General features: G+C 37.5%; 1 protein-coding gene and 1 pseudogene across 1 annotated transcript; both read right to left on the minus strand.

Moving 5' to 3' along the window:
- Nucleotides 1-49,483: 49,483 nt before the first annotated feature.
- On the minus strand, nt 49,484-222,907 carry MAN1A1 (mannosidase alpha class 1A member 1; the record flags this gene model as incomplete). Its single annotated transcript, XM_037518772.2, has 12 exons — nt 49,484-52,147; nt 53,715-53,830; nt 61,785-61,957; nt 62,684-62,903; nt 74,837-74,952; nt 81,274-81,367; nt 84,917-85,040; nt 124,525-124,619; nt 162,338-162,418; nt 174,917-175,032; nt 177,790-177,886; nt 222,266-222,907. Coding segments are annotated over 12 exons (2,001 nt in total), but the record flags the coding sequence as incomplete, so codon positions are not given.
- A 35,925-nt stretch (nt 222,908-258,832) lies between these two features.
- LOC119251517 (ELL-associated factor 1-like) lies at nt 258,833-267,547 on the minus strand (annotated as a pseudogene).
- Between the last annotated feature and the right edge of the window lie 20,811 nt (nt 267,548-288,358).

A 288,358-nucleotide genomic window follows, 5' to 3' on the forward strand; every position in this document is an offset into this window, starting at 1 on the left:
TGAGTTTTATTAATTTATTCTAAATTATTTTAATTTTAAAAATGTTAGAAAGGTAATTTATGTTTTCATTTCTGGTAGTGTGGTAGATGAGCTGTGCAGAATGACTTTCCTATACAAAACACTAAAATTTTGTATAGTTTTTTTTAAAGCTTGTCTTCCTTCTGATGGAGGACAATAATAGAAAAACCAGAAAGGAAGCTTCATAATACTAAAACCTGATTCACACAAGGAGGTGGGGGTCGAGGGGAATAACATGACCATTAACCCAGTTGTAGAGGTCGTGACCCTTAGGCACCAATGCCTTATCACAAGGCATGAGACCCAAGCAGGATCAGACTGCTATCAGGAGTGGAGCACAGGCCTGAGAGTAAAGATACGGAGATTGGGCCCACCCTGGAATCTCTTGTCCCTTTCTAGTTTTGCCTGTTACCCAACATCAGCAACAAGCAGGCCCCTCCACGGAGGAGTGAGCCCTCCCAAAGAGAAAAGGACTATATCAGTGTAGTCTCTGAACAGGCTTGAGGGCAGCACTCCCACTGCCCACCTGTGACTGTGCAGGTGCCTCTTTTCACCAACTCTCTCTCCCTCTACAGGGCAGCAGCTTCCTGCCTACCCATGACCTGTCAAGGCCACCTGCCTGCAACCATGCAGGCCTCTCTCAGCAAAACCTGTCCCTTTCCCTTTCCCAAATAACCCTGCTCTTTAAATATAACTAATGTCTCTGTCTCGTCGAGAAATGAGCCTGGGGAACTCGCCACGTGCTGCTGAAACGGGAACTCTGGTGAAACCTTTTCCAGAGTGAACCCAAGGACCCCACACTCTACAAAACTCCATCCCTTCCTTCCTTTCTTACTTAATGCACTGGTAAACTGATGTGCAAATAATGAAACCAAAGACCTCCCAAATATAAATAAAAGCTGGAATTCTGAAAGGTTAAGATATTAGCTATTACTAAGTATGTACATTAAAATAAGTGGGTTGCCATTAAAAGGCTAGAAATAGTATAACTTCTAAATATAAAGGAGAAAAGGGAATGGGAACAACAATAAAAGCCTTAGATTTCCTTTAAAAAGTCTAGAAGAAGGACAGAATACTAAGAGAGAGGAATTAATAAGAAAGACAAAAAACACATAACACAGTGCTAGAGATAAATCTAAATGTATAGTCACAGATCTCTAACTAAAAGTAATTAATTTGTCAAACTCAAGGAAATTCTGCTTATGCTTTGTTAAGACACATCCATAAACATAAAAAAACAAAAAGTTTGAAAGTCAAAGGACTGAAAAGATATATAGACTAAATCCAAATGAAAACTGGCTAAATTAATACAACACAAAATATAACATAAGGGTCAAATATGAAGTCACGTTATAATGGAAAAAAATTCATCAGGATGATATAATAAAACCAGCATGCACTTAATGAAGTCTCAAAATATGTAAAGCAAAAACAGGCAGAACTATAAAGAAATTGATAGATCCACGAGTTTCCTGGGAGATATAAATATCTCTCATAGTAAATGATAGATAAGACAGACAAAATATCTGCAAAGATATAGAAGATTTAAAGAAAGTATATACAGTTTTTGAAGCATACTTGAAACATTTTGAAAACTGACCTTTCAGTACTGTGTCTTGATCAGAGCTTCCACATCGGTAAGAGAGTGGTCCCCAGGAAAAGGGGAGGTTCCAGATTCCCTGCCCCACCCAAGGAAGGGTGGAGCTGAGCAGGGAAGAGAAAAAGAAGCTGGAGAGGAGACTGGAGAAGAAAGGAAGTAGGATGGGGAGCAAGAAGGAGACCTGGAGGAGACACATGGAGCAGAGAGACATGGAAAGAAACTGTGCTTGCTTCTTGGACCTGGATGGGTTGAAACAGATGTGGGCAGGCCACCCATGGGGATGTTAACAATAGCAGCTTTGATCTTGATCTTGATTGTTTTTTTTTCCACCCAGACTTGTCTGATTATTTCTGACCCTTTTCTATGGGTCCCTACCAGAGCTTTAGATTTGTGACAGGCTTTTGGGATTTGCTTTGAGCCAATCTTGTTTGGGTGGACATTTACCCAGAAGGGGATGAGTAACTGTGGGTGCTTGATTTGGAAACTATATTTTCTGTCTTTTCTATATTACAGAATTGTATTAATGTTCCTTTCCATTAAAGATCTTATATGTGTTGTCTTTTTAAGATTTATTTATTTATGCATACAAGAATTGGGATATAGGCCAGAGGTGTAGGGGGTAAGAGGATTCACCAGGGACAGAGTTGGGAACAGAACAGGCAGATTAACTGAAAAACACTACTGAGAAACAGTGAGGTCTGCTATTCCATATGGATTAACTCCCCGGCCTGGGGTCAAACTCATGCTGCATTGGCTAGCAATAGCTTAGTAGCACTGAGACTAATCCCTGAACCACCAGAGAGGTCTGAGAATCTGACCATTTCATTAAAGAACTAAAGTGAATAGTTAAAAGTCATTGCATAAAGAAGTGTTGATCTTCAGATAATTACAATGTTATAAAACCCTTGCAGAGAATAGAAACAGAATAATCCCTTTCTTTTATAAAGCCACCATTAATTACCTAGAAGTCAAATCTAGACAACAATCTAGACAATGTCATTACAAGCAAAACCAAAAACTAGAAACAAACAAAAACCCATACAGGTCTATCTCAATCATGACTATAGATACAAAAATCCTAAACAAAAACTCCTGTTAGCAAACCGGATCTGAAAATGAACAAAAAAAAATAGTACAGTATGATCAAATCACATTTCTCCCATGAATGCAATATTGGTTTACTTTTAACTTGTTTACCACTTTATAAAAAAGATAGCCCAATTCCTCCCCACCCCCATCTGTAACTTGTAGCTTGAAATTTTTGTTAGAAAAGTTAAGCTCGGGCCTCCCTGGTGGCACAGGGGTAAAAGACAACGCTAGCAAACTATCGCCAGTCACTGCAGCACGAATTCGATTCCCCTGCCCCCCAGGGAGGTGACCCACATGGTGCAGCAGACCTCTCCTGTCTCTCCTGCCGCTCCCCTCAGCAGTGTATTTTACTCAGGCTGCCTGTTCTGCTCCCTACTCTCTCTCTGGTGAATTCTTTCACCCCCCGCCCACTTTGGCCCTACACCCCAGCTCTTGTATGCATAAATAAATCTTTAAAAAAAAAGTTAATCTCAGTAGAATAAAATACTAAGAATCCTTTGTCCTCCCAACTCCCTCATCCACCTCCCCCTCCAACACACACACACACACACACACACACACACGCGCGCGCACACACACACACTCTCTCTCTCACACACATTGTGATTTATTCTCCAATTACATTCTTGGAAACCTAGAGAATTAATTGTTATATATCTAACAAAATTCCCTGTGCCCCTCCCAGGCTGATAACACCACAAGTATCTGCCGGTCATTATGTAAGTTTACCCCAAAGGAACAATGCTGACAACACTGTACCCCATGACTACCATGCCTAGTGCCTTGGACCTGAAATGAGAAGCCCTCACTTTGGTCATGTCCTACATGTCCTCACTCACAGTCCTCCCCCCTATATTTAATCACAGCAGCCCCAACACTGGGGATCTGACTTCTTTTCTGGCATTAGCCCTGCCAGTTCCCATGGTGGTACTCTTGTGTATAATAAATTCTTTTATGAAAAGACATTCTTGTGGCTCAGAGTTTGGCTTTCTGTTTGCAAGCTAGAGACCTGTTTGGTAATTTGCAAAATCAATAGAGAGTCACATGATTACTCCAATAGATGCCTAAAAAACATTAGAAAAATCCACCAGTTATTCAGATTTGAACTTGACAAACTGATAACTTACTTGTACTTGTACTGATGACAGGACAAGAATTTGTACTGTTTGTATTCCTCAGGAAGGAGAATCTGACAAGGAGACCCATTATCATTGCTTCATTCATCATTGTGTGGGGAGCCATTGAAAACAGAGGCAAAATAAATACAATTTTCAGATGATACTATTGTCTATGAAAAAAATCTACAAGGAATCTAGGATGCAAGAGTTTATTAGGGAGTTAATTGGGGAGTTATTGGTGTCAGCACCTATGGAAGAGAAGGACGTAGGAGTGGGCACAGAGAGGAGAAATGGTGTTTCAGTACAGCATCAAGGGAAAACCTCAGGCAATCCGAGTGAGAGCCCTGAAGTGAGGAATGTTCTTTGGAGTTGTCCTGACTCGATGTGCGTAGGTTTATACCCACGTTCACGAGTCCCCAAAGCCAGCTGTCTCAGGATGTCGGCAAGGTGACTGCCTTCAGCTGAAGATGGCTGACAGTTGAGGGCTATTTGCTAGTGACAGTATTAGCTGCTGGGAGAACTACTTCAGCTCAGAAGGGGAAGCTCAGAGAAGCATATTCAAATGTCTCTTACATGTATCTACACAGAGCCTACAGCAGACTTTACATGTAATGTTAAAATGTTAACAGTATCCCCTTTGAAATTAGAAACAATACAAGGAGACCCATTATCATTGCTTCATTCAGCATTGTGTGGGGAGACATGAGAAAGAAAAAATGTAAGGATTAAAAGGGAGACAAAATAAAAATGATTTGCAGATAATATTACTGTCTATGCAGAAAATAACCTACAAATAAAAAGGAGTTTGTTAGAGTTGCTGGATGCAAATTAAATATATAGTATGTATATATGCATGTGTGTCAATTGCATTTCTATATAATTATTTAGAAAACCATGTTTAAAGATACTGTCTCCAGTGGCATAAAATATAATTAAACAAACTAACAAAATGTGTAATTCTTTCATGGATAAAGTAATGAAATTATCAAAAGATAACAAAGAGCTTCTTAAATAAATGGAAATATATATAATATTTCTGAGGAAAACACTCTGTAAAGATTTCATTTCTCCCCAAGTTGACCTACACAATTGATGAAATTCCAATTAAACAAAAATGCTACTGTAGTTTTTGTGGAATTTGACAAACCAATTTGAAAATATGGAAGATTAAAAGACAAAGGAGGAGGGCCTCCCCGGTGGCACAGTGGTTGAGCGCTGGGTTGCGAAGCTGCCCGCAGCCTCTGCGGCACCGGTTCGATCCCCGGCTGCTCCCCCGCCACCGGAGGAGGGTCCCACATGGCGCGCAGACCTCTCCTGCTGCCCGCTGCTCCCCTCCGCAGTGTCCTTCGGTCCTTCTGCCTGCTCTGCTCCCCTCTCTGGCTCTGGTGAATTCTCTCACCCTCCCGCGCTTCTGACTGTACCCAGTGCTTGTATAAATAAATAATTAAATCTTTAAAAAAAAAAAAAGACAAAGGAGGAGAAGAGGTGGGAAAACTTGTATTACTTGATATGATTTCTTATAGTAGACTACATAATTATATTATTAAGAATATCATGCTGATAAGGGAACACAGACAAATGGAACAGAAGATATTAGAAAGAAATCTGTGGAATATGGATATGGAAACTTGATTTGTATAAATAATTGGAAAAGAGTATTTCATACATGGTTTAAGGACAATTTGGTTCCCATATGTTAAAAACCTGAAAATAAGGGCCTCCCTGTTGGTGCAAGGGGTTAAGACACAGTACTATGAAGCTATCCATAGTCACTGCAGCACAAATTCAATCCCTGGCCAGGGAGATGACCCACATGGTGCAGCAGACCTGTACTGTCTCACCCACTGTTCCCTTCAACAGTGTATTTCAGTCAGTCAGCCTGTTCTGGTCCCCAGTCTGTCTCTGGTGAATCCTCTCACCCCCCTACCCCCCACATCTCTGGCCTGCACCCCAGCTCTTGTATGCATGAATAAACAAATCTTAAAAAAAAAAAAAAAACCTAAAAAAAAATACCTAAAAAAAAAAAAAGACCCTGAGGGCCTCCTTGGTGGTGCAAGGGCTTAAGATGCAAACTGTGAAGCTGTCCGCGGCCTCTGCTGCATGAGTTTGATCCTGGCCAGCCAGAGAGCTATCCACATGGCACAGCAGAACTCTCCTGGCTCACCTGCTGCTCCCCTCAGCAGTGTATTTCAGTCAATCTGCCTGTTCTGTTCCCCACTCTGTCTCTGGTGAATCCTCTCACCCTCTCATACCTCTGGCTGTACCTTGCATGCATAAATAAATAAATAAATAAATCTTTCAAAAAGAAAGAAAGAAAGAAAGAAAGAAAGAAAGAAAGAAAGAAAGAAAGAAAGAAAGAAAGCCCTGAAAATAAATCCTAACATTATATCATAAACAATAATCAGTATAGGTGGATAAAACAATGTGAAAAATACAATCATATGGGGGGGGTTTCCTGGTGACTTAATGGTTAAATCTCAGCACTATCAGCACTAAGGCCTGAGTTCCATCCCTGGCCAGGGAGCTACCCACATATGGTGCAGCAGACCTCTCCTGTCTGGCCTGCTGCTCCCCTTAGCAGTAGATTTCAGTTAATCTGCCTGTTGTGTTCCCCACTTTGTCTCTAGTGAATCCTCTCAACCCCCGCAACTCTGGTCTGTAGCCCAGTTCTTCTATACACACAAAAAGAAAAATACAACCATATAACTTTTGGATTGCGTATTGGGAATATCTTCAAATTCTTCAGTAAGGAAGGGTTTCTAGAGAATAAACAAAATGCAAAATATGCATGGAAAGATGAATATACTCAATGTCACTAAAATTAAGAATTCAGGTCATCAAAAGATAGAGTAATGAGAAAAAAAGACCCCCAAAATTGGAAGAACATATTTGCAGCCCATACTACTAACAAAAGTTTAGAATCTGTTTTTAAAAAGTTTTGAAGAACCAATAAGGAAAAGACAAACCCATATAAAAATGGAGAAAGTACAAGCCAGATATTTGCAAAAGAGGAACATAAAAGGTCCATAACCATAAAAAAGACAAAGATGCCAACCTCATTAGTCATCACGGTGATGGAAACTAAAACCAAAATGAACCTAGTAAGTTATTGGTTATCTTTTGCCCCCAAACTTGACAATTAACATTTATTATCTCATGTAGTTTCTGTGGGTCAGGAATTTGAAAGTGACTTAGCTGAGCTCTCTAATTCTTTCCTGAGCTGCCTCATAAGGTAGCACTCAAGAATTAAGTCTTTTTGTAAAAAGGAAGAAAAAGCAAATTAAAACGTTCTTAAGCAGAGACATAATTAAAAATGTTAGGGTACAAATTGTTCTTAAATATTCATAATTACACATTAAGCACCTCTCATGAAAAGAGAAAGTATAAATGTACCATGCCTGGGAAATATAGCTGAGTTTCTTTGATTCATAGATGTTAACCACAAAAGTCATAGTAATTTACCCTCAGAGTTCCCTCTGATTCACTATCTGTGAATATGCAGAACAACTAGACTGAGCAAAATAAGCACAAATTCAAACTGCATGCAAAAGAATGATTAGAATTTAATTGACACTGATCTACTAGGTAAATTCTACTATTTTTTAGGTCTATGACATGCACACTTTTAATATTAAAATATACATTACCCTCTTTATTTTCATCATTGTTCTGCAAATGTTGCAGAATAGAAAACTCATCAACTGCAGATGAGTTTCCCAGGTGACCCTAAATATTAAGGTTTTCCTATTGCTAAAAATATCAACAGGAGTAATATTTCAGAGACAGCATATTTTTTCCTAACATGTATACTAATCACTAATTTCTTTTAAAGTAAACTTCTTTCCAAATTGTAGATAGCTTTCAATAACGCATTTGCATTTTAGTTGCATAATTAAAATAATTAAATTGGCATTAAAAAATCAGTAGAACAGATTCAACAGACCCACATGTCAGTCAGGGTTCTTTGGTTGTAAGCAATCAAAACCAAATCTGACTGATTAAAACTGTAAAAGAATTTACTGGAAGGATATTGGGTGTCTCAGTGAAGTGAAACCAGACTTTGGGAAGGGCAGGAAGTAGGGTTGCTAATTAGGGTAGCTCCATGTAAAGGGCAGGACAGGACCACAGTGCAGGTTTTCTGATCCCATGCAGACCGGGTAAAGGAGGAGTCAGAGTCCTCAGTAGTTTTGCAGGTTTTTTATTTGGGGTTCACCAGGCATATGGCAGGCAGGGGTGCTGGCTGGGGGGCTGGGAGGCTGGCAGACCTCCCAGCCCCCAGCAAGTCTTCACTCTATCTGGGCTCTCTGGCGTTCTCTGCTTCTGCTTCGGCTTCTCCTTCAGGTTCTGCTGCTGCTGCTGCTACTGCTGCTGCTGGCGTCCCCCTGTGACGCCGCCCTTAAAAGCACAGTCTTAGCCCAGGTGAATCCCATCTACCTATGCCCACACCCTATTCCAGGTGCCCGCCATCAGGCATGCATTCAGGACAAGGATCCATCATCTATCCTGATGGCGGAAGGGCAGAAAAGCCTGATATTTTCTTTACCCTACACTCCAGTAATCTAGTTAGTGGGACTTACTGGGCAGTATTTTTTCCTAAGTGCTATTATCAAAATATATTAGCTTCAATGTTTTTTCAGTTGTTGTGTTACTCTGCTCAGCTTTTGAATATCTGCTACATATAAAAATCTGGTGATTTGGGTGATGTAACCACTTCTTGGCAAGAGGAAGATACTGTGTAATTGACAATTCTACCCAGATTCTTGTGGTGCTAGATTTTCCTTTGGAAAATCTAAACCCTACTTTCCTTTGGAAAATCAGGTGCAGTTACTAAGATAATGGAGACATTGATGTTGGTAATTAGCAGAGAGCACTATAATCCTTCTTAGCAAGAACTGATTTTGGTGTAACCTTATTGGAAGCATTGTACAATTTAATGTTGCAAACATTTGGGCACTCAGCTGCTAAATCTCCCATAACAAAATATCATGGATTGGGTGACTTAAATAACAAAAACTTATTTTCTCACAGATCTGCAGGCTGGAAGCCCAAGATCAGTCTACAGATGGTTGGGTTCTGTGAGAGATCTTTTCCTGCTTGCATAGGCCTTTCCTCCCTCTCTCTCTTCTTATAAGACCACTAATCCTATTGGGTTAAAACCTAACTCTATGACCATAGACAGAACACCTGCTGCTCCTAGCTGTAGCATCTTATGTCTAAAAGTTCTGTCTCCAAATACAGCCATATTGATGGTTAGGGTTTCAACATACAAATTTCTTAAAAAAAGATTTATTTTTATTTATTTATGCACATAAGAAATGGGGTGTAGGCCAGAGGTGCAGGGGGTGAGAGGATTCACCAGAGACAGAGTGGGAAGCAGAACAGGTGGATCTACTGAAATACACTGCTGAGGGGAGTAGCAGGCAAGGCAGGAGAGGTCTGCTGCGCCATGTGGGCAGCTCCCTGCCTGGGGATCAAACTCATGCCACAGTGGCTGGTGATAGCTTGATAGTCCTGAGACTTTAACCCCGGCACCACCAAGGAGGCCCTCAACATACAAGTTTTGTAGTGACAGAACTTAGTCCATGGCAGTTACCCACTCTGGAACTCACAATTTGCTAACTCACTTTTGTTAGTCTCCTTGTCCTCATGCTCACATTTGATGGCAAATCTAGTGCGTGAGTGCTGTTTCCTGAATCTCTGTCTGGGTTTGGACAGAGCTCCTCCTCTTCTCCTCAAGGACCAAGAAACCTGTGCCAAAGCCAGAGGCCTTGCCGCCGAGCTCCTGTGCTAGCCAGGCTTGTCTGAGTCTATTTTCTGCAGTTCGGCTCTACAGCTGCTCCAAGTCTTGGTTGTGTTTCCTCTTGTGTTATTCAGACACCCCAACAGGCATTACTTAGAGAGCCATGTGGAATCGTGGAAAGATGTGGAAGTCAGAACACCTGTGTTCTATTCCTAAATCTGGCATTTACAAGCTGTGTGACTTTAGGGAAATCACTTAACTTCAGTAAGTTTATTTACGCCACAAATGTGCACCACTTCCTTCCTTACAAGTTTCAGGCTAGGTGTTGGGAAGTCAGTGATGCCTGCTATGAAAGAGAAGTGTAGGATGATATGAGAGCATGTGGTGAAGAATGGGAGCTCTCAAGAAATCTGGGAGCAGAGGCTTTCTAGAAAAAATAATGACCTTGGATAGAAATGAAGAATGAGCAAGAGTTACTCAGGAGTAATTATGGGTTAGTGGTGGAAGGAAACACATGCAAGATGGAGGGAATAGCAGGTGCACAGAACCTGAACTTGGAGGGATTTGGCACATTGAACTTCTGGTTGGATCAGATAGGCAGGTCAAGAACAGGGTAAGGTGTGACTGGGCAGGAGGTCCAGGGCTAGAGAATGCAGTGCCAGGCTTGTCCAAGATTTTGTTCTTGTCTCAGAACTTAACCTATGATGGGAGTAGGGGAGTGTAGTGGCAGAAGGCACAGAGGTTCTCTGTGGATCTGGAAAGACAGGTAAAGGAGAGTGCAGGAGGCCTCAGTGACTTTTTCAGACTTTTAATGGTCTTTCTACCTCACTTATAGTGAGGTAACCAGGTACAGGGCAGGTAGGGGGATGGTGGGGCCAGGCCAGGAAGCTGGCAGGCCTCCCAGCCTCGGGTGAATCTTTACTCTCTGATATTCTCTTGTGGTGTCTCCACTGCTCTCCACTGCACTGCCCCTACATCCTCAGTCTCTCAGCTCAGATGCGCATGTTGCATGTGCATGTTGCAACACCACACTGATAAAGAAACAGGAGTTGTGGGGCAGGCTACATAATGCAGGATGCTGCTGAAGAGCAAGATCCTGGCCTTTATATTGATAGAAGAATTATACAGCATCCGTTGAGAGGAAGGAGGACAAAGAGAAAAGGGAGGGGTGAAACTAAAAAAGGTGCTCTGTCTTCTATAGTATCAGGGGTTGTGAGTCTGCCCTCCAGGCACTTCTCATCTGTTTGATGACTCGGTGTTGTAATTGAGATCAAGCTCTAGTTCCTCAGCCACAGTTTTAATCTTATCAACAAAGCATTCCACTGATCATCTTCCCTTGTTATACATTGGTCCTCGGCCCCCTGGGTGTTTCCGGTCCTATCTAGTGATGTATAAGTCAGGTAGTAGTTTTATGCATCGGTCATCAACCCCCCCCCTCCACCCCCACCCCAGGCATTCCCAGTCATACCTTATGATGCATAGCCTTCCCAGTGTGATCCAGCTTTGTGCTCTTGATTGATTTGAAAGGCACCTTGCAGGGTTGGGCTCCTGTACCTAACTGACTGGGCGTTCTGACCTTGCTTAGGATTTAGAACTGTAGGTAACAAAATGGTGGCTGAACAGGCTGCTTAGGATTAGCAGACCCACATTTGTGCACTCACACATGCCCACACCATGCTCCAGGTGTCCAACATCAGGCATGCGTGCCCCGAGCCCATGCTCCCAAGTGCCTCCTGCATTAAAGGCCACAGATGGTAGCCAGAGGCAACAGTGCCAAGGCCTGAGCAATCTTCATTTACCCTACAGGGAGGTAGACATGCTCCAATGCATGCTTTTAAAAGGCTCTGTAAAGGCAGGACTGGCCACAGTGCAGATTTTCTGATCCCATGCAGACCGGGTAAAGGAGGAGTCAGAGTCCTCAGTGGTTTTTTGCAGGTCTTTTATTGGGGTTCACCAGGCATATGGCAGGCAGGGGTGCTGGGGGGCCAGGAGGCTGGCGGGCCCCCCAACCCCCAGCAAGTCTTCACTCTATCTAGGCTCTCTGGTGTTCTCTGCTTCTTTCTATGGCTCTGCTTCTCTCTCAGCTTCTCTTTTGGCTTCTCCTGGCGTCCCCGTGATGCCACCCTTAAAAAGCACAGTCTTAGCGCAGGTGTACCCACTTCAGGTGCCTGCCATCAGGCATGCATTCAGGATCACAGGGTTCCCTCATCTATCCTGATGGTGGGAGGGCAGAAAAGCCTGATACCTTTTACCTTACCCTACAGGCTCCTTGGACCAGAACATAGAAGAGTATTGGGGAGGAATAGGACTGTGGTTTGGAGTAGGATGGTGGATCGTGGGGTAGATATAAATGAACATATTAATCATTTCTAACCAAGATTGCAGACTTATGATCTTTACTAAGATGATTAGTGATATTCACTAGGAAATGCATTCAGAAATAGTCTTGAGCCCAACACTTTTTTTAGATGTAAAGGATAAGTAGTGAACCAAACACAGAGCCTGTCATCACAAGGTCACTTTCTAATAAAATGGTTTTTTCTAGTGAGGTTTTTTAGGATGACACGAGATAGGCAAGCTACCCACATGTAAACGGTTACTTTGTCTCTCTAGTTGACCTATTTTTACAGAACAAGTTTTCAATTTCCTCCCTCTGCTCGTTTCCTAGAGCTGCATAGCAAAGCACCACAAACTTGCTCAGCGAAATAAGCCAAAAAGAAAAAGAAAAATACTGGATGGTCTCACTCATAGCAGGAATCTAGAAAACTTAAATAAGGGACCAGGAAAATGAATAACTATAAGAAAGTGAAAATCAAAATCAACAAAAAACTATGAACCAGAGACATTTTTAGGGGGGCAGGGGCGGGAGGGGAGGGATTGGGGTCAGAATGGGGGGGGGCTGCAATTGTGTGGGGAATATAAAAATAAAATTTATTATTTTAAAAACAAACAAACAAACAAACAAAAAAAACAACACAAATGTATTATCTTACAGTTCTGGAGATCAGAAGGCCAAAGTGGGTCTCTCCAGGCTGAAATCAAAATGTCATCAGGACCACATTCCTTCTGGAGGCCCTTGGGGAGGAGAATCTCTCCTTTGCCAGTTTCCAGGGTCCACCTGCATTCTTGGTTCACAGTCCTTCCATCTTCAAAGCCAGCAGTGGCCGGTCAAGTCTTCCTCATAGCATATCTCTCCAACACTCACTCTCTTTCTGCTCTTTTACATATAAGGATTCTTGTGGTTACATTGGGTCCACCTGGATAATCCAGAACCTCTCCACATCTGAAGAGCCATCCGTTAATCACAGCTGCAAAGTCCCGTTGGTCATGTAAAGTCACACATCGACAGGCTCTGGGGACCAGGATGTGGCTATTACAGGGAGGAGCATCTTCTTGCCGGCCTCACTCCCTGTGCAGTGAACCCAAATCATGACTTGGGATGGAGTTTTCTCTTTCCCTTTGGCTTTGTTCTCAGTGTGTCACCTCCAGTAAAGCAACTGAAACAGAGACAACTGAAGTTAAATCATCTTTTCCTGTGTCAGGGGTTTGAAGAAATCTCAGCAGCTCCCTTTTGATGAGAGGGTCAGATGTCAAACCACAGGCCTCTCTTGGAGCTACTGAGCAGACGAGCTCCGTGGGTTGTTTCTGGTTATCACGGCTGACTCACTGTTCTCAGAATATTACAGCTAGTATCTGAAATCTTTAGCTGTGAGTGCTCTGTCGAACAAGATTTCCTACCTACAGGTGGGAGGGAAAATAAGACACTAAAGAATATCCCCTGGCATATTTTATAGGAAAAGATTCAGGTGAATAAGAGAAGATATGGAACTTCCTTATGGGGAAAAGATTCCAAGCAATTCCTTAAAGTATTATACTTTCCCTTAATGCTGCTATTAAGATATGAGGAAAAACACCACTGGGGATTTTTAGTGACCCATTTAGTATGAAATTAATTGGCATTTCATCATCAGGTCCAGGCTGCAGTTTTTGAAATCTCCCCTGTGGCAGTTCTAGAGGAGCAGATCTGAAAAGGAAATAAAGGGAGGAGTTCGAGCTCTTTTTTTCCCCTTCAAGTAAATGACGGGGGTTTCCTGACTAGGTAAGAGAAGTCGCCCCTCACAGACGCAGATGCACATGTGGAAAAGGTGCCCGAGCCTGCAGCTACACCTTGTCGGGCTCCTTGGTTTTGATCAGCTGTTCCTGTTGGGATTGCTGTGTTTGGTTTAAACCTCAAGTCCCTGTGAATGAAAGGGTTTAAGACCTGGCAGTGGAGAGCAGTTTAAAGTGTGTGGGTGAAAATGGGCTTGAAAGGGAGGATGGGTAGATCTTTCTAGAATGTTCTAGAAGACAGGCCTTTATCTGGGAGGAAAATGACACAATCTGCCTTGTTGAGTTGCCTCCAGTGTGACAGGGACAGGAGTTGATAATGTAAAGGTGTGATGAGGAAGTGGCAGTAGAACTTTCTGGCCTCATATCCTTATGGTTCTTCATATTTCACTCTAGCAGGCCATCTGAACAGATTTGCTTCTTCAGTGGAAATGAGTCTCCATTTTTCCTAGTGCAGGGCCAGCAAGGCATGAAGCAGGCTGTCTATGAATCTGGACAGACAGTAAATGAGGAAACCTGGAGTCCTCAGTGGCTTTTTCAGGTTTTTAATGATCTTTCTACACCATTTGCAGTGAGGCAACCAGGTGCAGGGAAGGCATGGGGACCTGGGGGCTGGCGAATTTTTACTCTTTCCGGGCTCTCTGGCATTCTCGTGCAGTCTCTTTGTTGGTCTTTACTGTACTCTGACGCATGATCCTCTTTCGCCTCCCATCCTCTGCTGCCATGCTTATATGCTCCGTCTCTCTGCTCTGGTGTGCCCACTTATGCATACCCACACCATGTTCCAGGTGTCTGCCACAGGCATGCGTGCAAGACCACAGGTGTCGATCATAGATGCCAATGGCAGAAAAAAACCTGATAACTTCCATTTACCCTACACCAAGCCTTGAGACAGGGCTCCTGGGAGAAGTAACCAAACTAACTTCAGGCAGGACGGGCCTCATCTTTGAAGGACAAATACGTAAGAGGCATCCAATATGCAATATCCTCTTTCCTGGACTCATAGGGCATTTCCTTCTTCCTCTCAGTTATTTCCAGAACCCTTCTCTCCTATTTTCTTTCAGTGCTTGTAATCAGCAGCATCTCATCTGTACCTTTCAGCTGCTACCAGCACAATGCCTGTGGCCTGGTTCGCTTGCCTTATTTCTCTGCCGCTCAGTCTCAAATCTCAAGGGCACTAGCAGGACAGAGGCAGTGTCTGCCAGAAATCAGGTATCACCCTTTTCACACTCCCCACAGGAAAATAGGTGAAAGGTGCTGAGGGAGGGTCTCTCTTTCCCTTTCGGAATCCTGGCATTAGAGCCCAGGCAGGATTTAAATGTACTGTTTCCCTGTGCTTTGTGGTCCGCAGCCAATGTCTTTTCGATTAAAGCTAGAATTGATTCACTAGGTAATAAATGGAAGAATTCTCCCCAGGCTTTCCAGCAAAATTACTTAGGCTATTAGTAGCATTAAACAGGCTTTAACAACTGGAGATAAGCCACTCTGATGTTCTGTCTGTCTGGTTGTGTGAAATCCAGGACTACTTTACGTGGCTACAAAAGGTAGCCAGGTCAGAGGAGGACGTGTCCATTTGTGTCTTGAGTCCCTGGCTTAGATTTGTTCCTATGAAGAATTGCTCTTTAATTCTTTCACCAGAAAGTCACGGCTCATTAAAACTAACTAGACACAGAGAGCATAAAATAACAACTCTTTTAAACTCTGACTTTGCCTTAGGGTTTAGCGATCTGCCTAGTCAAATCACCCTGGTGTTGATCTTCAAGTAAAGCTGCCTCTGTAAATAAATCACCAGATGGCCTTGTCCAAGCTTCTGAGAAGTTTGTGACACCGATTCTGGCACTTCTCCCTCTGGCTGCCTGCAGTTTTGACAGTCATAGTAGGGGCAGCGTTAACTTCAACCCCTTCAACCCAAGGGCAGGCTGCAGAGCCGCTGAGCTGTTGAAGGGGAGAAGGCAGCTGAGGGCCTTTAAAAGTCTCTCTCAGGGGGGCTCCCCTGGTGGCGCAGGCGGTTGAGCGCTGCTCTGTGAAGTTGTCTGCAGCCTCTGCAGCGCCAGTTCGATCCCAGCGAGGGTCCCACATGGCGAAGCTAGACCCCCTCCTGTCTCGTCCACTGCATCCCTCAGCAGTGTATTTTGTCAGTCTGCTTGTTCTGTTCCCTGCTCTGTCTCTGGTGAATCCTCTCACCCTCCCGCACATCTGGCCTGTACCCCGGTTCTTGTATAAATAAATAAATAAATCTTAAAAAAAAAAGTCTCCCTCAGGTCCCAGAGTTGCATATCTGGAAAGAGGCTTGTGACAGATATTCAGTAACACCCTTTTCACCTGATGAGCTCACAAAAACTTAAGTGGAATCTTATAATATTATTGTTGCTATTATAGCCTTCTCCTTTAAGGAATAACCTAACAAATGCTTTTTAAACACAAATAATTATGCTTAGTTTTATTTCTTCTAGAAATGCTGACTTTCATATGTTGGAAAATGGTTATTCCTCTAGAGAACAGGGCTCATGGGTACATAAGCCATTTAGTAGCAATAGCGTTAAAGTGTCGAGAGTTAATCATGTCTATTCCTACTCCCAGTAAATCTGTTTTGTGTGTCCCAGCTTGGAGAACGTTATGGAGGACACGGTCGAACATCTGAAGACAATATATCAGCCAGGCAGCCTGAGCCTCTCTGGGATGCGGTATTTATAGATGTGGTGACTATTGAATGGGCTGGGGAAGGACGCAGTGACCTCGAAGCCCTGATGTGGTCTCATTTGCCGAGAGCATCCCAGACACGCCATTTCTGCCTGTCCTCTGGGTGAAAAGGAGTAACGCAAGGCAGCAAAGGCCATGTTTTTCAGAGACCAAAAGCAATAAAAAATAGAAAGCTTAAGAAGCTGAATTAATCTGCTCAAGTCCATTCTTAATGTTCTTCCTCCTCCCAGGGGTGAAAATGACATTGAACAGAAAACAACAATGCAGTCCCAATTGGAGTCAGAGGGGCACTTGGGCAACAAGAATGGACTTAACACTCAAACCAAGCAGCAGAGGAGAAGGAAGTCCTCGTGGTCAGAAGACACAAAGCTTAATGTCAAAGTAGGCTTGATCATTTCTCCATCTGGTCTGATGCTTCAGCATCAGTAAAATGCACTTAATGCTCACAGAGGTCCTGGTGGATCGATACTATGGGTCTTTCTGCAAAAATAAGTATTGAAGAACTAACCTCAAAACCTGTGACTGTGGTCTTTGCAGATATAATCAAGTTAGGAAGAGGTCATACTGGATCAGGATGGGCCTCAATCCAATCACTGGTGTCCTTATCAAATAAGGCAAGTTTAGATGCAAGCAGAGAGGGCAACACCAAGGGAAGCCACAGACGCACAGGAAGAGTCATGTGACAATAGAAGCAGATGAAATATGCAGCCACAAGGAAGCCAATCTTTGCCTGCCAACCACCAGAAACTTGGAGCGAGGTGTGAAACAGATTCTCCCTTGGAGATGCTGAGAAGGAAGCAATCCTGCTGACACCTTGATTTTGGATTTTGGCCTCCAGCACTGCGACAGAATACATTTCTGTTTTACGCCACCTAGCCTGCGGTACTTTGTTACAGCATCCTTAGGAAACTAATACTGCAGGTATTCTATTTCCATTTATAGAGGAAAACCACAGGATTCAGAGGTGTTAAGGTCGAGATTGCATAACCTGTAGAAAGTTAATCTTAGAGACTTAAAACCCAGAGCTGTGACTTCAACTCCTAGACCCTTGCCCCCATGTGACCTCCAAAACAGTTGGCAAGGAGGTGACTAGAAAAGAGAGGTATAGTGCCTCCCTGGTGGTGCAAGGGGTTAAGCATAGCACTATGAAGCAATCTGCAGCCTCTGCAGCATGAGTTCAATCACCAGCCGGCCAGGGAGCTGCCCAAGTAGCACAGCAGACCTCTCCTGTCACCCCACTGCTCCCCTCAGCAGTGTGTTTCAGGCAGCCAGCCTGTTCTGTTCCCCACTCTGTCTCTGGTGAATCCTCTCACCCACCCCACCCTGCACCTCTGGCCTGTACCCCAGCTCTTGTATGCATAAATAAATAAATCTTTAAAGAACAAAAAAGAAAAGAGAGGTGCAGCTATCCTGCTTTTGGGTACGTCCTACTCAAATGAATTGAAAGCAGGGTGTCAAAGAGATATCTGTACACCTATCACTATAGCAACATTACTCACAATAGCCAAAGCCAGGAGCAACCCAAATGTCTGTCAGTGAATGAATGGATGGACACACACGGCATGTACATACATACAAGATCGTGTATAAAGTTAGAACTTTAATCCACAATAAAAGCACAGGAAAACCCATAAGTCAGAACTTCAGGAAGCCAGACTGGTATCTCTAGTGACAATTCAGGAAGCTAAACAATAACTCCTATAACAATCAACCCCAAATGGCCAGCAGTTGATTAATTACTGACAACTTCCCCAATTTTTGTTTCCATTTCCAACCAGAGATGAACTTAGCACCAACCCGAGAAAGCCAAATATTCACCCTAACCAATCACACAGTCTGCCTCTCCTCTAGTAGGCCCAACTGCAGCTTCCATCTAGCAGGGCACACCCAAAGGCTTCTCTTTTTACCACTCTAAAGCTTTCCTACTCTGCCTGCCTTGGAGTCCCTGCCAAAAGGAAAGTGATTGTGGCTCCCTCCCTTGCTATTGCAAGCTCAGAATAAATAACCTTTGCTTTTTCTCATTTGGTTGGTCTTCATTTATTTCCATAGCACCCGTAACATGTTTATTCTCCTAGTGCCCTGCCTGCTGATGGGACTCCATACCCCAGATTCTCCTCTGTTTACATTTCCTTCTTCTTCCTCTTTTTTTAAACATTTATTTATTTATGCATACAAGAAATGGGTACAGGCCAGAGGTGTGGGGACTGAAAGGATTCACCAGAGACAGAGTGGGGAAACAGAACAGGCAGATTGACTGAAATACACTGCTGAGGGGAGCAGTGGGTGAGTCAGGAGAGGTCTGCTGCACCATGTGGATATCATCCTGGCCGGGGATCGAACTTGCACTGCAGTGGCTGTGGACAGCTTCAAAGGTTGCATCTTAACCCCTTGCACCACCACGGAGGCCCCTACATTTCTTTCCTCTGCTTGGGAGAAGAATGTGGCCATCAGAGTGTGTTAGCCAAAACACTCTCCTGGGAGAGCACCCAGGCCAGGCTTGGCTGTACTGCTGGTGCTGATGAAAGCACAAGGGATTCCTGACTTCCCTGAGGGGTCAATGACCAGGCAAGACTATAAGTGGGAGTTAGCTGTGGTGCCTACTTTATATCCCGGTCCCACTCACCCCATGATGGTTGGGTCCTAGCCTTAAAGCTACAAATCCCTTCTGGAGAACGAAGTCTGGTTTATGAATCCAACACCCATTAGTGAGGCCCTATTCCCCAGTGGCTAAATTTCCATTGTGCCAGCTGCCTGCCTACATGACCAAGTCCAACTGTCTGGATTCTTCTTTTTCCACCTCTGCTCTGCCTCCAGGTCTCTCTTCATCAACTTTTTCTTTGCCCCTCCCCAGAACACACAATATTACCGCCTATACAAGATGCAGGACTAGCCAACACTTTCTCACAAGCTGCCCAACACAGTCATGTTTGAGTCATGCAGACTGTGCCACACTTGACGCTAGGTGCATTTTTGAGCAGTTTTCAAAGCTACCACACGATGGCGCTATACAGCTGCCAAAGCACTCAAGTTGAAAAACTGAAAGGCTCCAGGGAGTCAAAAATCTGTGTTTTTCTCTTTTTGTGAATGTCAGAAAACTGAAAACTTGTAATGGTCAACAATCTTCAGAAAAATCTCAATATTATTTTTCTAAGAGCTGTTCCTAATCGATGGCCATTGGTGTTTGATACTTGCAAACATCAACTCCCCCTCCTCAGCACACACCCCTGCTGCTCCAGGCTCCCTTCTCTTTCCACTCAACACATGTGTATTTCTGTTCTAAATGCTCGGCAAATTGCTATGAACCCAAAACACACACAAGAGATTTAAGAAAGATTAAAATGTCTTACCTAAGCATGAGTGAAATGATTTCTCCTTTGATTTGGTCCATCATTATGCTAAATAGTTACAGCATATTCCCTTTCCACATATATAGCTGGAAAAACTACAATCACAATGAAAACTGCCCACATCTAGAAAAATCTCTCGGCCTTCCTGACTGATTAGTCATTACATATTTACATATCACAGGCAGGGTTGCCCAGGTAATCATCCAAATGTTTGATATTTTCCTATACCTTCCCTGGCTGATTCAAATTCTTGGTAATTTCTCAGATTCTCTGAGGCTCATTTTTGTGCATGCTTTCAAAAACAGCACTAGAGAGATTTCCTTGAACTTGTTATTTTTTAATGCAACCGAATGATGGCCTGACTCCAAGCTCTGTAAAAGGCAGCATAGTCCAGTGGGGAGAAATAAATCTACAAGATGAAGGTAAGGGAAGGGATGACCTTAATCCTGGTTCAACCTGTACTTTGGGACCTTGGCCAAGTATTCTCAATTTGTTTAGCCTTCAATTTGTTTATCAATGAATTTGACTTGTAAAGTTGTTTGGGGGTTAAATGAGATAATGCAAATACGCATAGTAGGTGCTCACTCACTGTGAGTAGCTTGGAGGTTGACATATTGTGTGTCCTCAAAGGTCAGGAAAGTTCCTTGCTCTTTTTTGGAAATCCCATGTGGTGATTCAGAGCATGATTGTTTGAGTACTCTGGATTTAAATCCTGCTTCTGTCTTTTGTGCAGTAGAGGATTTCAGAAAAGGTAAGCAAAACTTTCCAAGCCTCCGTGTCCCAGTTTGTAACAGTGAGAGTCACAGTCCCTGGCTCAATACTGAGCTAATGCATATGTTACAGGATGAAAGTTACCCCCCCTCCCCCATGCCTCCCACTCCAAGGACTTTAAATCCTAATCCTTCCCATGATGGTGACCTTATTTAAGAACAGTCTTTGCAGATGGTTAAGATGAGATCATTAGGGTGGGTTCCAACCCCAAACAACTTGTGTTCTTAAAAACAGAGGCCATCTGAACACAGAGGAACACTTACACAGGGAAAGCATGAGAGGGAGGCAGCATTGAGGTGACACATCAACGAGGCCAAAAATGTCAAAGACAACCAACGAAACTCTGGAAGCTACAAGAGAAGACTGGAACTCTTCCCTCCTCACAGTCCTCAAGAGAAAAACGGGCCCCCTGATACCCAGATCTCAGACTTCCAGGCCCCAGAACTGAGACAGGACATTTCTGTTAAGCCACTAAGTTGTGGTTCTTTGTGATGGCAGCCCTAGAAAATGAAGACAGCATGACCCACCAGCCCAGTACTCGGTGCCTGTGCTGGTGCTGCTGGTTCCTGAGATTTCTCACCTTTTCTAATAGCAGCGGTTCCTATGTACAGGAATATTCCCAACCAGTTTCTCCTGCCTGGTTCCCAGAAACTGCATTTCCGTGTGCTGTTTTAAGCACACACAGACAGGAATATTCGAAGAGCAGATTTCAATCAAGCTGTTGTTTAGATTTTTAAAAAGAATTTAAACACCTGGAGCAGAACATCACTAAGTGAAAGCCCAGCATATAAAGAATGATTTTATACAATGTGAGGCGGACAAAGACAACTCCATGATTAAATTGCAAGATGATTTGGCAGATGTCAGGACAGCTAGCAGGAGACAAACCAGTGATTGCGGGAGGGGGCACGTAGCATCCTAATTCACACATCCACAGGGAGTGCAAGCTCACCTCAGGAAAAGCACAAAATCCATGGTTGGGCATCTTGGTGGCTGCTTTATTTTTGCACTTGCTTTGTGACTGCACAGAGGAGCAGTTTTGTTCTCTCATTTCTTATATGGCCTCTCTCCACAATGACAACTTTGCAGAAATCTTAACTGATCTGGCCTGTGACTTGATTTGGGATTTTGGCATCCACCCTATCTCTAAAACCACCTGCACAGCAGAGAAGCTTGCATGACTTCTAACTCAGAGGTGTGCAATAATAAGTCTGTACGGTAAGAATAAATGAACTGGAAAAATAAATATGTATTTTACTAATATTTAATTTGGGGCCTTCCAGATCATTAAAATAGCCTCCCAGGAAAAGATGCTTTAAAAGTTTGAGGTGCAAAGCGTTGATGGTCTTTCTAGAGAAATTAAAATTACAAGCATTTCCTCCCTCCCATACATGCTGTGTACAAACAACCCCTAGAAATGAACTGTCTGGAGTATTTTATTTCTTAATTAATCCAGTTTTGCTATTTGGTATAAATAGGATGATGTTTATGTTGAATGAAAGAATAAGGAAGTTTAGGGGATACAATTCAAGGAAGAGTTGCAACTCCCTCCACATCTGCTGCTCTATTTTGCTTTAAATTAGATTTTAAAATTAATTTAATTTTTCATTTGAAATGGCTCAGCCCTCCCTCGCCCTTGTCTCTTTTCTTCCAGCAGTGGGTCCTACTGTCTGTGTCCCTGGCTCTTCCCTAGGAGAACAAGTATGATTTTCTACATCATCTGACAACCCTTTTCCATTTATTGATCAGGTGACATTTTGGTGAGAAGAGCATGACATCAGTTGATGACGTTAGGCTTGTAGGTATATGAAAAACACACCCAACAATGTCATAAATTCCACTCTGACTCACCTCTTCAACATGCAAATACTCAAGGTAACACAATAGTCAACAACTTGACACATCTGTTCATACAATAGGAGATTTTTATCTGCTAATCACTGTATCATACAACAAGATAATATTAAAATAAAATTGAGGAATCAGGAACAAGGAAATCACACAGAGGAATGGTACCCCCCCCCCATCTGCAGTTTTACTTTCTCTAATTTGTTACCGATAGTGAACAGTGGTTCTGAACATGTTAGGCACAATAAGATATTTTGAAAAGAAACAAAGCAAAGGAACAAACCAAAACAAAACATTGAAATCTGATTGTAGAACTGAGTCTAGCAGAAGGGGAGGGAGGGAGGTAGGAGTAAAGGGGGACGGGACCCAATGGACCCTGTTGGAGGATTACTGGGACTTTGGTGGTGGGTGTGGCAACAACCATTTGTAGAGGATGAAGCTATGCCTTTAAATTCATAAACACGTAAACATGTAAAGCAATGTTACCTCAATAAGCGTAATTTAAAAAAAGGAAAAAATGTTTGAGGGGGGATGATGAGAGATTGCACATTCACATAAATTTTATTGCAGTATATATTTTTTTAAAGATTTATTTATTTATGCATACAAGAACTGGGGTACAGGCCAGAGGTGTGTGTCGGAGGTGTGAGAAGATTCACCAGAGGTAGAGCAGAAAACAGAACCGGTGGACTGACTGAAACACACTGCTGAGGGGAGCAGTGGGTGAGACAGGAGAGGTCTGCTGCACCATGTGGGTAGCTCCCTGGCTGGGGATTGAACTCATGTGGTGGTTGCAGATTGCTTCATAGGTTGCATCTTAACCCCTTGCTCCACCAGGGAGGCCCTTATTGCAGTATATTCTGACTGTTTTGTTTTATTATTGTTTATCTCTTACTAATTTATAGATTAAATTTTATCATAGGTCTGTATGTATAGGAAAAAACATAGTATATGTAAGATTTACTACTATCTGTGATTTCCATCAACCATGGAGAGTTTTAGAAGGTAGGCTTGCAAATAATGGGGTTGCAGGGGAAGGGGATTTTCTGTAGTAGAAAGTCAAGATTAACTTAGGAAAAACATGTTCAGATGTGGGAGGTAGGGTGAACTACAGAATTCCTGTTATTAAGCTTTGAATATGTCTGAGATTCTTGGAAGCTCCAGGGTCAAGGGTCAGTTGTATGGTTTTAATGGTAAGAGAAAATAAGTTTTCTCAGAGATGAATATATTGTAGAACTCGAATGTCTATAACCCCATAAATATGTGACTGCAATGAGGTGATACGCTCATTAATAATACACTTTCTTCTAATTCTAGCCCTTATCTGTTAATATGGACGCTTTTTCTTCACTTGCCGCTCTCCCCCATTTCTCTGTACCTCTATACTTCATCAGTCACCCTCACAAATAGGAACATCAGCAAAAATAAGAAGGAGGGTGTATAGACATCCACTTGTGCAAACAGACCTGGGTGGGAGGGGGTCATTTGATTCCTACAAATTGTATAAGACAGCATTTGGGTTCCCATTTAGCCTCTCTGGGATCTTACCCCTCCCTACCAGACTCCCATAAGCACAGTACTGCTAAGTGTAGGGTTGGATCTGTGTGCCACTAAGACGCTTACAGGGGGAAAGGAAAGAGGGAGTCTGAAGACAAATGTTGCCCCCCTCTTCCAACTTTGTTGTCAACATTTTTGTTTTTGTTGGTAAACCAAGGTCTCCTGCATGTTCCTAACAAAGATGACTGTCTTAGTAAGCCTGGGCTGTTGTACCAGAATACCACAGATGGGGTGGCTTGTAAACAATAGCCATTTATTATTCACAGTTTTGGAATAATGGGGTTGCAGGTGATGGTCTTAGTCAGCCTGGGCTATTATAACAGAATAACATGGACGGGGTGGCTTATAAACAATAGTCATTTATTTTTCACAGTTTTGGAATTTCGAAGTCCAAGATCAAGGTCCTGGCAGATCTGGTGTCTGGAAAGCGCTCACTTCCTGGTTCCCCAAATTTAACAAACGATGTTTGGGGGATACAAATATTCAGTAGATGGCAATGACCGACTCCTCTACTTAGCAATGGAATGGGATTGGACATAGAAAAAACAGATAATTTTTTGTTTTTACTAAAAAATGGATTTTTAAAAAATACTGCCTGTTTTGAACATAGGTGACACCCCTTGAGCAGGAGGAATACTGAGACCAGGAACTAATAGAACCCAAAAGAAAGAAACCATGAAGAGTTTACCAGCATTTGGGTTGAGAACTGGCCTCCTGCCCAATAGCCTGTTATGTTGTCTTCCTTCCTTTCTTGGCAGATCTCGGCCCACATCCCATGTACCCTCAGCACAGTATTAACCCTATGCTAGGCATCACCACCTTTTATTAACTTTTCTGGTTTCTTTTCAGATTCAGCAGCTTAGGACGTTTTTATATTATTTATTTATTTTTTATCTCATTATCGCTAATTCATCGCGGATTCTCAGCTTAGTATGTCTTGCTGAGTAGCCAATAACCATCTAGCAAATTGGAGACACTTAAGTATCTGTTCAATTAATGAATTGTATATGGAAATTGTTGGAGCACAGGGGAAATTTTCCCTCTCCAATTTGGACAGATGAACAATTAACATGAACGGGCCTCCCTGGTGGCACAGGGGTTAAAGACAGCTCTATCAAGCTACCGCCAGCCACTGCAGCACGAGTTCGATTCCTGGCTGGTCAGGGAGCAACACACAGCAGACTTCTCCCGTCTTGCCCACTGCTCCCCTCAGCACTGTATTTCAGTGGATCTGCCTGTTCGGCTCCCCACTTTCCCTGGTGAATCCTCTCACCCAACCCCCGCACCTTTGGCTTACACCCCAGTTCTTGGATGCATAAATAAATAAATCTTTAAAAAAAAAAGAAAAAGAAAAATGAACATGGGAGAGGTTAGTGGGAGAAAGGGTAAAAATTAATAACAACATTTATGGAGGTTTACATGGTTATAAATTCTAAAGAATTATGGAGCACACTGGAGATATTTACTCTGTGTTTAAGGAACTGGTACATCAAGAAGGGGGTATCTTTACATGGCAGATGAGAAGGGGTGACCTCATCCTTTCTCTGAGAGCAAAGATGAGATTCTTAAATAGAGAGGATATGTTCATTGATAAATCTACAACTGTATGACCCCCACTCCCCACCCAACTACATTCTTCTAAGTCATAAAACAGGGAGAAGTAATTGCTTTTCTGATGAATACAAGGGCGGAAACTTAGGACATGACTATATTTTCCTCGATTAGGGAGTATTTTCTTCAATTAAGGACATAAGCTAGGACAGAAGCATCTCCTAAACCTCAAGAGATTTCATTGCTCTTAGCTCAAAATGCTCTGTTTTCCAGAGTGGGGCATCTTGAGATCAGTTATGAGAAGTTTGAGGTGGTCTATTGAGGCACCTTCAAAATTAAACCTTACTTTTTGTTAGTTTGGGAATTTTGAGAAATATTTAGTGTAGCCTAGGCAAATGAATATCTCATTCACTTAAAATCTCTAGTCCTGTCTTTAGGTCTTTCTGATTACACAAGTAATACATATTCTTTGCAGAAAATCTGGAAAACATGCCAGAAAATAGACCAATACAGAATCTACCCACATAAAATTAGGAACTTCTGATACATTCCCACTCATACTGCATATATAAATTTTTATTCTGTTTTTTTTTTTTTACCTAATCTTGAATATATCCCCACATCATTGAATCTTTTTGGTTAACAACCTTTTTAATGACCATGCAATATTCTGACTAACTGATGTGTCTTAATTTTATTTGGTTGTTTCCCTTATTACTTCTAATGTAGTTTGGTTTTGATTTTTCATGATTATAAATCATATTGCAGCAAAAACAGAATTTAAATTTCTGTCTGTGTTTCTGATTGTGTGCTTAGAATAGATTTCTAAAAATCTTATTTTTTGGGCCCCCCCTGGTGGCACAAGGGGTTAAGATGCAACCTATAAAGCTGTCCACAGCCACTGCAGCACGAGTTTGATCCCCTGGCTGGCCAGGAAGAAACCCACATGGCGTAGCAGACCTCTCCTGACTCACCCGCTTCTCTTCTCAGCAGTGAACTTGGTCAATCTACCTATTCTTTTTTTTAATAAGATTTATTTTTATTTATACAAGAACTGGGGCACAGGCCAGAGGTGTGGGGGGTGAGAAGATTCACCAGAGACAGAGTGGGGAGCAGAACAGGCAGATGTACCGAAAACACTGCTGAGGGGAGCAGCCGGCGAGACAGGAGAGGTCTGCTGCGCCAGGTGGGCATCTCCCTGGCCGTCCGGGAATTGAACCGGCACTGCAGAGACTGTGGACAGCTTTACAGCGCTGCTCTCAACCCACTGTGCCACCGGGAGGCCCAATCTGCCTGTTCTGTTCCCCACTCTGTCTCTGGTGAATCCTCTCTCTCACACACACCCCCCCCACCACCTCTGGCCTGTATGCATAAATAAATAAATCTTTTTTTTAAAAAATCTTATTTTTCTCCCAAGGCTTTCAGGGCAATGTATTTAAGTAACACAGACAGACACTTTCTGCCTTTCATGAGTGACTCTGGGTAAAAGTAAACATGGTAAGCCAGTTACTAGTTTGCTGATTGTCCTTTATTAAGAGAGGGACCCATTAATTTCACCTGTTCTAGCCTGTGATGCTCTCCTGAATTGCTTTGTTATCTCAGTCTGGTTTATAGTGTCCCCATCCTGCAGGGTAGTCTGGGTGCTCTGGACATTCCTCTGACATCCAAAGAAGCATTTTGAAAAAGCTGAGATTGATGGACCCCATTCAGGAGTGTACACTTTAGGTAGGAAGGATGGAAAGTAAGTGCATTTTTATGAGAGCTTTCAGTCATGCTGAACACCTATTGACCTGACCGACCCCCTGAGTTTATGCCCTGGTGAGTACTCTGGCCTCTAATACCAACTCAAGGACATGCTGGTTCTATAAACATAGTATATGGCAGCAGATCGTCCTTTCTTCTTTTGACTTAAAAAATATCTCATTAGAAGAGGACATGGGGATATTTTAGCTCAATCCATTATGTAATGAATGTTTGTTTCCAGAAAAAGGACAGCTTATCTTGCTTATCCAGAGGTAGTCCTTTCTGGCTAAGACCTAAGAGATGGCAAAATTTAAAATGGGCTGAATAGAAACTGCCATTAGGTTGAAGACACAGAAATGGTCCTGGTCATCAGCTCTGCACTGGGCGAGTGCTTGTGTAAATCCCTCCTGCTGCTGGCCTGTGAGCTCCAGCTGCAACTGGGATGAAGACCCAGTGGCTTGCATAATAAGCCACAGCTAGTGACACTGGATGGCACACAAGATAGTCGTGTGGCTCAGAAGGTCAAGGGAGTCAGAATGTAAGTGGCCACTTTTGCTTTAGAAATGATAGGAGTTACAGTGCTCCAAGAGACTGGCTGCTCCAGAAGAAAGGAAGTCCTTAGGAAGTCAAAGCAACTGGAGAAGTGGTGAAAAGCTGACTATTCTAGGTATGAAATGAGGACAGAGCCAAGGACAGGATAAGGAGGGTAGTAGAGGGCGGGGGTCAGTATACTGTTAACAGGACCAAGATCACTGCCAACTTCATTCTTCTACTCTGAGATTTTCTGTTTTAATAAAAAAGGAAACTCTTAGGAAATAGATGATAGGCAGGGTGAAATGAAACTTGTATTAATTAATAGTATGGAATTTCAATAAGTGATACACACAATTAACCATTGCCTAAACACTGTGATTCCAAAAAATTATCACATGACCAATACCCCTTGCCAATGTATTTTTACAAGGCTGTTAAATACTGCCAACACTCTGTGATCTTGAGCCAAATGGCTCTGGAATATTGTGGTGCACAGCACAACATCATGTTTTGTGCACAACTGGAGATAGCAGGGGGAGCAATCCATATAGCTGTGAACGTGTCTGTAGGAGCCAGGTGGGAGCCAGCCCTCAGTGCTCAGGGTCTCACCTCTGGATCTGCTATGGCACCTGCATGGTGGAAGGCTGAGTGGGACACTTTATTTGGCAGCAGGGAAACCAAGACCTGGGGCTTGCCTTTTAAAACTCTAAGAATATATCTCATAACTAAAGTTGGGAACTTCTCCCAGGCTACCCTTTGCCTCACTGTAAACTGCCAGTGATCTTTTCCAAGAGCCTGTCTCTTCTCTGGCTGGAGTTCAGCTTGCAGGTGCCTGAAGCAGATCTCCTTGAGCTCACTGACCTCAAAGCAGCCCCAGCATGCACCAAATGCTCACTACATCCATGGGCAGGCCAGGCCAACTTCCAGCCCCAGGAGATGCCCTCCACTGCCAGGCTGCTTTTCACTACTCCCAATGGGACTTCCTGTTTTTACTAATACTCTTATTAATTCCCTGTCATGTAGCCAACTGCATACTTTTTAAGTTCTGGCTCCGTCTGTATTCCAGTACCAGGAGATGCATAGGCCTAGGAGTTTGGCTAAGATCTGACTGGTAAACAAATCAGAGCAGAACTGAGAGGTTGCTGAGTGAGCAGGCGGGTCCTACATCTGGCTTTTCCCAGAGGTTGTCCACCGCATTGGCGGTCACCTTGCTGCCTCACGCCTGGTCTCCCACAGCCTAACGGAGACAGGCAGAGGGATGCTGAGGGCAAGCCCTGACAACCACAGCAAGAACTCTGATCTTCAATACAAACAGATAACACAATCCGCGGAGCGTGAACTATGCCAGTGCTATCTACAGAATGAAGAAATCGGTGATTCCAACCACAGAGAGAAATGTGGGAGCGGGGGAGAGGACATCTTTTCTGAACTAGGAAGTGTAGATGACTAGTTGTTTTCCCAGCTGCACCCTCCCCCTCCCTCTGCACTGCAAACTAGACCCTCTAAAGGAGGATGATACGGATTATGCCGTGGGGACACACTTACCACTTTGTTTCCTCCCTGTAGTTTTTCTGCCATGAAGACTGAACTGTGGTGCAAGGGGTTAAGCACAGCACTGTGAGGCTGTTCGCAGTCTCTGCAGCAAGAGTTCGATATCTGGCCAATCATGGGGCAGCAGATCTCTCCTCTCACCCGCTGCTCCCCTCACCAGTGTATTTCAGTCAATCTGCCTGTTCTGTTCCCCACCTGCCTCTGGTGAATCCTCTCAACCCCCCCACCCGGCCCCCCCCACCTCTGGCCTGTACCCAGCTCTTGTATGCATAAATAAATAAATCTTAAAAAAAAAAAACAAAACACAACTGAACTGTGACAACTTGGGTAGGAAGACGACCGCCTAAGGGACGGCTTTGCCAGCTGGAAAAGGAGAGGATTCTCCTTCCTGTTGGGGGTAAAAGTGAGCAGGGACGTGAAGAGGAAGGCAAAGGGCCAGATGTACGTGTCCTTGCGACCATCTGTATGAGTGAGGAGAGCTGTTGGCAACAGCCCAAAGGGTAGGCGGTGTCAAAAACAGACCTGGAGACCCTCCTTGCTTTTCCTCCCTCCCCCCACACTCACACCCAAGGCCAGTTCTCTATCATGAAATGTATCTCGGGCCACTGTGGTTAGAACCTGGAAATACAAAATAAAAGAACAAAAATGGATGGTGCCAAAACAGTGCAGTCTGTGCTTGCCATCTGTGAGTTTTCAGAGTGATTTTGCTTCCAACCTCCCCTCCAGAGGCGGCTGACATTATTTTCATATGCAGAGCTTCCCATACCCTGGCAGCCTTCTTTGGCTGCCAGAAATAGAGTATCAGGGTCGAGAAGCCTCCCCAGAGATCCAATCCACTTGAGAAGACGCGCGTGCTGCCCACTCACTGGGACCTGGGCGGTGCTTGTTCCCGGAGATGAATGGAGCGCAAGACGTGCTGTCTGAGGGGACCCATACTGGGCTTGGGCTGAGAGGGCTGCACATCTGATCCTTCATCATCACAGCCCAACACACGTAACCTTCAGTGACCCGTATTTGTAAAGGGAGAATCTCAACTTTTCCCCTTGCTTTCAACACCCTACTTAGTCTGGCCCTGTCCTGCTTGTGCAACTCGTTTGCACTCATCCTCCACGTTCCATCCTCAGTGGCTCACCCTAATAGCCTTATTCTTAGATTTGTCATCTTCCATAGAATCTTCCAGATCTCCTGGCTGTGATGCTTACCACAGCTTAGCTATGCACTGATTACCAAACCTCTCTTGTGTCAGTTTTCTCTCCCCCCTAACTTATTTTAAAAAGCACTGACATCAGTCACTGCCTAATTCTTTTCTCTGACACCCCATCCCCCATTTTTGTAAACAAAGAGAAGGGTGGGTCTTCCCCTGGGGCTCAGAAATTGAGTCTTTCACTGGGACCCCCTGCCTTTAACCGTGACCTGCTGTGGATCAGGGAGGGATCAGGCAGCTAGTTCTTGGAAGGGGAGCAGGGATGAGGTGGCTGTTGGCTGGTAACTAGGATCAACAGTTCCTGGAAGATGTGGAATGGGTGCTGGGATGCTGTTAGGACTCCTGCCCCTTCCAGGCACTCCTCCTCTGCTCCTGTCAGGCAGTAAGGCCAGGGCTGGAGAGGAAACCTTGGTCCACTGTAGGATTCCTGGGACGGAATCCATATCACATCACTGTGTTGCCCTCCTCCCTGAGTGGGGAGGGGCTGTGTAAAGGAAAGGGATCTGCCAGAAGAAATCATTCTTTTAGAAGTCTGGCTGCAGTAGATGCCATCAAACGCCTGCACCTCTGAATGTGGGAGACTATTCCCTTTTGGAATCATCATTTTACTTCCTCACATTGGCTCTAAGAGAGGTGTGGGGGGCCCGGGCTGGAGAACTTGCAGCTCACTCCTCTTGCCCCCGGAGCATGACAGAGAGGAGCAGCCCTCCAGATTCTCTGATGTGAGAATTCTCTCCTGGAAGGCCCCTCCCTGCTCTCTACTTTCTCCAGTTGCCTTCTCCTTCCCGAGAGCCTGCTGGTCACACCCACTTCCCTCCTCAAAGGCCCACATAATTCTGGGCAACAGGATAAGAACCTTCTCTCCCCTTCCCCCAACAAATTTTAAGGCCTGTTCACGTATGAGGGCAGGTGGGGGGAGATAAGACTGAGGAAGGGGAACCCCTTGTAACTTTTAGATTCTCTCCATGACCTTGGGGCTCGAGGTTGTACAGTCTCCACTTATGAGGGAGGGGCAGGGGGAGGTGGTACTGTGGTGGCCACATATTGGACTGCTGCCTGGGGCTGGGAGTGTGGGTGGTAAAAAAAAAAAAAAAAAGTTCACATTTGTTGGGAAAAAAGGCTTTAAACATCTTATTTTAAAAATGTTTGTCCTCTGCTACTCTGTTCTAGGACACAGCTCCCATTTCCTGTCTTAATTTTGGGCTCATTTGCACTAGTTATGCCATCTGAGGTGAAGGAGGCGGAAGGAAAAACCTCTGATATTTCTGGAGGCACCACTTAGCACACAGAGCCCTTCACACCTATTATCACATTCTCCCAATTCAGTGTTTTTTATACCTCATGCCCATGAGGAAAGAAGGGCTGAGATTTGGGGCTTGCCCCTGACAGCGATGCCCAGCCCACCTCCTGCAGCCTTCTCTATATGGTTGTTGCTTCGGCAACAATGTTACAGGGCAGGCCCTATACAAAACAGGTTGCCTGATTGTGGGTCTTCACCTATGTACTTAAAAGGACTTGTTAATACCTTACTGCAGGCGCATACAAAATGTTAATAAAAGGTTTATTTACAAGGGAAGAGCAAATGAGGAAATGTACAACTCAGGGAGAAAAGTGAGAGATAAAGTCTTGAATGCGTCCTACCCAATCCGCTGATCTGGAATCCCAAATGGCACTCTGAGAGCTGGCGGTGAGCCAAGAGCTGTGAAGCCAGGAGGTGAGTGAGAGCCCCCAAGGCCCACGTGTCTGGTTTTTATACCAAATCTGGCTGCTTAACTCCACCCTCAGGTCCCAGCCACCTTCCCTTTGGTGGTGATGGGATTTGTATTTCCCAGTATCTTGATGGCTTTGGTCTGGAGTGGGGGTGGAGTCCACAAAGCCTGTATGGAATTAGCTCAGGACATCCTTTCCCCCTAACAACACCACACTGATAAATGGGAGTCGTGGAGCAGGCTGCACAATACAGGATGTTGCCAAATGAGCAAGATCCTGGCCCTTTTATTGATAGAATAATCATACAGCATCAGTTACGTGGGGTAGGAGGGGAAAAGTGGGTGAAACTGAAAAGGTGCTTATGTCATCTAGGGCTTCTGGGGAACATGAGTCTGCTGACCAGATAATTCTTATCTGCTTGATGATCAAGTGTTGTAATTGAAACCATACTCCAGACCCCTGGGCATGGTTCCAATCTTATCAACAAGGCACTCCACAGATTAGCTTCTAGGTTCCCTTGTTATACATCAGTCAACAGCCCCCCAGATGTTCTTGGTTGAACCTCGTGATGCATACCATTCCCAGGGAGATCAAGCTTTCTGCTCTTGATTAATTTGAAAGGAAGCTTGTAAGGTTGGGCTCCTATAACTGATTGACTGGGCAGTTCTGACCTTGGATAGGAAAGCAGAACTGCAGATAACAAAAATGGTGGCCGAGCAGGCTGCTTAAGTCTTGCTTAAGACCCACAGCACATGTCCTGGCTCTCTCCACTCCTGCCCCCTGGTCTGCTTTATGATCCTCCACCACCCGTGCCTCATCAGATCTTATGCCCTCGGCTCTCGACAATCCTGGGAACACTCTTCCCAGTAACTCCTTGGGTAATTCTTCATATCCTTTATGCTTTTGCCCCAAACTTCTGTTCTTAATGAGGTCTGCTTTTTGTACTACACCTTCTACAGCAAGATACTGCCCTCTGCTCTCCTGCTTGTCTTACCTTGTCCCACTTCTAAATTTTCCTGTAGCTCTCATCTTGTAATATTTATACATTTTTTTGGTGAAGTTTATTGTCCTTTGATAGGATGTATGCTGCCCAAGAACGGGAAACTTGATCTTTATGGCCACTGCTGAATGAGGAAATTAGGAAAAACGTACAGGTCATAAGGAATAGGGTGCCTCAAGCCCAGGAGCCACCAAGTCCATTTGTCAATCTGATTGAGAAACAATCAGTTGGAACCAGGTGGGTGTCCCCCAAGCCCAGATGCCCTAAACCCATTTATCAAACAGAATGGGGAACAACTGATGGGGAGTCAGGGTGCCCCCAAACTCAATTTTTAAAAAATCGAATGTTTGGAACACAGTGCGATGATGCAATGCCAAGGCAACAGACCAAAGCTCTTTATGAGAAGGCAGCCCAGGTAACGTGGAAAACTCAGTGAGCCTCAGTAACCTAGGAGACCCCAAGGGCCCAACCAATCAGCAAGAAAAACAATGCCAAGACTCCCAAAGGCTAACCCTGACTCCTTGCCCACTATACCCATAAAAGAACCTGCTTCTCGCCCTCTCAGTGGCTACCCTCTCTGGACACCTCTTTGCTCAAAGAGCTTTCCTGTCCTTCCTGTTATTTATCAATAAATCTCTTGCTTTTCTGTCTAACTCTGGTCTCAATGTTGAATTATTTCCTCACCCAGACAAGAACTGAGGGGATCCCCAAGAGTTTCCCAGACTTCTGGGCTTGATTCACTGCTGTCTCTGCCACACCCAGTATGTGGAAATTACTCAATCAATAACTGAGGAGTCAATTTAATGCCAGGTGATCCTAACCTCAATCTAGCAAGTGGGAGAGCTGGAGTCCATCTCCAAAGGTGATCATCTTGCTTTCTCACTTCAGAACCCATGGCCGGTCTTGGTGGAGGACACATTATGGGGGGCTCAAGAGATATCTGTTAAATTTTCCCATCAAACTGCTCTCTCATGAGCAGAGATACCAGAGAAATGACTGTGAACATAAACAAGGCCATGCCTTATTTTTCTGGGTCGATGGGCTTGCCCCATTGTCTCACCTGCTGCTGGCATCCTGCATGTCCTGATGAGGCAGTACATCTTGGTCACAGAACATCACGCTCTGTGATCCACGGGAATGTCCTCAATGAGTCCTCTTAAAACAACACAAGCTGTTGGGCCCATGCTGAGTGCTGAAGACTCATGCTGCTCTCTCCAAGTCAGACACCTGTCTAATCCAGAATTGGCTCCTGGCCTCGATCAAAGGATTTGCTTTCTAGGAAATAATAGAGGGAACAGCTGGAGCTTGTAAGGCATGAGCTGGAGGTGCCAGGGCGGGACAGAACCTGAGAAACCTTGGAGCAGGGTCACCTGGGGTCAATGTGGGTGGCTGCTTTCTGGGCAGAAATGCAGTTGAGCCCTGGAGAGTTAAACTGCTGAAGTAGGTTTTTTATTTATTATTATTAAACTAGGGTTTAGGAATGAAGCTGCTTGACTGTGAAGAAACCATATAATGTGAGGGCAGAATTAGGTCAATTGGGGTCCAGTGGATTTAGACATTTCACTTCTCATCTTGTGATGTTTCCTCATTACAAATCCCCTCCTGAACTCCCATTCACCTGATCCTTTTGCTTGTTATGCTTGTGGTTCTGGTTTCTGTTTTGTTTTTCTTATTTTTGTTCTTCTTATCAGCTGACCTTGTTAATGTTGCTGTTCAGGACAATTTTCATCACTAGCTTGGTAATAGAAAGTTACACATCATATAGATTCTGGGTGAAAGGGAACATTCCTAGTTATTCTCATACTTAATGGTTCACTGTTCATGTCTCTAAGACAGCCCAGGAATGAATGTTTCAGTGAACACCCAGCCTGCTCAGGAACACCATTCTGGAACATATTAACCCAGGCAGCGAGCAGCCATTAGGCTGGTGTTTGGTCAACAAGAAGCATTTCTTCCCCACAAAAGAGAGTAATGGGATTAATTTAGCATTTCCTTGCTTGCGGCATCTATTTCGACATAAATCTCTATATAGAGATTGATTGCCCATATAACTATAAAAGTGAGTATTTGGGGGAAATATTATGATGAGGAAAATCAGAACACAAGCACAAATCAGGCCTTGCTGATGACACACAGGAAACCAATGCATGTTCTTGGGAACAGTATTTAGAAAATGGGCTTAATGAAAACAAATCACTTCTGTATGATTTCCCATTGCAAGTTGATATCTGCAGATACCTCAGTACTTGATCTGAGTGTAACACTTGTCTGTGTGATTCTGGGTGATTTAATTTTACTCTCAATAGATATAACTTCTCTCTTTATAAGTTATTTTGTAACAGAGGATCTCAAAATACATCTCAGGATTCAGATGAGCACTTTTTGATCACCTAACAAGTCAATAAAAAGGTCTTTTCAACAGCACTCGGAAAGATTGAGAGCATATGCCTAGCTTCCAAAGTGTGTGGGTTACTAGGATGTAGTTGGCCCTTGACCTGAGCTTACCAGATCCAGCAGAAAATCACCTTCTTTATATGGTAAGTGGCATCATGGAATAAAATGAGCCAGTTTAGCAGAATTCTCTGCAACAAACCTACATTTGGGCAGTTGTTGGGTTCACTGACCCAATCAATTTCTTTGTTAACTATTATTTTGTTAACTATGAATTACTTTGTTAACTATTGCTTTGTAAACTATCAATTACTTTGTTAATCTATTTAGAAGAGTGGTTTCCAGTCATTTTCAAGTAATAGACTCTCTCTTCCCCCTTTGAGAATCTGATTAAAATTTTGGACTTTCACCCCTGAAAAATATCTGTATATATGTATCTCTATGACAGTCCATGGATCCTTATGTCAACAATTGTTCTTCTCAACCACGCCGGGGATTTCTTGTGTTTATGTTCTTTGGTGTGCTTTCTAAAAAAGTGCCAAAATTTGCTGTTTAACAGAAACATGCACACACACTACATACACAATGAAATAGAAAATGAAACAATGTGCAGGAAGATATATCATGAAACGTCAAATGTGAGAATATTATTATTAATTAATATTATCATTGGTACTGTCCATTTAAAATTTTAGCAATAAATCTATTGCTTGACATTATAGCAAGTAATTTATTTTATGGTAACTAATATATGCTTCCCCATTCCCATAATTTAAAATGCTTCTTTAAAACAACCCAATTAAAAAAATAGGTAGAGGATCTGAATAGATACTTCTCCAAAGAAGACATACAGATGGTTGAGAAGCTCATGAAAAAATGTTCATTGTTTCTTAGGGAAATGCGAATCCAAAAAACAATGAGATAAGACCTCACACCTGTGAGAATGGCTATTCTCCAAAAGACCAGGAACAACAAGTGTTAGAGAGAAGGGAAGTCTTGTTCACTATTGGTGGGAATATAAATTGGTGCAGACAGTATGGGAAATTGTATGGAGATTCCTCAAAACATTAAAAATACAAAATATACATAATCTAGTTATTCCACTTCTGGGATCTGAGGACTAATTTGAAGAGTTATATGCACTCCCATATTCACTGCATCATTATTTACAATAAACAAATGTTGGAAATGACGTACGTACTCACCAACAGGTGAGTGGAAAAAGAAAAGCTGTTATATATACACATTTATATTCAGCTATAAAGAAAAAGATGAAATCCTGTCACTTGCAATAATGTGGATGGACCTGGAGGGTCTTATGCTTAGTAAAATAGTCAGATGGAGAAAGACAAACACCATGTAATTTCACTCACATGTGGTCCATTAAAGAAACAAAACAAAGGAATGAACTAAATAAAATAAAAACTAACTTTTAGGCTTTTGACCAATTTAGTGGTTCCAGAAGGGAAGGAAGGGCTAATCAGATAAAAAGGGTCAACTGTATGGTGAAAGAAGGAAGTAGAATTTTAATAGTGAAAGTAATGGAATATATGTAAACTTTGAATTATAATGACAAACACCTGAAACCTATGGAATGTTATAAACAGATGTTGCTTCATAAAAAATTAAAAACAAACCCTTAATGCCTCTTTACTCTTATTTCATACTAATCATCCATTTTAGAAATCACAACATGCCTGTTCACTAATCTTCTTGAATAGGGATATTTTTATGTGCATATCATAGGTAAGACCCTCTGCATTCTTTAAAAAAATCTATCATTCCACAGTACTTGGAGGGGTTTGCACCTTCTTGTAACTCCTTGCCAAAAGCAATTAAATTCTAACCTGAATTGGTAATTTTATTAATTACATTTTAAGCAAGCCAATTACTTGTTTGTTTATCTGATTTCTTGTTATAAACTGATTATATACCATATTAATATTCATTAATATGCTGAATTAAATTTCACATCTCCTGCACCCTATACTGGAAATAACACTTTGATGGAATTGGTTATAAAGGATGCCTGTTGCAATCATACTCAGTCTTTGGAAATAGATAACCACTCAAGAACAATTTATGAGCTAGCTAATTCTTTTTTCCCCACTGTGCATTTAGCAATAATCTGCAACTCTGATATGGAGAGCCTCAGGAGTGTTGTCTAAATGAAATTTTCAGAGTTGGGTGGAAAATAACTTATGAAAAGGATAGCTTTGTCCCAGCATACGGTTTATGGATGATGAGACTTTGCTTATCATTTGGGAGGAGTAGGAGAATGAGAGGAGCTGGGAATTGGAGAAATGGAGTTTTTCCATCTCAGAGAAGAGCAGGGAGAGAAACTACATTTAATTTCCATTTTGAAAAATGGCACTTTAGTTCCGTAGAATCCAATTTGAGCTACAGCATTCATGCAAGATCTTTGATAACGACAGACCTCTTAATGGATACACATTTCTTAAATACCTGAAAGAGTGGGTCCATCTCTTGACATGGATTGAATTCAGAAGGAAAAAGACATATTCATACTGTCTTACTCCACTTGAACTGCTATAGCAGAATACCATAGACTAAAGTCTAAGATCAAGGCTTGGGGTTCTCGCTTCCTGCCTTTTTGCTGGGCCCTCACCTAGTGGAAGGGCAAGGAATCTCTCTGGGGTCACTTTTAGAAAGGTGCTCCACCCTTGTGACTTGATCATCTCCCCAAAGCCCTACCTTCCTACACCATCACAGTGTGAATTCAGTTTCAACATACAAATTTGGGGACACAAAAACTTAGTCTGTGGCAATATTCATTTATTCAATGCTCATTATACATGGTGAGCCAGAGTTAAGTATGAATAGGTATCACTATAATGTTTCTCTATAAAAGGAAAACACTAATTACATATTATTTTCCAGCCAATAAATTTTGGTTTCCAAAGTTGTTTCTACTTGTCTCCTAGCACTGAAAATTTGTTTCAACCAATCTCCCATATTTGCTTGCTTTAACTTTTACAAATAACACCAGCAACAACTATCTGAAAGTACACTTAGCAAAAATGAGAAAAACTCCGCTCTCAATTTTGAAAAACAAACAAAAACAAACCAAACATGCTTAAATTCTGTGCCTACAAAGTATTGTAAAACAACCCCATCCCACAGAAAATTATCAAACATGGCAATTGTGATTAGAGAATTAATTTCTGACTAAATTATAGTATGCATTGACTTTTATTTGTCCAGTTTGTAAGGTTAAATTGCTTTTGACAGGTTGTTTGGGCTATGTCACTAGTACAGAGAAATAGACTGGCAAGAAATAATTGCACTATAATGTAACAAGTACATTCGTTTAGGATTACACAGGATGCTAACAGAACAAAAAGGAGGGAGACAGGGAAATGAGTGCGGGTGATGTTTGAACAGGACTTCGAAGAGTAGGTGATACCATCAAAGCCAGTAAGGACTGCAGAACAAAATGCTCCAAATGTCTTTTAAGTATTTTTTTTTTTTTTTTAATCACAGGAGTCTATGCTGGTGAGTATATTTAACTAATGGAGTCTGTGTCTTAAAAAAAAAAAAATCTAAGTTCTCTCTCTTGCCTGATCATTTAGCTTTCATCATTTTTATGGTCTACTAAGTAGGATATAAAACTAGACTGATGTATTTGGGTTGGCAGATAAAGGCTTAGGAAAGAGGCAGTATAAGTCATGTGAAAATTTGGAGTTAAGATCAATCGTGATACAAGCAGGGTGGTCAAAGTTTAATTGCTGACTTCTAAAACAATCATTTTGATGGCCACATCTTACATAGGTTTAATTTTAGGCCTATCTTTCCTTTCATTATCTGAGAACAAGTGCTTCAACTCAACTTACAGATTTCCCTCTCTAAGGTCCATTCTTTGACTGGGAGCACTTGACAAACATCTTTTCTGAACTTTCATGGATGGGCAGGTATGGCTTCTTACTAGTAAGTTCACGAATACAATATAAAGGCTCAAAAATAATACCAATATTTTTGCTGTGTAGCTCAAGTAAGACTCAGAGATCATTGCTACCAGGGTTCTCTGTCAGTTTCTCTTAGCTGATAGTCTCAGGGCTTGTTTGTTCAGTATGACCTCTCCATCTAAGCAGAGGTCCCAAAAGGTGATTCTAGCTATAGGCACTTTTGTCAGATGTTTACCTACTTTCTCTCGTATCTATTACTTCATCTTCCTCAGTTTGGCTCTGCATCCCAGACTCACTTGCCCTTGTTCTGGGCAGTCTTGACTAATGGGTGTCACTGGTAGAAGATTGAGAGGTAGGAGATAGGGAGAAATGAGGTATTTTCCCATCCATTGTGCTCTTAGTGATGTTCCTCACTCTTGCTGTTTCACCTTTATGATTCTGGCTCCTGTTGGATGATTCCTTCCAATCGTGGTCTCGGTTCCTACTGGGAACTCCTCCATTATAGATATTGGATAGGCTCTGGCTATTTCTAGTCTATAGTAACATCACCTTCGCCCAGGAACTCCAATTGCTGTCTTTTCCAGGAATTAGAAAGCCACTATCCCAGATATTGGTATGCTGCAGTTGGTAATTTCTGAATTGCCATCAGAATTCTTCACCTCCTGTTCAATATCTTAGGTCTCCTTATCACATATGTAACTAATCCTTATGTTAAATTTCTTTCTTTTGAGACAGAGTAGTTTCTGTTTTCCTGGTCGATAAACTACTTATAATAATTACAAAGATTATAAGTAGGAAAGAATACTGGAGGAATTCTCCACTTCAAATAATCTCTTCACAATATGATATCTGCCCTTGAGTGTTCTCTCTAGGAATCTTGGGAGTTTAACATCAGAACCACATGAATAAGAAGGCTTCCCTACTTGGAGATGTGGGGCACATTACTAATTTAACCAATGGTGTCAGGACACTTCCTATTGTGTGCCGGGGAGTCATCAAGTGACCTCTGCCCAGGGGAGTAGTAATTGACACTTGATCTTGAATTTCCATCCCTGGAGACAAAAAAATAAGGTCATTGCCAAAATGATTTTTTTTTTTTTTTGCTTCTAGCTTTTAATATAAATATCATTGACAAAAAGGAAATGTATCTCATATTTGCAGGGTAGGGGAGGTGTATGTTCCTCTCATTTTTCTCTTTACACCTTTTATTCCAAAGTAATATAAAACATTTATTTTAGAGAATATTCAAGATTCATTTTAAACAGAATATCCTCTACAGTTAATCAATAGATAAAGACTCTGAAGAAGTCTCTCCTCCAGCCTGGCTGTACTGAAACTCCTATTTAAAACACGACTGTGTGTATATGAGCCAAGAATGCTTTTTGGTTTGGCAGTCTTCATCTGATCTTTAAGAGAGGTTAAAAGCCCAGCTCTACAATGTGGGGATTTTGAAACCTCCCCTGAATGTCATCATTCCATGAGGGAGACCAGAAAGAAGAAAACAATCTACCCTATACTTTTTGAAGGCAGCAAAATAAATCCAAAAATCCTTTAAAATTCATTCTGTTTATTTACTTTTTAATTATGGTTCTGACATACTATCAGGTTTTTAATCTAGTGGTTAAAGAAATCTTGTATATTGATTTATACTAGTGACAAAAGTCACTTTCAGATTTTCAGGGACCGATTAATTAATCTCTCTGAGATCCTTTGTTTCTCTCTCTTTCTATTATGTGTTCATTTTTATTAGCACTTCCTCTAGAAATAAGTTAGAGACAAGAAAATAGGTGGACGAGGGTGAAATTCTAAACATTTATTTGTGTTGCCTGTTAGAATGATTGAAAAAAGGTCAACTTGGGTACAGGAAACTAAACTTATTAGAAAAAACGTAACAATGAAATTATCAGTGGATTTGCTTTGGTCTTAGAATCCTTTGTCCCATTACTACAGAGGGCTACAAAAAGGCTGCTGTCACAGCAGAGTTCTTTGTCATTGATGCCACTTGACCTGAAGAAGCCAGCCCCAGAGGTTTCAGACAAACAAATAGTCCCTCAATCCCCTTGTCAAACGAAAAAAATAAGTCCAACCCTAAAAGAGTTGAGAGTATCTGACTGATGTGCCTGTTGATGAGTCAGAAATGAAAATCGAAGCTTCGACTCCTGTGGGTTTTCCCTGAGACAACTGATAGATCTAAAAAGTGAGAAGAATTTCCCATTGGTGGTGAGTTTGCTTCTATTACAGTAATGAAAATTTTCTAATGACAGCTTATAAATTAGGTATCTCACACTTAAGGTAAACACTAGATTATTCACTAAAAATAGAATGCATATTCAATTGTTTTCAGAAAGAAATACCACTTTGAGTTAGTAAGGCCGAGCAGGAACTGTGCTCATTGTAGTCAAACCTAAGATGAAAAGTCAATTTATATTGTTTGAACAAAAGTTTGAGATTAACTTTTTCTCCATTTAACAATTTGTTCACTCTGCCAAATGCCTTTTATGTGCAGTATGGAAGGGGGAAAATTGATTGAAAACAAATATGTGCCAGATGCCATACTATCCTGTATTTATATTAATGAATAAGTCATTTAATACTTTATTTTTTGCATGTTTGCCTTTTCCCCAGTCTTAAGCTTTATGAAACAAAAAGTAAGTCTAACTCCACTAAATCCCTTGGACCTAGGAAAGTGTCTGGGGCACTCTAGGTATTTAATAAATATTTGTGGAATGAATGAATGTGTGAAAATAAATAATGACACCATAGTGTGATACACGTAAATAAGGGTTTACACAAAGTCGTTTTGAGTCCCAAAAGAAGCAAGAACTGACTGGGGGAAGAGAGAGGCAGTTAGATTACAGACACATAAATTGAGACTTAAAAGAGTAGACATTTCCCTAAAAGAATAGAAGACAGATTGAAGGTGTCATTTCAGGCAGAGTATAGAGAAATGAAGGTAGCAAGAGAAATGCATATGGGGGAGTGAAGGGGAATGATATTTTGTTCAGCAGAGTCTTGGGGCTGAACTGCAAACTCCTCTTCAGAAGTAAAGAATCTTATATTCTTGGGGGAGGGTAGCAGAAGAAACGATGTTGCTCTCACATAACTTGTGTCCCCCAAAGTATAGAAACTAAGGGTTTTCTGGTTCTTTTTTGGGGTGGGTGTTTGCTGGTAAGTGGACTCTTAATTAAAATCACTTATTACATTTTTCTTTGGATGTGATTACTTTCAAGTTACTATACATGATTTTCAAACATAAAAGTTAGTATTTGAAGGAATTCTGGCTCTTTCAGAAGAATCATTTCACAATCCTTCCTAGTTCATAAATAGATTTTGCTGGTTTCTAAAGCTACTAAGGGATAAAAATAAAACTGTACTTCAATTTAAAAGGAGTTCATCATTTTTGCACACAACACTAATGATAAAGGACTGATCACAAAAATCTGCAAAGAGCTGATGAGACTCAACACAAACAAAGAAAATAATCCAGTCAAAAAATGGGCAAAAAAGCTAAAAAGAAACTTCTCTGAAGAGGAAATGCAATTGGCCAACAGGCATATGAAAAAATGTTCAACATCACTTGTAATCAGGGAAATGCAAATCAAAACTACCATGAGATACCATCTTACACCAGTGAGAACGGCACATATTAAAAAAACTAGCAACAACAAATATTGGCGAGGATGTGGAGAAAAAGGAACTCTCCTGCACTGTTGGTGGGAGTGCAAACTGGTCCAACCACTATGGAGAGCTGTGTGGAGATTTCTGGACCTACTAAACATAGCGCTTCCATATGATCCAGCAATTCCACTCCTAGGTATTTACCCAAAGGACACAGAAACATCAATTCCAAAGAGCACCTGCACACCTATGTTTATAGCAGCACTATTTACAATAGCTAAGCTTTGCAAACAACCCAAATGCCCAAAAATAGATGACTGGATCAAGAAGATGTGATACATATACACCATGGAATATTACTCAGCAATCAAAAAGATGAACACATGCAATTTGCAGCAACATGGATGGAGCTGGAAGGAATCATGCTCAGTGAAATAAGCCAGAAAGAAAAAGAAAAATACCAGATGGTCTCACTCATAGCAGGAATCTAGAAAACTTAAATAAGGGACCAGGAAATGAATAACTATAAGAAAGTGATAATCAAAATCAACAAACAACTATGAACCAGAGACACTCTGTGGGTGGTGGGGCGTGGGGAGGGGAGGGATTGGGGTCAAAATAAGGGGATTGCAATTGTATGGGGAATATAAAAATAAAATTTATTTAAAAAAAGGGCAGGAAGGAATGAAAAAAAAAATAAAAGGAGTTCATAATTTATGGTCAGTGTTTTATTTTCACTGGGTGATTTGAATACACCAATGACACAATTGATAATAGTATTCTTACCAGTGCGACTGTAACAGATACACCTCCATGAAGGGGGCATGCCATTTTCCTCACCCAAACTTACATGCAGCCACCTTACATCTTAAGTCCCAGCATGCCAGAAACTGGACTTTCTGTGTGGGGGAAGCTGGAAAGTAGCAAGGTGGATATATAGAGAGGGGTAAAACAAAGGGGGATTTGGAGGAGTCATATGGAAGAGACACATGTAGCGACATGTGGGTAAGAGAGGTGGGGAGGCTGCTCTTCGTCCTTCGCAGAGGCAGTGGCAGCCATTATCTTGACTTCATGTTGGATCCTGTGGTATATTTTGAGTTTTGGATATCTCCTTCTGCCCCTGCTCCTGGGATCTGCCTAAACCTGCTTGAGGTTCCCCACCAGAAGTGACCTTAGATTTGGGATTTGTGGCAAAACGGTGGTAATTTTGTGAGCTTTATTGGGAAAAATATTATTTTAAATCCTGTCTCCTCTCTCTTTCTCCACCAATTCTGTTAAAAATCTTTTACACTAGGAGTCTGTTTCCTTTGCTTTTCGTGAAGTCAGTGACTGGACTCCTTTTAAAATGTGCTCTCATTAACAGTTTGGGCCCTTGGGGCCTTGGTCACACACTAATACAACAATTAAGCAGGTTGACCTCCTTTTCTTCTATATATGCTAAAAGAAAACCTCATTCTTAAAAAAAGTGGGAGTTGTCATCATTCAAGTCATAAGCTTGCTTCAACCCCTAGGCTCATTTTATACATGTGAAAATTGAGATAGGAATACTTGGAGTGCTTGTTCCAAATTGCACAGAAGTTAATAACAGAGCTAAGTTTAGAACACAGTTGCCTTGATTCTTAGTGAAGTCAACTTCCCACTAGCCCAACAGCATCAACCCTTCTGGACTGCATCATAGAAGGAAAAGAGACTAGAGGGGTTTAATTTATTATAATGGAGCTGTTCAACTGTATATAATTTTGCAGCTCCTAGAAGACTATGTAAGTCACAAGGTTATTAATTTGGCAACAGCAAGATAGAAGAGTTGTGTGAATACCAGAGAAATATATTAGGGTTATTTAACTCATGAGGTTGAAGCATTGTATTGCATGGCAGAATGGTGGTACTGTTGCAGGGCAACCCCTATATGAAATGGGTTGCCTGACTGTGGGTCCTCACCTGTGCACTTAAAAGGGACTTATTAATACTCAACTGCAGGCACACACAAAAAGGTGTGTGCATATCTCGGGGCCGATTTACAAACCAGGGGAAATGAAGAAATAAATAACTCCGGGAGAAAAAGAGGGAAATAAATTCGTGAATGCGTTCTACCAGTTCCACTGACCTGGAATCCCAATGGCACACTGAGAGCTGGCGAAAAGCCAGGAGTTGTGAGGCCAAGAGAAAGCCCCAAGGCCCACATGTCTGGTTTTATACCAAGCCTGGCTGCTTAACTCCACCCTCAGGTCCCAGCAACCCTCCCTTCAGTGATGATGGGATTTGTAGTCTTGATGGCTTTGGTCTGGAGTGGGGGTAGAGTCCACAAAACCTGTGTGGAGTTTGTTCCTTTCCCCTAACAGTAAGATTTTTCACAAAAAAAGAAGAGTTTGTTCTCTTTCTGTCACTTAGTAGACAGAGGCTTTAAGTCACAACAAAGTGGTCATGTGCATGAAATGGGAACTGTAGCACTGGACCTGCCTTCAGACGGTGTGGTGGCCTCCCATCCTGTTTCTAAGCCACGTGTTTCCACTTCCCAAAAAGAACTAACTCCAAAAGAGTTGGAGAGTCAGGAAAAGTTCCCAAAGATTCTGTGAATGAAGCTCATTCACTTGTTTCTCCTAAGAGAATGAGAAAACAAACCCAAACGAAAATCAAAATCTCTCAGGTGTCAGTCATTTTGGAAAATGCAATTTGAAAAACAGTACACTTTATGGGCCTGCTTACAAACTTATGTATTAATATGTGCTCATAGCTTAAGGCAAAATATCCCAGTGTGAGAAAAAGTTTTTTTTCAAGTTTTACATCTATCACTGTTTTCTAAGGTTTCATGGTAATTTGCATTCACTAGGGAATTAAATGGATTTGTAACACAAATTTACATTAATTTATTCAGTAAGGAATGGCATGTTTTAAGGGGATTAAAGTGATCATAATAATGGCAAGCTGACAAATCTTCGGTGATTAGCATTGCAAGGAATGTAAAAACATCAGGGATGGGGACGGAAATGAAGGTGCTCTTCAGGGGTCATTTCCAAGAATATCTTGTATTTATATGACACATGGCTGAACTAGGAACTCTATGCAGTCTGTGTAAGTGACAGTCATGTTAAAATTCAACAAGAACAGAAGAAATAATTTAAGAACTGACTTTAAAAGCAGCTATTTGGAAAAGAAAGCAAAAGAACAGTCACTGAATAAAAAACAGAGGTAATTGAAGTTAATACTTTTTGAGAGTCCCTCATAAGAAAGAATAAGTTTAAAAATCCAATGTGAATCCATTTCTAAAAGATTTAGGCATATGGTTTATTGCTCAGAAAACTTTCTGTGAAAGAATAGCTCTATGTTGCAAAGTGATCCAAATTATGTTTCACGTTGTTGTGCTTAAAACTTGAAGTAGAAACTAAAACACAGAAAAGGTACATATGCTTGTTATAACTTGCCAGTTAAATCATTATTTCCTCTGCTAGTCTTGGGAATTTCACCTATCTATAATTTAAAATCGTGGTTCCAATTGTAGTACTAAGAGGAGTAATAATAAGAGCTAGTGTTACATGGATATTCCAGGGCCCCACCACACTTGTGACTTGCTAAATTTAGGCCAACACTCTGGAAACTGCATTTTAACAAGACTCACAAGAGATTCAGAAATAGATGAGATGTAGTGCACACCTTCATAAACAGTCTAGACCGATTTCCAAGGGTGAACTCTGAACTTGGTTATTTTGCAGTGGCTGGTTGACTGCAAGGTATGCTCTCATCTAGTGTCTTTTTTTTTTTTTTTTTTTTTTTTTTCAGCACAATTTTTAGCAAATCCCCAAGCCTGGCCACATACAGCAAGGGTAGAAAACAATTCCTGACCTTGGGAAAATGCCCCAGTTTTCAAATATTTAAAATGATTTGGACTAAATGCTGACTAGCCTCCTTGTAACTCTTATACTTTATATGCATATCTGATGCCTGGCAAATATGTCTTTAAGATTATGACTCATGTGTTGGCCAGTGTAGATGGAATGAACCAGGAAAAAACAGAAATCAGTCTTTGGATCATTAAATTAGTTAAAAAGGTTAAGATTCCCTCCCTATACTCACATTTTAGCCATAACCTAGGGAGCTGGAATGGCAATTAGATATATGAACTCTATTCCTCAATGAAAACAAATTTATCCTGTTAACTTTACTTAAAAATTTAAGCAATTGCCTACATATAATTATCAGAAATGAGATATATTGATTGCCAAACTGTCATCTCTGTGAGGATGGTTAATTAGTATAAATAAAAATTATGCTTAGAATCATTTTTAATAATTCTGTCATAAACAGAGTAATGTAGCCAATACCACTTGTGTTACAAATAATTGAATTCAGAAGGTTCCCATTTGACTAGCTCTGTGTTGAGTGAAAAAACAATTCCTTTGCCTGATGCTGTTGAAATCATTGAGCACGGACCCATGAGATTAAATCATAGAAAATGATACTAGATTATTCAAATAGGCTACTAAAAAAACTATATTAGAGAAAACATGACTTATATTTCTTGGGTATTTTTATATGGTACTTTGAACCACTTTAAAAGTGGTTCAAAATTTTTGTTGGTTGAAAATTGATTCCAAACACAAATTTACTCTATTTTCTTACAACTATACAAGTGACAATAATTATATCACCCATTCTTATGATTATTTATATGTAACAGTAGCATGTTATGTAATACCAGTAATTAACATTTTGAAAATAAATTACTCTTTATTTGAAGACATTTGCAAGTAGCCACAGAAAGGTCATTCGCCTATTCACCAAGTGCAGGATGCCATCTCATCTCAGCACTGGAGATGAGAGGTGGGGAGGCCAAATAAAGTGACTTTCTCATGGGGCTTAAATTTTAAGGTATTAGACAAACATTGAAAAACAAGGAGGGCTTCCCTTGGTAGTGCAGGTGGTTGAGCACACTGCTGTGAAGCTGTCCGCAGCCTCAGCAGTGCCAGTTCGAACCCAGCCGGCCAGAGAGAATCCCACTTGGCGCGCAGACCTCTCCTGTCTTGCCCGCTGCTCCCCTCAGCAGTGCATTTCGGTCATCTGCCTGTTCTGCTCCCCGCTCTATCTCTAGTGAATCCTCTCACCCTCCCTCGCCTCTGGCCTGTACCCCAGCTTTTGTATAAAAATAAATAAATCTTGAAAAAAAAAACAACAACAAGGAGATAAAGGTGTAATCTAACAAATGCTAAGTAGAAAATAAAAGATTAAGGGACAAAGAATGATGGGGAATTTTAAATTGGTTTGTCATGGAAGCCATTCTGATAAGGTGACAACTGAACCTTAATAAAGTAGGGAATGAACCATAAAGGTACCAGAAACGGTATTTCTAGGCAAAGAGAACAGCAATCAAACTCTGAAATATTCTAAAAAGTACAACATGAATTTGAAAACCCTAGACTTTTTCAAAATCACTGCAAGCTTTTCTGTACTGTAAGTTCTCACTTTTCTACTAGGTATTTTTGACCTCTCAAATTCAAGTGACCTCCAGCTCCCCTAAACTTCTATGGTATAATTTAACTTGTCATTTATCAGAATTAAATGCCATTTTGTCTTGTTTGGGGTTTAAGAGGTTGGGTGTCTGATCTCCTTGATTGGATTGTAAACTTAAGGACAAGGATCATATTTTATTTTATGCTACTTCTGACACCAAATCCCTGATTCTACCTTACATGCCCTGGTGTTGAACATGTTAGATTCCTAATAGAGATTTTTGATTAACGAAGCCTGTATATGTGAAATCATTTGCAATAAAAATTTTTAACGGGGTATATTTTGTCAATCTAACAATTCAGCTTGCAATTAAAAAGGCAAAGTGCATTTATCTGGCATAGAAGAACTGCAATTTGAGGTGACAGATCTGCATAGAAAACCCAAATAGTGTTCTACTTTCCATCTCCCCAAGAACAAAAGCCAGGGGTTTCTTATATAGAGAAAAAGAGGAAGGAAAGGTAAATGGTTAAAGAAAAGAGTAAATTAGTGTTAAAAAGCTTAAACTATCATAGCTATTCATAATTGGTACTGATTCTATCCTCTGGCAAAAAAAAAATCCATGATCATCAGTCTCTGTGATTTGGATCATTGCTCAAGCAATTGTTTGCTTGATAGTTCCTTAAAGCAACTGCTTTAGGCCCAATCCAAAGTTCTTTGACCCAGTTCAAACAAAACAGGTAACGCAGTTTCACTGTAATAGCTGCCTGGCTCCATTTTAAAAATGGCTCCACTTATGTCAACTTTCAGTTTCCTGGTCAAAATTCTCTGGGTCTGATATGGAATCACTATTAGGATTCAATATTCCATTGCAACTGTTTGTACTCATCCCTACATATATAAAAGCATACTTAAAGGGAGAAAAACATAACAAATGAGGAGGTATATTAAAAGGCTTTATTCACAATAGAGAAATTTTACAAATATAGTTTTTAAAAATTATGCATCAATCTATTATGTTTCCTATAACATTAGGGATTTATATAAAGTTGGAAGTGATAATGGAGTTATGTACAAATCAAAAACAATCAATGTAAAGAACGGGTAATACATGAGTAATGAAAAACATCGCTGAGTTCTGTAAATTGCCACGCAACTTATATATTTAATAGTAATTGCACAAAGTGTATTCAAAACATATGCAGAAAATCAAAACTAAATGCTGCTTGAATTTTTCACCTTTCAGGATGTAAATATACATGTAAACTTAACTGCACAGTTTTGCTATAAATGAATAAAAGGCAGTATCTACCTAAGGGCTTTAGTTGCTTAAAATAATTAACACAAACTATAATTAAATTACATCACCATAACATTAATCTTATCTGGTATACATTTTTGGTGTTTTGAGACTTATGTTAAAAAAAAAAAAGTTCAGAATTGAAAAACCTTTATTGCACTCTGGCAGAGCAATATGCAATACAATCTTGCCTGTTCACACCAGGACACAAAGGTACATTTAGAAAGCAGTGTATACACACCCGAATTTAATATCCTATCTGTTGTAGAAATAAATATCATCTTTGTGCAGTTTCAATTTAAATTGAAAAGCAAAGAAAATAATTTTAAATTGCTAGTCTAAGGACATTCATGTAAAAATTATAATCTGAATACAGATGGCCCAATTTTGGCAATAATCTTTTATATTTTGTCTGTAAGTTCTGGGGAAAAGAACTTTTCTATCTATTCATTTCATAAGGTGAGCTGAAGATATGCATCAAAGAAATTATTCTGGGTCACAGAAACACATTGCAATAATGGTGCGTATTTACTAATTTTATTGATTTATTCATTGACACATACCAATGAACAAAAATGAAAAAAAAAAAAAAGCCCACAAGATGGTCCTTTCAGACAAAGACCTCTTTTAAGATACTTGAAAAGAAACAGCTAAAACTAGTAAGTCTATTGAGAGCTAAGAAAATAAGTGTATTAAATAGTATTAGGTTGAACCACAAAAATTTGCTGATATTGGACAGCTTTGGAAGAACAAATGCAGCAATTTCATATGCCTCAACCTAATTCAAGGGGTTACTCTGATCAAGCTGACCAGTGTTGGTTGAAAACGCAGGTGATAGTCTCTATATCTCTGTATCTGCATCATCATATAGCCCTTTCATGGAAATACATAATGTGCGTCAATCTGAAAACGCAGTGTCACCAAATCTATTGTTGGGAAACCCATTTACAGTTTCAAAACAATAGTATGAAGAAACATAATATTGCTTGTAAGTTGGCAACTCTATGTTGAATTTAACCAGACAAAATATACTATATTTTCATTTAGCCTAAAAGTTTATTAGCTTTTCTTCAATTGACCATGAATAGATACATTAGCAAAGCTTTCAGAGTTAAATCCTGCTTCCATAAATTGATATGGATTAATTTACTAGAATTGAAAAAGGCCTTTCAAATCTGAAAAATCTGACCCAAATGCAAAGATATTATTTCTCAAGGAAAAAAAAAAAGGTGAAATGCAAAGTAAAAGTCCTATGATACACACTTTCTTTAGAGAGACCCAATTTCTTCACATATTCAGTTAAGAGCAAAAGCAAATACACTAAAAGTCATACTATTTCTCTTTAAAAAATATAAATCAGTAATAGCAGAGCTCTGCAAAACTTGAAAGCTACCTCACTTTGTGGTAGGGAATGGAAGAATTAACCAGTACATGATCCAGAAATGACAGAGGGCATATAAAGTAAAATTTGAGAACTAATTCACAAATTAGGAAACACTAACATAATTAACCAACAAAAATGCACAGTGGTGCCAATGAAATGAGGTCAACACGAGATTATCCTTTTGGGATGACATTCTAATTTGATTTACAATGTGAATAAAGTATTTTAGGAGATATTCTATCAAATAATGATAGACCTGCATAAGGAGGCTGTCACAGTTATAAGATCTGTCTCTGGTGGATAGACAAACCAGATTAACATGAAATTGAAAAGGAAAAGCTTTTTTTAATATTTAATTTATTATTATGGCTTTTTGCAACATGGCAAAACATTACAGCTTAAAGCAGACATCATCTCCTCATAGAGGAGGAAAAAGTTTTGCAGTCAAATCAAAATTGTAATTAAGAGGTCATTGGTATACCATTGTATTAAGTGTAATAAAAATGGTACTACACCTTCATGAACTTCAGAGACAATAGCTTATTTTAAAAAAGGTAAAACATGTGGTCTACTGACTCAATAATAAAGATACGATAAGGAATTTAGGTCCCATCTATGCCTATAACAATGAACACAAATGACTGCAAAACAATTTTAGAACTTAGAGTAATCACAGAACTATTAATAAAAATTCATCATGTGCCTGAATACCAGAAAAGGAATTATTAAGGTATGCAGTGAAGGGAATGGAGCAGGATAAAATATAAAATGTCTTTATTTTGCATTGATTTCAACTTCCTTTTTATCTGTAGGAAGAATAGGGAGAAGATGTGCCTCGGTATTGAAGATCCAATGTTCCAGTGGAAGAAGGTCATCATCAGAAAATATTAAGTACAAATATCTGGAGAGAGAAACAAGATCATGAGGTCTGAGAAATCATATCAGGCATTGAAACCAGAAAGATTAATCAAAAACCACATCAATATCTCCATTCTACAGTGAGCCATGGAAACAGCAAAACTGTGAGGGGATATGCTAGTTAATGAGTGAAGTAGCTACTCTGTGCTTTAATATTAGTGTATGAGCATATACAAAGCATTCCCATGTCTTAAACTTATATATCATCTCTCTCCTTGTTTGTAGTCTTTCTTTCCTTAGTTTCAGTTACCTGTGTTGACCTGTGACCTAACAATAATATATAGTATAGATTTTGAGAAAATGATGGACAGAGAGGCAATGTTCACATAACTTTTATTATAGTACATTGCTATAACTGTTCTTCTTTATTATTAGTTATTATTGTTAATCTCTTAATGTACCTAGTTTATAAATTAAGACTTTATCATAGGTTATGTATGTATAGGAAAAAAACCATAGTATGCATAGGTTTTGGCATCCACTGGGGGGTTCTTGGAATGTATAACGTATCTCCCCACTAATAAGGGGCATCCTTCAAATAACTGAAAACACAATTGCAATTATTGCAGGTAGAGTGGCATTCTTAAGTTATTCTTGACATTGTTTGAATGTGTTCATGATAAAGAAATCTGCATAGAAGATCTACCCATATGCTCCAGCCTCATCCTTTTTTTTAAAATTAAATTATTATTTTTACTAAGGTATCATTGGTTTACAGTGTTTTAGGTGTGTTAAAATTGTGACCTTGGTTTACAGTGTTTTAGTTGTGTTAAAATGAGCATCTTACACAGATCAATATACAGATTCAATGCAATCCTTGTCAAGATTCCAATGGCATTCTTCAAGGAAATAGAGCAAGCACAAAATATCCCCAAGAGTCAAAGCAAATGTAGACAAAAGAATGTAGGTATTGGGCTCCCACACTAAATTATAACACAAAGTAATAGTAATCAAAGTAGTATGATATTGGAATGAAAACAAATACACAGCCCTATGGAATAGAATTGAAAGACCAGAAATAAACCTATTTATATGGACAGTTAAACCAAGACAATGGAGTCAAAAGTATACAATGGAGAAAGGAAATTCTATTTATCAAATGGTGTTGGGAAAACTGGACAGTCAAATGCAAAAGAATGAAACTAGAACACTCTCACATTATACACAAAAATTAATGCAAAGTGGATAAAAGAATTAGATGTAAGACTTGAACCCCTAAAATACATTGAAGAAAACAGGCAAAACACTACATGACATTAACTTCAGTGATGTCTTCTGGGACTTGACTATAATGGTAATGGAAACAAAAGCAAAAAAAAAAAAAAAAACAAAAACAAAAAGAAAGAACAAATAGGACTACATCAAACTAAAAAGCTTATGCACAACAACAAAAAGCTATCATTAAAACAAAGATACCCTACTGAATAGGAGAAAACATTTGCACATCACAGAATCCTCAAAATCTGCAAAGAACTCACACAAGTAATTTAACAAGAGGAAAACAACCTGGTAGAAAAGTGGGCAGAAGAGCTAAATCGGTCACTACTTACTTTAGTGTCTCTGCCAGGAAGAAACTCTGCTGTACGTCATCATAACTCTCATGCTTGAGGTACACATCCCTTAGTCCTGAATAACCTCCATTCACTCTGCAGTGACTTTCCAGGGCCTAAATTATTACAAAGAAGAAGGGAAAAAATAGTCACATTTCAGTAAACAGCTTGTCACTAATTTTTACAGTTATATTGTCAAATTCAAAAAACTGGGATTCAAATTAAGTGACGGATTACAAATTTTAGGTGAAAATTTACAAAATCAGAAAATGTAAATGCAAATAAAGTTGAAGGTCATAAGGATAATATATCTCAATTTGGAATTTTTGTCAGTTGATTTTTACCATTTCCTTCTATGACAAAGAGTAGGGTTGTTCAAACTATGGACAACATTCTAAATCGTGTCTACCATCTGTGACTGTTTTGCTACAATGGCAGAGTGGAATAGTTGGTATGATCCTTCCAGGAAAGGTATACTGACCTCTACTCTAGAGATATTGTTAATACCAATTGTGATTATAAACTACTACCTGAGAAAGTGTACTGGACCAAAACAGTTGCTACTGTAATCAGAGTATCTTACTTATTTCTTACAAGTTGATAGTGATATACTCATTAGTGGTATTGGTGACAGGTAAAAGAAGATAGAAGGCAGATAGAAAAACATATATTTCTAAAACATGTTTGTTTTTCTTTAGTCTGGGATGGAAGAAGATGGGATGAATCTACTGGCTATTATCTAGAGAGAAATGACACTACATTCCTCTAGTAGTTAGCTGACTAAAATGAATATTTGGAAGAGATGGGTCTGGGCAGTGTGGGAATGAAACTTTAGGTAACAACCTGAAACACTTGCCTTCCACTTTGTCAGCTGCCATTAAGCGACTACTCTTTGTATTTGTAAGTTATAGCGCTTACCTAGTTACTGGCCATATTCCTGCCTAGGAAAGTTATTTTCTACTCATTGACATCCCACTAATCCTATTAGTCACATAATTTGTTCCTAATTTGTAAAATGTGGACCAAACGATAAACTTTAAGACCAAAACTCTAATATTTAAAATACAGAAAACAGGGGGTCTCCCTGGTGGCACAAGTGGTTAAGACACAACCTATGAAGCTATCCGCAGGTACTGCAGCACAAGTTCGATCCCCAGCCAGCCAGGGAGCTACCCACATGGTGCAGCAGACCTCTCCTGACTCGCTTGCTGCTCCCCTCAGCAGTCTATTTCAGTCAATCTGCCTGTTCTGCTCCCTACCGTCTCTGGTGAATCCTCTCAGCCCCCACACTTCTGGCCTGTACCCCAGTTCTTGTATGCATAAATAAATAAATCTTTAAAAAATAAAATATAGAAAATATTAACAAGATAAAGTTACAGATCATTTACTTATTTTTCACTTTTCTCAGAACCTTGCCCCTCTATTTTTTTAAAATTATTTTCAACTAATATATATACATATTTAAAGATTTATTTATTTATTTACACAAGCACTGGGTACAGTCAGAAGCATGGGAGGGTGAGAGAATTCACCAGAGCCAGTGCGGGGAGCAGAACAGGCAGAGAGATGGAGGACACTGCTGAGGGGAGCAGCAGGCACGGCAGGAGAGGTCTGTGCGCCATGTGGGACCCTTGCTGGCAGCCGGGGATTGAACCAGCACTGCAGAGGCTGCGGGCAGCTTCGAGCGCAGCGCTCAACTGCTGTGCCACCGGGGAGGTCCTGCCCTTCTTTTTTTATAAGTATAATTATATCCCATGGGCCTACCTGGTGGTGCAAGGGGTTAAGCACTGCACCATGAAGCAATCCAAAGCCCCTGCAGCATATGTTCAATCCCTGGTCCACCAGGGAGCAACCCACATGGCGAAGCAGACCTCTCCTGTCTTGCTCTCTGCTCCCCTCAGCAATGTACTTCAGTCAGTCTGCCTATTCTGTTCCCCACTCTGTCTCTGGTGAGTCCTCTCACCCCTGGCATCTCTGGCCTGTCCCCCAGCTCTTGTATGCATAAATGAATAAATCTTAAAAAAAAGTATAATATATCCCATTTCTCTTCTATTTTCCCCAACTACCAAGAAGATACAGACCTTGTCATTCAGTTGAGAAAAATTTTCATTTGCTAGAAAAGAGCTTTGGAGGAAAACAGAGCTTTAAGGTGTATAGACCCAACAAGAGGGTAGGGAGGCAGGAGGCAGGAAGCAGGAGCAGGCCACGCATGGCGTGGGGAGCCCCACTTCCATCTGCAGACACTGATAATGAGGATATTGATTTTGCACACTAGACTGGAGGGCAGAAGGGAGAGAGCAGGGGACCATGGGGAGAAGCATTTAGCAATCAGGTTAAAGAAACTCTAACTGGCCAGCTACATGAATAAAGTAAGTATCTCCTAATTTGATACTTTTAAAAGCTCCTGGGAAAACAAGAACAATCAATTAAAAAATGCTTCTGTTATTCTCTAAGTTTCAGACTTGAACCAAGTGGAGGAAAGCCTGAAGGAACTTTAAACTTCTGTTTTTTTTTCCCCTTTCTTCCTTTTCTGATAAAAAGACTTTTTGACAAAAAGTCAAAATAGAGTTAGTAAAAAATTCTTGGTGAAAACAGAAAGAAATCCAGATTTAGAAGAAATGGGCAAGTTTGTTGTTACTAAACATAATGGAATCCTAGTTCCAGACAGTTCTTAAAAAAGATTTTAACCACAAAACTTTTTCTTAGTTTGTCTCTTGAAATTCTTTGGTGATAACAAATGAGAGGATCAGCATGATAAATTGCTGGCCCTTCCTTCTACAGAAATTTCTCTATGTGCTGTCTTTTGTCATAGGAAAAGAGTTGTTTGAGGGTAGACAATGTCCCATCAATTTCCCTCTTTATAGCTCATTCCCACTCATTCTTTTTCTCCCACAGCCCTATTGTGATGAGCCATGATAGCCCAGATTGCAATCCAAAGGTCCAGGGGAGGGCCTCCCTGGTGGTGCAAGGGGTTAGGACGCAACCTACAAAGCTATTCGCAGCTACTGCAGTATGAGTTTGATCCCCAGCCAGGGAGCTACCCACATGATACAGCAGACCTCTCCTGTCTCACCGCTGCTCCCCTCAGCAGTGTATTTCAGTCATTCTACCTGTTCTGTTCCCCACTCTGTCTTTGGTGAATCTTCTCACCTCCTATACCTCTGGCCTGTACCCCAGTTCTTGTATGCATAAATTAAACAAACAAACAAACAAACAAACAAACAAATAAATGTCCAGGGAAGGAGCAAATCCCAGTTCTAGTCTTCCTAACTCTGGCCTCCAAGCAGCATTCCCTTTCTCAACATGGGACTATAGTAAGAAAAAGCTAGATGAAGGCATGCTTAGCACAGTGTCAGGGATCTTTCAGAGTTCTGGAGAAGCACGGCCACGTTTGTTTTTTGAGGCTTTTGATAAATTAAAAGAAAAGGAAGAAATAAAGTAGAAGGAGGCATTTTAAAATTTCCAGTCAGGAAAAATCTTCATGTCAGTACTCTAATTTTGGAATTTAGGAACATGAAGCTGGGACAGGCAGCCCTCTCGTATCCCAGATACAGGGTTCAGCTTTACTGTAGATCCTGGTGGAAGCACACAGGTATCTCTGCAGTGCAGTCAGATCAGAACATCAATTCACGATAGTATGTTCTTGGGACTCTCAGGCTCTAGGCAGGGGGACCACGTCAATTTGACATAAATGCTGGTATTAGGGGCATGTGTAACTGGGATGTGCCAATAGAGGATAGGAAGATGTTTACAATGATTGGACTCTAAACAAAAGGAGAGACAAGTCTGACCCCTAAGTTATTATACTTGTGCGGGGGACAGAAAGGTAAGAGAACAGCAAGCAGCACCATTACAAAACACATCTCTGTAACTGTGCTATTCCTATTCCATTCCCAGGAAATAGGAGACATTTTCCCTGCTCCCACTTACATCCAGCAGCCCTGGATTACAAATCACTGGATTCCATGAACTGTTTTTCCTGATTGTCTGAAGTTGGGCAAGAAGGAACAAAGCTGATACATATTAGAGGTACAGTGAAGGAAGAAGGAGAGACACTTAGAAATGAGACAGGTGGAGAGGCTGCTTTTGATCCTTCATCCTGGTGGCTTTAGGATTTTGACAGAGACAATGGCAGTTGTTATTGTCACTTTGTGGATTATATGGGTACGTTTTGAATTTTGGGTCTCTCTCTCCATCCCAGCTCTCTGGGACTTCCTAACCCCTTTTGTGTGGTTCCTGCTGGTAGATGCCTCGGATTTGATCTGGCGCTTTTGGGCCTCAGTTGCCCCATTCCTGGACTAGACTGTGTGGCTAGGCATTTGCCCATTAGGAGATGAGTACTTTTTAGAGTTTGATTTGGACTCTGTTATTTGAAATCTTTTCTTTTTCTGTCTATGCTCTTTGAACTTTCACACCAATGAAAGATCTTTGAGTACACCAAGAGTCTGTTTTCTTTGCCTTTGTGTACATGGATGGTAGGCCCTTAGAATAGGAAAAATGGATTTTTCTCTTAACAGTTCAGGGTCCCTGGGTTCCACTTGGCATTGTGTGGTTTTAGCATGAGTTAAAGTCTAAGGAAGAAAGTATCACTCTGAGAAAAGTATTCTCTTATCTACGAGGTTAGGTAGACAGTTATCTACAGAGATTTGTAAGAGTGGATCCCAGGGAACCGGGTTGCAATGACTGACTGCCTAAGTTTGGTTTGACCTCAAGGGCAGAACACAGAAAACTAGGCCTTGGTGGTAGGTGTAGCATGGTGACATACATCTTAAGAGCTGTGAGCCTATACACCTGAATCATATATATTGTGTTGTTATTGTCACCTCAATAAAATAAGAAAATAAAATTCCCAACCTCCACCCTATCCCTAACACCACAAAACCAGACATATCAAAGAGAGTCTAGAAATCAGGATCAAGGCTGGGAAATAGAAGCAGGAAATGGGAATTTAGATCATTCTCTGAGAACCACAACATCCCATGTTAGATTTGGAAGACTAGGAAGAATTGTGTATACACACAAGGAAGAAGAAAAGTCCCTTTATAAGACTTCCTTGCCACCATGGGCCAGCTGTAAGATTACATAATTGACATGTGTCTACATTAACAGATCATATATAATCTGTACTTACTACTTACATATGAATATGCATAACTTACAGTATGAGCTTTATCCAAAATTAATTATACATGTTCAATTGGGAGGAATTTAATCAAGTCATTCACGACATTATTGAGGACAAAGCAAGCATTACCAGGTGTATTTTTTTCTTTTGAGTTATATTCCCAGGTGCGTGAGCACCTATGACTTGCTGACCATGGTAAAGGCAGGCTCAGTCTTCACTGGTGGATTATATACTTTCATATCTTGTTTAACACTGTTATTAAAAAACTTACTTAAGACAAAGAAAACAGGTTCATTATGTGTATCAATGAAGAAGACTGAGAAAGGTGTGCTTTCTTAGAAGACAGGAATGTGGCTGACATACTTTGCAATCTGCAAGTATGGGCGAAAACAAGTAAATAAGGAATAAATGAGTTATCTCAAGACTAGCTAATGTTGCTGTATCATGGTGTTAACATTAGCCAGGGTTGTATAAATCTATTAAAAGAACAAATTTGAGTGCAGGCTGGGCAACAACACTAAGAGGAGAGTTGCTTAAGTCATAGTGCTCAGCCCTGAGAGACCTCACAAATAGTAACCATGTCATGAAGAGGCAGAGGGAAATGGAAGATGAAGAGGGAACAGCTGGCAGAATGTTCCGTCTTCAGCTAACAGAGGAAACACAGTAGAGAGAAGGAATTTTTTCCCCTCGGCGCCCCCCAGTGCACAGAACACAGTAAATTCTGGTTTCAAAAGGAACAACTTCCTGAAACTTTCAGATATTAAAAAATGGATAATTAGTATACTATTAGGCAGTATATTCCTCTTTGCTGTAAAGTTCTTGAATTGATGAGGACTACTCATCTGGCAAAGATACAAATTAAGTGGAAGTGTGGATCGAGATGAATTTTAAGAGTCCCAATGTTTTAGTTTGGGTTCCCTTTAACACAGAGCTTGAGACAAGGGTTAGATGAATAAAGTTTACTGGGGAGGTGATACCAGAGGTGATCGTGTGGGGAGAGTAAGCTGGGAAGAGGGAAGAGCAAGTGGAATATGTACTCTATGGAGGCTCATTCCTGCTGGAAACCCTCTGAGGTGGTGGGTAGAATGCAACTTAGAATTATTCTTCAAAGAAGGGGAAGTTTGGGATAGCTGTCCATCAGTTCCAAAACCCGAGGGATGGCTCCAAAACCTTATGGGTGAAGGTTGCCCTGAAGCTGTTAACTCCCCACAGTCACCTGTCTGGGAAGCAGCTCTGAGTCTCAACAGCTGAGGGGCACTGGGAGCTGGAAGTGACACTGCCCACATGCTAGCACCCTGAATAGGGGGAGGGAGGCATGGGGGTGATGGGGCATATGTGGTGATAAGATAATGGGACACAGCAACTAGACACTACCACACCTGCTATGATTTTTGTGCTTTAAAACAGGCAAGGGACCCTTCCCTGTACCCCCAAACTTCCCTTCCCATCTCCCCACTCCACCTCAAGTTCCAGCAGAAGTTATCAGTGGCAAAAACGAAGACACTGTGTTGTGACACAGGGAAGCAATTTCTATCATATGACACACTAAAGAGTGGGCAACAGATAAAAACACTAACTCATAAAGCCTACCTCACTATCCTACAAAGTTTCTGAAGAGTCAAGCAAACCAAAGCCTCCTGCTCACATGGCAACAAATTTACTTACTTTCTATTTTTGGTCAATTCCCTGTTATACATTTTTCACATTCTAACATCTCTAAAATTGGCAGGTCATAATTTAATTGGTGGTGTTCTTTCCTACTGGCAGATAAAATAATGGTGCTTCTTATAAATTATGGTGTTTTAGATTTGATGAAAAGTACTATTCCTGATATTTTCAGTGGGAACTGATATTTGTAAGGTATTAGCTTCATTTACTTGCTGAGCTACTGAAGACCAAAATAATTCCCTACCCAAAACTCAGATGATCCTTAATTTTAACATATTTTCCAGAGAAAATCTAGAAATTAAAAGAAATGTGAATTCCAACCAACAAAACTATTAAGACAAAACAATTTGCTATTACTTAAAATGACTGATCACTAGTAATAAGACAGACAATGCATGAAGAGAGTAATAAGCAAAATTCATCAACAGTTTCCTAAGATACGAGTTCAATTTTATACAAAGGCAGTATTCATTTTAGCCTTGCTGAGAGAAGTCATTCCTAATGGGTGTTTTTTAAAGATAGCTGACTTCCTAAGTTAGCTAGAGAGTACAAATGCTATTAAAGCATTTTCTTATTCTTTTCCCCAAATTCCCTCCTACACCTTTCAGAATAATAGCTTTTAAAATTAAACATTGTTTGATGCATATCCTGGAGGGCTCCACTGTTGGTATCCAGCATACAAACTGTTCAATAAGTCAGTTTGGGAAGCTATTCAGCAGGAAGAGACCCAAGAGGTGACAAAGACAAAGTAATACATTGGACAGATGGAAAGCTTACAGATATTCAGAGAAACCTGACCCCAGTGAAGAAATATTCATGTCCAAGTTGTTTTATTCTGTCTAAAATTTTAATCGAAGTAGCTAATTTACTTTAAGTAAAAGCAAGTATCTATTCAGTGCTCAAAGATTAATATAAAAGCCCACATAGTGGTACCCTGAAATAGACACCAGACTGGGATGACTCTCCCCAAGTTGCCAGTAACCCTTGGTGGAATTAAGTGATCATTTCTAGAGTCACTGGGAACTTAATCGTCTAATATGCCTTTCTAGAGATCTCCTTCAAAATCAAAGTTCCTAGGCAGGCATATCATTGTAACATAAAGCAAAGTTAAAGGCAGGAATAAAAGGTGGTTTAATTGAAAACACAGTTTGAATGGAAAAAATTCTGGTCAAAGTGTTAAAAATCATAGAAAAGTTGGTATGCCAGGTTTGTAGGTATCACTCATCGTTTTTTCCAGACATTTATCTATTAGAACAATAAACAGATGGAAACATCACCTCAACAGCTTCCCAGGCCCATTTCCTGTACTTTGGATCGTGTGTCAGTCGCCACATGTACATGTAAGTCTCAACCACTTCTGGTCGCAGAATGTAGTATTTTTCATTTTGCCTTGTAGCAATGGCTTCAACACCACCGTCGAATCTGAAAGCTTCTGGTCCCAGTTTCACCACTGACGAACATGCAACGGGTGACAAGTGTTACTGACATGGACAACACTCAGTGTCTGTAACTTACATGCAACTAGGAAGTACTTTATGGCACTCAAGAGAAATGCAAAAACAATCATGTTAAGGGATAGTTTTAAAATCAAATAATAAAACATTCAACAGACTTAAAACTTTATTATGTAAGAGAATCCATTTTAGAAAATAACAGCAATTTTTATTTTTCTTTGGTTTAACCACCAGGTGGGTGCAAGCAACTAGGAAATGCCTTACAAGTTAGTAGGAAAATCAGTGGTTGAGAGTTCCAGGGCATTATATCATGAGAAGTGTAATTTAATTTTTGTGCTTCAAACTCCTATTTTATAAGAAGTGAGCCAGACTGAATCTATTTCTTGGGGATACCGGGAAAAATGAGTCAAGGCTTATAAAATATAACATTTCCTATGCCCTGGAACAAAGCCCCCTGCCCACTGTGATTTACCTAAATAAAGTACCATCAACATGGCCAGGATTTTTGTTTCTTGGCAAACTAAGGGTAGGGAGACATTTTTATGTAGAGAAACAGTCTCTTAAACTAAACATACAAGTTCCTGTAAGACATTAATCATGCCCATCACATTTCATCAGGCATGTGACTGTTCTTTCAAGGTAGCAATGACAAAGTTCCTTCATGAAGGAAATATGAGCACATAGGAATAGGCTGTAAATGATGAGTAGTAACATGTACTCACATGTGCGATTGTAAGATTCATGACAGGTGCGGGCAATTTCAGCCCCGAGTTGAAGGTAGTGTTGGGTCAGGCCTGCGGGAGCGTCATCTGCCCCAAGAGCAAACATGCCTCCGGCAAAGCACGTCAGGTGGCCCATCTTGTGTTCCAGAAGACCCCCCTTCCACTCTGCGATGTAAGTCAGTCCTGTACTAGACTTGCGGATCAAGTGAGTCTCGATTGCCTGAAAATAATTTTTGACATTTTGTAATCTTTTCTCAAATTTATTTATTTATTTTTTTTTTAAACACTTTTTTTTTTTTTTTAAATTTATAGAGGCATGTTTTTATTTATTTATTTGTTTGTTTGTTTGTTTGTTTATACATGCACTGGGTACAGTCAGAAGCGCGGGAGGGCGAGAGAATTCACCAGAGCCAGAGCGGGGAGCAGAGCAGGCAGAAGGACTGAAGTACACTGCTGAGGGGAGCAGCGGGCGGCAGGAGAGGTCTGCGCGCCATGTGGGACCCTCCTCCGGTGGCCGGGGAGCAGCCGGGGATCGAACCGCTGCGCCGCAGAGGTCGCCGGCAGCTTCGCAACCCAGCGCTCAACCGCTGCGCCACCGGGGAGGCCCCTTTTCTCAAATTTATAATAACAGCACCCCGACATTAATAAAACAAGAAAAACACATCATTTTCAACTTGGGTTTGATTTCACAAATCATGTTCTACCAGAAATTTTATCTCACTGCTTTCTACATTTTCCCTGTAGTCTATGCCTTCTTGGACTGGTTAGTGAGAGTTAATGCTGTTGGACTGGTCATTTTTTTTTAAAGATTTATTTATTTATGCATACAAGAACTGGGATTCTGCCAGAGGTGCAGGAGGTGAGAGGATTCACCAGAGACAGAGTGGAGAGCAGAACAGGCTGATCTACTGAAATATACTGCTGAGGGGAGCAGCAGGAGAGGCCAGAGAGATCTGCTGTGCCATGTGGGTCACCTCCCTGACCAGGGATCAAACTCATGCTGCCAAGGCTGTGGACAGCTTCACAGTACTGTGCTTAACCCTTTGCGCCACCAGGGAGGCCCCAGCATTCATGTTGGTTTTGCTTGGCTCCCTGATCAAACACTCATAGTGCTCAAACCCCAAAAGCTGTCTGCTTCTCCTAGACAGGCCACTGGTGTAGCTGTAATAGATGGTTTGGTGCATTTCCATTTTCACAAATGCAGTCACAAATAAAGAACAGGCACTAACATGGATGAAGAACAGTAATTATGTGGAAAAAATGCAGGCTGGTGGTATTACCTTCCTTCTGCTCTCTTAGGCTCTAGTGAATAGCAAAACAGTACAAAAGAGAAGCTGTTTGGATTCACACTGCCTAGCCCTAAATTCTGCTCTGATACATACTATCTACTAACTTTGTATGTAATATAGATCCCTAAATCTGAGTAGCCTCACCCACCAAATGGGAATAATAATGTCTACTGAGAGACTACAGCATTTTGTTATTAAATTGGTCACTACTGTGTCTAACACTGGATAAAAAAATTTATTATCATCAGTCACACCTTCATCATGATGATACTTGAATTAAAGTCCTCCCAAATAATTTTATTAAAAGGTACATTAGTGTACAATGAATAATTTTAAAAAAATTTGTAAATTTGGGAGAAATGATTTATAAAACACCTTTTTTGTGCCTTGCATTTTTGATTTTCCTTTAAAGTAGATAGGGAAAAATGAAAAAAGACTATATGTTAAAAAAGGAAAAATGAAGTTTGGAATTAATTATCAATTTCCACTTACTATAAGAAGAAATACTTTCTCCCCCACCTCCAATAACTTCACAGAAGGAAAAGAGCTCTGACTGATATACTAACATCAAACAAAAAGAAAAAGGAGGGAATTCTAGGAAGCAGATATGGAAATAATATACACAGACAAAACTGGTGATAGAGAAGAATAAATGAAAATTAATGCACAGACAGATCAAACCTTTCCCATTTTTATTAGAAATAAAGAAATGAAACCAAGATGGTAAGAAATAAATGAACAAACTACTGTGATCATTAAATGTGGTTAAGCTAATTCTATTGGTGATCTAGTTATTACATTAATATTTCATTCTTATTTAATGCAACTGAACATCTTAGCTATTTACACTTTTCATAGCACAAACTGTAATAAAGTTTTCCAAGCAGATACTTGCTCATCACCCAAGAAATTATTCTTTCTACATGGCAAGAGTAACAGCTTTTGAGCATGGATTAGAGAAACATTATTACCCTGTTATGGATTCTGAATAAAGTACTATTTTTTTTTTGGCATGATTCTGACCAAGTTGCTGCCTCTCAAAATAAACTACAACAAACTTCCAAGACCTTCAAAGCAATGTTTATGTGGCAAAGGGAAAATGTAAATAAACATAAAGGAGGAAAAGATAGTCTTTAGTGAATGAAAAAAATGTGTCAAGCATATAAAGAATTGGTTAGGAAAAAGAGTATTGTATATTTTGTGATGTCATCCTTCTATATTTGAAAAAAAAATAGTTTGATGAATTCTTTGGGATCCTAAATGTCTAATACATCATCTGCTCCAGTACCAGGCACCCCAATACACCTCAGTATAATGAACATCCAGCAATGAGGGTTCTTGTTTTGCTCTCAATATGGACAAATAGACAGTGGAAACCTCAAAGTGCTTTGTAATTAAAACAAATGAAGGAAGGGGGCGGATCAACATGGCTAGGAGGAAATGCTGCGAGTAAGATCTCCCATTAAAAAAAAGTTAATAGGGAGGAAAACCGGCAGGTCCCAGTGAGAACTGGGACACGGAAGATAAACGGGCGACTCCAGCAAACTACCCGAAGAAGAAAGTTGCCATAAAAGAGGACTAGAAGGGAGGAAAGCTCAGAACCCTGCTACCCTCCCCCACCCACAAAGTCGGCACTCTCCGACCAACAGAAAGGAGGAAAAAACAAAAAAACTAAAACAACCAACAAGAACAAACTATGCATCAAGCGGGACTGTGAGTGGAAAGGAACTATTTCAGCCACCACACCCGTGAAATGGAGCTGTGGAGAATCCTGCAGGATTTGCTGCAGAGGTGAGTGAATGGCTCCGGGCACCATTAGAGAAAAACAAAGACTCCCAGAGAACTACACACAGCCCCAGGCCAGCCGGTAAGCTTGTGCGGAAAAGCGGCGCCTTGAAAAGGATACACGGATCGAGGCTGCCCAGGTCCCCATGCCTGTGACCTAGGCTTGCGGGGAGATGCGCGGGGGGGTGGGGGGGGGGCCCTCACTAAGGTGAATGTCCCTCACTGAGTAATCAGAAACCAGGCGCCAGGACATGGGAGTGGGATGCAAAAGTCGCCATTTCTGCAGACACTGAACTGGGCTACGGCCTGTGTCCAGGACCTGAGGGCTTTGGAACTGAGACCCGGGGCACGAAATTTGGGGTGTGGGATCCCCACGACGGTGGGGCACAAGGCAAACACAGCACCCTAAAGCCGTTGAGGCTTTCCCCACTACTCCCACTCTGTTCCCCTGTCCCACGGGGTTAAAAACAAAACAGCTCCCCAAGGACACTAGGAGAGATCTCTGGCGCCACCTAGTGACCAGAAAAAAAATGACCAACACCCCATAGAATAGGGACCTTTCTTCAGTAAAGACTACTTGAAACCGGCAGAAGGCTCCCAGAAGTCAGAGGTAAGCTGGGAAGTTCTCCCAAGCCAGACCCCTTCTGACCAGCAGTCGGATCCCAGTGGGGGAGCAGGCACCCACGGCCGGGGCAGACCGGGCGCGCAGAAGAGTATGCCTGTCTCCGAAACGCCATTTTAGAATAGGGACCGTTCTTCAATAAAGACTGCTTGAAACCGGCAGAAGGCTCCCGGAGGAGCCAGAGGTGAGCTGGGAAGTTCGCCCAGGCCAGGCCCCTTCTGGCCAGCAGTCCGACCCCAGAGGGGGAGTGGGCACCCAGGGCTGGGGCAGACCGGGCATGCGGAAGAATGTGCCTGTATCTGAATTGCCATTTTAGAATAGGGACCTTTCTTCAGTAAAGACTGCTTGAAACTGGCAGAAGGCTCCCGGAGGAGTCAGAGGTAAGCTGGGAAGTTTGCCCAAGCCAGGCCCCTTCTGACCAGCAGTCCCAGCCTAGAGGGGGAGCGGGCACCCACGGCCAGGGCAGACCAGGCATGTGGAAGAGTGTGCCTGTCTCCAAAGTGCCATTTTAGAACAGGGACCTTTCTTCAATAAAGACTGCTTGAATTTGGCAGAAGGCTCCCTGTGGAGCCAGAGGGGGAAGGTTCCCTGTGCAGTCAGAGGTGAGCTGAAGGCCCCCACAAGCCCAGTTCCACCTGGCAGGAAGTTGGAGTCCAGAGGAGGATCCAGAGATTTGGAACCCAGAGTGCAATCCAACTGCCCCACCTCCAGGGAAGTCTGTGGGACTTCAAGACACACATTTGTAACTAAACACAGAAGGAGGAGAGATTCTGTGACAGTGACCATTAACATACTCAAAGTACCACTGCCTCACTAGACTTCTGGCATAACAGTTTTTGACTTGTTTGGATTGCCAGTTTCTGAAACTCCCGAAAGAACACACCAAAAAGATGCCAGCCAGTACCAGCGGCACAGTGTCCCAATGCATAAGGCAAATTAGAAGACAGGCAACAGGGAAAAGAAAAACTACAAGCAAAGTAGCATCGCTTCAGAAAAAAGACACACCACAAAAAAAAAAAAAACAAAAAAAACACCCACCAGCTTGCAACTACGGTGACTTGGAAGAACTCTGAGCCTTCCAGAAAAAAAACTTAAAATTGCTGTGATGAAAAAACTGATGGAAGTCATTAAGGAAAACAACGCTCAGAAGAATGAAACTGAGTCCCTGAAGTAGGAAGTAAAAGAAATACAGGAGATCAAAGAATTAATGGAGGCACTAAAGAATTCTGGGAAAAGCAATGAAAGCAGAATAGATGAAATGGAAGAATGAATAAGTACTCATGAAGAAACAGAAATAAAAAGAACCAAAACAGAAAAGGAAAGAGAAGTATGAAGGAAAAAGACCGAAGAAAGACTTTGGGAACTATCTGACTCCATGAGGAAAGGAAATATAAGAGTTATAGGAATCCCAGAAGGAGAGGAGAGAGATGTAGGAACAGAGAAAATATTCAAGGAAATAATTGAAGAGAACTTCCCAAACGTGAAGAAGGAGCTGAAAATTGATATACAAGAAGCAAGAAGAACACCAAACTTCCATGATGAAAGGAAAAATACAGCAAGACACATAATAGTAAAGCTCCCAAGAATGCAAGACAAGGGAAAAATAATGAAGCTGACATGAGGGAAGAAACAGATAACATTCAAAGGAAAACCAATCAGACTGACATCAGACTTCTCCGAAGAAACACTATGGGCAAGGAGAGAGTGGAGGGACATAGTCAACAGACTCCAAGAAGACATGCCAACCAAGAATACTCTATCCCGCAAAGCTCTCCTTCCTCTATGAAGGAAGAATAAGGACCTTCCCAGACAAACAGAAACTCTGGAATTTCATTACGACTAAACCCCCACTCCAAAAAAATACTATAAGGAGTCCTAAAGCCAGAACCTCAGAGGGACGAATAACAACGAAAGAAGGAAAAAAAAAGTTATTAAAAGAATAAATAAAATCAAAGGAAACACAGACACAATGGCAAATACAGATGCTAACATATCAATATTAACTCTAAATGTAAATGTACTAAACTCTTCAATAAAAAGACACAGAGTCGCAGTCTGGATTAAGAAACAAAACCCAACCTTTTGCTGTCTCCAGGAAACACATTTAGCTACAAAAGATAAAAATAGACTCAAAGTTAAAGGATGGAAAACAATCCTTCAAGCAAATGGACCAAAAAAGAAAGCAGGAACAGCTATACTTATATCAGATAAAACAGAGACCCTAACGGTCACTACATTATGATCAAAGGGACAATACTTCAAGAAGAAATAACACTCATTAACATATATTCACTAAACGAAGGAGCACTGAAATATATCAGACAACTATTATCATCTTTGAAAACAGACATCAGAGAAAACATATACGTAGTGGGAGACTTCAAAACACCACTATCAACAATGGATAGATCAATGGGACAAAAAATAAATAAAGACACTAAAGCTCTAAATAAGGATCTAGAGCGCTTGTGCTTAACAGACATCTCTAGAACACTAAACCCAAGAAAATCTGAGTACACATTTTTCTCAAGCACACACGGATCATTCTCCAGGATCAATCACATACTGGGACCCAAGACAAACATACACCAAGATTGAAATCATAGCAGCCATCTTTTCTGACCATGAATGCATCAAACTAGAAATAAACCATGAAAAGAAGGCAAGGAACTCTCCTACCTCATGGAGATTGAAACCCACACTACTGGAAAACCACTGGACTAATGAGGAGATCAAAGAAGAAATTCAAAAATTCTTTGAATTGAGTGACAAGGAGGACACCAATTTCCTAAGTGTATGGGATGCAGCAAAAGCAGTAATAAGGAAAATATATAGCAATAAAGGCTCACATCAAGAAACAAGAAAGAACTCAAAGAAACAACTTAATCTCAAAGCTCAAAGATCTAGAAAAAGAACAACAAAAAACTCCAAAACCAGTAGAAGAAAAGATATAATAAAAACCAAAGCAGAAATAAATGAAATCGAAACTAAAAAAAATATCCAAAAGATCAATGAAACCAAGAGCTGGTTCTTCGAAAAAATAAATAAAATAGACAAACCCCTAGCCAGGCTCACAAAAGAAAAAAGGGAGAAAGCACAAATAAACAGGATCACAAATGAAAGAGGAGAAATCACAATGGACACAGCAGAAATCAAAAGAATAATCAGAAACTACTATAAACAGTTATAAGGTAACAAGTTCAACAATCTAGAGGAGATGGACAAATTCCTACAACTTTACAATCACCCTGAGCTAGATAAAGAAGAAATAGAACACCTAAACAGACCAATTACAAGTAGCAAAATTGAAATGGTAATCAAAAACCTCCCCAAAAACAAAAGCCCAGGACCTGATGGATTTACAAATGACTTCTACCAAACATTCAGAAACGAATTAGTGCCCATCCTTCACAAACTCTTCCAAAAAATTGAGAAGGAAGGGATAATACCAAACATGTTCTATGAAGCCAACATTTCACTAATACCAAAACTGAACAAGGACAACACACACAAAAAGAAAACTACAGGCCAATCTCGCTAATGAACACTGATGCAAAAATCCTCAATAAAATTTTAACTATCAGAATCCAACAATGTATCCATAAGATAATTCACCACGACCAAGTAGGATTCATTCCAGGGACACAAGGATGGTTTAACATCTGAAAATCAATCAACATTATCCAACACATCAACAAAAAGAAATACAAAAATCATATGATAATATCACTAGATGGGAGAAAGCTTTTGACAAAGTGCAACACCCGTTCATGATAAAAGCCCTTGAAATTCTTGGGATACAAGGAACATATCTCAACATCATAAAGGCCATATATGACAAGCCAACAGCCAGCATAATTCTCTCTCCTTTTTTTTTTTTTAAAGATTTATTTATTTATTTATACAAGCACTGGCTATAGTCAGAAGCGCGGGAGGCGAAAGAATTCACCAGAGTCATAGGGGAGAGCAGAGCAGGCAGACTGACGAAGTACACTGCTGAGGGGAGCAGCGGGCGGCAGAAAGGCCTGCGCGCCATGTGGGACCCTCACCCTGTGGCCAGGGATCAAACTGGCACTGCAGAGGCTGCGGGCAGCTTCACAACCCAGCGCTCAACCGCTGCGCCACCAGGGGAGGCCCCAGTATCATTCTCAATGGTGAAAAGCTGAAAGCATTTCCATTAAGATCTGGAACAAGACAAGAATGTCCACTCTCACCACTGCTTTTCAATATAATACTGGAAGTCCTAGCCAGAGCAATAAAACAAGAGAAAGACATACAAGGAATCCAAATAGGAAAAGAAGAAGTCAAACTATCACTATTTGCAGATGATATGATAATATACATAGAGAACCCCAAAAACTCCTCAGAAAAACTAATTCAACTCATCAATCAGTTCAATAAAGTGGCAGGATACAAAATCAACACACAAAAGTCAGTAGCCTTCCTATACACAAAATAAATCTGAAGAAGAAGAAATTAAAAAAAAATCCCTTTTATTATCAAAACAAAAAATTAAATACTTGGGAATAAATCTAACAAAAGAGGTAAAGGACCTATACAAAGAAAACTATAAAACAGTGTTAAAAGAAATAGAAGAAGACACAAAGAAATGGAAAGACATCTCCTGCTCATGGATTGAAGTATTAAACATTATTAAAAGGGCCATCCTACCAAAAGCAATATACAGATTTGATGTTATTCCAATAAAAATTTGAATGTCATTCTTCAAAGAAATAGAACAATTATTGATGAAATTCATATGGAATCACCAAAAACCCCGAACAGCAAAAGCTCTCCTGAAAAAAAAAGAAGGGAATGGAGGCATCACACTCCCAGACTTCAAACTATACTACAAAGCCATAATCATCAAAACTGCATGGTATTAGAACAAGAACAGACACCAGACCAATGGAATTGAATAGAAAATCCAGAAATAAACCCACAGATTTATGGTCAACTAATCTTTGACAAAGGAGCAAAGAATATGCATTGGAGCAAAGAAAGTTTGTTCAATAAATGGTGCTGGGAAAACTGGGTCGCTACATGCAAAAGAATAAAGCTTGACTACTACCTAACACCATGCACAAAAACCAACTCAAAATGGATTAAAGAACTAGACATAAGACTTGAAACCATAAAATACATAGAAGGAAATATAGGCGAAACAGTACATGATATGCACATCAAAGACATCTTTACAGACACATCACCCAAAGCAGTGATAGTGAAGGCAAAGATAAACAGCTGGGACTACATCAAATTAAAGAGCTTCTGCACAGCAAAAGAGACAATAACAAAAACAAAGAGAAACCCCACCAACTGGGAGAACATTTTTTCACACAACACTAATGATAAAGGACTGATCGCAAAAATCTACAAAGAGCTGATGAGACTCAACAAAAACAAAGAAAATAATCCAGTCAAAAAATGAGCACAAGAGCTATAAAGAAACTTCTCTGAAGAGGAAATGCAAATGGCTGACAGGCATATGAAAAAATGTTCAACATCACTTGCAATCAGGGAAATGCAAATCAAAACTACAATGAGATACCATCTCACACCAGTGAGAATGGCACATATTAAAAAAACTAGCAACAACAAAAGTTGGCGAGGTTGTGGAGAAAAAGGAACTCTCCTGCACTGTTGGTGGGAGTGCAAACTGGTCCAGCCACTATGGAGAGCTGTGTGGAGATTTCTTGACCTACTAAACAAAGAGCTTCCATATGATCCAGCAATTCCACTCCTAGGTATTTACCCAAAGGACACAGAAACATCAATTCCAAAGAGCACCTGCACCCCTATGTTTATAGCAGCACTATTTACAATAGCCAAGCTTTGGAAACAACCCAAATGCCCAAAAATAGATGACTGGATCAAGAAGATGTGGTACATATATACCATGGAATATTACTCAGCATTCAAAAAAGATAAACACATGCAATTTGCAGCAACATGGATGGAGCTGGAAGAGATCATGCTCAGCGAAATAAGCCAGAAAGAAAAAGAAAAATACCAGATGGTCTCACTCATAGCAGGAATCTAGAAAACTTAAATAAGGGACCAGGAAAAAGAATAACTATAAGAAAGAAAATATCAAAATCAACAAACAACTATGAACCAGAGACACTCTATGGGGGGTTGGGGGGCAGGGAAAGGAGAGATTGGGGTCAAAATAAGGGGGTTGTAATTGTATGGGGAATATAAAAATAAAATTTAAATTAAAAAAAATAAAACAAATGAAGGAAACACTACTCTGGGATTAAAAGCTCTCCAAAATCAATTTGAAACTAAAACTGATTATTATATCTCCAGTAACTTAAATGTCCAGAACAACAATGTAAAGAATCCTCTCCTTGATAATAATGATCTTTAAAGTACAAGTGGAGAACGAAACTGATAAGACATGGCTGCTTCTCAAAATCAGAAGTTTGCTTATTCCAGCTTTGCTTTCTAAGTCAAAAACACCCAATGGCCTGAAAGTGTTCTCATTATTAAGAGAAACAGGAAACATTTGACGTCACTTGTTCTTAATGGATTTTCCTGTCAATAGTTTGTCTAAAATGTTGCCTTTCCTGGAACATCAATATTTTAGGGATCCACTTTGGATCAGAATAATTAAAATGTCTGCCAATATGGTAATTAAAAAAATGACATAATGGAAATCATACTACATGGAGAAGCACTACCTGGGTTAAAACCTGAAACCTCACAGGAATGAAGAAAAAAAACCCGGACGAGGCCAAGTAAACCACATTCGAGTTTGCTGTTGATGTTCGTCACGGGCCTTGATAAAGACTGTGCTAAATGAAGGCCATTGTTTTAATAAGGCGTTCTGGTTCCTATATATGAAATAATAGAGCTGTCTCTTCTCTATTTAGTGAAGTGCCCTGTTTCCACTAGAGGAAATAGATTAATATTGAATCTTGTGAACCAGAGCAAAGCAAGTTGAATTTACATTTAAATACATTGGCCTATGTCAAAATCCCCCAGACCTCTTCTTTGGGAGAACAGTTTTAGAACAATATGGCTACATCATGGGATTATAAATGTCCGTTTTATGCCCACTATAAATTACTACTTTCAGTTTTTTTTATATCTAAAAGGGCAGGTTTATTATAAAAAAGGGAGAAAGGAATAAAGGCCACTTGCATAAGCAGAAGCGAGCAGAAAGAACTGCCCCTTAGAGGGACAGGTTTGCTAAAGAGAGGTAGAGAGGTCTGCACGGTCACAGGTGGGCAGCCTTGGGAGGAGCTGCCTCTGCCCCTTTGCAAAGGGAAGTAGGTGAAGCGAAGCACCTGCATAGTCACAGGTGGGCAGGAGAGCTGCTGCAAGAGAGAAAGAAGGCAAAGAAGAACATTTGCATAGCAGGCGGGCAGAGAGCTGCTGTCACTACTTTCAATTATTAAGAAAATTTTTTTTCTAAGCAGTCAAATGAGAGGTCAATTTTCTGATGACTTAGTCATAATTTTTTGAGATAATTTTATAATTTACAATAATTAATACTAAAATGAGTTACCATATAAAATATGTATTAATCACTAAAGTACCTGTTTCTGGAAAAATTTTTATTTCTTTTTGTATTTTATTTTCAAATTTAGTTTTCTTATTAGATTGAGGCTTAATTGGAAGTGTTTCTTAGTTTACTCTTACCAGCTGGTTACCTTGTATATGCTTTGCTAAGTAGTTTCTAACTTATCTTACTAACTTACTGTCTGTAAAGAAACATTTAAATATAGTATGGAAAGTCTCATTCACAAATACATGCATAGTGGTGAGTTAAAAAGGGACAGCTGTTAACACAAATTTAGTTTGAATTTTGGTTTCATACTCCACTTCTCTGAGGTTCACTTCTCTTTATCTGTAAAGCTGGGTGAATAAAATGTAAACTAATGTGAAGAAATAAAAACCATATTTAAAGTACCTACTTAACACACTAACACAGTAAATAATTCAACAAATATTTGTTCCTTTTCATTTCTCCTCTATTATAAAGCAACTTTGAAAAACTATTAATAATCTTCCCATAAGTAAGTATTAGTTTGGTTAGTTCAGATTTTCATGTGTGGACTTCCTAGGAGTACTGTACACATGTCTCTGGAGGTAGCAATTAGGATAGCCCATAACCTTTTAACTTAGTCAGTTTTTAGAATACAAATTTCAGGATTTTCCCATCAAAATTTTAATTGTAACTCTCAGCAGAGAACACCTGCTCTTTGGGAAAAGTACCTCTTTTTCAGACATGTGAATCTTAAATGAGGTTTGAACCATGTAAAAGATTTTTAACTATTAGAACTAAACACATCAAGTATGATTACAATTGTTATATTAGTACATTTGAACTCTAGAAATATTTTGTGATCTACTCATGTAATACTTCATTTTTTCATTAAAATTTTATTAATATGCAAGTTATAAGTTAGAGCTAAATGGGAAAGATGACATAAAAGCTGAGTTTACCTTAACAGCATCAAAATACATCTTCTTAGCTTCTAGATCTTTCTTGTCAGACATTAACCATGCCTTTAGCAAATATTCATAAAAGCTGTCTCCAAGTCCTCCAACTGATACATGATCTGCAAAGTGCGGGAAATGAATTTTTCAGTGATTCAGCCTTTAAAATTCAGATAATGTAGCAAAATCACATTAGCAACTAGGATGCAAAACCCTATGTCAACTACAACTCAATGTTACATTTAAATCCAACAGATCTTTTATTTTCAGAAAGATATTCTGCAATGAGCAGATGCACTGTTAACTAATATAATATACTCTAATTAATTACCAGGCTGATTTTATAAACATGAAGATAACAAATATATAATCACCCTTAATTCCACAAATCTGGTTCTCTAGTAAAACTAGCAACCTAAAATGTTTCGCAATATATATTCAAATATATTTTTAATTGGTTTAGTTCTCAACAATTTATACTGTTGTAGATATCAGCATTATAAATCTTTTTAAAAAGTGTCTTGCAATAAAATAAGATCCTAACTTCTTGCAATCAGTGTTATTGCTCTTGCTTTTATTATTTTAAACAACTGAGAAGATTTTTCCAGTATTATAAATCTGAAGGGTCAAAATCCTTTTTTTGGGGGGGCGGTGAAAGACGATAGAGCAACACAAGTTTTTCTTCCTAATTCTCCATTACTATAATCCTACAGTTTCTTTTAAAAATGCCAGATCCACTACATATATTACCAGAAACAAGGGTAGGTGTCTTCACTAAAAGTAAGAAAACTGAGGCCCAGAGATGCCAATTGAGATTATGACATTGGTAAGTGCTGTCTGACTCTACTACCTGCATTGGCTCTTATATTTAGATTTGCTTGCTCTCCACCCTAACACTATGTTCCTGCTTACTGCTTGAATCAATATATATTTTTTTAAACACATTCACCCATAAACACAGGGTGCAATCTATCTGAATCATCATTCCTAGAATTCATAGAGAATTTGAACAATTAGTAAAATAGATTTATTTTGAAAAATTGCATTTTAAGTTTCATAATGTAAGACTAATTTATGTACCTATTTTTTAAAAAATCAAACCTTTATGTGTTTATTTAGGTATACAAAAGTAAATTACATATGCTATTGAGACAATTTTCTCTTGATGCATACCCAACAACTCCACTAGGTGGTCTCTATGGGGACCTACAATTGAACAGGTTAAAACTGAATACATTATCTTTTCCTCCTCAAACTTATCTTCTGCTTTGGTCTCTATCTCACTAAGTGGCACCAGCATCTTTCCAACAGTACAAGTTAGACATCATCATTCTTTACACTTCCTCCCTCCTTCATTCTCATATTCAATGAAAAAATACTCTAGAGCATTTTATCTCCTATGCCTTTTGAATGCATCCACTTTTTCTCTATCCTCACTAATATGATCCTGGACCAAGGCAGCACTATCTCCTGCCTCTGAATTAGCAGTGGCTAATAGTCTGATCTCATGTACTCTGACAATATGTGGCTATTTAAATTTAAATTAGTTATGATAAAATTTTTTTAAAAATCAAGTTATTGACTATACTAAGTGTTCAATTAGTACAGGTGGCTGTACTGGACAGGGGAGACAGTGATCCTTTTCATCATCACACAAAATTCTAATGGCAATGCCAGTCTAAACTATTCCCCTCCATTAATGCCAGAGTAACCCTTTCAATATGTGAACTGGTTCATCTCATTTGAAACCTTCCATAATGAAGACTCAAATCCTGCAAAGACTGAATCCTGCATGGACTCAGTATTCTCTTTATCATCAATCCTGCTCTACTTCTTTCTGTTCCTTTGGTTCCTTTAAATCATCAAACTCCTTCCTACCACAGGCATTCTAAAGGCATTGTTCTCTCTGCATAAAGTATACTCCCTCACTCTTTTCCCCTTTCATTTAGTAATTCTTACTCATACTTCCCATCTTTGGATCAAATGTTACTTCTCCAAAGAAGCCTTCTCTGCTCCCCCACACTGGGTTTTTTATATACTTTTTGATAACACACACATATACACTGGTAATTTAATAAAATGGTGGGTTTTTTTCTTTCTGTTTCCTCCATGACATTGTGATTTAAGGCCAGTTATGTTTCCCAGACCATATCAGCCCCTATAATGTATCTTGCACATAGTAGGTACTCAATAAAAAAATGATAGGCAAAGCCAAATTTTCCTAAGTCAACCTTAATAAGGAGTAAAACTATTCAAGTGAGAAAGTCTATATTTTTTATTTAAACATGTGAGTTTCTTATTGCAAAAAGTCCAGAATCATAGTCTTGTTTTTTTATTTAAAGTTAGTTTTTAGGCTGATTCCTAAGAGTAGTGTTTGAAGTTACCTTTATAGTTTCCTAAATGTCACCACAGAAACCTCTGACATTTACAAACTAGGTACTATCTCATCATTAATAAGCCCTGTTGTTATAAACATGATTGCAAGAGACAAATGCAAGTGATGTGTGGTAAAGCAAATCACTATCCGGTTACTGTCAAAATAACAAGGACCAAATGAAGTAATAGGAAGTGATGGCAATGATCCAGACATGTCTTTCAGAGTTAAAGCAATGAGAGTTGAAAACTAACAGCCAGAAGCAGCTTCATCTTCTTCCCTCTTGGGTTATGATTCCATAATAGATGGAAGAATGAAGTTTGGATACTTGGTGATTTTTAAAAAAGGTTACATAATACATTTGTTTTGATGAATTTGGTAAGTGCTAGTTAATTTTCTATTGTTTTACTTCCTGCCTATAAAATTTTACATTTATAAAGAATCAAACTAAAGAACACACAGGAGAAACAAAAGAAAGTCTTTTTGATAATTTAGTACATCACTCACTAAACTACCCCTGGGTCTGGATGACTGTTTGTGTTGGCAACAGAGACCTGTGTTAATATATTAGTGAATGTGGAAGAGAACATGCCTGATTTTATCATCAGGAAGGGACTGCCTACTTTTCCAAAGAATACATATGGTATTTTTAATTCCCAAATGCTCTAAAGGTAATGTGTACTATAGTCACTCAAATATTAGGAGCTTCTGTATAAGGGATAACTTATTCTTTCCTTCCACAAGGAATAAATCCCATAAAAGAATTCCTATTATGTAAAAAGAGATAAATAGCAAAAGAATCAAGGCAAAAAAGATCACTTCATATTTTAATTTTTTTTTAAAGATTTATTTATCTATTTATACAAGCACTGGGTACAGTCAGAAGCACGGGAGGGTGAGAGAATTTACCAGAGCCAGAGCAGGGAGTAGAACAGGCAGACTAATGAAGTACACTGCCAAGGGGAGCAGCGGGCATGGTAGGAGAGATCTGCGCGCCAGGTGGGACCCTCACTGGCAGCCGGGTATCAAACCGGTGCTACAGAGCCTGAGCTACTGGGGAGGTCCTTCATATTTTAATTTTTTAATATTTTGTAGAATTCATCTGAATCTGGACCTCTCACCTCAAAACAATCCTCAACGATGCAAGTAAAACACACACACACACACACACACACAAAACCCCCTTGTTATATTAATCAAAGAAGGGTGGTAACTATTCTATTTATTGACATGGAGTCCCACATATGTGACAACAGTCACAAGATCTCTTTATATGATCACTGACCAGGACAGGATGCTGCCTCTCAGTCATAACTGATGAGCAGGAGCAAGTATTAAAAGATAATAGATCCGGGTCTCCCTGGTGGCGCAAGGTGTTAAGCAATGCACTATGAAGCAATAGCAACCTTTGAAGCATGAGTTTGATCCCCAGACGGCCAGGGAGCAACCCACATGGCGAAGCAGACCTCTCCTGTCTCCCCCGCTTCTCCCCTCAGCAGTGTACTTCGGTCAATCTGCCTGTTCTGTTCCCCGCTCTGTCTCTGATGAATCTTCTCACCCCCCACATCTCTGGCCTGTACCCCAGCTCTTGTATGCATAAATAAATAAATCTTTAAAAAAAGATAATAGATCCATTAAAAGTAGAGATGGAAAGACATATAAGATGTAGAGTGCATGAGTATTCACAAATTTCAAGTGAGGAAATGCCTAGTAGATGCAGGATTCTATGTGCTGGGGAAGAAATAGGACTAAGACATAGTCACCACTATTAAAAAGTTTGGGATCCTGAGAGCCCGTATGTGAATCATTAAGCGAGGGATTGAGATAGGAAAGTACCCAAAGTTGGAGCAGGAGAGGAGGAAGGAGGTGAGTAATGGAGGAGTGGGTGCTAACAAATTCCAACCAGGGACTGAAGAAGGTGACTGAGGTGGGTCTTAGCAGAGAGAAAAGAGAGGTAAAAGACAAATAGCATGATGTAACACCTGAACCTAGCTAGGTGTCTTCCTTGTGGCTGGAATACAGAATGGAGGGTGGGGTGGAGAGATATGGGATCATCAACCCTGTTTGTTTTTTCCATCAGGAAATTGGCTGATAAGCAAGTCAAATATAAAGGATTCCCAGTACCAGGAAACATGGCTAAATACATAGCATATTGTGACCCTGAAAGTGAAGCTAGATGTTCTAGTACACATGACTTTTTGGATCTCTTCATAGTGACTTCTAAATCCTAAATCATAGGAAGAAAACAGTAAATAATAAAGACTTTCTTCAACTTTTGTAATCTTTTGTGAGGAGAACTCTAAAAAAAATGCTTGTTCTTTCAGAGAACAATCCTTCGAAAGCTACTCAAGTTGTTTTATCCCCAATATTCTAGTGGCTCTCAGACTTTTAGTCTCAGTTTATACTTAAAAATGAATAAGCACCCCAAAGAACGTGTTTATGTAATTATCGATCAATATTTGCCAGAGTGGAAATTAAGAGTGGGTTTAAAATACTTTTATTAATTTATTAAGATAATAATAGGCTCATTAATTTATGTTTATGGGTTTTTCCCATAAAAATGTAATATTTTACAAAGCAAAAACAATTACTGAGAAGACTGATACTGTTTAATATTTTGCAAATCTCTAATGTTTGCCATAGTACAAAAGCTAGATTTCACATCTGCTCTATGCTGAATCTCTTGCTATATGTTGCCCTTGATGAAACAGAGAGAGAAAATTCAACTTCACATCATTATATAAATGGAAAAGGCAACAGTTTTTTTATAGTCTTTGAAGATAATTTTAGATATTTTTCTTTGGTACTATAACAAAATTTGGCAAATGAACTTTTATGAGTTAAAGTTTTTAATAGTTATTTATAGTGTGGAATTAAAAACCACATCCAGGAATTTTTGTAGTGTTAGATAAAAATCTATATTAATCTAGCCTGCACTTTGAATGGATCTTATTTTCCCATATGATTTTGTAACAGCAGGCACTGGTCATTTGGAAAATACTGATTTGCTGAATTATGCAAATCTTCCAAATGTTGACACATTTCATTACATTGTATTGAAAAAACATATTTGTTAATCACTGCCAATCTCATGAAAAAAGTCTTTAAATGTTGGCAGAAAGTCTTAGTAGTATTATAAAAATAGCTTATGGACCTCCCGAAAGACCTCAGGTATGTCCAGTGATCTGCTGGCCACACTTAGCAACCTTGGTTATGGTCTTATGGTCTCAAAAGGTAGGCCTTCAACAGCCATTACAGTCACAGATTTCAGTACCTATTTTTTTATTAAAATACCCTTTAAGTATAATTACTTCTAAGTAACAGTGACACATAATCATCTAAGAATATGATATTTAAATATTAAAAAAAACAAAGTAGAGTAAAATTTTAAATCACTGCTAATGCCCTTAACACAGTTAAGCATCTCAGTTAGTATTCTCAATTTTCTGCTTAATCTACTATTTTTTTCAAATTAGTCTGAGAACACTTCCCTCCATTACTCTGAATCTTTAAACTTCTACACAAAGTCCCTAAGGGTCTAAGTGAGGCCTTGAGCCACATACTTTCTTCTATTCTAAAGGTACTCTTACTAGCAAAAACCTTTGTCTGTTATTTTAAAATTTAGTAGAGAAACACATTGCTTATTCTTCCAATTTCAAAGCCTTTAAAGATTCAGGGTCTTCTCTCATCTTGTAGCCCAGAAGAGAGAAAATGTTATGAAATATAATAATCTGGTTACTCTGTGTAAAACCCTGTTAATCATTAGCACAAAGGAATAACTTTCTCTTCTATACATGACTATGTCTAGCTTGCTATAGGCTAATATCTCCATGTTACCCTGAACATATCTTTCCTTTCTGATCAATTGCTTTAAATGTGCTTATATGCCATCATACTCACAGTTACATATGAAAAATAAACACTAGTTTCCTGGTGACACTTTATCTTTTGACAAAAGATAAACACTTTTCACCTTTTCTAAACATTCTCCAAACAGATTTATGCTGTTTTGTATTCTTTACCTTTATTACTAGAACAGTGTTAAAACAAAGTTAGTCTTTTGACTTACATTGACCCCACTGTCCACTACTGGGATTGAGATAGTTAGGATAAAGTCCTTCTGGTTTTTCCAGGTTGTTAAGTACTTTTCGAATATTCATTACCTATAATAGAAAAGGAAAAGTTACTATCAAAATCTGAAAAACAAATTTAGTATTCTTCTCTCTCTGTTAATTACAGTTTTCCATGTCAAGAGACAAAAGCTGGGGGCTTCCCTGGTGGTGCAGGGGGTTAAGATGCAGCCTATGAGGCTGTCCGCAGCCACTGCAGCATGAGTTCGATCCTCCGCCAGGGAGCAACCCACATGGTGCAGCAGACCTCTCCTGACTCGCCTGCTGCTCCCCTCAACAGGGTACTTTGGTCAATCTGCCTGTTCTGTTTCCTGCTCTGTCTCTGGTGAATCCTCTCACCCCCCACACCTCTGGCCTGTACCCCATCTCTTGTATGTATAAATAAATCTTTAAAAAAAAAAGAAACAAAAAGCTGATTTAAATGACACAGAATTAGAACAAAGGCAGTTGTAGTATTATGAAAATACTGGTAAATGAATCTAGTCACATAGATTTACCACATGCCAGACACCATATAAGGAACTAGTGAAATATTAGTACATAAACAAAGTCATTCCCCTCTTGGAGTTTGCATTCTAGTGATAATAAACAAACATGTCAGGTGGTGACCAACGCTATAAAAAACATACAAGAGGGTAACGGGACAGAGAGTGATGTGAGGTAGTAAGGCTGTACAATGTTACCCAGAATAGGTGAGGGAGGCTACCGGAGAATGTTGGATCAGACATTTAAATAAATGAAGGAAGAAAGAGGAATATCTCAAGTATATAATCTAACCTTAAAACTTAGGGAACTAGAAAGAGAAGAACAAACAAGACCAAAGCCAGTAGAAGGAAGGAAAAATAAAATAGAGCAGAAATAAATGAAATGGATAGTCAAAAAGATTAATGAATCAAAAAGAGGAAAAAATGAAATAGACAAACCTCTACTAGGTTCACACTCACATACAAAAGAAAACTCTAGTAAATAGAATCAGAAATGAAAGAGCAGAAGTTTGACAGACTTCTCAGAAATCCAAAGGATCATAAGAAATTGTTGTGAACATCTACATGCTAATAAATTGAACAAAGGAAGAAGAAATGGACGAATTATTAGAAATATACAACCTTTTGAGGCTTATGCAGGAATATAAAACCCGAGCATACCAATTATAGGCAAGGAAATTGAAACAGTAATCAAAAACACAAGCCCAGGTCCTCATGGTTTTACTCATGAGTTCTACCAACCTTCAAAGACAAATTATTGTAATACCTATCCTTCTTAACCTCTTCTAAAAAACTGAGGAAAAGGGAATGTTTTCAAATATATTTTATGAGGCCAACATTATGCTGATACCTACAAGGGGATCACAAAAAATAAACCAAAACAAAAAATTTGACAGATGAATCTCCCTGATGGAAAAAGATTAAAAAATCCTCAACAAAATCTTAGAAAATGGAATTCAACAATACATTAAAAGGATCATAACTCATGAAAAAATGAGATTTATTTCCATGATGAAAGGATGGTTCAACATCTGAAAATCAATCAATGTAATTCACCACATCGACAAAAGGAAAGATAAAAATCTATGATCATCAACAGATGCAGAAAAATATTTGATATGATTCAACAACCATTTAGGGTAAAATTCAGAAAAATGGGAATAGAAGTAATCTATCTCAATATAATAAGGCCCATATATTACAAACCCACAACTAACATGATACCCAGTGGTGGGAAACTGAAAGCTTTTCCCCAAAAAGCCAGACAAGCTTGTCCACTTTTACTATGACTGCTCAAAACATAGTATTGGAATTCCTAGCTAGAGCAATTAGGCAAAGAGAAAAAAAAACCCAAAATCCTCCAAAAAACAGATATAAAAGGAATAAAAATTGAGAAAGAAATAAAATTCATTATTTACAGATGACATGAAAATATACACAGAAAACTCTGAACACTCCACTAAAAAAATTACTGAAATAATAAAATCAGTATAGCAGTGACAGGATACCACTGCAGAGACCAAGTGGTGGCTCCTTGGAGCAGGGTGGAAGCAGAGGTAACAAGATAGAGGCAATAGATTTCTTGATGGATTAGACTGGAATTTATTATTATTTTTTAAAGATTTATTTATTTATTTATACAAGCACTGGGTACAGTCAGAAGCGTGGGAGGGTGAGAGGATTCACCAGAGCCAGAGCGGGGAACAGAACAGGCAGAGTGACGAAATACACTGCTGAGGGGAGCAGCGGGCAAGGCAGGAGAGGTCTGTCGCGCCATGTGGGATCCTCGCCTGCAGCCGGGGATCGAACCAGCACTGTAGAGGCTGCAGGCAGCTTCGCAGCCCAGCGCTCAACCACTGCACCACCAGGGGAGGCCCTAGACTGGAGTTTAGTAAAAAGAGGAGCCAGAATGTCTTCAAGATCTTTGGTCTGAGCCACTGGTTAAACTGATGTGCAATTTACCATGAGTATGAAGAGTAAAGTGAAAGCAAATCTAGTGGTGAGTCTGAGGCATTTTAAGTGGCACCTGTTTATTAAATCTCATTATGGAAATGTGAGAGAAGTGCAAATGAAGCAGTATGAGGATATTCTTAGACAATGATCAGACTCCATGAAGAGAGGAAAGGTAATCGTTATTGGCATTCCAGAAGGTGAGCGGAGAGACAAAGGAACTGAGAAATTATTCAAGGAGATAATTGAAGAAAACTTCTTTGTGGAAATGTTAAGTAGGTAGCTGGATATAGAGTCTGAAGCTGAAGATAGGCTGGGCCTGAAATAATAAAAATGGTACCAACAGCATACAGGTATACCATATGTAAAGCCATGTGATAGGATGGAATAATGTAGAAAGTGAACATAAAAAGAACTGGCCTGGGTTTGAGACCTGGGACTTTCCAATATTTAGGAGGCCTACAGCCAAGACAGAAAGTGTCTCTTGGAGAAGGAAGTAAGTGTGTAATCTACTGAAATAACAAGGAAGAGGAGAGGTAAAAGAGCTCCTGGATGAGGCAATGGGAAGCTTGCTGGTCGCTGTGACAGGTGTAGCTAGGAGAAAGTCCAATGGGAAAGTGTTCAAGAGTGGGGTGGACAAGAAGAAAAGATGGCAGAGGCAACTCTTCCAAAGAATTTTCTTGTAAAGAGGAACTGAGAAATGGGGTGAAAATTTAGAGCAATCATGGGTGAACATGAATTTATCCAAATATCTGTAGGTTTGTTTCTTGAAAATTTGAAATTCATTCAACTGCTAACTCACATTTGTGTAACACTTTGAATTTAAAAAATCACATACTTGGTTCACACAGTTCATACAACACTACATACTTTAGATGAGGGAAAAAAGTGAGAGACATAGAAAGACATGCTTGAGGTGCAGAAAATCAGACACGCAGAGCTGGGGCCTCTCATACTAAGTTAGCATGGTTCCATGGAAAAACCATGGGTTTAGTTTTGTTAAATGAAATGCAGCATGTAACATAATTCATGACAAGCCACATTAAACTTGGTTGGTCTTTTCCGTCCAATGTTACTAAATTTCCCAGGAGAGGATATTGTTTCTCATAAGTACTGCTTTGCAAACCATGGCATATTAGAGACTCACCTTTTCAGCAAAGACTGGGTTTCCTGATAAGTGGCTCAAGTGCATAAACTCCAGATGCAGAGTTCCAAATTCGGCTAAAATACTGCTGCCTCCTGAGGCCCAAGGCCAGTTCCGTCCAATCCCACTAAAGAAGAAAAGAGATTGGAGAGTTATGGATTAACCTAATTCAATTTTGGGAGCAGTTCTAAATAGTGGAAGTGGAAGAAACAGCTTTGAACAGTGACATCTCAGCTAATAGTCCACTCCAGATATTTGAAAATATCCAGCATTTTATCCTTAACTAGTTGTCAAAGACTAGCTATCAAAGACTCTTACGTCCAAATTGACTCATACCTCCAAATTGAAAATCAGTGTTAGTTTAAGCCAGAAAGAAATTGCTTTGTGCTTGGTGTTGATAAAGAGACAAATATTTTGGAAGGCACAGGAGTCATGTAGAGATGAACACCCATTCCAAGTAGACTACAAGCAAGATTAGACCATAACATCCCATCATGCTCCATATCCCACATACATTCCTTCACTATTTTAATTAATTTCAGTATCACAATTCACATACTTTTATAGATATTCATATTATATACAATTTCTTGGATCTAAGATAAATTCCAAGTACTCATTGGTCCCTCTTCAGGCCCTTCCTTCATTTACTATATTTCCTTCCTTATGCATACTCCTTCACATTATTTTACCAATTTTCTAGGTATAATTTCTAACACATTCATTCTTTATCCTCTTTAATCTATGCTCAAGAATTTCAACAAACTTATGTAATTCAAATCTGAAAGGGGTCAAAAGCATGAGCTTCAAAAATTATTCCCTCTTGGCTCATCTTGGAGAAATGCTTTTAAAAAGTATAATTTGTTCTAAATGCACACATATAAATACACATGGCTAAAAGATGAAAACCCACATTTTGGTTTCAGTTCAAATGCACATTTATTGGATGTCTACGTTTTGCTATGAACTATGCATAGGGCTGAGTTACATGGATGGTTACATGAAAATAATCACTTTTTCTTTAAGACTTCATGGTGTAATGGGAGTGAAAGGCTAAGCACAAATTATTCTAACCAAATATGGCAAATACTAAGATAAGTGTGTGAGTTCTCCAAGCATTTAGAGTTAGGCCATACAGTCCAACATGGTGGGGGTCACTGATGACCACTTCAAGAAAGAGACTCTTAAATTGATTTTTTTAAAGATTTATTTATTTATACATACATACATACATACATACATACATACATACATACATACAAGAACCGGGGCACAGTCAGAAGCGCGGGAGGGTGAGAGAATTCACCAGAGCCAGAGCTGGGAACAGAACAGGCAGACCGATGAAGTACACTGCTGAGGGGAGCAGCGGGCGGCAGGAGAGGTCTGCGCGCCATGTGGGACCCTGGCCAGTGGCCAGGGATCGAACCGGCGTTGCAGAGGCTGCGAGCAGCTTTGCAACCCAGTGCTCAACCGCTGCGCCACCAGGGGAGGCCCTTAAATCAATTCTCAAAGGATAAGCAAGAAGCAGTGAGGGAAGAATGGCGAGAGGGAGAACTCAAACATGGAGAGACACAGCAGAAGGGGCTAGTCAGGAACTGAAGGTAGCTTCTAAATACCGGTGGGTGGTGGACAGGAGAGGTGGCAGTAGAGAAAGCAACAAGGCTAAGTGAAGTCCCAGTCCTAGAGGCCTGTAGACCTCTCATTTTCCTCTTTCCAAATTGGACTCTTTTACACTGTTCTTGGTTTTCTACCCCTTCTCGTTTTTTGCATTATGTCATTCACAACTGTGAGTAAGCCCATCCAGTTCTATCACTGTTTCTGCTGCAGGGCTGCTGAACAATGCTGAAGGAGAGAAAACTGAACCGTATTTTTTTTTTTTAAGAGTAAAATCTAGATTTTATTTCCAAACACAAGTTTACAGTAAACCTAATAAAAAGTGAAAATAAATAAAAGTGATCTGAAAATATTACATTTTAGAAAACATATTTACTAAGTTCTGGGGGTGTCGAGTCAGTTTTTGTTTTCATGGTTGGTTTAGATGAAAGGAATATCCAATCATCCAAACAGAACAAACAGCAACTTCTAAATTTTAGTTACATGGGGCAAACACACATAGTAATTGGTCACTGCTGTAATGATACATTATTTTGGTATTCCAGACTTACCAAAGTCAGTAAGCGGAGAAAGCAAAAACTATAAATTTCTATGTTTCAGAGACTGTTAATCACAATATTTACATCACAACATAAGTGAGAAGTAATGACATCTTCAACCTGGGGAAGAAAGGGGTTGAGGAAACAGCCTGTTTTTAGGTTGTTAGGGACTTTTCAGTTCAGGCTAACAGAGTGGGTGGTGGCACTCTCAGATATGAAATACAAGCAGTAAGGGATGTATTAAACTAAAATTCAAGTTACTTGTTACTTTTTTATATCCATGCCTTCGTTGTCTGCTATTCAACGTGGTTATGCAAAAGAAAACCAGAGAAATATGGACAATCTTTCATTATGTCAAAAAAATTTAGATTTAAGGGGGTTACACATGTTCTGATTTCTCCTTTGTACACATTCGTATCAGAAGGAAGACACTACTTGTTTTGATCACTCTTTAATTATATAGGGAACAAGTCTATTAAAAGTACTAGCAAAGGTTATGTTATGTTAACAGAAGAAAGTCGGATTTAGAATACATGGTATATTATATAAAATAATGACTTTGGCTACAATTCTCTCAACCTACAGAAATACTGTATCATAGTTTTACTGAAGTCATTATTACAATATATGAATATTATATATATATATATAGTAAATATATAAGTAAAATTATAGGATGAATGGTTGTACTGGCTGTTAAATATTAGTCAGGGTAGGGTTTCAAGAAATCAGAGTGTGTGTAATCAAATCTAGACATTAAGTAAGGTCACAGCTGTATGACCTGGATATAGGTCGTAGGGAGATCATGAAGAACATAATTAGGTTTATCACAGATAAAATAAACCCATGTTGGGGAAATGACTGTCTACTTGCAAAGCAATTGTGCACCAAGTCACAAACTAGTTTTGGACACTCACAAATTATTTCTAAGATTTTTTTTTTGTCTTTAAATCTGGAGTCTATTTAGGAATCTATGTATCTACAGGGCTTTAATTTCCAGAATAGCATATATGGACACCAAAATGGTGGGTTTGTGGTAAAGTGAAAGGAGTCCAGAAAGAGTTCTACAACGCTGGTCTGGGGGGGGTCAGGGTTTCTTGAGCATCCCATGAAGCCAAAGGCTAAGCTTTCTAGACCCCTGGGTCAAAATGAGTCTCAATTGCGGTAGTAGGGATTTAAATGTCTTTCAGTTTCATTATCACAAAAGCAGTCATGGTGTTCCTTATTTGTTTTATCTTTATTTTACAAATGCTAATATTTTGGAAAAATATTTTAATGATAAAATAACAGTTTGTGTTCAGAAACTATTAGTTCCATAAAGCAGGCATAAAAGGGATGAATACTTAAATATTCCCAATCACGTTGTAATGACTGCAATTGAAGCCAAAATGATATGTCAGCATATGGAAATGTATACACAAAAAGGCAATTAACATGATTTGGGATGCAGCCAAGTATTTGATTCAAAGGATCCTAGAACAGAATGTCAAACTTTTGTAACACTCTAATTTCATTTATTTCTATTTCTTCCAATCCCCACTTCTTCCATTTTAAACTGAAGCATTATTTAATGTATATATTTCAATTTTTAATTTAAAATTTCAGTATTCTATAAAAGTAATGATTCTTTGAGATCTTTTAAAATGTGTAACACCATCATTTTATTTTGTTTTAGAGAGTACAACTTGAATGTAGTTTATTAGCAGTGGTAATATATTTCTTCACTTTACTGCACTCATGTAAGAAAACATAATTATTTATTGGCTTCACAGCCCTGATAAACAATGGGCATTTTACGTTTTTCCTTCTTCCTCTTGGGAATAGTTAATAGCATCAAGAAGAGACTACAGTACTAATGATGCTATTCTACTCACGCTGAATCCCACAAGAGAGCTGCAAACTCTTTTCCTAGAGCTTGTAATGTTCTGGATTGATGGTATATTCCTTCACAATAATCTAAAGAATAACCTAAAATTTTATGTTATAGTGACTGTCCAGATACAATCTGAATCATTAACAAATACATTTTGGTTACTTAGTATAATGAAATGCAGTAAAAAAAAAAAAGAATATATATAACTGAAATGATTCTAAAAAGTCTCCAGATGAATCTATAAACAAAGCCTCAAAGGTTAAGTCTTGACTGGCTCTGACTATCAACTTACTCTCCCTTGTTGCTTGCTATTCTATGAAATGGGAATGGGCCATTAAAGAATTTTCTTGAGCATTCTTGCCTAAATAATTTCTGGTTAGCTAATCAGTAAACTAGTTCCCTTCAAGTTTGTCATCCAGAATATAGGTTACTCCTTGGGGTTATGGAGTTAATGTTATGAATGAAAAAAAATTCCCTCTACTCTGTATATTATGGTAAAGCTTTATTTATTTATGCAAATAGAAGGGCACATAGAGGTATTTAAATCAAAAGAGTAAATAATTCAATATTACCCTTTTTGTATATTAGCACAAATTATGAAGAATAATTAGAAAGTCCATGACTGACTGTTTCATTTAACTGTATTCCCAAAGCTAACTGATTTTGAGAAGCAATTTTGGCTTCACTTATTACAAATTCCCAAAAAGGTTCTCCCAGCGCCGATCTTTAAAGTTTTCAGTTTAAGACTTCAGTAATGGCTGGACCAACAATTCTAGGGACTAGCATTTTAAGACTGGTCAAAATTCTACTGCAGCTATTAACAGAAATTCTGACTGGGAAGGATTATTATTCCCTCAAGAACTATTCTATAAGGGAAAATTGGCTTATAAAGGGCAGCTTCTGGGCTGAATTAATTAATAATCCATGGCTTATTTGTCTCCACAGCAGCTTGTATGTTAAATCCCTAATGTATTCTCATTCATAATTTTTTTAACTAAGGGTCAAATTAATTTTTTAAAATTAGTCATATCTTATGTCCTCTTATGGGCAGTTATTTTTAAAGGGAATTGAAATAGAACAGTTATTATTTCAGTTTATTCTCACCCTCAATACTGCTGTCCTTGTATTTGAAAACCTTGGGATAGAGGAGAAGCTGGGATTACAAACACACTGAGATGGTGAAATATCTTTTTAATTCCAAAGATGACAGACTTCTGTTTTCCAGGTATCCTTTGGTTAAGATCTTGTTAACCACTACCAACATCATTAATCAACAGGGAAATGCATATTAAAAGCCACCAAGAGGTATCACTTCACCCTTTCAGGATGGCTATCTTCAAGAAGACAAGGGACAACAGATTTTAGCAAGGTTTATCATAGCATTATTCATAATAGCTAAAATATGGAAATAACCCAAATGCCCATCGATGAATGAATGGATATGTGGTATATAAACACAACTGAACATTAATTAACCATGAGAAAAGAGGATATCCTGTCATTTGCAACAACATGGAGAGACCTTGAGCACATTATACTGAGATAAAATCAGTAAAAAACAAGCACTGTATGATATTACTTAAATGTAGAATTTACAAAAGTCAAACCTGTAAAAAACAGTAAAATGGTGGTTACCAGGGAAGGGGGAATGGAATGAGAAATAGAGTGAAGTTGTTGACTGTTACAAACTTACAGTGAGTAGTAAATAAGCCATAGATATCTTATGCAAAGAATGCTGACTACAGACAATATTATATTTTAATCATGTAATGTGGTAAATAGTGCTATAATGGCAATCATTACAATATATGAATGTATCAAAATAACATGTTTTACACCTTAAATATATACAATGTTATATTTCAATTTTGTTCAATGAAAAAATACAAACTACGAAAAAAATGAAGTGTCTTTTATTTTGAATCTATGTCCTTCCTTTTAAAAGAAATGATAGTTGGCAATTTTTAAATATACTTAAAAAAATCTTTTGAAGAAATGAAAGCACTGACAATATAGGGCCTGTCTCTCAATAATTAGGAAAATTTTACTAAGTTCAGGAAGGCTGGGAGTCTGGCACCAGTGACCTCAAGACACTGGAGCAATTACTGTTGGAAAGTACAACTCACTGTCAATTATGCCAATACTAATGTTAGTTTTTGGCATAAGTTCTGAGACCTAAAAGGAGAATATTAAATGATTTTGTTCAACAGGTTAAAAAATAAGCACTTTGGGGGTACCTACTGCCAAACAAAGCAAATAAGAATGAGCCTGTCTGTCAACCACAATTTATTGAGTGCTTACTATATGCCAGGCACTGTGCAAAGCAAACATCAGACACTGCTGGCAACACGTTAAAATTTTTTAATGCTCAAGATGGCCTGCTTTGAAAATCTAGACAGTTGGAGTATCAATTGCAAGTTAAATTTTGGTTCAGGATCTCGAATAGAGGCAAAGTTTTTGGAGAATAGTTTGTTTTTTCTATCGGCACTCCTCAAAGATCTTTAGCAAAGAAATCAAGTGGGTCTAATTAAATTTTTATAAAGGAAGTGAACTTTGTCTGATGATATATGCGGAACATTGATATTTTATAACCACGTTCAGCAGATCTTATTGTATGTATGTCTTTTCCTGGTATTTAACTACTTGGGAGTAATTGGGAAAGACTCATTTCTTGATGCTTAATAAATTAGTTTTCACTATACTTCAGAGTGGGTAATTAATTGTTTTATTGTTTTTAAGGCAAGATCAGGACAATAAATACTAAATTAAAAAGCCTATAGTGTGAAAAATGTAGCCAAACACTACCTATGCTATTCAAATTCCCAAATGATGAATTAACAGCAAAAAGGTAAAAAAAAAATGATGTCTTAAGTAATCAGGGCCAATACTTTGTGTATTCTTTTAAAATGCATCATGTATTCAGGTATTTCTCTTAACATCTAAAGTAATTCTAACCAAACAAAAGAAAAAAGGAAACCAACTAAACATTTAATTAAGACTCCTTGTAATTTAAACTCATAACTTTTCTTAGTTTTGAATTCTTACATAAAAAGTATCACACAAACAGTAATGTTTGTATAGATTGTGGTAAGAACAAACAGATTCAGGGATTACTTTGAACAGATGCTAGAAAATGAAACTACCAAGCTACTTCGTTCTCATTTTCCTGCCTTCTGCCTACAACTTATGGTTCAGAGGCTGTTAAAACTGTGTTATGAAACAGTTTGGCAACTGAAGTCTTAGAAACATAAAGATTAGAAAAAATCATGACAAAAGAATAAAGAGGACAATGGAGAATAAAAATAGGAAGAATAAACTGTTGAGGATAACTCAACAATAAAGACAGGTACCCTCTTCAACAGAACATGGACTACTATGGTGGTAGGTCCTCAGTGACATCTTTATATAAAATACAGTCCATGCTAAAGGATCATCTGTGCCTAATTAGCTGCATAATGCCTTGTGACATCTTCTTTATTATTTACCTTTTTACATTCTTAAACTCATCTCCCTAACTGGGAAAAAAAAAAAATAAACCTAAAGGCAGAGATACATTTAGGCTTCTTCTACCAGGTACCCCCTCTTGTATATTTAAATAGCAAGCACTATAATTTGATGATTGTACACTAAACATTTCAGCAATAAACCCATTTCTAGAATAAGTTTAATCTATACTTTTTAAATAAAATTCAGGAAGTACTCTATGCAAGCTTTATTACTCATAATTAAACTACTTTACCTGTACTAAAACTTAATTTATGTTTACCTTTAATATTCATGATTACACATTTTTATTAAGATTCTGTATTCTTGGGAAAAATACTGAATAATATATCTAAACTTCTAATAACTTCTACAAAGTAAGAATAATCAAAATGGATAGTTTATGTGCTCTGAACTTTGGGTACTTTGTAATGCTAATATTAACATTAAAAAATGTTTCAAAGTAGTAAATAAATAGTAGGTGGAAGTTTTGCTAGTAAAACTACCCATTTTGTAGAAGAAACATTCAAAGTGAGTGTTGCCAGATGTAACTGCAGCTTTAATCTTTAATGTGTGTTTATGCTATGGAATGCAAAAAATGAAAACATCAGTATCACATTTTTGAGATCATACAATCATTCTTATTTTACCTTTAAGAAAATATTCAGGTAAATAAGTGCTAAGAAAAAAATTTGTAACTTCTGGCTTCATTTGTGATAAAGCATTATAAGATGCTAAAGTCAAAACACCAAAACAGTATTTTGAAATTAGAAATAATGCTCTCATTTTACTTTTAAGGAAAAGGAGAGAGTAGAAAACCTTCCTTCTTTATAATCTACTAATGGAGTACTTCTGCTAAAGAATACTGCTATTCTTAATCTGCAAAGGATAGGGTTTGGTGATGTCATGAAAAGAACCTCTGATAGATAGCAGAATGTGGAATAAAAGGGAAGAGGCTGACTTTTGGACAAATTATACCAGTATAAGTCAGACCAGTCTTTTCTGAGAGATGTGGTCTAAACTGATCTGTTATGAAATAAAACAGTGAACGAATAGAATTCCAGAGTTTTATGTCTTGAGCCTAGTGTGGGTATAAGGAACTACATAGTGCCCTCTTTCTTGAAGGTCAATTTTAAGAATGACAATGTTTAGGGGCTATTCCATCACTACCCACTCGTATCCTCACTTCAAAAGGAAAATGCTTTTATGGGGAAAATGTATATCTTTGGAAGTTAAGATTACCTACTTCAGTTAGTACTAGATTGCCAAATGTCCCAAACATTTCTTGCAATGTTAAGCACAAAGAAGATAAGAATACAGCATGATGTGACAGTCTAGTGGATAGCTTTTTTTCCATTGGCTTTTGGGGGAAGACTGTGTTGAAGGGGAGATCTTCAAGCTGACACCAATAAAGAAAAAAATGACTCTGGCAGTCACTGCCTAAGTGAAGAACTTGGGACTATATTCTGAGTACCCAAAAGGAAGCATAGGGCCTCCCCGGTGGCGCAGCGGTTGAGCATTGGGTGGCGAAGCTGCCCGCGGCCTCTGCGGCGCCGGTTCGATTCCCGGCTGCTCCCCGGCCACCAGAGGAGGGTCCCACACGGCGCGCAGACCTCTCCTGCCGCCCACTGCTCCCCCCAGCAGGGTACTTCGGTCCTTCTGCCTGCTCTGCTCCCCGCTCTGGCTCTGGTGAATTCTCTCATCCTCCCGCGCTTCTGACTGTACCCAGTGCTTGTATAAACAAACAAACAAACAAACAAACAAATAAATAAATAAAACATGCCTCTATAAAAAAAAAACAAACAAACAAACCAAAAGGAAGCATAATGCAAAGCAGGAAAGCAGAAGGCTGGTTGTGTGGCTGATGAACAAGGTGTGGGGGGACTCCTGGGATAGGACCACTGGAGAGCTGGTGATGGAGCAGATGACAAAGATATCTAAATATTATTTAACCATGAGAAAGGAGGATAACCTGCCATTTGTGACAACATGGATATTCTTTGAGCACATTATATTAAGTGAGATAAGTCAGAGGAAGACAAGAACTGTATGATATTATGCAAATGTGTAATTTACAAAAGTCAAACCTGGAAAAAATAGAGAATAAATGACGGTTTTTAAAGGGTGAGGGATGGGAATAAGTCTGGAGTTGCTTAAAGGTACAAACTTGCAATAAGTAGTAAATAAGCCATAGAGATCTAATGAACAGTGTGATGAATATAGATGTAGGCGAGAGCAAGCATTTTGGTTTATTCTAAGTGCAATGGGAAGTCATTCTAGGGTTTTAAATAGGGGGTGATGAAATCTGATTTGCAATTTTAAAGTTCACTCTGGAGAAGCAAGGAAGTGAATGGATAACTAGATAAGAGACAGACTGTGATCTGGGGACTAGGTGATAATAGAAAAGACTGACAGAAGTAGAAGGGTTATGGCAATATTTGGAGGTAACAGTTGTCAGGAAGAACTGGATTTGGAAATGAAGGAAGATAGGAAGCAAGGATAGTTTGTAGTTTTATGGCTTTAGAGTGGGTAATGATGCCATTAAAGAGATGAAGAGTGATGTAAATGCAGGTGTAATAAAGAAAAGTATGAGTTTTGCTTTTCAGATTTTGCTATTAACCATATACAATTATAAGGCAAAAAAAATCTGATAATTTTAATTTTCTTTTTTAGTTTTCTCTATATAAGGAATAACCATTCAATTTGTGAAAAATATTTTTTGCAATGACCTTTATAATTATTTAGAAATTATAAAAACCTGCTGGTGGCAAAAAATAGAAAATATATAGAAGATTATGTAATGGAATTGAATTTGCCTCCTACTTCAGATGCTATTATTATTATTCATAGTAAACCATCAACAATTTACTGAAATCTCTTCCAAAATTTCCTTGTATATGAGACCTTAGTCATATATGCAAGAGATAAAGTTTCCAAAACACAAACAGAAGTATATAATACATACATACATACATACATATATATATATATATATATATATATATATATATATATATATAATGTTTCACGAAAAAAAAAAAATCTTGGCACTTTCACAGTAATGTAGTGTGTGGGTATCTTATTCAATAGTTTTTCTTTTTAAGTTTTAGTATCACCAATATTGTTGTACATGTATGAACAGGTCTCCAGGATAAAACTCTACAAGTGGAATTTACAGGCATAAAGTACATAATTAAAATATAATTAACACTAATTATCATCATCAAAAGCTGCTTTCTGAAGAGTCTGCTCCATACATATCTCCTCTGTGTATGAGAATATTTTAGCTACTTGCCTTGGCTATTTATCAAAATTTTAAGCTTGGTCAATCTGCTAAGTAAAAAATAGCATCTTAATGCTATTTTAATTTGCATTTTAAATTGTGGCATTCTGATGTTCAATGGCCAATGCACAACCGTTTCTGAGAAGTACATTTTTATGAATTATCTCATTTATGTATTACTATTACTGCCTCTTCCATTTTTATTAATGAATACTTTATAAATTAAAAAAATTATACAGGTAAGGAATATTCATTGTTATGAATGAAACAATGAAAGATGAATTTAGAAAAAGTTCATTTTGTATTTATATTCCTTTATAGCTTCTCCTACACCTCCCTCCTATCATCCCAGTTAACCAATGTCGTCTACTCACATGTATATAAACATATTGCATACAAACTTTAAGGGTTCGTTCTTTTTAATAAAGTGAGATTACATTATATACATTACTTAGTAAAATGCCTGCTTCAATTAGTGGCTCATTATAGACACCTTTCTAGGCTAATCATTTTTAACTGCTACATAATTCCATAAAATCTAAAATCACATTATATTAAACCAATCCTCCACTGATAAATCAGTAGACCTCTTAATTTTTAAACATTACAATAACAACATATTAACCATTTATATTCCTACTGCTTTTATAAAGTTTTTAAACATTAAAAAAAACCCTCTACTCATCATGTCTTTTGCAAGTTTTCCCTCAATTTGCTGTTCTTTTGATTTTTATCATTTCTTGTTATATATTTTTTTAGGATTTATTTATTTATTTATTTATACAAGCACTGGATACAGTCAGAAGCGCAGGAGGGTGAGAGAATTCACCAGAGCCAGAGCAGGGAACAGAACAGGCAGACTGAAGAAATACACTACTGAGGGGAGCAGCAGGCGCGGCAGGAGAGGTTTGTCGCGCCATGTGGGACCCTCGCCTACAGCCAGGGATCGAACCGGCACTGCAAAGGCTGCGGGCAGCTTCGCAGCCCAGCGCTCAACCGCTGCGCCACCAGGAGAGGCCCTTGTTATATTAAGTTTTATATGGCTACACATTCCCAATTTCCCCCAGGTATGTTTTTGGTTTTATGCCCTATTTAGAAATTCTCTCTTCACTCATGGTAATGTTCTAAAACTTCTGAAAATTTAGGCAGTAACCTCTTTAAGTTAGAGTCACAGTGAAAAATAGCATATGATATATAAATAAGTATAAAATGTATACTTTTGACCTATACTTGATATTTGATAGCTTTTTAAAATATACTGTCTTAGGCTCACCTGTTCATTAACCTGATTAATTATAGCCACTGAATATTTAAGTATTCTAAAGATAATTTTTCTTAGTAATTCTTTCTCTTACTGACAAATTTTACTTCTTTCTTTTATTCAGTAGTTTCAACAATATTTTTTTCATTCAGAGAGGAGGGGAAAATGTTGTATTTAAGCAGCAATGGAAAACATTTTATCTGGAAAAATTTACACAGCTGAGAAGCTATAGGTAAATTAGAGAATGGGGCAAATATTCTTTAAACATTATTTGTACAAGTAGAGAATTGTGAGCAAGTCAAACCTCTGAGACAACAACGTCTTCATCTTTAAATGAAGTAACACCTGCACAACCCCTCTCATAGGACTTTAGTGAGATCAAATGGGATAATACACATGAAAGTGCTTTAAAACTATAAAGAGTTTAGCTCAGAAAAGTATTTTTATCTTTTGCATTAAGCAACTGACATTTAGCTAGCTAAAAGAAATCTGTTTTTGGGTTTTTCTTTTCAATTTTAGAGATGTCTACTCAATAAAAATAAATTCACCAAATGTTCACTTGGAGATAGGCATTATAACACAAGTAATAATGAAACAAAGTAAGGCATTCCCAAGGTTTAAAAATGTGACAAACTGCTACTGTTAACAGCCAACTTTCTTAAAGCAATTTAATTGCTATACAACTACCAAACATGTAACACTTTAAGAAAGCTTTTACATGTCTTGCAAGTCTTCTAGAAAAAGGTAATTAAAAAAATATTTTTAGTAATAAGAGACAGCTGCACAAACCAATAACATATTATATGAGTTAATCAGAAGGTATACAAAAAACCCAATCCCCCCTCCCCAAAGGTAAGAAATTTTAATCTGTTTTGGACAGGTGCTGTATATCCTTTCTGTAAGGTGGCTGAAAAATCAATTATGAGTCCTTACTGAATCATCATTTAAAAAATCCATCTACCTATGAATATCCATATGCATAGGAAATTAGTAAAGATTATTCTCTTAAATTACACTGCCAGAAGAGAACTTTTGTCACAACATTCATTTTAGAATTATTTCCAAAAGCCTACTACACAGCTCTTTCTTAGGCCCAAACCTATTCACTATGCCAACGACTTTGCTATAAAACATAAGATTTCCAAAGGACTATGGTTTCCAAAGCTGCTAACTCAATCAACTGTGAACCAATGGGTTAAACCCAACAGAGAGCTTAAAGCTTAATTCTAAATGGTAAAGAAAAGTAACTTAGGGATTTACTTTTCTTAGAAAGTTTGAAGGAACATTGGTGTAAAGTAATTTTTGAAATTAACCTAAAATTTAAATTTAATTAACAATACTTTCATATAATGCACTGCTTTTGAGTAAAACAATTTTATTTTCATTGCATTACTTTAACTAAATGAAGAAATGCAACCAAAGTTACAATTTATAGTTCTTCACAGACTATATCCACACTTTAAAAACAACCAATTAGTGTTTTCTTTAAATGAGAGTATGACAGTAAGGTCATTGTTTATATAATTTAGAATAACTGAGATATTACCAATCATTTTTATTGAAATAAGATCTTATTTTCAAATAGAAGATAATATATACAAACTGATTCATAATATACCTTTTTCTTTACAATAAAACTCCCTAGTGAAAATATGCTCTAAAGAGACAAAAAGAAAAGTAATGCTGATCAGCTGCAACAAAGTAAAATAAACTCAGTTTTTTAAGTCCTTCAAACAAACTGTAAATGTGTTGTCACCAGATCATCAATAGTTACTAGAGCTATAAACCTGATGCCTTATCAAAATTTGAGTCTTTTAAGCATTGCAGCAATTGCAATCAGTTAGAATTCAAGTTAGTGGCTGTTTTCCCTGATCTTACAAAACAGCAGTCTTATTTTTAGACAGAGTTAAAATTTGACAAGCACCTGAAAAATTTGGTGGGGGGAATCCTAGAAACAAGTGAGTCCCTAGAAGGGATGGAACCAAAAACCTCAGTACAAAGTCTGTTCAAATTTCTTGGTGACCACTAAATAAGACACCAGCAAGTCACTAGGAAACTAGTTGGCAGAAACCTAAAGAAAACAGAACTGTGCTAGATTAGTTTTGTGAGCTTTCTGCTTTTTCTGCCTCAGGATATTCCTGCACATATGCCTAAATCAGAAGGCAGAAAGTTAAAGCCTTACTGATTTCATTTGTCAGAGGACAGAGGGTCACTTACTTTGCCCAAATCCTTGATGGAATGCTAAATTGCAGAGGCACAGGAAGATACCCATGAGGCCAGGTTAAAGAACAACAACAAAACAAAACAGCAGGAAACCGAAAGAAGTGAGCAGGGTTCTCAACTCATGCACACTGCAGGGGAAACAGACTTTCTGGTCTGAATCCAAGAGTGTTACTTGCTAAACAACAACAAAATAAGTGTCAGAGAGAACATATCAAGGCTTGCTAAACACATCCATATGAGGGACTAAATGCTGGATTTAGCAATGATTTCAAAGAAACTGTTTAAATATACTCAAAGGATAAAGGAAAACCTGCCAAAGAAATGGGCAGAACAGTAAGCTTGACGGTATCAATAAAAATGGTCAGAGCAAACAGATAAAATATAAATGAACAGAGCTTCAGAGACCTGTGGAATAACATTTAGGAGTCAGAGGAAGGAATTAAGGAAACTAAAAATGACAAATTATGTGGATCAATATAAAGATTATCAGTCTATTGGATAAGGAAGTTAAAAGGACTATTAAAAATTCTGATATTCTAACTGAAATACAACATTAACTCTAAGTAGGTTTAATCTCTCTCTCTGAAAACCACATAAATAAAATGCAAAAATACAATTAAAATATCAATAGAAGAATCAATACAGAACACACACACTGCCTCCACCCCCCAATGCCCAGAAAAGAGAGAAATCAAAACACCTTCATTTTTTAAAGGTGGTGCTAACAACCATGCCCAACTTTTGCTCCAGATGGGGGACATTATCTTTATTTTCCCGGATACCAAACCAAACCCAACCTAAACAACCTAGACAAAACATAAATGGCCACTTCCCTAAAAAAGATAGATATATACTGAGGCTGTTACTATGTAAACATCTTTGAATGATCAGAAACAAAATCTACTATGACTTAACAATTTCACTTAGTATTTACCTAAGCAAAATGAATACATAAAATGTCTACATAAAGACTTGAGGGCCTCCCCTGGTGGTGCAGTGGTTGAGCACTGGGCTGCGAAGCTGCCCGCAGCCTCGGCAGCTGGTTCGATCCCCGACCGCCGGCAAGGGTCCCACATGGTGCGCACACCACTCCTGCCGCGCCTGCTGCTCCCCTCAGCAGTGTATTTTGTCAGGTCTGCCTGTTCTGTTCCCCACTCAGGCTCTGGTGAATTCTCTCACCCTCCCACGCTACTGACTATACCCAGTGCTTGAATAAATAAATAAATAAATAAATAAATAAATAAATAAGTAAATAAATAAATCTTAAAAAAAAAGACTTGAACGTGAACTTTCACAAGCAGCTATATTCATATCACCAAAAAACTGGAAATCCAACAATTATCCATTGACGGGTGAATAAGTTAATTATGGTACATCCATACAATCAAATACTACTCAACAATAAGAAAGGAACAAACTCTTATACAAAAGGCAACTTTAATGAACCTCATTCACTGTTAAATGAATGAAACCAGACTGAAAATAGAACACATTGCATGATTTCCTTTATATAAAGTTCTAGAAAGAGCAAATTAATCGATAGTGACAGTATTCTTTAACAAATTCATTATGATTTTCCTAAAAGGTATAAAAAGGATCTGTTTTGTGTCAATTTAACTATTAGGCAGTCAAAAGAACTTAGCAGGGGAAGGAAGAGAAAGTTTTTCTCTCCTACATAAAGGTACCAGAGAAGATTTTGTGGGTGATGGAATGTTACATACTTTGATTGTATATAGGTATACACATCTGTTAAAATTCATTGGCATTTACATATACACATTGATGAGTGTATTTCTGCATGTACACTAATAGTAGATGAAAAGAAAAAGGAAGGAACAAAAGTAGATGAACTCACTGTTGTCTCTTTAAAAGTAAGAATTGAGTAATATATAACAAAATATTATATATTTTTATATAATATTTTAATTTAATATTATATATTAATATTATATATTTTACTCGATTGAAGTTTTGAATGATTATTTTCTTCTTTTTGCTTTCTACATTCTTCTATTTTCTCCAACTATCATAGTTTCTTTTATAATGAATAAAATGAAATTATAAAATTAAAAAATAGACTTACAAAAATAATATATTCATTAGAATTACAGACAAATTCATTATAGAGAAAACACCTGCAGTAATTCATTGTTCTACATATTTAAATACTTATAAAATCAGAATTTCTCTAAACATGAAAATACCTATTAGAATAAAAATGAGATAAGAAAAATGTTTACTTTTCTAGCTCTTAGTTTAACACATGCAACTGAAATTAAAAAATGTTGGAATACTAAACTTATTAGACTTGTGAAAGTGACATGGTTCAAAGAGACCCTAGCAATACAGCTTTGTGGTAATTACTTATTGATTATTCACCAGAATATTTATTCCCTGATAACTTAATTGAAGAAAGCTTTACCTTTAGTTCAAGAGCAAAGACTTTGATTAACTTCTAACCCTACTGGCACTGCATGTATTTACAATGAATCCAAAGCTTTGGGCAATAAAAATGATTATACTCTAAAAATATCATGATACTGTGGCACTCAGGATTTTTCTTAAGGTAAATTGATAATTATTGAACATCTTTCAATGATTGTTTTAACAATTTTTTTTTACCATGAAACTCGACCATCTAGACTTGTCATTCAAATAAGCATTTTGAAGTAAGTTATTAGCATACAAAAGTCACTTGTAATTCAGAAAATAGAATTTGTACAACTTAATTTTTTCTCACAAAATCAAATAGTTCTGACTTTTAGGAAACCAATTGTTAATAAATTAGTTTCTTAGTCACAAAGCTCATGATAATAAATCTGACATACTTTGACAAACAAAAGGAAAATATTAAATTCTTTCTAAATAAAAATGCAAATGACTTATCTACCCATATATGAAAAGTAATAGCTATAGCTTGTGTCAGTCTTATACCTTTTAAAAATTACAAAATATAGAAATAAAAAGTGTAGGTTCTCATATTGCTCACAAGCAAAGCTTCATATGTAGAATCATGTATAACTTTATCACTACCTCCACTACTTAATCTCCCAGTGTTCAGCATTCCCAGTGGGAGCAAATATGTAAGCTCCCTTTGGTTAAAAAGAAAGATGAACAAAAGCAACAATGCTAATTTTCCACAGTGGGTGATTTTTTGAGATTAATAATTTATATAACTACAGTATACCTACAGAAATGGTATTCTCATTAGTAACTATCATAAATGAATAATAAATGAGTATCTCAATTACTTTCCAAACATATTTTGGGTAATAGGTTTATCATCAGTATAGGGATATATTTATTAAGATGACTACTTTTGGGGCCTCTGTGGTGGCCTAGGGGTTAAGTCTCAGCACTATCACCACTAAGACCTAAGTGTGAAACCCTCAGGAAGTTAATCCACATAATGATGCAGCAGACCTTTCCAGTATCTCCCGTTGCTCCCCTTAGTAGTGTATTTTAGTAAATCTGCCTATTCAGCTCCTTCCTCTGTCTTTGGTAAATCCTCTCGGCCTCTGCACCTCTGGCCTACACCCCAGTTCTTCTATGCAAAAAAAAAGAATCAAACAACAACAACAACAACAACAACAAAACTACTTTTGAAGGATAGCATTAATTTGAATTGGCAATTTATTAAAGTGTGTTGAGGAGACCAACAATGAAGATCAGCAATGAGATCCTAAGAGAGATCCTAAGGTGAAAGAAGTTTGAATGCAATATTATGATAATGTTCTATCCAAGGGATTGGTAATACATTTGCTCTGAGAAGTTTACAATAAAGCTACCTTTTTAATCTTGTGCTCACATTTACCTAAAAGAACATTGTTTTCAGAGATCACCTATAAATATCCTGTGAACATAGTATTCTGTGAAAAACACAGTTTTGGATATAGTGCTTAGCTACAAATAGTACTTGATTAAAAATATCTTATGCATATGTATATTTCACAATATGTACACTGAAGTTAATTTTTAAACATTTTTGATTGAGAATCAAAAGTGCACTCTGTCCTATAACTGCTTTCATACTAGAGTAGAACCTTCTTTCATGAACCTTTCTCTTATTTTTCTGCAGTGCTACTTTATCATATTGTAACTCATATAATCTCTTCTTCTCTATTTAATAAATACATAAAATAAATTAAAACAGTATGCATATACCCTCTGTACTCCCCTCTTTCTGAAGGTGGAATAAAACCAAGTGGCTTTCTTTTTGGGACAGGAGTCATCCCTAACTGTAGTGGTTTTGAACCTGAATCCATTTTACATGATGCTCTTTTCTAAATTAAGTTAATAGTGTTCCCCCTTTACCCAGTTATTTTTGACTATTTGAAACAAATGAACAGAACCAAAAAGTACAATTTGCTAGGGCATAACTACATGTCCCCTTTCCCCCAGGTTAGGTATTTTCTGTTAGCAGTCTCTTGTTCAATAACCTGACAACAGAAATTATTTCAACTAAATGGAAATCTAGACTGCTGCTTGGTAAACAGACTGATATGAGAGACCAGAATTTAAAACAATACCCAGAATTTTAAAGACTTCTACAACTGTGAACGTCCACATGCAGCACTCCATAGACTTGTGTTCTGGAGAAAAGTTAAACAAATGTTAAAGTAGTAAAAATACAGAGATCTGGAACTATCATCTCCTAATAGTTGATTTGGATATATGCTTTATGGTTCTAAAGATGGGGATAACTAGCAAACCTAACTCAAATAAACTCAAATAAGATCTTATTGCTCTTTTTGTACAAAATACCTGACAGTTTTCTGTTGATGTCAAAATAAACATGTAACTCCTTCACAAGAGGGTTTCTATTCCCTCTCCAGATACTGTGGGCTTCAGGCAGCCCTGTCTTTGTTCAGCATGCTGACCTTACCAACCCTGATCATTCCCAACACATTCCCTGACACGTGCCCACTGCTGGCTGACCCACTCTGTCTTCTTCACTTATGTCTCATTACACACTCCTTCACCTCAGCTCAAAAAATCACTTCTGCAGGAGACTTGTTTCTGACCTCTCTGCAATTTGACATCATTTTGTGATTAATTAATGTCTCATAGAAGATATAATCCATGAAAGGCATGAAGGAAGTGTTTTGTCTATCAATCCATCCCCTGCACTTTGCACAGGATTCTCAAATGATGAATCTGTTCACCTGATTTTGCTGAATAAATGAGTAGTTCCTTCAATTCACCATAAATGGAGCACTGTTGTAGTTCTTCCTTTTTCCTTTCTCAATAGCTGCTTTGTGCAAGTGCTCAAACTCAGTTTAATATAACTAAAGAGACTACAAGTTAAATATAAAATGAACTCAAGGTAGCAACTGCAAGAATGTATCTTAAACCAGTTGGTCCTTCTGGTGATTACAACATTCTATGCTTGCTCTAACCATAAGTGTGATGCTTTTTTGACTTGGCAAAGCATTGCTGATCAAAATGCTAAGGATAATAACTATAATTGGGTAAAGTTTCCTCATTGTCAAAACTAATTTTGAGTCTTTAAAAATTCTCTCACACAACAATCTACCTAGAGTTTGATAGGCAAACGCAAGAGAAATGTACTCCTGGGTTACTGGGCAGCAGGTTGGTGATTAATTTGGGATATTTGCCAAATTGGGCTGTGATATTCCATTTTTATGATATAGATACATTGAACCAAATTATTTTAACCCCATTTACTAATTAAAATATTTTCAAACTAGAATATTATGAAGAATGTTTTTACCTTGGTTTTTAAAATTCATTTTTCTACACAAAACATCTTCCATTCATTCTTCTTATATCCCTGAAAGTATCCAGATATAATTCAAATCTTTCCCTTGATTCTTATCTTTGGGGGATTTATTTTCATGTAGAATAAAGGAATCTAAACAGTATTTAGATAATTATTAGAAATGGTACCCCAGATTTTTAAAATTTACATGATGGGGGAGTCTCAATTCTTATCTATCTAGCCATGCAAAACAGAAAAATAATAAATGATGAAGTATTTGTGAAAAGATACTTATATTAGTTTTCACTAAATAATGTCATTTACACAACAAAGTTATATAAAAATTATACTCTTTCTACTAACACTTTGATGCACCAGATTTTTTTAGCAGAAACATATAAATGATTTTATTATTTTTTAATTTCACCCATAACCTTTCATCTCCATATAGTCAACACCACAATAATGTAGAACTTACAGAGTCTCATATCTCAGGGATATAACACAGATTTGCAGTAGGAAACAAAGTGGTAGGAGAACAAGGAAAGGAAGATGATTAAACTTATCCAAGGTAGGGAAGGAACAGGTAGAAACAAAGGTGTTGAAGAATCTTTTACAGAACAGGTGACAGAAGTGACCTTCAAAAATATTTGTTGGGCGGGGGGGGGAGGGTACTTCTAGAGAAAGGGGATATAGATGCACGAACATGTGGTTTTGAGAGTTCAGAGCCTTTCTGAAGAAAAGCCCAACACTTTTTGGGAAACTACTGAGGGTTCTTTACTAAAGTAAGAAAATATAGAGTGCAGAGAATAAAATATTTTGAGATGATTCTAGTTGTCAAATACATATGTATGTAGTCAATTTTGAGGGAAGAGAAATCAGCGTTAGGGAAACTACTTCCAAAGTTGTTACTACTTTAGCCCAAAACTGAGGATGATGAAATGAGAATGGGAGAGAAACTTGGCTATGAGAAATGCCAAAAAGATTATGGGAATGATGTAGACAGTGTCTGATGACAGAGTAGCGCTAGGGAACAGTACTTAAAAATGACCTGAGGATATATAAACTGAGGTCACTGGTATAACAAAAGGTCAGGCTAGAAGGGACAGTGGTTTGGGGATTAAAATATTACAGATGATATTTGAGAGGTTAAGTTTAGACGCTATCTGGCACTCAGAAGGACGAAGGGATTAAATTTCCTAGGGAGAACTAGACTAGATATTATAGGATTTAACAATACAGTATCCAGATGTTATCTGCAGAAGGCTCACAGGAGAAACTCTTAACATCTCTAAAGAGTGGGGAGGATGAGCTGTTCAGGAATAAGTGTGTGAAAGATGATGAGAGAGAGACCAATGCCTTGACGAGTCAAGATAAGGTAGACAAACTGGGTTAAGGAGATCAAAAGATACAAACTTCGAGTTAGAAGATATATAATGTGCAGAATGACAGCTATAATTAATATTGTATTGCATATTTGAAAGTTGCTAAAAGAGTAGATCTTAAAAATCTTCACACAAGAAAAAAAATTTTAAACTAAGTATGGGTATGGATATGGATGTTATATATAGTAGCCCCCTTTACCTGAGGGGGAGATAAATTCCAAGACTCCCAGTAGATACCTGAAAGTGCAGGTACCAAACACTACCATTATATTAGCCTTACTGTGGAGATTATTTCACAGTATATACAAATATTGAATCATTTATATTATACATCTGAAACTAAAATAATGTTATATTTCAATTATAACTCAATTAAAAATATAAAGGTAAGAAAGAGAGCAAAAGAACTCCCTCACTGCACTGAGGGCCCACTCGGCGTTTCTAAGGAAGCCTGATGCACTGAATTGTAGAGAAATGCTTTTGCTCTTCTTTTATCATTATGACACTCACTGAACACACTTTCAGAATCTGACCATATGTCACAAAGATGGGTAGATTGTACCAAAGCAGAGGTGTTACTAAGGTGGAATGGAAAAAAAATGGTTTAACAAAAAATGTTTAAAAGAATTCACATTTTTTATTCTAGAAAAGATGACGAAATGGTTTATATAATCCTACCTTTTGTATCCATACAATTTCATTTTTTAAACTTTTTGGAGAAGAGATTCTATTTGTTTATTTTTATTTTAATACTGAAAATGAACTTAAAAGGCTGCCGTGTGTGTGTGTGTGTGTGTGTGTGTGTGTGTGTGTGTGTGTGTATCAAACACTAGCTTACTGTGAAATTTAGTTCTGGGGATATGCAGAATTCAATCAACCCAACTAAAACTTTTTTAATAACCTGGAAGTCCTTGATGATAACTATGGTACAAATAGACAAACATGAAGATTGCTGTTAAGTATTAGGATGTTTTTATCTTCCTTGTCATTTTGCCAGATATCAAGAAAGTACAAAATAAGTACAAAAAAAGATAAGTACAAAATCATTTCTTTTAGTTCCAATAGTTTCAAACTATTTCAGAGGGAATTTCAAGTTATAGAATTAGGTATTTATGTCTGTGCTAGACTAGATTAATGAAAACTTTAAAGTATATTTTTATTTGCTACTCTGTAGAATATAGAAAAGTGCAAAAGTACACATTATTAATATTAGCTTGCCTGGCTCTCTTTTGTTTGTATATCTGTAATTTCTTTCTCTTATCATCTCCTCCCCTTTACACACTTTTTTTTAGGATCAGCAAAATAATATATTTTGTAGCACTTTTAATTTGAAAAGAAACTTAGGCTTTACTGCCTTTAGAAAACTTAAAAAGCAAACGTATTATTCTTATATTCTACATAGAATTTACACGGACTCTATAAATTTCTTTTTTTCCCCCAAGCATAAATATGAATTCACTACTTTCTTGTTCATAGGCCTCAAAAACTCCGATTAACAAACTGTCATTTGAATCACTTTGAATTCAGCAAAAATTTTGGATACAAGCAAGCAAATATGTTGTTCGATTTAAAATATCACTTTCACTATGGACTGAAAACCTCAGCCATTTTATTGCTTACCCAATCAATATTTATAATTAATGTCTTTAAGCACATTCTGACCTATTTTCCTATTAAAACCAGTAACTCACCCAAGAAACACTTTTGATCTCATGCCAGCCTTCCAGGCACATTTCCACACCTGGACCACTTTAATATGCAGAATATTAATGCAAATAAAAGCAAATGTGTCACAAGATTATTTAGCCTTATAATATTTAGATCCAGTTAACAGTAATTTAGAACTCTTGAAACCACTTAATAGAACGAGACAATATGGTTTTTTTTTTTAAATAATAAATTTTATTTTTATATTCCCCATACAATTGCAGCCCCCCCATTCTGACTCCAATCCCTCCCCTCCCGCCCCGCCCCCCTAAAAGTGTCTCTGGTTCATAGTTTTTTGTTGATTTTGATTTTCACTTTCTTATAGTTATTCATTTTCCTGGTCCCTTATTTAAGTTTTCTAGATTCCTGCTATGAGTGAGACCATCCGGTATTTTTCTTTTTCTTTTTGGCTTATTTCGCTGAGCATGATCCCTTCCAGCACCATCCATGTTGCTGCAAATTGCATGTGTTTATCTTTTTTGAATGCTGAGTAATATTCCATGGTATATATGTACCACATCTTCTTGATCCAGTCATCTATTTTTGGGCATTTGGGTTGTTTCCAAAGCTTAGCTATTGTAAACAGTGCTGCTATAAACATAGGGGTGCAGGTGTTCTTTGGAATTGATGTTTCTGTGTACTTTGGGTAAATACCTAGGAGTGGAATTGCTGGATCATATGGAAGCTCTATGTTTAGTAGGTCCAGAAATCTCCACATAGCTCTCCACAGTGGTTGGACCAGTTTGCACTCCCACCAACAGTGCAGGAGAGTTCCTTTTTCTCCACACCCTCGCCAACATTTGTTGTTGCTAGCTTTTTTTAATATGTGCCATTCTCACTGGTGTAAGATGGTATCTCATGGTAGTTTTGATTTGCATTTCCCTGATGACAAGTGATGTAGAACATTTTTTTATATGCCTGTTGGCCGTTTGCATTTCCTCTTCAGAGAAGTTTCTTTTTAGCTCTTCTGCCCATTTTTTGACTGGATTATTTTCTTTGTTGTTGTTGAGTCTCATCAGCTCTTTGCAGATTTTTGTTATCAGTCCTTTATCATTAGTGTTGGGTGCAAAAATGTTCTCCCAGTTGGTGGGGTTTCTCTTTGTTTTTGTTATTGTCTCTTTTGCTGTGCAGAAGCTCTTTAATTTGATGTAGTCCCAGCTGTTTATCTTTGCCTTCACTATCACTGCTTTGGGTGATGTGTCTGTAAAGATGTCTTTGATGTGCAAATCACGTAGTGTTTCGCCTGTATTTCCTTCTATATATTTTATGGTTTCAGGTCTTATGTCTAGTTCTTTAATCCATTTTGAGTTGATTTTTGTGTATGGTGTGAGGTAGTGGTCAAGCTTCATTCTTTTGCATGTAGCGACCCAGTTTTCCCAGCACTATTTATTGAACAAACTTTCTTTGCTCCAATGCATAGTCTTTGCTCCTTTGTCAAAGATTAGTTGACCATAAATCTGTGGGTTTATTTCTGGATTTTCTATTCGATTCCATTGGTCTGTATGTCTGTTCTTGTTCCAATACCATGCAGTTTTGATGATTATGGCTTTGTAGTATAGTTTGAAGTCTGGGAGTGTGATGCCTCCATTCCCTTCTTTTTTTTTCAGGAAAGCTTTGGCTATTCAGGGTTTTTTGTGATTCCATATGAATTTCATCAATAATTGTTCTATTTCTTTGAAGAATGACATTGAAATTTTGATTGGAATAGCGTTGAATCTGTATATTGCTTTTGGAAGGATGGCCATTTTAATAATGTTTATTCTTCCAATCCATGAGCAGGGGATGTCTTTCCATTTCTTTGTGTCTTTTTCTATTTCTTTTAACAGTGTTTTATAGTTTTCTTTGTATAGGTCCTTTACCTCTTTTGTTAGATTGTTCCCAAATATTTGATTTTTTTTGTTTCAATAAAAAAAGGGATGGTTTTTTTGATTTCTTCTTCTTCAGATTTATTGTTTGTGTATAGGAAGGCTACTGACTTTTGTGTGTTGATTTTGTATCCTGCCACTTTACTGAATTGATTGATGAGTTGAATTAGTTTTTCTGTGGAGTTGTTGGGGTTCTCTATGTATATTATCATATCATCTGCAAATAGTGATAGTTTGACTTCTTTTCCTATTTGGATTCCTTGGACGTCTTTCTCTTGTCTTATTGCTCTGGCTAGGACTTCCAGTATTATATTGAAAAGCAGTAGTGAGAGTGGACATCCTTGTCTTAGAACGAGACAATATGTACAGTATAAACTGTTAAGTGATAAGACACTAGTCTGACTGGACAAACGCAAATGGCATTTGGATATTTAATGTTTTTGGCAGCAGCCTTTGAAGCTAAAAGCAAGACTCTTAGAGTGCAGGAAGAAAGTACCAAAGCTGTTATTTCTAAATTTTTAATCTAAATGAAGAAAAAAACATTATTAAATCTATATTCAGATATATACTGTTTCCCTCAATAGGTGCTCATGGAAAAATTTCCTGCAAAAGATACCCACAAGTTGCTGTAGCGACACCACAATTAGAGATCAACTGTAGGACCCTTATTTGTTGTAAACTTTCAGCAACTTCTGATGCATTGCTGTTTTTGATCTATAGAATGTCACTGATGCAGTAGATTTTAAAATCCAAGACCTTTACACAGTAGAATAACAACAGTATTATAATACTGCGTAAAGAGATGGTAAATAAACATAAAAATATTTTTGCTGATTGTCTTGAGGCAAAGTATTTAATCAAGAGGTGACATTTCACAAAAAGAAATGTGTCTCTACTTGCTGACTTTTTCTGGGACAACTGTTTGTTAGTAGTATGCTACCTAACAGATAATTTTTTAAAAAGAAGAAAAAGGAAGAAAAGAAAAAGAAAAGAAGGAAAAGAAAACACTTAAGGAGGCAACTTAATATGAATTTAAAAAATATGAATTTGAAATAACTTATTTTCTAAGGAAAGAGCCTTTTGAAATTAGGAGTTTATGAAAATATTTTATAAAATTTTATGAAAATAGATTACATATTGGTTCAGTTCTTAAAATTAGTTGTATTAAACTTCAGAATGCAATTTTCTGTGCTGCTTTAAAATATTTCAAAGGTTCCAGAGGTTTTTAAACTCATAAAAAATTATGCATGTATATATAAGCATACATATGTATACATATATATTCAATTATACGTGAAACATCTTTCTATTAGTTTGCAAGAACAAATGATACCAGTGAAGACTGAATTTTGAATCTTTCAAAAGCATTACAAGAACATTTTTAGCATAAATAAAGATGGGATTTAAAACACACATCATAATTTAGGAAAGCAAACCTATCCCACCTGACCCCCATCAATACAGATTTTTTTTTCTTTCATACCTGGACTAAGTTAAAGCTAAGTTTTGAAATAACACAGAACAAGACTTTTGAATCACTATTATCATAAGCAATAAACTGAAATAAAAAAATGCATCATAATGCTCTCACTAAATATGTTATTTATCTACTTTTAACAAAATAGTTTGTTTCCTCATTTATATCTTATCCTTTTACAATTTCATGTTGAGTGTTTAAAAATGAACATAATATATCAATACAGTGGAGCTTGTATATATAATTTACAAATTAAAGTACATGTTCTGGAGTGAACACATGAAAATATTTTACTGGCATAAAAGCAAAAAAACAAATTTAAAAACAAATTGCTTATGGTCCTGAGTAATTGTGGAGTACAAATTCAAATTCTGTCACCCAACTAGTTATAATAAATGACTAAAAAATATTGCATTTGTGGTGTTAAACATTACTTTTTCCTGCTAAATTCAAGAAGAAAAATTTTAATATCTCACAATCACAATGAAATCACAATTTTAGTTCTTACTGCAGTCATTATTTTGGGGTATTTGAATAATTTAAAAATAACCCTTCTTCAGCTGGGCAGTTGCATTGTTTACGTCCTTTTGTTGTCCCAGATGATGACAATTACTATGAGGACTCTATGTTTCACTTGTTTGAGGAAGACTATGCATTATTAACTGAACACATGGGAGGCTTGTTAGAATTACAGATATGGTATACATATAGTCTTCCCCATGCCCATATCTTTACTTGAAAAATTCATTCTTCCTTGTTAAGGTCTAACTTAAATTTAAGTGGTTCAAACAGCTACCTTAGAGATTTTAGGACGCTGAAATTACACAGTGGACCACATTTTGGGGATCCAAATGACCCCATTTTCTCAAATTTATAGGTACTGCCATAAACATTGTTCCTGTAACATAAATACTTTTATTAATCTCACTTTAACAAAGAAAAAGAATCAAGGCTTAGAGAAAGAATAAATTTGATCACATTATTTTAAAAATAGAGTTATATTGAGTAAATTGCAGCATCTAAAGCACAGTATGATATTTTGAGAAATATATATATTTTTAAAGTAGTGGAAGTAAGAGTTACTTACATTCCTGCTCTTTCTGCTGCCATTTTCTGAAACACTTCAAATCAGCAAAGTTATAGGAATTGGCAGTGCCAGATATTAAAAAAATTATGGCAAATCTGCAATTCATAATTCATTTATTTTCCAAAATCCATTTTCAGAGTGCCAGCCAGGTATAAAAAGGCACTATGCTGACAGATCTTTGGGACAGAATGAGTGGGACAGGACATTCTATAGCTCCTGGAGGAGAGACGGCATCATTCCAAGGACAGAGGTACAAAAAAGCAGATGAGAGAACACAGCATGTAATAATTTTGTCCAAGTCACATAAAAGATCTCTTACAAAATCATATGCTTTTCAGGGCTTAGCAAGTAAATTTATTGACCTTTACAATAAATATAATCATATTTAAAAAGAAACACAAAAAATCCAAACTATTTGTAGAATATATAGCTGTCTTAAAATGGCTTATGTAACTTTGACTGTACTTCCAGGGGGTAGAATAGACTTATGCTTAACTTTTGGAAAACTGCTCAATGATAAAGCCATTATAGTAATTGCACTCGGTCTGTTTATTAATTTGTCACAATTAAGTCAATAAGAGCTTTACTAATGTCCTATTACTTGATTAGTTTTGAAAGTGATTATCTTAAGAACTCAACTTAATTGGAAGCCTCTCAATTTACAAGGTACATTAAACTCTCAGTAGCATCTTAAGATTATTCAACATATGCAGGTCAAATACCAGTAATCACTGTTTTGTACAAATGTTCCATAAAAACTATGGCATGACATGACAAAGAGGGAAAGAAAGGTTTAATTAATAATGCTAAACTCCAACTGACATTTCCAGGATAAAAGGGCAACATGAGCATTCAGATAAGAGTCCTTCTGAAACTTGATCTGTTACTAAAAATTAAATAAAGGAAAGCTAGCAACTCTCCACGTTACAGATGAAGATAATTTGTCATGATTGCTAAAATCACCAAATTGCACTGTCTGTACTCATGCCCAGCTGCACATTAATTTCCAGATTAGTAAATTACAATTAATTATTACTATTGCTCTATCACTTTTCTTTTTTCAGTGAATAAAAGAAACTGCAATCAATTACTGTTCACCCCACTTTTCAGAACAGATCACCTCAGCTATTACTACATAAGCAGGAAACCTGGAGTGGTTAATGTACCCACTGAGATTGTGAGGTCTTTAAAAATTATTGGCTGTAGTACAAATATTTTATATTGTCCTTCCAATTCCAAGTCAAAGATTCACTGTAGTTAAGATGAATATTTACAGTGATTAACAATTATAAGGGCTGAGAAAGTAACTAGATATCTAGGCTGATTTTCAAATACTGATTCAAATGATTTAAAAAATTTTTAAATTCAACTTTATAAATTAAATGTCTGAAAGGTTTTCCCTCCACTAACACTGTGAACCTGGTTTTCAGATTAATCACAGGCAAACTGACTGCTACTTCATTAAAAACCTGGGATAGCAAATTCCTTGAAAAGATTACTGCTGAACTGTACAGGAATTGTATGAATTATGTGTTCTGACTTGTTCTTAATCTAAGTTCTGTATACAGAATACATTTCAATTTGCCAAGTCTGATTTGTCACCAGTTGAGTGAATACAACAAACAAAGTTCAATCTATAACGTACTAGTTCTGTGCTTTTGAAAAATTGAGATGAATACCATTTCGAAATTGATGCCTTCAAATAACTGTAATTGTCTCTAAACAACATCCTCCTGGTGAGTTAACTGCTTAAACCATGGGGATACTGTGGAGGAAGAAGTGGTTATGTTTAGCAATCCAGCCCCATGGGTTTTATACCAAGGCTTTACCAAAAACTGAAGAGTGAGGGAAACTTCTTAACTGACTTCCCACATACCACAAGTCATTTTTGAAGGGTTCCAAGCAATCCTTTGAGGATGAATTTCCTACATATCACCTTAGACAGACTTCTACGTTTTAATCACTCATGTGGTAAGATTTAACTTTAAAAGGCAGAAGTTTATGGAAAGCATTTTGATATTTAACCTATGGATGAGTAAAATTTAGCCAGCTTATCTCGTTCACATGTCAATTTTCTGCCACTGACCTTACTCGAAGCATAATGGAAGCAGTCAAGTGCTGATGGGAATTCAGAGAGAATGAGGAGGTGTGGCATGGAAAAGCAATGAGGACTGTTAGAGTTCCTATTCAAAGACAGACATGGTCTGGTCCTTCAGGGATAAGACACTGAAAAGCCATCTTACCTAGGCAGTAATTTCAATTAAGACCAGAGATGCAGGAAGAAGAAAGGGACCAATAGTTCCTGCATGTTAGATACTTCAAATTCCTACTGTTTCACAATGCATGACTAACAAAAGCAAAGGTGGGTCCTCCCTGGTGGCACAAGGGGTTAAGCACAGCACTATGAAGCTATCTGCAGCCTCTGCAGCACAAGTTTGATCCCTGGCCAGGGAGCTACCCACATGGCGCAGCAGACCTCTCCTAACTCACCCGCTGCTCCCCTCAGCAGTGTATTTTAGTCAGTCTGCCTGCTCTGTTCCCCACTCTATCTCTGGTGAATCCTCTCACCCCCTGCACCTCTGGCCTGTACCCCAGTTCTTGTATGCATAAATAAATCTTTAAAAAAAATAAAAAAATAAAAACAGCCCAAAGGTAGTAAGATAAATATTGGATGCTATCACTAATATGTGGAATATAGAGAAATCAAACTTAGAACTAGAGAAAGAACCTTAAAAGCTAACCCTTGAAAACTGACTACAGAACGAACCCAAAGGGGAATGGTAGGGGCAGGGGCAGGAATAAAGACAGAAGGAAGTACAACAGACTATGGTGGTGGACTCTGGGTGATTTGGTGGTGGGTACCCTCGGATGGTGGTACCTGATGGAGAGGATCTTAATGTTACCATAATTAAAAGAAATTATTTTTTTAAAAAAGAACAAGGATGCAAAATCTAAACATCAAAAAAATAGAATAAAGAAATAAAAACAACAAAGCATCTCCTCCTCAGAATTGATTATCTTCTAAGTCTCACATACAAAGTATCTCTAAATCAAGTGTTGCAATCCTTGCTGTTCATCTGAGGTTTGGTGAGAAGCCTAAATGATTCCAGAAGAAATCTTGTTTCCCTCTTACTGTTCTGTGGGAGGATAACCACTGTGTCTTCCCCCTGGAGTGCTGGCAGGTATAGGGCTAAGGTCACCAGCTGATTATAATAAAGTCACTTTGCTTGAAGTCACAGATTTGGTTTACAGAAATGGCTCTCTTTCTTAACAGTTATTCTGAAGTTCGTAATTAAAAACATCCCTTTTCTTCCTCTATGCCAAAGTTCGCTTCCTAGTCTAATTGGATAGTGCTAGAGAAAAAAGAATATGTAAACTCTTTTTTATAATGTCTGGAATTAACCAAGTTCCAGAAGAAGCAACAAACTACTAACAGTTAAGTGGAAATGGGGGGTAATTTTATTAATAAAATAATCTTGTAAGTAGATCCCAAACTCCCTTTTGGAGCTGGCTACCTCAATGAGCAGCTGTGAGATTTAAGAATTTCAACAGCTCTGATGCTACACTTGTTTCTTATATTTCTTTTTTAAAAATATATTTTAGGGTTTTATTTCTGTAAATTTTATTTATTTACTTATTTGAAGTAACATTGGTTTATTTCACTGTATATGATTCAGAAGACTAATTCCCACTTCCTCAGATGCATTTCTTATATTTCAATGGTTCTCAAAGTGTGGTGCTTGGACCAGAATCTAGCAGCAGTCTAGATAAAGTTCAAAATGAAAAAAAAAAAAAAAAAAACCCACCAAAAAAACCAGACACTGTGAATGGGGCCAAGCAAAGAGTATTTTAACAAGTCCTTTAGGCAATTATTAAGTATTCTGAAACTCGAAAATTATTTTAATCTGAGTATTTTCGAACCAATTTTCTAATATTTCTGTATTTCAGACCATCAAAGAGCAGGGGAAATGAAGCTATCCTGAGGATATATATAGACTTTAAAGATTCTCAGCCCTAGTTGAACAATAAAATGCCTTGAGGGTTTTTTTTTTTTTTTTTTTTAATTTCCAGGCCCTTTACTCCAAACTGGCTGAAACAAATTATTGAGTGGAAGGCAGCTATGATACAGGTCCTTTTACTGGGGTTAGTCTAAACCACTGATAATGCTGAGAATCACTGAATAAAGTAACCATAGCAGTCAGACCCTTGAAAAAAGGACAGCCTAAGGACGAGGTGGTCTACAGCAAGGATAACTACATCATTTCATAGACGGGGTATGTACCATATTAATTAAGCACTAAGCTAACAAGTAGGACTTGGGGTAAAAACATATTTCATTGCCTCACAGTTTTGCTAAATCTCATGGATGGAACACTTCTTATTTCTATTAAAAGAAAACTTAACTATAATTTTAGAGAGGAAATTGAGTTTTGACTGTATAGGTTTACTCCAAAATAATTTTTGAAATAATAAATATTTGAGTATGGAGGGACCACAATCCCACATGGGCTATATGGACATATTCTCTCCGCATTTTCAGCTGGTTCTGCCAACACCATCTCCCTTCCTGACATAGGAAAGTGGAACTCAGTTTGAGAATGGGTTTGAAATACTGAGTGGCTTAAGAAGACTATAATAAAAGGGTATCAGAACATATATAAACAAGTTAGTTTTAACTGTATAATATTTTATCACATCATATATAAAATATACAGTATATATGTATGTCTATATAAACACATATACATTATTTTATAATGAAAATTGAGAACAAGAACATAAACTAATAATCCCAATTTATACTATGTCACAGCACTTTGAGATGTTTAATCTTTTTTGCATATTTGGACTTTAACAGCAAGCTTATGAGATCATTAGCATAGATATCATTATTTTAGCTTCATTTGGAAGATAAACTCAGGTGAGTTATACAAAATCAAGAACTATATAGAAAATGTTAATAAATAGCAACTTTAACTATGATAATAGTCTAATACATAATGTTAATAATTCTGTGCATGTCAATATTAAAACCTTAAAGCAAAGTCATTACCATTTCTGGAAGAGTATAAATAGCCAAACAAATTAATAAGCAAGATTAAGGAAGGAAACTCAATATAATATCTATTAAAAATATAAAGCAGGGTAGCTTATGATACTTGGAAAGGCTAACTACTTTTCTACTTTTCTAGAGTTGGTAGAAATTATCTTTGAATTCTTAATGGACTTATGTACATAAAAATAAAAGATAAACTGTAAGATGGCAGCTCTGATTTTATATTCGGGTTTATATCACTGCCATAGAACATTTTTTAGGATAACTAAGAACTGTATTCTCTCTTAGTGTATTAGCAAATCATTGAATAAGTTTGATTGCTCATGTTCAGAAAATTTGTTTCCTAATACTTTCATATTGTTTTTTATGGTGTTAAAGTATGGAATTGTCTTCTGCTTTATTTTAGAACATAATACACTCCTTTCAAATCTAAATCAGAAAACTGAAAAAACTGTTAGCAAATTTAGCAATGCAGAAATTTATATTTAAACTAAGTAAAAATACAGGGAAATATATGCCAAATATTTAAAAATATTTAACTTAAGTACACTGTGTTTCATACTTTGTGTTTACTAAAATGAACAAACTATAAGTAGTTTATACCATCAAAGCACTAAGAGACCCAATAATACACATGGTACTTGACTATCACACACTATAGTCTCACTATTAGAAAACATTTTGCTATGAACTATTCTTAATGAAAGTCCCCTTTTAGTTAAAGTGAAGCAATTTGCAATTTAGTTATAATAATACAAACTGCCAAGTAATTAATGACATAGTATATATTTGCATCAGATAATTAGAGTAGTCAGTAAACAAAGCTTCCCAAAGTAGGAAACAAAAGCAGGTGAGGGAGGTGTGCCTCATTCATCACTTTGCTGACTAGTGAGAGGCAGAATGGAGGTCACTTGCCAACCCATTCCTTGATGAGTGCAATAAAAGCACACACTGTAGACAGTTCCACTAACCTAATATCCACCAGGAAAGTGTCACTTTAGGAAAACTCACAAAGAGAAACAAATAACAAAATAAGATGTCGCTAAAACTAACTCATTTATCAAGAAAAGACAGAATAATTATTAGGAATGCTGACACTGTGCTGTGTGATAGAAATGAATAATGGGAACATTAACTACATTATTTTAAATTAAGAACACACTTTAGGAAAGCCAAAATCTAATAAGTTTCCTCTACCTAGGTTTGAGTTATACTTAAAAATACAAAAATGGTGAAGTGCTTCATTTTACAAACCACAGAGGTGATTATTTTCTCCTAGAATGGAGAATAAAATGCAGAGTGCCTCTTGCTAGTAGTAATAACAAGATCAGACATCAAATTTTGACATTTTCACATTAGAGAAATTGAGTTCTACCAAAATCTAATTTGTTAAAAAGGCAATGCTTTCCTCTTAGCAAAGGTTTTATGTAACTAATGCATCTTTATACTGCTATTGTATTGGTGAAGTGAGCATGTTACTCTAATCGGGTACTGTATATACCACCTAGGTGTTTGTTCAATCAAATTACTATTTGCATTACATCACAATTATGATTAACTTACAACTTAATATAAGTTGTAAGCTCTTGAATTTACTGTAGCTATAACAGAAGGGATAATTATAATTTTTTTCTGAACAGATTTGGGACAGAGTTTCTAATGTAGAATATGAATAAATTACTTTAGTGCTCTGCTCATATTCTTAGTTTGCACAAATGCTAAAATGCAATTTGGCCTATTGGTGTTTTGGCTTCCTATGCATCAACAACCTCAATGCGTAATATACTGCTTGCTTTAAATTCAACCTGGTGAGTGCTTACTATCTCCCTGGCCCAGACATTTGTGAGTGTATAACATGCTCTCTCTCTCTTCCTCCTGTGTGTGTATGTGTGTATATATATATATTCTGCTCTGACAACAAGGCTATACACACCCTGGGGGAAAGACCGTATCTGTTATCTTTTCAAATAAAGTGAAGAGAAAGAAGTAGAAAATCTTCCCAGGACCCACCACAGAACCTTTAACACAGCAGAAACTCACATAAATGCTTGTTTTTTAAAATAAATAAAAGGTAAAGAAACTAATTATCTATAGGTAATAACCTGAATACCAGAGGAGTATGAACAGATAATGCCAACAAGTTTACATTTTTGATAACATATAGGTGTTGGCAAAGTGAAGCATCCACAACCATTTTCAAAATTGAGAGAGGAGAACAGAATTAGGATATTACAGACTGCATATTCTGTGCCTCTTCCATCATAATTATTGCCAAGAATTTCAAAGTAAGTCAACAGTCAATGTGCAGCTATTCTACATAAAAAGCATCCTTAAGTACTTTTTTCTCCTGGGCATCCTTCTACAAACACTCCCATATTTTGAGAAAGTAATTAAGAAAATAAAACTTGGCCAGATATATTTTCCTCATCTTTCTTTGAAGCTTCTACTGGTGACAGCCTTCAAAAAAATAGAAAAGAAGTTCCATGCCAGCTGTCAATTATCCCCTGAACTACACTGTGAAAAGACAGAGATTCAGAGGAACAGCAAATATGTACAGGTTGACATCAACAGCACATCTCAAAATGTAATTATTGCAGATAAATATGAAATGTTTTCTTCCCCTAGAGGAAATTCTTTAAGATGATAAATCAGCTTCACAGCTGGAAGAAAAGTGGATTTGATAAGAATACTTGATTGGGCAAAGGCATAGTATGAATATTAGTAGATTGATATTACTATTCATTTTGTCAATGCTTATATGAATTTGGGTAAGTCACTGTTATTTAGCAAATAGGATTGAGAGTCAATAAAATATATAATAAAAAATGCTCATACGGTTGCCAGGAAGAAATTAAAAGTGTTCCTGTCAATTGTCAGTCATCTAGTTTTCCATATTTTAACATAAGAGTATCAGAGAATGCATAAATGAAATGGCACATTTTTCAGCATAAATAATTTTCCTGTAATCTTTGAAATTAAGCAAAAAGTTCTAAGGTAAAATACTGTAAATAGTTCTAAGGTAAAATACTGTAAATGCAAAGTAAGAGCTTACAAAAAAATTTGAATGCCCCAGTTAATGAATTTTCAAGAGGCTTAGATATGGAAGATAAGATTCAGTCTTTAATAGTTTTTTAGAATTAGTCCCTTATGAAATTAAAAATATCTCCACTGTACACTAAGGATAGATTTAACTATGGAAAGATCCTCTTGGCTGTTAGAAATAAACACTAAGTAAAGTTAAATATGCTTTAAAATCATCCAATTTCTTATGCTTATAATCGAGAGGCTAGAACTAATTAAATGATATCAGCACCTTACAATAATTGACTTGAACTTTTGCAAAGATGTAGGTCCACAACTCTATTAGTTTTACTTGGCCCTTATCTAATTTCATTACCTTCCAGAAAGCAATGAAAACTAGTCCTCAGGAATCTTGGAGGCTGAGTAATCATCTACTCCAGGATTTTAAACTTGGAGTCCTTAGTTCCTATGTGGGCTTTTATAAGCTGTGTAAATGTATCTGTACTCAGTGAGGACTAAGGAGGATAAGGAGAGGGCCATGCCTTCATCAGAGTCTCAGAGTTCTCTGTGAACTTGAAACGGTTCACCAAAAAAGCATTCAACCTAACTTCCGGTGCAAAATTTAGCCTGGAGAGTTTGAATGATTGCTGTAAACACAACCTGAGTGTAGCTGTAACATACCTAGGACCAGTCTCTGAATAACGCAGTGTACTAATAATGCCAATATTATTTTTCTCACTGGGTTGTTAGGAAAAAAGTGTGTTAAGTGTGCACTGTGGTTTTTTTGGGGGGGACCAGATCTTATTTCAGTTACCAGAATTCTTTTTTTTAAAAAAGATTTATTTTTACTGATTTATGCATACAGGAGCTGGGGTGTAAGCCAGTAATGTAGGGGGTGAGAGGATTCACCAGAGACAGAGCAGGGAGCAGAACAGGCAGACTGACTGAAATACACTGCCGAGGGGAGCAATGGGTGAGACAGGAGAGGTCTGCTGTACCATATGGGTTAGCTTCCTGACCAGGGATGGAACTCATGCCTCAATGGATGGCTATTGCTTGATATCCCTGACACTTTAACCCCTGAGCCACCAGGGAAGCCCCCAGGTCAGAATTCTATGAATAATTCCAAAGTCTGAAGTAATGGAAGGTAATGCACAAGCTATATGAAAGGTCTACACAAGTTATATGAAAAACTCATGAGTCATGGAACAAAGAGGTCTACACAAGCTATATGAAAAACTCATGAGTCACGGAACAAAGAGCAGACTTCCTCCAAGTCAAGCTCACCCCACTCCTGCCTTAAGATCCTGCAGACATATACTGTGATCTTCAAGCTGACAGAGGAAGTCATACGACACCGAGAGGGAAAACAGATCCTGAGAGGATCACATTATACAAGAAAAGAACTACTTCAGGGGCCTCCCTGGTGGCACAAAGGATTAAGACACAGCACTATGAAGCTGCCCATAGCCACTGAAGCACGAGTTCGATCCCTGGCCAAGGTGACCCACATGGCGCAGCAGACCTCTCCCAATTCACCCCCTGCGCCCCTCAGCTGTGTACTTCAGTTAATCTGCCTGTTCTGTTCTCCACTCTGTCTCTGGTGAATCCTCTCACCCCCACATCTCTGGCCTGTACCTTAGTTCTTGAATGCATAAAATAAAATCTTAAAAAAAAAAAAAAAAAGAGAGAAACAACTACTTCAATTTAATATGGCCTAGAGGTGTGGACTGACTCTCCTCATCTCACTGCCTTAGCATACCTGCCTGGTCCCAAGCACACATAGGCACAGGAGGATTTTGAGGCATAGAAACAGAACTTCCAAATTAAAACAAAGCATGACATTTAACTGTTCTATTAGTCAAAGGATTCATTTAATGATTTCTCATTATTAATTTTAGGAAAGAATGTCACTAAAATAAATAATTAAGAAGAAAAGCACATTAATCCTGCCAAACCACTCTGTAAATCTTTTTGGCATGTCTAAAACAAGGAAGCTGTTTAATTTGTGCCTATGCATCAGCATGTATATAAACATCCAAGAATATACCCTCAGCTCTGCCATTTAAATGCAGTGTGATGTCAGGCAAATGTCTCCATCTTTTTTGTGACTTCAATTCTTTAGTAAAATGGACATAACAACTTTACTGACTTTACTGGATTGTTGTGAGGATTAAATATGTCAAGTGTGTAAAGAGTCTATAACAAAGCTTCATATTTTATTACTGTAAAACAACTATCACCATCACAACTACCACCACCACCACTACCATAATCAAGGAAACACATGTAACAAATTACTTATGAATTAAATTATTTTTAAGGAATTAAGTAATTCTTAAGGAATTAAGAAGGAGTTTACTATTAGACTGTTTATTAATAACACTATCATGGAAATAAAGCTATCATGGAATTTCAATAAAGCTATCATGGAATTTCAAACTACTCCCTGGGAGAATAACCAGAAAGTCTGGTCAGCCCAGTTTCTTTTCAGGTCACATTCCCATTGACTTGACACACCAGGGTTCTCCACCCAGATGGGGTGAGAAGGTTGGGTTCATCTGGGTCAGTGGAGCAGTTCCCTTCCCTCCTTCAAACTGTGAGCTGGTACCACAATCTTAGTTACACCAGGACTTTGCATGGGAAGATTGATTTAGTTCATGTGTTGTATCTCCGCAATATCTCTTTCCAGCAACTTAACTGGAATTAAGTATGCTTGGGGATTAGCTTCTTCAAAGTAAAAAGCTTTGATGACAGTTTAAAAAATAACAGGATGCTCTTGGTATCTAGGATGAAACAGTATCACAGATGCAACATTACCATGAAATAGTAAAAATCTTAAATTATGTCTGGCTTAGATACTCTATTGGAGTGATATTATCTGATGATGGGAGCCTATCTTATACCATGGAACCCTAAAAAAAGAGACAATAACAAAAACAAAGAGAAACCCCACTGACTGGGAGAACATTTTTGCACCCAACACTAATGATAAAGGACTGATCACAAAAATCTGCAAAGAACTGATGAGACTCAACAACAACAAAGAAAATAACCCAGTCAAAAAATGGGCAGAAGAGCTAAAAAGAAACTTCTCTGAAGAGGAAATGCAAATGGCCAACAGGCATATGAAAAAATGTTCAACATCACTTGTAATCAGGGAAATGCAAATCAAAATTACCATGAGATATCATCTTACACCAGTGAGAATGGCACATATTAAAAAAACTAGCAATAACAAATGTTGGCGAGGTTGTGGAGAAAAAGGAACTCTCCTGCACTGTTGGTGGGAGTGCAAACTGGTCCAACCACTATGGAGAGCTGTGTGGAGATTTCTTGACCTACTAAACATAGAGCTTCCATATGATCCAGCAATTCCACTCCTAGGTATTTACCCAAAGGACACAGAAACATCAATTCCAAAGAGCACCTGCACACCTATGTTTATAGCAGCACTGTTTACAATAGCTAAGCTTTGGAAACAGCCCAAATGCCCCAAAATAGATGACTAGATCAAGAAGATGTGGTACATATATACCATGGAATATTACTCAGCATTCAAAAAAGATAAACACATGCAATTTGCAGCAACATGGATGGCACTGGAAGGGATCATGCTCAGTGAAATAAGCCAAAAAGAAAAAGAAAAATACCGGATGGTCTCACTCATAGCAGGAATCTAGAAAACTTAAATAAGGGACCAGGAAAATGAATAACTATAAGAAAGTGAAAATCAAAATCAACAAAAAACTATGAACCAGAGACACTTTTTGGGGGTTGGGGGGCGGGAGGGGAGGGATTGGGGTCAGAATGGGGGGGTTGCAATTGTATGGGGAATATAAAAATAAAATTTATTATAAAAAAAAACTAATAGTTTCTAAGACAAGGATAGCAGCTAAGACACAAAATGGTGTCAATAACAAACATTTTGCAAGTAATTATCCACTGCTGTTTGTTAGAGCACAATCTTGAATATTTCAACTGGAAATATGTTGTTGAAAATAAAGAACTTTACCTTTTTAAGTTCAGCAATGCCCAAGGTATTCCAGAGGGAGTATGAAATGCAGGAAGCAATTTTATCCCAAGTTCTACTGCTTTCTTTCGAAATATCTGAAAAGTTAAACAGTTAATTAAGCTATTGTAAGCAAAACAATGTACTATATACTTTTCCACATTGAATTTTTTTTTAAAAGATAAGTTTCTCAATTAATAGAATTACCTAGAAAAGTAATATTGTCCCAGGGGTCATCGTGCTCTGGGGTATATTTTAGGAGTTTTGATTATACATTAGAATAATGTGAGATTTGAAGAATATCAATTATCTGGTTCGCATTGCTGAGATTCTAATTTCTAGGATTTGGAGCAGTCAGACTGGAATTTTTATTTTTATTTTACTATAGGCATTATTTATTATTTATTTATATTATTTTTAACTGAGGTAATGTTGGTTTACATCATTGTTTGTATTTTGGGACTACAGGGTTTCCAACCTCTTCCCCTCCAAGTGTTATTACCATTGCGCATCCACCACCAAATCACTGTAGTCCACTACCTTAGTCCACTCTGCTCCCTCCCCTCTGCTCCTTTCCCCCTCTGGATTCCTCAGTTCTATAACCAATTTTCAAGAGCAGTTTTTAAAGTTTGGCTTTCTCTGTCCCTTTGTTTAGTTTCTCTATATTCCGCTTTTAAATGACACCTGATATTTATCTTTCTCCTCTGACTTATTTCTACTTATCATAATCTCTTTCAGCACCATCCATGTTGCCACAAATAGCAAAAGTTTGCCTAATCATTATTTTTAAAAGCACCACAGAAGATGTCAGGAGATCTTGACATAATGGGAGAACCACTATTATTGGTGGATAAGCCCCAGATTAAAAATCAGGAGATCTGGTCCTGTTTCGCATCACATATATCAGGGCACAGAGAAAGGAGAGGTTTTAAAAGGCCATGCATTCCAAGCAATTTGTATGTCCTCTCAGTCCTTTGTAGTTTTAACTTTCTCTGATGTTAAGTGTAGGTGATATGGAAGATATAAAGCTAAAGTAGGTACAAATTCTGCTCAGAATCCAGTAAGAAGATAATACATACACATAGACATCTAGAACACAGATAAAAAGAGAGTTGGAGATAAAATTACATAGGCGTTCATATGATGTACAATAAGATGTGCATCACATATGAGTTCAGTAAGATGCACAGTGGTGAAGACATTTAGATGAGGATTGAATGCACATGTTATAAGGACTAATAAAACCAGAGATTGGAGTGATGAGTGGGAACTGAAGGGGGTGTCTCTAAAGGTATCAGTGCAAACACATAGATGGGAGCCTGCAGAAGTAATAGAACAGGTCAGTTTGCATGACAGAAAATAACACTGGAAAGTAAGATTGGATATACACAGCATGGGCCCATATTACAGAGTTATAAATGTAAGGCTAAGAAATTTATCCTGTTAAAATGGGAAAATATGGAAAATTTTTCAGTGGCCAGCTCACTTGCACAGAACTGTACTTCAACAAGATGAATTAGATGATATCCATTCAGATTTAGGTCCAAAAAAATGCTCTGAGTTAATTTACTAATTGAAGGAAGGACTGTTACTGCTTCCCTGCTGTAGCTGTGGCAGCAAGCAGGGCTTTGCATAGTCGATGTTATACTGTATGACTGAGCAGGGTGGACTGGGAATGTACTATTTCTTTCTACCTCACCAGAGGGGTGACATAGGTTGGGGAGCCCTGAAAAGCACGGAGAATAGAAGCAAAATCCTCTTTCAGTCTATGGGGAAGCAGTCATTAAAGCCACTGTCAAAGTAGTCATGTGTGGCTTCTCAGGAGGGAAAGGTTCCAGACCACAATTCCTGTTCTGAGATCTGAATCTCCACACAAAGAAAGCTAGTCACTGACACTCCAAGACTGAGGCTAAAGATAATCCAGTTATACAAATGTAGACACTCATTTCTGAATCTCTGCTTTTTCTGAAAATTAATGTCACTTAGCAATGAATGTTAAGAAACTAATGAGCTTTATTGTAAAAATTTGCTTGACAATCAATTTATAAAAGCTAACTAACTCTCCCAGTGTATAAAAAGGACATGCATTTATAGTATATAGAAAGCACTAAAAAATAGAGGTATAATTCCCCCCCCACAAATTATTACTTTAATTCTCTTTAAAGTGGATAATTTCCTTTTCCAACAATTAAAGGTAAAAGAACGAAAGGCAAAAGAAAAAAATAGGCCAGAAGGTGTATACTTCCTTCCTTGTTTTTGCTTTAGGCTAGAGAATCGCAAATTCTCTTCTGCTGTAAGGAATCATCCAATCACTGCTCAGCAACAACATTGTTTTCACCAAACTTTTAAAACTTAATTAACTAATTTTCAAGAAACTTAGATAAAATGGAAGTCAAATTATGCAATTAAAACACCATCGTGGATATTATAACCAAGCATGGGAGTTAAAGCTTTGGCTTTGAAAACACAGTACCTGTTTTTGATTCTCAGCTCCACTTCCTCAAATTGGGTAATTTGGGGAACAGAGCTTAATCTCCCTGTGCCTAAACTTCCTCGTCTATACAACTGGGGATAACAATAGTGTTTACTATTTTAAAGGCTATGGAAAGAAATGAATGAGCTATTATATTTAAAGACCTTAGGACACGTAGTGTTCACTCTAAAAGGTTAGTTATAGTTTTTATGATGATAAAGTACAGGCATGTGCTTGTGGGTGTGTCTCCCTATCCCCAATACATACACATTCACTATTACTTATGGGTGTCCAGTCTCAGGAGCTAAGCCCTCAGTTCCCATCACCCATTTGCATTGCCATTCAACTTCCTGTTCTAGCTCTAGTTCTGTACTTCTACTTACATTTTCACATCACAACTTAGGAGTTTTATTGTCTTCTGAAATTTAACATGTCCACAATGAAATCAATCATTTAATGTTCTATGCTACCTGCCCCAGTTCCATCATTGACACTACTGTTTTGCCAGTTCCTGAGGCTCAAGAGAGAGACATTTTGACTTTTGATTTATTACTCTTTAGTCATCAAATATCAATGTTAATTTCCCTGAAAATGTGTAATATGCAAGCCTATTATCTTTTCATGATATAAGCATAATCCATATGCTTTGATTACTGGATATAATCAAGGCCCTGCTGAAAAAGAAGGTCTTCCTACACGACTTCCATTCCCTTGGGTTTTCCCTCCTGTCTTCATCAATTTGTATCCATATGGGGGCCTCCCTGGTGGCACAAGGGGTTAAGCACAGCACTATGAGGCTATCCGCAGCCTCTGCAGCATGAGTTCAATCTGCCAGCCAGCCAGGGAGCTACCCACATGGCGCAGCAGACCTCTCCTGACTCGCCTGCTGCTCCCCTCAGCAGTGTGTTTCAGTCAATCTGCCTGTTCTGTTCCCCACTCTGTCTCTGGTGAATCCTCTCACCCCCGCCCCCCTCCATCTCTGGCCTATATGCATAAATGGAGTTCTTGTATGCATAAATAAATAAATCTTTTTAAAAAATTCTGTATCCATATAACCAAATTTCTCTTTTTACCATACAATGTTCTTGTTCAACAAATTGTAATGATCCCCTCTGTTGTCTAAAACATCAGGTCAAAACTGACCTACTGATTTCTCAATGACCTCTATGAATCAAACCCAACTACTGTTCTCAAAGACCACTCTGGCTCCAGCATGAACCTTATGATCGCAGGCACCCATTTCAGTTCAGTCCACTCCAATTATCTTTTCTTTTCCTTAAATGTTTATATCTGGCATTATGGAGTATGCTATACTTATATTGCCGATGTAACTGACGTATCATAATGAGTAAGTTTAAGGTGATCAATGTGATAATTTGGAACACATATATATGGCGAAATTGCCACCATGATAAGTTTAGTTAAAATCTCCATCTTTATTAATAATTACCTTTCTATTTTTTTTCTGTGGTGCACCTTAGCATATATATTTATAAAGTGCTCTCATCTTGAGACACCCTTTTTGGCTTTCTTTTGACCAACCCAAATTCATCTATTCTTCAAGCTCTGGTCAAGTTTGAAATCCAGGCCAAGATCTTTGCCTTCCGTGTGAACTCCTACATCAACAACTGGCATCATACAGTGTAGCATTTGATTATAGAAGCCAACATATGGATCTCTGAATATTTTCTGGCATTCACCCTCATTTTCTTTTCTTTCTACAAGTAGAGCAAAAGATCTCCATTTCTCCTTTTATTATATATCAAACCATATCAGGTCATTTTATACTTAAATTTACTGCGATAACCACAGAACTCATAGCAGTATAGGTGGGGAGACATATATTCTCAGTTAACACACAGGAAACCTGGCCCTTCCCATATCAAGGCTTTTGTCCCTACTGTTTCCTATGGTCACAATGTTCTTTGTAGTTTTCTGCATGCCTTATCATTCTTTTTTTTAATTTTTAAAAATATTTTTAATTTTTTATTTGTTTATACAAGCACTGGGTATAGTCAGAAGCGTGGGAGGGTGAGAGAATTCACCAGAGCCAGAGGGGAGAGCAGAGCAGGCAGACTGATGAAGTACACTGCTGAGGGGAGCAGCAGGTGGCAGGAGAGGTCTGCGCGCCATGTGGGACCCTCGACCAGTGGCCGGGGATCGAACCGGCGCTGCAGAGGCTGCAGGCAGCTTCGCAGCCCAGCGCTCAACCGCTGCGCCATGGGGGAGGCCCCATGCCTTATCATTCTTAACTTTAGGATCTACCAAAATGTCCCTTTTAAGGGAGGTCATTCTTCTTATTTTTTCTTTTTTAATGTAGTTTCTCATTCAAGTTACAGTGCATTACAACATAAGTTTCAGGTGTGCAATCATAAATCATAATCTGTATACAAAGATGTATAAAGTTTAATACTTAAAGTCCAATTTTATCCTTCACCACACAATTGGTCCTTTTTACCCAATTTATCCATCTTTTCTTTCTTCTCTTCTAGTAACCACTAATTTGGTTTTACAGTCTAAAAAATTATTTCTGTTTTATTTAGTTCATTCATTTATTTGATTTTTCTATATCAAATATGAGTGAAATCATGTGGTGTTTGTCTTTCTCCATCTGACTTATTTCACTAAGCATAATATCATGTAGGTCTATTTATGTTGTGCAAATGGTAGGATTTCATTTTTTTATAGTTGCATAGTAGTACACTGTGTATATATATACACCACATCTTTATCCTATCATCTGTTTATGGACACTTAGACTGTTTCCAAATCTTTACTAATATAAGTAATTCTGCAATGAACACGGCAGTACAGATCTCTCTCTGAATTAGTATTTTGTATTTTTTGGGTAAATACCAGAAATGGGATAACTGCATCAGATGGAATTTCTATTTTTTTTTATTATCTTCATAATAGCTGTACCAATTTATATTCCCACCAACAATTTACAAGGGCTTAAGGAAGGTATTTGTTAACCACCCCATATGAAATTGGTCATTCTCATTCATTGCTTATTATATCACCTTGTTTATTTCTGTCCCATTGTCACACCCAATTATTTTATTTGCATATGTAATTACTGTTTGTTAACTCCACTAGATTTAAGTAAGCTTCATGAGGGCAAGGCCTTTTATTTGTTACCATAGATAGATAGATAGATAAATAGATAGATAGATATATGTATACCCCTAGTCTTCAGCAAAGTAGTCAGTATTAAAATGGTTCATTTAATAAGTGAATGAATCAAAGATTAATAAACATACCTGAGACACTATAATGAGAAATCACTGCTATTCTAGCATTTGCTAAGTGCTCTATTTCACTAATTTCTATTGTCTGCAAATAATTATGTCAAGTATTCTAGTTTCAAACTTGAGCACAGTTACAAAATAGTTTTGGGTGAAACCATGAATTAACCTATTGATATTTAAATGAAATTATATGTGAGCTGAATCAATTTTGATTCTTAGTGTTTCATGTGTTTCCTCATGAGATATAGAGGGAGATTGTATGGAAAAGAACTCAGATTCTTGGGCCTCCCCTGGTGGCGCAGGTGGTTGAGTGCAGTGCTGTGAAGCTGTCTGCAGCCTCTGCAGCACCGGTTCGATTCCGGCCAGCTGGTGAGGGTCCCACCTGGCGTGACAGACCTCTCCTGTCTTGCCTGCTGCTCCCCTCAGCAGTGTATTTCATCAGTCTGCCTGTTCTGTTCCCTGCTCTGTGTCCGGTGAATCCTCTCACCCTCCCGCACACCTGGCCTGTACCCCAGTTCTTGTATAAATAAATAAATCTTTAAAAAAAAAAAAGAAAAAGAATTCAGATTCTTAAAGAGAATATCTTCTCTACCTAAACTGGTATACAATTAAATCCCAAAGTAGCTTATAAAACTTATACTGTTAAAAGAATGAAGAAAAGTCACAAATCATTCTAATGAGCAGTTAAGTTTTAATTAGCATATCTGAGAAAATGTGCTAAAAAACTAAAAATCACAAAACTTGAGTGGACCTTCAAATGGGGCAGCATGATGGACTGAGTACTGGGCTCAGGACCAACACTTGGATCTTAGGATTAGCTCTACTACAGCTTCAATATGAGACCTGGACACATCATGTAACTTTTCTGGTTTTCAGTTCTCCTGGAGAAATGTCAGAGCAGGAATATAATTTCTTCTTCTTTTTTTTTTAAGATTTATTTATTTATACAAGAACTGGGGTATGGGCCAGAGGCACGGGAGGGTGAAAGAATTCACCAGAGACAGAGTGGGGAGCAGAACAGGCAGATGACTGAAAACACTACTGAGGGGAGCAGAGGGCAAGACAGGAGAGGTCTGCCGTGCCATGTGTGTAGCTCTCTGGCCGCCGGTAATAGAACCCATGCTGCGGAGGCTGCAGACAGCTCCATAGCGCTGTGTTCAACCCGCTGCGCCACCAATGAGGTCCCAGGGATATCATTTCTACTTTTGATATATCAGTGAAAAAACTAACACAGAAGTCACAGAGCTAGTACTAAAATGTCACTAGCAGAAAAGCAAAATTATCTTTTTTATAGAGAAACGAAGTGTTTATTTGCTAACCAATTCTTAGTCAATTTTGGTTGCCAGCATTTGTTGGTACTTATATTTGCTGGGGAGGATTTTATAAAGAGGGCAAAATGGAAAAATTATAGTAACTAAAATGTAATACATGCTCATTCAAGAAGACATTTTCATTTTTTAAAAATGACCATTAAATGGGGTTTTTCTGTAACTCACCCCACTCAATATATAGCCCAACAGGAATCGTCAAAGAGATTCTGTATTATAGAGATTCTGATTAAATTCATAGCAAAACTCAAAACACTATTTGCTGAAGGAAGGCTGGTAGGATATGATGAAATGGCTTCTAAAACTATCTTTCAAGCATGTAGTTAATAGATTTCAGTAATAACTTTTATGGTTTAAAGAATTTCAAGATAACTACATCAAAATTGTATCTTTTTACTACACTTAAGTAACATCACAGTATTATTGCTGCTATGTTAAAAACACCAGATTTTAGAATCTAGCCAATAAAAATATTTATCTTTTCACTTTACCCTTCAAATAGGATTAGATATAAGGCTGTCAACAAGGGGTATGGCTTTTTTTTTTAATTTAATTTATTTATACAAGCACTGGGTACAGTCAGAAGTACAGGAGGGTGAGAGAATTCACCAGAGCCAGAGCGGGGAGCAGAGCAGGCAGAAGGACCGAAGTACACTGCTGAGGGGAGCAGCGGGCGGCAGGGGAGGTCTGCGCGCCATGTGGGACCCTCCTCCGGTGGCCGGGGAGCATCTGGGGATCGAACCGGTGCTGCAGAGGCTGAGGGCAGCTTCGCAACCCAGAGCTCAACCGCTGTACCACCAGGGAGGCCCAGGGGTATGGCTTTTTTTGCCCTTCCAGCTTGCAGATCCCTGAAGACTTGTACAAGAATATTTTCACAACAAAGCTAAGAGTAAGAAAAGAAGAAATGAGTAAGAGCAGACGGCCATGGAAAGAACCAGTTTCAGTTCACATATGCTTCAGTTTTGAAACACACAATCAATATCAAAACCTTTCTTCAAATGTTCATGAGGAAAACTTCACTGTTAAAAGATCAAGTATGAATTTCCTATTAGTATAAGCAGAATTTACCTATTACTCATTTTTCTACATAAAGCTTTTAACACAAGATGCCATAGATGTGATAAATATTTCTGGTTGAAAATAACTGAAATAACCCATACATCATTAGCTGAGTTGATTAACTTGCACATAATATGGGCCAAATTTAATCACTCACCCAGTAAGTATTTATTGAGCTACTCTGGCTTTTCAATTTTGAGTAGAACCTCTAAAACTTTAAATACTTGAATAAAAATATATAAAAAGAGCTAATCTAGCAGAAACTTGGAGCTGGGAGGGACATCATATGTCACCTAGCTTCATAATCTTGGAATATATAGATGAGGAAAACTGAGGCTATGACAGGTCCTATTTTACTAGTTAAATGCTCTGGATGTGGGATGGTTTGATGACAGCTACAGTCAGACCCACAATTCTTTGATCAGAGGGATTATCCCTGTGAATCACTCATGTGCATGTGCACACTTATCTTCCATTGCCTTGTCCCAGTCTTTCTACTCTCTAAACAAATCTTTTAAAAAAAGCAAAAACTGAAGCTATTTTTTAAATTGAAAAACTTGTTTTATTTGTTAAATTGCATTGTGAATTTCATTTTTTAACTTATAAATTTAATTAATTGAATACTCTTGTCTATTGTTTTAACTTTGCTGTGATTTAGTGCAAATCAATTTTTATTAGCCTTTAGGCAATTAGATGAAGAGAATACTCTTCATTTTTCTGAAAAATTAAAGCACTAAGATCCCCCCAGCTTGTTTACTCAACATAAAAAGAATATGGACACTAACTTGCTAGTAACCATGGGTCATAACTCAGAAGAATCTATATAACTGAACTTTAGATTTGAGTTCCAAATGTATGAAAGCACAAAGTTGAAACGAAAGAAAGAATTGATAAGTATAATTAAAAAATCTAAATGTGGAATGCTTTAGTGAATAAGCATTTTAGATTTATTTGAGACTTTTTTAAAGATGTTTATTCTCATGAAAAAATTAATAGCTAGTGAAATTTTTTTAGAAAGTTTGCTTTTTATACTCTCCCTTAGTCAAAATGAATAGATGTTGCTAAATGAATCAATAAAAGTGTATCCTGACACTAATTTTCTCCCTGAGGGAGGGCTCTGATTTCATTCCTTAGCTACTGAGTGGGGAAGATTTTATAAAGTTAAAAGGGCAAGATGAAAAGTGAGGAAGAGTACTACAGAGAATTCCAGGCTGTTCTTCAAAATAGACTGACTTGAGCACAAGTCAGTGTAAAATAAGCAGGAAATCAGGAGGCCTGAGTTTTTGTTCCAGGTCTCCTACTCATCAGTTCTGCCACAATGAAGGTGGGGTTATTTCACTTTAATTTTCTCTTTTGTAAAATGAGGGCATTGCACATGAAAATTTCTGAGTTACTTTTCTGCTCTATGGGATCTGGTTTTAAGACTTAAAAGGCACTTAATGCTTCCCAATGTGGTAAGGGCTATCAGAGAGACACACAAGAAAAAAATAAAATCCTTGATCTCAAGGAGCTTACAACTAGGAAAGCAAGTCAGCCATATATAACTATAGGAATGTTAAATGTACACCATAAGACAATATAAATTAACATATAAGTAGAGAATAAACTGAGTGACATATAGGCTGTAACTACAGGAAATAAACAAACAAAAAAGAGACTGAGTTTTATCTCAGGCGAGAGTTAAGATTGGAGAGATAGCACTTATGTGGTTGTAGATATATGTCTATGGGGTGGTGGTTATGTACATGTTTGTGCACACACTCTATGTTAATACAGAGGGTCTACAGGGTGGTAAGAAAGAACAAGTTAAAAAAGATAAGCCAATAACCCTAAATGTCAGGGAGAGAAGTTAAAGGGTTGGTTAAAAGAACACATCAAATATCTCTAGGAAGTCTCAATGCTTACCTTAAAAAAAAAAAAAGATTTATTTATCTATACAAGAACTGGGGTATAGGCCAGACATGGGGGGGGGGTGAGAGGATTCACCAGAGACAGAGTAGGGAACAGAACAGGCAGATCAACTGAAATACACTGCTGAGGGGAGCAGCGGCCAAGTCAGGAGAGGTCTGCTGCACCAGGTGGGTAGCTCCGGGGATCGAACTCGGGCTGCAGTGGCTGCAGATAGCTTCATAGGTTGCATCTTAACCCCCTGGGCCACCAGGGACGCCCACAATGCTTACTATCTTAATGCTTCTCACTCAATAACTGGAAGGATGTCTGGATCACTGGGTTCCTAATAGGACACAGAGACATGCAGACGTTCTGAGTGACTATGGAACTCTCCGTAATTATAAGGAGTAAAGTTCTAGTACCAAGAATCCAGCACACAGAAGCTATCTGATAAAGAGCTTCATTTGTTCTAGAGGTAAATGGGGCAAAAGGGGGGTTGGGAAAAAGGAAACAATATGAAAGAAAGTTACATGTCCCTCTTCTAACATGTATTTATCATGGAATTCAAAAATGTACAGAAAAGGAAAGGCAAGCCAATGGCTATATATTTCTCATGCTCAGAATTACCCTTAGGTTTAACATATATTGTTTTATCTTAGTTCTAACTCCTGAAGCACCTGCCCGAGAAAAATATATAACAGCACCATAGTTCAGGTCATTATAAAATGCTTCCTGTGGGTGGTTAATCTGCTCATTCTATCTCAGCTTAGGTTAACATCAAGTTACCGACATGATGTTTTAAAAAATGGTGTACTGCTAATAATATTTAATGTTAGATAAGAATGCCAAATAGTTTCTGAACATACATTTCATATCTAAAAGATAATATGGATTAAAAAAAATGCCTGCTAAAGAGACAAGAATTATGAAAGCACATACTCTATCTGGTTATGATTTCAAACACAATTTGTGGAGTCCACCACATAGAAGTTAATATGTGATAGTATACTGTTAAAAAAAAGGGAGTGCTTAACTACTTACTATTTACTGTTACTTTTGCAGTCAAAATTCATGTGAAATATATGAAATCTAGACTTGGAAACATTTGTTGAATAGAAAAATAAGAGGAAGAAAATGACAGTCTCATCTATGTAAGTACAGTGTGCTTCTTTGGCGTTTTTGAGTTATAAGGCCCATCTCTACTAGTGAATTTTTCCAGATACTGAGTCTCACCTCTGAAGAGCATTGAAATATTTATAGTTTAACCTTTTTATCTGTATTAGTTTTAAAAGCACATTTATCTGTTCTTTTGATTTAGGGAAATGTACAGGGAACCTGTCCTGATGACTCAGCATCAGCATCAGATGCAGACACCAAGTTGGGGCTGAGAGATCTAGACTCTGATCATTAACTGAATGATCTGTATGATCTTGAGCACTCACTTGAGCTCCTCTGTGCCTCAGTTTCCAAATATGTGAGTGGGGAATCATTCTCCCAAATTACAAGATGCTTAATGTGATTAATGCACAAGTGCTTTTTAAATCAAAGAGCAATAATAGCTATCATCATCAATGTTCTTCCTTACAAGACAGTGGTTCCCTCAGGAATAATTTAAGTATATGACTATTCCACACCCCCTCCACACACAAACACACACACACACACACACACACACTAAATGGCCCCTCAAATTGCTGAGCTTTAATGTCTGCTTTCTATAGTCCTATTGTTTCTTTCTGTTATTAGCTATTAGTTCATTATAATGTGTCTTGTTAGTATATACATGTATTTCTCTAAGTTGTTGACTAATTTTGTAAACAGTTTTCTGACTTAGGGCCTGAAGTCAAAAATGTCCTCCATGTCTATCTTAAAGGGCAGGGGCTTCAGGAAATGTATCCTTTCTATGTCATGTGACTGGCTCTGAATTATTAAATCTGTAGATATGAAAAAGCAATAAATTAGCATATTATTTAGCAGCAGTATTTTGCAAATTTACAAAGTAAACTGAATACCTATGAATACCTATGCCTGAGTTTTTCTTTGCTTTTTTTTTCAAATGCAAAATATAAGTTACTCTCTTTTAATGCTATTTAAGTGAATATAAATCTATTTGGTTGTGTGCTAATCCCATCAAGTTGGTTTTTGATTTCTGTAAAACCCTCCTTTATCATATGTTATATACTGATACCTCTAAATTGCCTTTGAACACAGAGTTCATAAATTTATTGTGAGCTGATGGATGGGCATTTTCAGATATCAAATGGTGATGTCACTTGACATAAACTGGCAGCAATTTTATTTTGTATTTCACTTGCGTGAAAGAGCAAGTTGAACCTCTCTTAGAACTCAGAACATTGAAATATTTGTTCTTTGTTCTCCCTAATCTTTTATTCCCCACACCAAAATTAAATATTTAGTTTTCATTATATAACGTACTCATTATTGAAAAAATCATACAAGTAGACAAATATACACAATTGTAGAGCCCGAGTAACCCTATCTACTTAGACACAATTATTAACATTTAAGGCGTTTACCCTTCTAATGGCATTGACTGCATTTTTTTAAAAAAGTCATCATTCCATATTTTAATATTTTTAATCTATCCCTATCAACTTAATCTACATTAAATGCAATGTTCTATATCAGTCATAGTAAACATTTTCTGTTAGATAATAAGCATTTCCGGGTTTGCCAGTCATATACTCTTTATAGCTCATGGAGTTTGACTTTTTTCTTTTTTAATCTTTCAAATGTAAATACCATTCTTAACTCTGCTCATACAAAATTAGGTCTCAGGCTGAATTTGTCCAGAGGTCTGCAGTTTGCTGTTTTATATTAATGGATACATTTCTGTAGCATCTTTTTTAAAAAAAAGCTATATAGTCTACCACTGTATGGCTCTGCCAGAATTTGGCCTGTCCCCCATTATTGATGTTCAGGTTCCCACTATTTTGATATTACAAACAGCAATGAAATGAACATACCTGTACATACTTAGTTGTACATATGGCTATTTGTTCATATTGAATGTTCTCAGTGCAGTTTCTGGTTAGAGGTATTTACTCATTCATTTACTCATTCACTGTAGCTATGGGGGTCAGTCAGGGCAGCCACAGAGCAACATGCAAAGGTATGGTAGTACTGTGGTTGGTCAACCTTTAGATTATGTCAACTTGATTGATAGCATCTTAAATATTTTTCATTTAAATTAAGATGTTTTACATATTTTCATATATTCTTCTTCATGACATCACATCTGTTTTTAATAGATCAGTGTTATAGTCAAAGTATAGTACCATAAATATTCAATGAAGCAGTGCTTTATATTAATAACCATTATCAGAATAGCCAATGTCACATAACTCAGTATTTTTCTCATTACCAGAGTTTCAAAAATATAAAATTGAAATAATATGGGGGCATGTCCCCATTGAAAGGCAAACACAAATAATAACCTGAAACATAATTTGTCTAGTCCACTGTGGTCACTTTTGCACTATTTGAATGCTTTTCAAAGCTATTACACACACTTACATACTTCAGCATAGCTTAAACTTTCTAAATTATAAACTTTCAAAAAGGGACCTCTTCTATAATTCTGACCTTTTAAAAATGTCAATTTATTATTTCAACAGATATTTATTGAGTGCTTATGTACTATATGCCAAGTTGACCAAGGCACTTGGAATACTTAAGTAAACAAGACAGCTGTGGTCAATGACTCATAATAACACTTGTTTTTGCAGTAAGACACTGGAAATCATCCACAGAGCAGTATTTTATGATACACAGGAAAGAAACAAGTAGCAACTTACATTTCTTCCACAAAAAGAAAGTGAAGATAAAATATAACATTGGTGTGAGTACTGCACGAGGTAATCAGGCAAATGCTTGCCAACCGTCTAAACATGTAAAACTAACAAAAGTGTCAGAGATACAGAAATCACCTTAAGTAGCTAAGGAATTGCTCTGTTAGATCTGTTCAAATGAAGCAGCTATAATGGAAACATCAGGAGAACAGCACTATGTGTTTAAAAAACTAAGACTCAGACACAGAAAAGGCCAAGGAGGCCATTTAAATATGGAACCAAAAAAATGTTAAACTCAAAGAAACAATATAATGGTGGCAGCTAGAGGCTGAGGTATGAATGGTGATACAAGGACTGTGGGGAGATAGTGGTCAAAGAGTATATATTTCCAGTTTGAAGACGAACATTTCTAGGGATCTAATATATAGCACAGTGCTTACAGTTAACAATACTGTTTATTTGAAGTTGCTGAGGGAGTAGATCTTAAATGTTCTCACCACAAAAAGGAAATGGTAACTAGGCCAGGTGATGCAGGTTAACTACTGTGGTAATCATGTTGCAATATGTCTGTGTATCAAATCAACACACTGTACACCTTAAACTAACACAATTTTTTATGTCAATTGTAGCTCAAGAAAGCTGAGAAAACAGACTCAAAAGATCTAACGTAAAGAGCAGTGAAGAAAGCCTGGCAGTGAAGGATAACAGTGTTAACAGTATTTAGCATATAGCAACTTAATAGTGTCTCAACTCAGTGAAAGGGCCAGTCACAGAATCATGGTGTAAAAGAAACAGAGTTAAAAGCTCTTCTAATATTATACAGCAATACACTAAATTAAAAACTTGATATAAATGCTGAAAATTTTATCTTTTAACAAGATAGAGTAAAAGTAGGCTAGAGTTACTCTGGCCTTAATTCTAGTCACTATAAGGCAATAAGATTTCCAAAGACTCTTTAGAAGTGTTCATTATATATTAGAATAATGATGGAAATTTGTATCACATATTTAGGGATTATAGTTCTCTAGGGACTATAAGAGAGTTCTTCTATTTATTTCCTTGGCATTTTCCTGAACACAAATGAATTCCAAATAACATATTTAATTTATTTAACCCAATAACTTCTGACACTTTGTCAGATTTTAGGAAAGATGCTCTATTATAATCCCCAACAGAGGAAATGTTTTTCTCAACTTTTTATCTAGTAAAATCAGGACATGATTTACTAACACCTCAAATCAAGATAACTATTTTCTTAGCTAATTTTTTAAAAAAGGAATCCTGTTAATTTCAAGAGGATGGTTTCATGGTATCGGCTCGGTGGTTCTCAAAGTTTGGTCCTCAGACCAACAATATCAGCATCAATGTGGAACTTCTAAAAATGCAAATGTCAATTATGTTTAAAATAATGTCAATGTGTTAAAAAAAGAAATGTGTTCCAAAAAAATGATGTCAATGTGTTTATAAAGTCTCAGTTGGCAGAGCGTGAGATGCTCAGAAAAGCAAACGATCAACCCCAACCAAGATTTGTAGAATCAGAAATCCTGAGAGCAGAATCCATACAGCTGTATTTTAATAAGCTTCCTAGAGATTCTGATAATATACGACAGTTTGAGAATCACTGAACTAGATAGACTCAGGTAACTCAGTAAGAATGGGAAATAAATTGATTGAAAACAACATTTGAATCAAAATATTTATACAATACCACAAGTATTTACTATTTCTGCAATGATTCAAGGAATAATCTTTAAAAATCTTTAAGTTTAGCAAATGAAAAAAGAGGTACTAAGGCCATGTGATGCTGAATCCGCAGTTTAACAGCCAGCTCTCCATTTGCTGTTTGCTTGATATTTAAGAGCAAATGGGACAGCCAATTCCTAAGCGAATGGCAGTCATCACTGCATAATTTAGGTCTTATGTGCTTGCTACTGTGGTTTTGGAGCTCATTTTACTGTTTAGTCATGTCTCTAAGTCACTTAATAGCATTAAAATGGAAAGATAGAGTCAAATTTATGAGGCCAAGAACAAACCTTTTGTGAGTACTTTATATCACATTGAGAATCTAATTATTGGTTCACGGTACAACATTTATTAGTTTTTTCTCTTTTCATACAGTCTCTGTTGCAAATCAGCAAAAGACAGAATTCAGTTTTCCATGACCATTTATATGTAAAGTAGTTCTGATACCTATTTGTGGTAGCTCACAGGTAAAATAACTTTTAGCATAGAATTAGTCCTACAATGTTAAATACATTATTAAAAACAATTACTTTTTAACAGTGAGAGTTATGCCAATATTATAGATCTGAAATAATGTAATTGAGAAACATCTGCCAAATGACAAATTATTTATACTAAGAGTGTGAAGAGTTATGTGTAACATTTTTAAGATAAATTTTTGGACTCCTTTTCATTAAAGTTCTTAATAAGGAAAGAAATGGAAACTAGTGGGCATATGTAAACATTTCTTGACATCTAGATCCCTTGGGAAAAATTTCAAATACTTAAACATTTTTAAAAGTTGCCTAAGGCCTTCCCACTTCCCCATTTATCAGTGACTGACTAGAATCCAGAACTGGCATGGAGGGGAATCAATATATTGGTTTTGTGCTGGTTGAATAACTTTTTACATTTGAAAAGTCATAATAATTTTCCACTAAGAAATGCAAATGTAAAGAAACTTTAGATGAAGTAATTCACAATATACAACTAATTATAATCATGGACCACAGGAATTCCAGGAAAACTGATTTGCAATTGAAATATTTTGAGGCAACTCCTCTTTACCCCATAAATCTTTACCCCTTCCATGTCCCTCTCTCTACCTCTTTTCTTTCTTGCTTTCCTTCACTCTTAAACATTTTCCTCTTTTATAGTTTTTGCAATAATTTACACATTTATATGTTGAACTGATAAAATCTCAAGATATAAAGAACATAGAAAGATTTCACTCCAAGTTACCTCTAACATGCTAACTATATTTGAAAATGAATATGCAGACATAAAATGTAAAATCTCAATGATATGCTTTGTTTATATTACTGTTTATATTGAGCTATTTAAATGGGATGGCAATCTTGGCAAAAACATAAGTATTGAGGCAAACACCCAAGTTCAGAGATGCCAGGAATGAGGATGTTTAAGTAGGTTTTTATTGTATAGCTTCCCAAGGAATGAGCTGCATAAATTATTTCTGCCAAGTGAAAATAGCTGATGCTTACATAGTATTCAATTTACTCCAGTGACTCTTCCACATGTTTTTCATCTACTGTCACGCAATCCTTCCAACAAGCTTCTGAAGTGGGAGAGATATCATCCCTAGTTACAGTCATATAAAGCTGGGATTTGAATGTCACAGTTTGGTCCCTGGTCTTGACCCCCTACTCCATGCTGCTGAAACCAAGTTTCAGTACAGCTCTGAAGGAAAAGAACAATTGTTATAAACTGGAAATGAATCGATGAAAGAATAGCTTCATGTTTCTACACATACTTGTTGCAAATCTTTGGATGATCTGTTTCATAAAGTAAAAAGATGAATGCTATATATCAAAATACCTGTTCAAGCAGCACTTTAAGACATGCAGCATATTTATATATACTCTATTTTTTTTAATAGAGGCATGTTTTTATTTTTTATTTATTTGTTTGTTTGTTTGTTTATACATGCACTGGGTACAGTCAGAAGCGCGGGAGGGTGAGAGAATTCACCAGAGCCAGAGTGGGGAGCAGAACAGGCAGAAGGACCGAAGTACACTGCTGAGGGGAGCAGCGGGCGGCAGGAGAGGTCTACGCGCCATGTGGGACCCTCCTCCAGTGGCCGGGGAGCAGCCGGGGATCGAACTGGTGCCGCAGAGGCCGCGGGCAACTTCGCAACCCAGCGCTCAACCGCTGTGCCACCGGGGAGGCCCTATTTATATATACTCTATATATGAATTATGCTTATGTCTGAAATATAATTTCTAATCCATACATATCAAGCTAACTCATGTATGTTAAATAGCCCTTTTGAGAGAAAAAGAGATACAAAATAGATCCCAAGATCCAAAATTGATTGTACCAAGCTTGACCTTCCCTCTGGTTAATTTATTAAAATTATTCATTTATTAATACTTACTCTCTAGCCCACAACACAGACATTCAAAATGCACACAGCCCAGTGCAATTAATAAGACACACATCCTAGTAATTCCAATCCAGGTCAAGAAACAGGATTTGCCAGTCATCTGAGAAGCCGTCTCTGTGTGCCCTGTCCTAATCATAGTTCCTTCCCTCTCTCCAAAAGTAACCACATACTGGCATTTATTCTCTTATATTTCTTTACCAACAATGTTCACAATCTCAGATACTATAGATAGTCTCACTCAAAAAAAAAAAAAAAAACAAACCCAAAATTTAGAGCTTTAAATTTCTTTTAAACCATAAGCTCTCTCTTCCTTTTTTTTCCCCTTGTAATTTATCTAGAATAATTTGGGTCATGTGAGCTATAGAAGTCACATTTTGCACATGTGTAGTACAGTATTTTTCTTTCTGTATTGTAAGCTGGATTCTGAGATGATCTCTTTGGCAAGACTTTTGGTGATATATTCTTTTATCAGGAGGCACATATGTGGTTTGCAAGCCTTTGGGAAGTTAGCAGCCATTGATTATGATGGCCTCCATCCAGTAATTCATTAGAGGTTATATATAAATTGTGACTTTCTACTTTTATCATTCCAATTTCACTCATTAACAGAAATAATTTTATTAACAGCTACTTGGCTTATCTACTACTTGGTTACCAGTAATACAGTTCACATAGAAAAAGCCAAATAAATTCCTGGTTCCTTTTGTCAATTTGCAAGATAATAAACTGTTTCCCAGTCATTTTATGAAGGTGACCAATTGGTTTTGCTTTTTAGTATTGGTAAGAATTTATCAATTTCAACATACCTAATGGATTTTAATCTGTTACACTTCTTACTTTTGCTGAAACTCAATACTCTTATCTTTTGTCAGCAGGAACTTCATTTGAGTTAATTCCTGAATCCTTTTGACATAACTATGGTAGTCTTTGTTAGTTAGCTCCTGTGCCATTTCCCCCAGAACCCTGGTTAGTGAAAAATAGGCTTTCGGGACCTCATCTGGGTGCTAAGGATGCTTTTGAGTATTGAATTCATTGTTGTTTCTAGGTCACACACACACATATCTTTGTTACACACAAACACACATGTATATGACTATATATTTTAAATATCGAATGTCTTAAGTCCATACTATTATTTTCAATTCATATTTAGAACTACAGTGTTTTACTTTCTAACACTTTTATCTTAAAATTTACCCACTTAAGGTATACATATCAGGGGTTTTAATAGTCATACTAAATGGATTTACCACAATAGACTTTAGATAATTTTTTACAAATGTTTTATCTGTAGGTTTAAAATCTGGTGATTTCTCTTACAAATACAATTTTAAGAAGAGAGAGCATCATATTATTATAAAAGTCTACAGTTACAGGCTCTCAGATCCTATAGCTAACTAACATCTATAACTGCAAGTACAGCCAGTGTTTGAGAGTGAGGAGAATATAAAATTAAAGAAAACATTCTTGGATTTTTCTCACATCTCTAGGTCTCCCAAACATTTTTATTTTATTTTTTATCTTTTTTTTTTTAAAGATTGGAACTTTTTTTCCCCAAAGATTTATTTATTTATACAAGAACCGTGGTACAGGCCAGATGTTTGGGAGGGTGAGAGGATTCACCAGAGACAGAGCAGGGAACAGAACAGGCAGACTGATGAACTACACTGCTAAGGGGAGCAGCAGGCGAGACAGGAGAGGTCTGCCATGTCATGAGGGTTGCTCTGCTGGCGGCGGGGATCAAACTGACACTGCAGAGGCTGCGGACAGCTTCACAGTGCTGCACTCAACGGCCACCAGGGAGGCCCCTCCCAAACATTTTTAAAAAGTAAAATATTTAAAAAATATAGACATTCCCTAAATGTATAGGAATATATATATAAACTGTATATTCAAGGAGTTTTATTTCCTTTATATTAAAAAAATCAAGTTAAATATTTCAAATTAAAAAAAAAACACAGTTACTAATAACCTTGGCTTTCCATAATGAAGTGAATCTAGACTTTGACTTGGGAAGGCTCATGTGTGTCTGTGTAGAATGTACATTCCCCTGTTTATAGTTACATCCTTTCAGACAAGGTTTTCTTTTTTCCCTGGCTCATTACTGAACATCTTTGTTCTTACTCTCTTCTTCCTCAAAAAGAATGAATTGATTTTGAATATTTTGGAGAGGTATTTACTGTTATATCAACAGGGAAAGGGCTCAGCTATGTCTTCTCTAATACCTTCTTTCAGTAAGATGCAAGAGAAAAAGACAGTCGCAGATTGTGCCAAGTACCTTGTAGCCCAGATTTCCTTCTACATTAGTAATGAACATAAACTTTATTACCATCTGTATGCTTACCACAAATAATTCCACTCTTTTTAAAATGGTTGATTATGGCAAATGCTCAGATTTCCTATGACCATATATATAAGAATATATAAGAATATGAACTAATTTACATATTATTTTGCATCACACTTCTGCTTGTTGTGTGTGTACGTGTGTATGTATAACAAAATATCTTGTTAATATACTTAACCTGTCTTTGTCTTTTTAAACTGCTCTTAATAATACAGAGACTAAGTAGCTGGATCAGAGACTGCAATGATCTATGATCCATTTGTTTACTTAGGCTTTGTGTTACCTTCATTTCCATATCAACTGAGGATAATATTAACATCTAGTACTTAGTGCTGTAAATAAACAACTGCCTGAAATGGAAATCTATAAATTGACTATAAAGAAGGAAATTCAATTATCACTGAGTAATTTTCTTTATGAAACAGATGTTAGAAAGGGAAAAAGGTGACTTTCAAGACTTTATAGGCTAGATTCTTTTAAGAAAAGTTTAAAAAAGGTAAATCTTAAGAGAAGCTAGACCAACTAAATCCCTTGTAAGTCTAGTAAGGTAATTTTTTTCAAGCTTATGGTAATTTTCCTTTAATATTTTTCTGATCATAAGATTAGTTCCCTAGGGAAATTGTGATAATTAAAGAAAAATAAAAAGGTGAGGAAAAGATTATATGAAAACCAGAAGCAAATATTTTTTGTGCCTAGGAATAGCTTCTTATGTAGTTATTCTCTGTGTATTTCATAGCTAAAATCATATCATACATAAAATTTTCTATCTTGCTAAATATCAATACTGTCCATGCAACTAATAAATGAATAAGCCTATATTATAATGGTTGCACAATATATCATTTTATATTGGCAATTCATGATCCACTTCATGATCTGTTGGACATTTGAGATGTCACTTCTTATTTATTGAATATACAGAACATATCCATTAACTGCTTTAGGCATAATATGCTTATATTTTAGACTATTTCCTTTGGGTAGATTCCCCAATGTAGAATAACTAGAGGTAAAAAAACAACAACACTTATTAAGGATCTCCTTGTATACTATTTAATAGCTTTCCTACAATTGTATCATATCACATTCCCTTAAGCAATTCTCAGTGACTTTCCCCCCTATTTTCACCAAACTGGATATTAACAGGGTTTTTAGTCTTTGCTAATTTGATAGGGATAAGGGAGGGAGGGGAGAAGAGTTGAAGTTTTGGTATTTCCCTTGAGTATTTAAAAAGAGAACAGATGATTATTTTGCATTTGTCTGAACATGGGGGAAAACTAGTTCCCCTTATGCAAGGTTTCACTTTCTAATTCAGTACATCGTTATATTTGTTCTATTTTATTGTCAGTTATTGTTGCTAGTCTCTTGCAGTGCCTAATTTATAAATTAAACTTTATCATAGGTATGTATATAGGAAAAAACAGTATATGTAAGGTGTGGCACTGTCCATGGTTTCAGACATTCACATCAAGTCTTGGAACATATCTCTGCAGATAAGGGGGACTACTGCATAGGTAAAAGCAGTGAGAAGTCAATACCAGGAAGTGGTGAAATGAGACTGGCAATACCCGAAAGTGTGGGAACTACCCACTTATATGAGTACTAATTAAATTCCATCTTTTAAGGTAGCATCTTGGAATTCCATAATAGATTAAGAACCCATAGGAAAAAGTCCAGGAGAAAAATTGGGTCACTGATTTAATCCTAGGTTAACTTTAGGGATCTTGACTTTGAGTCTTTTCTTTTGAAAACAAATAACATACTTGACCGAAAACATGTTGGTTCATTGCAACTCTTTAGTGACTATAAAGATACTTTAATCATTTTTTGCAGTTGCTTTTTTGATACATGACAATAAACCTGAGCTTTCCTTCCTCTTTTGTCTAACTGAATAAAATATAAAAAACAAATAGGTAATTGCTTTCCAAATTTTTATTCAGTCAGGAGAAATTTATTAAAGTGCTGTCAACATATGGTAGATTTACGAACTATTTCTAAATCCTTTCTCAATTCTCTAATTACATAAAAGCATTTCAATTGTTTTGGTAAACTTCCACGATTTATGTTTGCTAATAAAGCCAAAATATTTTAGTTTTATTTGAAATTAAAAGGTACTGCCTTCTTCTTTATATTTCTTTCTTAAAAAAAACCCAAAATTGAAAATATTCTTTCCTAAAATGTACAGAGCTACATTATTCAGTGCTCTCAATTACTACTATCCTTGATATACCTCACTTACAAAGAAAAGATTAAATATTAATCTTAATTATTATAATGTCACACCAAAATATGGACATAAATTTTATCAATATCATTTTGAACTATATCCAACACTAATTCAGAATAAAAAGAAAGTTTAACTCTAAAATCACATGGATGTTTTCTATCCATTGCAAGGTTTTTGCTACACAGTCTTACTGGACAATGAGAAGGATTTAAATCTACTCCTGAAGAGAGTGAGAAGATGAAGGATAAAAACATAGAAAAGGAAAATGAGAATATTTGCAATTTAACTATTTAGAAATATTCAAGGAGAACTTTGTTTTATAATAGGACATAAATGTGATGAACACATACTTCCATACAGCTTGAAGAAAAATCTATTATACACTTACAAGTCTTATGAATGTATCATGTTTTAGTTTTTATTACTTAATCTTTGTTGCTCAGAAGGTACATTTCAAGGGTTATAGAAAACCCATGAAATTAGTTCATTATATGAGTTTTAGAAGTTAAACTGATGAGCAAGTAAGAAAGATGGTTGTGTTACTAACCCTGCTAACTTTGGTTTTGGACTGATATGTTGGCGGACAGAGTAGGGTCCAATCCCCAGCTCTGTCACTTCCTCTGTGGCTAAACCAGTCCCTCTGAGCTTCAATCTACCTACAATATGGAGAGAGTGAAATTCCACAAGTACTGAGTACTGTACATCTGGTACATAACAAACCTTCGCCAAATGGTCTTATTACCACTTTTAGCATCACTTTCACTGTCTTCCTCCACTTCATTCCAAAGGAGAGAGATCTACTATAATCTGAGAACTTTGAGGTTCTTCATTTAAAATGCTACTTTCTCCAAATATTCAATGGAATCATTCAGATTTTGGCTCCAATTCAACCTAAACTAGATTTCTCAATCTCTCTAGCCCTCACAGTCAACACTCTTGATTACGATTGTATTACTTTTTCCTCACACCACTTTTGGTGATCACTTTTCGATAGTGATCCAAAGTATCTAGTGATCTGATCTAACATTTTATTTCACTAACATGCACGTTTCATGAGAGCAGGCACTTTGTCTAATTTGTTCATTGTTGAATCCACCAGCATCAACAACATGACCTGGCACATAATAAGTGCTTTTACAAATCACAGATTAGTAAAGCAATACAAATAATGATCAATTCTTAGAATCCTTCAAAAGAGGATGGTACCTATTCACAGATGGTACCTATTCATAGAATAAAAGAGTGAATCATAAGCAAGGAAATATGTTAACAACTACAAATTTGATAAGATAGAACTTTAAAAGTCCACTGCAAATAATCTTTTGAGTTAAACTGTAGGTTAACTAAACCTGAATTAACTAAGACATAAAGCATTAGAGAGTTCATAAAGGTTAGACAGCAGAAACTCACCACAGTTTAGAGTTATACAGATAAGTATAACTCTATATAATGGCAAAAATGAAAATCAAAAATGTTTAGAAGACCTGTGAAAAAGTTCTTGTATGCTATGCTTATACCATTAAAGCTCTTGAATATCCTCTTTTGTAAGATTCTAAGAATTAATCATTATTTGTATTGCTTCAGAACTGAATACTTCAAACTAAAATAAGGATCAATTATTAAATTAAAAACAAACATTAGCCTCAAGGTTTATCACCAATCTAAAATAATTTTCCGTTAAATTATAAGATGAATTATTCACTTTCAAATGCAAAGTTAATGGTGACATATTCAGTTATATCAGCAGATCTTAGAGATATAAATCATCGTGTAATAGGCAAGTATTCAGTTACTAAAATGGTTAACTCTTAAGGAAATCAACTATTTCATGAACTATTATAAAGAAAAATATTTTAAAAATACATAAGAGCTAAACATCTATTATCACCAAAGGTAACAAAAATTTTGTAAATGAAATCTTTAGAGGACTTACTTTAGAAGACACCTGCCAGAGACAATGTGTCACCTCCCCTTCCCTAAGTTAAATACTAATTCCCAATATGATAGTATTTGAAGGTGGATTTGAGAGGGTATCAGGTCATGAAGATGGTGTGCTCATGAATGGAGTTAGTCCCTTAGAGAGGCCCCTCATTTTTTCCACCATCTGAGGATACAATAAGAAGATGGCTGTCTATGAACCAGAAAGTGGGTCCTCACCAGCCATTCAGGATTCAAATGTAAAAAATACATAATTTTTTTTTTTAAAAAAGGCTTCAAATGATTGAATCTTGGACTTTCTAGCCTTAAGAGTCGAGGAATAAATGTTTGTTTGTTGCTTATAAGTCATCCATTCTATGGTACTGTTGTAGAATGGACTAAGATAGTACCTAATTACTAGATCATATAAATTTTAACCAAAGCAAATTTTTGGAAATCAAGCAAGTTTCATATCCTGGGTAAAATTTAATTTTTTAAGGAAATCCAAAGCAAATTCATATCACTATGATCAAATTCATTACACTTAGCACAGATTAAGTTTTATCTAATTGTAGTTTAAAAGAAAATCCTACATAGGTATAGAGTTGCATTAAATTAAACTAATTAGCAAACATGCATTTGTTTATATTTCTACTGCCAACTGTAATCAAGTGTACTAACTTCTTAAGGTTTTCGAGTTGTGAATGTTTGTTCAACAATCAGTTTTAAATTGTAAACTGTGTGAATATTTTTCTACTTAAGCAATGATCTTTGTTCAGTAGATTTTTACACAGATTTATGTACAATAAATATAAATGTTTATAAATTTAGAAATAAGTACACTGATAAATGGTAGTAGTTTTTTTTCCTTAAAAGATTAACTTTTACTTTGTATTCTTTTAATTGTTTTACAGTCAGTCATGCATATAGATTCTGGTAAAATCCTTCCTGTTTTGTGATGTTATCCTGGATTATGTCATCACAGAGAACTGACCCATTTTTAAAAATCTCTTATTCGTACATCCCACTATAGAACTCCACTTTCAGAGGTTTCAGTCACCTGATAAATTACTGTTACTATTTTTATTCTACTTCCTAAACTGCAGACAACTTAACTAGTTCACTTTTTCTCTAACCATTGCTCACCTGCTTTTTTTTCATACTGTCTTACACTCACGGCCTATAATTTCATTAAAAAAATTGAGAATACTTTAAAATCCATGCTGTTCTGTCTCTGTCATTATTTGACTCACAAAACCCAACTAAAACGAACCAATCACCTCTTCCATGCTTGTGTCTGAAGTGCTGAGCACTAGTAGGGAAAGAGGATTGATGCCAAAATGAATTCATGGTCACCAAGCCAGATACTATGCAGAAATTCCACCAGGTTTCTCTGTTTAACCCCTGCTAGAATGACAGTTTTAATTATCTGCACTCATCTCAAAGGTCTGTTTCTCCTTCTGAGTCTCAGCAAATGTTCTGGACTTATATGTCTTTATACAGTTAATTGGGGCCACCAGATGGTAATTATTTCCTATCTTTGCCACCAAATCTACCAAGCTATAGACATGTGTGTTCACCTTCTCTTCTGTTTTTCTCAGACTGCAATAAAGGACCCTCTCCCTAAGTCCATCTGTCCTCAAATCCCACCCTCCTCCACTTTCTGAAAAAGTCTGAACTAATCTTTATTTCTTCTTTTCAGTCAAAACCAATTTGGATTCTATGCTATTGCTCTACTAAAAGTACTCTCAGTCAAGTCATCTGTAATTTCCATTTTACGATATCCCAAAGATACTTTTTAGTCCTTACATAACTTGATTTAGTTAGCGGTAGTTGACACAATTGAATAGTTACTCATTTTTCAAATGCTGTTTTCCCTTGACTTCTATCATTATCACATATTACTAGCTTTCCTTCTACTTGTGGGATCACCATTTTTCAGACACTTCTTTCTTCTCACCTGTATTTAAATGTTAAGGTTTATACAACCCCACTGCTTTGTTCCCCTTCAGTTATCATTTAGCTGTTGATGATTTGTCAGTTCATGTCTCTCACCCACATCTATCTCCTGTGAGATTTCTAATGTGTAAGGGCTACTCAATATTTTATCGCCAGACACCAAGTTTGCAGCCCAGTTCTGCCACTACAGGTGCCCTTGAGTAAGTTGTTTAACTTTCTGTGTTCTGTTTCCTTCTCATAAAAGAACAAATAAAGTAATAGCTATTTCTCCTTTGTAAGACTGTTGTGGAATCTAAATGAATTAACATTTGTCAGTTGGGATTGTGTTTCTCTTGTTTCTGTAACACCAAATGCAGTGCCTCAAAGCAGGTATTCAATAAGCATCTGCTGATTCACTAAATAAATGAACTTACCAGATGGCAAATTATCACAATTCTGAGGAATTTACTATTAGCCCTATTAAATTTTAAATTCCTTACCACAGCTACTTCATCATACCCTTCTACAAAACACCCATAATTTCAAAGAAACAGAATACACAGGAAAACTCTGGGAAAAATACAACTTCTGTTTAACACACACACACACACACTGAGTCTAGTGTTCAAAATGCAAGTCAATATGATTCAGGCAATTAAAATGATTTGAAATATTAGTTTTAATGGACATTGTGAATTATGAAATGATTCAACATAAATTTAACTATAAACATATTACCTCATCTTTTTCATTATGCTTTTTGTGAAATGAGAAATGACTGGCTGGAAGAACAGTTAAATCAAGAAAAAGCCACTGAAGGAAAAGCACCAGGTCCCTTGTGCCCGGTCAGCATGGTGGGGTGCTGCCCAAGAGCAATAATTAGCCCCTCCACATGAGGCAACTGTAATCATGGGGATTTTCTTTTTATAAAATAGTTTATGTCTGTCAACTTTACTGTTTCAAATCTGGAAGGTTGGGGGAGAAGCCTAGAGTAGAATATATTTCTTGGAGAAGCAGAACTTGGTAGAAAGTAGAGGAGTAGCTGCTTACTTGCAAAGGTAGTGAAGATATATATACCCATTCCAAGGCCCTACTCTCCACTTACTTCCTTGGTGCTGCTGAAGTTAGGATTTTCCTAGTGTTACAAACTGATACCAGATTGGGGATCCTTGAAAAAAATGCTCTGTTCACTAATTTCTATCTTCTGCTACTCCTGGCAGTCGGGAAGGTTTGACCCAAAGTCATTAGACACTGTGGCAGTCTTAATACGGTTCACTACATTTTCCTCCCAGGGGGGTACTATGGTAACTCTGCATCCCCTCTCCACAATCCTTTAGGCTGGTGACCATGTGACTTGCTCTGGTCAAAGACACATGAGCTGAAGAAACATGTACCTTTCAAAGAGTTCCATTAAAAGCCAGAGTGTGATTTTTCCAGATTCTCTTTTGCCACTGACACCCCTCAACCCTCAAGTCCTGCCTTGGCAACTGAAAATGACCTAAATTGTAGCTGCTCCATCATTCTGGGCTCTGGAGGGAGGATGATGAGAAGCAGAATATGGGGTGAGGCATAACACACAGTGCTCAAAGCACATTGCCTTAAATTAATGAGATTTTGAGGTTGTTACTGTATCACAACCTATGTATATTCTCACTGATATGAATTTGTAGTCTGTTTATCATGTACAAGTAACAGTGCAAACATTGTATCCAAAATGGGTAAAAATGTCATTAAGAAACAGTGTTCTGACTTTCCCTTTGCTTTAGACGCCAAGCAATCTTGTTTGATCTACCACATCTCTCCATCAGATGGAAAGCTAGACCAGTTTTTGCCATTTATGAATGAGTATGAAAAAGTTTTGTATCTGGAATTGTTAGCAAGTTGTAAAACTGCTTTCAAGAATTGTTGAGATAAAATTCTTACAGCTGATAAAATGTCTGTGCTTTCAAAAATAACTATAAAAACAGGATAGAGATATATGCAAGAGAAATCCACATATAGCAAAACTGAGTTAAAGAGTAGGTATGATTTCTATAACTCATTCTAGGAAAAATGGTAGTAATTTCACTTGACTAAAATGTATATTTTAGAGTCGATTCTATACACTCCTAGTTCCTTTCTAAAGGTATGAGTTAAACCTATAATCATAATGAAGCATTCAACATTATGAGTTATAACTCATTAACCATGAAATTTAATTACAAATACAAGTAAAATGACTCAGTCTAGTATCATGCTTTACTAAGTTAAATCCTTTCATGTGAAAAATTTACCTATTCAACATATATTGTTTTCTAAAAATTTCAGTAACTGATACTGAATAAAATTAACACTTAACGTACATATAAGGATCAATCTAACTCTCTAAAAAACCAAGGTCAAGCACATTAGTACAAGATAACAGAAGGAATCCGTTCATACCACTTCATAAAAGATTAAAATTGTTCCTTTCAAGAAAATTAGCATCAATATATGATTAACTCATTTAGAAAGGTTTAGTTGGATAGTTTCCTCATATTAAAGCAAACACAGTTTTTAACATCCCTTTTCTATTTACCTTTTAGAAGATCTTCTTAGGTTTAAAAAGAGTTAGAAAATAAATAGAATAGCTAATGTCTATTCTATTTAAAAGGTCCACAATAAATGACCTGTCATTTTTAGTAATAATTTAAATTTAGATAGTCTTTAGATTCACTAGTTGTCAAAACTCTTGCTCAGAGGACTAGCACGTACAGCACGGATAAAAAGAAAGACATTCTGTTGGGCTGAGATGGCCACAGGGTGGAGTTTTAGGGTCCTACACAGGGGGCTAGAATCACACATATTTCACTCACTGTGTTCACACTCTACTTCAAGCATTCTAGGGTCAGTTGCATCTTATATTATCAATGTATAGATTTTACTTTAAAAGTTATTAGAAGAATTTTTTTTGCTGGATTTAAAAAAACAAAGGTCATAGGAAACCTAATAAAGGTTTAGGCAACAAACATTTGCTATTTTCTAGTGGCAAGCACAGGGTCTAAGCAAAGGCATATAAGAACAGTGGGAACTTAATCCTAATTTTTGTACAAACTTGATGGGGGGGAAAGGGAGAGAGAAAGTAAGACAACTCACAGACCCATAAATGATGAATTGTAGTAGGAGCATATGCAGAGAAGAATTCAGGGAGGGAAGTGTCTGGCTCCCCCTTGTATTTCTACAAGGGGGTAGGGTGAACAGTACACTTAAAGAGGGCCTCAGGGAGGAAGAGACATAACAAGCATGAAAGTCATTCTAGGTAGAAAGTATGTGGATATAAACAGCATACAGATATGCTTAGAATGTTTTTGGGGAAAAGTCCAATGTCATTAAAGAGGTACGTGTGATAGGCATAATGAATGAAACCAGAGAAAAAAGTGAAGAACTGATCATAAAAGCCTAGAATGTCAAATCAAAAAGCTTTAACTTTCAAAGTTATAGGTTGGAGGTTTGCAAAAAGAGCTGTGTGGCAGGTTTATGTCTTTATTTATTCTTAAACTGGAGACCTGACTGAAAAGGGAAGATGCTGGAAACATGAAGATCACGTAGATGGAAGTCTGTTTTGTGTCTGCTTATTGTGCTGTTACACCCAAACTAAAACTAAGCCAAATGCAAACTATTTTTTCATGACAGGCTTATTTAAGATTTTCAGTTTGGATTTAAGTGGGTTATATTGTCTCGCTCAAATAAAAGTTCCAAGATAAACTCATGCCATTTGCAGCAACGTGGATGGAGCTAGAAGGAATTATGCTCAGTGAAATAAGTCAGAAGGAAAAAGAAAAATATTAGATGATTTCACTTATAGCAGGAACATAGGGGAACCAAATAAGACATCAGTGTAAAAAAACAGTAACATTACAAAACACAACAAAACAGAACCTGACAATTATAAACCAGACACATTCTGCAGGGGAGGAGGCGGAAGAGGGATCAGAGGGAGGGAGGGAGGAGCACAGGGGACTGAGGTGATGGTGCACAGGTGCAGTGGTGAAGGAAATTCTATGGGGACTACACCTGGAGTGGGGGGAAGCAAATACTGTTTAAAAATGAACAATGATGTAAAAAATAAATAATTAAATTAATCCTTAGAACCGACACATAATCAACAATTTAGTGATTTACAACATGTGAACATTATTTCACAAAAAACATGTTGAATAACAACAACAACAAAAAGTTACACAAGGCAGGGATTGGAAGCAATTCTATTCTCAAGCAAATCTGAAGGCAAAGAACAGTGTCTGGCACATGGTGGGAACACAACTAAACTGTGGAGGAGATAACCCGGCTTGTACAGAGTTGTGACTGTGGACATGGAAACATGGCTCCCTGCTTCAGCTGCACCACTGACTGAGCTGAACACCGCCATTCTCCATGCCTGCTTTGCCCAAACACATACCTGTGAGAGTCTCCCTGTGAGGAGGCCATTCAAACTCACCCTTACCAAATACCTATTACTTGTCAGATAAATAAAATGGCTCTTGCCATTCTCCTCCAGAAAGTCATTCTCAGTAAGAATGTCAATGAGGAGGAGAAAAAGCTTTTTAAGTCCAGTCCTGTCCCTTCCTTTTATAGCTACCTATGTTCTTATTTTTATGATGTCCCTTCTTGATTGTTTTTTTTTTCTAATTAATAAAATAGACTGAGTTAACCACACAGTAACTTTTTATAATAGACATTTAACATAAAACAGTATTTCTTCTAAGTACAACTTTGGTTGCTCTCTATGGAATTTAAAGTGATGCTTACAATTTACTTGTCTGTAGAGTTGTCTATTTTAATATTATAGATTTATTCCGATTTGTTGGTATCTATGACATTTTTAAAATTTTCATCATTTAAAATGTGTATCATATATTTGCAATGTATTTTTGAAAATATGACATATTTAAATATATAAACATATTTAAATGGTATACTATGGTGACACTTTATACATTTTTAAAAGATTTATTTTTCTTATTTATGAATACAAGAACTGGGGTATAGGCCAGAGGTGCAGGGAGTGAGAGTATTCACCAGAGACACAGTGGGGAGCAGAACAGGCAGATCCACTGAAATACACTGCTGAGGGAGCAGCAGGCGAGACAGGAGAGGTCTGCTGCGTCATGTGGGTCAGCTCCCTAGCGAGGGATCGAACTCATGCCACAGTGGCTGGTGTTAGCTTGAAAGCTCTGAAACTTTAACACCTGAGCCACCAGAGAGGCCCACTTCTTATATATTTTATTGAAAAAAATCTCATTGTAGCATATTTAAAAATTAGGTCAAGAATTTGATTTCTATTTATTGTGTTATTATTTCAAATCTCCCTTTTCTTTGCAATGCTCAAAGTTGTTATTTCTTCATTCTATAGGCTTAATGTATTTTGATTTTATGGTATTATGATTACGTTATTTTTCAATTACTACCATTTTTGTTCCAATTTTACCCTCTGTTTATATTTCTGCTTTTTGGATTCAAATCAGCTTTATTAGAGACCACAATTATACTCTCTTCCATATACTTGTGAGAGCAGGATGAATGTGAGTCAAATTTTCACAATTTAGGTAGGCTATGGGGAAAGGGGTGCTAATATATTTCTGATGGCATTGTTGGATTTTTCTTATTTATACCAGATAGTTGTATGTTTTACAGAAACATAAATTTAGTACATATACATGTAATATTATATGTGGGTTATTTTATGTTGTCAAATTTTTAGTATTCATAAAAATAACAAAACAAAATTAACATGAACTCTCTTCTCTTCTTTGTTATAGTCGCGAGGAAACCAAAAGACAAATTTCTGCCCAAAGGCTAGTTACTAGACCAGCTGTTTGTTAATCTTACCTGTGATTTTAATATTCTCTGACCTTATTCTCTGTTTTTCTACAGCCCTATGTGTGTTATGCATATTTTCTATAAGTTACATTAATGTTTTTGCAGAATGAGGAGGTAACGGATGGCTTGGAGACAACTAACTTTCACTGGACTATTAGAGCAGACACTGAGTTTGAAAGGCAACCCCATCACTGCATCCTAATTTTCTAAGGGATTTCTGAAACTTTCATGATTATTCATAACTTAATGAATTGATGTCCACAAACACACCAAATGCTTAAATCTTATTACAAGAAAAAAAATCTCTCCTGCATTAAATTCACATTCTCAATCTTATTTCTTTCCTCTCCACTCAACTATCCCATCCTTTTCCTATAGATTTCCCCCATGATATCCTTTTTTTTTAAAGATTTATTTATTTATTTATACAAGCACTGGGTACAGTCAGAAGCGCGGGAGCGTGAGAGAATTCACCAGAGCCAGAGCGGGGAGCAGAGCAGGCGGATTGATGAAGTACACTGCTGAGGGGAGCAGCAGGCAGCAGGAGAGGTCTACACGCCATATGGGACCCTCGCCCAGTGGCCAGGGATCGAACTGGCGCTGCAGAGACTGCGGGTAGCTTCGCAACCCAGCGCTCAACTGCTGTGCCACCAGGGAGGCCTACCCCACGATATTCTTTAACTCAGAAGTATTTGCTACTTTTCTCTTGAGAAACAGGAGCTTTCTCAAGGTGAATTGTGGGGCAGCTCTTTTGCAATCTTCAAAACGAAGGCTGTCTTGGCAGAGTAAACTAATATGAGACTCCATTATATGTGTTTCCTTGTCTTGGATCATATGTTCTTACTTTTTGTCATTGAAAGTTCTTCAATCTTTTTAATTTCCATGAGTTGGCTTTTTAATTTTTTCGAGTTCACTATGTTTTCTTTGAGGATTTAATTTCTTGGTAGTTTTAATACTCTCAATTTACATGCTAAAGTAATTCTTCAGGCCTCCCTGGTGGCACAAGGGTTAAAGACACACTATCAGGCTACTGCCAGCCACTACAGCACCACTTTGATCCCTAGCCTGCCAGGGAGCAACCCACAGGGTGCAGCAGAACTCTCCTGCCTTGCACGCTGCTCCCCTCAGCAGTGTATTTCAGTGGATCTGCCTGTTTTATTACCCACTCTTTCTGGTGAATCCTCTCACCCCCCCCCCCTCTGGCTTACACCCCAGTTCTTGTATGCACAAATAAACAAATCTTAAAACAAAATAAAGTAGTCTTCAAATCAGGAAAAAAAAATTCTGGTATTTCACTAAATTAGCTTTCATATATGGGGCCTCCCCTGATGGCACAGCAGTTGAGCACTGGATGGCGAAGCTGCCCGCAGCCACTGCAGCGCTGGTTCAATCCCTGGCCGCCTGCGAGGGTCCCACATGGCGCGCAGACCTCTCCTGCCGCTCCTGCTGCTCCCGTCAGCAGTGTATTTCATCCCTCTGCCTGTTCTGTTCCCTGCTCTGGCTCTGGTGAATTCTCTCACCCTCCCGCGCTTCTTGACTGTACCCAGTATTGTATAAATAAATAAATATAATTTTTTAAAAAAATTAGCTTTCATATGCTTTGTATTTTATTTTACTCACAAACATCTATTCTCCCTTCCCATCCAATAAGGCATTAATTTTCTGTTCAAGAATTATCAATACTTCCTTTCTTTTTTTTTAATTTTTTTTTTTTTTAAGATTTATTTATTTATTTATACAAGCACTGGGTATAGTCAGAAGTGCGGGAGGGTGAGAGAATTCACCAGAGCCACAGCGAGGAGCAGAACAGGCAGACTGACGAAGTACACTGCTGAGGGGAGCAGCAGGCACAGCAGGAAAGGTCTGTGTGCCATGTGGGACCCTCGCAGTGGCGGGGATCGAACCGGTGCTGCAGAGGCTGCGGGCAGCTTCGCAGCCCAGCACTCAATCGCTGCACCACCAGGGAGGCCCTATCAATACTTCCTTTCATTTGATCTTCAAGGGATACTGAACTCAAACCTTGTTGAAGACGTTTATCATATCCTCTCTTTCATTTCCCACGATATCCAAAGGGCTACCATAACTGAAACTACCAATTGACCTCTTCCTGCTGGAATTTTGCATTTTGGCAAGGGTAGAAAAAATAGTGCATATATGTTAATTTTAGGGTGTCACAGAGTAATCGTCCAGTCATTGATATCCTCTAGTGCAACTTGAGATAGTTCTAACATGTTCTTTAGCTTTTTCTCTGATTCAGTGGCATGACTTGGCCTTATCAAATTCAGTTCCTGTTCCATGTAGCCACTGGTTTCTATTGCAAAGCAAATAATAATATGTGGATTATTTATAATTTATTTTCTACATGTATCATCTCATTTTGCATTTGTCAATTTTCGTTTTTGCTTTGCTGAGTCTTATTCCACAGTGGTCTTTTTCAAAAATTTTTCTGGGAAACAATGCTTGTAACTCAGCATTAGCAGATGTTATATTAAAAGAAAAAGAGAAGGAGCTATAGATAATTATATAGTTAAGCAAAGAAAACACAGGGATAAATAAAATTAGTTTCTTTTTCTATGCATTGTGAACATTGTGAATTTCTAAGAAAGAATACAGAATGTAGCTTTTCTGAACTTATTTTTAGTGTGTCTGCAAACACAGATTTATCTCACCATATCTAAATAAACTAGTGGTCTATAGAACATATTTAGGGTAATGATATGCTAGATGCTGCTATTGACTGTCTCTAATGAAGACTTTAGTTTCCCAAGAGCTTATAATTGAGCAATGCTATCTCTTTTATATATTTTTAATACTGATCATTCCTATTTAGTATTCATCTTCTCTCTATCCTATCTGCTTGTAATTCTTGTGGTTGTTTGCATTTCTCACAGAGGCTTTGAAAATCTTGTAGCTTGACTATTTTTTTAAGGTGCTACAAAATACATTAACTCAGGGCATTTTAAGTTTTTGGATATGTCACTGTAATCCAAGTATAATCAACAAATATTTCATGTTTCCATTGTTCTTTTGATAGTTTAAGAGTTCCATCAGCAATCTTGATTATTGCTCAGTGTTTCTAGTTTTCATGTTCCCAAACCATGTAACACAAATCAGTGGTACCTCCTCTCCTGTTTTTACTAGGCAAATTTAAGAATCTTGAGCTTATATCAATTTGGGCTTATATACTTCTGATGGTGATTTATAAGATGTTCTCAAAAAAAAACCTCCTGAGCCTCAGTGATGAAATCAGAATGTTAAATTAAAGTGATTTAGTAGCCTTTTAAAGAGATAATTTAGGAAGATGAATTTTCCTAGACTTGATAGTAAATACCTTGATCTACATAAAACTGTGTAGTATGGAATTTGTCAACAGTCTGAAACCAACTTATTCATACTATGGCCATGTTGATGTTCTTTCTATTAGAGGAATGTTCAATTTTTCATTTTGATATGAGACAAATAGCTCAAGCACAGACTTGGAGTAAAATCATTTTTCTTGATCATATTCCTGATAGCAATTTCCCTGAATGCATTGGTCAAACAGTCAAATAGTTAGTGATGAAGTAACTGGGAGAAGCAATAGGAGATGATGTTAAAATAGTCTAGTACTAATTAGTTCTCACCTGTCAATCCCACTTTAGAAAACAGATTTATTGACTGACTATAGCTACATTATAGCAATTATTATAAACCCAGGAATACTGGAAGCAACCCAACTGTCCAGCATTTCGAGAATGGTTAAGCAAAAACAATGCTGAGAAAATTCATCCTTAAAAACTAAAAATCGTTTCTGTAGAAACATTGCAAAGTACATGAGAGCAAATACCTTAAGAAATGTTTTATCACAAAATGTAGACAATTTAGATATAATAAAACATTGTTTTGCACAAGAATAAGCCAAAAATATTACAATAATAATATTTTTAATGGCATTGTTTTTGTAGTCCTTTGCTAAAGTTAGCTAAGTATAGAATCCACCCAAAAAATATGTTTACAAGGTCCCAGGCAAATTATTTTATCTATAGACAAACTAATTTCTGTGGGAATTAGGTACACCACACAAATAGGTATCTATAAAAAGTATACACACATACAGAAATATATGTATCAACCTAAAACATTGTTATGAGTGAAAAAGTATCCTAATTAAACATGATACATATTCAGAGGATATATGTATGCTTCTCTTTGCATGTTTGATTATCTTATTTGAGCCCAGATGTAGAAGGATGCAGTACTCACTTCCTCCACATTGTTTACTTTCATATAAATGATAAAGAAAGTTAAAACCAAGGTCATCCTAAGTATACAATGTCAAAAACAATGAGAGGACCTAGACATTGGATACTCCAAAGCAAGTATTCTAAAAACAGGAACTTGTTAATTAAAATAACATTAGTTTATATTAAGCATGACTTTTAAAATATGGATTCCCTGGTTTAATACACAGAATACCCTAAACCAAACTAAATAAATAAAATTATTTGAGACTGACAAACAGGATAGAATAATTATAACATACCAGAAAATCTCATTACCCTGGCTAAGAAGGTGACAGGAATAAAGTACAAGGTGAAAATGAGAGTTTAACAAACAGAAGACATCTATATAGTTTGAAAAGCTCTATGGCAAATAAAGTCTAAAGAGAATGTTATGATTCTGTGGGCTGTTACATTTTGGCGAGGAAAGTACCTGAGAGGCAGGAACAAAGTAAAGCAGCTTTTCTTATTAAAGATTCATTGATCTGCTTAAATCTGTTTGAAGGAGCATAGAATACATGAAATACCTACACTAGGTAAGATCTACTCTTCCCCAGCCAGAATGCTGACATTAGCACAAATCCAACTAATAGGCAATTTTTTGCGACTGCTTTATCTTAACGTTAACTTTTAATACCATCAATGTTAAAGTTAATGTCTATTCCAACAACTCTTAGAGGAGACTTAGGTTATTCATGAAACTATCCAAAACCTTTCAAGAAAATAACATCTGTGCTGTTTATGAGCATGATACTAAAAATCCTTTCTTAATCTCTCAGTGAAAAGCAGCTAAATTAAAAATTCCTGCTTTGCTCTAAGCAGCAAATAACTAATTAAGCCTAGTCCCAGGATGAGATCCAAAGCACTTTGTGCAGGGATATTGGCCTACAGAACTCACTGGAAAGATGAGTAACACACTCAACCTCAATTTTAAAATATGTAATTTTTACATCTTATTTGCCAAGCTTTCTCATCTTAAAAAGTTTTTATTAAGCTAGTATTAGAATAACATTAAAATAATTTTTAAAGTGCATCCATAAACCTGCACTTTACCAAAATGCTTTAATTTATTTATAGGCATATGTAATTTGCAGCTATAATCACACCATACATAATGGAGCTAGACTTTCTAAAGGCATGACTTAACATTTTACTGTCATGTTCTGCCAAACCTTCCCAGTGTGTTCATTTAATAAGCACATAGTACATAAAATTCTGTGTATGCAAGAGACCCATAAAAATATGAATATTTAATTGATACCCCTAAATATATACTACAAAAGGGTATTTTATCCTAAAGATATCATTAAGATACTTAAGAATTCACATTAATATAGCATTCTCATCTTACCTCTTCTCCAGACAAATAGTAAGCTGAGAGTAGTCCACCAACAAAGCGTATATTTACTTCAAAAACAGAAATTTCAGCATTCTGTGGAAACAAAATTAAGGAGGTTCATAAATCACACAAATGATAGTACACAATTGAGAAAACTATTATGATATAGTTCACTAAATACATATACTTTGTTCAAATCCTATATGTTTTCTCAAAGAGCTTCAATAAGAGGGAAAAGTCCTGACTTTTAAGTGTCAAGGATATACATAAGTAGACAAAATAACTTTGACTACAATTATAAAATATTTATGAAACCAGGTTATCTTCTCCCTCTATCTGACACTAGACAAGATATTCAGGAGCCTCTATTTGTGCAGATGCTTCAGGGCCAAGAAATTCTGATTGTTTATTCTGTGTTCTCCTTTTATTCATCTGCCTAATTTTCTTCCTGAAAGGTTATTCAGACTCTTAATATTAGCTGGTAGTTCGTTATTCTAGCGTGCTTCTCACATCATGTTAAAGTAGCACTGCTGGAGTGCAAAGAGGATTTAAAGTTGGGGCACCAGGGTCTTAGCACTGGCTCCCAAATTTTTGCTTGCATCCTGTCCACAGCTCTCTGTGAACTAACTTCATCTCTGTAGAAATGATATATATTTATAGTTTTTATTGCATTTTGTTCAAAAAGCTCTTATTTACATAAAGAATAGCTTACTTTTATTATCTACTGTGTCTTCTAACCCTCACACCAAACCTGTAAAATAATCAGTGTACTTATATTAATTTTACACATGGAAAAACTTGAGATTTATAGTGGTTACTCTAAGTTTTTAATGTTAGACAACTAACAAACAGTTGAACGAGGATTTGAACTTCAATACTCTTATTCTACTTCAAGGTTCTGCTATATCACCTCACATGTTAATATAGCAAGTCTCTTTATTAATGGTAATATAATTTTGGCACATAATTAGTAATTATTGTCGATACCTTTATGATTTTCGAATATGACTACTAAATGAATCTGTCCTGCATTCTGTTACTAGAAAATTTAGCACAGTTAATCTGTAATAGACGTAAGGGATGCTGCAAGCTTTAAGTACATTCTTTTCATGTTTGCTGGGTTTAATCAGTATTTGCTTACTATTGTCTAACATAAAACTTTTCACTACGGTCTCATCATAACATCAAACCCTATGCTAATCATGGGGCCAACAGGAAATTATAATATATAGAGTCAGTACCTGGCAAATGAGCTTAGCCAAAACCATCTGAAATACTGTTTTCTTTAACAAACACTTTTTTTTTTAAAGATTTATTTAATTATACAAGCACTGGGTACAGTCAGAAGTGCAGGAGGGTGAGAGAATTCACCAGAGCCAGAGCGGTGAACAGAACAGGCAGACTGACAAAGTACACTGCTGAGGGGAGCAGTGGGCGTGGCACGAGAGGTCTGCGCACCATGTGGGATCCTCGTAGGGGATCGAACGGGCACTGCAGAGGCTGTGAGCATCTTTGCAGCCCAGCGCTCAACCCCCTGTGCCACTAGGGGAGGCCCTAGCAAACACTTTTAAGGAACCATTTTGTGCAGGTACTACCCCAGGTTTAAGACATGGTTATGAAGACTTACAAGATCCTCAGCTCATGAAGTATACATTTTCTCTACTCATGGGAATAAACAATTCCAGAAAAAAGAAAAGGAGATATATTGTCACTTAATGCTTATAAACCCTCTTTAAAAAGATAGAAGGATCTAGTAATTAAAGCTAATTAAGATTAAATTTTTTACAAAAAATTTCCTGCTTAACGATTATTATTAAAACTACTTAGGAGAGGGTATTACTGGATCAACATTAGGCAAAAACATCATAAGATGACTCTTTGGTGAGTTTGTTTAATCGTATTTCGTTACTTGTAACACATAACAAATATAATTGATTACAAGTAATCTATTTAGGTACAATTTATCTGTGAGGCATATCTCTTGAGTATTGTATGAACAAGGGTAAAAGCTTTAATATTCCAGAAAGTTACTGATAAGGCAAAAGGAAGGGAGTCCACTCTCTTATGTTGATTTACACAGCTGTATTTCCTATGTATACAGATAACATTGTCTAATAACTAAAAATGCTAATGAATTTAAACCCTCAAATATTATTACTTTCAACTTGTACTTGTCTTTTACAGTTCTAAACCTGAGAACAATCCTCCAAATTTCTGCCTATTAAACTCTGTTAAAGTGATACTACATTTGTATTCTAGCTATACTTTCATTAGATTCTCATTTTCTTTTCTGCCTATAAAATTTTTGGATAATCAGGACTTTGACATAGATATCTCAAAATAATTATTGTAAGGAGGACTGAAGCATGTCAAATGCCACCAGAAATCTATCTTTAGGAGGACATCAATCACCTATTGGGTACAGTTGTTCAAACAGTTATTGATCTAGCAGTGTATTCTGGCACTAAATTCTATTTATCTTGCTCTGTAAGATAATGAGAGATGACCTTGCAAGGAATGACATTCAAGGTCAGTAGCTTTGTCTATTGAATTTCATGGATGTAATACTCTAGTGAGTCTTCTAAAGACGTAAATATGGCTTGTTAGTGAATCTGTGCATGTTCTCAGTGATTGCTGCATCTTTGTCTTCAAAACCTTGCTCAAGATTATCACATCACCATCAGAAGTCCTCAACAATCAATAGCTTTCCCCTTTTGAAAACCCAAACTAGGTTTGAATTCCCAACAAATAGTTTTTCTCCTTTTTTCCCCAAAGTTATATCTAAATTATTTAGAAACCCTAATTGAGAGTCTTTTCAATCTTCTGGGATATATTATGTTTAGAAAGAAGACCAAAATTCAGACACAATTAGGTCATGCTTTACAGACCCTTAGATGAGGTGGACTATGAAAATATTCTCCCATCATAATAAATTGGCTCACTATATTGTGGCAGCAGACTATAAAAACATTATTTTAGAATCAAAGACTTGGGACTGTAGTTAGCACCAGAGCTACCTGAGTGTGTGCTCCTAAGCAAATAGTTAATTCTCTCTGATCTTGGTTTTATCATTTATAAAAAAGGACAATGCTTTCTCCATAAGGCACTGTGCATCTGTAAGCACTGTGCACTGTGCAAGACCTGGCCCAGTTAAGGCATCAGCTGCAATAAACACACAGTGCAATACTCAGCCTAAAACAACCCAGACCTATCTTCCACAGAGGTTACTAGAAAATCAGAAACTGTAGATTCACAATATTCTAAATTCCAGAGTACAAAGAGACACATCTTTTAGGACCCTCATGGGAGACATATTTCTCTATAGTTAAAAATCTTTCAAAACTTAGTATCCTGAAGTAGGCTTCCTTTTGAGCTGCATATACTTTACATGGCATCTGATTTTTAAAAGTGAATTTCTACAATATAAATTTTAGGCATTGGGACCACCCTGGTGGCACAAGGGGTTAAGATGCAACCTATGAAGCTCTCCACAGCCATTGCAGCATGAGTTTCGATCCCTGGCCAGGGAGCTACCCACATGGTGCAGCAGACCTCTCCTGACTTGCCCACTGCTTCCCTCAGCAGTGTACTTCAGTCAATCTTCCTGTTCTGCTCCCCACTCTATCTCTGGTGAATCCTCTCACCCTCCATACCTCTGGCCTGTACACCAGTTCTTGCATGCATGAATAAATAAATCTCTAAAAAAATAAATTTTAGGCATTTTATAAATTCTTGGTTCTGATTTCCATTAAAATAATCCTATTAATTTTAATTCTATTCCTGCCATAACCATTCATTCAGTGTCTTTTAAGATGTCCTAAAACTTTTCCAGTTATTATCCTCATGACAGATGAAGGGTTGGGGCAGATAGGGTAGAGGAGGAGACCACAAAACAGCCTCTATCACTCAGGTCTTGTGAGTTCTCTTAACAACTGATGTGAATTTTAAAATCTTCTTCATCTGCACTTGTTTTAAAATGATATTATCTTCCTTAAATCTTAAAGTATGACTGCATTCTGGGAATGTGACCATGTACCCTGCTGCCTCTAGTATACACAGGCAGTCATACATGAGTACTAGTTTGAGAAATAGATGCAGTCTCCTTTTTAAATTGGAATCACCTATTAGTTTATATCACTACTGCTGAACAAGTGAAATTAGGAAATTTTTGACTAAAGGCCTATCCACAAAGAAATTTGGATCGGAAAAACTGCTCTTTCATTTCAATTTTCCTCTATCAACAACCTTTGAAATCATGGGACATAATCAGATTCATCTCTTAATTTAATGAAATGTATGATTTAATTAAGTTTATACCTAAAATCAGGAGGTATTACGAATCATGAAAATCTTAAGCCTTAGTACTAATCTCTCATATTGTCTTGGGTACCTTAGACTGATACTTTCCTTCACCCTTTCCTTAATACTTCTGCCCTCTGATTCACTATGTGTAAAATTATGAGATAAAGTGATAAAGATTATGAAGTGAAAAAAAATAGTTCAATTTTATTAATCCTTTTGTATTTTCTCCTCTCCAAATTCTTAATATTACAGCCCACCTCTCCACTGGGAAAGGCTTCCTGAAAGTTAACAGGTCATGAGCATGAAAAAACTAACCCCATCTGAGAAAGAATGAAAGTGAACACTTCAATGTCACAGTTTCAAACAAGTGCCTGAAAGATCAATCTCTTTCTACTAGATAAGACAGAATTTTAGACAATTTGGAGGAATTTATCAGGTTAAAACTTTTATACATAAGTAGTTTGTCAAAATGATCTAGAAAATGATCATATGGAATAGAAAAGCATCTAGGTTTACTGATTACCTTTTAATGAAAAATAGAAAACTTTTAAAAACAATTTATAGGAGAATAATTTTAAATTTCATTAATATTAATTGTAATGCTTCATTTTTGCTCTTCTTTTGTTGCTTTATGAGCAATCAATAATCTCAGATGAGCCTACATTTCGAGATTATTTACTTTCAGATCTACCAAGCAGTCTCTTTCCTGTACGCACTGCTATTCTAAGAACAAATCATTTGTGGTCCATTGATGGTGTCACTTGCAAAAAACGATCCATTTTAATAGATCTCAGCAACAGAAATACTAAGTTTGATGATTAAAATATTTGGAACAATTCAGCTCAAGTTTGCTTTTGATTAAGGAACTACAAAGGTACCAGCTGATCCTAAAGAACAGATATATTGTTTATTTGCACTTTCAAACCTCATAATTATTTAGACTCAAACGTACTAGAATTCTCCTTAATTGTTATGACTCCACAGTGTGAAAGGTCTGTTTGACTAGATTAACTGAAAAAAGACCTCTTGGAAAAGAACTTGTATTGTCAGATATATTTTAATTCTATTCTGAGTATTTGACCCCAGTTCCTAAACTGGTGGTGTTTTTTTTTTTTTTTTAAATGAGTAATTCTCTGAGCATTATAATCAGAGACTACTAAATAGCTATTCCTCCAAACTCCCTATCAGTTTCCAATTCAGTGAAACTAGGTTTCTCAGACTATAACCACTCAGGAGAAACAACCAAACATTGATAATAACTGTCTATTAAAATCCAATGTAGTGACCATGTTTGGTAACAACTGCTCCACTACTAACATGGATAACTACGCTTCCCTGACAAACACAGAAAATGTGAGATTCTTCAAAGCAAAGACAGGTGACTGCCAACACCCTTGCCTATATTCAGGTTTAGCATATGTCTTTATTTGTAAATGTACTTCAAAGTGTGTGTTGTACTAACATTTGGAGGAATGAAAGTACAAAACTTCAACAGTCGAAATAGCAATATTAAATCTCATAATTTACTATAATGGTATGTCCTAGAAGCTTTTAGCTTCATATTTAAGTAACATGGTAAACCTCTCAGGATGATTAAAGTTGAACTTCTCCAGCCCACAAAGATAGGTATAGCTATCTTCTATATGTTACTAGGTTGATTTTACCAGGCAGGTCCAGAAGAGCACTCAAGTATTAGTTCAATCTATCACTGATTAGTGTCAGAGAGAACAGTTTAGTATCCTCTAATAGCCAAAATCCAAATCATCACTCTTGGCAGGCAATGGTTAGCATTCAGATGGAAAACACTGAATTACTCCACTCAGTAGGATAATTAACTTAGTTATCTATACCCATCAGGATATTATGCCACTCTAAAAGAGACCTCAAGCAAGAGCGATACTAAGACTTCAGTCACTTCTTTCATCTCTATGACATTGAGCTCTGAACTTAACTTGCCTTCCTCTATGCATTTAACAAGATCCAAGTTGCTTATGGAGGTCAATTTATATATATCCCTTTGATAGTATTTATTTTTTTGAAAAATATGGTGGCTGGGCCCACCTTGTGGCACAGTGGTTGAGCACTGGGTTGAGAAGCTGCCCACAGCCTCTGCAGCGCCAGTTCAATCCCCGGCCGCCGGGCGAGGGTCCCACATGGCGCGCAGACCTCTCCTGCCGCACGCTGCTCCCCTCAGCAGTGTACTTTGGTCCTTCTGCCTGCTCTGCTCCCCGCTCTGGCTCTGGTGAATTCTCTCACCCTCCCGCACTTCTGACTGTACCCAGTGCTTATATACATAAATAAATAAATAAATATTAAAAAAAAAATAGGGTGGCATTTTTTTTAAAGATTTATTTATTTATGCATACAAGAGCTGGGTACAGGCCAGAGATGTGGGGGGTGAGAGGATTCACCAGAGACAGAGTGGAGAACAGAACAGGCAGACTGACTGAAATACACTGCTGAGGGGAGCAGCAGGCGAGACAGGAGAGGTATGCTTCTCCATGTGGTTTCTCCCTGGCCGGCTGGGGATCGAACTTGTGCTGCAGAGGCTGCATATTGCTCATAGTGCTATCCTTAACCCCTTACACCACCAGGGAGGCCAATAGGGTGGTATTTTGAATGGATAAGTCTGTATCTTTAAATATAAAAAAGTCTTTTGTCACCAGTATCTCTGTTACCTAAATCACAAAGTCACATTCCAGGTCCTTGCCAAAGACTCCAGTCTCAGTGTATTCCTACATAGTGTCTAGAGAAAGAATCATCCAGCATTCATTATCTCAAAGCATGGCCTCTCATATAGAGATAGGACTTTACCTCAATGTAGAAAATAACTTTGTAAGGTAATCTTAATATAGCTTTGGCCTTTAATGAGAGTGTATATAAGAAATTGTTACCTGGAGAAAATTCCTACATATTGTATAAAATTCATCATTGAGGACAATTTTCAGTATTTCTCCCATAAGGATCTAAGTAATCCATACTTTTTTTAAAGTGACAGTATGGAATAGGAAAGCTCAGAACTGAATTTAGAAATGCCAAAATATGGAACTCCTCATCATTTGCCCTTTATAAAATGATCTCCCCATATTAGGAACCACCACAAATCGATTCTGAACGTAGATTAAGTAAAAACAAGTAGATCAACTGCACTTGAACTCCAGATCATTCTAACTATATAAAAATATAATGCATATGGCTACCTTTTCAATCTGTCAACTTGTCTTCAAGCTGAGTCTAGCAGAGTCTGTCAGGAAGTAGGACAAGCTATCTTAACTTCTCATTCATTCAATTAACATTCATTGAATGAGTGTTAAACAACATTATACAACAACGCACTCTGATGAGTACTTGATATTTAATGATATTAAGATTACATGCTTAATCTTGGAAGATGCAAATTCTCTGTGTATATAGTTTTCAACTCTTTGCATTTACTCTCCAATAAAAACAGGGTCACTGAGTTAATCAAATCATGTTCAACCCGCAACTCTTACTTGCTGCATGATCTTGGACAGATTAACCTCTTGATTATAAAAACATGGAAAAGAACACTTACCCTATAAGGCTGGCACAAAGGCTAAACACAATAACCTTTAAAAAAATCAATTGACATAATACTTGCTATGTCTCAGTACTTTCTAAATAGTAGTTCATCTTCCCTTTCTTCCTAAGAAAACCAGGTCCCAAATAGGAAGGTACTCTGACTGCATTTCCTTTCATAAGCTCCCATTGGGGTATGTGCCTGAACCTTATACAATATTTGGTATATAATTAATACATGAGTGAATTAAGGTATGAGTAATGAAAAATCATAGGTCTGTTTTAGATTCTTTGTCAGTCTGGGTAACGGAATTAAAATCAGGGAATTCATCTACTGGATTCTAACCTAAGGGTTTTCTGCGTAGATCTATGTGCTTCTATATAAGTCAACTCAAAACAAAGCTCGACAATGAAGTCTGTGCTCCTAAATTTTGTCCTAATGATTTAGTTTAAGGCAGTTATTAAAGACATTTGAACTTTATGCTACCAAGTATGCAAATTGAATCAACTTGCTATGCCTTAATTAAAAGAAAATGAGTTTTAGTTAATGACAGTATAAACCAATAAACAACATTTACACCTTTAAGTGATACAAATTGAATTTCACATATAAACAAATTTATTCTTTACTATAAGATTTGCTTGTACTCAGGAACAACAGAGTACAAACTCTCAATGATAGTATTTCTCTGTTTCATTGTCATTCTCATTTTTCCCTTGCAATGAATTTGGATGTATTGACTTTTTCTGCAATACCCTCACATTGTCAATTAAAATACTTTATCAGGGGCCTCCCCTGGTGGCGCAGCGGTTGAGCGCTGGGCTGCGAAGCTGCCCCCAGCCTCTGCAGCGCCGGTTAGATCCCCGGCTCCCCTCAGCAGTGTACTTCGTCAGTCTGCCTGCTCTGCTCTCTGCTCTGGCTCTGGTGAATTCTCTCACCCTCCCGCGCTTCTGACTGTACCCAGTGCTTGTATAAATAAATAACTAAAATCTTAAAAAAAAAACTTTATCAGGAAACAAGCAATATTTTATTAAAGCTGGAATAGTACTACACACTATCCATAAAAATAAGTTTCTTTTGTCTTTGTGTAAGCAAATAAATGGGAAAAGTTTCTCAGTATTTTCAGAAAGAAATCTGTTTAAACTGTTGACACAATCGTTTGAATCTCTGGGCAGAATGAGTGAATATAAAACAAATTATCATATTAGAAGTGTTTAAACTGAAGAACTTCATAATGCAATGATAACAAGAGTAAACCAGGAAAGATTTTCCAGATTTGTTAATAATCTAAATATATTAAGTACTACCATTTAGATGTTATTGATAAATTTTCACTTTTTATAAAAGAAAATATGGTAAATCCCAAAGAGAGAACAGCATCAAATATGTTTCAAGACCTCTCCTGTTAGGAACAGTAGATGAGCAGATATTCAAGACCTGCAGCAATGCTTTCTAAAAGTAGTTTTGAAGTATATTTTGAAAACTATTAGCACAAGATTATTAGGAAGAGTTCTAAGACGATATTTTACATAAAAACCTGTCAACTAATTAGCTAAAAATCTTATTAAAAATCTTATTAAAAAATACAGCAGTCTCAAAATACAGAATGTTACTTGTGTCAGTAGTGGAGATTTACAGATATTATTAATAAATGAATACTTTAAAGTTCAATACCTTAGCAATTGATCAACACCAGTTTAGTCCCTTTATCTTACAAGGAAGGAAGCCAAGGAACTAGCTCCTCTCTTCAGTTACTAGTCCATTAGATCTACCCCATTAGATTCCCTCTGTGTCTGCATGGGTCTCCATGGTCCATGCAAAACTCATGTCACCTGGTTGTGGTCTGTAGTCAAAGAACTGCATTCTGTTCCCTTGTCTGTTCCCTTGTGAAGACTGAATACTTTTAAATAAAAGATTCAGAAATCTCAGACTATCACAGTCATGAAAGCAAAGAACTGCTGCAGTATTTGGAGAGATTTGGGACAGCAAAGTTAAAATTATCAGGCAAGGGACCTGGACACCATTCAGGTCTAGTGTCACTAAGATCAACTTTTCAAACTTCCACCATTAGATTTTAGAGGGAACTGGTTCTCAATCCTCCACCCTTTCTTGAAGAGAAAGAGGGGAGATGGGAAAGAGAGCACACTATCCATTTTCCCATATATAGCTGTAATTATTTAAAAACCCCTAATTATTTAAAAGTAGTTGGATGAATTTATTCATAAGTAACAAGGTAGAAGAGACAACAAACCCTTAAAAAGAAAGGATGTTTTTCATTGTCTTAAATTTTCATAGTTCTATTGATAATATATAGCTACCCAGTCATTCTAACCAAATAGTTGCCGAACCTTGAGCAATCACTTGCTCTGTGGGCCTGTACACTCATCCTTAAATTAAAACAGATGAACACACTGATCTCTGAGTTCCCTTTATAATGGAATGCTGTTTCCTTTACATTCAATTATAAGGTAGGTTTAACAGATTCATCTCTGCTTATCCTTTAAGGCAGTAACTTCCAAAGTGGGGTATATATGGCAATTGGTTAGAGGAGTAGGAGCTAATTATTAAAACTTATATTCTTTTTATATGTTTAATTTATGTTTTTAACCCAAAGAGATATGAATAAAGATCAGCCATACTGATCAACAATATTCTAATTAACACTGGTGTCCCACTGGTCTCTGGGAGAAAAAGCACTCCATGAAGCAGAGGGGTAGCAGGGATGCTTTCTTTGCCCATTCTCAAAATACAGCACGCCACTTGTGTCCAGTAATGGAGGCTTACAGATTTTATTAAGCACTTGTAAGATGACAAGGGGCTTACAAGGATTTCTGCATGGTAATGCCAGATTACAGGTAATGCCAATAATGCAAATCTAAATGAATGTCAGAAAAAGAGCAGGACCCATAATCTTCATTTTCTTAGGACAAGCTTTTTATAACCTCATTGTCAGGTACAACAGTAACTATGGAATTAGTTTAGATGTGATAAGATGTAATCCTCCCAAATCAAAAGCATCAAGAAGTATTAGAAGTATCCACAATTCCTAATTCCGAGCATTTTCCTTGGTGCACAATGGGTTTTGAGGCATTTATTATAATAGCACACATGTAAAATTTAAGAAAATATCATGAATAAATGTTGATGAAATTTTATATTGATAAAGGTAAAAGATCACCAAAGTCTAAAGCTTTGTTTATTTATTGGAAAGCATATGCATGTCAAGAGTTTAGCTATACTTCTTAAACAAGTAATGGTGTAAGCCAATGTTAACTAATTCAAAAAATAGTTTAGCTAAGGTACTTCATAGTATTGCTGCCTTGGCATCCATTCTATGTGGCCAGTGCACCTGGGGGCTTTGAACTAGCACTAGATTGTTGCGTCCAGCAACACCACACTGATAAAGACAGGAGTTGTGGAGCAGGCTGCTCAATGCTGGATGCTGCTCGAGAGCAAGATCCTGGCCATTTTTTTTTGATAGAATAATCATACAGTATCAGCTACGTGGGTTAAGAGGACAAGGAGAAAAGATGGGTGAAACTAAGGAATGTCATCTATGGCTTTGGGGGGACATGAGTCTGCTGACTAGATAATTCTTATCTGCTTGATGACCAAGTGTTGTATTAGAAAGTAGAGCCCAGAACCCCTGGCCACGGTAATAATCTTAACTACAAGGCATTCCACTGATCAGCTTCTGGGGTCCCTTGTCATACATCGGTCCTTGGCCCCATGGGCGTTCACGGTCATATCTCTTGATGCATACCCTTCCCAAGGTGATCAAGCTTTCTGCTCTTGATTGATTGGAAAGGTTTGGCTGCTATGGCTGATTGACTGAAGGGCAGTTCTGACCTTATATAGGAGTGCAGAACTGCAGGTAACAGTAATGGCAGCTGAACAAGCCACTTAAGTTTAGCAGACCCACCTTAGATAACAGCCCATAGAATCAAAAGGAAATGTTAAGTTCCCAATATGATTGCCCTAAACAGCCCTTGGGATCAATACTCCTCCTGACTTCCCAGGCTTTCCCCTTGTATAAGTGGATCTTACCAAGACCTCCACTCTTTTGTTTTGAATTAACTAACCTGACGTTAGCCTAGGAATCCCAAACCATTCTACCCACCTTAATAAAGCCATGTGCCCCAGGTCCTGTCTCGGTCTATCTGAGTTTTGCCTTGACCTCCCCTTGGGGCCCCTTGAGGCATGCTATTTACTTCCTCTGGACATGAAGTAAGCTTCTCTATTTCAATTTCTCTTGTGGTCTTTTTTTAAATAGCAGCTCACTATCTGGCACCTTGTGCACAAAACAAATGTTGATTTAACATAGTCATAACAGTACCCCATGGCACAGTATATAAGCATGAACCCCAGAGTCCCACACACATGTATTAGACTCACAGCTCTGACACACAGCTAGTGAAGTGGTCTGGATAAGCCTCTCAGGATCTGATTTCTAGTCTGTGAAACTGAGAAAATAATACCCATCTCATAGTGTTGTTGTGGGATTTGAACAAGAATTGCTGGTTTATGTAGGTCTCAATAAGTATTCATTTCTTTTTTCTTACTCTTAAAACAAAGACATGTTTTTCTACCAAAAAACAAAGACATATTTCTATGTAGTAAATATGATACTATTTAAAAGTTACAATATTTGCTTCTGTTACAGCATAACACAATTATTTGCTCCACATCCAAATTGGTCTATATTAACAGAGATGTAAATCTCAACTAGCAACTTTTGTTAAACTTACCACATTAAAATTTAGATGTTTTTCAATCCATGATTTTGCCTCTTTAAATTCATCTTTCATTTCCATAATAAAAAGGGTATCAAGGGCATCTACTATTGTTGCTCCTTTGATATTACCTGAAAATATAGAAATAGTTATTTAATAAAATACTCTTGACAGATATGTACATGCCAATTAACCATACCTTACAAAAAGAGGGGGTTAATACTGAATATATTAATATAGAGTAATAGTGAACACAGCCTAAAATTTTTTTCAGTGAAAGAAAATTTAAAAACTATATCAAAACCAAACTCAAAGTTATCACAAGGCTATATATATTGATGTCAATCTTCAAAGTTTCTTTTGAGTTGTAGAAAAATAAATTCCTTAAAAATTACATTTGTGGTTGCAATCTCTAGCAAGAAAAAAATAAACCTAAAATAAAGGAGCAACCTATATTAATTTTAATGTAATTACAAGTACACAAATGAAAAACTTTAAATATAATTAGTTATAAAATTTTTCAGTGACATCTCTAAGTAACCACTACTCTGAAATCCAACCCCTTCTTTGAAACCTAACTGATCCTAATCTTCCCTTCCAGTCACCCAGCAAGTGCTAGTGGTGATTTAATTCCTTGGAATTTCCTTGACATTTTTACTTGACACTGCTCTTACTCTCTTCCCTTTTTGGTTTTCATTATTTGTATGCATCTCTTTTAGTCTGCTAACTTCCTTAGAATAAGAAAAGCCATGTTTTGTTCATCTCCATGTTCTTTTTTTTTAAAATAAATATTAGCATTTTATTATTTTTTTTAAAGATTTATTTATTTTTACACAAGAACTGGGACACAGGTCAGATGTACAGGAGGGTGAAAGGATTCACTGGAGACAGAGCAGGGAACAGAACAGGCAGACCAACTGAAATACACTGCTGAGGGGAGCAGTGGGTGAGACCGGAGAGGTCTGCCACGCCATGTGGGTATCTCCGTGGCCGGCGGGAATCGAACCAGCACTGCAAAGGCTGCAGACAGCTTCACAGTGCTGAGTTCAACTGCCTGCGCCACCAGGGAGGCCCCATCTCCATGTTCTATACATACTAAGAGACTTAGTATGTTTTTAGTGTTTCAATAATAAATTTCAAAACAATCAATGTATGAACAGAGAACCAAATAATCTCTTTTATAAATATTACAGTAATTTTATAGCTCCCCTGGTGGCCTAGGGGTTAAGTGCTACCACTGGAACGGCCTGAGTTCAATCCAGGGAGGGAGCTAACCCACATGGCGCAGCAGACCTCTCCTGTCTTGTCTGCTGTTCCCCTCAGCAGTGTCTTTCAGGAAATCTGCCTGTTCTGCTCCCCACTTTGTCTCTGGTGAATCCTCTCAGTCCCTGAACCTCTGGCCTACAACCCAGTTCTTCTTAAACAACAGCCTCTGAATCTGTGTTAAGTTTCTGACTTTCGTTCTTCATTCCAAGCTTTCACCATCACCCAAGTTAACTGTTCATGGTGTCCTGCAAACACTACTTTAGGAACATCTGAAATCACTTCTACTACCACAACTTCAGGTCTTTCTTCATCTCTAAGCTGTGTCGCTGTGACAGACCAACCTGTCTTTCTTCCAAATGCCTAGCTCGCCCCTATATACTCTTGCAATGGCCTTCTCCCTTCCTGAGATCCTAGTGGTTTCTCAGGACTTCAACTGAATATCTGCTGAATCATCTAGAGCTTTGATTATTCACTGTTTACACATATCTTTCAAATTAGACTATGAACCCTACAAAAGCTTGTATTAGTTTTTATTAACAGCAGTGTCAGAAGGAAACCCAAATACACAGAAGGTCCTCATGGAGAAGCAGTGTGGTGATTAGGAACATGGACTCTGATCTTAGCCACAGAGAAGGCTAAGCCGGGCCAGTTAGTTTAGTTCCAGCTCAAACAGTTAGTGGATGGCTAACAGTGGGCAAGCTATTCCCCAAGCTTCAGTTTTCTCATCTATGAAATGGTTAAAACAACAGGGTTAAACAAGAACATGCATGAATGGGATGTCACACACAGTAAATATCAACTGAGACTGTTACATGATTTTGATACTATTCAACACCTTCTATTAAAGTATAGAGTCCCCTTTTCTATGGTGATTTCAGAAGGGTCAGAATAAAACTCTATCCCCTTCATCCTGTAACTTACAGATAAAACTGTGAGGGTTAGGAATTAATCAAGTGCAGTAGGAGGGCACTGAGTAGCTCTGTGACCCCAGGCATCCATCTAACAGTTCTGTTACTTAGCTTCCTCACCTCCAGAATGGGAATGTTATTGATACCCACAGTATTAATCACAGAGGAATGCCAAGAGAATTGGAGGGAATAAAGCATGTCAAAGTGGATAAATGGAAGTTCAAATAACTGACATAACCCACCCCCATTTCTCTTCCTCAAAGATAGGAGAGATCTAGAATCAAAGTTGAGAGGCACTGACATACAGTGAAAATCACCATGCCTGGCTACCTTGGTTAGTTTCTCCATAAAGACTCATCTCTTATGTGCCAGAAAACCATTAATGCAGTTGATGAAATGATCCTCTGCTGAGAACCACACCCCGAGGTTTAAAATTTATGATAAAATTTATGATGTGCCCATAGCCATTAAATCCATTCAATCTTTGGAAATGTGTCCCAGAGATCAGTCTTTTCAGTTACATAGGTGATCCTAATTGTTAGCACTGCTGTGTCTGAAGGGCACACTATGCCAGACTTTGCAGATAATTCCTTCAGGTGTACAAGTTACCTAGCAACATGGCCTAGGAGGGTCACATAAAGTTCTGTACCCACAAGTTCAGCAAACTGCAGAGATGCCACAGTTCACAAAGGAACCAAAGCTCATTCTACTCACCAAACAAACTGCTTGAATGGCCACCTTTTGATATAGGTTTCAGTTCATTTAATCCCCAGGCATAGTGTTTATAGTTATTCCAAGCATGTTGCATCATCTGAGAAAATGAAATAAAAATAGGATTGTAATTTGAATTTCAGATGTTTTGTTATAAAACTGAAAATATATTAAAGGCCTAACAGTTAAAATATTAAGCTTAGTTAAAAGGATAGTGATTAATTAAAAGGGTGATGATAGCATGAACAAACTAGGACTCATATACATACACACACACACATCATTCCTTTTTTAGAAATGAAGATTTTTCTTTTCAGAGACCATTTAATCCCATTTAATATACATGTAATTTTCAAAAATCAGTTCTCAATAATAGAAATTTAGTTTATTCTAAATAGATAAACCATTTCTACATTTATCACTTCAGTCTCAAACAGATTAAATATGAAGACTCTATAATTAAAATTTAATATTTTTGTAGAAGGTTCTCCACACTTTGTCAACTTCACAGTATATAGACAAATATCCAAGGTTATCACTTTAAACATATTCAGTGTATCTTGATTAAGTCTGCTGGAGACATATTTTAAAATACCTACAGGAAATAAAATATGAAACTCTCTGACTATGGTTAGATTTTGGAAAACTTTAACTTAATATAATCAATATTTAACTGTGTTCATATGTGCAGATTGATCCTATATGTTCCCAGTCTGGAGTCCATATACCAGCAATGTTTCTAAAGATCAAACCTCTGTCACAAATTCACTGAATTTGTAAAAAGAGTATAATTTTTTTTCAATGATTCAAAAATGCATATAGCTGTTTTTGCATACATTTTAAAGAAAGGATTGGGATTTCTCAACTGTCTAGAATTTATTCATGCCACTATTTGCAATTTATTGGTAAAAGTAATTAAATATGGGCATTATCTGAAAATATTCTAATCTGTCTCTATATTTCAAAATATCTTTTTTTTTTATTTTTTTTTTGATAGAGGCATGCTTTATTTATTTGTTTGCTGGTTTGTTTGTTTGTTTTGTTTATACATGCACTGGGTACAGTCAGAAGCGCGGGAGGGTGAGAGAACCCACCAGAGCCAGAGCGGGGAGCAGAGCAGGCAGAAGGACCGAAGTACACTGCTGAGGGGAGCAGCGGGCGGCAGGAGAGGCCTGCGCGCCATGTGGGACCCTCCTCCAGTGGCCGGGGAGCAGCCGGGGATCGAACCGGCGCCGCAGAGGCCGCGGGCAGCTTCGCAACCCAGCGCTCAACTGCTGCGCCACCGGGGAGGCCCTATATTTCAAAATATCTTTAAAGTATTATATAAGCTGTAAATACTACAGATGGGCTGTTTGTCATTAAACATCTTCAGTGAGATTAATATCATTTTATTAGCAAGACAAAGGTCTTTACATGTCCCTGAACACAATAGTGAACATCTTTTTAACCAATTTGTATATTTTCTTCCTATGTCACTACTATGGCTACTAGTAGTAGCTAACAAGACTCTTTACTATCTGCTAGGTACTCACTAAATGTTCTACAGTCACCATTATACTCAATTCTCATTACAACCTTATGAAGTAATGTACTGTGTTACCATTGTTTTGGAGATGTGAAAACTGAGTTTTAGAAGTTATAAAGCAAGTAACTTTCTCCAAAGTCATTACATCTCAGCACAGGTAAGGGGCGGGGCCTCATCCTTGTATTGGCCTGACTCCCAACACCTACAGCATCAACTCACACACTGCATCATCTGCCTTCACTGAGTCAACAACATAATCTTCTTTAATGAATCAGATAGGTATTGATCTCCCAGCTCTCAGCAGAATGTGTATATGTTAGTTTTTTCCAAGATTTATGCCTTATAAATTAATTCAAATAAAATAATTTAAATAATTTTATTGGGAAGGATAGTAACTTTGAAGGTAAAGAACTTGATTTGTAATCCCTATAAAACCACCAATTAATGTCATAATCATGGATAAGTCACAGTTTTTGTGACTTATCTGAAAAATTACTTATCTGAAAAATTTGTATCATAATTCTTGCTGGGAATCATGTAAGAATTCCTGTGATCACTTCTGGCACACTGGAATGTGATACATAACCACATTGATTTATATTTTTTCTATGCTTCTTTTTATTTATTTTCTGCTTTAATTCATGTATTAGTCCCTAAAATCATTATGGAATGTTTCTAATATAATCAAAAAGTACAGAGAATAGTGTAATTAATAATCTTGAACAGTTTACCTATAATACACTTACACCAGTTTTACTACTCTTCCTATTTTCCCTCATGCCATATGATTTAAAGCAAATGCCAGATATCAAATGTTTTCATGTGTATTTCAGTATATATACCTAAAAGATAAGGAATTTTAACTGAAATACTTATCATACATCTATGCTACCTATAAAAAAAACATTAATAGGCTTGTCCTAAAATGTAGAGAAACCAGTAAAACTCACATGACAAAAATAGAAAATATTAAGTATCTAAAAGTGTATGAAATCCACAAAAGCACCTTGAGATGACAACTGAGCTTGATTTGGTTTTCCAATTAAGTATTTTATTTGGTAAACATCTAATTTCTATCAATTTTTAAAGATACAAATTTAAAAGATTTTGGAATATACTTGACACAAGAACAACAACATAAAAAAGCTATGATGACTTGTTTTAGCTTTAAGATTGAATGGAAACCAGTGCCACACATTATTATTACTCAAAGATAGCATCCGCTCTCCTATAGAAGATTTGCTTTGTCAATAATTAATATTTATACAATGTATCAACACTGCAGAACCTCTTTAAGTTGCCTCTGTGGTATATATTAACTTTTCTTATCTTTTTTCGCCAAGGGAAAATCTGACACTAATTGCTTAGATTCCTACATTCCAAAAGTTGCTGTGACACGTTTCTCAAAATGAGTTCCTCTTCCACTGGGATTTCTATGAGTTAAAGTTAGAAAAGAAAAATAAAACCATGCAGTCAAAACGCTCTGAACGGACTATTAAGTGTGGCTTCTCCAGGAATGTATAAAATGAAGAGGAAGAGCCATATCATTAATGGATTCCAGTGATTAATCACTCCTGGAAACAATTTACAATGTTAAAAGCTAAACATAAGACACTGTGTGGGGGGGGGGGAAGCGGGGGATGGCGGGGGGTTTAACAGTGAGATTGCATTCACAAGCCCTATATAAAATCAGCTTGCTAATTCAGATTTACGACTTTTTCAAATATCTGAGAACATCAAAACACTACTAGCTTCTAATTTTATAGTGATAAGCTACTAGCCAGCTGAGGGACCATGGGGATGAAGGCATTTAATCTCTGCAGACTCTGAGTGCTTGTGAGCCGACAGGACAAGAAAGTCACTTATAAAATTCAACTACTAACAAAGAAGTCCATGGATAGTATTAATCCTCTTTCTTCACAGGCTCCGTAATTTTGTTTTGTAGTCTTCCACCAGTTTAATTAGGAATCTTCATCCTGACATTATGAGTAGAAGGATTAAAATAGGTCTAAGCCAGAAGTTGATTAGGACTTCAAATGCAATGCTGAAATCCTCATGAAAAAAAGAGAAACTGAAAGGAAACCAAAGATTTATTTTTTTCTGGAATATTTATATTTGCATTGTTGAAAGGTACAGCTAATATATGCTATAAATTGAAACAGGAGAGAATGACAAATTTCCTAATAGCAAGCCATTATTTTGAGCAGGAGAAGCTGGAATTAAAGCATAAAATATCCAAAAAACCACATTACTTCTCCTTGAGTCTATGCTTATAGAAGATTCTTCGATTAGCACTTTCTTTTCAATTGGGTAATTACTCAGCAGCAAAGCTGAGTAATTAGGCAGTCATTTATTGAGAGTCTGCTACAACAATGAGTAATAAGATGCTAAAGGACAAGAAGGGAAGTGTACATGACTCTATCATGCTTATAATCGAGTAGATAATATATGGAAGCATAACAATCTCCCTTCTTACATATTCATAAGTGTTTATAAGTATGAGGCAATATAACAATGAATTAAATCTTATGTACAACTCTATTGCTGTATGTAACAGTTTGTTTTCAATTTATATCCTGACCTAATCAAGGACATAGGAAGCCAAGAAAAAAGAAAATATGCTCAAATTTCTCCAGGTATGTGTACATTTCATCACTTACATTTTTACTACTAGGAATTACCCTTAGCTAGTACCTTTATGTGCTCAAGTTTTAATCACATGGTTTTAAATTATTCAGAACAGATGCATTAAAAATCTTTGAAACTCTCACTGTTTTTACCAGCTGCAAGTCTTATGAGGACTTTGGGGTTTTGCTGCCCTCTTTAAAAAGTCTACAAGTTCAAGCTCCTCTTACAACCTCCTCCTGCTATGGTGGTGGTGGGGGGCTTGTCTTACACAAAATTTTCATAGTTACAATGTGATTTGGGTCCCTGATTGAATGATTCAGTGTTTGGTGCCTGATCCAAAGACAGACAATTGGAAGCTGGCGATGAGTCTGAGGTGAGGTGTCCTGGTCTGAAGCTTTCCCCAATGCATGGACCAACCCAAGCATCTACTCTCCACAGGGAGATATTTATAGAGTCCGAAGGCCAGAAAGTGCTGTAGAACCAGAGAAATACAAATACACAAAGGAAAAAGACATAAAAAGGAGACTTGAGGCAACTGAAACCAGGAGGGAGACAGAAGGCGAGAAAATTAAATGTGGTTGAAAGGCAGACTTAGGATGCTTAGTCATTTGCACGGTGCCCCAGGGGAATTATGTTGGGTCTTGGATCTGCTACAGAACTACAAACAATGCTGTTTGAGTCCTGAATGTTGATGAATTATCTTCCTCTCCTCCAGAAGGTGTGGCTCTTTGCCTGGTAAGACTGTTTACTTACTGCCCTTAGTGTATGTCTTTACTGAAAACTCATTTGTTTACTGAGGAGGGATACGTAAATAGATCACAGGTATGTAGTCATCTGACAAGCTGGGTTCATATGTGAGTTCTGTCATCATAGATGTGATGCTAAGTGAAGCAATTAATCAATCTTTCTGAGCCCATTTTCAATACCCACAAAATATAAATGAATAAAATCACCAGTCTCACTGGTTATTGTGATGATTAAATAAAATAATGCATGTAAGAGCTTCACATATTGTCTGACCCATAGAATGTAGCTGATAAATTTTAGGCATTATATTTATTTTTATTAAAAATTTAAGTATATTTCTCTTCTCTATAATCTGAAAGAGCTTCATACTTTTTCCTAGTGACATATAAAAACAGGAGGAGCAAATATACACACCAGGCCAAGCTACATAGCATGCAAACTTTATAAATATATACATTTAAAAATATATACAATTAATTATTTGGAATCCAAAAGGTAGAAAAAAGAAAAAGGATAAAGACCCTTTCTACAAAAGGTCATTTTCAGAAGCAAAGAAAAATGGGTCAACTTTAGTTCTAAAGGTTCATATACTGACTTTCCTGAAATCTTGGTCATGCTGAATATGCTTGCACAGAGGGTTTCCTTGAAGAACTTGGGGGCTGATCCAGGAAAAAGGTGTGCCCATGAGAGGCTGTTAACACACAACAAGTTTTATTGGGTGGTGCTTGGGTCTCATGAGAGGGGAAAAGAAGGGGACTGGCATCCAGAAGGGGAGGAGTTGGGGGAGGGGCAAGGAGATGTCCCTGCGTGATGTCACTATGAAGCGTGTGTGGTAGTCTCTGGGACAGAGACCTCTGAAGGTCAGCAGCTGCTTGAGGTGCTAAACACACAAGTCCCCATCTTACCAATGGGTGGTAGAGGTTGGATACTGTGTCACAGGGTATGGGAAGCAGGCAGGCTCTTAGTAGCTTAAAAATCTACTTCTTTGGGATATTTTTAAAGTAACTGTATGAGTAAAAATTTGAAGGTGGTACAGTAAGTTTTTGAGATAGCAGGTCTTAGCTTGTAGTCAACATATAAGTAACAGAAGGGCCAAAAGATAAAGGCCAGCTTTGACTCATTTCTGGAACAGCTTACCATCTGGCACCAAATGGAAGAATCTCTGAAGTCCAGGAACACATTCCTACTGCTCTAAGTGACAGGAGTGGCCGTGTCTAATCAGGTGAGGTTTATGGTGGGAGGTGACTCTACCCCACAGATTAAGTAGAAATTGACGGCTTTTGCTCTTAAAATTAAATTTAATGTTGAGTCTCTGAAGAACACTGATTTTAAAATCCTGTCAGGATTTTAAAATCCTGTCCACCACACCTTGCCCAAAATTACAGTCCCCAGACTTACGATATTTTGACTTTTGATTTTTTGACTTTACAACTCAGTTTCTATTGAATTCTGCACATTGAATAGGAACTATATTTCGAATTTTGATCTTTTCCCAGACTATCAATGTGCTGCACTTTCCCTGGTGAGGATGGGTGGCACCAGCAAGGGCAGCTCTGCTTGTTACATGACACTGAGGAGAAACAATGGATACCAGGGTATCCGCCTTCCTTAATCTTTGGTAGAACTAGGAAATGGAAGAAAGGATGACGATAAAATGTAATTTCAGGGAATCAAGTCACAGCTTCTCGAACCCCCCTCTCCCCTGTTGGAAAAGAATTTTGAGATATGTAGAACAAAAGACACCAATCTAGCCACCCCTTCCTGTTGTCTGATGCTATCCCAGTGCCCTCTGCCACAGAAGGAGCATGGGGGCACCCAAGACCTGGTGCTGAGGACACTGCCCAGGGAAAGGGCAAGCAGGTACCAGCTGTGGAAGCTGGAGCCCTAAGGTTCTGATCTCTCAACCCCTTAAGCTTTTATGATATTTAAGAAACAATAACTGATTAAAAAAAAAAAAAACTGCATGATTCTGACAGTGGGGGAGGTTGGTGGTGTATTCGGGTAAAAGGATACACAGGAGCGCTCTGCACTTTGTCCTCAATATTGCTGGGAACCTAAAACTGCTCTGAAAAGGATAGTTTACATAAAAAAGAAAATAATATCATCTTCCTCACACTTAACAGGAAATCAAATCTGCTAATGTGCCTGGCTGGTGGAAGATGGCCAGGGAGGGTGGCTGGCCTTCATCTGTGACACCTCCTCATTGCCCTCCCAGGCCAAAGGGTGAAACAGAGATAAGGGGGGATAGCTGAAGAGAAGCGGATGCTGGGCTGAATGCAGTGGGCAGGACAATTCAGGGCCAGTGTCACCTAGAGGTGACAAAACAGGAGCTTGGTATGACTCTACATTTGTAGAGACTGTGGGCCTGGAGCCTACCACAATTACAGGGCTTGGCACCCTCCTCTCACTTAACAGGCATCAAGATGCCACCTGAGACAGTCCTGGGAACCACCCTCCTAACAGAGCTCTTCACTGAGTGTGGCTCTGATCCAGTCACCTATCTGTCACACCCCATGTGGAGAAGAGCCTTCCGAGTCATGACGGTTTCCAATTTTACTCCATATCAAACTGAAACACTCATTCACGCACCTTGCTCAGGCTACTATGAGCTGAACTATATTAATTAGGTCTCTGTTGTTCTCCCCAAGGTTGCTAAATTGTTCTCTATAAAAAATTATTTTCCCCAAGGTTTAAATAACAATTACTTATTGAATACCTATTGACATAATGACAGAGTAGGGTTGCTAGATTAAGATTATATGGAACATACTTATATTTTAAAAAAAGTATTTTTTATGTTTATCTGACAAATTTCACTGAGAGTTTTGTATTTCATCTGGCAAACTGGCATGGAGGGGGAGTAAAAAAGGATGGTAGGATATGGGTACAGGTTAATTAGCCAATTTTTTAATCTGAATAGGGAATAATCAGTTGGAGTGAGGGTGCCCCCAACCCAGTAAAAATGAAATGTTTGGAACACCAACACAACAGAATGCTAAAGCAAAGGACTAAAGCCTCTTTCAGGAAAGCAGATTAAGTAACCTTGTGTCAGCCAGAGACACAAGGCCAAAATTCCCAAAGGCTGAACCCCCCATTCCTTGCCCTCTATACCCACCTAAACATCTGCTTCTGACCCCCTCAGGAACCTTCTCTGCTCGGTGAGCTTTCCTGCCCTTCTTATCTGACATGAAGTCTCCTGCTTTTCTGCCTAACTCTGGTCTAGATATTGAATTCTTTCCTCTCCAGGACAAGAACCAAGAACACACTGGGAGTTCTCAGAGCCCCCCAGGCCCAGTTCAATAGGACACACACAATCCCTGGTTCAGTGTCCACAGCCACCAGTCTGGTCTGTGCATTGCCTTGGCTGGGATTCAGAATTTCAAGAGTCAGACAGGAATAGAATGGCCAGGACTAAGATAACTGGAAATAACAGAGAATGTAGTGAAATAATAGTAAAGGCCCTGACTAGCCATTTTTGAAAAACACTAAAAAGAAAAAAAAAATGGTAAGCTTGCTGAGGTTTTAAGCTGGGTTTTCCAGGTGGCTCGGGAAAAGTCCCCTGAGTCACAGCTAGCCCACAGGCAGTTTGAACTGCAACCCCTGGCTACAGACCCCTGACCAGGCCTGAGGGTTCCCTATTTAGGCCTCGGGGGCAGGTCACTTCCCTTCAGCCTTACTTCCCACATCTCCAGGACCACTTCTGGTGCCAACTGCCCTCCACACCTGCTCTTGGGCTTTCCTGGCCCTTCCATGATGATGTCGCTGCCAAGAACTAGTGAGACCTTGAGACCTCAAGGTGTATAAAGCATTATGTCCACAGTTCTCAACAATCCTCTTCTTGCTGGATGAGTAGTAGTTTCACATTCTAGAAAAGCCACAGGAGCTATAGGGAGGAAGTGATTTAACTGAATCAAATACCTACCACAATGCACAGTGAGAGGAACCTGATAATGGTTTACCACACTAAATACTCAATTACCCCTCAGGGTATTATTACTCCATTTTACAGACAGGAAGCTGAGGCCCACTGTAGTGCAGAGCTATAAACACTCCCATTCTGACTCATTCCACTGCACTCATTCCACTCTACAACTAACTTTTTGGTTGCTTACAATTTTTTACTGTCTGCTGCAGCCTCTGAACAGCGCGCATACTGGGCAAACCTTTTTGGGGTCCATGGAAATACCACGTCCTGGCACCAAAATGACACATGCCAGGGTGTGTGAATTGGCTCAACACAAGAACCCTGCAGTGCCACCTTTCCTTGCCTGCCTAGAATCCTCCAATGCTCTTGACCATTCCTCCCCTCCACATCAGCTCTCAGTCTCTGTCCCTGGCTCTCCTCTCCTTAGCCCTGTAGGTTTCTTGGGCAGACAAGGTAGCTTTGTTCTACTTCCACCTGCTATTGCTGGAGAACCATGAATCCCTCTCCTCCACACCAAGCTGGAAACTGCACTGACACCTGTTCTCTGCAGCTATGCTATTTCCTGAAGTTTATCACCATCATCAGGGCTTATGTGTTTTCCTTCTTTGTCACTGCTCTACTTCTTTCTTGCCTCCGTGTACGCAATGTCTATGTTACCAGGTACTCAAGGTTGCCCCTAACTGCTGAGTGTGTGTATATGTATGTGTATGTGTGTATACACATATATAAATATGTATATATACACATATGCATGTATACATGCATGCAATTTTCTATAGCTTCAGGTGTCCTAAATTCTCCCATGATCAATTTTAGGAGGTGATCATGTAGCTATTTTTAAGACAGCAGGAGATACATAAAGGAAAAGTAATTATTTAATGTTATTGTATGAGCCTTAATGGGAAACTGAGCATTAATTCACCAGTGAATTGAAAGAACAGTTCACAGCAGCAATCTCTTTAGAAAGAAGAGTCAGAATACTTGATAAAGTCAGTTGTAAAAAATGAGAATTGTACTGAATCACGACCTATAGAGAACAGACTGTTCTGCTTCTAAGAAGCACCTCATTCTCTTAAGAAAAGTTTTTCATGTTCTATCTCTGGGAACTAGATGACTTGCTATTACATTCTTTGTGAGCATATTCTGACATTATTTTATAAAATTTCTTTGACATTATCAAAATGGAAAAGTGTACAGGCAACAAAACAAAATCAAAAACCACCCCCCTCATAAAAAGAAACAAACAAAAAAACCCTGACTAAAATATAGATACATTTCTCTAAAATATTCTACAGAATAGTAATTTAGTGCTTCAGATTTAGAGGTTAGAAAGGGTTTGTTTATATGTGAATATTTAGTATGTTCTCTTTTTCAGAAAGAAGCACAGTTGCTGAAATATTTTCTTTACCCAGGCAAGATCTGCATCAATTGCAGTTATTTCCTCATCAAAATTCTGTCTAGTGGTTAACGTTGATGGTCTCTTTACGTGGAGGTTGAAGCTTCAGTTCAAAGGTTCAACCTCAGGGTTTTTGGTCTGTTTGTTTGGTTAATTTACAGTTGACCTCAAACTGTATTCATTAGATTAATCCTGCTGAGACCTCTGTGGTCAACAGGAGTCCAGCAAGTGGCCCCTGCTGGCCTGATGGCAGCTGATCTACTGAGGCTGGGTAGGGCTTGCCTAAACATGGGGGGCGCATCCACAATTACAAAGCCTTCCATGCACCCCAGGGAAAACAGTATCCTCTGCTGAGATAGCATGAAACTCCCTTTATTTTAAAGGAAATCTGAAAAATGACCTCATAACAAATATTATCATCACTGAGTGCTCTTCTCAAAAGACAATTTTCTAGTCTTAGTATTTGTAACAAAGTATTATTTTAACTTATGCCCATCATTATGTAATCCCAAATTTTCACTACATTATCTTTTTGCAGCAGTGACACAATCATTTTCAAAGCTGAAATATGCTTTCACTAATGGATTTTTTTAAAATAGATTTGTCCAGTTCATAAAGAACAATAACTTTTTTATTTGTTCTTTAAAACTCCTTAGGACCTCCCCTGGTGACGCGGCGGTTGAGTGATGGGCTGCGAAGCTGTCCGCAGCCTCTGCAGTGTGAGTTCGATACCTGGCTGCCTGTGAGGGTCCCACATGGTGCGACAGACTTTTGCCATGCCCACTGCTCCCTTCAGCAGTGTATTTCGTCAGTCTGCCTGTTCTGCTCCCCGCTCTGTCTCTGGTGAATTCTCTCACTCTCCCGCGCTTCTGACTGCACCCAGTGCTTGTATAAATAAATAAATAAATCTTAAAAAAAAAAAACTCCTTAAAATTTTACAAATACCATGACTAGAACATAATTAATAGTAAATGAAAAAGAATTAGCTTGGATTTTATAAAAATGAACAAGTCAGGGATAATTGCTTTTTTAAATTATATTCTCTCTATTGACACATGATCAGCACTCAGAGTTCACAGGTTACAATAGGGTTCACTCTTATTATACATTCTATGGGTTTTGGGGTTTTACCAGATGTACAATGACTGTATCCCTTACTGTAATATATATAAAATAGATTTGCTACTTTCATCATATACAGAGTCCCAGCAACACTGATTATTTTACTTAGTAATATGCAATTAAGGTTCCTCTATGTCTTTTCATGGCTTGATAGTTCATTTCTTTTTAGCACTGAAGAGTATCCCATCATCTGAAGTACCACAGTTTATTCACCTTCTGAAAGACATTTTGATTGCTTACAAGTTTTGGCAGTTATCAATAAGTTATCAAAAGAAGAGTTGTAGAGCATAAGAATTTCCTTTTCACATTAAAAACAGAAATCACTATTCCCTTAACTAAAGGATTATGAACTATGATTTTGTAAGTTATTACTATTTGAAGGCAGACTTCATAAAAATCATATTGGTTAGAAATATCACCTAATTTTAGGAAAAAAATTTTTTAATTTCTGAAATGATTACCTTAAAATTGTCCATTATTAATAAATAGTTGGGATGCCCAGTGTCATTCTTAAATTGGTGGTTTTTATAAAATCCTCAGAGTAATATTTTTTCTACTGTAGATAACAATTTTAGATATTATCTGGGCATAGCAATAATAAAAATATTTTGTAAGAATACTGTATAATAACTACTTGTAAAATGTAAAAATATTTATGTGTACTAAATACTAGAAATGCTGATTCCTGAATATAATCTAAGAGAGTATATGTAGAATTGGATGATTCTAAAGGACTTGAAATTCATGATTGGTGTGTTACAGAAAGGTATTTTCCTATCCTTAATTACAGAGTTAGCATTTATTGGACACTTACGTGTCAGAAAATTTGTAAAGTATTTACATATTCTTCATAATAACCCTGCAAGGAAGAAGTTGCCCCACTGAGATTTCCATTGCGTATATGAAAAAAATCAGGAGGTTAAACCATTTTCCCAGGTCAGATGGTTGATAAGAGATGGAGGAAGGCTCTGAATTCAGACTGACTCTGAAGCTTATGACACATCGTCATGTACACTGTTCTGAGCTAAATATGTGATCCATTAAGCCTGGGGGACTTGACTTCCAAATTGGTTTCCAAAAAAAGCTTTACTTGTGTTACTAATATACATCTTTGTATGTTTTCTGCTACCTATTTAATTATCCTGGAAAAATTTAACTTTTAATAGTGAGATTTTCAGAAACATGACACACGAAATCAGGTTCCAATCTTTTTTTTGAAAACACTGTTGATTCAGACAGAAACACCAATATATTGGAATAAAGAATTGAAATAAAAATGAGATAATATATCTTGCTTCTTGTGCCCTATAGGAAAAAGATCTTATCTACACTGAAAAAGAATTTTGGCTCTACATAAAGTGTAACATCTAAACATTCCTTCATTTGAAAGATTGTAGCTCATCTCTATTTGGGTATCCTATAGTGTTAGCTCATAATCAAAAATTTTGGTTTCATAGTAGATGACATTTCATCAACAGAACACCTTAATAATTGTATTGAAAAACATATTGCTCAATGAGGTTGTTAATGCCACTCTATAAATTGCCCCTAAACTGGCAATATCACATTTCTTGCTAAACACTTGCCAAAAAAAAAAAAAAATAGGTACAGAGATATTGATTATGTTTCAATGTTATTTCTACTACCGTTTCATTTAGACTGCTAGTACATTGCTGAGGTTATTACTGAAGATGGAAAACAATTACTTTGGACTACACATGCTACCACTTTTAAGGCAAGCATTAACATCTAATATGCTTGTATCATTACCACCCTATAAGCTCTATTTTCTATGGATTGAAGATTATCTGAAATGTTTTATAAGTGATGGTCAGTATTTCCCAGGCTTAAAAAATGAATTGCTATAACCATTCTGTTAAAGCTTTAAAATATCATATATAGCCTGTTTTTTTTTTTCCCCAACTGGTGGGGGAAAAAAATCATCATTTATTCTATTGTTGCTGGATGGCAATTGCCCAGCATTAAATATATGCCAGATTCAGCAAACTGTTAAAGTAGACTGCATTACTTAATATTAGCTTTGAGTACAATGATTTCCAATTTTGTTCAACCATTTTACAGCTTAAAAATCAGGGAACCTTTCACAAATCTAAGAAGGAAGAAAAAAGGATGCCAAGTTTATCAGCATAGGTCAAATTATTTTACTATTCAAAAAAAAAACTAGATAAAGCTGCAAAACAATAATAAAATGGGAATTAGCATATTAATATGTATTATGCACAGATTAATATGTACTGTACATATTTCAGATACTATAGACTGATTCACACCACACCTTAAATCTCCTTCCTTGCTTATTCTTAAAAACAAAAGTGCAAAAGCAAAATATGAGCTTCCCTAGCCTTTCCAAAGCTAGAGATGACTTATGTGACAAAGTTCTGGCCAATGAGATATTTGCCAATGCCTGCAGGCAGCATTTCCCCTTTTTTTTCATCCTTGAATGAAGGAATGATGCAGGTAGGTGTAGAATCATAGTGGCTGTTGTGTTACCCTTCTGACAGTGAACCCAGGAGAATTTTGCTGGTGTCATGATGGAGGAGGAAGCAACAGGCTGGCTTAGAAGTTATTTTGTTTGTTAAGCCATCACTCAACCACTAATGAATTTAACATTTGAGTAGCTACTCCTTGGTGTTGTGGGGAGTTCGGGTGGGATAGGGGTTAGGGCTGAAATGGTTAAAAAATAAAGGTATACAGTTAGGGTTCCTGTATTCATCCAGAAAACTAAAACACCTTGAAATAATTTGTTTTCTTTTAACCTAATTGAAAAAAAGTAAAATATCCAAAAGGAGATAAATTATTCAAATAAATATTACCAAAAAATATAAAAAAGATTATTTATTTTTGGGTGAAAATCTCAAATCTTAGTCAAGGGATCTTTTATAACATAGTTTTCCTATAGCACTGGTAAAATCTGAATTACTCTAATACTTGCATCCTATTCCTTTGTTAACAAAATTAAATAGCTTCAGCTCTTTGAAAAAGTCACAGGATAAAAAAAAGATTATAAATAGTATTTTTATTAAATGCTGTGTTTCTGGTAAGTAAAACAATACTAGCTAAAATATTTATTTTTTATATACTTTTGCAGTGCCATGGCTGAGTTACAATTTCTTTTTCTCAAATGTAAGATTTCTCTCCCTCAAATATGCATATATATATTTATATGTGAAAGATACTTTTTCCAGTTATGTTTTATTACAACTGTGCCAAATCTTATATAAAATAGGTCACTATACTTGTTTTCTTCAACTATCAATTTCCATATAAACTGATACTCTCATACTATATATTTTCTTCTCATTGTTTGAACAACATTAGAATTCCATATCCTTCATTTCTGGAAACAAGACTGTTGTTCCAAATAGAGAAGTATGACCTTCTACCATTAACAGAAAGACTTTCCTAGGGCTGAATATAAAATACTGTCCTTGATTTTGGACTCTCTAACTTGATTTAAATTTCCTTGTTTAAAATGCACCTCAGAACTAGGGGAATATTTTACTTTGTCCCAGGATGTTCTGTCAGGATTTATGAAGAATCTGTCTATCCTGCCTGCTTCTTTAGCCCCGTCTTGGAAGGAAAGAAATTAACCATTCACCCTTGCTTTACTGACAAAGAACTAAGGGCCTGATATCTAATGGGACAGTGGCGAGGGTGCTGCAGTGGCTTCAGGTTCCATCACGATGGCTGGCTGGTTCCTCACCACAGCATGCTCTCACAGAATGAAGCAGACCAACCTTCGTCAGCCATGTAGACAGCAAACTCCAGGACAGATTCTTTGGCAGACTTCCCACTTATCCTTGGACTGAACTCTCCAGACCCCAATTCCCAAATCCATTTATTCCTTTGTGCCAGGTTGAACTGTTCACTCCTTCCATAAACATCTGAGCACCGGCAGTGTACATGGCCAATACTACATCCAATCCTGTCCACCAGGGGCTAGCCTGTGCATAGCTATATGGCAGTGATGAGTCTTACCAGCATTACCGAGTGTTGCAATTTGGGATCCACTTATGTTTTTTCTCCTCTCTTTGACTTGACCTCTGGTTTCTGTGCCCTGCTCAATTTAGACCCACGATTACTGTGATATGTCTTGTTGGTGTTCTTTAAAGCCAGACTCATATCTCTACACTGTTCTCAGGACTACTGGTGACCATCTCTTGTACATGGGCTGCCTTCCTAGCATGACCTTAGCCTTTGGACTCCTCTAGTCATGGGCCAAGTTCATCACAGTACAATGCCATTCTACCCACATACACCTATGTGAGGCAAGAAGCATAGTCTATGATTTACTATTGAGTTATTCCTGTTTAAACTTTTCTTTCTATAGGGTAACATGTGTAAATGTTGATTCACTGTAATCCAAGATCCCTTCCTCAGATCAATTAATTCTTAATGGGAAAATTGAAGCGTTTCCCCATGTTTCACTGGCAAAGCTGTTTTCCCCAAATGTGTTCAATATAAGGCTCTAAACTATGAAGTGGCAAAATAACATTTGTGTTACAGACATTTCAAAATTGGGGGAAGGCTTTAATTAGTTTTCAACTGCTATGTAGCTTGATCTTTGATGTGGTGCTCAAGTATGCAAACAAGCCCACAGCAAGGTGGCTGCTGACAGGCACCGTCTAACAGCCCAGATCCTAAGAAATGAGCTGGACTTGGTCCAAACCCTTGAAAGATGTCAATTACACTTAAAGCTAATCCCTCTTAATCATAAAGTTTGTGAAGAAGTAGTTATCACTGTTCCACCACCTCTAGAGAGTGTCACAAACTAAATAAAAGACCACATTAAAAATGTTAATTCTGTTTTGTAAACTACTTTTCCCAGTTTCCAGCCCTGATTATAGAGAATGGCAGATATGACTTATATCAAAACCATTTTCCTTGTTAAGTGCCTGGGTGTTTCTCTTTGTAACCATAGATTGAAGTTATAATATAAAGACCCAAACAGGATGGAAGAGATAGCATCGTCACCACAATTAACACTTTTTTTGCTGATATTTTTATAAGCCACAAATTTTTTCAACAAGAGAAAAACATATTTCCATTATAATAAGATCATCATCATTTTTAGCAATACTTAGCAACACTATCACATAATAATGGAATCAATCATCAAGCAGTTTTGAACAACTACTTGTTGTCCAGCATGTCAGTATTCCCTTAATCCATAATGTTTCATAGCTATAGGTTGTTATGGTTTTGGTTGCCAGTCTCAGTTTCTCCAGGCAGATAATAGAGTAGAATTAGAGGGACATTTCTTTCCCTTTTGGGACATCTGTCTAAGTGGCCTCTACACTTAGTAGTAATGCACGTGTCCACTGCTTTATATAATCATCAAAAAGACAAAATCTGTGAAAAATGAGAATGAATTAATAGTCTTCAAAAAGACAACTAAAGTAGCTAAACTTGGGGTGGAGATGACAAGGCATGAGGTATAGTGAAGGAAAAAAAAAGTTGAAGGAAATTCTGAACCATTGGATAGGTATAAAAATTGGATGAGAGGGAGTAAAGACAGTAAACACACGACTTATAACATTCAGAAATAAAAAATATACTGGCAAAAATATTTCAGGCTTCCAAATCATATACTACAACATAGGCAATTTCTAAATGGTAGCTATAAAGGCAGCTATCTAGACGATAACTCTGTTTCAACATACATAGTAATAAGTCCTCAAATTTCCTATGCTATCCAGAAGGAAGGTCACAGAAAAATTAGGAAATTAAGACTATTAGAAATTCCACTCCCTTAAATTTTCACAGAAATAGAAAATTTCAAATGCCTAATGTGTAGCCTAGGTTAAGCACATTCTTCTTGTGATGTCTATATGTTACATGTAAAAATATGCATGTAGATACATAGGTCTTTTTAAAAAAAAACACAGAAATATTTCATCTTCTTATTTTATTGTAGAACTTAGAGCCCCATGACTATCAGGCATGAATACCCTTAGTGCACTAATGAAACATGACTATCTTATTTGAAAATGAAACTGTTAAAACCATAAAAGGTCACTGGTTTAAAACAGGGTTTTTCAACCTCAGCACTGTTGACATTCTGGTTAATAATTCCTTGTCTTGGGCACTGTCCAATGCATTTAACAATATCCCTAGCCTCTACCAATTAGATGCTGGTAGCACATACCCCAAGATGTCTCCAGACATGGCCAAATATCCTCTGGCGATGGGGGTGGGGCACAAAATACCTCCTGTTGAGAACCAGTGGTTAAGACTAACTCTCAATTAGATTAATACTCTTAATACTTGCCTAGCACTAGACACAATTCAAATTCATCCTCAATAACAACTCTACAAAGTAGGGCCCATGTAAACCCTCACTTCACGGATGAGAAAATTGAGATACAGAGAGATTAAATTACTTGTTCAAGTATACTGGACACAGAAGTGGCAGAGAGGGAAATCAATCCCAAGGAGTCTGGTTCCAGAGTTTCTGTTCCTAACTTCTACACTAGACCTGCTACAACATGGGGAAAGCAAATACAAATTAGAACGATTTTTCATTCAAGATTTTTACTTGTTATAACATTAGGAACCTAATATACCTGTACGGAGTTTAGAGTATTTATGTGGAAAACAGGAACAAATTATTTGGAAAATAGGAATTAAAATAAGATACTTTATTAACAGCATTTAATAAAGTCTCCACAAAAGCCCTAGAATAGAGAATAGAATATTTTTCCCATTTCTCTTACTCTTTATATGTGGATACATCTTAGGTTTCTCTTCTCTGTTCACCTGCACATAGGAATTAGAGTTGGTTATAAGAGGGAACTACTATAAAATCTCACTTCCGTTGGTTCTGATTACCCCTACCAGTAACCTGGGATATACAAAACACTTCCTGAGTAACAGCTTGTTTTATTGAATGAAAACCACAGCGACTGGCCACAACTAATTTGCCAATGGATGCTGAGTAGTGTTTGTATGTAAAGGAAGGTACTTGACTTCACACACTGCATCACATACAGTGACCACAATGATAAACAGAAAAGTCCCCAAAGATGTCCATTCCCTAATCCCTGGACTTGTGAATGCTATTTTATGTGGCAACATGGGTGTTTGCAGATGAAAGAAAGTTACTTGAAGATAGTTATGGTGATCTTAAAATACAGCGGAAAGATAGATAGATGCAATCTAATCATCTGAGTCCTCAAAAGGCAGAGAATGTTGTTTATCTGGAGACAGAAGAGAGGCTGTAAGGGAGAGTCAGAGGTTCGACTGAGTAGTAGGAGTAGCATGTTGCCAGTCTGACAAAGGAGGGACAATGTGAACATGAATACAGGCAGCCTTGAGTAGCCGAGAGGCTCCTTTTTGAGAGCCAGCAAAGAAATGGGGACCTCAAGTTGCAAGGAACTGAATTTTGCCAACAACCTGAATGAATGTGTAAGTGGATTCTCCTCCAGAGTTTCCAAGTAAGAATCTAGGCAGTTGACACCTTGATTTTGTTCTTGTGATACCCAGTGCTGAGAAATCAAAGAAACCCACTCAAAATCTGATCTAAAGAACTGTGGGACATTAACTTGTATTTTTTAAGCTGCTACATTTGCAATAATTTGTTATGGTCATGATAGAAAACTACATGCTGGAGACAAGGAAGAAAGGTAATTAACTCACCCGCTGCGACTTGCCATGAATTACTAAGCCGCAGATAGAGGTTTAGAAACTTGATCTTTTAACTCCCAAACTATGTTTTTTTAAACTATGTTTTTTTAAAAAAGTCATTGCCTACATGGTAGAAACAAATAGCTTTGTCTCTATCCACTTACTCACTATTAACAACAGTAGTCGTGAAAGGTAGGTAATATTATCCCTTTTTACAGCTGAGAAAGACTCAAAAGCACAGAGTTGGAGGGTTAGTAAGTGCCTTTACAGTATGAATGTAGTAAATATATTAAAGAGATTTAAATAAAGCACACTACAAAAACATAAAAGCACAGGGAGAGAAATGTTTTACAGCTGAAGGGCAAAAGGAATAGGTAAGAATTTGTGGAAATGGTAAGATTTGAGTTGATGGACAGATATGACTTCAAAAGATAAATAGTACCTAATTTCTTTTTAATTTAGAATCAAATTCTGGTGGTTGGGTGTGTGGGTATATGTAATTGGTCACCACTAAAGTCAGTGTTTGTAGTTTATCACACTATGAAGCAGCAACATGATAGACATCTCCAGGGCAAGCAAATATGTTTCATGAGCTAATGCTTTGCAGGTATGTTTTTATCACAGTTAATAGAATAACATGAAAATGCTAATACCACTGAACTGTCATTTAGGGAAGGTGGAGCATTCTGTAGCGAATATATAGCAGCAGTCCAGGGAATCTGTGTCTAATAAGTAAGTACTCTTACAACAGAGTAGCTTCCAATAAGATAAATGCAGCAAAGCAGATATGAGAGTAGCACAGAGGGTGGGAGAGAGACATCTGTGCAGTCAGGCAATCCGCTCCTCTCTGACACTCAGAGGCTCTTGCCATTGCTACACTGCTACTGAAAATCAATACTCCAGCCCCTGGCCATAGCTGATTAGAGACCTAACTAAGGCTGGGTCAGAGTCTCCATTCTGGGACTTTGGAATTGAATCTCTGAGATGCTTGTTAGAAACTCAATTAGTGTTCAGACTCACTGGCCCTGCAAACTCGAAGACTGATACATAGAGAGTTTGTTTGCAAAGAAAAGAATAAAGCAGATATGTCCCCAGACAGAAGATCAAGTAGTGTAGGATAAAAAACTGGGAGAATGTCCAAGATGCCTTCCAGATCAACAGTTCCAGGCCCTGTGAGGTCTTGTACTTCTTAACCTAAATCCATGAGATACTCCCTCCTCTTAGATTTATTATTAGTATCTTCTCCACTTTGTTTAACTTGAGTGGATTCATATCCTTATAAACAAATAATCTCTTTTATCAGATTCTCAAAACAAGCACCTGACCATGCATTTTTCCTCTTTTTCAAACATCCAGGAGAAAAATGCCAAGACTAGGTCAACTTCTTGCCTGACCTCTCCAAATACGTCAGAGTGTTGGATCCTACTAAAGAAAAATCAAAAGTGAGCAGATGGGATCGTCACATATCCATAGCCTCCAGCACCAACTGTGGACTCACACTACCCAATAAGCTTCCTGTTTCTCTCCTCAATCTTCCTGTTACCCCTTGTCACCTCCCATTCCTGGAAAACTCTTCATCCTGCCCTTCAACTGGCTGACTCCTACCTACATTCAGGTTTCTCTAATACTTTACTTTTTTTAGAGAGTGTTCCTAAATCCCCAAAATCTGAGCTAACTGTCCCTGTCACGTGATTCTTGCACACCCTATACCCCCGGCCCATAAAATTATCTATCATAATGCCTTTTTACTCTATTCTCTTGGATGCCAGAGTGACAGTGGTTACATCTGTCTCGCTTGTTTGTCCAGTGCTTTGCTCAGGGGATAGTCCTAAATATTTCTAGAATGGGTATTATTGGATATTTCTTAAATTGATTTATTAAAGGAAAGTGATACTAAGGTTATTTTTAAAAGACATTTGAATACGAATGATTGCTCTACTGACCCATTTGCACACACTTTAGAAGGAATTATACTGTCTGATGTATCATCACATAGGAACAATTATACATGTCTTTATTGTCACTTCTACTTAAAATCTGAGTGTCATGTCAGTAACAAGTCAGTATTATTTTGACTCATGGAATCTATTTGAATCTTTTGGTAGTATACCTCAATATGGATTTAAAATTCACCTTTCCGGGCCCCCCCGGAGGCGCAGGCGGTTGAGCGCTGCACTGTGAAGCTGTCCGCAGCTTCCGCAGCACCGGTTCGATCCCCGGCCACCAAGTGAGGGTCCCATATGGCGCGCAGACCTCTCCTGCCGCCCGCTGATCCCCTCACCAGTGTACTTCATCAGTCTGCCTGCTCTGCTCTCCGCTCTGACTCTGGTGAATTCTCTCACCCTCCCGTGCTTCTGACTGTACCCAGTGCTTGTATAAATAAATAAATAAATCTTAAAAAAAAAAAAACAAGTATTTCCGCAAGTTAATAATTGAGGCATAAGTGTCAATTAAGAAATAAATTATTTTAAATATTAAAACAAAATTCTGTTCAATAATGATGTCATATAATAATGGAAAACTCTAGGGGTACAATATATACAATACATTCTCTTTTATGGCCACTAATGTGGTATCCCTAGGATTTATGAAGATAGGAAGGATACTCCAGGGTGAAGCATAGGAACAATAATCTCACCTAAAGATGGAGGAAGAACCTTTTTCCCTGCCAGTGTGGGCTTAACACCTTTAGCTCAGCCACTGAAAGTGCTATCTACGAAAATTCCCTAGTGTTTTGGAAAATACTAGCAACAGTATGGTGAATGCTGCAGATTTCAAATCAATCAAAGGCATTTCTTCCTGATACAGCCTTTGAGCAATTCCACTGAGAACCAAAGACCCAAAAATGTGTTAATCAGTCATGTAACTTGACAGCTTTCTCCCTCAAGAATTCTAAAGTATAGGATTGAGTGCCCTCCGTGCAAGTCAGGAAAGAAGTGACCAGTACTCACTTCTTGAATTCACCTCTCAAGTTTCCAGGAGCTAGAACGCTCCTCAGTCCCTGCTGATAACCACTACAATTAAGGAAGGCACTAATCCCACTTTTATATTTATAATCCTAATTCTATTTCTCTTCTGCTATCTATCTTTGTGTCAATAACATCCCCTCTCCCTGAGGGAAAAAAACAAAAGGACTGAAGATAAATTTACGGCATGGAGAAAAAGCCTGACTGAAAGACACCTAAATTAATGCAGCTCAAACAAATACATGCTTACTTGTGGCATATCTGATTATAAAACCCTAATCTCTTACCTCATCAATGTAAGAATTTAGGTTAAAGGGGTCTCCCTGGTGGTGCAGGGGTTACAGTCTCAGCGCTATCAAGCTATTGCCAACCACTGCAGCATGAGTTCAATTCCCAGGCAGGGAGGTGACCCACATGGCGCAACAGATCTCTCCTGTCTCGCCTGCTGCTCCCCTCAGCAGTGTATTTCAGTAGATCCACTAGTTCTGCTCACCACTCTGTCGCTGGTGAATCCTCTTATCCCCTGCACCTCTAGTCTACACCCCAGTTCTTGTGTGCATAAATAAAATAAAAAAATGAATCTTAAAAAAAAAAGAATTTAGGTTAAAGCTTTTACTTATGCATACATCCAGAATAGCTTTCCTAGGGAGGAACTTACAACTGGTTAACTCAGACAAATGCCTGGTATCTTTTACAGTTTCTCAAACTTTTTCCTACTCCCCAATATTCATTATACATGCCTAAATTTTAGGGTTTTACCTTAGGAAAATCTAGAGTGTGATTCTTCAGATCACAAGTGGGTGGAGAACTACAATCACGGAAGCAAATGTACTGAATTCCAGACTTACAGTCAAGCTCCCATTGGACGACTTCAAAGAACTACTGTGGAGGAAGTAGAGCAACAGAATCTCTCTTACCCACCCTCTCAAGGGCAACTATCTTTAAATTTTGGTATTTTAGCTTATCACACTATGCTCCACCTTGGAAAACAACTCTTTCCTATTTGTAAAATTAGAGTGGTCTGTTTTCAATCAGTTTTAGAAATGTTTGACAAGGCTTGAGAAATAGTAATAACCTTTACTTTTAATTTTCCTATTTTCCTTACCACCAACAGCAATCAGATTTAAAATTCAAAGACTGAAAAATATAGATGGAAGGGAGATTTTTAAAAGAATAGAAAAAGACTAAAACATACACAGGGTCAACAAAGACTACCTCTAGATTAATCCCTTTTCATTAAAAAAAAATCCTATTTTGAAATCGAATGAGACATAATTTAAACATTAAAAATATCAGATCAAAAACTTTCTATTACTTGAGGGTGAATTATAAGAGTTTAAGTGTTATCTCTTACGGTAAGATTAAATTCAGCCTAAACACTTCAGAAAAGTCTTTGAGACTATAAAGTTCAATAAAAGAAAGCAAACTTTTAGAACATTAGCTGGTGTTCTGTTTCCAAATCTAATCCTCTAGGCATAAACTACAAAGTTAATAAAGAGCAGATTAAAACCAACTAAGAACAAATTATTAATTCTGTTTTCCATTTCGCTCTTCAATTCTTGTTTTAAATGCACCAAGAATCTCTTCTGCCGACTATGAAAGCTGCAGCAGCTCTCATTATCAACGGATCTTATCACAAAGGGTGTAGATACTTCCTAAATGAAAGCACCATATGCCTAATTATTGAGCTAAATTTACACTCAGAGCTATCTCCGAATGAAACATTTTCAGCACGCAAAATATTTCTTTTTATGCCCTGAAGATATTTCTCCAAATTTCATTTTTCTCTGAATTTTGTCCTTCCCCCAAATCTGAAATTTTTTGTGACTCCAGGCCAGGAAGCTAGAGGTAACTGGACACTGATGAACTAGCACCCTCTTTGGGGTTTTCCTAAGAATAAGCATGCTGTGAGATAACAATTCAAACAAAGGGGAAAAAATGCTTACTTTCCTGCCACAGGAAGAAGAAATTTTGGAAACAACCACCAAGGAGAGCAGCAACAGTAGACGATACAGGCTATTAGTTAACACATACCACTGCCAAAACTTACTCTTCTTTCCTGGAAGTGACTTCTCAAATTCCAATTATTTATCAATTCCTTTTTAAAAAAGTCTCATCCTATTGTTCTTATCAACCCATAGTTGGTAATAAATTTGCATTAATAAATAATGTATGTGTCAGGCACTGCATTAAGTAAGAGATCCACTTAAGATCCACTTCATATAATGCAAAAGAGAATTATTAGCGTCATTTCACAGGTGTGGAAAGACAGTGGAAAGATATCCACTCTGCCAATTACCTCACAATCTGACGAGGTTGTAAAGAATTCTGGTGATATACTGTGTTTCTCATTTTGATTTTTTTAAAGACAAGTTGCTTTCCCTGTCTCAAATTCTGGGCCATGGACCTCTGGAACAGAAAAAGGTGTCTACAAATGCAAGGGGTGTAAAATTTAGTTGGAAGACAACACACATTCAAGATGCAGATCAAAGACAGGAATAGTAAATGCCATGGGAATGTGGAGAAGGGAGAGAGCAGTGAATGCTGAGAAGGCAAGAGAAGCCTTCGTAGAGAATACGGATTTTGAATAAGTGAAAAGACACTTCATTTGAGTAGACTAGAAGAAGGCAAACCCCAAATTAGGTGTGTTCTGCATATAGTATCAATGCAAGTTTAGCCTAAAATAGAGTCTCTTCTAATATAGGAGAGATCACTCAAGATAAGGATTTGTACCATACTATGTATGTAAGACAGTTTGAGGCAGAGTTGTATGAGACTATGAATACCAGCCTATGGGTATTGAGTGCATTGTTTGTCAAACTTTTCTCACTGAACCAATGGTATCTGTATCTACTGGGAACATGTTAAAAAGTGAAACTCACCCAGAGCTGCTGAATGAGAAACTCTGGGACTGAACATAGCCCAGCAATCTCAGCATTAATGGGTTCCCACATGATTCTGAAGCTCAATGACGTTTGAGTCACTGCTCCAGAGGAAATGGAGGACCTTTAAAATCTCTGAGTTGGGCAGCATGAGAGAAGTGATATTTTAGGAAGATTAACAGAACAGTGATCTACAGAATGAATTAGAAAAGGAATCATATGCAAATTCATACTCATAGAGCCTCTAAAATGCAATTATTTATATGAGAACACTTTTCAGGAATACAATATTAAACTGGGAAAAAGGAGACCAAGGTTCTTTCTCAAAATATCACACCTTCTTCCAAAGAAAATCTGTGTAAGACTCCAATTTTTCCAGAGGAAAATAATATCTAAGGTATGACTTTTCATTTCAGTGGGCTACTGTAAGCATTAGTTATAAAAACACCTTCTCAAAACTTTTTTTGTATAGGTTAAAAAAAACCACCAAACCAACTTTAATTAGGTGTATCATGTATAAAATTGAAATACATACATAAAAAGATGACAGCGCTCATTAAATGTGGTCCACACCTCTACACAGTAATGAACAGAAAAAAATGAGGACTCTAATTTAAAAATCACATATGTGAAAAACAAATTCATGGTGTACATATAAAGCAGACTACCTTTTTAAGCAAAATAGCAGAATTTTTATATTCAGGACTTTTAAAAAGGAAACTCAAATGTATCTATACTTATTCAACAATGTTACATTTACTCAAAGGATTTTTTTATGAACCAACTTCACAGTTTACAATCATAAAAGAAAATGAATATAGTTTTTCATTCTATAAATCATTTTGAATGAAACTTTAAAATAGGAAAAGGTATTTCCTACATTGATTTTTCTCTTTATACACTAGAGCTTGTTTTGAATGATTTTTCACTATTACAAAAAAAAAGCAAGTCTCCCCTCAAGAGACAATGGTGCTTAGCTTGTGAGGATAGACAGAAGGAGCTCCAAATATCATTGGACAATACTTTCGTTTTTTGGTTTTTTTTAAAGATTTATTTATTTATACAAGAACCAGGGTACAGGCCAGAGGTGTGGGAGGGTGAAAGGATTCACCAGAGACAGAGTGGGGAGCAGAACAGGCAGACTGATGAAATATACTGCTGAGGGGAGCAGCCGGCAAGACACCAGGAGAGGTCTGTCGCATGATGTGGGATTCTTGCCGGCCAGCCAGGATTGAACCTGCACTGCAGAGGCTGCAGACAGCTTCACAGTGTGACGCTCAACAGCCTGGGCCACCAGGGAGGCCCATGGACAATACTTTTGGAATGTGTGATTAAAGGGTAACAATGTTGGTAACACCTAACCTGGTTTCTTTGTTTTAAAAAGCATATTCATTTAACAAATGTTTACTGTATCTTATGAGCAATCCCCAGGGCTTGCTGACACAATAAGGGGGAAGCTCTTTCTGCTGCTTGCAAGATGGAAGTTCTAGAACAGATACATGACTATAAAGAGCCAACATCACAGAAATTCCGTACTCTTGGAGTAAGAGAAAACAGAAGTATTTCAAACCTATACTGACTTCATTTTATTACTGATAGAACACTTAACAAATCATAATTTTTACTCATCCTAACTGCTAAAGAAGTTTTCAACAGTAGTTAAATCTTCATTTTTTATGCTCCTCAAATTTCCTTCCACACTCCTCCACCCTTTAAAGCTACTGAGTTCTTCATTATGCATTCTAAGTTAAGTAACCCCTAGGAGGATTAAATAATGAAGACTAACCAAATGTTTAATATGAGTGAATGTATACAAGTACAAAATACATGTCAATTATAAGATACACTTTTTACTACATATAATTTCCTTTCCACATCTTAATAAGAATGCCTTATAAATAGTTGACTTGAGCTAATAACTCCTGAAATCATAATACGGGCTACAGAAGCATTTATAACAGATACACCTCTGTGAAGGTGCCATTTTCCTCGCCCTTATAACATACAGTCCCCATAGATTGCAGGTTCCAGTCTACCATGAACGGGACATCCTGGGTGGGGAAGCTACTGAGAATGAGGGGTGGTGCTGTGCTGCCAGGAGAAGCTATATAACATGGAGGGCAGGTGGGCTCTTGGACTCTTGCTTCTTTGGCTTTGACTTATATCCAGGAACTTGGAAGAAGAAATATAGAGGAAAGACATATAGAGACACTTGAAAGAGAGAGGTGGGTGAGAGACACATGGGAAGATCTGGCAGAGAGAAGGCAGCCATTATCTTTATTTTATACTTTGTTTAACTGCTTTTGTTCTGGAATTACCTACCCTTCTCTTGCTGTTCTGTGACAGGAGGTGCCTTAGACTTGTTGCAAGCTTTTGGGCCTCAGCAGCCCCACTTTGGTTGGGCATTTGCCCATGAAGGGATGGTTAATTTGGGGTTTTCTATGAGGAAACTATTATTAGGAATACCCTTTCTCTTTATGCACACTAATTCTATTAAAGATCTATCATGCTAAGAGTCTGCTTCCTTTTCCTTTGTGCAACAGATAACAGAATCCCTTTAAAAGCATGCACCTCTTAATAGTTTGGGGTCCCTGGGTATCCTTTGGTCATATGCTAACATTAAGCGCAAGATGAAAACCTACAATTCACTAGCTTATAACAGTCAACATTGTTAGTTTACTATAAAAATAACATGTCTCAGCAAAAAACATCCTAAATATTCTAAAATTACTATCAGCTCAAATGACAATTTATAAAAGAATATAGTACATTTATGTCAATCATTATTCATTATGTTAACAAAGTTTCAAAGCCAAATTTAGACAGTTCTTGTGCTTGGCAGACTTTTATGAACTAACCAAGGTCAGAATATAAATACATTATGAAATGTGCAGCTCTTCACTATCTTAAAAAGCATGTCTAAAAACATGTTATTTGAAGAAGCTAGCAAAACCCAAAAATAAGCCAAGAACAAAAACCAGCCCAAACTTCCAAACTAATTATACTTTTCTTTTACTCTAAAATCAAATATCATATATACATTTATCCTATTTAAAACACTATAGAGCTCTAACATACAAAAGATTAGCCTGCTGTTTCAAATAAAAAAATATATACTGCTGTAACATCTTATGAATGCTTTGTTTCTAGTTAATTTTTCTTCTTTAAGAATGCAGTTTGTAAGACCTGCCACTTTCTGACATCACTGAAATCACTTCTGAAACTTTATTTGGATTATTTTTGATCTTCCACTATGATCTTAAAATATCAGGAAATCATCCTGATGAATTTTTTGAAGAGACAGGCCCCTCCGTCTTTTCTTAGATTCCCAGAGAGGCCAATCACTTCCTTGAATATCTAATGCAAAAATCCAATTAATAACTTAATAATGAAGATAAGTTGATGGAGGCTGACTGGCTCTTACCTGAGGAAGAGTAGACTATCCCAAGGTGCTTGGAAAGAAAGCCTGCCGGTAAAGAGGACTTACTATCCTAGGTTTCCTACTCAAGGAACAAGCAAATTTTGTTGTAACTTTTTAAATATCAAAATTTATCACATTTCAGAGCCCATGACATCCCTTCTAGCTTGTAAGGTCCACTTTTTCTGATACCCCACTCTTCAAGCTCTACCTCCTTCACAATACTATTTCTTTAAAAACCTTGTTTTACACAACTCATAACTATGAAATGCAATTAGTCAAGCAATACAGAAAAAGAGAGAGGCAAATTAAATAGAGAAGGCAAAGAGAAGGCTCAAAGAGAAGGCAAATTAAATAAATATACAAGATTTTGTTTTATCACCGACGGTTTTTATAAAGATTTTTAGCTACATTTATTATAGTAAAGGTAGTATAAATTGTTTTGGAAAATAACCCCTAAAATGTACTGTGATGATTTGATCTATCATTTCCCCTCTTAGGAATTTAAGGGAAATTCCTTCTCATAGCAGTGGAGGAAATAAAAATAAGATGGAGATAACAGTCAAAGGTGTTTATCTCATCATTACTTACAAAAGCAAAAACTGGTAATAATCTAAATATTCAGGTCCAAGGGAATGGTTAAACAAACTATGATGCTTCTAATTGATATATTACACTATCAAACTGACACTTTTTTCTTCTAAAAATATTACACTTTAAAAGAGAATGAAAACTGTGTGTGTGTGTGTGTATTGTGGTTATAACTGGGGCTGGGGGAAGCTTATATGATGGTATGGAGGACAGAAGAGTGTTGACATGGCTTTTGACTGAGTGATACATTGTGAAGGATTTTCTTTTCTACTTCTGTACTTTTGAAATGTTCCTTCCTGAGCAAGCATTATTTTATTATGAAGTAACACAATAAAAGATACTTGCTGCTTCTCTAAACCTATTCTCACGCTTACTGAGACAAATCTCAAAGTATAATAATTTCTGCTGGGCAACTTGGCGAAATGCTTTTAACAATAGCCTTTAAGAAGCTACATCAAAGAAAGGCAGACAGTGATGGTGAAATTTCAGGCAGCTGGTAATGTGATTTTGAAACATGCTGCCTTACTCATTTCAGAGCTTTGTCCTTTTTTCCTTATGCCCTGACAGAGATATAGCGAGGAAATGCACCCTTCAAATAGCTGCAGCACATATTCTTGTGAAAGATGAGCTAGGGTCACACATTTGTGCCTCAAACATCAGTTGAAGGAAGCTGGATGTGGTCACCTACAGCATGGGCCTGCAGCCCTGGCCTATCTTTGAGACTCTCTTGTCCCTTGGCAGTAGCAAATGCTTTTCATAGAACTTTGAAGAGAATATTCAATGAATAAGGATTTGAAAGAACTGGAGACACAGTTTATAGTCCTGGATGGCCTGATTTCATGTCTTCACCACAGTCATCCACTGACCTGCTGCATCAATTATTGCCACACCCTTACTCATAAACTCTAAGCTTAGGAAAACAAGCGTCTCCATGAGCATTGCAACAAGGGTTATTTTAGTGTATAGTGTGCTATGTTATTAAAAGATCCCTGAAGAATATGGTGTCCCTTCACCAGGTTTTCATGCCCTTATTTCCAGGCCTCCTCTCATACTAAGCACCTTCATACAATGGACTAAACTGGACAATTTAATTAGAGACCCACCTGTAAATGCTTGAAAAAAAGCACAAATGAAAGTTAATATAGGGCCTCCCCGGTGGCGCAGCGGTTGAGCGCTGGGTTGCGAAGCTGCCCGCGGCCTCTGCGGCGCAGGTTCGATCCCCGGCTGCTCCCCGGCCACCAGAGGAGGGTCCCACATGGCGCGCAGACCTCTCCTGCCGCCCGCTGCTCCCCTCAGCAGTGTACTTCGGTCCTTCTGCCTGCTCTGGTCCCCACTCTGGCTCTGGTGAATTCTCTCACCCTCCCGCGCTTCTGACTGTACCCAGTGCATGTATAAACCAAAACAAACAAACAAATAATAAATAAATAAATAAGACATGCCTCTAGAAAATTAAAAAAAAATAAATAAAATAAGAAAGTTAATATAATATGGCCTGAATATCACAGTACAAAAGGATTGGGGCAAGACAGGTTTCTCCAGGACGTGCCTAAGTGATATGTTTTTGATTATTGTGAATTGAAAGAAACTGAAAGACAGAAGACTGATGTTTTTGCCTAATTATCCACCCAACCCAACCCCCTCCCCCCCCACCCCCCCACCCCCCCTCCGCCACATAAGAAATAAATATTCTTTATGGATGTTCCGGAGATGAGAAGCAGCTGACTTCCCTGGACCAGAGTTTGCAAAATCTGTTTTCAATGCGTATGTACAAAACCCTGTAAGTTTCCTTTTTCCTTTAACCTGCAACATTCTTTGTTCTGTCCTTGTCTCCTTAGTTTTATTAACCATTTCCAAAAACAATATAATCTTGCCATTGGACTAGCCAGAAAAAGTGTTGATATTCTATGGGGACCCATGTGCACATGATTAAAGCTGGTCTTTTCTCTTGCTTATTTCTCTAGTGTTGATTTAATAGTTTCCCAGTTATGAGCACCCAGAAGGATAGAGGAAGATTAGCTTCTTCCCCAACAGTTTTGTCAACTATGAAGGAACAATCAAAGGTTGGCTCTGCTTGTTACCAACAACTGCTGTAGAAAATAAGATCTAAGACTATGACAAGGCAGGTCCATCAAGGTAATGATTTTTACCACTTTAGACTCCTCGATCTCTCTCATCCTCCACAGTTTAACAGAAACCAAGGGGTGAGAAATGTTTTATATCTCTCTCTAAATTATAGATTAATAAGAGAAAACTGGTAGAACTAGTTCTTGGTATAATGACTCTTGGATTTCTTGGCTGATCCTTTCCCTTCTATGGAAAGTCTCTATTTTCTGTCTCCTGTCTTCTGTGTTTATTAGTCCTGAGAAATAAACCCATGGTGTAGAACTGTAGGCATAGAGCCAATAAATCTGCTGCTTGGCCAGCACCCAGACTGGTGAGTTTATGGTCTTCACCAGACCAGCATATATATGTACATGGGGAAAAAGATATTGCTAAGAGACACTTCCCCTTCAAAACACTGACAACAGGATTAGATGGTCACAGAATGGGTTAGACTGGCACTAGGCCACCCATCTACTGCAAGAAAACTTCTTGCAAGAAGGTACTCCACAGGGCCTCCCCAGTGGCGCAGCAGTTGAGCGCTGGGTTGTGAAGCTGCCAGCTGCCTCTGCAGCGCTGGTTCGATCCCCGGCCACCAGGGGAGGGTCCCACATGGCATGCAGACCTCTCCTGCCACACCCGCTGCTCCCCTCAGCAGTGTACTTCGTCTGTCTGCCTGTTCTGCTCCCCACTCTGGCTCTCGTGAATTCTCTCACCCTCCCACGCTTCTGAGTGTACCCAGTGCTTGTATAAATAAATAAAATCTTTAAAAAAAAAAAAAAAAGAAGAAGGTACTCCACAAAACAAAAACAATCTCTAACTCAAAAGCACGGCCCATCCCTATTGGGTTATTGCCTAACTCCAAGATATTTGGAGATTAGGTAAAACTGTTAATGTGCAAAGCCAAATAAGAACTTTCCATTTGTTTTGTTTTGTGTACAAAAGAACTTAGCTTTATGACTTTTTTAGTCCGGCCATTCACATGACACACTTACAGAAGCATTCCTTAGCAGTCAGTAGGAAAAGTTTTTACTGGAATCTGAATACTGTCTCATAAGCAGCATGCTTTCTGTCTAGCAATGTTAAACTCTCAGGTTTATTTGGAACAGAGGTTCAAGTCCTAAAGATCTTTTGTCATCTTAAACTTTGTTGCTAGTTGACTGCCTAAGTAAAGCAAGTCTTGTTTTCTTAAACTAAAACATTGGGAGTAAATGGTGTCAATGTTGTGAGAGCTGTGTCTTTTATACTCTCCTGGAATTTCTCTTGCATCATGTTCAATTGACAAAAAGGCTTACTGATTTCAGTCACTGTTCAAATTGGAAAAACTTCTAAAACAGAAAAATTTTTGAGAGCCCACAATCTAATAATTAGTTATTGATATTTATAGAAAACCTGCTTATGATTCTAGTTAACAAACCAGTCAGCCCATCACCTGCTGGAAAATTTCTCTTCATAGATCAGGATGTAAGTTAGCTAAACTGATTTCTTTAAAATGTAAACACCCATGCTACTTAAAGGGAGTCCTTTAAACGTGCATGCAGTTATAAAGCTATTTTTAAAGGCTAAACATTCTAATAAATACATATAATTAAAACTTATAAAAATAATAAGGGAAATGTCTCCATATACAAAGAAAGTAAGATGTATGTTTTCTTTAAGAGAAATTATAAGAATGGAAATCCATTTTATTAAGGAGAAAGAAAGTAATTTTTTAAGAAGTTAAGCTGGTTATTACAAAATCTGAAAGTAAAAAAAGAATGTTATATAAGGTTTATGGGAAATAAATCTAGGGGGGAAAGATTTCTGTGTGGTCAAATTTTATAAGACTGAATAAATTTATAAGGACTTTAAAGTTAAGCTTTAATATAAATAGTATCCTTATGTAAAACCAAACTTTAATTTTCTCTCACCTGCTAATGGGATGATATGATCATGGACTATTGGTCTGCTCCTGATAAGGGATTGAAAAAGGTTTTTCTTTGCATTTTTAATCATCTACCTAGAAACCAGAGATGTTGGCTTCATGTTATCTTTATCAGGTCTTTTAAGTAAACCTTATCTTCTCAATATTAAGAGCTAAATTTTGCTCAGAACTATCTATCTATTCCTTTGAAATCTTTGTCACCTTGGCTAAATGGATAACTGTTATTTCATAATGATCTATAATCCTACAAACATTTGAAAATCTTTTAATGCTTTTTACAAACTTCCCAAAATTAAATTCTAAAAGAAGTCTCTTGGGCCTCCCCAGTGGCGCAACGAGTGGAGCGCAGCGCTGTGAAGCTGTCCGCAGCCTCTACAGCATGGGTTCAATTCCCAGCTGGCCAAGGAGATACCCACATGGCATGGCAGACCTCTCCTGTCTCGCCCGCTGCTCCCCTCAGCGTTTTCAGTCATCTGCCTGTTCTGCTCCCTGCTCTGTCTCTGGTGAATCCTCTCATCCTCCTGCGCCTCTAGCCTGTACCCCAGTTCTTGTATAAATAAATAAATCTTTAAAAAAAAAAAGTCTTCTGATTTAATAATGCTGAGATTTTTTCCAGATGGCCCTCTAGAACAACACCTCTTAAGATTTGAACTCTCTTTTACTAAAAGGGATACAGTAAACTAATTAGGTTTATTTGATACTGAGGTCATGGGAAGCATTGTCAAATAAGAAGTAATGTTAAAATTTTTTTAGTTTATATTTGTATAGATATATTATATAAATGTTCTAGAAATTGTATGAAATTCCTAAAATGTAGTTGTCCTGTTACAATGTTTTTATTTTCATTTAAAACATTGTTGAAGTTGGATTATTTCATTTGTTTCATGTTAGGAATTTCTCTGTAATTTCAATTCATACTTCTTACAACAACAAAGAGTAAAAAAGGTCTAATGAGAAGGAAATCATAATGGTGCTGTATATAACTCTGAAGTAGAGAATGGTCTTTAAATTTATGAGGAAATATTTGAATTCTTTTCAGAAATTTATATGTGGTCACTTAATGGCAGGGATACATTTTGAGATATGTATTCTTAGGCGATTTTGTCCTTGTGCAAACATTATCAAGTGTGATTACACAAACCTAGAAGGTAGAGCCTAGGCTACAGGTGTGGAAAATCTGTCAAGTATGGAGTTCATCATTACCCAAAATGTCACTAAGTAACTCAGGACTATACATATTATTTCTAATGTTGTGCATGCAAATGTACACTTTAATTTATTGATAAACAAGATTAAGATTTGGAAAAGTGAAAGGCACTTTTATATAGTACATCTGAATCCATTAATTTGTGTCTAAAGTTAGCTGTAACACATAGATGCTCATATTGGACTACTGCTGTTTGAATTATAGACGTCAACAGTATTTTGGGCAATATACATTTATTCGGTATATTTTAAGCTATAGTTTGTTTTTATCATTGTGTTGTCATAGTATCCTATTTTTAAATTTATTTATCTTAAGAAATATTATCTTATTAGCTTTGGAGATATCCTGACTTTTACACAAAGTATATATGCAGACTTTAAAATATAAAGCAGTTCATTTTGAACAGCAGGAATTTATGCCTAAAATGTTTTACTTTGAGATTTAAATAATCTGCATAACAGTAAAAATGTGTTATAAGATATACAAATAGAAGAATAAATCAGTGCCTTAATAAATTTCTAGAGAATACAAGAATTACCCAATTATTTGTTGAAGACTATTATAATCAGATTTTTGTAGTAGTGTTTTGATTCTTTTTCAGTTGAAGTCATTTGAAGTAACTCTCATGAGTATCTGATTATATATAAACTTTCCAAAAACGTAACCGCTTTTTTTCCTCTTAAACTATTAGCAATTTGGTAAAGTATAACCTCATGAAGAAAGATTGAACATTTTCTTTTTTTCCCTGCTTGATTCCTCCAGAATTTGTAAACTTAGTATTTTTATTTTTATGGCAATGTATTTATTTACATTAAGTTCAATAAACTTGTTCTTCCTAGAACAAAATATAATTAATGTCCTTATTTGCAGATATGCGCAGACTCAGATATGACCAGACTACTTTCAGGAATTACAATTGATTTTATGTAGCCAGCCCGGCATCTTGCTCACAGGGTTCCCAGAACTTCAAAAGATGAGAAGAAAAAGTTGCCTCCTAATAAACTGGAGGACCTCAAGATATTTTGGGGACATTGAGAAAAGAGGAATTAACTCAAATGTATAGGTATTATCGGTGAAAAGAAATCTGACAGCAAAACCGTCTCATGGCTTTTGAAGCTATTAAAAGATAATTTTAGATTTCTTATAAAAAAGGTTCCACCCAACCAGATTTTTTTTAAAAGCCCAAATGGTTTTAATTGTTTTCTTACTCTATTCACATCTTACTCTAATTATATACATTACTCCATTTATATAAATTAAGCCCAGATAAACAGCCAGGCTCTCCCCATGCCTCCCCACCCCCTGTAATTTGTTTTACAGATTCTGGTTGATTCCTGTTAGAAGACTGACTCCTAAATGCTGTCTCTACCTATATAATCCACTGCAAATTCCTTTCTGTCTTGTTATTTGCTCTTTTTAACACTTTCTTTATTTCGACAAGTTGGAGAGAGATCAAACACCCACCTTATGTCAGTGTGCCAACCCCTGGTATGTTATTTAATCAATCTGACTATTGGTATGTTGACATCTAGATAATGCAAAGGAACTTGAAGTAGCTCTTACTAATGTGAGTGCCTGGTGGGCTAACTATGAAAGATGAATGAATGACCAGGTATGGAATCCATGACCAGATACCTCTTCCTCTGGTGAGTTACTTGGGTCCAGAAAAATTTCTACAGAAGCCCAAAGACTATTGCTTATTTGGATAAACAAAGAAACTGAAATATTTTCTCTTTGCATTGAGAAGTGGTGTTTTTTGTTTTTTCCCTCCATGAAGATATACCAAGACAGTAGTGCAATAAAAACTCTGTGGCTTGATTTCTAAAATGTCATCCTCAAACCTGTTGAGGAAACTAAGGTAATTTTAGTACAAAGGTTTGCCAGATTATCGTACATAGGTCACACAGTACAATTTAGGGTATCTCTGCTCCTCCCCTGAATAGACTGCCCAATAGCACAAACTATATTTGTGTGGATCAAAGATCTGGATTTACTTGACTGGGTGATAAAAACGAAGCTGCCAAAACCAACTTCAGGCCTCCTATTTCACAATGTTCTCCTCTCAGAGATGGAAAAGCACAGAAGAACTGGAGGTTTGTAGATGTTAACATTATCACAGGTCTGGGACACACCAGATCCTGAAAATATCAATTTCCAACCTAATGATGTCTATGAACCACACTGGTCTTTTTATGTGACAGTAAAACATAAAAGATTTCCAGCTAAGAGGCCAGAACACTATGAAATTCGGTATCTGGTATCTGTGGTCATGAGACACTCCACCTTAAATGCCAACCATTTTAAAAACTTGGGTTCTTTTGTTCACAAAGTTGTGCCACATAAACACAGAAATCATAGAAAATGTGCTCGTGTATCACAACTCCCACTTCTTTCCAGTGCTAAGGGTTTTATCCCCAAATTCTGGTGATTAAAACTAGAAAAGGCAATCTTGAATCTCTCTACAGTATTAGAACAAGAATTCAATGCTACTATGCACATGAAAATACTCCCACCAGAAGTTAACTGCTTAGCTTCTATAGTACCTCAATATTCTAGACACATTGGCTGCTTAACCAGAAGGAACTTGGATGATCATTAGTGAAAACATTGCTTCTTTGTAAATCAAATGGGATAAATAGTGTATAATTTAAATCTGTAGAAGACAGAATTAATGTTTTTTTAATCAGATAAGTGATGCACATACAATTTATGGGACTGATCCATTTTTTGTCCAATGGGACACTGGTTTAAATGATAGTGAGGATTTGTGTTTAATTTATTATTTTCTGTTTATTCATCCTTATTCTAATTGTCATTCTTGTTTCCTTTTACAAATCTCTTACCACTCAAGTACTAACCCTACTCTCTTCTCTGAAGTCACCAGGTCAGTTTTTAATACAGGTCTTTAAATAATGTCATTTCATTTTATATCATTTCAATATGACATTGCAGATGAGAAAAAAGAAAGTATCACAACTGATGCTAAATTACACAATATTATTAAAAGACCTGGTTTTGTTATATGTAGTTTAGCTTTAACAATGAAACTGCCAGAGAAACTTTGTAAGAGGAGCCTGTTGAGGCTAAAGACAGATTGTCCCCAAGATGTACCTAAGAAGCAGGCTGATATTTTGAATTGAGAGAAAGATGATTCAATAATGATGTTTAGCCTAATTATCTACCCTCCCTTAAAAAAAAAAAACAAAACAGGAAATATATCTTCTGTCTCAGAAACAACCTTATCTTTGTAGACGAGACTTTGCAAAATCTGTTTTTGATGCATGTGCATGTAACCCTGCAAAATTTCTTTTTAACTTTCTTTAACTTTTGTCATTGTCTTCCAAGTTTCATTACCTTTTCCCAAAAACTATACATACATAACCTAACTGGAATGATCAGAAGACTTCCTAGTCTATGGGCCCTGGTGCATATGTAATTAAAGGATATGTTTCCTCTTGCCATCTCTCGTCTATCAATTTAAATATCTCCAAGCTATAAGGCCTGAGGAAGGTAGAGGAAGATTAGCTTCCACTCCAACAGGAGCAAGAGTGATAGGAAAGTAATGGAGCAAATCAGGGACAGGTCTATTTTTAAGAAATGTATTTTTATTGAGGTAACATTGGTTTATAACACTGCATATGATTTAGGGGTATAGGTCCTTCTGATAAGCTTTAAAGTAGGGAGACAAATGGACTGAAAGAAAAAAGGAAGGCATTTTAGTTATGAAAATCAAATAAATACAAAGGATGTGTGGGCTTTTAAATTGTATTATCTTTGTTCTGGATTATCTGCAAGACTGCTGGGCTCTAATGTACCTAAAGCAACCGCCAGAGTGTTCATGACAGAAATGAGGGCTGTGACTTTTAAATGCTCTTAGCCTTAATCTCATTTGGTTTTCTTTTAAGTACCTAATGATCACAGAAGTCTTTATCAGACTCACTGGGGGTGGGGCAGTGTAGAGGCATTCTTTGGAGCAATAGAATAAGGCAGTATTGCTTTCTCAGGCAATAGTTTACTTAGCAAAGATGTTCCATCTTGTAGGACAGTCTCTGTGGGACTTCTAGCTGCCATTTCAGGGTTGAGAAGAAGGGAGGGCCAGGCCAGGCAGCCTCCATTCATTTATTCTCATTAGAGTTCACCTATCACAGGTTGAGCAGGGCCTGGGCGTACAAGATGCCAGCTCTGTTATTAGTTCACTGGACAAATCTCAGGAAGTCAAAGCTCACCAGGCCCAGCGCTTCATATGTAAGACCAGTGTCAGTATCTCTCAGGTCCTTATGGGCCTGAAACCCTAAAAAGAAATGTAAATTCAAATTCCCCCAAAAGGTCAAAATCTTTGAGTTACGAAGTATAACTAAATGTTGGCTATCACGTGACAGACAGAGCTCTGATTACAGAATTTATCATAATTATGTTATTTTTGCAAGTTTCAATCTTTTTCTTACTTCTTACAAACTCTCCTCTAGAGACAAAGCAGGTGCACTTCACTCAATCTCTCTCCCTCTCTACTTTGGGGTGTAATTTCAATGCTTAAGGAAGTAATTCAAGAACTGTGATTACCCTAAGATGGTACTTGAGCAACAAGTTCATCTCACTATGAGAAAAAGACAAGTTAATTCTTTAACACATGTTTGGAGATACAGAGGCTGAAGAAGTATACAGTTTTTAAAGACACCTAAAATTTTTGGAATTTGGCAAGATCTGTGAAAGTCAGAGTTCACAGCGGCACAGTAAAATGATAGCTGTCTGGAAAGATCATTTTAATGAATTGAAAATGGATCCCTTTAAGCATCAAAACTTAACATGAACTATATTTGATAACCTTTTGAAACTTCATTATCTACTTCCTTGATTTTTTAAACAGCATGTGAAAGAGTATAATCAGTCTTGGCTTGATGGCTTTAGGTAGTTACTAATGAACAGTAACAATAACAAGTAGAATTTATTGTACATTCACTGAAAGCCTGATGTTATTCTAAGTGCTTTGTGGGGATGATCACATTTAAGTGTTATGATCCCCAAAGTGGGTACTTTATTATCCCCATTTTTACAATAAGAAAATCGAAGCTGTAAGAGATTAAGTAACTTGCCATATTCAGACCCTCAGTTAATGTGACTCTGGAACCAGCCCTTATCAATAACTTCCACACTGCTCCATATGGTTGGAGCAGGGTCAGATAGGGTCATCCAGAGACTCTCTAGGACCTACTTGTGTGAAGAAAACCGTGTGCTTCTAAAATGAAGAGCCCATTGATTGATGTGAATTTGAAGTACATATATCTACTTTTTAAAAAAATACAATCCCTCACAATAGCTGTCAATTCTTCTGTCTCAAACAGCGCAATGTCATGAACATTTACAATTTGAAAGAGCTCTCCCATGTTGTCATGTCCCTTGTAGGGTCTCCCTTCTCTCTTCTCCCCGACCTTCCTTTGTAAAGAATGTCCAACTGAATGATTACAAATGCCTATGATTCCTGCAGAGATCTTTACAAAGACAAAAAGATGTCATATCAAACTTTCTCTGGACAGCTTTAAAAAGAAGAGATCTTCCAAATCACATAGTTAATGTGACTAATATAAGGTCAAATTTATAATATTGCACATTCGTGTGTGTATTCACTCTACATTAGGGTCTGCAGATAAAAAAAAATTGGACAATTTATACACTACTTTGAGGTCTAATTTAGGAGGCATGCCATGTTGGCGATACAGAGCCATATCCATAGGAATCAGGCTTCCATTCTTAACTCAATTCTACCACTAACTGGCAATGTGATTTCCAGAACAATTCTGTGTTTCTGTTGCCTGTACTGTAAAATGAATGAGTTAGACTATCTCTAAGGTCTCATCCAGTACAACACTTCATGACTTAGAGCAAATATTTAATTTCAAAAATCACAGTTTTATGCCATACTGTAAATAAAACTGCTGGTAAAAAAAAAAAATAATTTGCAGAGTTTGTGTACAGGATCTTAAACAGACTGAGGCATGAGGGGTAAGGGATGAGATGTGGGAGGGTAGAGGGGGGTTAAGAGTTCAATTACTTAACACTAAACAAGGCACTATACTAAGAACATGGAGGGGAAAATCCAGGCTTAGTTTCCCTAAGGACTTTCCTCCATTATCATTTTAGCCTGCTTAGGGGAGAGGCATTTCATACTATCTTGTATTTTTGACCAATCAAAATTCATCTTGATAAAAACACACATCTTTTATGGCTCTGTAGATTGTAACAAACTTAAATGGCCACAGGTGCTTTCTGGGAAAAGAGTATAGGCAGGTCCCAATGCAGTTCTTCTCTACCTGTTGTATATTTAGCCTCAACACTTCCACTTATCTGTAGGACCTCTTCCCCTCTAACCTTAAGACATCCATTAACTATCTTTAATAAAGTTCTTACACTACCATAACTTATGAAACAATACAAATATGTAAATTCTCCACTTAATTCCAACATACTCAGATCTCACGTAAAAGGCAATTTTTATGTATATGAAATACTAGGACAAACTTCTCAAAGATGGTTTAGTTTATTAGTTCACTTAAGAAACACAGATAATACATTAACTGAAAAATGCACTTTTTACCTCTTCACACCCTTAATTAAGTTCTACAGCTTATATATAGCTCCTTTAGATGAATCTTAAGTTACCTGATAAGAGACAGATACTCTCAGACAAATTATCAATAGTTTACAGAAAAAGTAACCTGAACATTATTGACTATCCACTAACAATCTTTTCTCTCTTTTTTTGTATATTAATGTTTAAAAGTCAGCATCTACTCCAATACATACACTAGTCATCTTAATTTCTTCATGTACTTGTTAAAGAGAGAAATCTTTACAAACACTCCATCATCTATCTGCTCTGGGAAAGGTCCTTAAAGAAATCTCACCTTTGTCCATGTTCAAGATAGGTGTGCTTCAGAGCAGGGTGAGCAACAGAACAGGCAAGACAACTCAAAAGTACCTAATATTCTTTGGATTCAGTTCTTCAAGTCATTGTTTTTATTATTGTGCAAATTTTCCATACCAGAACCAACCACCCAAATAAATTTTATAATGCTATTTACTAAAACATATTTATATATTATTACAGGTAATATATCCTATTAAACTATATTTACATATAACAAAATTTTTTAATCAGTTGTTAGTATGAAAGTTTCCTTTCAATATATGATTATATAAATAAATGAGTGGAATATAAAATTAAGGCCTATTTTGAGAAACTTAGAAAAGACAATTGTGCTACCACAGCTGACTAGTCCTAAAGTCTTATCTGAGAGATCCAAAAGCTGGCTGTTAGTTTCCCACCCCAACCCAATTTGGGTTATTCCAGACTGAGGAGGAATCACCTCTAACATCGTCAGCCACTATTACACAGCCCCTATTACACAAAGACTCACCATAATTTCAGAAAATGGAAAAAAAATATTCATCCCCTAAATGAAGATTAGAGCTCTAATCCTAAAGGACAGTACAGGTTCTTTGTGTAGGCACAAAATATTTTGATTTTTAAAAAAGGGGTCCGGTAGAAGGAAAAATGGATAACTTCTCCTACAATTCCCATGGTGCTATTTTAACTTCTGTGCTTCATTTTTCTAATACTTTTTTAAAGTAGGTTGACTACACTTATAAAAATACTGAACTCATGAAAATAAATATAAACTATTAACAAAGTTTAGGAAAATCCCAGAGTTAATTTACAAAGTGTTGAGGGGCCTCAATTTCAAGTTTGACATCAAAAATCTACCTATCCATCAAATTAATACTGAAAAGCACACACCGCTTTTTTGCAAAGAGTGCTAGATAATATCCTATTTGAAATTACAGCCTGTCTCCCTCTTAGAAACAAATTTGTTAACAACAACAACAAAATAGTATTGGTCATTTTTAAACCAAAGCTACAAAATAAAAGTTGACCCAGAAATTATAGTCCAAGTTCCCATGTTAAAGACTAGTACTTTTAACCACAGAAGTGTTAGTATATTCAGTTGTAACAGAAACTAAGTATATGAAGAGAGCTAGAGACTATTAGGGGCAAGAAACATCAAAACCATGGCAAATACCCATTGGTCCATGACAAGGAGTCCAGGTGGTGATGCCTAAAACTGAATCTAAATGTACAAAGTCTAGTGCCCTATTCACAATAAGCAACTATTCTTTCCTGTTTGAAACTGAACATTCACTGAGTAATTTTAGAATAGCATGATTTACTTTTTTTTTTCTTTTTTGGTTTACAAAGAAGCACATCTGCCTGCACTATCTGATGAAAAACTCTACTTCATTTCTTCTGCCTTTGACTAAATACTGAAGCTAACTGCTGGTCTCTTATGAGGAGTGGAGGTAGGGAGAGGGTGCGTGGTTAAGGCAACCTGGAATTTTAAAGGACATATTTAGCTCCACCACTGTATGCAAGACTGGGAAATTTCAAAATATCTGGGTGTTAAGATGTGAGTGCCACACTGATACAAATGCCACATAAATTTCCTTTATATGGTTAATTAAGATCCTTTGATTTAGAGACACAGAGAACATGGATCTAATAGGAACAGACATGCAGATGCTGCCCTGAATTGCTACTCTCCCACTGCTTCTGCTCTAAATGTAGCTTAGTACCACTAGCTTTTTAACATCTATGCATCTTTAGTATTCAAGATAATTTCCTCAGACAACTTTAACACTAACTGGCAGCTCGCAGGAATTTAGAACCATGAACATGTGAATTACACTGTTTCAAACTCAAGCACAACACAAGCAAATACAGATTTGCAATTTAACTATGAGTTTTTGGTTTGATATTTTTAAGGAAGCTAAGAGATGCCAGTAGGGAGATAGTAGGTAAAAAATTTGAGCTTTTTTCCCCATCCTTCCCGGTTTGGTAGCCCTGAAAGGATTTCATGGAGAAGGGAAACAGAAGTAGTTGGGGGCATAAAATCCATTTCCCCGAGTCTCAGAGAGTCTCTACCTAATGAGCAGGTCTCAAAAAAATGGAAAGGCTGATGGGGTGTGGAAGGAAGCTATATGCCCAGGAGAAATAAAGGCATTTTGTCCAGCGTGAACTGGACCAAACCCAGTTTACCAAATCCACTTTAACTTGTTCAACTACAGCTTAACCACATTCATCTAGTCTGTATTAAAATCTCAAATTCCGTGACAACCAAACTACTCTACTCTGTAGTCACTCTGTTAAATACCTCTTCACAATCTCAAAACTGTTTACTCTGAAAATGGAGGGAACAGGAAGCTTCCTTTCCTGATTACCTATCCAATGCCAAAACATAAAATTTATTTTCAGAGTCTCTTAAATTTAAAAAAAAAAAAAACAACAGAAATATTACTTCCATCCCTATGTATTTTAGAAATATGAATAAAGATTGGGGATGAAATGTTTTTAATTTGGTTCCTACAGCTCTTGGATTGTATAAAATCCAGGCTGGCATAGTGTCACTCAGGAGTGTAGCCACATGAGGAGGCAAGTCCACAGAGAGCCTGGTGACAGGTGACCAAGGTGGCTTCTAAGCGTCTAGTCCTGTCTCCAATACTAACTGGTACGGGGGCCCTGGGTCTTTCATCTTTAAAATGACGTCTGAAATGATTTTAAGAGCCTCTTCAACTTTAAGCTAGTCATAAAGTAACAACATGCTACAAGAGCAAATTAAGAGACGTAAATTATGTAAGACTTTTCAAAGTCCATGTTTGTCCTACATGAAGTTATCTTTGTGCTGCCATGGACAAAGACCTGTTGCGTCCCATGAGATACTTCTTTTCTGACTGTACACTGGAAATTGAAGAGGCTGGCTCTTTAAATTTTCATTTTGAAAAAAGTAAACAACAGTGTGCACCTTATGATCTGACCTTCTGGAGTTTCACCTTTATAGTCTGAGTGCACAGAGGGTGGCACCTGGCAGGACAGGGTCACATGACTGAACTGCCAGGTGTGCTGGTTTGCTGTTAGAACCCTTCTTATCAGGGGTGATTGATGCTTTACATTTAGGTTCAAGCTTCATTTCTGTGCAAACTCCAAACCTTATTATGGGGGTTGTTTGGTATCTTCACTATCGCTGTTCTCAGGGACAAGTAACCCTGTACTGGCCAGTGAAAGAGGTTTGCACACCACATGCCCGTGCCTTTAACTACCTACCTGGCCTGGTACAGGATCACCCTAGCATGCAAGTTAAAAGCAAAGAACCGGATTCAACCTCTGATCTTAATTGGCAATATCTACTCTAATACTGAAAAAGGGAAAACGAAAGAGCCCTTGACACTGCACCTGGTGGAAAACCTCCACGTCCACCTACCAGTAATGTTGCAATCCTAAGAGTTTCAAAGGTTTGTCACTTCTCCCTGATAAACACAGCAGGCTGGGTGGGTTGTCTAGCACACAGCACTCACCTCTTTGATCTTTGCCCTCTTCTCAGCGATGTCGGCGTCGGCCGGCTGCCGGCTAACCACCCCAATGGGGGGCGCGAAGTCCACCGGGGGCAGCCTCTTGAACGTCGCCTTATGCTGCTGGTCCTGGGCTACCTTTTCTTTTTCCAGGAGGATGTCTCTTTGGATCTCCTCCGGCAGCTTCTGCAGGGTCTCCTTGGCTTCCCTGAGAGCCCGCTCGTGGTTTTCGCGGATCCTTGCCAAGTTGTCCTCCAGGGCGGCCGCCGGGTCCCCGGGCGCGCCCTCCTCGCCACGCAGGGGTCTCCCATCTGCTGAGTCCTCGGGGCGCGCCCCGGGCCCGGGTTTGTGGTCGGCGGCCGGCTGCAGGGCGGGGCTGGAGTGGAACAGGACCCCGCTGAGCAGCTTGGAGGAGTCGGGCAGGAAGAAGATCGCTCCAAAGCACAGCGTGATAAATGCACTGAACACCAGCAGCAGCACGAACTTCTCCGTCAGGCGGAAGGCGGCGGGGCCCGATCCCTTCCTGCCGCCGCCGCCGAGCCCCCCACCCAGGCCGCCGCCCAGGCCGCCGCCCGCCGGGCTGCTGAAGAGAGGCAACAGGCCCCCACCGGCATCGCTCCAGCCGCCGCGGCCGCCGGGCAGTCCGCTGTCCAGGGGCTCTGCTCCGCGCCGCTCAGCAGCAAAACTTCGCCGCCGCCCGGCGTCCGCGGCTGCGGGGCTGGGTCCTGCGCATCCAGGCCGCCCAAACCCCTCGGCTGGGCTGCAGGTATCCCCGGGGGAAACAACTCCCCACCGAGTCTTCTCTGCGGGGCGTCTCCTCTGGCAAACAAGCACGCGCTACAGACCGCTGGCGGCAGTCCCTGCGGGGAGAGAAACCGGGAAAGGTAGTAATTATGGTGATGCTGATAAAGTTTCCGGCGGGTCTCCGCCTCCGACAGCCGCGCCAGCCGCCAGGACAGTTTCCCGTGCGTGGTGGGGCCGGGAGTCCAGCTCCCGGCACCGCCCTCGGAGCCCACTATCTGGACTTAGGGTGAAGTTTCCGCGTCCCGGGGGCGGGGTGTCCCGCGCACACCTGGATCGGGGCCGCGCGCGGACAGCTCCTGGAGAGGGCGGCGCACCTCGGGGCACCAGGGGCGCAGCGCGGGTGGGGGCTCGTCAACTTCGCCCGCTGCTCATCCCCGAGCCGGGACCGGCTGCTCCGCTTCCCAGGCGGCGGCGGCGCGCACCGTCCGGCCGCCTCGCAGCCCCGGTCGCGGCTCAGCCGGGCGAGCGCGCCGACCCGCGGACGAGCAGCGCGAGCCGAGCAGCGCGGTGCCCTCCGCCGCGGCCCCCGAGCACTAGCACCACTGCCGGGCTCCGGGCGGTCGGAAACGAGGGCGGTGACGCGTCCGGAGAGTGAAGGCGCGCCCGGGCCAATCACGCGCCGTGCAGGGTCCCCCCGCGGGGGCGGGACCGAGGCGGGGAGGGGGCTGCGCGGGGCGGGGAGTTTACGGGAAGCGCAGCCTCGCGGGGGCCCGACCGGGGGCGGGGAGGTCGCGGGTCCGGAGGCGCGAGGCGGGCGGGGAGGTTGGCAGACGCGCTGCGGAGGCCCAGGGTGCGAGGCGGCCGGCAGAGCTCGTGGTGCTCCGGGGACTTGATCTCGAGCCGGCCTTGGGCCGAGGTCCCCAGTGGGTCCTCGAGGGATGGTGGGGCCCGAGGTGCTTGGGCTGCTGGGGCACCTCCTTACCGCTGCCGGGGGGCCGCGCCTGGCCGTGGGGAGCCCTCGCGGAGCGGGTCCCGGGACGGGGAGAGTCTCGCAGACAATCACCGAACATTGGGTCGTTCTGAAGCGCATCTTTTTTCCAGTTTCTCTCATTTAATCCAAAGCAGGGATTCCCCCGTGCCAGGTAGCTGTTCCACCAAAAGTCTTTCCGTGAGGCGCTGTGATCCGGAGAGCGTTAGAGCTGTCTGGTCTAACATCCTTTTACATCCAAAGAGATTTGGGGGTTTGTGGTTGCCTAGGATTCTTCTATGCATTCTCTCCCCCTTAAAAAAAAAAAAAAAAGTTGCGTCTCTCCCCCACCCACATCCATTTTCAAAATTCATTTGCCTCATAGAATTTGGTCAAATTTTCCATTTGAAGTAGAGAGTTTTATGTTGCCATAGCTTCAAGCAATAAATTTGAACACTGTTGAAATTAAGCCTTGAATTTGACTTCTTCCAGGGAAGTAAGGAGCTGGTCCAATAATAACTGTTTTCAAGACAGCATTATTTTCCAAAATGTGTTCGTAATTCCCCTGTTGCTCTGCAAATAAGAGTTATCAGGGAAGAAAAAGTTGACTCTTTCCATTATGGAAAGCTAGCTTGCAGCAGCCTTATCCTAGCCCTCACCATTCTCTGGAAACATGACTACAGCTGTTTCTGCTTGTTGTCTTAAAGGAGACAGCTGGCACCTTTCAGGAAGGTGCCCACAATACAGTTGTTTTCAGATATTAGACTGTATGAGAAAATATAAAACTGAATGTAAAAACCTCATTACAATTTTCATTTGAGTGTTCATTTTAACCATCTTTATGTGTTGTATATTTGTTTTGTGTAAAGTGAGTCATACATCCAAAGTATCTGTTAATAAGCAATTAGTTATCCTTTGATAAACTGACTTTAAAGCTTGGTTATTTTGTTAACTGCTATGAAATTCTATGCCCAGAAGAGTGCAGCATATCCAAACAGGGTAACAAAGTTCAGAAGACTTAAAAAAAAAAAAAGATTTTTTTTTTCATTGATGAGATGGTAATTTTTGTGTTGAACTGCATTTCTAAGTTGTGAATAGGCTGAAAGGCTCCAATCACGGTGGAATAGTATTGTTTCCAACAACATCCTTAAAATTGAGGAACCTCTTGGCTAGATAAACAGAAAATTATGGTTACTGTCCCTAAAAATCAATCTCTTTATGATTATCCTTTTCAGAATGATTTTTTAAACTGAAATTATTTCTTATAGCCACAGAAATATTGAAAATTTTAATTTAAAAATAATGTTACTAACTATTCCAGAAAAGCAATAAAATCTGCTTTAAGTGCTTGTTAAAGTGGTGATGAAAGGAGATCATAAACCTAATTCTAATTCTAGCACTCTCTAATTTGATACCAAACCAGTTTGGGTAGTTAACCAAAAACCAAGGTAGAAACCCTCAAAATTTAGCATATGGACTTAAGAGATGATTTCTAAAAATTTTAAGTATGTTGATCTCTATTGTAGTTGTCTTTTAAAATAAGTTTTATTTCTCTTCCTGTATTTCTCATGCAAACTCCAGGCTTATTATTAGTGAAACCTGGCTTTAATGATTGGCTAAACAAGAAATTAGCATGGCTGGTCGATTATGGGTTACATATTAATGGATGCCAGTCTCTGTTAGGTAAAATGAGAAATACATGGGAGTGCTCATATTTGGGATAGAATGATATAAAAAAATTCACAGAGAAGGTATTTGAAGAAACACACAAACTAAATTAACCATGTAAAACCCTTTAAAATAACCATGCAAAAGCCCTGCATATTCATGGTAAACGGGGTTTATACAAGAGTTAATAAGTAAAAGCAAGCATTTTTTAGAAGAAAAATTTAACACTTTGCCCTGAACGTAATACCACAATCACTTTGTGTTTGGTGCTCACATAAAACTTTGTATCCCATACATATAATACCACCACTATTTATCTGAATATATGTCATGTTTTGCAAATGTAATGAATGAGGTAAAGCTGCTGTTTTATCAGTTTAATATTGTACTATAAACTTAGCAACCTTAGTAATTTTGAGTGGTTTTTCTGTTTAAATACTTACTGTGTTCTTACTTGGTCAGCCAGTGCTGAATTATGACTCCTGTGTAGCATTTGTAAGTTTGCTTGCAAGCTTAATTATTACATTTCTTTTTCTAGTGCTTTTCTCTGTGTCTTTCTTTGCTGATTTGTAAATATTTGTGTTTCAAGAAAAATCTTTATAATAGAGTATTTTTTCTAAAATCTGGTTTTGATTAAAGAAGCAACACCCCCCCCGCCCCGTACAAAGAAATCCCCAAGTTATTTGGCTGCTTGAGTTTCTCTACTTTAAAAATAACACTCAATAAAAAGTAGATTTAACTGTTACATTAGCCTGCCCAAAATTAAATATAATAATAGCTATAAGCGGGGTTACAGAGGGAAAGGTGATAATATTTTTTAATAAAAATGTTGGTGAATGACTATTTTTATGAAATTACAAGTTTTCAAAAATTAAAGTGAAAAAATTATTTGTGCAAATATCCAGAAAGCACTCTGTAGAAGTTAATGAAAGAATATTTTTGAGAGTTTTTGTTCCTTGATTCAAGATTAAAAAGTAATCTTATAAAATAATTTAATATATGGATGAAATTTTCTAACAAGTTCGATTTTTGATAAAATCTTTCTATAGCAGATTTTCTGACAGTCTTGAAATTTCAAGTCAAACTATGCTTTTATTAAAAAAATATAAAATGTGCAAAATAGTTCGCTGTGAACATTAATCTTGAAATTACAATACTTCACTGAGCATTTCTGAATTTTAAATGAAGTTTATTGAGCTAGGAATTAACCAACACTTTAAAAGAAACTATCAATAATATTTGTGCCCTTGTGAGCACAAATCATACCTGTGTATGAGCTGCAGTCATATCTCTGATTCTTCCTCCATCCCCTCAATTTACTTTGGAACTGCTTGAGTAGCTGATTATTTTTTAAAACTCCTATCACCTTTGTGAGTGGGAGTAGATATGCAGGAAGCTGAATCAGTGAATCAACCCCTGTTGTCCCTGCAGGCTCCTGTTAAAAGGTCCATTTTTGTTTTGAACACGTTTCATAAATACTAGTGGTCCCCAAATTAAAAAAATTGTGTCCCACAAAGTATTTATAAATTGGTTCTTTGGAACTTTCAGAGCACTTCTCTCCATAGAAACAAAGTTGTAAATGGTGCTTTGGGTTGCTAGCCTGCTCTACAAAGATTTAAGACCCTAGGGAAGAATAAAATGTTGGAAAAATACTGTTGCAATGCTGGTAATCTGTTACATTAAATTAGAAAGTGTTTTATTTATCTTGAAGGTTGGAACCTGAGGGCAAACAGATGTAGTTGGAAAAACAGAATATATAATAATCATTTCAGAAATTTTCTAAACCAGCTGTCCAGGCCAGAAAGGTTTATGCTGGTTCTTAGGTGTAGTTTTTCTTCACCACGTACAGCTTTCTTCTGGTTTCAAATGTGTCAGTAGTACCGCCTTTGTAGTCTTTTTGGTTTTGTATTGTTTTGGTTTGACTAACAGAGTAACGGAAAGAGGTAAGCCAAGGAGAAGTTTTCCAGAGGTAACCAGGCAAGGGTTTAAATGAATAATTAAAGAAGACATGCTTATCTTCTGTATCTCTCATTCTTATATATGTAACATTGCTGTGACTCATAGACTAAGTGATATAACTGATGTACCTGACTCAATAAACTCAAAAATTTAATTCTATTTCTACCCCCCTCTCCCTAAAAAGGAAATTAATGTTAGGAGTGGTGAAAGGATAGTGTTTGTAGGATTTTTGTAAGGAAGATCCAGAAAAGCGTGGCAGGGAAGAGATTTCAGTTTTTGTGGTTCTTCATATAGCAGTCACTTTTCAAATTCTATGATTTTAATACTACCCACAGGAGAAGGACTGTGGAGAACAGTTTCATCCTCAGTAGGGCGAGGGTGTACCAGTGTTTCTTACCTCTATATTAATAGGACCTAAAAGTTTACCACTACCCAACTTTATAGTTCCTAGAGTCTTGAGAAAATATGAGTGATGGTAGATTCAAAATGAGGAGAATATTACTGCTCAGTGCTTGAAGAATCAGGAAACCAAGGACTCAGAGCCAAACGTCTGGGCAGAGAATGCTAAAGGCAACTTTTAGAGGCCCTCCTAATATAAAATGTTTGATTTTTATGACTTGAAGATAATACACTATTTCAATTAAATGACTGGCAAGGAAAGGGTTTTTTTCCTATGGCCAGAGAAAGATACTAGGTTTTTCTTTAGCTTTTTACTTCATTAGATACATTTTTAAAAAGTAATAACTTTTCCTTAAGAAAACATTTTCTTCTCTATTCTCTGTCCTGTAAGTGATCATATGCTTTTCCAGAAAAATCAAACTTAGAAAAAGAGAAAACTTATGACACAATTATTCTGCTCAATTGAAAGTTTTTTTCTGAAATAAAGTGAAATGAAACCACATGTGCTTGTTCCTATTTTGGAGAAACGATCTACAACTATGACACGACAGCACTTGGCTTCCCAATTTTATTGCAGAATACATGTGCTATTAGACTACATGTTCAGTCTTTCATACTGTCCTCAAGGGCAGAACTCTGTCTTAGCCCTGGGTCTTTGTAAATGGACAAAACTTTACTTGTGTTTCTTTGACAACTGAATTTGTTTTTTAAGTTCACTTGGAGCATTTTCTTGCTCTATCGATTCATTTAGGAGCCAAGATAAAAGCAGATCTACATTGCAGATAGAACCAAACAAATTGCATCTACCAAATATGTGACTGGTACTCTATTTACTTGGTATAATTAATACTGGTCTGGACTTGTGGGAATAAGGGGAACATACTTAAATCAACATAGGAAAAGAGAAGGGAAGAATTCCAAATCAGTGACCCATATACCTATTAGGCTTAATGGTCCAGAACTGGCAAGGTCTCTTCTAGGGTCTTTACAAATTTCTGGGCTTAAAATGTGTTGATTTTAATGTAATCTGACTCTCAGATTATAAACACCGTTTTAACTATCCACTGAGGTCATTATGTTCTTTAGTTTCTCCCAAATAGTAAGTAGTTCTAATGCATTCCAATACTATGATATTATCATATCTTGAGCAGTAACACACAAGAAATGCCTGAAATTGCATCTATTTTACGTTTCTAGTATTAAAAGCCACGGATATTTCCACAAAAATTAATTTCAATATTCTTAAAAATAACTTGTAAAATTTAGTTTTTTAAAGTAATCCTGGAACTAGTTTCCTTTATTCCCTAGGTGTTCATAGGATAGAATAATTTACTGTAAGAAAGTTAGGAAATGTAAGTTTGTGAATTTTTTTAATTAACTAGTATACGATATATGATGTGTCATGAAGTATATTTTACAAAATGTGTATCATTTCATGATTTCTCCTCTTCTTCAAAAAGAGTTTTAAACTCATATACATGACTGGGAATGTAAACCATGCAGTTACTTTGAAATAGTTGGGTAGCTCTTTAAAAGGTAAATGCAGAGTTACCCAATAGATCCAGCAATTTCAGTTCTAAGTATTCTCCCAAGAGAAGTGAAAATATCTGGGTCCATAAAATTCTGTACATAGCAGCATTATACATAATACATAGTGCAATTATTCATGATAGCCAAAGGTGTGGACAACATGAATGCCCATAAAACGTGCTATGTCCATATAATGCATATGACTCAGTAATTAAATGGAATGAAGTACTGACACATACTGCAATAAGGATAAACCTTGAAAACATCATGCTAATTTTAAAGCTCTCAATCACAAAAGACCACATATGGTTTGATTTCATTTATAGAAATGCCTAGAATAGAGTGGATTTGTGGAATTGGATGTGGAGGATCTTAAATGCTTGAAACAAGCATGTGAAATCAAAGAATCAAGACTATAGTGGTGGGACCTTCCTGGTGGCACAGGGGTTAAGATGCAACCTATAAAGCTATCCGCAGCCACTGCAGCACGAGTTCCATCCCTGGCCAGGGAGCTACCCACATGGCACAGCAGACCTCTCCTGACTCGCCGGCTATTCCCCTCAGCAGTGTATTTCAGTCAATCTGCCTGTTCTGTTCCCTGCTCTGTCTCTGGTGAATCCTCTCACCCCACTCCCCCAACCTCTGACCTTTACTCCAGTTCTTGCATGCATAAATAAAATAAATATTTAAAAAAAAAAGACTATAGTGGACATTAGGAAGAAAGATCTTTGTAGTTGGTAAGCTGACAAAGGATGAATAAAGCTATTTGCTTCCCTTGATAAATGAGAGTGGTAACTCCTCTTTATCCAGTTCTAGGAAAATGTGAAACCTGAATTTGTTTGTAAGGCCACTTTTTCCAAGACTGTAGATATCATTATACATTGGTATAATCGAGAAAAGCTTCCAAGCAAGCAAAGAACCAGCTCTGTATTTTCAAATAGGCAAAGAACTAAACAATTGACACAAGGATTAAAAAGTTCATATGCTGTACTATATTTGCCCCATAATTACCAAGGAAGACATTGAAAATTAAAGAAAGGAGGGCTCCTAAAATATTTTGTGATGGGTGGCCATGATAAAGATGAAAGCAGAAAAGACTACATTCTTCTGTTCAGAACCAACTTGCCAAATTATTTTTTAAAAAATGATAGATTGTCAGTCATACTTCTGAACTTGATTGTTCAGGCTTCCTATATGAGGTAAAGGGAGAGCTGTGATATGGAAATTTGCCAAAAAGCATCCACGGTCTTCTTACATTTCTTTTAAACTCCAAGTTTCTTTTAAATTGAAGAAATAAAGGGGAAGAAATCAAGTAGGGTGAGAAAAACTGAGTATAGAGGAAAAGAAATACTCTGAAAGTGATCTACAGTTCATCTTTACTTTCTTCTAGGATACAAGAAAAAATATTCAAGGGCTTACCACCACATTTAAATGAAATCTAGTAGCTTAAGAACTTTTCATGCTAAAGCATCAGTGTTCTATCCCCTAGGCATACTATATGTATGTTAAAAAAGGAAATGGAACAAAATTACAGCTTACACATCTACAGATCTTCTTCACTGGAGATGAGTAAACATGTAATTTGGTAATTTAGCCCCTGATAACAGGAGAAATATGGAGGACATGATATATACCTATTACCTAGATGTTATATTAACTATATATTACTTCAACTAGCTTTTGTCTTATTGTTAAAACATGATCATAGGTAACATGATTTAATTAACATTTACTGGTCTATTCCATCAAATTATTTTTAAAATATTTAGAATAGGTAAATCCATAGGGACAGAAAGTATAGTTGTGTTTGCCTGGGACTGGGGTGCTAAGGGGAATGGAAGGTTGCTGCTAAAAGTTACAAGATTTCATTTGAGGGCAATGAAAATGTTCTTGAGTTGATTATGGTGATGGTTGTGTGACACTGTAAATATACTAAAAGCTATTGAATTGTGCACTTTAAATGGGTGATTTTTATGGTAGTGAATTATATCTGAATAAAATTATTACAAAAAGTTTTTCCTTTAAGAACTGTTTTATAAAACTCTTAAGAACCATGGAACACCTTAAGCAAAAAAAAAAAAAATTAAAAATCGAGGTTGACATATTAAATAGTATTATATATTTAAGTTCAAAAATTAGTAAGTAGAGATTGTAAAGTCAAGTAGTATTTTCAGGAACCCAGAAGAAAATGCTATTTCACAACTTCAGAAATACATATTTTTTATTGGTTAGTCAAACCAAGGAATGTTTTAAGTTATGAGTCATTTCTATACACTCTTTCTTCTTAAGTCAAACATACACAAGGAATATCACTCATTTTTTTGATTGTGGAAAATTACTATTAAATTGACTATACTGCATAGCACTATAGTGACCAAAATGTTTCCTGGAAAAGTTAACTTTCTCAAATTAAGCAATTTAAACTTAAACAAAATGATTCAGGAACCGGAAAGCTGGATTAGGAATCAGATGACATACTATTTAAAAACTAACCGGATGGTCTCACTCATAGCAGGAATCTAGAAAACTTAAATAAAGGACCAGGAAAATGAATAACTATAAGAAAGTGAAAATCAAAATCAACAAAAAACTATGAACCAGAGACACTCTTTGGGGGGTGGGGGGCCGGAGGGGAGGGATTGGGGTCAGAATTGGGGGGTTGCAATTGTATGGGGAATATAAAAATAAAATTTATTATTAAAAAAATAAATAAATAAATAAATAAAAATAAAAAATAAAAAAAAATAAAAACTAGCTCTGATTTCTGTAATTTTTCAACACTCAGTCTCAGTTTCACCTGTAAAGTAATGGGGATTCCCAATTGAAAATGTTGATTTGAAGATCAAATCAGATATCATATGTATATCATAGAATGTGCTGTAATAAGATAATTATAACAACTATTAATAATTAACAATATTACTAACAATAAAATTTACTGATATTAATTCATATAATAATTGTTAAATTCTTGGAGTTTAATAACCTAGCATCAGAATTCCAATACAATAATCATTGAAAACACAAAAGGATAACATCTGTATTTATTTTCTCCTCTCAAAAACTGTAACTAAAAAAGTTGAAATATTTGGAAGAATTGACTACTGTTTTATTTTTTTAATATTGGATATTTAATAGATTATATTATCAAATTTATAGCAGAATCTATATCTGAGCCTTCTAAATTCAGGTAATCTTATTAAAATGGAAATCATTGTCCATTATTATTATTATCCTTCAATAAATAATAAAATTCAGTACATCCGGAGGAAGGTTCTTATTTTTCTGTTTTCATATAGTATTCATATTCATTAACGTTATATTTTTTCCTTCTTAAGTTGATTTTTACTTTTGCAGTTTTATAGCTTTATAATCTTATTATAAATGCAATAGATCCATCATAGAAAATTTAAAAGATATATAATAACAAAAAGAAATAAAAATCTAAAATTCTTATAAAAATGATATTTTTGGTACACACATTATATCGTAACATGATTGTACTCTCAATGCTTTATTGATGGTTCTCTTTCTAATAACTATAGATTTCTGTTTATGCTGACACCTATCTCTGCTGTCATTTGATGCCAAATCATTAAAATGTGGCAACTTTTCATTACTAGAGACATATTTTACAGAAATTTGGAAAATAAAAACTAAGAAAAAAAGCCCATTATTCTGGGCCTCCCTGGAGGTGCAGCGGTTGAGCGCTGGGTTGCGTGAAGCTGCCCACAACCTCTGCGCTGGTTCGATCCTCGGCTGCTCCTCCGCCACCAGAGGAGGGTCCCGCATGGCGCGCAGACCTTTCCTGCCGCCCGCTGTTCCCCTCAGCAGTGTACTTCGGTCCTTCTGCCTGCTCTGCTCCCTGCTCTGGCTCTGGTGAATTCTCGCACCATCCTGCGCTTCTGACTGTACCCAGTGCTGTATAAATAAATAAATAAATCTTTAAAAAAAAAAAAAGCCCATTATTCTCACATCATAGAAATAATCACACTTAATATGATTTTATTTCTCATCATTTAAAAATATACACAAACCCAAAAAATTATAAATATAAATAAACATTCAGGCCCAAATCATAGACATTTGCAATGTTGAAAGAATTATCTGAACTAGTGAAAGGGGGTTTTTCTTTGCATCAGCTCTTCTTTTACATGCCTATTCTGCTTCCATTGGTAGAATCAAATTATACAAATCAAACCTTATTTGGTTGAATAAAAGATGTAGCTATTCTTCAATTTTGGTTATGGTTGTTTTTCCCACTTGTTTGGGAGATTTTAGTTCAATTTAAAATGGTAATTTTTGTTTTGTTTTGTTTTACCCTACCCCTTGTTTGCTATGTGCTATTAGAAGAAATTGACACAATAGTTCTTTCAGTCTCTCAAAATGGGTTTTTTCCCTTCAGTATTATAGAGTTAATTCTGGGCACTGCCCTAAAACAGCTTTACAAGATGTTTTAGTGACCAGTCTTTAAGTGAAAACTAACCCTTTGTCATTTCATAAATTCCATACTGTTTGTGTGTTACCTGTAGCAAAATAAGGGACTGAGCAATCTAAAATGCAAAGATAAAGTTGCAGCAATTTTCAGACCTATTCTGATGAAAGCTGAACATGATGGAAGAAGCAATATGTTGGGATTAAGATACAAAGTAAATGGAAACCATATTAGTTTCTACTTATTCTCATTTCCTTCATTTAGTAAGTACATCAACTAATGATATAAATTCTTTTGGAAGTGTGTATGTGTGTGTGTGTGTGTGTGTGTCTTAAAGATATTTTCACTAAAACTTCATTTCTAGCCTCTAAAGTTTTCTCCACTTGCTTTTATTTATTTATTTATTTATTTATTTATTTATTTTTTTTATATAGAGGCATGCTTTATTTATTTGTTTGCTGGTTGGTTTGTTTGTTTTGTTTTATACATGCACTGGGCACAGTCAGAAGCGCGGGAGGGTGAGAGAATTCACCAGAGCCAGAGCGGGGAGCAGAGCAGGCAGAAGGACCGAAGTACACTGCTGAGGGGAGCAGCGGGCGGCAGGAGAGGTCTGCACGCCATGTGGGACCCTCCTCCGGTGGCCAGGGAGCAGCCGGGGATCGAACCGGCGCCGCAGTGGCCGCGCGCAGTTTCGCAACCCAGCGCTCAACCGCTGCGCCACCAGGGAGGCCCTCCACTTGCTTTTAAAAAGAGATAATTTGCTGTTTAGGTTCAGATCTAGTTTGTGATGACAAGGCTGAAGCACCAAGAAGGTTGGAAACCTCCATAAACACTGAGCACATTATGGTGCCTCCCTCGGGAAAATGGTGAAGAAAATGGAAATCTGCCAGCAGGCCAAGTGTACTTGCTTCTTCTGGGCAAAAGGAAGATGAAGAGCACTTGGATCTGGCACTGTAGTTCCTGCATAAAAAGTGTAGTGGCCAGTGCCTGGACCTACAGCACCACTTCAAAAATCACAATATAAAGTTTGCAATATAAGGAAGAATTGAAAGACCAGTAAAAACTCTACCATTGGAAACATTGCTAGCCTATAATAAATGGATTAATTTTGCAAACAAAATAATTTCCTCACCTGTCTTCTATCCCTCAACCTGCTTCCATTCTGTGGTTCATAATTATGTTTTGCCAATATACTAAGCCCTTTTTCCTTCTGTGCTTTTGTCACATTTCTCTGACAAAACCTCAACCCACAGTGAACACAAACATCTTTTTCAGAGTCTGTCTCCTGTGGGGCCCCCAGCCCACCCCTACAACCAGAGGTTTGTAGAAAGAAATACAGGACAAGACTGAATCTACTGGGATTCATACCCAACTTCAAATGGGCATCAAGTCATCTGCATCATTTGGCCATTGATATTTTCCCTCTCTATGCAGCACTTTCAGACTTTCTCATTCTCTTCTAGTATCTCTTGCGTGGTAAGTTGAAACCAGGAACAATTTTTCCGCCTCTACCTAAATTGCCTCTTGGGGATTTTGCCTCTGTCTGAAGTTTTGATTGTCAAATCTAGGGGTGGGGTAAAGAGTTGCCACTAACATCCAGAGGGTAAAGGACAGGGTGCTCCTCAGCACTCTGCAACGCAACACCCTACAATTTGTCTAGTCCAAATTACTGCCAACGCTGAGCTGGGAATTCCAACTCTAACATCTGCACTCTCAGCACATGCTTTTCTTCTTTTATAGCAAAACTAAGTCAATTGTTGAGAACTTCATCTTTTCTATTTCTTTCACAAAATACATATTCCTGTACAGAGACTCCATTTTATTACAATAGAAGGGCTTTTGCCTTCTTCTGGCTGAGGCTAAATCCCTAACTGTGCTTTGGACTTCAAAGCTTCTTAGTTTCTTGACACATTATACTATTTATTATTCATTTCCTCTTGCTTATATTCAATTGTTGCCTTATAGATTCTTAATTTTTTTTTTTTTTTTGGCAAGGCAGTCTTTACTTTTAAATGACTATCAGCATATCAAATAATAGTGTAATAAATCCTTGAATTCTCTCATCTGGTAATTTTGATTAAGACAAACTAAAAGTAGTCCTAACAATTATACTGGAACTCATTGTTCTAATATTTATCCAGAAAGGACTATTTTAAGGCTTGCTGCTGCCTCATGCAGTTTACAAAGAATAATTTAATACTATTTCATAGATAAAATCCCTGCACTTCACAAAAGCCTTATGGAAAATATTTAATCCTTTACTTCCTCAAAAATATTTTCTTTACCTCATCTACAAAAGAAAAAGTCAGTATTGATATATACTTTACTTGAGCTAAAACGCATAGGAAAGTAGGCAATGTATACCCATTAAATTTCTAAAAAACTGGCAGTAAAAAGATGAAATCTTTGGATAAGCTCTGTTTGTATAAAAGAAGCTAGACTTGCTATTGTTAAAAAAAAATGAAGAGACCTACCATATAATAATGCAGCAATATTTGAATGTCTTTTCACAAGTGTATAATTCAAACTTTACTAAAACCTCATATTCCATGAAGACATCCAAAATGCCATTCCAAGAAATAGGCATTTCTTTCTCCTTATCCATTTATAAAATAGTTTTCATGGATTTTTGACCTAGATGTCACAGACAAAGGCCAACAGTTTACACACCTTAGAGACTTATTTCTTAGCCTACAGGCTATAGTGGCAGTACTATGAGGTCCAGGTGAGTCACCTAAATTGTCCCCAGGCCTCTCCCGGTCTGCCGACCTAGCCCCCCAAGATCTAAACCTTTGCCTTGTGTCCTGCTGCCCACTGACACATTTCTTCCTTCTGATTTTAAACCTATTAAAGTTTCTTCAACTAAAGAACAGCAAAATAAAACCTTCCTATCCTTCTAGCTACTACCCTGTCCTTCTTTCTCTTTGCAGCCACATTTCCCCAAATAGGTGTGTGGATTCTCATCCCTGAATGCAGTCACTCTTGATAAGGGCATCTAAATGAAATCCTGAGACCATTAAAGAAGTATAACTTATGTTCCTGTCTTCAATGGAAGGAAACTGCCTTGAGTGCAAAGCCACAGACATCCTCATAAAGCATTTACTGGTTACCAACTATGTAACTTTCTGTTTAGAGATTAGAAACCAATCATGTATTGTCAAATATATATCCCTGATCACTATTCTTACAAAATATGTTATACAATATAAGCCCCTTTATAACTGTATTATGAGAAGGGAAATTTTGGAGCATAGTCTAAGAGCATCTTGGTTTTATGTCTTCTGGATTATAAAATTGTAAAGCTCACTTACACTCATTGCTCAGCCTAGTGTAGTCTGGCTTCTGGTCTCCTTACTGCATTAAAGTAGCTCTAAAGGAGGTCATCAGTGCCCTCCACAGCATAAATTTCTGAGTTAAAGTTTAATTTTTTATTGGACTTCACCTCTCAGTACCATTCAACAATGTTTACCACTACTACTTTTTCAAACTGTCTTCTCTTGTTTTCTATGACTTAACAATTTCTCAGTTGTCAACATTTCTGAAGAATCCCTTTGTTTCTTGATGATTCATCCTCTCAATATCCTTTAAATGTAGCTATTTCTTTAAGAAATGGTGGGCATGGCAATAGGATATGGAATGGACTGACGACAGGAATCTTTTGTCCATGACTAATTGATCATGCAATCCTTGGAGTTGAAATAGAAGGAACATTCATTAGGTTAGATGTTCTTTCTCCATCCAAAACTACAGATTTGGTGAACAGACTTCTTTTCTCTATATTCTATACTAGAGTATGATTTTTTTTTTTTTTTTTTTTTTTTGGTGGTTAACTCTAACTAGAGGAGGAAGGGACATTACCTGGAGACTGTGGATTTGGGATTGGATAGACTAACTAATGGGATTGTCTCCATTTGGAAAAGAAGTGTGTTTTTGTGGTCCAAGTAATGTACATGTAATGTCAGGAGAAACAATCTTTGGGGGAAGAAGGCTATAAGTGGTCAGATTGTATGTTGGCCAGTCAGAGGTATGTTGTGTACATTTTTCATATTATTTCTGACTCGCTACCATTTAAACCTGTTTTTATTTGGTGCATTTCCCAGTGACTATAATCCTGGAAAGGGTAAGTGCCCTTCCTCCCATTACTGACATTGACTTCTCTGCTCTTAGAAATCAAGACTTGGGCATATGATTGAATCAATTAGACATTGCTTTCTTGGACCACAAATTTTAATATAAATTAAGGTAGTATAAGGATTTATCTTTGCTGGTATGGTGGTGTTTTTCTTGCAGTGACAGGGGTGTTCTGGCCTGATTATACTTGTCAAAGACACTTATGACTTCTGATCCTTGGGCTTTTGGCCTTGCTTTTTTTTTTTTTTTAGGATTTATTTATTTATGCATACAAGAACTGGGGTACAGGTCATAGGTATGGAGGGTGAGAGGATTCACCAGAGACAGAGTGGGAAACAGGACAGGTAGATCGACTGAAATACGCTGCTGAGGGGAGCAGCAGCAGGCAAGACAGGAGAGGTCTGCTGCACCAGGTGGGTAGCTTCCAGGCTGGGGATGTGCTGCAGTGGCTGCAGATAGCTTCATAGGTTGCATGTTAACCCCTTGTGTCACCAGGGAGGCCCCTGCACTTGCTTTCATTTCTGCCTGATTTCTAGGCCTTGTGCTATAGCATCTATTGATTTGGTAGCATTTTTTTTCTCAATTTTCTTTTTTTTTTTAATTAATTTACTTGAGGTAACGTTAGTTTCCATCACTGTATATGATTCAGAGCAATAGGTCCTCACTTCCTCAGATGTGCATCACCACACCCCACTCACCCTACAGCATCCATTACCTTTTATTGTATACCCTTGAAACTCCCCCCCAACTTTGTTCCCACTCCTCCCCTTCTAGTGGCTTCAATTCTGCAGTCATTTCTGGACTTTGTCTTGGCTTAGTTCTGTTAGTTCCTTTGTTTTGTTTCTCTATGTTCCACATAATAGTGGGATTATTTGGTATTTGTCTTTCTCCCTTTGGCTTGTTTCACTTAGCACAACCCCCTCCAACTCCATCAGTGTTGTCACAAATGGTGGGAGTTCATCTTTTTTTTTTATAGCTGAGTAGTATTCCATTGTGTATATTTTATGTTCCACATGTTCCTAATCCAATCACCTGTTGCTGGGGATTTAGGTTATTTCCATAACCTGGTTATTGTAATTAGTGCTGCAATGATCACAGGAATGCATATATCTTTTCAAATTTGTGTTGCTGCATTCTTTGGATAAATGCCAAGGAGTGGAATTACGGGATTATATCATTTATCTATTTTTAATATTTTGAGAAACCTTCATATTATTTTCCATAGGGTCTGGGCCAAGTGTATTTCCACTAACAGTGTACAAGTGTTCTTTTACCCTCAGACCCTCACCATCATTTGCTTGTTTTTTTGATGTAAGACATCAAATGTAGGTGAGGTGGTATCTCATTGTGGTTTTGATTTGCATTTCCCGGACGATAAGGGGTGTTGAATGTTTTTTCATGTACCTGTAGACCATTTGTATGTCTTCTTTTGAGAAATGTCTATTTAGCTCCTCTGCATATTTTCTTTGTTCTCTTTTTATTGAGTTGCATGGATTTAGCATTATATCAGGTAGATGTATGATGTGTAAATATTTTCTCCCACTCAGTAGGTTTTCTTTTTTTTCTTTTTACTGATAGTTTCTTTCCCTATACGGAAGCTTTTTGGTTTGATGGAGTCATAGTCACATTTGTTTGTTCTTGCTTTTATTTTCCTTGCCATTTGGGGAGTTGAGTTCCCAAAGACATCCCTGAAGCTAATGTTGTAGAGTGGTTTGCTTATGTTTTCTTCTATGTATTTAATTATCTCCAAGTCTTTAGACAATTTTGAGTTGATTTTTGTGTATGGTGTAAGAGAGTGGTCTAGTTTAATTCCTTTGCATGTGACTGTCCAGTTTTCTCAACACCATTTGTTGAAAAGACTTTCTTTTCTCTCAAATCACCCTTGGTTGATTTGTCATAGATAATCTACATTTTCTTGTACTTAGATGGTTAAAGTTCATTTATATTATTTGCATATGTTATGCAAATAGACACAGAAATTAAATGTCAACACTCTTTCTTAACTCTGGTTCTTTTCTGACAGCTCCTGTTTCAGTGAATGGCTCTACCATTTAACAGCTTTAGTAAGTCAAAAGCGGGCCTCCCTAGTGGTGCATGCAGTTGAGCACAATGCTGTGAAGCTGTCCACAGCTTCTGCAGCGTGAGTTCAATCCCTGCTGGCTACCCCTGGAGATACCCACATGGTGTGGCAGACCTCTCCTGTCTTGCCCACTGCTCCCCTCAGCAGTGTATTTCGGTCAGTCTGCCTATTCTGTTCCCCGCTCTGTCTCTGGTGAACCCTCTCACCCTCCTGCGCATCTGGCCTGTACCCCGGTTCTTGTACAAAAATAAATAAATCTTAAAAAAAAAAATCAAAAGCCCTGACTACGTCTTTGACAATCCCTTTCTTTCAACCCTCCATTTAATCCATCACTAAATTTTATTGCTTTTTCCCTTCTAAATATCCCTTAAGTCTATGTACTTCTTTTTAGCTCTACTACCTTCAATACCTTAGTTCAAGTCAGCATCTTAGCTCAGAATAACATATTGGTCTACCTGCATTTTTCCTCCTCCTCAATTCATTCTTTTCTAAATATAAAAGCTGATCTTGTTATATATTACCCTTTTACCCAGCCACATTTTCTTTATATTAATTACCTAGGAATTTGCCTTACTGCTTCCTGTTTCCAGGTCTTTGCATATGCTGTTTCCATCTCCCTGGAAATCTCTTTTAGTCCCTTCACATGTTTAACTCCCACTCATCTCATATCTTCTGTCACATTCCTTTCTTTGTGATTGCTGTGTTAGTCTGCTCAGACTGTTTAAAAAAAAAAACAAACATAGACTGGGTAGCTTAAACACACATTTATTTCTAATAGTCCTAGAGGTAGGGAAGTTTAAGAATAAGGTGCTAGCTGATTTAGTTTCTTGTGAGAGCTCTTTTGTTGGCTACCAGGTAGTTGAGTTTTGATCGTGTCCTCACGTGTTGGATACCCACTATTTGGGGAGTGAGGGATGGAAGGGAGGAAATCTTTTCTTCTTTTCTAAAGCCAGTCCTATTTGGGACTCACCCTTATGACCTCATTTAAACTTAATTACTTTCTAAAGACTTAATCTTCAAATACAGTCACATTGGAAGTACAGGACTTCAACACATACATTTGGGAGACAATTCAGTCCATCACATTCTGCTCCTGGCACCCCCAGTATGCATGAATTTATTGCATGAAAAATATACTTATTCTATCACAATAGTACCCTAAATCTTACCTCATTGCAATATCAACTCTAAATTTTGAAATCTCATCTAAATATCATTTAAGTCAGAAATGGGTGACACTCTAGGTATGAGTCATCCTCCAGCTGTGAACTTGTCAAACCAGACAAGTCATGTACTTCCAAATACAATGGTGGGAAAGGCACAGGATAGATATTCTTATTCCAAAAGGGAAAAATAAGAAAGAAGACAGGGATGACTGATGCAAAGCAAATCTAAAACCTAGCAAAGCAAATTCCATCAGATCATGAAGCTTTAGAATCCTCCCCTTTGGTTTGATGCCTTGCCTTCTCAATCCACAGGAGTGGTGGCCTAGCTTTCTGGAACCTAGGCAGGGTTCACATCTTCAGGGGTCTGCCAGGCAGAAGCAGTACCATCTATTGAAATTGAGGTGGTTTCTGAATAGCCTTTTATGTCATTCTTCCCTTTCTTGAAAGATAAAGCATGTTCACAGCTGAATAGCTCTATGGTCCCATCTTGTAGAACCAATGAAGTCTGATAGTCTGCCTTTCTTCATCTGCCCCCTCTCGTTCAAACTGGCAGTTTCTCTGCTGGTGTCATCCCTTCTATATTTCCAGCTTGTGTTCAGATGGCTATTAGATCCTTAAGTCATACCCATGATTTCCTTATCAAATTGTTGATAAAATTGTCAGTCATACTCTTAGTGTTCTTTGTTGAACAACCTTTCTCATTTTTTGCCCCAATATAGATAACTTTGGAATGTTTCAAATCTCCACGTTCTGGTTCATTTATGCCTAATAATTTCTTCTTTAATTCATCTCTCTCCCCTCACATTTTACTAAAGTGGTAAGGAAGAGCCAAACTACACCTTTGTTTAGAAATCTCCACTTCTAATATCCAATTTCATTTCTTGAAAGGTCTACCTTCTAAAAATCACTAGAAAATTTTCAACCAAGTTCTTTGCTACTTTATCAGCAGAATCACCTTTCTTTCGGTTTTCAGTAACCTGTTCCTCATTTCCATCTGAGACCCCAGCAATCTGTGTGGGGTAGGGTTTGAGAATTTGCATTTCTGACTCTAAAAATCACTACTATTGACTACAAAAGTGCTTCTCAAATTTAAAATATAAGCAAACCCCTGTTTATCTTGTTAAATATGGATTCTGATCCTGGGTGATGCAGGATTTTGCAGGTCAAATAAACTATTAGGGGGGCCTCCCTGTTGGCCTAGGGGTTGAGTCTCAGCACCGTCACCATTACAGCCTGAGTTCAATCGCTGGCCAGAGAACTAACCCACATATATGGCACAGCAGACCTCTCCTGTCTCACCCGCTGCTCCCCTTAGCAGTGTATTTCCATAGACCCTCCTGTTCTGCTCCCAACTCTGTCTCTGGTGAATCTTCTCACACCCCTGCACCTCTGGCCTGCATTCTAGTTATTCTACACAAAAATAAATATAAAAAAATTTAAAAAATTCAAATAAACTATCAGATAGAAGCAAATGGCTCCCAGGTGAGGTGTATCTGCATCACTTGGAAGCTTGTTAAAAATGCAAAGTCTGGGCCTCTCCTGGTGGCACAGGCATTTGAGCGTCACGCTGTGAAGCTGTCTGCAGCCTCTGCAGCACCAGTTCGATCCCAGCCAGCCAGCGAGGGTACCACATGGTGCAGCAGACGTCTCCTGTTTTGCCCGCTGCTCCCCTCAGTAGTGTATTTCGTCAGTCTGCCTGCTCTGTTCCCTGCTCAGTCTCTGGCGCATCTGGCCTGCACCCTGGTTCTTGTATAAATAAATAAATAAATCTTTTAAAAAATAAAAAAAATAAAAGTGCAAAGTCTCCATCTGATCCCCAAACTTTCCATCTGAATCTATATTTAACAATGCATTTTAACATACTCATGTCTACAAATATTTGAGAAATACTGTTCTAGGTATTTTGTATCATTAGGAGACTGCCGTGGAGGATGTGTTAAGATATGATAGGTTTGAGTCACAGAAAATTTGTGGATAATTTGTCCTTGACAGATGGTATTTAACTAGATAGGCATTCACTTTTAATACTTTTGTAATTTATAAGTCACTTTGAAAATATATTACTTTCTTTGATCTTGACAGCAACATTGTCATAGACATAGAACAAGTATTCTTGTTTCATTTTATAGTTGAGCAACTAAAAATTAGTGCAGATAAATCACTTTCTTAAGATCATAAAGCTGATCATGATAATTCTTCAGTTTGAACAAAGAACTCTGCCCCGAGTCCAGTGTTCTTTTCATTAAACCACACTACATATTAAAAAATAATTATTTGAAACTGCATTACCTGAAAGGGAATTGGTCTTTTCAATCAAATTGTTTCTCATCATTTGTCAGAATTCCCCTTTACGTTCTCCAAAAATAGTCATCAACCCAACTGTCATCATCGTGTTCTTCTAATTAGCTGGAACCTGGCTGGAATTAAGGAAATAAAGAAAACATTGCACAACCAATGAGAGAACAAGAAGACCAAGATGCTATAAAGTTTATGCAATTTGCTCATAGGGAAATCATCTTGTAGAAAAACTCCTGGAGCCTTCCCCCAGAGACATATATAGACATACTTCACTTTATTGAACTTTGCTTTATTGTGCTTCCTAAATATTATGTTGCTTACAGGTTTATAGCAACCCTGAGTACAACAATTCTATCTGTGCCATTTTTTCCAATAGCATGTGTTTACATTTTGCTTCTGTATCACATTTTGGTAATTCTCACAATATTTCAACCTTTTAAAATATGATTATATATGTTATGGTAATCTGTTACCAGTGATCTTTGATCTCAATATTGCCATTGTCTTGGGGCACCATGAACTGTACTCATTTAAGATGATGGACTTAATAAATGTATGTGTCCTGACTGCTTCCTCAGCCAGCTGTCCTACCCCATCTCTTTCTCCCAGTCCCATCTCTCTATTCCCCAGGCCTCCCTATTTCATGAATCACAATATTGAAATCAGATCAGTTGATAATCTTAAAATGACCATTAAGTGTTCAAATGAAAGGAAGAGTTGTACATTTCCCACTTTCAATCACAAGCTAGAAATGATTAAGTTTAGTGAGGAATGCATGTCAAGAGCTGCAATAGACTGAAAGGGAGGCCTCTTTACCAAACAGTTAGCCAAGTTGTAAATGCAAAGGAAAAACTCTTGAAGGAGATTAGAAATGCTATTCCAGTGAACTCATGAATGATGAGAAAGTGCAACAGCCTATTGCTGATATGGAGAAAGCTTTAGCCATCTGGATAGAAGATCAAACCGATCACAACATTCCCTTAAACAAAAACCTAATCCAGAGTAAGGCCCTAACTCTATTCAACTCTTTGAAGTCTGAGAGAAGTCTTAAAAATTCAGAAGATAAGTTCAAAGCTAGCATAGTTTGGTACAAGAGTTTTAAGGAAAGAAACCATTGGCATAACATAGAAGTGAATACTGAAGCAGCAAGTCCTGACTTCCAGAAGATCTAACTAAGATCATTGATGAATGTGGCTACACTAAACAACACATTTTCAATGTAGACCAAAGAGCCTCTATCAAAAGAAGATACCATTTAGGATATCATAACTAGAGAGAAATCAATGCTTGACTTCAAGGCTTCAAAGGACAGACTGTCTCTCCTATCAGGGGCTAATGCAAATGGTGACTTTAAATTTACCACTCTAAAAATCTCTGGGTCCTAACAATGATGGTAAATCTACTCTGCTTATGTTCTATAGGCAAAGCTTGGATGATTAGCATATCTGTTTATAACATGGTTTACCGAATATTTGAACTCACTGTTAAAACTTAATGTCCAGATAAAAGGGTTCCTTTAAAAATATACTACTCACTGACAATGCACATGGTCACCCAAGAGCTCAGATGGAAATATACAAGGAGTTTGATGCTGTTTTCAGGCCTGGTAACATAACACCATTCTATAGCCCATGGATCAAGGAGTCATTTTGACTTTCACATCTTATTATTCAAGAAATATATTTCATAAAACTATAGCTTCCACAGATAGTGATACCTCTGATGAATTTGGGCCATGTCAATTGAAAACCTTCTGGAAAGAAGTTGTTCCTTTTGGATGAGTAAAGAAAGTGGTTTCTGGTGAGGATGCAGAGAACATTGTTGAAATGACAACAAAGGATTTAAATATTACATAAACTTAGTTATAAAGAGCAAGAATGTTTCAAAATATAGAGTCCAAATTTGAAAAAAATTATACTGTGGGTAAAATGCTCTTAGAAGCATTAAATACTGTGGAGAAAGCTTTTGTGTAAGGAAGAATTAACCTATATGACAATCTTGTTTTATTTTAAGAAATTGCTACAGCCACCTCAACCCTCAGCAACCACTACTCTGATCAGTTAGCAGCCATCAACATCAAGGCAAGACCTTCTACCAGCAAAAAGATTACAAATTTATGAAGGCTTAGATAATGGTTAACATATATTTGAAGATATATTTATTTATGCATACAAGAGCTGGGGTACAGGCCAGAGATGTGGGGGGTGAGAGGATCCACCAGAGACAGAGTGGGGAACAGAACAGGCAGATTGACCGAAGTACACTGCTGAGGGGAGCAGTGGGCATGTCAGGAGAGGTCTGCTGACCATGTGGGTTTCTCCTTGACTGGCCGGGGATCGAACTCATGCTGCAGAGGCTGTGGATTACTTCATAGTGTGGTGCTTAACCCCTTGCGCCATCAGGGAGTCCCAATTGTAACAGGGTGGTCCCCAGGAAAGGGGGAGGTTCCCTGCCCCTCCTAAGGGAGGGTGGAGCTGAGCAGGAAGAGGAGAAGCTGCAGAAGAGACTGAGGAAGGAAGCAGGATGGAGCCAGGAGACCTGGAGGAGGCGCATGGAGCCTAGAGACACGTGAAGAAACTGCGCTTGTCTTGTGGGCGTGGACTGGGTGACACAGATGTGGGTGAGACCCATGGGGAGGTGACAATGGCAGCTTTTATCTTGATGTTGATTTTGCTCTTTTCCTTCCGGGCTTGTCTGGTTGTTTCTGACCCTTTGCTGTGGGTCCCCACTGGAAGATTATTTAGACTTGTGGCAGGCTTTGGGGCCTTGCTCTGGGCTGATCCCATATGGATGGACTTTTACCCACAAGGGGATGGGTAACTTTGGGTGCTTGATTTGGAAACTAGATTCTTTGCCTTACCTGTATTGTTTCCTAGTTTTATTAAAGTTCCTTCCCATTAAAGATTCCTATGTTTTGTGTTGATGCGGCGGATGGCAGAACCCATTTAGAATAGGCAGGTTTGCGGGGTTTGGGCTGCCCCTCTCCCTGTCCTATAACACAATGGTTAACATTTTTAAGCAATCAATTATTTTAAAATTTAGGTACATACATTTTAAGACTTTTTTTTTTTAATTTTTATACGAGAGCTGGGGTACAGGCCAGAGGCGCGGGAGGGTGAGAGGATTCACCAGAGACAGAGCAGAGAACAGGCAGATGACTGAAATACACTGCTGAGGGGAGCAGTGGGCAAGACAGGAGAGGTCTGCTGTGCCATGTGGGACTCTTCCTGGCCAGCTGGGAATTGAACCAGCGCTACGGAGGCTGTGGACAGCTTCACAGAGCTGCGCTCAACACACCTCACCATGGGTGAGGCCCAGTACATGCATCGTTTTTTAAAGATTTATTTATTTATTTATTTGTTTGTTTATTTATTTATTTATTTATTTATACAAGCACTGGATACAGTCAGAAGCACAGGAGGGTGAGAGAATTCACCAGAGCCAGAGCGGGGAGCAGAGCAGGCAGACTGATGAAGTACACTGCTGAGAGGAGCAGCAGGCATGGCAGGAGAGGTCTGCGCACCATGTGGGACTCTGGCCAGTGGCTGGTGATTGAACCGGCGCTGCAGAGGCTGCGGGCAGCTCCACAACCCAGCGCTCAACCACTGTGCCACCAGGGGAGGCCCCGGTACACACATTTTAAAGATATAATGTGATTGAACATTTAACAAACTATAAGTAAACTTAATATTTTTATTGAATTAACATTGCAACTATATAAGTTTTGGGTACAGTTTGATATTCATATATGCTACAGTATGATCTGCTATGGAAAATAGACCAAAAATCTGTTTTCTCTCTGCTACTAAGTAATTTACCCCCTTTTTTCAATTTGCCCATCCTTATAAGCCCATGTAAATATATAACTTGTATAAACTGAGCCACCAAATAATTTTTGTGACTTGCTTTATTGTGGTAATTGCTTTATCATGGTAGTCTGGAAGCAACCTGTGATATCTCTGAAGTAGACGTGTACAATGACAGAAATGAAAAACTTTTTGCAATATAAAGGAGAAAGTAGTCATAAAAGAAAAATAGTGTGGGGAGAAGAGAAGGGAAAGAAGGAGAAAGTAGAGAAGTCAGAAAGTTCAGCCATACGCAGGCCTAGGGCCACAGTAAATTGTACTTTACACTAAGGTGGAATTCATTTTCAAATAACAATGATTGTACATCATCCAAGAAAAGGTTAAGTTATATTTAGAGTACTGTTTAAGAAAGCAGTAAAATATGCAATGCAATTCAGAAAGATTTCCATAAAGAGATTTAAATAGCAAATCTTCAACATTTCAGAATGACACATCCTCTAAGGCTTTCTGATAGATGAGATTTTATTATATTTTCTTTCTTTTTGTCTTCCTTTCTGTTGCAGTGTTTTGGAGTATGAAGAAGGTATATAATACTATCATTCACTTAATTGACTTTAACTACATATATCCATGACAAAAACAGAAAATGAAAAAAAAAGGAAGAAAAAAAACCATGGTGGAATTTCCACCAGCTGTTCTACTCAGTGAGCATTTGCTTTAGCATGAACTTGAGCTGGAAGAAGGCCTTCGATGTTACTTCAACTTACTCTTAGGTTTCTAATGATGCCAGCACATTGCTTTGTGATTGTCGTGTTTAAAGGCACATATTTTTTGTGTCACATTACCAAATAAATGTTTCATCTGTTGAACAATTGAGAAAAACACTAAATTTTTCAAATGTTGGAGTAAAATCTGATTGTTTTGTACTAACTGAGAGATGTCGATTTCCATTGTTCATTGTAAATTAAAATTTACTGCCGTTACCATTTATAGTGATTTCTCCTCTGGTTACAAATACATATATTTTTGTGAATGGAAGAGGTAAACTATAGGAAGTTATTTGCATTAGCTACAAATTATATAGTATAAAGTCACCTCTAGAACTCTTAGAATATGATGACTAAGAATTGTGTAAGCTAAAATATTAAGCATAAATTAGGGACTAATAATGTAATTCTAAGTAAGATCTATTTGTTCTAACAGGGGCTCTAGAGAACAGAAAAATTGACTGGAGATGCCATGAACAGAAAACTGAATCCTTTGAATGGGTGCAATAGTCCAGGTTTCTTCCCATTACCTAATCCCTTAGAACTACTACCAATTGAATAGATAAAACAGTTGAACAAGCCATCCAGAGATTGAACAGCTTCACAGACTGTCCAAATTTCAGATTCCTTGGACTCTAACATCTGTTACAACCTGTTGGGTTTTGATGGTGGGAGTAGTGTGGGGTGAGGAGTTTCTTTTGCTAAGGAACTTCAATATTTCATCCTCCTCTCTTTCTTCCTTCTTAATGCTTTTGTGTACTCAACAAATGTGGCATTTTGAGAGACTGAAGGACAATTAAGAAGAAAAAAGTTTTTTAGCCCTTTGTTCTTTACCCTATATTGCCCTGAGGGAGAACCTTAATTATAGCTTTGAAATTCAAAGCAAGCTTATTTATATTAACAGAAAAGAACTGCAATTTTAAAGCACATGTGTATTATTCTTGAATTCTTTCCAGAATCTAATCTACTCTGAAACCTCTTTTTCAGAATTTGTTTGATATAGCTAATGCTGATTATCAATCAGAATTAATGCAGATGATTATCGGTAAGCTAAGTCAGCCACTATTCTAGGCACTGGAGATAAATACATGAACAAACTAAAATCCCTGTCTTTATAGAGCTTAATTTTAATGATGGAGACAGGAGATAATTGGCAAAAAAAGTAAAATGATTTCAGGTGGCATTAAGTGTTCAAAAAGGAAATTAAGTAAGACAAAGCATGAGAAATAAAGTGTGAGTGTATGCATTCTTTCTGATGAGTTGGTACTAGAAGAAAGATTTCCATGAAATGACAGAAGAGGAAAAATAATGATTTAGGGGAGAAGTGTTCAAGTAAAGGATAAAGTAAGTACAAAACCTGGGAGGGGAGCATATACTTGTCAGTGTAACTGGAGAAGAGTTAAAGTGTGAGTGAAAGGAGAAATTAAATCAGAAAGGTAACTTGGGATCAGATCATATAGAATCTAGCATGTCATGGGTTAGGATCATGGCTTTTATCTTAAGTATGATTGGAGTCCACTGAAGAGTTTTTGTGAAAAGGTACATTATCAAATTTACATTTGTAAAGGAAGCCCTTCCAGAAGGAGAAAATTTACACCAGATAGGAATTTTGATTTACACAGAAGAATGAAATGGTAGCTACATGGCTACATATAAAAGACTTTATTTCCATTATATTTAATTATATATTATATTTAAATATCATGAAAGGATAATAGACTATTTAAAGCAAAAGTAACAAAATTGTGGAATTTAAAAACATATAAAAGCAAAATGTATATCAATAGCATAAAGAAGGGAGAGGAAAATGAAAGTATACTCATAAGGTTATTATACTGTATGTGAAGTGGTAAAACATTAGTTGGAGGTAAACTGTTAAAGATAGGTATACTAGAAAATATAAACAACCACTAACATAACAAGACAAAAAGTTATAGCTAATAAGAAACAAGGAGATAAAATGGAACCATAAAAAATCCTAGTAAATTCAAAGGCAAACAGAAGGAGAAAAAGGAAGTAAAGTAAAGTAAACTAAATGTGAAATGTACAAAACAAATAGCAATATGGTAGATTTATACCAAATTACCTCAATAATAATTAAAGGTAAATGGCTTAAATACTACAACTAAAAGATAAAAAAAAGTGAGACACAATTTTGTGGTTTACAAAAGCCCACTTTAAATATAAAGACAGATTAGTTTAACAGGAAGAGAATAGAAATAATATTTCCCTTCTATAATATTTCAGATAGGTAGATTTTAGAGCAAGGAATGTTACAAAGAATAAAGATCATTTCATAATAATGAAGTGCCAATTCATCAAGAGGTCATAACAAATCTGAATGTTTGTACACATAATTGTAAGACATATATATATAAAACTCAGAGTACTTCTAAGAGAAATGGGCAAATCCACAATTATAGTCAGAGATATTTTAACTCCATTTTTAATAATTGATAGAAATACACAGAAAATTAAAACAAATTTAGAAAACCAGAACCACACTGTCAATCAACTGGACCTTACTGAGATACACACACACACACACACACACACACACATATGTGTATATGTGTATATGATTCCAATGATTAGAATATACAATCAAGCACACAAAGAATATTTACCAAGATTGACTATATTCTGAGTCATAAGACATTTCTCAACATATTTAAGACTTCGAATCCTACAAAGTATATTTCCTAACCATAATAGAATGAAGTTAGATATAAAAACAAAAAGATACTGTGGAAATCCCAAAATATCCAGAAAGTTATTAACACCCTTATAAATGAGCTTTTGACCAAAGAAGAAATATTGAGGGAAAAAGAAAATATTTTGAACTGAATGAAGATATAATATCAAATTAAAAAATTGTGGGAAGCAGTTACTATAGTAACTGGAAGGAAAATTTTAGCACAAAACATTTATATTAAACAAAAAGAAAAGTCTATCAATGACCTTGGATATGATTAAATGAAAAATAAAATAAGTAGAAGAAAGAAAGTAATAACAACCAGAGCAGAAATCAGGGAATTAGTGAATAGAAAAACAATGGTATCACAAGTTGATTTTTGAGGTCAATGGCTAGACTGATAAGAGAGAAGGTGTAAATAGGAAAGTAAGATGTGTTATCACTACAGATTCTACAGGTAGAACTTTATGACAATAAAATTGACCATTTAGATGAAATTTTCAAATACTTTGAAATACACAAACTACTAAAGTTCATTCAATAAGAAATAAACTGAATACTCCTCTGTAGTTTAAAAATTAGACAAGTGAAATACCCCGTCCAAATGTCTTCACACATGATTTCTGCCATACACTTAAGGAAGGAATAATATAAAATCTATACAAACTCCCTCAGAAAATTGTAGGGAAGGAACGGTTTCTAACTTATTATATGAAATTAATAAGATTTTGAAACCAAAAGCAGACATAAATATTATAAGGGAAGAAAACTACAGACTAACATCTATCATAAATATAAATGAAATATTCTTAGCAAAATTTTAACCAACTGAATCAAGTAATACATAAAACTGATAGTACATCATGGCCAAGCAGTGTTTATTCCAAGAGTGCCAAGTTTAAAACAATTATAAAATTTAATAATTAATGAATGCAAATCAGCAAATTAACAGACTGTATTAAGCTGCTTATATTGCAGTAACCAAATACCATAGACTGGTGGTTTAATTTATACAGAAGTTTGCTTCTCTGAATTCTGGAGTCTAGGTGCCAACTGATTCAGTTTCCAGTGAGGACCTTCTCCCTGATTGCCTTCTCTGGGTCCTTACAAGGTAAAAACAGAGAGGTTTGTTGTCTCTTTCTCTTGATAGGGCACCAGCTCTACCATATTCTGGTTCCACCCTTAGGGCCTCATTTAAACCTTTATCATGTCCTTATAAGCTCTATCTCCAAACTATAGTAACATGAGAGGTTTTGGCTTCAATATATGAATTTTGGGAGAATACAAACATTCAAAAGAAAAAACAGAAAAAAAATTAAAAAACAACCCCTATGTGACCATCTTAACAGATGTAGAAGGAGTATTTGGCAAAGTTTAACATCCATTCTTCATTTAAACAAATATTAGCAATGTAATAAATTAAGAGGATGTCCTCAAACTTTCAAAGGACATTTATGAAAAGCTTAGCTAAAATCATATATAATGGTGGAATGCCTGCCTTTCCCCTACATAATCATCATGTAGCAAATCCTGTGAATCTAAATAAAAGGCCTTAGAACTCATGAGTGAGCTTACCAAGATTGCAGGATACTTGATTGATGTAAAAATCAACTGTATTTATACATATCATGAACAATCAGAAATTTATATTAAATAACATCATTTATAATAGCAGCAAAAATATGAATTACTTAGAGATAAATCTGGTAAGATGAAGGAGTACAAAAACAATGAGAAAACTTTGGGTAGTGATGAATGTATTTTTTACTTTCATTGTGAGGATGTTTTGAATGAATTCATATGGTAAGATTTATCAAGTTGTTTAGTGCAATTTGCTATATGATAATAGTATTCGAATTCAGTGATTAGAAATTATATTCAATAAAGCTGCGATAATTTTGTTTTTTTTCCCTAGGTAAAGTAAGTTGTTCTTTGTAAATATTCAACAGCAGGTAGTGTTATATTTAGACATTTTTATGCTGAAATCTAAAAACATGATCTAACCCTTTCTATTACATCTGTTCATTGACTCCTTTTGTTGTATGTACATCTCCTGTTTGAAGAGATAGTTACACTTCATGATTTGGGTTTGAAATGATCTGATTAGTTGAATAAATTATGATACATTCATTCTAGGTTATACTAAATAATTCTTTAAAAGAACTGATTGGGTCTGTATTTATAAATCTGGAAAAAATGTAAGGTAGTATAATAGGACACCATTTTAATAAAAACCAATGATGAATTGGTTTGTGTATGATCAATCAATGTATATATTTATTTACATGATCATGGAGAAGGATGTGGAAAGATTTACACCAGCTATCATGTAGAATGGTGACTATTAAAATGGAGAAGCATCATTTCCTTCCCATGATTTCACTAGTTACTATAAATGAATATTACTTTTATAATAACAAATAATTACAAAATTAAAAAACAATTTGAGGGCCTCCCTGGTGGCACAGTTGGTTGAGCGCCGCACTGTGAAGCTGTCTGCCGCCTCTGCAGCCCCAGTTCTATCCTGGCCAGCCGGCGAGAATCCCACATGGCGAAGCAGACCTCTCCTGTCTTGCCCACTGCACTCCTCAGCAGTGTATTTCGTTAGTCTGCCTGTTCTGTTCCCCTCTCAGTCTCTGGTGAATCCTCTCACCCTCCCGTGTATCTGGCTGTACCCTGGTTCTTGTATAAATAAATCTTTTAAAAAAATTTTGATAATTTTTCTATTATGGTATCTAATTACTATAAAACATAGATGTATATATGTATATAAAACCATATGGTCTTTAAGCAAATATGAATAAATCATTAATTAAAAATAACACTTTATTATGAATACCATGATTTTAATTCACTATTTTTTCATGTAAATGTATTAAAATTTATCTTAGTAATATATATTTTGTATCCTACAAACTATGTATACACAACAAACTAGATATACTAGAGGCAAAATCTTAGGGAATATTTAATTTTCTCCTACGTTTATTATTAGAACTACATTTACCATTTAAGGTTAACCCCTAAGTTCATCACTTAGGGCAATGACTTACACCTAATTAGCATTTAATAAATGTTAGATATTGCTAAATGTCATAACTATTCATTTTTATAAGACTTAGTAGCAAGTTGTGAAGACTGTGTTTTCCAAAAACGGTTTTAACTTATGTGCTCTTCTCTATTACTACATCAAGATGTGGAGTTTATTTTTCTGTCCCCCAATCTGGATGACCTATAAATGATTTGATCAACAGATTAGAGTAGAAGCAATATGTGGTGCCAGTTCTGAGAAGAGTCCTTCACTGATCTGGCCACTCCCTTTTCCAGTAATTTCAAATATTTGGTCTAGGAATATTCTTTATTGGCATACAGCTGTCATTCTGTGAGAAGCAGAGGCATAGGGAACATACATGGCTCTACTTCAATGAGAGCCTCAACTGAGTTCCCAATTGAAATGCACTATCACCAACCATATGAGGTAGGCATCCTGGCTGTCTAACTCATTCGAACATTCAGATGTCTCTAGACCCAGCAGTCAACTAAATGCAGTTGCATAAGATATCCTAGTGAGATTCTGAGCATTTTTAATTTAGTGCACTGTTTTAAAATACTTAAAATTATGATTGGGAAGCCTATGAAATATTTATTTAAAAATTAATTTATTGACATCTTTAAAGGTGGCATTTCATAAACCAGTTTTAGAAGCCAGCTATTTTGTTTGCATAAGTTAGTGTTATTTTAAATTAGCGTAACATCTTTCACAAGACAGAACTATCTTTTTCCATTTACATATGTTCATTTCTCTGCTCACAGACATGTAAAACGTTTATCTTTTTAATCTGATTTGTGGATCCATATAGGAATTATATTATCTTAAAATACACATTCTGAAAGTCACCAACTACTAGGAGGGTTTTAATAATAGTAATTTAAGACAGAGCAGGTTTAAGTCACTCTTAACTTTCTTTAATATAATTGATTTGTGAATTTATCATTCTCACTTCATCCCAGACAAGGAGAAATATTTCACTTTATAAATCTCTGTATGTCATAGATCTTGTAGCTCAATGAGAATATACTTGTTATCTATGGTTTAAGAAACTAGAAGAGTGTGTGGATGCCTGTCCTGGACTAGCAGTCAGAGAAACTGGCTTCCACTTCCATTTGTATGATTAGGTTTCATCATTTCACCTAGGTTCTCATTTTCTTCCTCCATACACAGATATTTGCTCTTCTTTAAGTTTGTTTCCACTCTAATTGATGACAAAGCAAGGCATTTTTATTCCCAGGTCTGTCCTCTTTGTTTGCAATATCTCCTCTGGCCCTAGCTTCTAAGAGGAGGGCAACTTCTATTGTCTGGAGCAAACCGATCTTTTTTTATTTATTTATACAAGCACTGTGTACAGTCAGAAGCACGGGAGGGTGAGAGAATTCACCAGAGCTAGAGTGGGGAGCAGAACAGACAGACTGACGAAATACACTGCTGAGGGGAGCAGTGGGTGTGGCAGGAGAGGTCTGGGCACCATGTGGGACCCTTGCCGGCCGGCCTGGGATCGAACTGGCACTGCAGAGGCCGCAGGCAGCTTCACAGCCCACTGCTCAATCGCTGCATCATCAGGGAGGCCCTAGCAAACTGATCTTTAGCTTAGCTCCCAAAGTGAGTCAGGCACTTTTAGATGCCAATTCTATGTGACTGCTACTTTGAGAGGCGAGTTGAAATGTTGCAGATGTACAGATTTAGGAAGACAACCACTGATTGTTTAATATCTGTATTTTTACAACAACTCATATTATCCAGAATTCTTCCACTATTACAATTTTCTTATTTTTATTGTTGACTTTCTGTTTTTGCATAAATATAGTAATTTCTTAAAGGAATAAACCAAAAAATCTTTATATGTATGTTTTACATAAATGTAAACATGCACACCAATTTCATCATTAACTGAAACAAACTTTTAGGCAAAAGACTTTAAAAATCATTGAAGAATGAGACAATGAACCAATGACAACAATAAGATGAGCAATAAAAAACACACATTTTTGATGTTTGAGTTGGTCTTCTTATCCAACCAACTGGTTAAGGCCTCAGTTCAGAATCCCTTCTTGACTTGCCAAGTGAAAATATCCAATTTGGCTTACTTAATACATATGAATTCACATATCTATTACTCTTTCAAAATATGTAATAAACATATCACACTCACTCTTTCTCTAATGTTCCTTAATGGGCCTCTCAAATATGAAAATAATGCTTTTGGAATTTTAAAGATTTCCCATCCCTAAATCACTTACATATTAAAACTGCACATTGAAAAAACAATACTGCTGCAGAAATAAAATAGTTAATAATTGGCATTTCAAACCATGTCTTTGTTTGCTTACTAAGTCTCCTTGGATACTTGGACTTAAGTCTTTACACCTTGCCTAATCACCCATGTGTGTAGACATAGAGCAAAGATAAGGCAATTGTAGCAATTCACTTAGAGGCTTGAATGTAGTGAAATTCAGCATGGATAGTTTTCAGCTGACTCCAAACGCCTGGAAAGTTTTCTCTGGGTCAGCCCTCTGTACTCTACTGGTTAGTTTTCTCTGCCTTCCCAAACAGACTATCTGCATCTGAATGTCTATTCCTGAGGGCGCTCCAAAGAACAGAGATGAGAATCATAGTCCTTGCTTGTAAGGAGTTCAAACCTACCAGACCTCAAGAAAGAGGCAGGTCAGTATGTGCACCCAGAGTACTCCACTGGGTCAAAATGATCAGAGGAAGAGTCCACAAAGATGGCAACTACAAAATCTCAACTGTGGGGCTTGGTGGGGAGAGGAGGAGACACTGAGAAGGCACAGAGCCAGGAAGAACAGAATGGCTGTTGTTCTGTTTGAATGGCTCAGAGTACTCATGAGAAGCAGTTTTTGTGAGACCAAAGTCTTGATTACCAAAAGCTCCTTACACTGGTGGGTAAAACTGGAAGATTGGGAAAAGCACTACCAAAGGCTTTGAGGAGGAGAAAGAAAGAAGACTTATATATTTTCAGTTAAAATTCTTGGAATCTGCCCCAGCTTGAGCAAGTTCAGAGCAGTGAAATAATTCCCACATCCAGTAACAACTCAGATCTCCCAATCATGACCTTCACCCTCCCTGATCTGTCATTATCAAGGAATTATAAAACAGTGATCAACTCATTATAAAAAAGTTTCTACCTGCCATTTAATCTACTGAAACTTCATGATGGGATGAGGCCCACCACAGGGAACTAGCACCTACCTGTTACCTACACTTTGTCAAGTGGTGTGAGTGGCCTGATGGACAATGGTTTTGAGCCCACATCTCTAGTTATCTGGGGTCCCTATGTGAATAAAACAGGTGATTCTATATGGAACCACTCTAACAAAAGCCCACGATGAATGATATATTTCAACGCTAGGTCCAGAGTGCTTCCCTCCACTAACTGGGGAGGAAGAGGCTGAGTGGAGGAAAATTAGGAAGGAAAATAATTTTAAAACTGCTCTTGATACCTATGGACCAAAGCAGATGGAAATTTCTCAAGTATATTCATTCAGATTACAGAAATGGGCCACACCATACTATGGGAAAATAGACCCTATATACACTATAATGAAATATTCACAAGTGACCAGTTTCTGCAACAACAAATTCATTTATAAACTGCACACCACAGAAGGCTATCTTGTGACTTTCTTTTAGTTGTAATATAAAAAAATACAATCAGTCTGGAGACAGGCACAAATCGTGGTACAGAAGCGTGAACAGAAATACCTTATCAAAGAAAGTGTTCATTTCATATTGTAAAGTCCCAATCTAGAGTCTGTGTTTTTGAAACCTGCTGCTGGTTCATTTGTTCAGAAATGTTTCTTTGTTGCACATCTCTTCTATTTCCCCCCACACACCCCTCCCACTCTGACACCCAATGCACTGAATGAAGAACACTTGTATGGATTTACATTGAACTAAAAGTCTGATTTAACTGAGTCACATGCATCAGCACAGTGGCTGCTGGTTTCATAGGCTCCGTCTGGCCCCATATTTTTAGGGATTCTCTGGATGTGAATTTGAGCTAGAACTAACCCAACTCTTTTATCTTTTGAAATCCAATAAAAAGTCCAATGTACATTTAAGTCCCAGGGAAGGTAAACTCTGATTCCAATAAATGAGATTCAGGAAGGGAGCAGAGGGAAAAACCTGGATAGGGGGTCAGGGAAATGGGGGAGAAAAATAATTTTTTAATGTTCTTGGTACTCACTGAACTGAAGTAGGTGGAAATTTCTCAGAATACATTCATTCAAATTTTGGGTCCAATTGCCCTTTCCTTATCTGTAAACGAGGAGGTTGAACAAGCAGAGCTCTAGGCCAAGATGACATTGGAAGTCCATTTCTACACAGGCTGGTCAGCCTGGGTCAGACAAAACTTACTTAACATTTTGTACCAACAATTGAAAGTGGTTTTAATATGTTCTATACTGAAGTTTGGGATTTCCCTCTTTCTTCTACCCCTCAAGGATGGCATTTCATCTCACTGGTGCAGCTCATTGGACAAACTGGTAGTTGCTGAGGCTTAAACCTGACTTGAGTCACTGAACTAGTGAAGCTATGGCCTTTGAGTAACGTAGACCAGGGCACATGGGTCTGTTATTCACTAAGTGTTAAAACCAAATTAGAAACGCGATTGTTAGTTCTTCTCTAAATCTACCTAAACTCAGAAACATTGGATTATTGAGAAAAAAAAAATTCATGAGGAAATCACCCATCACCACCAAGTTAAAGTCTTGACTATGAAATCTCCAGTTTCAAACTCCCACTAAAATCACTGACCCACAACCTTTTCCTTAGGGCTACAAACTCCATGCTAAATCAACCCAGCCTTGCAGCATATTTCTGCTCCAAAAAGCAGACTTCAAAATAATCGGCTCTAGTTACCAGTGTTACTGCCAGACTCACTCACCTGTAAATTATTTTTGAAGGTGTGGTTGAGCTGCTTTCTTCCTTGTGGCAGCCTGGCCTGTTGGCGGGTGCTGCCTGCTGTTGTGAGACTGCTGGTGTGAAGATTTTGGAGGGGTGGCCTAGCCATTACCCTTCCCTCCATGCGGGAACTGCAGTCACTGCTGCCAGAACTGCAGACTCTCAAGTGTCTAAGTAGCTGCTTCCACTGCTGCTGCTCATCAGCTCAATAATCTCTATTTTGGCTCTCAGCTCTCCTTTAAGGTCCTCTTGTTGAGGTTCAGGTGGTAGGTTATTTCCAAGGAAGAAGTTTTGGGGGGAAGAGGAGGCTTCCTTGGAGCTCTGAAAGGCGGTTATGATGGCTATATTAAGGACAAGTGGGCTGCTGTTTCATTCTGGCTTGGATTTTACTGCTCCTCTCACCTTTGATTTTCTTTCTTTTTTTTTCACCTTTGGTTTGCTTGTCCTAAATGCTGCTACTGAGATTTTCGAGCACGTATTCATCAGTGTCGGGGGTACTAATAAGCACACAGTCTTTCTGCTAAGGCTACTTGTTACCCTCGAACACAGTTAAAGTGACTGCAGCTTTTCCCTGAAGCTCTCTCCTTTGTAGGAAGTGTTTATAGAGGCTGCCCTAAGGTCACAGCCAGTGGTGTAGAAGGTCAGCTGCCTGCCGGAGCTGCGGGCTGTTTGGTGTGGTCCGGCAGCAGCTTCTGGCTTTGGTGTGCGCAGAACTGTGCGCCGGGGTCACCGCTCTAGCACACATGGGGATCCGAGCCAGCACCCACTCAGGGCCTGAAGCAAGCCCAATATTATAATTTTCCTGATTGACATGGATTTGAACATAGGAATTGACACAATTAATAACAGGATGCTGGCAAAATACAGATATTTACATATTCAGTTTCTGTATGCTTTCTAATTGCTGTGGGCATGCAGTCTTTATTTTTAGGCAACCATGAAAAACAAGGTGGTACTCTCAATGGCCCATTCAAAGAACTGTGACAAATACTTCCAGGCATGCTGTTTTCCACATTGCTTTATGCTCTGGAGTAAAGAGGAATACTGGATATAGAATTTGAACTTTAATGAATGGTTTTATGCAAATAAAATGATAGCAACAATTTTCACAACATTTTAACTAATCCCGCTTCTCGTTAAATATTTTTTTTCTTTTTACTTCTAGATTGCCTCCCTTCATGGTCTCATGATCTGCAGTGAAACCTTGTCATTTAGAAGCATACCTTAAAATGAGCAAGACAAATACAATCCAATCTCCCTAACATCTGTGATGTTCAAAGGAGTTATGTTGGTTGCTTTCTCATTCTTTTATTTATTTTTTGCATAGTCTAGCACTATTTTTTTTTCCACTACCATTCCTTATACCCCTTTGACTTTTCTCCCACCCTTCCCTCTTAACCTCAGAAGGTTCATGTCATTCATTAGTGTCTACTATCTTTTGTAAGTATTTTGCCTTGTAGAATTGATTGCTATGGAAGCATCCAATATTTGTTTATGTCATTCTGACATTTTCACAGTTGAATTATAATGTGTCTTGGTATTATTTTGTTTGAAACTCTTTGGACCTTTTGGATCAGTACACTTTTTCCTCCTTCAGATTTATTGAACAGATGTTCTCAACAATTATTTCTTAAAATATTTTTGAATGCTTTGCTCTCTCTTTTTTCATTTTGGGACTCCCATGATATGAGTAGTTATTTCTCTTTACGTTATCCCAGATAGCACTTACATTGTTTTTATTTACTATTTTGATTTACTGTTTTTTTCTCTTTGGTGTTCTATTTGTGTGTTTTGTGCCCTTGAACTTTCAAGCTAACTAATTCTCTTCATTACTTGCTACAGTTGAGGCTCTCGTATCTTTCAATTCAGTTACAGTATTTTATCAATTCATTATCTCTAGTTGTAACAAACTCAGATTTTCTCTATCTTCATTGTGTTTTTCTTTTTAGAATCAATCATTTTTTTTTTTTCAATGTGGCAAGCATGGTTATAGTGTTACCTTGGACTCCTAATATGCTTAATCAGGCATATTCAGTAGTTGTCCTGGAGTAGGATTTCTCTTGGGGTGTTTTTATACCAGCATTTGTGTTATGTTCTTTTGACACCTCATTTTAAGTTTTATGGGTTGCAATAGAGCATGTCCTTGTAGCTTAGTAAATTGGCTTATACCACTCCTACAAGAAGGTAGGCATGACCTTAGGGTTTTTTTCACTCAGCATTTTTAGGTGTCTATTGTATCATAGACTGATACCTTTGTACCTGTCTGTATGGCTATGGCACTAAGGGTAACTCGATAAGGGTAAATAGGTAGGTAGGAGCCAAGACATATACTGAAATGTTGTTGCCAATGTTTCAAAGTTCTTGCATGCTGTGCGTGCAGCAGAGCTGTGTGGTGAGGGCCCACAGCGGTCCCCTGGACAAGGCCAACTCCTCAGTTAAACCATCAAGTACAGTGTCATTTCAAGCCTAACCCCCAAGACGTAGTTGTGCAATAGATGTAGCACTAGATGGAAGCATAGTTGAGATCGGTCACAACTCAGAATATTTCTCTCTTCTGTATGAGGTCTTATTCTAGGGCATTTGCTGCTGTCAAGATTAGGTGCTTAAGGGCTGGTTAGTGAGAGCACATAGTTACTATCTAGATTTTGTCCTGGGTGGGGTAAGGCAAGTTTTTTTTGCATATCATAGTCTCAGGATGCAAACAATATCCTCTTCTCCGAGGAGACACAGGTGATCTGATCTGGCTTGTCCATCTGTTCGGGCTGCAATTATTCTAGTTTGGGAGCCATAGGCTCAAGCCCATAATCACCACTCTGCACCCTTATTCCTATTGTTCTTCAGCGGTGCACGCTCTAGCTTGCATGTCAACTCTGTAAACCGCCTTCTCTATGTAATGTTGGTTTTTATAATGTCCCTATTGTGGGTGTGTGTGCTCTTGAGTTAACAATAGAGAGGCTTCCCATAGCAGCTGCTCCTCTCTCCCCTGGGTTGTACTGCCCTTGGAGCTCTCTAAACACAGTTTAATTACAGTTTTTCTCCCCCTGTCTGCTGTGCCTTTGCTCTTGACGTATGCGACAGTCATCCATTCATCTTTCAGAAGTTGTTGCCTTTGTTTAGTTGTAATTTGGTTGTGATTATGTGGAGGAGGTGAGTCTGGTATCTTCACATTGCCATCATTTTGCTATGAGCTGAGCTATAGTCTTGTTCAGTATTTTCATAAAGAAAAGTAGTATTAAAAATGAGCCCACATTGATAACAAAACCTCCCAAATATATTAAATAGGCCAATCCATAAAAGTAACAGAAATAGGACACATGGAAAAATGTTTATCTTTTTGAATAATTGAAGAAAAGCAAATGTATAAAGTAATATGTATCAAAAGTCTTTAAAATGTTCACACTTTTTTTGCTTGTTATTTGTTTTATGAAATATTTCCTGTTTTGCATTATTTTCAGTGTTAAAAAATGAAAACCAACACCAATAATAGAGAAATGACATGTAAATACTCAGGCCCAAAACAAAATGAAATTAGGAAGCCAGGAAGCAGGCAGAGATGGAAACTGGAGTATTTGTGTGACCATGTGAACCTGGACTTGAGTCTGCATTTTGGGATAATGTTCTTAGAGGATGACACAGGGACCAAGAAATAAAACTCAGAATCTACCCAAGATGTTGGGTTAAACAGAAAATTACCTTCTATTAAGTGGAACAATAAAGATTTGTGGCCTCTGTTTAGGTTTGCAATAAAGACTTCAGACAACACAAACTAAGATGGTTGTCACCACCAGAACCTAGCTAAATTTTACTATAGGGAGTAGGGAAAATGAACAAAGAGTTAAGATGCAAGAAAAAACAGGGCAAAGAAATTGGTAAATATGAAGATAAACCTAAGCCTCCCAAGCTATATTTGAGTGTATCACTATAAATCTTATTTTGTGGAATAATAAGTAAGTAAATAAAATGATCAATAATAATATCATGTAAGTTAGGAGAGGATTAAATGGGATTAAGGTATTCTAAGTCTCTTGTATTTTTCAGGAAAAGATATTGACCATTTTAAACATTGCTAAAATAACCATTCACATTAAAATTCCTGAGATAACAACAAAAAGAAGAGCTGTAGAACATATAACTTTCAAATTAATAGTATGAAAAAACATTCTACAATTTAAAATGAGACAAGAAAGAAAAGAAAAGACTACAGAAAAGACAGGATAAATTTTAAAAACTTTGGGTAGAAAGAAATTCAAATTGTCAGAAGATAAATGCTCCAGTTAAAATCTTTCCTAGACCCTTTCAATATCAATGTTAATACTGCCAATATTCTCCATTCAAATAGTTCTCTCTTATTTCCATTTCTCTGTCTCTCTCCCTCTCTCTCACTTTTTTACAGCTTTCTTTACATAGTATTCTTACAAGTTTATTTATGTAGTATCTAGAATAGTGCCTGGCAAATTGAGAGTAAAGTGTATACTTGTGGAATGAATGAATAATCAATTTGGGTTTATTCCAGGAATAAAAATTTGTATAAAAATAGAAAATCAATTAATGTAATTTACCACATTCACACACTAGAGGAGGAAAGCTGTAAGATAATTTCAATAGGTGCAGAAAAAGGATGTGATAAAATCAACACCCATTCATAATTTAAATAAAACCAAAATCTTGTCTTAGCAAACAGAAAGAAACTTCCTTAAAATGGTAAAGGATATCTATTTTTTTAAATACTAACAAACTACAAAAAACATTATTCTTGATGTCATAATTTTAAGTTTTCCATTTGAATTGGGGGTAAAGAGGCCCTCCATCTTTAGTTCTCTTTGTTACAAATAAATTACAAAAAAGTCAACGAAACAGAGTATGCATATTACAAAGAAAAAAAATCAGTCATTATTCTCAGAAAACTTAACTGAAAAAAATTAAAAGAAATTTACTAAAATTTATTAGAATTAATATACTCATTTAACAAGTTTCTTAGATCTAAAAATCAGAATAAAGAATAACATTTGACTTTCTATACAATAAGAAAAATAGAAAATGAAATTAGCAATATTATAAAATCACCCATTATAAAGGAATAAATAGTCATACATGGATATCACCTCCATAGAGAAAATTATAAAACTTTAATTAAAGTTATTAAAGGAGACCTACATAAAGAAGAGCTGTACCATAGTAATGGAGTGAAAATTTAATAGTTATAAGAGGCCAGTTCTTCTATTGACAAGTGAATTCAACAAAATTCCAAGAAGTTTCCCACTAAGGTTTCAGTTTGGAGATGGGAGATGCTGTACAAATCTAACAAGCTTATTCTATTGTTATGCAGAAATGCCAGGGATTGATTGTGGCCCAAGTGCATTTAGGTATGAACAGAATAGAGGGAATTTGCTTAACTGTAATATCTAGATTTTATTATATATATAATAAATAGATATATAATAAATAAATATATAATAGATTTTATTATATATATAGTGAGATATCAATTCTGTGTGGAATATGCAAGTGGTATAGAAAAGGGAACCTAAAATCAGACCAGGTATAGAGACATTTGATAATTTTATGGAAGCTAGATAGAAAAAGAATGACCTTTACAATAAATTGTATGGAATAATTGATTATCAAAATTGAAAAAAGTAAAATCCTACATTTTTTTAAGATTTATTTATTTATTTTATACAAGAACCGGGGTACAGACCAGCTGCGCGGGAGGGTGAGGGGATTCACCAGAGACAGAGCAGGGAACAGAACAGGCAGACTGAAGAAATACCGCTGAGGGGAGCCGGGGGTGAGACAGAAGAGTTCTGCCGTGACATGTGGGTTGCTCCGAGGCCTATGGGGATCAAACCGACACTGCAGAGGCTGTGTACAGCTTCACAGCACTGCGCTCAACTGCCTGTGCCACCAGGGGAGGCCCGTAAAATCCTACTTTTTACCCAACACAAAAACACTAGTTCTAGATGGTGTATAGATTTACATGGGAAAAACAACATTGTAAACTTTGGAAAGAATATATTTGAGAATATTTATGAATAAATTTTGAGAAGGACATTCAAACAGAAAAAAAGGCACAAAACTAATGGAAAACATTGATAAATTTGTTCACATTAAAATTAAGCAGTTATTTTTATTAAAGAAAAATAATGAAAGACAAGTGGAAAAGTAGACAAATTCATTCAACATGAATAATGGATGAAGGGCTAGTGTTCAGGGAATATAAGAAACTCCTTTCCATCAATTCATAAAAGAAACTTACCGAGGGAAAAAAAAAATCACTTAAGTGCACAATCTGTTACAGGGCAGACCTGTAATAGGCAAACCTGCCTATTCTAAATGGGTTCTGCCATCCGCCACATAAACACAAAACATATGAGACTTTAATAGGAAGGAACTTTAATAAAACTAGGAAACAATACAGGAAAGGCAAAGAATCTAGTTTCTAAATCAAGCACCCAAAGTTACCCGTCCCCTCGTGGGTAAAAGTCCATCCAAATGGGACTGGCCCAGAGCAAGACCCCAAAGCCTGCCACAAGTCTGAAGCATCTTCCAATGGGGACCCACAGAAAAGGGTCAGAAACAACCAGACAAGCCCGGAAGGAAAAGAGCAAAATCAAAATCAAGATAAAACCTGCCATTGTCACCTCCCCATGGGTCTCTCACCCACATCTGTGTCACCTAGTCTACGACCAAAAGGCAAGCACAATTTCTTCACATGTCTCTCCATTCCATGTTCCTCCTCCAGGTCTCCTCCTGGCTCTCCATCCTGCTTCCTTCCTTCTCAGTCTCCTCTGCAGCTTCTTCTCTATGCTCAGCTCCACCCTCCTTTTGGGTGGGGCTGGAAACCTGGAACCTCCCCCTTTCCTGGGGACCACCCTGTTACATACCTAGAACAGGAAATCCAAATGGCCAATTAATTTATGAAAGTCTGTTCAAATTTACTAATAATCAACTATATGCCAATAAAAGCCATAATGATTTACAATTTCCAGCTTTTTTTTAAAAAAAGATTGACAATTGAGAGTATTGGCAAGGATATAGAACAGGAATTCTCTTCCTTTCCTGATGACATTAACTAGTATTGTTGGATATGTTCATGTTGAACAACTCAGACATTTACTTCCTAGATTATACTTCTATTTATCCATGCATTAGATTTTTATTGAGCGCCCATAAATGACAAGCACTGTTCTAGTGCCGGCGATAGAGCTATGAATATACCAGAGGACAAAATTTATGTCATACTGAAACTTATATTCTAGTGTAGGAAAACAGACAATAAAGAATATAAAGGTAATCAGAAAGTGCTATGGAAAAAATACATCCGGGTGTTTGGAATTGAGAGTTCAAGGTGGGGTGCAATTTTAAATAGCTGCAGACTGCAGCCTTGTGGAGAAGGGATATTTAAGTAAAGGCTCCAAGACTGTGAGAGAGTTAACTAAGCAGATGTTCAGGGCTGCATGACAAAGTATAGAAGACTGGTAACTTAAATAGTAGAAGTTGACTTTCTCACAGTTCAGGAAGCTGGAAAATCTAAGATCAGGGTTCTGGCAGTGTTCAGTTTCTTTGAGAATTTTCTTTTGACTTGCAGATGGCTATTGTATTAATTTGTCCTCAAATGGTGGAGAGAAAAAGAGTGTGAGCTTTTTAGTCCCATTTCTTAAAAAAACATTAATCCTATCAGGTCATGTTTCCACCCTGATTTCATTTGACCTTCATTACCTTGTTTTAGGTGCACTATGCAAGTAGTCACATTGAGGATTAGGGCTTTAGCATATGAATGGTGAGGGAACACAATTTCAACCATAACAAGGGAGCCCTGGCACTGGTGCCCTGCAGAAAGCCAAGTTACTTGCATGGCTGAAGTGGAGTGAAGGAGGAGAGTGTATTTAGAGATGCGGTCAGGGAAGTTATAGGGGCCAAAGTATTTAAGACTTTATAAGTCACTGCAAGGATTTTGACATTGTGGAAGAAATGAAGAACAGAAGAGTATCATGATCTGAATTATACCTTAACAGTTAAGACCCAGTTGTTAAATGGACTCCAGACAAGATGGAAGCAGGGTTACCAGTTGGAAGCTATTACAGGAATATGGAGGGGAAATAAGTTGGCTTGGACCAGCGGGGACCAGTGATGTTAGTGATAAATATTCAGATTCTGGGTGTTGTTTGAAGACAACAGGATTTGCGGAAAGATTGGACAGAAGAGTGTGAGACTTAGCCACTATTCCTCCATCTTGTGTATAACCACCATCTTAGTATTTCAAGTTTTGCTTACTCAAGACTAAATAGCCTGCATTCCAAAAAGGGTTTATGACCCCCACCCCACTCTGGTCTTATCTCAGACGGCCAGCCATAGCGGAGCCGAGTAATGGGTCTAACTGGCCATAAAATAGGACCAAGCAATGCAGGCCACTAATGGGGTCAAACTAGCCATAAAATAACTGTGTACCCATGGTTGTTAGGAAATGCACCTGTGTAACCAATGAATGATGCACCTGTATAACTAATGAATGATTGCCAACATGATTTAATTTTTAGAAATCTATTTGTACCCTTATATAAGATCCCTGTTCCCTTTGTTCAGGGCTCCTGACCTCCGCCGTTACATCGGTGCGTGTCGAGAGCCCGGTCTCGAGCCAATAATAAACTCCTTTGTGTTCTTGCATCGGCTGTCTGTGTGTCCTTGGGGTCTGCACTGGTCTATGTTGGGCACAACAAAGAGTATTTGAAAGAGAAGAGCATCAACAATGGCACAAAATTTTATGTCATTCAATGCATTTAATTGCATTTAAGTGGCATTGTTATTAAATAAAATGGGAGGGTATAGAGAAAAAGTTTTGAGAGCTAAAATTGGAGGTGAAATTCTAGACATATTCATTTTAAGATGTTAGACTTGCAAATGAGACATTGAGGTGTTGTATACTTGGATCTATAATTCAGAGGAGAGTTCTACATTCCAAATATAAATGTGGACATCATGTGTACAATCAAAGTCAGCAACATCAGGAATTTTAAGTTATGAGACTGGATAGGATCACTAGGTCAGTGAGTGGAGATGAGGTAGCAAGTTCTAAACACTGCACAGTGGATTAACCTGACGCTAAGATAAACTCCCTATTGTTTGTAAAAGAAGACATGTACAGAATAGTCGTAGTCACATGGTTCATAGTAGCAATGAACTAAAGAGCACCTACGTTCCCATTAATAGTAGAATGGGTAATACAGATCATGGATTATTGTACATTATTTGTGTGATGAAATACTTTATAACAGTGACAATGAATGAACTAGGGTAACAGGTACCAACATGAGCGAATCTCAAAAATAAATATTGAAGGAAAAACATAAGGCACATAAGAATACATGTTATGATTTCTTTTATACAAAGTTTAAAATAAGACAAAATTTGAGCAGTATATGTACTGATACATTACCACAGAAAAAACTGAAATAAATAATAAGAAATGATGAACACAAAAATTGGGGCCAGAGGGGTTTGTGATTAGAGGTCATTACAGGTTTGTAACAAAACAAGAGCAAGAACACAAGATTGTTAGTATGGTTTATTGCAACTTTAAAAAAAAAAATTCAAAATTGCAGAGAAGACTGGAAAGAATTACACCAAAATGCTAACAGTTGTATTTAGAGGGTGACCTTTTGTTTGATTTCTTTTCTGTTTATTTGCTAGTGAAGCGAAGGAAGCAAGAACAAAGCCACTGAATTTCTTGTTAATTAACCTACTTTAATCACAAATATTTCCTTATGTTTTATCATTTTTAGTAAAAACATGAATGACATTTTTCTGTTTCCTTTTTTGGGGATATTTTAACTTTCTAAAAATACAGAATATGTTGTATTTATAATGATAAAATTAACGTTAAAGTTGAATTATCATTCCTCTCCACCCCCCTTCTTCAAAAACAAAGCAAGCTATTTAAAAAGGTTTTCAGGATGTCCTGATATATATTTAGTCATCAGAGATCACTCTATGTGTCACAAGATGATGGCAACACCATCCTCAGATCCCACAGCATACAGGCAGATCTGATGTGGAACATGCCCAGGGTGGACACCAGCATTAGAGCAAGGACTCTGCAGCCTAGCACTGCCACTAGATGGAAAGTCATGGCTTGGAAGGGAATTTTAATGCCCACATTGCTGGAGTCCCCAACAATTTCCTCTTCTGCCAGGTGACATTGCTGTGAAGAGCAAGACTGTCTGAAAGTCCAGGAAACTTAGAAGAGCTGCTGTCTCTTCAGTACTTGGAAATACTAAGCAGGACACAAAGAGAAGAGAATGTGTCTGTTATTCTGTGTCATGAAGATTCTGAAAAATCTTGTGAGTTTCTGAAAACAAAACATAACATAATGAATCAGAAAAGGAGTCCCTACACATATGTCTGTAAGAGATTACTTCTTGTCCAGTCTAAAGAGAAGAATGAATGTAGGAAATGATGTAGATTATTCATTATATAACTAATATATTAATTTGACTTTACATTTTTATTTCTCATAATAATGGATTTGTTTCTCATCAAGTAAACTTGATCCATAGAATATGGAAACAATTTGGAAATGTCTTCCTTCATTAGAATAATTAAGGGCAATATTTGTGGGATATTATATTAGCAAGCTTAAATTTAGTTTAGTGAATTTTAAACATAGTTTAAAGCTTAAAGTAGGAAACAACATAAATGTCTTTATTATCATTCACAACATCTATCTGCCTTGCTTTGTCTAGTTTGTCTTCCCAGAAAATTGAGTAAAAATCTTAGTTGCGTGAGCTGATTGTTTGACAAGTTTGCTGAAGACTTGGTTGATAACTTAAGTTTTCCTGACTTATTTGATTTGGTCTTCTATAAGATACCAGAGAGGCAAGACTTGTAGAGAGGATGAACACACTAAAAAGGACAGTTTCTCAAATAAACTACTTGCACAGTAAGATTTCTCAAACACATAAACAAAGCACAAAGCCTGAGCCATAATTTTTCTGGGATGTGTAAATCTGAAGCTGGGTGTAAATAAAACCTACTGCTTCCTAAGCCAGATTTTGAAAAAGATTCTTCTTTTAAAATAAACTTCCAGTGATGACCTTTGTCTCCTGGGCCTGTTCACTAAGGCAATGGAAGAAATGTCTTTTCTGTGCTCTAGACCATGTGAAGTTGTAAGGTCGTGGATTAGAAATGAAAATGTATGATGACTTTGATGGAGAAAATAATTGATATATGAGTGTCCTCCAATTCTCCTTCTTCCTTTTCTCCATATGAACTTGGCTGGGTCATTCCTGAGCATTTGTGTAGAACTGGGATAGCAGGTAAGAGAAAAGAACAGGCATGACCTAGATTTGCTTGATTTAAAATGGATGGAGCAAAAAGTTTCTTCAGAATGAAAAAAAAAAAGACTAGATTCAGGTAAGCAGGAAAGGAGAAAAAGAAGAGCTTCAACATGGGCTAGTTTTGAGGGGAAATAGTTTCAGTATGTTTGGAGGCAGAGGTGAGGGGAGTGTGGGAGTGCTCTTCATGTTACAGGAAACATTGAGAGAAAGATGGGAGGAGAGATATTCTAGACATAGTGGTTTTTTTATTTTTTTAAAGATTTATTTATTTATGCATGTAAGAACTGGGGTACAGGCCAGAGATGCGGGGCATGGGGGTGAGAGGATTCACCAGAGACAGAGTGGGGAGCAGAACAGACAAATCTACTGAAATACACTGCTGAGGGGAGGAGCAGGTGAGACAGGAGAGGTCAGCTGTGCCATATGGGTCATCACCTCCCTGGCCGGGCATTGGGGATGGAACTCTGCTGCAGTAGTTGGGAATAGCTTCATAGGGCTGATGCTTAACACCTTGCACCCCCAGGGAAGCCCTTTAGAGTCATTATAAATGTAATGATTCATGTATCCTGAGAGACCATTGTACAGAGTTCAGGTACTTTTCTTTGGATTTTGGAGATTGGACCTGTTGATTAGGATATTGTGCAGAAACTCTCCTTAAAGAGGTGGGTGTTGGGTGCATGGGGGAAGGAAATGCTATGGGGACTATACCTGAGGGGGTGGGGGGAAGCAAATATTGTTGAAAAAGGAGCAATGATGGGCCTCCCTGGTGGTGCAGGCGATTGAGCGCAGCGCTGTGAAGCTGCCCGCAGCCTCTGCAGCGCCGGTTCGATCCCCACCGGCCTTGGAGCAACCCACATGGCGAGCAGACCTCTAATGTCTTGCCCACTGCTCCCCTCAGCAGTGTATTTCAGTCAGTCTGCCTGTTCTGTTCCTCACTCTGTCTCTAGTGAATCCTCTCACCTTCCTGCGCATCTGGCCTGTACCCTGGCTCTTGTATAAATAAAAATTAAAATCTTTACCAAAAAAAATTAAAAAAAAAAAAAAACCAAGGCCTGGAAACAAGTTAAATGTCCATTGACAAATCAGTGGGTAAAGAATATGTGTTTTCTTTTTTTTGCTTGATAAAAAAGGTAACTAACACATTGATGAGGGTATCAAAAAACACTTTTCTATTAAAAATAGCTTGGTGAGAGAGTGATGTATCTCCTTAAATGGATCATTTGAGGAGAATTTGGGTCTTTTTGTCAATGAATGCAGTTTATTTGTTCATCAACTCAAATCTTCATTAATTTCTCTTAGCAATGTTTTACAATTTTCAACATACAAATCTTGCACATATTATTAGACTGATCACTAACTCACAATTTTGGTGCTATTGTTTGATTTTCCTTATTTGAACATCAAATTGCTTATTGCAAGTCCCATAACACTGAAAACATATGACACTTTAAATTTTATACTCTAGACAACACTTTTGCCTCATCTTAATAGACCCTGGTTAGTGTATAAAAATACAGCTAGATTTCAGATATTGAATTGTGTCCTACAATTATTAAATTCATTTATTAATATTAATTTTTCAGGGAATGTTTTGGGGAATTTCCTATGTAGTCTATAATGTTATCTGTGAGTAAGGTATCCTATTTATCATGTATGAATTGCTTTCTAATTCATACACAGTTCATCTTTGTAATATTGCTATAGCTACCTCCAAAATAATATTCGATAGATTTACCATACAACAAATTTTTTTTTGTCCTTGATTTTAAATCTGTTCATGTTTCACCTTGAAGAAAAGGTTTTTCACATATTTTTTATCAGTTTGAATAAATTCCTTTTTATTCTTTTTTTTAATTCCTTTTTATTCTTAAAAAAAAAAAAGAGGTGGGTGTTGGATGCCCCACTTCATTCCAGTTACAATCAATGTGCCTTCATTGATTGGGTTGCTATGTCCATCTTCAAGGGAGTGGATACATGCCTCTGTTTGCTCTGATAATCCTTAAATTTAAGGATTGGTGGTGGCTGTTATGGTGGGAGCAAGAAGTAAGAAGGAATAAAGCTAGGACAGAGAAAAGACTCTTTGTTTTCTATCTTTTCCTGCACGGTCAGTTGTGTCTTTATTTTGCCCTTGATTCTTAAGTATAGCAAAGAGGCAAGAAGTTATTATATTTCCCTCTAATTAGCATGTGACTGATGAGATAATTCTCACATGAGAAGAGCAGCAGCATTATAAGGGGGAGGAAGGGAGAAGCTCCTGGAAATGAGAAGCTGATTCACTCTTGCCTTCTCTCATTTGACTCTGAGGTTGGCTGGGGATGAAGATGAAAACAAAAGCATCATGATGTCTTGGTGGCTGGCCCTATGCACTGAACTAGGTTCTTCTGTGACATCTCAGTCAGTACTCCTATTTGTCATTCCTTTCCTTAGGATTTATCTCCTCCTTTCTACTTTTCCCTGGTGTAGGGGCAGCAAGACCACAGTGCAGGTTTTCTGATCCAGCAGACCAGGTAAAGGAGGAGTCAAAGTCCTCAGTGGTTTTTTGCAGGTCTTTTATTGGGATTTAGCAGGTACACAGCAGGCAGGGGTGCTGGGAGACTGGCAGTCCTCCCAGCCCCCAGCAAATCTTCACTCTATCTGGGCTCTCTGGCCTTCTCCGTGCTTCTCTTCTTCTCTCGGCTTCCGTTCATTCTTGGCTTCTGCTGGCGTCCCCGTGATGCCGCCCTTAAAAGCCCAGTCTCAGCCCAGGTGAATCCCATCTACCTGTGCCCACACCCTACTCCAGGTGCCCGCTGTCAGGCATGCATTCAGGACCGCAAGGATCCATCATCTATCCTGATGGCAGGAGGGCAGAAAAGCCTGACATTTTTCCTTACCCTACACCTGGGTTCATCCCTTCATTTCTTTGCTCATTTTTTTCATTTGTTTGTATTTATTGCTTCCTTTTTCCTGCACATTCTTTTTCTTTTTTCCTTCCTCATCATTTTCTCCCCTTTTCACATCCTGCTACCTCCTGAAGTTCACCCACACCATTTTTTTGCCTCCTGATATTCATTAAGAATGATATATATAAAGATTTGTTGCATGCCATGTGTAAGTAGAAAAAATGGTTTGATTCCAATCATTGCCCCTTTACTTTATTCTTTCAATACAATTAAGGATCCATAACCCTTTACTGAGCCTAAGCGCTTACCCATTTAAAGAACAAGGCTGCATGAGCTAAGTACCTAAGTACTTGTCTCTTTTAATGAACCCGATTGCAGGCAATTACTCATGATTAGTCCAACAGCTGATTGTAAGAAGGATTACTCTGAAGGTCCCATCCAAAGTCAGTGACCTTGAGTAGACCTGGTGAGAGACCTCTGTTCAGCTGGAATGCTTTTTCTAGATTGTGTCTAACTAGCCCATGCAGTGTTTCTCTCTTGAGAGTTTAAATGTAGGTTACTAGGTGTAAGGGCGGGAGGACATGGAGTGGGTTTTCTATGATTCAATGCAGACAGGGTAAAGGAGGAGAGAGTCCTCAGTGGCTTTTGCAGGCTTTTATTGGGATTTACCAGGCACACGGCAGGCCGGTGTGCTGGCAGGCCTCCCAGCCCCCAGCAAGTCTTCACTCTATCTGGGCTCTCGGCATTCTCTGGTGGTCTCTGCTTCTCTTCTCTTCCATTCGTTCTGCTTCTCTTCTTCTACTGCTTCTCTTCTTCTCTGCTTCTCGGCTTCTCCATACGTTCTCTTCTGCTGGCGTCCCCATGACACTGCCCTTAAAAGCGCAGTCTTAGCCCAGGTGAATCCCATCTACATCTGCCACTCCCTATTCCAGGTGTCTGCCATGAGGCATGCATTCAGGACCACAGGGTTCTGTCATCCATCCTAATGGCTGGCGGGCAGAAAAGCCTGATATGTTTTACCTTACCCTACACCAGGTATGTAGAAATGGTTTGGAACTAGTGTACACTTTGAAAAGGGAAGCAGAAGACCTGAGGAGTAGAGACTAACAGGACTAATAGGTCATCATTAAAAATTGAAATATATCCTTCACTAAATCATTGATGCCAGTATTTTAAAAAGTGACTTGATAAACACAAACTGGGATGATTTACTTTGACAGAGTTTATAAATAAAATATTTTGGAAATGGTCAATCAACACGACACCTGCTTGAACTAATTATCAGTGTAGCAGTGATACATACATACATACATACATATGACTTTCAACATGAAAAATTTAATAATTTAGTTTACCAGTTAGAAACCAAAGCATGATCTAATCTGTGAAATCTACTTTGGGCTAATATATTTATTTATGATTCTTGAGGGATTTTTTTCCTTTTAACTTCAGGGTATTAGAAAACAGGAAATTATTTTAGAACTCATTGTAATATATATAACAAAAATGTCTCATTTAATTATTATTCCCTCCTCAAGATAAGGCAAATTTTTCCCTTGTCCTTCCCCCTTCCTTCATCTATATTATCATTATCATCATCATCAACATGATCACCCTCTATATCTGTCTCCAGTCATATTGATCATTGTCTCTCTCTGTCTCTCCTCTTTATCTATATTTTCTTCATTCTAGAACCAAACAATCCTATTTGTTTTCTCTGACTCTCAGCTGATCTTCACCATTGACAGAGAATTTCAGATTTCTGAACATTTTCTTGATTGGGTTAGTATGCTGACTTTCTATCTTGCCTTGAGTAAATTCTCTACTGCGAGTGCTGATGAGAACTCGTGGATACTTTGATGCAAGCCCTATATTATACTTGGTTTCCCTTGTGTTGGTCTTGTGCTGAGTTTTGTAACCCAAGTGTGCACATTCTCTATGGCCTCCTGCATTCAGAAGGCCATGTGTGTGTTTGGGGGGGGGCACTGGGGTGGCGGGTCCTCCTTTCAGTGATGTAGGCACTACCATTTTAGTAGTGACTCCTAGTGTTCTTCAGTAACCTTTGTCAATTATCCTTTGCCTGCCTGGGTTTGGTGAGGAAGAAATGCCTCCAGGCAGAAAACCTCTGTACCGATAATCTTTGAGGAAACAAGACATTCTGGTGCACAGGCATTTTTTTTTTTTTTTTTTGCTTTTTCTCCCTTTCTACATGTAGCTGAGGGGATTTAAAATCATCCCTGGGCTCATGGCCACAGCTGTGGATAGCTGGAGAAAAGCCATGTACCACATTGTTCTTTAAATCCATGTCTTTCTCCACATGTCACAATGGTCTCATTGATGAGCTAGAACTATAGAAGAGCTATCAAAGAGAAAAAATGAAAATAAAAATTTGGTCCCAAATTGAGCTATTGGACATTTGGCTTTTTCTTGAATTTTTCAAAAAAATTGGATTTTAAATGACAAAATTTCATTCTAGAAAAAAGTGCTCCATGACCATTCCTCAAGGATTTCTGAGAAAAATAAGTCATTTTGAGCTGCCCCTTCTGGGCTAATACCTGTTTTTGTGTAATGGGTGTAGGTAACTTCTGTTCCATTTTTAAGTGTTTTGGAGGCTTTAAGGACTGAAAAGCTTATACTGTACCCAGAGCAGTGTTTCCAAACTCTCCAACAGAGCCAGCTTCAGTGGCGTGTGGCCGATGTAGTTATTCAGGGGTTTACACTTAAAAGGACTTTGCTTTTGGTTTAAAACTTGCTGTCATCATCTTAAAATTTATAATTAATTTGAGCAAGGGGCAAACTATCTTCATTTTAAACTGGGACCCCCAAATTACATTACCTAGACCATTTGCCTCAGAACTATCTGGTATGTATATATGTGAACACACCAGATACAAGACCCTCCAAGGCTAAGACCTTTGATTCAGCATTTTAACAGACATCCAAATAATTCTTGCAAAGTTCTCAAAGTGAAAGAACTGAAGAGATTGAAATCAACATATCCAGTTCACTCTTGTCGAAAGATTTAAAATAGAATTTCTGGCTTTGATTTCAACTGTGGAAAACAAGAAGCATTTTTAATTAAATGTTTTCATAAAATATGTTAGGTGGTTTTGTCTTTATTGTTGAGATGAATATTTGGAAATACGCCAAAATTATTGATTTAAGAATGTTCACATTCTGTTTTTACTCTAGTATATATATTTATTTGTGCTTATTTTTATTTATTTCCTATTAAGCTAGGGTAATGCATTACCTATTTATTAACTAATTATACCTGCTGAAACTAATAATAGTTTCAAATGATTTTTTCTAATCTCCTCAACACCCTGACAAATTAGAAAAGATGGAGTTCTTAAACATGATTTGTGGGTTTTTGAAAAGTACTAGTTTTCAGACTTGCAGGAATATACATTTAATTTTTATTCCTAACTAATTCAAAGAAAGCATCAGCCTCCCAGATCACTTCATCAACAGATGTTCACCTGCTTCTGGATTGAGGGTACCCGGGGACTGTTGTCTTCTCATGGATCTCCTCAGAGAAAACACAAACTGCACCAGAGTGACGTGGAGGAGACTCGCCCTTCTTCGGACAGGAGGTAGTTAGAGAGAAATGCACGAAGACTGTGGTCCAGCATGGGGTATACAGACAGCAGGGCTGTCAATTTAGCCAGGGGCATAGGGGAAGAGAGTGGAGATGGTATGGGGGTACACACCCTTGAGACATGTGAAGTCCACACAGAGGGGTTGAGTACACCACAAAGGCCAGGACCTGGGTAGAGAAATTTGCAGAGAAGGAGGTCTAGACTACACTCCCCTCCCCTCACCCTAAGGACTGGTATTGGCCTCTGAAATTCACAGTGGGCAGACTGCTGAGTCTCAGATAGGCAAAGATCAAAATAGGCTCTGCTCCAAAGAAACTTGCAGATGATCAATAGGCCCAAGAAAATATGTTCATCAACATTTATTATTAGAGAGTTGAAAATCAAACAGCTTTGAGTTATCATTTCATATCAGTGAGATTGGTTATCATCCAAAAGACAAGAAATAAAAGTATCAGAGACAATATAGAGAGAAAGAAACCCTTGTACACTGATAGTGGGAAGGTAAATTGGTGCAGCCACTGCGTAAAGCATTATCAAGTTTCCTCAACAATTTAAAATAGAAATTCCATAGGATTCCAATTGTCCCACTTCTGGGTATTTACCTGAAAAATACAAAAAAAACCCACCACACTAATTAGCAGAGATATATGCACCCCCATGTTTATTCCAACATCATCTGCAATAGCCAAGAACTGGAAATAGTCTAATAGTCCATCAACTGAGAAACGGAGAAGAAAGATGTTGTATTTAATTTTAAAAAAGATGAAATCCTGCCATTTTCAACATCATTGATGGATCTAGAGAGGACTATATTTAATGAAGTAAGCCAGATAGAGAAAGATAAATACACCATATTATTTCTATCATATGTGGTCTATAGAGAAAACAAAGAAATGAATTAAATAGAACAAAAATAAACCTTTGGATTATAAGACCAATTAGTAGCTACTAAAGGGAAGGGAGAAGGAAGTGGGGTTGATGAAAAAAGGGGTCAGTGGCATGATGAAGTATAACTGGGCTTCTAGCAATGGACTTAGAGTAGTATGGACACATGTTGATTCTCAATGATGCACACCTGAAACTTGTACAGTATCATAATCCAAAGCTTCTTCAATTAAAAAATAAATTACAAATTTTCAGGGTGGAATTCACTTTTTAAAATTAGCTTTTTTAAACCTGAACTTTCTACTGTCTTCTGATAAGTAAGTTGTTTGGAGAGAAATGAAAAAGCAATGCTCCATGAGTCAGACACCAGTCAAATAGTTTAAATGATTTCTGAGAGCATTCTCTACATTCTGTATTTCCCTCCTGATTCATCTGCCTCCAGACTTGGGGTGATGGGTAGTCTCTCATTCTTGCTTCTCACAGTCAGTCCTTACTATAAGCCTCATCTGAACCCTCCCAGATTGGCAGTCATCTGCTCTGCCAGGATGTAAGATCAGAAAAACAAATTGAATTGTTCTAATGGGCTTGATTGCTAAAGGGAATGAAACAATTGGTCAAGGACTTTAAAAGACACAACAAAGGAAATCGCTTTTTGTTTTTTGTGTTGTTGCCCATTTAAATAGTGAAAATGATTTGTATGTGTAGTTATTTATAATTTTCCATGAGTCCTTTCTCTATAAAAGAGCAGTTTGATTTTTTTAAAGAATAAATACAATATTCTGGGTAAACAGATCTTTTGTAGTTTATAAAGTTTTCTTTAGAAAATGATAATGGCCAGCAGACTCTCAGATATTTGCAATCACACGCTTATTGCAGTATTATTCACAATGGGCAAGAAATAGAAGTGATCAAATATCTATCTACAGGTGAATGCTTAAAGTAAATGTGGTAAATGCTTACAATTTAATATTATTCAGCCTTAATAAAACATGCCACATGTTAACACTTGCATAATCTTAAGGACATTATGCTTGGTGAAATAAACTAGTACCCAATAAGATAAATACTGTATGATTCCACTTATATATCTACTAATCTACTAAATGCATAGAAATATAGAATAGAATGGTGGTTATCAGGGCATGGAAGAGTGGCAGGGGAAATGGGAAGTTATTCAACAGGTACAGTTTCAGTTTTGCAAGAGGAAAAAGTTCTTGAGATCTGTTGCACAACAACATAATTGCATTCAACAATCCAGAACAGTTTTTGTATAAAAAAAGCAGCATTGGGTTATTATTTAAAAAATTTTGTTAATGACTAATCCTTGACTATTATAAAATGTAAATGGCTTGAATTCTAGTTTGATATAAAGGGGTAGTACCAAATTCAAGATAATATATGTATAGCAAGCTTTCCTTGGCACAGTTTTATTATTTTGTACCAACATTACTCTGATTGACTGCTCTTTTGTCATTCTCAGCAGCCATTTGTCCTTTATAGCAATGAAACAATAAAAAAAAATGTATTGAGCAAATTTATTACTTTGAGAAATGTCCAGTTCAATCTTTGTAGGTAATATTAATTTACACTTCATTGCATTTACATTTTCAATGAATTATTAGGATACTTCCACCAAAAGTTTTTGCTCAAATTTAGATGATTACTTTTGGCTTAGAACTGTGACTCCATAGGAATTCAACTATTAATTGCATATGAAATACAGATTTTTTGCCCCTTAAAGTGTCACTTGTAGTTATTTCAATTACCTCTGTTATATATCATCGATCTTTAGTCCAAGCTAAACTACAGCTGTTTTAAATCTTGTGTCGTTTATTTTATTTTACTCTTCCATTTCAGATAATCAAAATGCAATTAAAGCAGAGTTAAAACAAAATGACAAGATAAGAAAAAAAAAACCCAAGTGGAAGTGTATTATAATTCTTTGTTAAGGATTTAGATAGAATGTGGTGACAATATGGTTACATTGCTTTCCATTGTATTCCTTCATGTAAGAACGAAATCTATTATTTTCCTATTAAAATAGCCTATGGCCTGTCTCCCACCCCTAGCAGCAGAAAGGATTTCTACTGCCTTAAGAAAGAATGGAATTCATGGTTAATCCAAACATAAGGTAATATATATTAGAACAGTATTTTTTTTATATTTTTAAAAATAGTGTTGCAATTTCCTAATAGAAAGCATATTGCTGATTGTGCAGAACATCCTTATAGCATTGGTGCCACTTATTGGCAGGAAACAGAGATTCAAATGAAATTAAGAAACAAAAGTTATTCAGAAAAGTACTCATAACTCTTGCATTTTGACAAGTGTTTTTATTTGTGAAATTATTTCCCCCCCAGTAATCTGTTTATTAATAAGAAAACTAGCACATCCATATATTAGGCTATTTCATATCTTTGACATTCTCCCTAGGGTTGATCCTACTGCTAGAAGCAGATAATCGTATTTCCTAAGTCACAATAGAAGTCTACCAGGAGCAACTTCCTCAAGTTCCTATTTCTGTCTCCACTCCTTTTAACTAACATAGTTCTATCTAGGCCAGGACATAACTTAGTCCCTTAGGCCAGGACGTAACTTAGTCCCAACAAATGCAGTTGACTCTTGAACAATGTGGGTTGAACTGCACTTTTTCACTTATATGTGGATTTTCTTGTAAAGAGATGACAAACTAGGTTAGCAATATAGTCCACCACTGTAAATGTATTTTCTTAATAACATTTTCTTTTTTCTAGATTATTGTAAGAATATAGACTATAGTACATATTTCAAACAATATTCGTGTTAACTTTGTTATCAGTAAGCCTTTCAGTAAAGAACAGGCTATTGGGAGTTATGTTTCCTCTGGATTTTTGCCTTTGATTGTGTCACAGCTCAAACCTAACTTGGTCAAAACTGGGGAGTCTAAAGTTATATATGAATGTTAGACTGTGTAGGGGGCCTGGGAGTCTGTGCCCTTAACTCCCATCTTATTGTTCAAGGGTCAACTGCAAAGGGAAAACAAACACATTCACAAACCCATATAACCCCAAGTCTTCTATTGCGATCACAGACCCCTCTGTCTACTATTTTATATTTCTAATTCTTTTATAGTTGAAGTTCTCCCAGGCAGACACATGTCTCTGCCATTTCTTGTCATTTTTTGCACCTGAACTCACTGCAAACCACTGTCACCATTTAACTAAATTTATCTTTTTAAATCATCAAGATCCTTCACTAAATTTGACACCTCTTGTTTTTTTTTTCTTACTGAATCTCTCTTCAGTGTTCAGCATTATTGTCCATTAATGTCTATGTTCTTCATTGTATCAATTCTAACCTTTCATTGTTTTCAGGATATCATTGTGGCTTCTTCCTGTGCCTTCCTTTTAAACCCTGGCACCTCCCCATAATCTCTGCAGGTCTCTGTTTCTTTATCTAAACACAAATACAAAAGACTTTCTCTACTTTGCTGGTTTCAACTATAGCCTGCATGCTGATGAAACTCAGACCCACTTCACATTCCGGAATTCTCCTCTGGATTTTTGCCCATAACTGCGTCACAACTCAAACCTAACTTGATCTGCTTTCCTTCTCTGTGCTCTGTTGTTCAATGGACCAGCAATAATCCAGTTATCTGAGTTACCGGGGCTGGTGTTTTATTTCTCCCTTCACATCATGTCTAACTAGTGGCAGAGTCTTGTCAGTTTGCATCTTTAGTATTTTCTGAATTGATCCCTTTCTCTCATCATTGGTTGAATTTTGATCGTTATCACCTCCTATTACTCTCACTGTTGCTGTATTTTGTGCACGCTTTACTTAAATCTTGTTAAATCTCCTTTAATTTGTGATAAGGACCAAGTGCTCGCCTGCCTCTGTATCCTTGCAAATCTTGCTACTGCTGTTTAGTACATTTTTTGTGCCTTTTTCCTACCATTTAGAGTTGAAAACTCAACCTGAGCATCAACTCCTTGGAGAAACTTCCCGATGGTGTAGTTTTCTGTCTTTTGAGCTCTTTCAAATCCTGTGCTTAGTTCATAGCACTTCTTTCCATTTATATTGAAATTATTTTCCTCTTCAAACTGCTGGAGGCCAGGAACTTTATCTCTGAATTCTCAGTGGCTGGAAATACAGTAACTGATAAAGAGTTGGTGTTCAATAAATGGAAAAAGAATGAATGGCAATAGAAAGAAAATTAGCTGTTTTGTTAGAGCCAAATAAAGAACTCTGAGATTCTGTTCTAGCTCATATTGATATTTGAGAGAGCAGCTCAATTTCATTATCTAGAAGATAGAATCAATTGTGAGGATGATTTCTAGTTTTCTTTCTGAGAGGTTTTGTCAAAAATTTACTGAGTAGAGAATTTTAAGACTAGAATATATTTTAGGAATTAAGACTGTTTCTACTAACCGCACATATTTCAGATTTTATGCCAAATAAATATACAAGTATATCAACATTATTAAAGCACAAGATGATGATTCTCAGATAATTATTCTTGAAGCAATCTTGTTTATCTAAGGTATGTTCAGTGATGTAACACATATATGCACTTTTTCCTAAGATATTCTTTTAGAGAAATCAATATTTCCCTGACTTGTCACCTGTAATGTTTTTTCAACTATTGCTATTGTATATCTACACAACAAAGGAAGGTAAGTTTGTAATTCTATAATTTGAAGATTTAAGGCAAGAAAATGCTCTTTATTTAATTAAATTTGTCTATAACTCTAAACAAACATATTTCCGTTACCATTTTATTGTGATCTCTACCTTGTCAAATGTAAATGTTGAGCAAACCAATTTAGTTAACCAAAACATTTGGTTGCCTTGTTTACCTAACCTATGACAATGGATTTGACTTTTGCCTTGTTTCCTGGAATTGTGAATAAATTAGCCAGCAGTATTGATATAAATCTACAATTATTAGGAATTGAAAATACAACTGTTCTTTGGACATATTGCACCTCTATGGAATGTTAAAAAAGTTCTTACAATTTAAAGCAATTTTGAAAACCAGTTGAATAAACTGATGGGTGTTTATTCAAGTGTGTTTATCTAAAATGTTAAAAGTAACAAGTAACAAAACATACAAAACCAAAGCCCACAAATTCTTCAAAAATCTACCACCCAAACATTTCTTTTGCTTTTCAGAATTTCTCCCTTTAACCTTGTCCTGTTTATGAATGACTCTAGTCTCTTATAAATTCCCTCTCCCCCAGAATTTTTGGAAGTTCTCTCTCTTTTAAAAAGATTTATTTATGCATACAAGAACTGGGGTACAGGCCAGAGGTGTAGGGGGTGAGAGGAGTCACCAGAGACATCAGTGGCTCCTGATAGCTTCATAGTGCTGTGTATTAACCCCTTGCACCACCAGGGAGGGTCTCTCTCTCTCTCTCTCTGTGTCTCTCTCACTGTCTCTGTCTCTGTCTCTGTCTCTGTCTCTCTCTCTCTCTCTGTGTCTCTCTCACTGTCTCTGTCTCTGTCTCTGTCTCTGTCTCTCTCTCTCTCTCTCTCTCTCACACACACACACACACGCACGCACACACACACATTTCATCATTTACTTAGTAGCCTCACTCTCCTGCACACACACTTATGACTCCTGTTTTTCCTCTGATCTCAGCCGTACATCTAATATTTGTCTTTTCTAAGCCAGTTTTAGGAGACATACTCTTTTTATTTGGTGTAATGCTGTTAGAAATTTGCCCAAGTGTCACTGCTTTGTGCCAGCAAGATGATAGGGCTACTAGCTGTTAAACCATTGGAGATGGGGTCAGAAACAATTTCATCTTGCTTCTGGGTGTTATCACCCAAAATGCAAGCCTCACCACGTGTCAATAAATTCTTCAACAGAGAGCTTACATCTTGGGGTTTAGACTATGTAATTTGTGTTTATGGCAAAATCAGAATTACTCTTGAAAATCCTATTAATTATTCATACAGGATAGACTGTGGTTTTGATGATACAATTTCTATAGCAGTTCTTTGAGAACCACTGGGGTAGATTAAAGGAAGGTACAAAGAGAATGTAGGCAGTTATGTCTGACTCTTCTCCTTCAAGGTAACCCCTATGCCCTGGCAGTAAACAAGGTGCAGGATTCTGATCTGCTTGTTTACCTGCTGACAATGCACATTGATTTAACATTAAACCTTTACAATCTTAATATACACATAGTTTAGTGTGGTGTTGAGGATTGAATGAAATAATATGTATGAATGAAACTAGCTCAGGTTCTAGCTCATAGTAAATGCTTTAAAAAAAGTCTGCTAGATCCCAGGCTAAATCTTGCTTGGTCAAATTAACATACAGCACTATTTTTTGACAACAGGCCACCTGTTTCCTGTTTTTCCAAGTTGCTTTTCCTCTTTGAACAGCTGTCACTTTCATGACCACTGATCTCATGACCCTTAAGTGGAGTCATGGCCCCCTTAAGGGTTAAGATCTAAAGGCAACCTGCCAGAGAGGTGTACATGTGATGTGACCTCAATGGACTCTCAGTGCTGTTCCATACTCTTCTGTTTATTTCTTTTCCAGTGCAATGCTCTCCATTACCTGCACTCTTGTTCCATTTCTCTTTCTTGAGTAGCAAACTCTATAACCTTTTCTCTCTCTCTCTCTCTTTTTTTTTTTTAACTCCTTGCCTTGCCTGCAATACAGCTATGCATTCTTAGCCATCTAGGATTTAAAAAAACAATATGCAGTTTTCTTTGATTTGTTTTTTTTTGCTGCAGGGTCCATGTTCTTCAAGACCAGAAGTGGTAAGTATTCTCCTTGCCTCCCAGTGCTCTTTCCAGGCGTTTATATTTCTTCTCATTTAAACCCTGTTCCTTGTCAAGCCTTGTCCTCTCATCTAACACGATTCAGTTAACATTTGAGTACTTTTACTGAGTCATTGTGCTAATCATTTTACAGTTTATTTTATGGAAAACTCACAGTGACCCCATGAGATAAAAACTATTGAATTGGGCCTCAAGGGCCAGGGGCCGCAGGGGGCTCTCTTGATTTTTGTCTTTGACAAGGAAAGAATTCAACATCAAGATGAGAGTTAAAGCAAGAGATTTATTGATAGATAAGAGGAAGGACAGGAAATCTCTCTGAAAGAAAGGGGTCCCAAGTGAATAGCTGCTGAGGGGTCTAAAAGCAGAACTTTATATAAGTATAGTGGGCAAGGAGTAGAGGGGTTTGGCCACTGGATGTCTTGGTGTTGTGTCTCGCTGATTGGTTGGGGCCTGTGTGGTTTCCTAGGTTACTGAGACCCACTGAGTTTCCCATGTTATCTGGCCTGTTTTTCTTTGGTCTGTTGCTTTAGCATTGTTTTATTGTGTTGTTGTCCTGAACATTCCATTTTTAATTGGGTTGGGGACACCCTGAATCCAATTGATTATTACCCAGTTAGTTTGAGAAATGAGTTTGAGACACCTGGACTTGGGGTGGGGTTGCCCTCCTGGTTCCCCTGTTTAGACTGATAAATGGACTTGGGGCACATTTCCTAACTGACTACCTGTACCCAACTCCTAACTTCCTCATTCTCTATCCTCATTATATCATTATGAGGGTTACAGAGGCCAAGAAACTTGTTCTCATCTATATGAATGTGGATAGAAGAGTGTGTAACTCATTGTGTTATTGTAATGTATAGGCATATTTAAGGTGCTGAATAAATACCATGTAACTGTTGGCTATTATTTTTATTGTCCAAGGGAGCCCTGTGAAAAAGTGCAGGAGCCAGAATACCAAACCTGGCAGTCTGACTCTAGAACACATGTCTTTTATCATTACATATGGCCAGGTGAGATTCGATAAAGAGCTCTCACTCAGTAAACGGTATCTTTGGCTCTCAGCCTTTGAAACCAATTCTACTTCAGTCCTTTCAAGCTTTTTTTTTTTTTTTTTTTTTTTTTTTTTTTTTTCATGTATGGGGTGGCTCATTCCTCATCTTTGCTCTTATTCCTTTGTGTTGTCTGCTGCAACTAACTTCCTCACATTACCTCAGTCACTCACTGCTACAACACCTACTTCCTTTTCTACTTCAGAAATCTCTAAGTCAGGGTTCTCTAGCTCACCTCAGCCTACAATTCCTTTAGTAAATCCTTGCTGAGACACCCCACTCCATTAATGCCACTTGTAAGGGGCAGGAGGACATGGAGCAGGATCTTTATGACCCAAGCAGACAGAGTAAAGGAGGGAGTCCTAGAGCTCTCCATGGCTTTTGCAGGCTTTTATTGGGATTTACCAGGTACATGGCAGGCAGGGGTGCTGGGGGGCTGGGAGACCCCCAGCAAGTCTTCACTGGCAGGCCTCCCAGCCCCAGCAAGTCTTCGCTCTCTCTGGGCTCTCCAGTGTTCTCTCGTGGTCTCTGCTGCCCTTGTGGTTCTGCTTCTCTCTGCTTCTCTGCTCTTCCATTCATCCTGCTTCCTCTGGCATCTCCATGATGCCGCCCTTAAAAAGCCCGGTCTCAGCCCAGGTGAATCCCATCTACCTATGCCCACACCCTACTCCAGGTGCCCGCCATCAGGCATGCATTCAGGACCTCAAGGATCCATCATCAATCCTAATGGCGGGAGGGCAGAAAAGCCTGATATTTTACTTACCCTACACCACTACAGTTTCTTTATCCATCAGCTATCCTTTACTTCTCTCTTTGGCCAGTTTGGATTTTTATTTTTCAAACAATAATATGTCTTTGGAGCCACTCTCAAGTCCCTTATTCCTCTTTGCCCCTCACACCCACTTGGCAGAACTTTAGAACTGGCCGAGCCCTACTTTTGATCTTTGTACCTATGTCTGAATAATTGAGTATGTGACTAGAGAATAATTAATAGCCTAGCTCTCTGATTTTTACATTAAGTGAATTCATCATCACATTTGAGTGCCTTATATGTAGTAGCTGTCTAGTGTTTCCTTAGTAAACTTATTTACTCTTGCGATCACTACTTCATAATTTCTCCACACTCCCTCTCAGTGATGATCTCATTTCTTATTTTCCTAAGAAAATAGAAGTAATGAGATAGAAGCTCCTTCAACTTCCCATTATCAGGCCCGTAAAACCACCCTTGCATTTGTCCCTTCCCCTTAGTCCTTCCTGCTACAATAGAGGAAGTGTCCTCATCTTGTCAAAGAGCAGCCTCTACATGTGGATCTGATTCCCTACTGGTTTTGCAAAACCTTTTCCCCTTTCTCCTTTCTGCATATTTAACTCTCCCTCGCAACAATGTTCCGGATGGCCTATCCTAAAAACCTTCCTGCAACAGCAGAGGCTGCCCTTTATGTACCCAGGGCTTTAGAGCAGAAGGAGATTGCTGGATGCATTCTCTTTCTCTGCTTTCTCACCCACAGTCACTGTTTCCTCACATCACGAACTCCCATTTGACATTTATACCACTTCTCTACTGAAACTGCTATTTCTAAGGTTACCCATGAGTTCAATCCCGTCAACTCCAGTGGATACTATTCAGTCTTTTGTTGAGTCACTCACAGGATGGCTTTCTTTGTTTTCTTAGAGAGTATGTCCCCTTAGGGAGACCTTCTCTGATGGTTCGAGGTGAAAAAATTCCTCCTTTTCCCCATCATGACATCATTATATTGCTCTGTTTTATTTTCTTCATGGCACTTATTATCTGAATGTATTTTGTTCATGTATTTATTCATTTGTTGACTGTCTATCTTTTGCCCCCAACTAGAACAGTGCCTGGCACATCAGGGATGCACAGTAAGGATCTGTGGAGTGGCAGACACAATGCTGTATTTAGAATCTTCTCTCTCCTGTGACAACTAAGCTTTTGTTAACTGAATGAAGTTTGTCTAACTCTGTCTAATGGTAGCTTGAAATGGAGCTTGAGATAGTCCCACAATCAAGGGGACTTGCTGGTGGTTCCCCCTCATTATCAGAAAGGTCTGAGTCCCTCTAGGGCTCAGTTTGGGGTCTATGCTTCCCTTCTCTCTTCCCTTCTCCACTCTTTATTCCATTTAGGCCACGTATTTCCAATTTTTTTCTTTTTCTTTTTCAACATAATCCTCAATTTAAAACTCTCTTTGTCCTAAACACTAATTACAGGCTGCTGTGTTAGTAGTGATCGGGGGACATCTCAGAACCACTTTGAGAATGTAGCATTTCCACATTTCTTCTAGAAGCCTGAAAAACTTCCCTGTTTGGGGCCAGCTGGCTAAGTTTCAGATCTTGTCACTAGTCTTCTGAAATCTTAAGTATCTGGGGCAAAGTTATTTGCACACTTGACTTTTGTTATCTAGTCACTAATCTTTTGTGACCACTGTGCAGTGCACTGAGAGTAAAAACTAGATGGGCGTCCCTGTGAGAAGCCGGGTCTAGAGACTTTTCTAGAGTGGGCTGGGCCAGTCTGACAAGGCAGAGTTGCACCTGTGCCAAAAAGAATATCCAAAAAGAAACAAAAACCTCCGACTGCCAACTGGGCAATGTTATTCTCCATTCTTTTGTTGATAAAACAGGTGAAAATAAAACAAAGCCCACAAAGGACTTATTGAGAAATATTTTGAATTCTAATCTATTGTATGTTTTCTTTCAGTGGTTATCGTTTCTTTTGATCATGAATTAATGATAATAAAAATATTGTCCTATTCACCCAGCATAGACATATAGTCATGCTAATAGTAAGTTCCCATGACTGTGGATGAGTCCGGTCTCCTGTAAGCCGAGGAGAGGGTGGGCCCTGGCAGCTGTAATTCATTGCTGCCCTTGGTCCACAGGCTTAAAGATGTACAGAGGACGCTATACTAATCATGAACTACGGGCTGACC

This window comes from Talpa occidentalis, unplaced genomic scaffold (genome assembly GCF_014898055.3).
Source record: "Talpa occidentalis isolate TD23 unplaced genomic scaffold, MPIMG_talOcc4v2.1 talOcc4.2, whole genome shotgun sequence".
NCBI classification, from domain to species: domain Eukaryota; kingdom Metazoa; phylum Chordata; class Mammalia; order Eulipotyphla; family Talpidae; genus Talpa; species Talpa occidentalis.